This window comes from Nelumbo lutea, chromosome 4 (genome assembly GCF_056320005.1).
Source record: "Nelumbo lutea isolate HS-2025 chromosome 4, American lotus-T2T, whole genome shotgun sequence".
Lineage (NCBI taxonomy): Eukaryota > Viridiplantae > Streptophyta > Magnoliopsida > Proteales > Nelumbonaceae > Nelumbo > Nelumbo lutea.
The window spans coordinates 15126637-15414994 of record NC_142687.1 but is presented as its reverse complement, the minus strand read 5'-3'; the positions used below and the strand labels follow the sequence as shown (position 1 = coordinate 15414994).

Here is a 288358-nt window from a genome sequence, read left to right as displayed (position 1 = left end):
AAAAAAAAAAAAAAAACGAAAGAAAAAGAAAGGTGGAGGGGAAACCTGTACAACCCTACCTTTTCTTTCAAGTCATCAAACACAGCCTTAAGATTTCAGTTTGGTGACTTATTGGGGTTGATACCAAGATTAAGGTGGTGTTTGATTGCACTTTTCAGAGGTCTAAATCTGAAAATGCTACTTTTCAAATCCTCACACTTGTTTGGTTTTACCTCTTAAACTTTATCTGAATATTGTTTTCAGTTCTGAAAACCTTAGACCTTGGTTTGGTTCTTAACGTGCTCAGACGCGTTTCAGAGCTGATGCATAGTCAAAACTACCCTTCCAATATTTTGTAAATGATGCACACAACCCCTCACTAACCACAAACCCAAAAACCCCAGTCATTTTCGGGTTTTCTCAAGGAGGAAGTGCAACTCCAAGAAGAACGCCACTCTCTATCGCTCTTGCTCCCTCTCTCACTCCCTCTCTTCTTGCTTCTCTCTCTCTCTCTCTCTCTCTCTCTCTCTCTCTCTCTCTCTCTCTTCCCGTTGCAACCGTTGCAGTAACTCTGGTTTGTGTTAGAATTAGTGAGATGATGAATAGTAGATTAGGGTAAATGAAGAAGATAGGTTAGGTTATATTAATTTTATTAAATTTTGATCATATTAATATTTTTATTAGTGCTTAATTATTTTTATTATTTTTATTGTGTTATTTATAATTATTAATTATTTTTAGTAATTATTATCAATTATGATTCGTTTTACTATTTTTATTCATGTTATTTCAGTATTAATAATAATTAAATAATTATATTTATTATTAATTTTATTAAGTTTTATTATTAAATAATTAATTATTAATTTTTGTATAATTTTGATATTATTTTGAATTTGATAAATTATTTTATATGAAATAGTGCTACATGCATTCAAAATTACAAAATATCTTGTTCTAAGGGTAAAATAGTAAAACAAAACAATTTCAGATCCACACAAACAGCATTATCTATTCAGATCCTTTAAAAGGTAAAAAAAAAATCAGATTTCAAACATTTTTAATATCTGAAATTTCAGATTTATCAAACGCCACCTAAATCTTGCTTTAGGGATGAATAAATTGAAAAATGGAAAATAGAAAACCATATGTATGAGAAATGAAAAGAGAAAGAGATACATGTGATATCCGTCATTTATCCTTGCTCCTCTTTCTATCATACTAGTGTGACCACATATGGTAGGCATTGTGCAAAGATAAAAATTTATATAATCAAATTTAATTTTTTATGATTTACACCAAAACATATAATAAATTTATTGATCTGCACATATGATTGTCAACCTATCGTTTGCACATCAATTGAGTTTTCGGGAATGCGTGGGACCAAATTCATAAAAAGGTTGGGAGGTAATCAGCCTTTGGGCCTAGTTTTATTGACTCTAGGTAGGGCTGTTCATTAGAATGCCCAACTCGACCAAACCGATCAACCTGGACTGACCCAACCCGAGTCGGTCGGGTTTTTATCAGTACTGATCGGTTTCGAGTTTGGCAAATATATAATCTGATATATCGGGTCGGTTTCGATTTTTTTGTGTGAAAACCGAAACCAACCCAACCCGAACCAAACTAGTCTTCTACTAGTTCGGTAGTTCCTAGTTTGAGTGGTTTCCTACTTAACTATAACTAGTCCTCTACTAGAACTAGAAGGTTCATTAGGCAATTACAATTAGAATTGACAACTTATCATAGTTTCTAACTTTCTATAGTATTTTACACCAAATAGGCAACCCATTAGGCAATTATAATTAGAATTCAATTAGGTGTCCTTTTGTACAGGAGCAAAACCGAAAACCGACCCAACCTGACTCAAACCGACCAGATCGGTTTGGCCTATCAGTGGATTGGTTTCGGTTTCCACCTCAGGTAACCCGACTAAGTCGGATCGGTTGGGAAAACCCCAATAAACCAACTCAACCCGACCCGTGAACACCCCTAACTCTAGGGATAAAGGTATCAGTTACGGCAATGGCTTTAAAACCGATTGACTGACATTTAAATCGGTCTTGTAGGTGTGTCTATGGAGCATAAGCATGGAAGACCGGAACCTAAAGGCTCTTCAGGGAATTCCTTAACAACTTCCTTTTTTTTCTCTTATTTCTATCGAGATGAATGTGTATTGGTCCATGTCGTATTATATCAGCCGATACGCAACGTCTTCGATTAAACTTTCCGTCAAATCATTTGATCACATAATGCGTTGTGACATTTAAAGAAATAATACATTTTTATTAATGTCTATCTAAATAAATATTAATACGATATTGAATCGAGATGAGTGTGTATTGATGCATATCGTATTATATCAGCCGATACGCAATGTCTTCAATTAAATTTTCCGTCAAATCATTTGGTCATATTATGCCTTGTGACATTTAAAGAAATAATACATTTTTATTAATGTCTATCCAAATAAATAATAAATATTTATGTTTACCAACCCCAATTAAAAATTAAAATAAATAATATTTAAACTTAGTATTTTATAAACAAATTGAATAAATGATCTATCAATTGGATATCCACATCAAAAGGAGTATCAAAAAATATATTTACATCAAAAGATTATTTTAATCTCAAAAAAATTATACAAATAAAATATTAATAGTAGAATAATTACCTTACTACTTAAAATTTATAAATTTGCACATGATACATATAATATATCTTACAAATTTTATATAATTATAATTTTCATTTACATTAAATGACAACATATTTATTATTTACAAAAAATAAAAATATTCAAGAATATAATATTAAATTGAATTTATCAAATCCACTAATTTACATTTATATGAAAATTTGACTTTTAATTTCAAAAAAATTATACGAATAAAAATTTTAATAATGAAATAATTATTTTAATAATTAAAAATTATGAATTTGCATATGATATATATCTTAGAAAATTTAACAAATTTTATACGTTTTAAGTTAAAATTATATATTTTATAAATTATTAAATGATAATTTAATTTATGTTTGAGAAATTAATATTTGGTTAACTTTTTTTGTTAATGCTAAAATGTAAAACTAATAAAATAAAAAAAATAATTGATATAATAATTAAGATAAATATAATAAATCCATCTTGGACTCTTAATTAATGCATTGTATGATAATTGTGCATTTTGCTATTAATTATAATATATTTTTATGTTCACCATAAAATATTTATATTTCTTATATATTTATACATTATTTATGGCTAATTGACCATAAATTTAGTGTTATTAATGTGTTTATGAAATTTGCATGTATTTCCCTAGTGTATCCAAGTTTTTCATATTTTTCATCTCTATCCATATGTTTCTAAAGTGTATTCGTATCCGTATCTATATCCAAGTTGTCCAATACAATACTCGATACCGATATTTTAATCCTTGATCTTAACATTAAAGTATCGGTATCGAGTATTGTATTGGACAACTTGAATATAGATACGGATACGGATACACTTTAGAAACGTATGGATAGAGATGAAAAATATGAAAAACTTGTACAGATTTTGCTACCCTTTCCCTGCCTTTTCCCTACATTTTCCTTCAAATTGAACACAACTAAAAGTAAGAAAAACAATGAAAAATGGTCCACAACTGAGTGGATTATTCATAGGTCATAGCTCTAGATCTAAAATATCCAAATCATATATTTTCACAAAATGGGTCGCATTTGTGTTTTCATTGCATGGTTGGATTGAGAAAATGGATGAAAAAAAAGCAAAAACACGTTCAAGTTCAGTGTTTTAAAAGTCCCGCCCCCGAGCTGAATTGTCTTGCCTCCTAGTTGTGGTCAACAATTCAATCATCAGGATCAGACCATAACAGATTAACACATTATATCACAATCGGACAAAGTTTTGGCCTCTAGAAGTTTCAACACATTTTAATATGTAACCCATGACTTGGTGACCAGGCCAAACAGGTCAACATTTCAACCACTCAAATCGAATGTTTTATTTTTACCATATCAACAATTTTGGTCAAATTCCGGGTTTTAAGCTGTGTTTGGTTTGAAGGAAAATGAAGGTAAATGTAGGGAAACTTTTACAAACCTTGTATAGGTTTCCCTACATTTTCCTACCTTTTCCTTCAAACCAAATATAACCTTAGGATAACTGAATCTGAAAATGGAACCAGGTGATGGTTTGAACAGTTTGATAATCTGGGTCAACAGTTAGCTGAAAACATTGGTTAAGAACGATTTTTTCTACATTTTTTGTCATTGAAAAATAATCATATTCTCTGTTTGACATAGACTAAGTGGTGTTCGGCAACATGGTAGTTTTTATTTTCAAAAACAAAAACTACCATATGTCAGCAAACAAATTGGGTACTTGTACAAAGTGCAACTTGGGTTGGGTTAGCCCAAGCCCAATCCAACTCCGGTCCAAAAAAGGTAGAAAGGGCACTTGCAATAGTAAGGCCCCTTTCAGCCATTGGACTGCTATTTAGAGATTTAAATAGCACTCCAGAGAAAGGAGGTTCTCTCTCAGTCTCTCACTCCTCTTTCAATGTTTTTGACTTTAGTAAGAGAATGGAGTGCACTAAATGGTAAAGATTCAGATTTTATTTTATCCTTCATTTTTCGTGGGTTTGGATGGTATGATCGTTTAGGTGTTTGTAGACAATTGAGAACCATGATGTTTCAGGTTATCCTAAAGCTGGCCTGTCAAATTTATTAGCTTTTGCAGATGATATTGGACATTTTGCAACTTTATGTTGATTTATTGTTATCAAAAGTTCCATCTGATTAACAAAAAAGAACTCATCTATTAAGAGTACATAGGAGGGAAAAATAGGATTTTAATGATTTTCTATCAGTTAAAAACTGAGGAAGGGTATGTTTAAGTATAGACTGTATGGTAGGTCAGCCCATAAGGTATATTTAAGTCCATTTTAAAATGTTAGAATATGTTTAAATCAATTACCCTAAATTCAATGTAATGTTTAAGTCTTTTACCCTAATTAAATTAATATTAACCAAACAGGTATGGTTAATATTGGATCCTTATGTTCCTAGACCTTATGAGGATGAGGCTGTCTGTAACTGATGAGAAGATTAAAAGAACTACAGGAATCGAGAGATTGGTAAGTTTCTGCTAGAAAATGTGAGTATGATACTATGTGCACTGTAGAAACTTTGGAAAATTAGAAATAAGAAATTTTTTAACAATGTATGGATTCCTCCATAATCTTTGAGAAGGTTAAAAGTGAGTTTTCTAGAATGTATGTCCTTTTACCTTTGAGGATAACCTCCATGATGGCTTGTCGAATTCAAGCATCTTAGTCAGCTGGAAGAGTCCATGTCGTAATGAAGTAAAAATTAATTTTGATGTGTCAAGGAAAGGGAATGACCCTTGTGCAATTGGTGTGTGGTTGTTAAGATATTGGCTCATGCTCGATCAACATGACAGATGCTTGAGCGGCGTTGGAATCTCATCCGGTGGTGGTGACAAAGTTCAGGCGTTATAGAATAGTCATCGAAGGGGGCTCGAAGCTGGTTATCAATGGGTTGAAAGGATATGAGGAACTTCCTTGGCCAACATGAGTCACACTGGGGAGGTGTATCTTGTACAAGCCTAATGGCTAGAGATTTTCTTTTATGTTTGTTTTAGTGATGCTTGGTGTGCGTAGCTTGCTTGAAGGGCTTTTGTTAGTTTTGGATCAAGGTTTTTAAAATTGATTCAGACAACGAATAGGTTAGGGGTTTGGTTCTCGGACCGAATGGTTTAATCGTTTGAACCGGATGAATAACCTATTTTGACAAAAAAAATAAAATAATAAAAACCGATCAAACCGTTGAACAGTTTAACCATTTGGGTCTGTGATTTACTGACCAAATCAATGGTTTAGGGGAAAATAACGGTTCTGGAGTAAATGGAATTGATCATCTGACCGGTTCCCGTTTTTTTCTGGTTCACCATCTGATCCTATCCAATTTTAAAAACCATGTTTTAGACAGTCAGTCATATTTATTTAAAAATGTATTTTGCATTATCATTAAAATCAGTCGTGTAATGTTTTGATATGCATTTGATGTGACAACATTTGTGTGAAAATAAATGAGGAAGAGAGGACAGAGGATCTTCCTTAATTAGTAGCTTTGACTCTTGAAAGAGAAAGATTTTGCATAAGAAAGAGAAGTGAGTGGCCAGTGGTTAGAAAAGGGGCTTGCATTGATAGAACAGCAAATGGATCAATCAATTGCATGATCTGCCTGTATCAAAATTTAGCCCCTATTAACGTTAGGGTTTTAATCAATTCTCATCTATTGGATTCATCAATTTTATTAAAAGGATTGGACACCGATAATTGTTTGTTGATTGAGTTGGGCGTTTGGCCATTCTAATCCAGATGGCGACTATTATCCGGGGACGGTGTTGGAACTGACTATCTAGCTACTTAATGAGTAAGTTGTACAGGGACTTCTCTTTCACTACAAATCGCTATCTCGATTCTTTGATCTTTTTTCACCTTGTGACGGAGACCTTGCTAATGGTGAAGAGAACTTGGTGCATAATAAAAGGTCGTTCATTCATGCATCCATTCAATCTATTCTTACCGATCGTCGAGAAGGTCTATCGCCTCAGTCAAGATGAATGGATGATGCATTGTCATGGGGGTAGTTCTACAGCGGGAGAAACTCGTGCGGCGTTCGGGTCAAGGTAGGCTAGGACAAGTCTTGATGTGCTTAGAGGCTAGGAGTTGCCTGATGGGATGGTTTCACCAAAGTCAGTAACACTAGATCATAACCTCAAGTCCAATCCAATGGTCGGGGCACTCTTTTGGCTCAGACCGGTCCATGGGAGGTGCCACTTACGTGCTAAAGGGGGACAACCATAATGCAAGGTGACTGGGCACCGATGTGATGAGTCTCCTGAATGCCAATGATGATAGGCACCTGTGTGCCATGATGATAGACAACCGCTTGGGCCGAAACACACCCGTGCGCTAGAGGCAATGGGATAACTCAATTAGCTTGGGCAAGGGGCTGGCGAGGTGAAGGGTCATGCTTGAGCCAAGCCCGCATGTCAAGCCTCCCTTAAGTGTCGGTAGCGCAGTGTCAATCCAACACTGTCCCCATAAGCATATGTGCGCCCATGAGGAACCTTGGTAGTCATGCTAATCGTTCTCCCAAAAATCTTACAGACAAAAATGACGATAATATCCCTAACATAAGCCTATCAAGACAGCCTATATCAGACCGTAATAACACGGCAACTTGTGTCAGTAAACAAAATGAGTTACAGGTCCGGTGTCCAGCCCTCCCTTTGACTCATTATTTTAGTTGGGAAATTAAGACTCCGGAAGTTGTACAATTTTAGCAATTCTGGTTTAATACGCAATAGAGGGTAGGGGATGAGATTTAATTGAGTTACGCTGCGACTGAGAATTTGTTAAATTTTCAATGGTGCTGAATCCCGATTCGAGATCAAAGAAGTTCGGATTCTTCAAATGGGGCAACCCAACGCAGCCCTATAACTAAATTCAGATGAAGCAGTTCTTCTAAGCAAATACGAATGGTGAGGTATAGAATTAAAAACACGTGATTTGGAAGTTGAATGTCTACCGAGTACTAAGCGTGTGGGACAGCTGAATCCATATCAATTCGTTCGGTATTGCAACAGAATTGACACCTGTAAATTGTCTTACAGGGCATTGCTTGGTCTTTTGTTTTTTGGTTTTTTTTTTGGCACAGGGCATTCTTTGGTCTGGACCACAGATTTTTAGATATTGAATATTCCTATTATTATTGCTCATTTAAAAAATGCAGTCTATAAGTGGAAGATACGTATCAAACTCTTTTTCTCTGACGTAAAACCTTTTTCCATCTTCCCGTTTAAAACAGAAATGAAATCAAACCATCAATCACACACTGTTTAACGAAAGGAGGAAAAAAGAGGATTGTTTGGCAAGTATTTTTGTATGATTTTTTTGGGTTTTTCAAAGTTTGATATAGTAAAATTTGATCTTTTCCCATTTTCGGTACCTAAAAATCCTTCATTACATCTTTCGGCCATATAGGCTAGACATTACTAACTTGCCAAGCAGCACCAAAATCGTCTTGATTCTAGCCACTGTAGCTTGGTTTTTTAATAATTAAGGGAACTTACTTAAACCACCATTATTTTTTAATAAATAATTAAAAATTTTCTTATATTTTAACCTCTGCACATCCCTCTCTTCATCCTTTAAATAAATATAAAAATACACTCCCTTTTTAAAAATTGCCATAATGATGTGGTTTGAAGCTTTTAAAAATCTTATTATTTATATCTAATGTTGTTCAATCCGAGGTGGTGCATGAATTGATGAGAGCAATTAGATAGTCCTTGCCAACAAGGTAGTGCCGAGTTATAAGGACGAGGCAGCGCTTTAAAACCTATGATCAATAAAGGAAAAGTCAGAGGCCCGAAGAGTTTTTCCCGGGTTGGTACTTCGACGCTCAAGTCAGTAGGAGATGATGGATGGTCGGGCCGAGGTATAAGGATGCTGGTCTGAGCAAAATAGCAGTATAGGTGTCAAAAGTTGGAATATTTTACCTTGAGCATGGAGTACCTCTTTATAGCCGAAGGTCCGTGTCCTACTCGGATTGGGCTTCCAGGGCTGTTAGGATGAGGTTAACCACCGGGGTATTTGGGATAGTCCTATTCCCCGACGGAGTTGTCTTCCTTACTCCTCCTTATCCGTAGTCATGCTCATCCGTGTGACGTGTAGCTGATGTGGATGAGAGGATAAGATGGGGGGCCACAGTAGTAGCGTAGCCTGGCCTAGGTCGCGGAGGCCATGTATGCCGTGGAGCTGGCCAAGATGAGCCGACATGACCAGGCTAACTAGGCGATGACTGGGCAGCCACATGTCTCTTAGGACCAGCTCAACCATGACCCGAATACCACTCCCCCAGTTCTGAAGTCGAGGCATTAAGTGTTCAGTCGAAGTGTAGTGCAGCAGGATGCTTTGTTCCTCGGCTAAGGAACTCCAAGTTGAAGTCTGGTTGAGCATCCGGTCCACTTGATGTTCTCGATGTTCGCTAGAATGTGAGGTCCGTGCAATGTGGATTATGGTCAGGGAGTCATTCAATCGTCGGCTGCAGAACTCCAAGAATTCTAACTTTGGAATCCGAACACCACTCCCCCAGTTCTAGAGCCGAGGAGGGGGAGTGCTCGGCCGAAGTGTTGCACGGTCGTGTAGCTTGGCAGGGCATCGAGCTGAGCTTTGAGATCAGTCTTCCTGTTGGATCCAAGGAAGGACTTTTCATTCCTCGGTTGAAATGCAACATCACTTAGCTCGGCCGGGTGTTGAGGAAGGGCTTTCTGATTCCTGGTGGAGGCTGAGCTTCGGTGTTAGACCATTGTGATGCTCGGCCATGGTGTGCCGAGCTCCGGAGTCAGGGGCTTAGCTCGGCTGGATGTCAAGGAAGGGCTTTTTGATGTCGGTAGGAGGCCAAGCTTTGGGTGGCCAGGGAGAGGTCAGTCGCGTTGGAGAAGGAGGTGGCCAAGCTGAAGGCCCAATGGGCTGAGCAGGCGGATGTAGTGCGTGTCCTGAGGCAGGAGATCGCCGAGCTAAAGGCGGAGAAGGAGCAGCTAAGGCAGGAGGCTGCTGAGGAGGCGGTAGATCGGTACAAGGCCTCGGTGGAGGGCTCTGCATCACTGCCCAGAGTTGAGCGAGATTGTGCAGACTTAGGAGGCGTATGACTTAGGCACTCCACCTGCTTCGAACAATCTCGTTGATGGGGAGGTAGATGGGGATGATGATGGTGAAGATGGTGAGAACAGTGACAAGGCCGTTGATCCCCCCGTCGAGGATTGAATGGTCGTGGGGTTCTTTGTTTTTCCTGCTCTCGTAATAGTTTAGTATGCCAAGCTTTAACCTGCTGCACTGATGGCTTAACTTAATGAAACTTTTTTGTTCTTAACTTGTGTGCATACATACATCATTCTTTTTTTTTTTTTGGTTCCTCAGCCTTACCTTGGCCAAAGTCTAGGGTTGACCGAGATCTTCAATCTCCAGCTAGTGGGGCTGGAGTATATTCTGAGCTCTCATCTTTGGGATGCTCAATTTCTAGTCTCAAGAGCTTTTGGGCTCTTCAAGGGCTAGTCATTCCTCGGCTAACTTTGACCGACAGTCGGTTAGGCAAGTGGAGTTTGATGATCGCCCTCAGGACTTGATGAGTGGGGGCATTCTTCTCCACCTTATGCTCGGTCGTCGACATCAAAGTCGAACTACTTGGTCGGCGATGCACTGCGGAGCTATGCATCATGGGCTCAGGCCATTCACAGATCAGCTAAGTCAGTGAGGTGCGCCAAGCTACACATGTGTCGTGTGGTGAGTGTAGTGCAGCTGTGTAGTGTGGCTTTGTAGCATGGCGGTAGAGAGTGGCTATGTAGCGCGACTATGTAGTGCGGCTTACACGGTGCGTGTGTGTGCGGTGTGCCCTACTGCGATTGTCGAGCTCGCAAGAGCAAACCATGGAGGTGGACCTTCTTGTTATGTCTTCCTTCTCACGCTCGGACCGCGCTCCCCTCTTTTCCGGCCGACGTGTTTTGGGGTCCTTGGGATGAGGATCATCCTTCGTACGTGTCAGGGCGTGAGGGGGACAACTCGGTTGGGCGGTGCCACGGATCCTAGTGTAGCATCATCTCGAAGATCTTATCGACCTTCTCTTGCATTGCTCGGAACTGCACAGGATCAACTGCGGTTGGAAGCTGTGGAATTTCTTGATACAGAGGGCTGTGATGCCGAGAATCCCGAGATGGGGATCGGCCTGTTAATCGTTCGGACTGGTTCTTGGGCATCTTGATCACTTTCTTGATTGCACTGTGAGGAAGGAAAGATTTTCAGGAAAGGCTTTTTGTGCATTTCCCGCAGATGATGCCTATATGATGTTGCTCAAGGATGAGGAGTAGTGCCGAGCTACAAAGGCGAGGTCATGCTTCAAGACCTGTGATCAAGAAAGGAGAAGTACCCGAGGAGTTATCCCCGGGTGGGTACTGCTCAAGTCAATAGGAAATGATGAATGGTCGGGCCGAGCAGAATAGCAGTATGGGTGTCACAAGTTGAAATCTTTTACCTTGAGCATGAAGTACCTCTTTATAGCCAAAGGTCCGTGTCCTAGTCAGGTTGGGCTTCCGAGGCTGTCAGGATGAGGTTGGCCGCCGAGGTATTTAAGATAAAGAGTCCTATTCCCCGACAGAGTTGTCTTCCTTACTCCTCCTTATCCGTAGTCATGCTCATTCATGTGACGTGTAGCTGACATGGTTGAGAGGATAAATGGGGGGCCACAGTAATAGCGTAGCCCAGCCTAGGTCGCGGAGGCCATGTATGCCGCAGAGCTAGCCAAGCTAAGCCGACATGGCCAGACTGACTGGACGATAACTGAATAGCCACATATCTCTCAGGACCAACTCAGCCATGACCCGAACAATACCTATCAATAACTTAATACCTATGAATAACTTCATGAAAAATCCATTGTATTATACTAAAATGATGAATTACATTGTTGAAGCAGTGTCGTTTTAAAAATCAATCCGGAGGTTGACCCATTTTTCCCTATGGGTGGAAGTCAGCAATTCAATTAACTGGGTTGAATAATTAAATTCGACCTATGACATCATTATATACTGCAAACACATATACTAACATATTATTTTAGATTTAAGTTTAAAAGTATTGTTTTTTATAAATTAAGAAGCTAAAAATAATTGAAGTTTGAGGTAAAAAAAATGTGTTTGACATAATTGCTGGGCTAAGGTGCCTTCATCCCCTTACAGTGCATACATATTATGAAAAATTACCTAAAATCAAGGTTTTTAAAATCGAATCGGACAGGGAACCATTTTGGACCTGATTCGTGGGTTGAGTGGTCTGATCATCTAGTCCAAACAAATGGTATGTTTTGACAAAAAAATTAAAAAAACAAAAAATGGCCAAAAATCGTTGTTTGTGTTAACGGTTCGATAACCTGGGTCAATAATTTATTGACCAAATCAACGATTTTTGGCAAAAAAAAGTGGTTTTGGGGTAAAATGGAATTAATCAGGTGACCATTCTCAGGTTTTTTAGTCTGACCATCCCATCCAGCCTGGTTCGGTTTTCAAAACCTTGGCCAGAATTTTAATTATTTGAAACATGGGGAGGTAAGGAGGTTTTTCCAAAGATCAAGCGTTTAATTAATTTTTGTTTTTTATTACCCTAATATATACTCGACAATATTGTTGCTGCATGATAAAAGGGGTAAAAGCAAATACTAAACGAGGAGTTTTATTTGGCAAATTGTTGGGTTGTGTATCAATCGATAGAGGTGTCAATTTTACTGGGTTTGGTCTAACCCAATCCAGTCCAATGTGAGTCCACTTACAAATGGATTGGATTCAATCTAGTCCAAATCCAATCTAATCCACTAAAATGTAAATGGACTACAATGGATTCAATCCAAACCGAATAAATATAAAAAACTAGAACATATAAAAAATTACAAAAATATATTGAAATGAAGAAAATCTGAAAATCACGAAAATATACCCTTTCATCATTGAAAAAGCACTTTTTTGAGCACTTTTACAAAAGCAATTTTATGAAAGTACTTCGTAAATGTACATCTGTAGAAGTGTTTATAAAAGCACTTCTGTAGAAGTGCTTTTGTGGAAGTGTTTTTGTAAAAATACTTTTGTAGAAGTGCTTTTATGAAAGTGCTTTTATAAAAATGTTTTCATAAAAGTACTTTTGTAGAAGTGCTTTCGTAAAAGTTTGTTCATAAAAGTGCTTTTATAAAATTGCTTTTGTAAAAGTGTTTTGTAAAGGTATTTCCATAAAAGTGCTTATGTAAAAGTACTTCCGTATAAGTGCTTTTATTAAAGAAGTTTCGCAAAAGTGCTTTTATAAAACAGCTTCTATAAAAGTGCTTTCATAAAAGTACTTTTCATAAAAATGCTTTCATAAAAGTTTTTTTACAAAAGTGCTTTCATAAAAGTTTTTTTACAAAAGTGCTTTTATAAGTGTTTTTATAAAAAAGTGCTTTTATAAAAGTGATTTTATATCGACTTAAGTTCGATTTCAAATTAGATAAGGGTTTGGCCTGATGATCAGATTATTGGAAATTTAGTTTATATCCAATTTAGACCAATAGAAATATAGACCAATTTATTTTGGATTAGCCAAATCTAATAATTATAATGAATAATCTAAATCCGATTTGATAAGGTTTGGATCGGATGCATAGTATCCAAAACCGGTAAATTGACACCCCTATCTGACATTCATGTGATATATTATCTCTGTATTTTTTTTTTTTTAATTTCCCTCCTTAAAAATGTTTGTCCTCTTTCCCCAACATAAATCATACATGCAGGTTCCAGCACCACACGTTTGTCCTCTTACACCTGCATGGCCCCTTGGATGCTAATGGAGTGATGACTATTGACCTTTCCTCAATTCTGTGAACACGTGGATCCCTAAGACTGGAAAGTTGCGAGTACAGACAAACAACCCCTTATCAATTCATTTGTTTATACAATGCGTGAGTGGACTGTGGTCTGTGGACAGATCGATGGATATGATTTGCAAATTGTAATAGATAATGTCTCTGGCGAAAGACTGGCTTAAATACTAGAACACTGAAGAATCTCAAGGAGGGACGAACAGAGTTCTTCCCCGTGAGAATCATGGAGAAGAACCAGGGGCATGTTTCTACAACTGATGATGAGCCGAAGATCAACTACAGAGGAATTAAAGCCATGCCCTTTATAATAGGTATACAGAGACTAGAGAGATTGTTATTAAATAATATTAATTAGCTAGTCCAAACTTCACGGTTGTGAGTTCACTAATCATAGTTAATTCCATGCATCTTTCACTCGTTAATATATGGATGTGATATTATTGCAGGGAACGAGACCTTCGAGAAGCTGGGAACCCTCGGCACCTTATCCAACCTCATGGTCTACCTCACCACTGTCTTCAACCTGAAAAGAGTGTCGGCGGCGACGCTCATCAACGTCTTCAATGGTACCACAAACTTGGCCACCTTGATTGGAGCTTTCCTCTCAGACACCTACTTTGGACGTTACAAGACGCTCGGATTCGCTTGCGTTTCTTCCTTCGCGGTATACTACTATTCCTATCATCAACTTTTCATACTCTAGCTAGGTTTTATATTAATTACTCTTAGAAAACATACTGTCGCTGCTGCCTCCTTACTATTATTTTTTTTTTTTTGAAGGGGTTGCTTGTCATAACGCTAACCGCAGCCATTTCCAAATTGCACCCTCCACACTGCGGGAAAAATGAGACGGGACATTGCGTCCGACCGACGGGAGGGCAAATGATGTTCCTACTAAGCGGGTTTGGACTCCTAGTGATCGGAGCCGGTGGTATCCGGCCATGTAACTTAGCCTTTGGAGCCGATCAGTTCAATCCGAACACTGAATCAGGAAAAAGGGGCATCAACAGCTTCTTCAATTGGTACTACTTCACCTTCACCTTCGCCATGATGGCGTCCTTAACTGCCATCGTCTACGTGCAGTCTGACGTGAGCTGGGCCATTGGATTAGGGATCCCTGCATTTCTCATGTTCTCATCCTGCGTACTCTTCTTCATGGGTTCGAGAATCTACGTGAAGGTGAGACCAGAGGGGAGTCCCTTGACATGTGTGGTACAGGTCATAGTGGCTGCAACTAAGAAACGAAGGTTGAAGCTGCCAGAAAACCCATCCCTCTCCCTCTTCAACCATCTTCCCGCTGGTTCTCTCAACTCCCATCTTTCTCACACAGAGCAATTCAGGTATCAAACTCGAGCTATTACTTGAACTTTCCATTATCTTCACTATTTTTATTACTTTTTAGGGCAAACTGCTGAAATATCCCTAAAGTTTCTGGCCGTTACTAAACCTACCTGAAGTTTGGTATTTGCAATCTCCTCCGAGAAACCTTCTGACACAGTGTGAAAGTTGAAAAGTAGACCCCTCCCCCTTAGAATCCTCTATTCCAGACAAATTTGTCCAGAATACCCATACAATTAATATTGAAACTGGTTTCTATAGAAAAAAGAATAATACAAATTTTATAAACAACAAAAAAGAAAAAGAATTTAAAATTTGTAGCTTTACTTTTGAGCCATGGATATGAGTGGCAATTTTGGAAAACAAATCTATTTCAGAAAAGATATTAGAAGGGTTTGGGCCGGTCATTCATATGAGGAGAAAATTTAGAAAACAAACATTTTGGTCAAAAGTAAATTAATGAGTATTTTGGACATTTTTATGACTCTTTTTATAAGATTTTAACAAAGAGGATTTACTTGCAACTATGTTAGAAAGTTCAGGGGATGTGGTTAGAATTACTAAACTTCAGGATTGGCTTCAGCAACAAGAAGAAGTTTCAAGGAAGATTTCAGCAATTTACCCTACTTTTTAAGGGACTAACTAGGACGTTAATGGTGTTGTTAAAGTTTAAATATGTCATAAGGGCGTTTCTAAGAGGGCTGATTCATTCATCTCAAAATTGTTCTCAGAGCCCTTTTTAGGCATGCATTGGGAATATCTCCATATTTGTATTTTTTTTTATTCATGGGGGGAGATGTTCCCAATATATGGTTGAAAAGGCTATGAGAACAGTGTGAGCACCTAATCCGATTTCATTTCTAAAACAATTGCATTAGGCTTGAGGTCATAAATCCGACTCCGGATCTCCCCTGTATATATAATAATAGGCAGAGGATGAGATGTTCTCCATGTATGGCTGTGATAAACATGTGCAGAGTTCTCGTTGGCAGGAGATCCAAATTCCATAAATCCAATGTGAGCTACTAATTAGCTAGCAAAATGAACTCAGATTCAGTAAACACAAGACTGTGCTCACACTGTCCTAATAGCCACATGCAGTTGTGCATGGGGAATATCTCCCCGTTAAGAAAAACATACAAGTATGAAAATATTCCCAATACGTCATTGCAACTTGCAAGTGAATTGAGATTTGTTCCCCACAGCCACATCCTACTGTGTATTGAGAACATCTCTCATAAATAAGAAACATGCAAGTACGTACAGGAGAGATTTCTAAGACGTGCAGCTAGAACATGATGTGAGGTTGGCGTGAGGAGCAGATTCAGCTGTAAATATGGTGTGAGCATGGCCTTGTAAGAGCTGAATGCAATCTCTAGCAAAACAAACTGGTAGCTAAAATATGAGAATTCACATCTGCTGCGATTAGAGTCGCTCCAAAAATTGGAACAACCCCAATGAAAGAATCCAAATTTCCCACTCCCTTTCTCTACCCGCACCCTACCGACAATACACTACAATCCGACATTTCATTAGGGGTGGCAATGAGCCAAGCTTTTTACGAGCTGCTCGAGCTCGACTGTGAGGCTATATATATATATATATATATATATATATATATATATATATATATATATAATAAAAGTAATATAATTATTATTTTTTAAAATATAAAATAAAAAAAAATTATATATAATTTTTTTATAAAATATTTTTATAATATAATGTAAATTGCGTCGAGTCGAGCTCGAGCCTAGTACTATTCGGCTCAGCTCAGCTCGAATCCACCCCTACATTTCACAATACAAGATAGTGATGTTGGTTGCAATTCACGACAAATAGAGGAGCCCGAATCTCCTGTCCACGAGAACCTTATCCACGTTTATCACAACCACACATGGAGAACATCTCATCCTCTGCATATAATAATATGTAGGGAGAGATGTTCCCAATTCACGGGGGGTGATGTATTGTAGGTATGCGTGGGTAGGAAATCCGGAATCCAAATAGAGTGTGGATAAAGAGTAGTGGGCAGGAAATCCGGTTTGGCAATGAAATGCGAACATGCCACTATTTGTGAAACTCTTTAAACCCCAAAAACATGGAACTCTTAATCTCACCAACAATTAATTAATCAGGCGCACAACCAATATTTCAGGAACTGAACATAACATGTGCATCTTCTTAACACAGCTCGGGATGGCCCTTCTAGTTTTGATCAAAAGTTGAAAATATATTGTCTTTTATTCAGAACCCTGGCGTAATTTACATTTGGCTGGGTCGCTCTAAAATGGGAGTTGTCTTGACGTGAACTCAAAATGGACACTTTTGGTTTACTTGTGATTGGATATAAATTCGTATAATTTAAATATTATAATCAGTAAAATTCAAATATCCTATTCATATAATTTGAATATTTGGTGATTAATATCCTATCCAAATTTGGATATGACTCGATTAAATTCATTAAGTATTTGAATGATTTTATATTAATTACTTGAAATAATTAATCAGTCAAATCAAATTTGAATTAAAATATTAATGTTTGATTGATCAAAATTCTTTTTATTTACACCCTGTAGACTTGTGCTTTTACCAAAATTTGAATCGACCCAAGCTTAAAGCCAAATCCAAAATAACGTAAAGCCTGGCCCATGAATAGGTTTATTCATCAAATTCATACTCAAAATATGAGACATGTGGCAAGTAAAAGAAGCTCTACTTGTACAGAACTCCATGTCTCTTGTAAAATTGAAACTAGATTTGCTCCTCACACAGGGCTCCTCAAAACAAATTTGAATTAGAATATTAATGTTTGATTGATCAAAACTCTTTTTATTTACACCCCGTAGACTTGTACTTTTATCAAAATTTGAATGGATCCAAGCTTAAAGCCAAACCCAAAATAACGTAAAGCCTGGCCCATGAATAGGTTTATTCATCAAATTCATGCTCAAAATATGAGACATGTGGCAAGTAAAAGAAGCTTTACTTGTACAGAATTCCATGTCTCTTGTAAAATTGAAACTAGATTTGCTCCTCACACAGGGCTCCTCAAACCAAATTTGAATTAGAATATTAATGTTTGATTGATCAAAATTCTTTTTATTTACATCCTGTAGACTTGTACTTTTTTCCAAAATTTGAATGGACCCAAGCTTAAAGCCAAACCCAAAATAACGTAAAGCCTGGCCCATGAATAGGTTTATTCATCAAATTCATGCTCAAAATATGAGACATGTGGCAAGTAAAAGAAGCTTTACTCGTACAGAATTCCATGTCTTGTAAAATTGTAACTATATTTGCTCCTCACATAGGGCTCCTCAAACCAACTTCATAGCACATTCAGCCATGCATTGGGAATATCTTCTGTTCATAAATTTTATTATTTATGAGGAGATATTACCAATGCAAATTGGGATCTGCTCCTCATAAAGCGTGCCTCATAATTGGGAATATCTTCCACGAATGACAATATGCAAATATGGGAGATGTTTCTGATGTGCACGCTTTGAGGAGTAAATCAATTGGCACTCCCCAAAAACCAACCACCAACCAGATGCCTATATATGGGCCCATATGTGAATGGATGCCAATGCTTTCAAAATGCCAACAGACTTTTTGTGAGGAGATTCAGACATCCAGTATCCCTATGGATGATACAAAAGTTGCCCATATCGGTCTCAAATATGACCAAATAGGAGATCCAAACCCTGTGAACCCCAAAACGACCAGAGCAGATATTATTGTCTAAATTGAAATCATCTTTAATTTGAAGCTTTGAACCTAATTACATGATTGTGTGACTAGTTTCCTGGACAAAGCCGCGATCATAACCCTTGATGACCAGATCAACTCAGATGGTTCAGCCATGGACCCATGGAGGCTTTGCAGAATGCAGCAAGTGGAGGAGGTGAAATGTCTAATAAGAATATTCCCCATATGGGCCTCAGGCATCCTCTACTATGCTGCCATCGTCCAACAACATACTTACGCAGTCATCCAAGCCCTTCAGTCTGATAGACGCCTCCGGGGGACCCACTTCGAGGTCCCAGCAGCTTCCTACATTGTGTTTGCCATGATTAGCCTCACCATCTGGCTACCCCTCTATGACCGCATCATAGTCCCCACCCTCCGAAGGTTTACAGGCAAAGAAGGTGGCATTACACAACTCCAAAGGATGGGAGTCGGAGTTGTTCTCTCAGTTCTTACCATGGTTTTGTCTGCCTTGGTGGAAGAGAGGAGAAGGACCTTAGCTGTTACCTGTCCAACGCTAGGCATTGCTTCAGGAGGAGGAGGCGCTATTTCATCCATGTCCGGATTGTGGTTGATCCCTCAGCTCGCACTTGCCGGCATCACTGAAGCATTTGGCTCGATTGGCCAAATCGAATTCTACTACAAACAGTTCCCAGAGAACATGAGAAGCATTGCAGGGTCTATGTTCTTCTGTGTCATGGCAGGGGCGAGTTACTTGAGTGGTCTCTTGGTGTCCGTAGTTCACAAGGTTACGGCCAGAGCTGCAACTGGAAATTGGTTGCCGGAGGATCTTAACGAGGGAAGGTTGGACTACTTTTATTTCTTGGTTGCTGCCTTGGGGACCCTAAATTTTGGGTATTTTCTGATATGCGCTAGGTGGTATAGATACAAGGGTACGGGTGACAGTATCACCCTTGAGCTAGCCACGGAAACAAAACAACCTAACAAACCCTCTGTTTGAATTACAGTGCAACTACCACCGATCTAGTTCACTTCTGTTACTTATCCTGTGTTTACCGAAAAAAATAATATATATCACTCTGTTACAGTTAGCTACGTTCTAGTCTTGGGCTGCTGCTGCGAATGAGGAGGCTCCACGTATAGTTCACTTTTGAAGCAGTACTCCATGTTAAGATGTTAACATCAACCACTTTCTCTACTATTGGTATGTACGGATCCCACGCGGAGTTTCTTCATTCCTGTCAACAGCCCGAGCTAAAATCAGGTCACATGCAGCAAAGGTGAGCTCTAGTTAGCCGTATTTCCAACTGCCCATGAGGTGGAATTTCTTTTTTTTTTTTTTTTGTAAGGTGGAGTTTCTTGAATTTAGATCAAAAGGGGTTTGTATTTTTGTTGGTGAAAGCTTTTGAACATAATACATAGACAAAAGACAAAATATAAAAGCTTTTGAAATTTGTAATATTATGTCTTTTTAGTGCAATTTCTGCCTTACGCTCAAATACATCAGTTTTTACATGGGTCATTATTGCCTGTTGGCCCAATTATATTTCTAGTCAATGATTTTTAATGAGACACAGAACTGCTAGTGAAGGTTGTGGTTTGGGGTTCTCTAGACTTATCAAATCACATTGATACAACGTATCATGAGGTCTCATGTGTGCGGAATATTGACATGTTCATCCACAATTTAGATTTCGTTCTTTGTATCAGAAATATTTCTGTACTTGTATTTATTTATTCATTTTCTATACACGACTAACAAAGGTGTAAAGATGGTGTCATGTGAGAATGATTTTGTGAGAGTTATTGGCAACTGGAGTGGAGATAGTCCACATCTGGCGCACATGTGACCCTAAATATACTGGCAATTGGGTTGAAGATTAAAAAGCAGTTGAAGTAATGTTACCAACTTATTTTTCACCATGTTTTATTATGAGGCTGCAAGAGAGGGACCAGATTTAAGGAAGCACAATGATAAGTATTTTGACAAATGTTAAAATGTAGATTTTAATCTTTTTCATGAATAGAGTGGAGTTATTTTAAGGGACAAGTGTCAAAAAAATTTTCAGTACTTATTAAACATGCTTACAACATTTGTTGACAAGCCACATGTGCTGCACTCGTAATCATCGTGTGCATCATCTATGTCTTATTTATTGGGCTACCCCACCCTTTGGAGGAAAAGTTCATATGGCTGTGTTTGGCTACAGTGCAATTTTATTTGCACTAGTACGATTGCTTGGGAGTGTAAATGGAAAAAAAAAATGTAAATTCTTTTTTAATTTTGTTTTGGATTTTGCTATATTTTGTTTCATATCTTAATTTACTTCATTTGTACTACAGTCAAACAAAATAAGTTAAAATTTGAAACAAAAATAGATCATAATTTACAGTTAAATTATTTGCATTGTCATGGTTTTGCACCAGTGCAAATTTATTTGCATTGCAACCAAACATGACATAAATAATTTCATTTCCCTTATTTTCCATCAAATCAAACAAAACCTAAGGTTATATTTGGTTTGAAAGAAAATGCATGGAAAGGAAGGAAAAAGGTAGGGAAACCTTTATAAACCTTGTATATTTTCTCTTGTTTTTCTCTTCCCTTTCCTACCTTTTCCTTCAAACCAAACATAGCCTAAAGTTAAAGGATGATCATTTAGCTCGATTCGGGGCCAAATGTAGGCCCGAAACTTTATGCTTGGCTTAGGTCCAGATTGGTATACATGTACTTATAAACAACGTATCATATGTTACATAATATGAAATATTTTATAAGTGTTAAGTCAGGTCCAGTCCTGAGAACTTTTGGATGCAGAAGTTACGAAAAATAACATGTATATTGATTAAGGGCCTGTTTGGCATGTCTTTCCGTGCGGTCTTTTGGTTGTTTACAAGCTAGGCAGACCAATTTTTGGTCTATTTCCATTTGATTCATGGAAGATCTAGTTGCTAAAAGCCGGAGCGCTGAAAAGATACAAAAAGCCTATTTTTGGGCTGATTTCGGGGAGCTCCAAATAAAGCTTTTTGCGTTTTATTCTCATGCAGAAAAATACACGAAAATACATGTATCTGCCAAACGTACTTCAGACTACTCAGATCTTTATGCAAAAACTCAATACGTTTTTTAACTGTCAAAGCTACCATAAAATATTCCCAACAAGACACACCAAACGAGCCCGATCAAACCACCCACCCACAATGATCATAAGTGAATGTTCTTCCTGCTCCTTTCTTCCTTTCTTTTGTCATGTCTTTCTCAAGGCCCAGAATCAAAAGCTGTACTCCAATTCGTTCGTGGTGTAAAGTTCCTCTCTGGCCGGTTCAGTTTTAAAAACCATGGATAATACCTCAACGGTTCATTCAGGCAAATACATGAAGGGTAAATCAAAGTATATATAAATTACCACAGATTTTATAAGGTCAGAAAATTTTCAAAATAAAATCATTCGCTTGCAAATTAAGCCCAAATCCAAATTCTCCGTCGTCTCAACGCTTTCAGGACTACTACAGTACAAGGAAACCAATTTCAAACACTATAATCCCCTAACGACACCATAAGTAAGTCCCAATCCTTACTCTAATCATACACTATCTCTTTTTTTTCAATTTCAAGCTACAATCTCGTCCACATAATATTTTCCCGTAGTACCAATGTACTTGCATTTCTTCCCCAAGGGATGAGAAAAAGACAAGCCCAACTCAGCTTTCTATATATTTACAACTCTCCAAACTCCAAAATCCAATTTATCTGGACATTCCTATCATCTTCCATTTCCATCATTTGTTCTTTATATTTGTTCAATAAAAAGATTAAAGTATCAATATCAGGTATTATATTGGATAACTTAAATATGGATATAGATATAGGGACATTTTGAAAACAGTTGGATACAGAGGAAATAAATGTAGAAACCCTTGGATATGTTGGGAAAATTTTGTAAATTCCATAAATATATTAATAATACTAAATTTAATGTCAAAATAGTCACAAATAATGCATAAATATATATATATATAAATATATTTTAATAATATCATACAATTTTATTGACAATTAATCAATGAAGAGTCCAATGCACATATTATATAGATTTTTTTTTTAATTAAAACATGCACAAAACCATTAGTATTGTATTTCTTATTAGAGTTCAAGGCACAAAACAAACACAATTATTATATCAATTATTTTCTAATTTACTATTTTTAATTTTGACATTAACAAAAAAGTCAATTAAAAGATTAATTTTCAAATGTTTGGTAAATAATATTTTTATTTTTGTAAAAATAAATATGTTATTATAAAATAAAAATTAAAATATCAATTAATAATGTATACAAATATATAATCTTAACTTAAAATATATCAAATCTATCAAGATACATATCATATGCAAATTAATAATTTTTAATTACTAAAATAATTTTTATTATTAATATTTTATTTCTATAATTTTTCTAAAAGAAAAAATCAATTTTTGAAACAAATGTAGATTATATGATTTAATGGATTCAATTTATATTGTATTTGTAAATGTTTCATTATTTTGTACACAGTATTTTTAATTTTGTACATAATAAATGTGTTTTTATTTAATTAAAACTAAAATATTAATTAATAATTTATAAAAAAATTCAGATACATATCATGTATAAATTTATAAAATTTAAGTACTAAAATAACTATACTATTATTAGTGTTTCTATAGATATGAATTTTTTTATATTAAAAACCATTTTTATATAAATGTGAATTTGATAAATTATTTAATCGATTAGTTTATAAAATATTAAATTTGAATATTATTTTATTAATTTATAGTTGAAATTATTGAATATAAATATGATTTATTTGCTTAAATTCTATTTTAACTGTAGATGTTGAAGTTAATATAAATTAATTTATTTCAGTTAAAAATTTTATTTTAGTTTCTATTGGATGTTGTTCGGGTCAGGGTTGAGCTGGCCCTGCGAAACACGTGGTTGTCCGGTTATCGCCCGGCCACATCATCCTAGCTTGGCCACGTCAACATAGTTCAACCACGTCGGCATAGCTCGGCCGAGCTACGCTATTATGGTGGCCCCCCATCTTCTTCATTTAGCCACGTCAACTACACATCACGTGGATGTGCACAACTATGGATAAAGAGGAATAAGGAAGATGGCTCCGTTGGAGAATGGGACTCTATCCCGAATCCCGAATACCTCGACGGCTAACCTCATCCCAACAACCTTGGAGTATTTACCCGGGGATAACTCATCGGGCTTCTAATTTTTTCTTCCATGATCATAGGTATTGAAATGTGACCTCGTCCTTATAGCTCGGCCCCCCTGCCAGCAAGGACTATCTGATTGCTCTCCTCAGTTCGTACACCACCTTGGATTGAACAACTTCAGATGTCGTAAGAAAATTCTTGTTGCAGATGTCATCTCGTTAAAATCATTAAAATGTGGGCTATCGCCACATTATTGTTCTTCTTTTGCTACTGGATGGTGGAAGTAAGAGGGGGATATATAGAGTTTTTGGAGGTCGCTTGGTGACACTACTCTCTTTTTCTTCATCTCTATCTACGTTTTCAGATTCAGATTCTGTCCAGCACTCTAGCAAAAGGCGAAAGGCTTTTGCCAAGGCAAAGCAAGAGAATCAACTATTGGATTACAACTCATCTACATTTATTTTGTTTGCTTAGAACAAAAAGAACATAAAGAGGACCACTGTCACTATCAACCAAAACATGAGCAAAGAATTGAAACAAAAATGAAATAAGCCCTTGCCCTCTATATGAAATTATTTTGGGCAAATTTTGTTAAATTATTCTTATTGTTTAATTAATTGACTAACTCCACACTTACTGTTTAGCTATTGTCTTGAGGTATCTTTAAATTTTTTAATAATTGTTTAAAACCTTGATTATCGTTAATTTTTCATTACACTTCGTTTACATATGATATAATGTGAGTAGTAATTATTTTAAAATTCCTAAAATGCCCTTATTATTCACTATCATTGTTGGAAGTTGCAGTGATTTTGGTATATCTGTTACTAGCAAAATGAAACAAATGTGAAAGCTGTGTTAGAAGGTCGGCCATGGCTACCCTTATTGTTCACTAGTTTTTTAATCAATCCAACACTAACTCGCTCTATTTGCCGGTTCTTTCCGTTTTTTGTTCTTTAAATTCCTTCTCACTCTCAATCTCCGGCTAATTAGTGCAAATTAACAAAACTGCAGTTTTCGTTGTCCATTGCATTTGAAGGTCGGCCATGGCTAGCGAGGAGCGAGGGAAAGAACCAGAGCAAGAATGCCTTTACAAGATTTATCTTTTGTTTTTAATGAGAAACCTTTCTTCACTGAGCTCTTTGTTTTGTTTTGTTTTTTTTTTCTTTGTTTTTTATATTTTCCCCTTTTTCTCTGCATTCTATGTTGCTACGTCTGATCTGGGTTTTTTCCTTTCTCTTTGGGTTTTCGTTATGCTTTAAAATTATCTGTGTTCCGTTATGCTTTATGATTATCTGAGTTCATATCTAAGTATCTTTACTCTATTTCTGCTTAAGATTTTTTCACAGAGCAATCATATCTCATATCTGAGTACAACGAAAGTTAAGGTTTTTGAGCAACCACGCCAATGAGAAAAGGTATAGGGAGCTTCTATGTGAGATGCTAGCGCCATAGCTTTCACCTTCAAAAGAGCTCATGCGTAGCGGTGGCAATTGCGCGGGTTGGGTTTGGTTTGGGTTGAGTTTCAACCCAATCCATTAATGACTCATTTAAACTGATCCAATCCGTCCAAATCCATTAATCTTATATTTATGGATTTAAAAAACAAATTAATTCTCTCTTAACAAATAAGTTGGTCGGAGTTTGATGGTAATAATAGTTACTATTTACACAAGTGGTGAAGGTTCAAATCACATTACATGTGTGCCATTTTTACACAAGTGGTGAAGCCATTTGACTATGTTCAGATTTTGGGTTTGACCAAACTACTTAGGTTCAAACCGGTCAGACCAACTTGAACTATCTAATTGGATTATCTTCGAGCTAATTACATCATGGGTGGTTGAACTATTTAGTTCTGGATCAATCTGGTTGGACTGGTTCAAACAATAGTGGATTGACTTGGACCAGCCCATATCAGGTTTGTGGATGGGTTTGGGACTGAACCGATTGACCCAAAGCAAGTCAACTTAAGCAAATCGGCCGGATTCAGGTCAGATTGTGTAGATATTGGTCAGAGCGATGGTCCATCCCAGGAAAAGCACACGAACATCGAACCATCCCGCCCATAACCGTTTTGGATTCGGGTTGACTCAGATCGGTTTGTACTAGGTCGAGTCGAGCTGTGTGAATATTGGTTGGGCCGGACACCCCAAACCGGGCAAAGCAAGTGGTTCCGAACCATCCCACTTGGGGGTATATTTCAGATTCGGGTTGGACTGTATTAAATTGGTTCGGACTCACGTCAAATTGATTCGGATTTATGTTGGGTGAAGTGTGTTGATTCAAGACAAAACTAAATTCAGTCAATAATTAATAAAAAACTAATGTATTAATTATAAATTATTTAGTTCAAATGAAAAAAATAAAAAAAAGGCTAAGGAATTAATATTTATGTCTGTAATGGTTTGATCACATAACCCACCAAGTAAATGGGTGGGTTGGGTGAAAAATTGCCACCCCTACACATGCGCCACTTGCGGATTCCCTTTGAGTTGTATTAGGAAGTATAATTGGAGCGTGAAGGCGATCTAAAGGAAGAAGGGGGCTGTCGCTTCTTAAGGTGTATGTGGACATAATTTTGGTAATCTGTTATTGATTCTGTCGTATTTGAATTATGGATACTAGGTGTATGTGGACATAATTGGAGTGTTTTTGCCGTACAAGTTTGGTAGAAGCCTTTTAGAGAGAGAGAGAGCACGAATGTGAAAGCTGCTATTTGATTAAAAAACTGGTTTGAAGCAGAAAAGTTTTGCTGTTAAGTAGAGAGCACTTTGTGAATTGGGTTGGAATTGAGGGATAAAGGTCACTCCCACCCTTTTTTTTCCAATCAAAAGAGTGGTGATTAAATTTGTATTGTGAGTAAAATTGTACAATGTAACATGCCCATACTAGAATGCCTTTGATATTTACAAGCATAATAAGCTAAAAGATAGTTAAAGTGTTGTTAGTTCTAGATATATAAATGAATTTTAAATTTCTAAATTGACTCTATAAATGTAAAATCCGTCCAAAATGCACTTGATTGATCCATGTACGTTCCATTACTAGAATATTTAACTTTTTTACTATTACTTCAGTATCTAAGAAAATTCACACTTATTGGCACCGCAATGTTATAGCAGCTTTTAAACCTTTGTTGACCGCACAAAACTCTGCATCATAACTGTCAATGGCTCTGTAGACTGACCCTTGAGCTGCAATGATATATCTATCATCAGATTTCTTAATGACAAAACCAATGCCTGCATTGTCTACATGTTGATCATAAAATCTAGCAGTGAATATTAAATAATGGTTCTCAGTTATTGGGCTCAGGGATAATACCTTTAATTTATCTTGACAGATAGTTGGGAATGAATCAACAATTATTTCATTTATTTATTTATTTTTTAAATTTAAAGAATAATGAAGAACAAATTCAATATTTCGTTTATTTCCGTAGTAATTAACGGCGGTGTCAATTTTTTGTAAAAGTAAAGATATTCAGGACAATATTATAAACACCAAGGATACAGTAGTTTAAGGAAATTGCCCAGTTATTTTCTCTTCTCGTTGTTTGGGAACTTCTTCTTGGCATACCCTCTTATGAGTTATTACATTTTTAGGCCAAATGCCATCTCGAGCTCGGTGGGAGGTAAAAGTAGCAGTGGCCGGAGGAACATCCATCACTGGTACTAACAGCAGGGTACTGCCGGAGTTTTCAGCTCTTCATGGATCCGCCGGTTGCACTTGACACCAACTCCGTCGCCCCCAAGTGCCACAGTGAAACCAGCCCAGATGGCTGCACCTCTGCCAGTGGGACCAGATGCTGTAAACTCACTTTGCACAACCGGGTTAGGTGATGGCCCCTTGCCTGACCATCACACTGTTTCCACCCATGAATCTCAAACTCCAACTTCTATTTGTAGTACTAGGACGAGATTGTTCCTTCATCGCCTCCTTAAGTTCCACGAGGAGCATCCTCTTCCAACAATGAATCATGGAACCTGCTCCGTCACTGGTTTTGGGCCATTTCAGGTTAAATCAAGGAGGAGCCCAGATGTTCCCGGACCATGTTCTTCCTCTGCCCCTCACCCATCATCATGGCCCAAACTTGTTGAGTCATCTTTGGCTAGTGCTTATCGTTTGCAGCACGGAGAATCACAATTTCAGGAAACCAAACACGGTGGATTGGGAAGCTCCAGTTTTGCTGGCCGGGACTCTGCAACAGCCCTGGGTAACAAAGGGAAATTCACTTACCATGGGAACTCCTGCAAGAATATATTTTTTCCATTCTTTACAGAGGATGACGCGATTTGGCATAGAAAAAGAAAAAATGGAGAATAATCGGAATTAAGAGCATAGCCACGTTCCCTTTAATGGAGGAAAGCTCTTCCTGGGCTGCCAGAGTCACTTTAATGGTAAAATCTATTTAGAGAATGCAGATGACAAGGTTCTGGGTTCATCCTCATCGCGGAAGGTGGATGACAATCAACATGGTCTTCATATCTCACCATTCTTTCCAAATAGATCTCTCTCAAAGAAGCATGACTACCAGGGAGATGATGGAGCTAATTGGTCCGTTGGATTAGCTAGGGATGCATATCTTTCTGGTCCACCAGGAGAAGCCATTAATATGGGGGCGTTGAGGGTAGAAAGCAGATGGTCTCCTCCACCAGCGCCATTCACCGCAGGTGACCAAAGACTTCATGAACACGTCATGCCTGTGAATCGATGGCCCACCACTGCAGATGTTTATGGTGTTGATTGCATTTCTGGATCTAGAGGTTGATGTCTCCATTTTTTATCCTGCTTAATTAAAATCACATAGTTCATCTGAGAATCACAGAATAGTGTTGCCTATGCTGTCTGCAGGTGTCACTTATCATGCAAGTGGCGGTGATGGGGCTTCTGGGAGAACCTATAAGGTATCCTTCTCTACCATCTCTTTCTTTTGCCCTTTACTCCGAAGCTCTATTTTTATGTTCTCTGCAAAGAGATTGGTTATGCCTATACTTTTCTTCATTTGCCATTATAGACAAACAAGGGACAGGGCATTAATCTGCAAAATGAATGGTTTTTGGCATTGAAGATCCCCACTTCGCAAAACAAATACAGTTTTCCATATTATACTTTTTTCCTGCTAATGGAACTGGAATGCATATTTTGCATTTAAAACTTCTCCAGATTTGTAAATGATATAAGTTTATATATTTACTTCAATCAACGATAACTGATCATTACATAAGAGAATGCAGCTTTTGATGCTCACATAGGTCAGGTTGTGGGTTTTGATATCTTAAAATGTGTTGATCTTGAAAGGGGGTATGATGAGTGATTGTCATAATAGAAGTGGTTGGTATTGGTACAAGTACTTGTAGTCTTGATATCAATTGCAGTAGTGAAACAGCAATAGTATTAGCTCTACTAATGGTGGTGAATGCAGTATATCTGTTCTGCCATGGTAATTGTAGTACTGTGGTACTTCTATAGAAATGGTAAGAGTGCTAGTAGTAGTAGTAGCAGCAGCAGCAGAAACAATAGTGGTGGTAATAGTGGCAGCTGCAGGAATTGTAGTAGTTATTAAGCAGTGGCAGGAACAATAATATAGCTTATTCTGGAATATTATCAGAATCATGTAATGGGCCAATTTTTTATAGGTTGATTTGCTTTCTATGGAATAACAGACATGCATTTTCTATAACAGATCCCTGGAACCCCATACTACCGTAGCCTGTTTTTGCTTCTTTCCAAAGAATTTATTACCATATATAAGAAAATTTGTGCTCTAATTTTCTTGAGCTTGGAATTCAAAACCATATAATAATCCAGAAAGATTGCTGTTCAATCTTTTTAGCACATATTTGCATTCTAGCTGTAATGAGAAGGAACCATCCAACACTCACAATGAGTCAATTAGCGGTGTATGGATTCCTTAAGTTTAAATTCAGGTGTGGCAAGGGATTTCCTGTCTCCAGCTTTTCACACTTGGGGTTTGGTATAGTTTTCTTCATTTGATGAACTAAAACATAATTTTTCTGCCGACATTGTTCTAGATGACAGACAAATCCTCTCGTGGTTCCTTGATGCATACTTGTTAAATAATTTATGGCATAATAAGTCAGTAATGAATAGAGAAATAGTGATCCCCTTGCTAAAAGAATTTCTTGTATATTTCTGTTCTTAAGTTATTTATAAAGACAACACAATGTGGTAAACCACAGAAAAATGGAATTTTTTGTTGCATTTATTTACTCCTTGGATCTTCACCATATTGGCAAATCCAAAAGAGAAAATGGCCTTCTCCATTTTGCCAAATTGGGAGGTCAAGGGAGGAGAAAAAATCAACATACATGATGCCCCCCACTTTTAGAAATATATTTGAGGTTCTTGTGACAATGAAAAAATCTAATTCACAGGCTAGATATTCAAACTCTTCTAGATGCCACCTTGAACAGATTCAGAAAATCAAGATGAATATATCAACATATGCTCCTTAAAATGGTTATTTATTTGGATAATTATCCTCATACGAGACAAAGCAAAATAATAAGTCAAATATAAAGCAGTTCATGTAAAAAAACATAGATCCTTGTTAAAGTGAGCCGAATAGGGGTAGTTTAGTCCTCTTATGTTTGTTAAGTAATTTGCTTATGTGGCAGTTTTATTAGAGACGCTCTGTCCCACACTTAGGAAAGGGCAGTTTAGTCTTTGTAAATGTCATTAGAATCTAATGACTATTAAGGGGGTCGACTGAATGGAATAACCATCAGATTTCGATAGACCCTTCTTTTCCTTCTCTTCCTGGTTCGGGTTACTGTAGCAGCATTCGAAACATGGTATCAGAGCCATGTTCCTGACCTACTTCAGTTTGTAAAGCATCTCAGCAGTGTCCGTGACCCTTCTTCCTTTGTTTCTGGTCAGTCAATGGAGAGAACTGGTTCGCCCTAGGTCTGAAACATCACAGCTCATCTCTCTCTGTTGCGCATAATCTTCTTCATCAAGAAAAGTGACTTCAGCAGTGAATGGTTGGTTGAGACTCCCAAAGGAAGGTTAGTTATCTCTTCTTCTTGTGTTGCTGGTATTTCTGGGTAGAAACCCTTCAAGAATCTATTAGTACTGATTAGAACCTAGAGAACTAGGTTCATTGTTGCCCTAGAACGGGCTGTGTGTACAGTAGCCAAATGGTGTAGGGGCTGCTGTAAGTTGTTGAGTGGTGTTAGGGCTGCTGTAAGTGGCCGAATGGTGTAAAGTGTAATGTAGTGACCTAGCCGAGCTCCTTGTGGTTGTGTAATGCCCTCTTAAAAGGGTTAAACTAGTCTGAACTGGGTGTAACAGGTTTGACTATGTTGTGGTGCTTGTGGTGCACAATCTTTATTGAGTGGTTGTAAGAGGGCTTACATGTGATTAGTGAGTGTTAAATTAATGCTTATGTGGTTCATGGTGTTGTCAAATCAGTAGTAGTGTGAATAAGAACAAGGCGTGTGTATCCACTGTTGTTTTTAGGGGCTGCTATAGGTGCTGGAACATCAAACTTTGAATAACAGTTGTCAGTTTGTAGCTGAGAATTCAGGTTAGAGGCAACTGTGAAAGAGTACAATGGCAGCAATAGGAGATGGGAATAATGATCAGAAACCTAGTGTGGTGGTTTCCCCTGACTACCTAGGTGTACAGATGTCCTTAATTAAACGGAATGGGGAGAACTATGTTCCATGGGCTAAATTGGTGGAAGTTTTCCTCAAGGCAAAGAAGAAAGTGAAGCACTTTAAAGATGATAAACCATCGACTGACTCTCCAGGGTTTGATGATTGGGAACAAGAAGATGCTCAAATCATGACTTGGCTATGGAACAGTATGGAACCCAAAATTAGTGCCAACTTCATGTTTCTTGATACGGCTAAGGATATATGGGAACATGCTAAGAAGTTGTATTCTAGACAAGATAATACAACAAGATTATATCAACTTTATCAGGAGTACTTTGATTTGCAACAAGGAAACAAAACACTAGAATAGTACTATGCCAGCATGAAGAATATAAGGAATGAACTCAATGTCATCCCCTCACTCCATATATTAAAGTTCAGCAACAACAAAGGGAACAACTAGATGTTACAAGATTCTTGGTGGGGTTGAAGTCGGAGTATGAACCAATTAGAGCCCAAATATCAGGGAGCTCTACCATTCCTACACTTGAGGAAGTATTCTCACGGCTTCATAGAATTTCTTTGGGACAGACAGAGAATCCCACACAGTCTGATAGATCAGCACTTGTGACAGATAGAGGAGGTGGACACAGTACAAGAGGGGGGGGGGACATGCCTCCCGAGGAGGCCGTGGCAGTTCCATGATCGGTCGAGGTGGTCGTGACTCGGGGAGAGGCCGTGGTAGAGGGAAGAATAACTCTGCAAGGAAGTGTACTCATTGTGGCAGGAAAGGATACAGTGAATTTATGTTATGACCTACATGGCCCTCCCTCTAAATGGGGTAATCATGTTGTAGCAGGTGAGGTTGATATCAATGACAGTAAACAGGCAGACCAAACTCCTCCCACATCTACATCTACTTCTGGGAGGGAGATGATGAGTGTACTGCGTGATGAGTATGAGTGGTTCCTTCAAACCACTTCACAGCATACCACTGCCACACTTGCCCACTCGGGTATTGCTTGCATGTCATCTAAAACCTCTCCCTGGATTATTGACTCTGGAGCCTCTGATCACATGACTGAGACTCTAGGTGTGTTCTCTTCTCTTTCTGAAACCTCCACACCACAAACTGTTACATTCGCCAATGGGTCCTCATATCCCATCCGTGGTGTTGATAATGTTGACATGGCTTCTTTGTCCTTATCATCTATTTTATATGTACCTAAGTTTCCATTCAATCTTATGTTTGCTGGTAAAATAATCAAAGCTCTTAATTGTTCTGTTACATTCTTTCCTTCCACTTGTGTTTTTCAAGATCTCACGACGGGGAAGAAGATTGGTGGGGGGTATGAAGCTGGTGGATTGTATTATCTTGACGGTGATGGATTTTCAATTTCTCTTCAGACTTCACTTACTCCTTTACAATGGCATTGCCGACTGGGACATCCATCTCTCAAGGCTCTCAAGATATTGGTTCCGTGTTTGAGTCATTTGTCAGTTTTGCAATGTGAGTCATGTCAGTTTGGGAAACATCGTCGTGTGTCCTTCAGTCAAAGAGTTGAAAGTCGTATGTTGAATCATTTTTCTTTGGTTCGTTCAGATGTTTGGGGTCCAATCAAAATAGAGTCTTATAATGGGTACACGTATTTTGTCTCCTTTATTGATGATTGTTCAAGAATGACATGGATTTACTTAATGAAAGAAATAAGTGAATTATTTTTCATTTTTCAAAATTTCCATGCTGAAATACACACAATTTGGTGTTCAATTCAAAGTTCTCCATTCAGATAATGGTCGTGAATACTTTCTTACTTCATTTCAACAGTATTTAGAACATCTTGGCATTATTAATCAGACCTCATGTGCATTCACTCCTCAACAAAATGGGGTAGCTGGACGGAAGAACCGTCAACTTCTTGAAATTGCTCGGTCTATTCTTCATCACATGAATGTTCCTAAACGGTTTTGGAGTGATGTTGTACTCACTGCATGTTTTCTCATATTGTTTCCCACTTTATCTCCATTTCCATTAACTCCTCGTGTCTTTGGTTGTGTGTGCTTTGTCCACAATTTGAGTCCTGGAATAGACAAGCTAGATGCACGCTCAATTAAATGTGTTTTCCTTGGCTACTCTTGAACTCAAAAAGGGTACAATTGTTATAATCCCATTACCCAAAAGTGCTATGTCTGCCCTGATGTCACATTTTTTGAGTTTGTCCCCTTCTTCTCAAGACCTGAAGCACCTTCGCCTCCACCCTTACATCATCTTCCTCTTCTTGTTAGTGATCCAGTTCCAGATGCTGTTGTTGGAGTAGACTCATTACCTCATCCAGTGCAGATCACCACCGAACGACCATCGATCCGGCAAGTGTATCCACGCCGAACAACACCGGCCCCTCCTCCAGCTTCTACCTCATCTGCAGATCCTCTCATGGCTCCTATTGTTGAACCTTCAGACCTTGACCTACCCATTGCCTTACGGTAAGGTAAACGCAATTCTACCCTCCATCCCAGTTTGTTTCACTTGTCCTCTATTTCCATACCTAACAATGTCCAAGAAGCTCTTAGTTCACCTGGATAGCGGCAGACAATGAAGGAGGAACTTTCTGCTCTTCAACATACTCAAACGTGAGAACTTACTACTCTCCCGCCTAGTAAGCATGTTGTGGGCTGTAAATGGGTGTATACTGTGAAATACTTGCCAGATGGTAGTGTGGAGCGTCTGAAGGCTAGACGTTGCTAAAGGTTACTCGTAGTTGTATGGAGTGGACTACATGGAGGCATTCTTTCCGGTGGTTAAGATTGACTCTATTCGTGTACTAATTTCCCTGGCAGTTATGTATGATTGGCCTCTGCTTTAGCTTGACATAAAAAATGCCTTCCTCCATGGTGATCTGGTGGAGGAGGTATATATGGAGCAACCACCTGGGTTTGTTGCTCAGGGGGAGGATGGTAAGGTGTGCAGACTGAAGAAGGCAATTTATGGGTTGAAACAATCGCCACGTGCTTGGTTCGAGAAGTTCAGCGAAGTGGTGAAGAGTTTTGAAGCAATGTTAGGTTGATCACTTAGTGTTCAGCTATGACTCAGAAGCTGGGAAGATCTTATTAGTGGTCTATGTGGTGATATTGTCATTACTGACAGTGATAAATTGGAGATTGACAAACTAAAGGTATTTCTGCAAAATCATTTTTAAACAAAAGGCCTTGGAACATTAAAGTATTTCTTGGCAATAGAAGTTGTCAGGTCAAAACAACGTGTAAATCTGTGCCAAAGAAAATATGTTAATGATTTACTGAAAGAAACATGACTGTTAGGTGCAAAACCGGTTGAGACACCTATGAAACCAAATGTTAAGTTGAGCAGTGATACAGGAGAAGTATTTAAAGATCCCGAAAGGTATAGATGACTAGTGGGGAAGCTGAACTATCTGACTATCACGAGACCCGACATCTCCTTTGCAGTCAGTGTGGTGAGCCAATTCATGCAGAACCCCCGTATACCTCACTGGGATGCAGTTTTTAGAATTGTAAGATATCTGAAAGGAGTTCCAGGCCGTGGACTATTGTATAAACCAGGAGGAAAACTTGAAGTAGTTGGATATAGATGCAGACTGGGCAGGCTCAGTGAATGACAGAAAATCTACTACAGGCTATTGCACATTTCTTGGTGGAAATCTTGGGATGTGGAAGAGTAAAAAGCAGACGGTTGTGGCCAGAAGCAGTGCTGAAGCCGAGTATAGGGCCATGGCATAGACTATCTATGAATTAGTGTGGTTGAGAAATCTCCTACAAGAAATTGGGTTTCACATGGATAAACCTATGAGATTGTACTGTGACAATCAAGCTGCACTCCATATATCATCTAATCCTGTCATCTTATGTTTGTTAAGTGATTTGCTTATGTGACAGTTTTATTAGAGACACTCTGCCCCACACTTAAGTAAGGGCAGTTTAGTCTTTGTAAATGTCATTAGAATCTAATGACTATTAAGGGGGTCGACTGAATGGAATAACCATCAGATTTCGACAGACCCTTCTTTTCCTTCTTCTTCCTTCTCTTCCTGGTTAGGGTTACTGTAGCAGCATTCGAAACAGATTCAGAAAAATAATCTAGATGCCACCTTGAACAGATTCAGAAAATCAAGATGAATATATCAACATATGCTCCTTAAAATGGTTGTTTATTTGGATAATTATCCTTATATGAGGCAGCAAAATAATAGGTCAAATACAAAGCAGTTCATGTAAAAAACATAGATCCTGATAAATCAAAATGGCTAGAATATGGTATCAAAATACATAGTAATTTAAGTTTTACATTTTCTGTAAGATTTAAATTGAAACTTTCAGCACAAATCTTCAGGACAGAACTAGGATTACTGTACAGTGTAAACTGGTAAAAAAGAAAATATAAGGTGCCATTTCTAGGAAATTATGCATCATTACAGATTAATGTTTCACAAACTCATGGTAAGGGTCATTTTTTGCTTTCCTTCTTATTGATCATGTACATATTATTCCGAAAAACTTATTTTCAACCTATTTAATGTGTGGCAGGACCAGCTTATGATGCGCAACTTCGAATTATGCCAACATGAGAGGCCAGAGGAACCATTTTCTTTTTGGAACATGGGCAGCTATAAAGGAACCATATTATCATCATCTTTCTGTCAGGCAAGTGAAACTGGTAGAAAAAGAGACTTCAACATGGATGATTTTGTTTCTACAAAAGTAAGAAAACTGGACAGTGAAGGTTAGCATAGCTTCACCAAATTTGGATACTCCAGCAAGAGATTTTAGTGAGACTACAATGGTGAGAAGGTCAAGAAAACTCAAGTTGAAATTGTCTGAGAGATAAGCTTCAAATACATAGAAACACTGAAACAGGACAGAAAAACTCACCCACGTCAATGTATGTCTTGTGATGCTTTTCTGTCCCCATTTCTTTCTCTTATCTTTATCTGTGCAAGCCTGAAATTTGTCCCAAGGAGAACATTTGACATGAGTGACATGACAACACATAATTTGGTCAATTGCTATTATAATATTATATTACCTTGATAGACTGAAAGAACATACCTGATTAAACAAGGATACGTAGTTAAGCATAAAATTTGTTTGCTTTTACCATAGCCAGTATATTGGGAAAAGACATAAATGAGAGTAGAACTTGTAAACTCATGAGCAGTTTTAGCCAAAATATCATCAAATTATTGAAAAGCAATTTAGGACAAGGACAACTTTCTGTTTCTTATTTTCTATCAAATCAAGCACAGCTTAAGAGCAACCTATTCATGTTATCAACAACTTCCCTGGATTCTTCAATGTTGCTACAACCCTAGCCCATGTAAAAATAAATGGGTCTTTTTCTTTTTGGGTGGATGATAATCAAAAAGATCATAATTAGTGTTCAACAAACGCGCCATATTAGGTGGGGACGTAGGGTTGCATTTCATTTTAAATGAAGCCCTGTAGAAAGGCATCTGTAATCGCACTCAGGAGTCGGGAATTTGCCGAAAATTGGGCTTAATTTGTATTTGCCACTTGACAATGGCAAGTGGCAACCCACTAAAGCCAAAGGAGAGCTGGCTCGTTGGTGTGTTAGCTGGGATACGGAATCAAATCCCGCAACCAGCACTTTGAAGAAAAAAAAGACCAAAAAAAACCACTAAACATAATAATTAACAAATAAAAGAAAGCTAAACCTGATGTGGTCCACTCGGACATGACTCGGTCAGGTGAGGCGACTCAGGTCCTTACATCCTGGTAAGTAATAATGAATCAAAACTTAAGGGCATAACTGAAAAAAAGTGAGTCGAGCAAGAAAAACAGCTGGACTGAACGCCGAAATGCGATATTTACTCCATCAGTAGAGAGGGAATAAGAGCAGAGAGACCAACCGGACACGGCGCCAAAAGCTGATACAAGGTTGCGTTTTCATTCGCCACTCTTTAGTGAGAAAGTCGTCCTAGTGAAGAACGGCTAATCACGCTTCACGCTCTCTGCACACACATACACGAGCGCATTCATGGATTCCTCTTCTTCTTCGTCGTTATCTTCATCGACTTCGTCTCTTCATCTCGCCATGGCTGCTTTTTTCGGAGCATCATTGATGGCCATTTCTGCTTTCTACATCCACAAGCGCAGTGTCGATAAGATTCTCGACCGCCTCATCCAACTCCGCAAGTTCCCTTCCGATGCCGTGCAGCGGTCGGAGGCGGAATATGATGTTGAAGACGAAGACGAACCAGACGATGAGGATATTGGTTTTGGTCGAGAGATTGATCCTCGTATGTGGGGACAATGTCTCTCATCATCTTTGGATGATCGCAGACTGTACTGTAATAGAGTTTCCTGCTCCATGCCTAATGTAGTTTTGGCTAATCACTGGATGGATGAGGATTCGAAACTTGATCAGCCATTACCATTCCCTCAAGCTTCTTCCTTCGATAAACTCAACTTGATTCCTTCCGAGCTTCCGCACCTTCAGATTGCTGCAGGAGACGGTACATGTTCTTCGTTTTGAACTGTATATATAACGAGATTTTATTTTCTGATGGAACCCGAGCTTGGAGCGGGAGCCACGCCCAATACCGCTTTCTGTTGTTTGTCGTGAATTGTACTCAGAAGAAATAGAAAGAAAGAAAGAAGAATTAAAACGATACTAGTGAAAATTGCTCTTAAGTATAAAGGTTCTTTATCATTCTGTGTGTAGGAGTCGATGAGTGGCATTATTCAAAATATCAACAAGTATTGAACTTACAAAATTTATCGTATTCCTTGGATTTGTTTCTATTGAAACTGCAATAACTTGGTCTTACAAATGTTTGTACTCTTAGGGGAAAATTAAAAGAAAAAACTTGTTATCTGATTTCTTTTTTTGTCTCAAAGGTAACTATTTCACTAGACAGAATGAAGATGTACATGGGATGATGTACACAGCTACACAGAAAAAGAGCTTACTGCCCCATCCTTGCCAGAAAGGTTAACGAGAAGAGATGTCACTGTACTAAAACAGCACTTCCCATGCCTCTTCTAGCTTAACTATCAGCTTCAGCATTTAGAACCCTAGGACTCCACTGCAAAACAGATGGGAAGGTACTCAATATATCTCTGGTCTGGTTAAGATGGTACTCTAGCATCCATGGACCTGAACTGGCTCTGTTAGTCCACATCATACTTTTATCTGATTCCCCTATAACAATTAGAGCAAATGGCTGAAAATGTTTAGCGATCCTGAGCCTAGGGAGCAGGGTGAAGATTTTGGCTTTCACAGTGTCAACACCACCAGTGGTTGTTTGAGTTCTTGGAACATGTACATTTGGTTTTTACAGCATCTGGACTCCACTCAAAGCTATGAAATGTAAAAGAATCTTTTATTTAAACTTGGTGATAGTAGCTGCACACAGGTGAAGAACCTTGTGTGCCCAGTGGATTTTCTATTTTAGGATGGATGATTCATTTCCAACGTAATATATACTATCTATCAGTAGTCATTGTGCCATGTTCTGCACTGTTCTTTGTATTCATGCAAATTCACATAAGCATGTTTGATTGCCTTGTCCCCTCCCTCCCTTCTACATTCTCTGAATTAACATTAAGTGTTGCTTTTCCATTTTCGGCTTGTGTAGGAAGCAACCAATCTTTTAGCCATTCTGGTTCTAAAATGAGGTTGGCATCTCTGGGTAGGCCAACAACCCCAAGATCTCCGGGTGGCAATGCATTTGAAAGTGTAGAGGATTCTGATGAGGAAGGCACTGAGCTTCCATATGGAGAGGACAACCTTGTCAGCTATGACAATACAAGTTCTGCCTTAGTTGACACCAATGTCCATGTATGTGTAGCCTGATTTTGTATTTCAAAATTAAGACACTTATGTTAAGATGGTTCTTTTTTATCCTTTTTTATGCTTTTTTGTCAGAAGTAACAGTTAACTTGTAAACTTAGCTAGTCAGTCACACAAGTGATTTCATGAATGAAAAAGGTTCTATAACCAAAGAATCCAATCACTCTTTGTTGTTCCAAACGGGCGTTTAGTTGCAATTTTGCACATACCACTTTTATAGGCGTATGAGTAACATACAGATGTGTGTTATTGCCATGACAATTTCCACATGAGAACACTAAAACAGTAATATTGTAATGTTCCTATAGGGTGCAGTTCCATTTTAAAAGAATATAAAGAACAAGAGAACCGACTCTCTGTCATTACATGATCGTTCAGAATTATTGTTGTTTTGATAACTTTATTGTTACCTCTGCCATACAAAAAAGTAAATGAAAAAAATGATTCCTATTAGCTTTTGATGTTTAACAGGGTGCTGACCCAAACATCCAAGATTCATCAGTTTCACTTCAAGTAGAGAGTGTTAATTCTTCTCAAGATCCAAGGTGTGGAGAAACTGTAAGCAGTTTACTATCTGATGCAAAAGAACCAGATGCAACTGAAATGCTTATTGTGCAGAAGGATTCAGCATGCACTCTTGTACCTCTAAAAACTATTTCTCATGGTATTTCTACTTCTTAGCTTCATTTCGTTCTTGTATGGGTAATTTTCTCAATATTCCCATATTTACTTCCATTTTCTAATTGTGCATAATATTTGCATGCTAGATGGTATTGTGGAAATTTCATTTACATTGCCTCTTTGTAGGTCTCAAATGAAATAATGCCTACCAACAAAATGCAAGTTTTTATTTATTTGAATTGTTCTCCGTCATTTATGCATCCTCTATAACTCAAAAAATGACCTCATAGTTTCTTAGTTTTGCATCTTTAAATGCTTAAAAGCTTGAAAAGTAACCACTTGGCACGTCTCCCCTTCCAACCACTATGTTGCCTATGTGGTTGTATCTAGAAATGAAACATTGAAGCTTTAGTGCTCAACTTTGTATATCAGCGTTCATAGCCAGAAATGCAGTCATCAGATTGGGATGAACATCAAAGAAAGAAAAGTATGAAACATAACACAATAGATTTAACTCTTTCTTTTACTATGTAATTTGTTGCTTTATGCTTGTTATGAATTCTTCCACATCCTTACCCTTCTTTTCAGTTTCTTGTGTGGATTATAGATCATGTATTTCTACACTGTAGTTTTGCAAGTCATAAGTAGCAATCTCTCTCCCCCTCTCCCTCTCCCTTTTTTGTGGTTAAAATGGATGGAAGTTTTTTTTTTCCTGATTGGAGTTTATGTTCTCAGGTTTCTCATTGTTTCCTTTTTTTTGGTTATATATCCCAAACTAAAAGGGAAGATATAAGGTGAAAACGTTTTGGTATTTGAGAAATAAGTCTCAGTTGCATAAGGCTTAAGCCTAATGTGGATTAAATGTGTATTTATCAAAAAAAAAAGGATTAAATGTGGGAAAAATGTCCGCCTCTGTTGCCTTGGGGATGGGTAAGATGGCCATTGCCTCTGCTTTGGCAGATTCCACCTCTCCAATAGGATCACTAAAATCCAGTTAACTGGATGATGTTTTATTGATTACTCATCTACTCTTCTGTTATATGCCAATTTGGTACATATAATTCTATGTTCATATTGACATTACTGAAGTAATTTTCTTTTTATGCAAAAAATTCCTGATATTAGAGGTACCAAATGGAGAAGAGGAAGAAGTGTGTGCAATGATTCGTGAATGTTTGTCTCTCCGGGAAAGATATGTTTATAGAGAATGTGTTGCTCCATGGATGAAGGAAACCATTGAAGAATCTTGTCCTCCTGGGGTTCATAAGGATCCTTTTCATTTTGATCCTGTTGAGCCAACTGGGGTGAGCTTTCATTCACTTTCTAATCACAATGATCTGGCTTGTATCTTCACTCCTGTCATAAGCTTAAGGATGTTGAATTTTCAAGATGTTAAATATTCATCTTTCGTACCTTATATTGTTTATTTCCATTTGTGACAATAGCACCATTTTAAGATGGAGGATGGGGTTGTACATGTTTATGCAAGCAAAGAAGGTAAGAATGAAACTTCCCTTGTTTTAGCAGTTACAGTTCAATGCCAGCAATAGTTATTACTGTCTGACTTTACTAATGAATACTTTGATCATTTCATTTAATTTTCCAAGTATTAATTGTTGTAGCTGCTTTGAATTTTCACTCAGCAACTGAAGAGCTTTACCCTGTTGCAAGTTCAACAATATTCTTCACTGATATGCATTACATACTTCGGATCATGTCTCTTGGAAACGTCCGCTCAATATGCTACCATCGGCTACGCTTTCTTGAGGAGGTAAACTATTAAAATGATGATTTTAATCATTACCTTTTTTTTTAAAAAGTTTTTATGGATTTGGTTACTGTTATTAATCAAGAAAATAAGTACCACTTGTATCTGAATGGCATGCAGAAATTTCGTCTGCATTTATTAATAAATGCAGATCGGGAATTTTTAGCACAGAAAGGTGCGCCTCATCGTGATTTCTACAATGTTAGAAAGGTAGACACACATGTTCATCATTCTGCATGTATGAATCAGAAACATCTTTTGCGATTCATAAAGTCCAAATTAAGAAAAGAGCCTGATGAGGTATTAGTATGTTTCTTTTTAGTCACTGTTTAATTATGGTGCAAGTTGTTTCCAAGTTTTTGCCTACTCTAGTTGAATCAAGATAAAGGCATCCTGCTATTATGTTGTGTTAAAAAACTTGTCAGCCTTTTTCGTTTTGAGTGACAGTTTGCTACACTGCATTATTGATTTCATCATGCAGGTTGTTATATTCCGGGATGGGAAGTATCTTACCCTAAAGGAAGTCTTTGAAAGTTTGGATTTGACAGGGTACAAATATCCATTTCAGTTCCATTAAGCAATGCTCTTGTGAAAATTAGAAATTCTGTTTTAATACCTGCAATGTCACTGGCAGATATGACCTCAATGTTGATTTATTGGATGTACATGCTGATAAGAGCACATTTCATCGTTTTGACAAATTCAATCTGAAGTATAATCCCTGTGGGCAAAGCAGACTCAGAGAAATCTTCTTAAAGCAAGACAACCTTATTCAAGGTTTGATGCATGGATGGCTTTTCTGTGTGTATGATCAGTATGAATTAATTTTTAATACCTGATTTAAATCCATATAAACAAGATCAAGTAGTTGGATGTTTTCTCAAATGTAGTTTCCTAAACAAAGGGGTTACCAAAAAATGAGAAACCAAAGTACAATATTAAGAAACAATTAGTTTTCTCACCTTCTAATTGACTTTGTATCTCTTGGATCCCAAACGGAGTCTGAAGTGTTCTTTCCCATTCTATTTGTGTTCTTTGCTGGGTTTCTAAAGACAGACATGAAGAACATTGGAAGATTAGTGAAATTGAATTTAATGAAGTTGATTCAACCACCTAGAAATATGCAATGAGTTTTTTTTATTTTTCTTTGGATAAGTAAATATGCAGTAGGGTTCCTTTCCTATTCTTTGATATCTGCATCTCACTGGAAGGTTGTATCAATCCCTTCCATTTCATTTTGGGCATATTATACAACTGAGGCCAGAAATTCACTGATGTCCCTTAGATTGTGTGTAAATTTCCCCTGGTTTGCATGAAAGGGGACCTTTTGCGACATTTATGCACTTCATCACAGGGAATTATCATCCTTTCTTTCAAGGAAATGGCAATAAAAACCTCCATGTTAATCTGCTATGTGTTTTGTTGATCAAATGGCTTTCAACTGCTGCAGTCAACAACAAAGGTACTTGTAATTTAATCCTCCAAAATTCTACACCTTAAGGAGGGAGTTGCTATCAACTCTAATTGAATATATAACATTGATTGACGCTGAGTACACTTGGAGGATTTGATTGAACTTTTTTTATTAATAGCAAGATCAAGATGCTTTAAAACATTTGTGAGAAAAAAGAATACAAATAGAGCTCCTCGCAAAAGGGGAGATCCTAAGACCAATAAAAAACACTATCTCACTCCTGTGGCCTCAAGCGGAAGGGCTAGGGGCTCCAATATAACTCCCCATGCCTAACCCATCCCTAGCTTGGTGATTAGCTAATCTTTGGACCTACATGAACAAGATATTCAGATACAAAGAGGGCCTATCTTCTGTAATAATGTGATGTAGAACCAAAGGGCCTTTACCTCAATCTCACAACTACCCTTCATCACTTGGAAGTCTCCCTCCAGTTGACCTTCTAATTGTAGTGCATCTAGAAATTTGTACTGTAATTCATATATTTATTTCTTGTGGAGCCTTATCTTAATTTTCACAATACAGTGTCTATTAACTTTCTAGCCATCTAGTAATTTCTTCAATACACTCTGTAATATCCATTTACTGCAGTGCCCTGCTACTGAAATTTAGTTTAGTATGCAACTTCATCAACATGAAATACATAATTAAGTTGTGTGTTATGTTTTCTATCTAAAATTTCAGGGCGTTTTCTGGCTGAAGTGACAAAGCAAGTCCTGTCTGATCTCGAAGCTAGCAAATACCAGGTATGCTCATTTTCTTGTGCATTTATTCTTATATCTTATACACAATCTAGATATTCTCTTCGCATGTTCTTTTATACGCAAAACTTTTCATACGTAAAAAGGTCATTACCCAATGCTGGTCCAGACTATCCAGAGTATTGGGAGAAGTGGACTGGATACAGACCTAACTTCTGGCATTTTTTGCATGAAGTGGCTGCTCTCAAACTCAAGCCCCTCTTCTCATTCTTGTCAGCCCCAGATTTTATCATCTCACCAAGCAATGGTCCCTAAACTTTTTAATGTCTCATTTCTAAATAGACAAAATTTCTTGTGGCAGTTCATTTACCTTGTTTATACGAGGTGCAATACAATGACCAGATAAGCAGTTTTTGATGCCAAATGCCAGTCTTAAGACAGGCCAACCTTCTAGATACCAATCCATCCCTACCATGAATAAGACCTTACCAAGCCTATCCAGTTTGGGACAGGGTGTTCCTTTAACCCATCTCATTGCCATCTCCATTCAATCTAGACCCAGAAATGTGAGATATAGTTTTTGATGACTATGCAAAATGTTCAGGTTTGATACAAGTAGAAAAGTCATGGATTCCAATGAATGTAGGAGAATTATTCTTTTAGGGTTATGATTCAGTAATGGGAATTGGATATTCACATCATATATGCCGGTTTAGCTTCCTCTTACAAAGTTGATGTGAAAGCTATAGCTGTTAGAATGAATCTACCAGATCTTCCATGCCCTTAGGAGTTGTGGAAATTCTTCCTCTTGTCATGTATTCATTCAATGAGAAGGGAATTCTCCCCATCCATGGAAGTCTCTATTTCTAAATATAGATTTCCTCTTTCTCTGAAGACTTTTCTATCTATAAACAAGGAATATAGAAATGGTCAATTGATCATGCAGATAAAGTTGCAACTTTTATTAGTTAAACTATTATTCATTAGATTAATCATGGTTCGGAACCCTTGGTACAGGCCAAGGCCAGGGAATCTTGGAGAGATCAATCAGTGAAGTCGCTTCATCTATGGAAGAGCTATAGCTTCTGGAAAAAAACTAGTATATAATTTCTTAAAGCATTCCCTTTTTATTTCATTTTTTCATTTTTTTTTCGGGGGGCGGGGTTGAGGTGGGAAATGACATTTCTCTTCCTGATGTTAGCATTTGCATGCCTTCCAGTCTTACTCCTGTCTATTTTCCTTTACACATGGTATATGAATTGTAGTTGAACAAATTTCACAAACTGAATAAGTTGAAAAGTTTACCAAACACTAGTCTCATTACGCTTGAAAATCACTTCATTGACTTCCAAGTTGATTTATTTTTTACTCATATTATCAATAGTTGTTATTCAATTGCTTGTATCCAAAGCTACCTAATTCTATCCATTCTTTAATTTTCAGATGGCAGAGTACAGGATCTCTATCTACGGAAGAAAACAAAGTGAATGGGACCAGATGGCAAGTTGGTTTACTAATAATGCAATTTACAGTGAAAATGCTGTTTGGTTAATTCAGGTAGTTTGCTGTTGATTGGAGAACCTCAGTATCTTATTGACAGCTTTCAGAACCCCTTGATTCCTAAATAGAAGCCACCTTTTTTTAGGCCTGCATGACAAATTTTCACTTGGGATTAGTGTTTATTTTGACATGTTACTGCTAGAGCTTTGATACATTGTTTTGGGGTATCTTTATTTCATAATCCATTTCTTCTTAATGTCAATGTCTACAGAAGTCAGAACCAGGACTGGTTTTATTTAGAGGTGATTGATTATGTGCTGGGGCAGGTTTTGCACCTCTGATAAGGTCTATAGCCTGGGACCAAGCCTGGCCCAACCCAGGTTCTGGGCCTGAAACATAAGCCTGGGCCCAGGCCAGACCTGATTCTGGGCTTATAGTGTTGTTGGATTGAGTGTCTATTCTTGCTGTTAGATTGCTGTCAGCCTAGACTGCTGTCAGCATATTCTTTTCTTAAGTTTTATGTTTAGGGTGGGCCACCAGGGACCTACTTGTAATTTTCTTTTTATATATTGTTAGATCATATTAATATAAAAGAGAAGCTGGGCGCCGCCAGCCTAACCTTTTGACTTTCACACCTCTTTCTCCCCCTTCTCTTCTCTCTTCTCTCCTCTTTCTTCTCTCTCTCTCTATTGTTGTAAGACTATATGGTATCAGAGCACAAATCTGGGCAATAGGAGTTGTTTTTCTTCTGGATCGCATCTCTTCAACTCAGATTTCTGATCTTCTGAACAGTAAGGACAAGAAACCCTAATCATCTGATCAGAACTATTTATTCTCGTTTTTGTTTTGGGTTCTTTGTTGGTCAGAGCACCAAGGTAACCCTAGTAGGAGGAGGCCAATGCTGCGAAGCCTTTTTCTCTCCTTGTTGGCTGATGCTGTGAAGCCTTTTTGCACCTTCGTACAGGTGCTGTACAGGGTTGTGTGATCCCCTTTGTGACAGGTATGGGCTGTTACTGATTGGTGTGTGAAGTGTGTAGTCCAATAGTGACTATTTCTGGACTGGTTCTTTGGACTGGTAGTAGATTACAGCAGTGTTCTCTTTATATCTGAACTATTTCTGGACTGGTTCTTTGGACTGGTAGTAGATTACTGCAGAGTTCTCTTTATATCTGAACTATTTCTGGACTGGTAGTAGATTACAGCAGAGTTCTCTTTATATCTGAACTATTTCTGGACTGTTTAGTTGCTGCCAGTAAACCTTAGAAGTGTGACTGTGAGAGGTAGTCCTTGTGTGGGGACTGGTCTAGTTACCTGCAGCCCTTGTCTTTTGACTTGTGACCTGTTTTTTTGCCAATGGCGAATGATGATTCTGCCTCATCTGGAGTTACATCAACCCGTAGTATGGCTGGTATGGGGGCTGAAGGTTTGATGTTCCCTATGCCAATCACCCCTTTAAACGACCTAAACTACCTGGAGTGGGCTAAAAGTGTAAAACTATATGTCGTAGCAAGTGGAAAAGCTGGTTACATAAACGGAAGGGTGAAAGAACCTAAGAGTGGGACTGCTGAATATGATCGGTGGGACCAAGAAAACAGTATGGTGATGTCCTGGCTTCATGCAGCCATGGAATCTGATGTGAAGAAGAACTTTATGTGGGCAGACACTGTGAATGAGATTTGGGAACAGGCCAAAACCACCTATTCTGAGCAAAGGCACTATAACAAGATCTACCAGCTACAAGCTGAATCCTCAACCTGTAAATAGGGGAATCGTACCTTATCAGCATATTGTTCAATCCTTACTTTGGTATGGAAGGAATTGGATTACTATCAGGCTATAGAATGGAAACATGATGATGATGCTAGAGCTTATAAGAAGTTGGTTTCTCAGCAGCGGGTTTTTGCCTTCTTGTTGGGACTAAACCCCGTATATGAACCACTTAGAGTTCAGACCTTAGGAAGTAAAGAGTTGCCTTCAGTCCAAGAAGTATATGCCCTTGTTCAGTTCGAGGAAAGTAGGCGGAGTGTGATGGTTACAACTGAGGGGGAGCAATAGATAGCATTAGTTGCAATGGGTGGTAATAATATGGGAAAGAAAAATGACTCCAGGAAAATTGATGATAAGGACAAGTTATTCTATACCTATTGCTAACGTTCAAGACATACACGTGATACATGCTGGGAGATCCATGGAAGGCCAAAGTGGGTTATAAATAGGAATGCAACGTGGTGGGGTGGGGACGGGGAGCCTCTCCCCATCCCCGTCCTTGCTAATGGGGACAAAGTTATCCCCATCCCCGTCCCCATGGGGATCCACATTCCCCGTGATATTTTATAATGTTAACCAAATTATTTTTTGTTTTTTATTTTATTTTATTTTAAAAATTAAAAATGAAATAATTAAAATTTACAATACCATTAGAAAAGATTCAAACATATTCAACCATATTTTTAAAAATATTAATATATAGATGTATGTGTACAATATACATATATAACGTATGCATACATATATACATATATATTAGTGGGGATCCCATTGGGCGGGGATCGGGGTTCCCGCGGGGCAGGGAGTGTTCTCCCCATCCCCGCTAATGGGGATGAAAATTTCCCCATCCCTGTCAGGGTGAAAATCATCCCCATTGAAGGGATAGGATATCCATCACATGGACGCCCAAAGATTGCGGAATAAGGGGGCGAATTTCAAAAATTTTTCTCTCCCTTCAACTGGGAATCACATTCCCTATTTAGAAAATCATATTTTCAAGGATCATTCTTGAACCATAAACTGAACCAGATCTGAACCAAAAGGAGTAGGAAGGGATTATACCTGATACGGAGAAACAATATCTCCCAATGGAGGTGTTCACGCCCAAGGAAGGATCCAAAATCTGCTCCCATTGAAGATGGCGCAATGTAGGGTGGAGCAGAATCAACAGTGTTTTCCAAAAGAACTTGACCCTTCGCAAGAATCAACTGGATGGCTTGTGAATACAACTCCAACCAATCTTTTCTCCAAAAGATTGGTATCAAGATCGAATCTTGATTTCTCCCAAGAACTGGAGATCGAACTGCTGTAGGTGGCGGTTGTAGGAAGGAGGCAACAAGAGAGTATTCGTAGGGTGCAAAATTCTCTCTTGTGATCTCAGCTCTGAAGACAAGACTGTGTTGGTTGCATGTCTAAAGGTTGCCGCCCCCTCCTCCTTTTATAATCTTAAAGGGATCAGCTCCTAATCTCATTAGAAGTTGCTAATCCAAATCATATTTGGATAAGAAGTCCCTTTAAGTGATAAGGGATAATTCTTATCTTATTTGCAGATCAGATCAGCCATCTCCTAATCTAATTAGGAGGATTCCAGATCTAAATCTCATTTAGATCTTGGACTCTCTAAGTGGATAGGGTCTAGGCCTAATCCTATCAGCTAATCCATCTCAGAATTCGCCCCTTTAATTGACTAATTAAATCAGTCCAGTTCGAAATGGGCTTAAGGCCCATTTAAGGTTATGTATTCACTTAGCCTTCCAAACTGTTGCCCAGTTGGGCTTCCTTGTATGGCGTGGAACCCAAACATTGATCTACACAACAACCACATGGGTTCAACCCAGCCTTTGTTACAAGGCTTGGCCGAATACACTGTTATGGACAGTGCACCCCGTGAAAACCATCTCGTGGTCTCTATGGGCCCAACACTTACCCTAAGTGGTCCCTAAGCCAAGCCACTTTGTAATACCCAGGGACTGTCGACAGATGCAAGATTAGCCCATCAGGTATTATCCTCAGTGGTCTTACACTTAACCTCTCAGCCCATAATGATCACACACTACTCGACAAGAGATGACCTCTCCCTCGGCTGCAAGGAACAGTGTTGCACTCTCTGCTTATATGGATCCCGAGAATTAAATCCTTTTGCAAATCATTTCGAAACCATAATATATATACTTTCATATCTCATATAAAATATATTTTGCAAAACAAATCTCAACGATTGAAATCGGCTGCCGGCAGTCTTGGTTTCCATCAGTGAGAGTGCATCCCCGATCATTACTTTTGTCCGACAAAGGGGCTGATCCTGTCACTATGATCACCCACTCAGATGAATTCTCAGACTGTCCCAACATACCCAGGTTTTGACCTCCGCTAAGGATCTCACTGATTGGTACATCAAAGACAGCCCAATCCGACACCTAGTGCAGTATCATAATCGAGTCTAGGGGTCGGGTGTAACTTTCTAGTTTGCCCATCAATCTCCAAGGTCCAGGGCAATACTGAAAATCTGGTCCAGTTCATAGATTCAATTAATCCTACACTGTATGTGCCTAGGGTCTCACCCTGGCAGCTGAGACAGGCCACCCCAACCAACTTGGTGGCACCACAGTGTCAGCCTTGTCAGGATAGGTCTCCCTAGACCGACCCACTGGTTGTGAACATTCTAAACTAACACGAGTCTCATTAAGTGTCCAGTTTAAGGGTATTACACAGAAACATACCAAGGGAACATGAATCAAATATGCACTTTCATTCATTTACAATAAACTCATAAAGTACATCAATTTTTGATTGAAGCTAAGGGCATAAAAAACTGTCTAACACCCACCCCTGCCCCAATTGAGGCGGATCCCCACAGGGACCAGGAAAATGGGGAAAATTGCCATCCCTAGCTGTAAAGAACCAAGAACAGGGTAAGGTATAGGGTCGGAAGAAGCCTAATACAACACAGAATGCATCAAATGTGGCAACCCAAAAAACTTAGTCTACTTGGGTGTCAATTGATACTACTCGGGAGCACTTCACTGGTTTTGACCCCAAGGAAGATATCATGAACTCTTTGTAATTATTTAGAATCATATGTTAGGGCCTTGCGCTAGATGGACAGTTTAACTACTGGTAACCCTTCTACTTCATTTGCGTCTACATCAGGTAATACAGCCTCTGCCTTCCATGTATCCATTGCCATTGATTCCCCCTGGATCATTGACTCGGGGGCCTCTAGTCACATGACTGGTAAGCCAAATCTATTCCAATCTTATAACCTTTTGTTAGGAAGGGATAAAGTGAGACTTGTAGAAGACTTGTAGATGGATCATTCTCCTCCATTGCAGGCCAAGGATCAATATTCCTCCCTCATGGACTTAACTTGAAGAATGTTTTGCATGTTCCTTAGCTTCCCATTAATCTTCTGTCTATTAGTAGTATCAAACTCATTAAACTGCAGTGTAACCTTTTTTCCTGATTCATGTGTTTTCTAGAATCTAACTTCTGGGAGGACGATTGGTAGAGGAAGCTTAGTGGATGGTCTTTACACTCTCGACAACTTGAACTATCTAATTGGATTGTCTTCGAGCTAATCACATTAAGAGTGGTTAAAACACTTAGATCTAGATCAGTCTAGTCGGACTAGACCAGATTGGTTCAGTCAATGGCAGATTGACTTGGACCGACCCATATTATGTTTGTGCACCGGTTTGGGACTGAACCAACTAGCTCAAAGCGGGTCAAAAGAAGTAAATCAAACCGCCTTGGATTCGGGTTGGGTTGTACAAATATGAGCCGGGCTGGACGATCCAAACCAGGCAAAGCAAGTGGGCGGATTTTGGGTCGGACCGGGCTGGCTCTGGACTGAGCCATCCCGCTCGTCACATTTTCAAATTCGGGTCGACTCGGATCGGCTTGCACTGGGGGGTCGAGTTTGGTTTGGGCTGGCCGACCCAAATGGCCCAAGTTGAGCTGGTTTGGACTCGGGTCAAGTTGATTTGGATTTATGTTGATTTGGGTGAAGTGTGTTGATTCGAGACAAAACTAAATTTAGTCAATAATTAATAGAAAATTAATGCATTAATTAAAAATTATTTCATTTGAATGAAGAAAATAAAAAAAAAGGCTAAAGAATTAATGCTTTAGTGGTTAACCTAATGGTTACCCACATTTTCTTTGGAAGAGCAATTGTGAAGAATAGAGGTAGCCTTTTGTTGTTGGTTGAAGCTATGGAGTTTAAGCCAGCGACAACCTGGGGAAGAGAACTGGAGTTCAAAGCCAAAAAGTATTTGTTTGAAGCTTGTAGAAACAAGGGACAGGTGTGCCAAGATCAGGGAAGAGAAAAAACAACTATTTTTCTTTGCAGAGATGTAGTGATTTGGGTGAAGGTTTTGTGGATGGAGTTATTTACAACAAGAAAGAAGTTGGATGGAAAGGTCAGTTGAATATGGAAAGGAAGAACTTTATAGCTGAACTAAGAAATAACAGAAAGGGGTGGTTTGCAGTGATAACATAATGTTTTGGGGAAGGTAATAGGAAGTTTGTGTGTATCCCAGAAGGAAATAGGAAGACAGGTTGGAATTGTTTTGTAGAAAAACTATAGGAATACTTGGTATTGACGGAGATAAATGAAAAGGTTCAGCAAAAGACTTTAACGGAGAAAGCAGAGTTGGGGGAGAGTGAGAGTTATATGGTAGGCAAGGGATTAGTTGCTTGCTCTGTTAAATTAAGTTGGAGTTGGAAGTAGATAAACGGAAATGGAAGAACAGATTTGTGTTGATAGCTAGAAAAAAGATTGATGATTGGCAGCTCATTGCAGAGGAAATAGTGAAGACTTTTAGCATTAAAAAAACTGTTCTTGTGGTGCCATTTAGTGAAAACAGAGCCATTCTCGACATAGGGGAGGCGAAGATAGAACTTTCTTCTATCGAAACCCAGGAAGGGTTTATCGTCATCGAAGAATGGTGTATGTCTTGTAATGAGCGAGATATTACAATAGGTTATTTCAACATTAAGCTTGTTGGAGTGCCATTCAACTTCTGGAATAAGTCAATAGTTGAGAAAATAGTCCAACACGTTGGGTGGCTTGATGGAGGACTGCAGCTTCAGTGACATGACGACGATCAAAGTAAGAATCCGTTGGATCAAGTTGGAGGAGGTGCCCTGCTTGGTGACTATCTTCTTGAAGGAACTATGTAGGAAGATTTGGGTACTGATGGAAGTGGAAGCGTTTTTGTGGAGGAGTCGTTCGAAGGTGATGTGGAGGAAGGAAGCACACGTGACAAAAATTTAGTGGGAGGAGAAGGAAAGGAAGAGGGAGAACTTTTTTGGGAAGAGGAAGAGTTGTGTCCCAAGGAATTATTGGGCGGCCACCTTGAAAGAGAAAAGAATTAAAAAAATATTTAGTTTAAAAGTCAAGTGGTCAGGAAGTTGGGGCTGATGTGGGTCAGCAATAAAAGCATTATTGTTTAAACCGGGCCCAGGATTTTCGAGCCTCTGGGTCGAACTAGGGGGAGGGTGCATGTGACTCTAAATTTGAGCTGTCAATTAATGCACATGTGGCCTGTCAAAGATCCTTTGCGGAGGTGACAGCTGGAAGAGCGGGTAAAACGACATTGAAGTTTAAATCATCAGCTAAAGTGATTTTATCACGTCCAGGAAGTAAGTCATATGAAACAAACAAGGTAGACAGATTGGTCATATGGTCAGAAGCACCTAAGTCAATAATCCAAGGGATCTTGAGATTCCCTGAAGTGGTAGCACGATTGGCAGAAGCCCTTATACCTGAATGAGCAAATGCTGAAGCAATAGAATTTCCTGAAGGGTGGGAAGGAGAGGTCACATCACTCAACTGACTGATCATCTTCCCAAACTTTTCATATTCTGCTCTCATGGCTGCCAACTATGCAGAAGCAGACATCTCTTCACTATCTGGCTCGGCAACTACACTTGCACTTCCTGATCTTTTACTATCATGTTTTTTCTGAAACCGAATGGGAACAAGATTAGGATGTAATTTCCAGCACTTGTCTTTGGTGTGCTTTGGCTTCTTGCTGTACTCACATATAACTTCTTTCTTTCCTGTGCCACCAGAAGTTCCAACATTCCCTTTCGGTTTAATCCCCATATTGGCAAAGTGATCATTAATATCAGCCCCTTGAACCTGGATAGCCCTTCTTCTCTCTTCACTACTCACCAATGCATAAGCTTGTGACAAAGAGACATACTCCTTGGAAAGAATATTTTGTTTTGTGATGTCATATTCTGGGTTTAGTCCAGTTAAGAACTCAAATACCTTGTTCCTTTCAACCAATTTTCTGTAGGTTTCTGCATCATTGGTGGTGTCCCAAGTTACAGCTTCTATTAGGTCAATCTCTTGCCATAGGGACTTCAGGGTTGAGAAATATACAGCAAGAGGTTTCTCCCCTTGCCTTAAATTCTTTACATCACTTCTCAATTTATATGCCCGAGCCACATTGAGTTTTTGGGAATAGGTTTCTGCAACACTATCCCAAATTTCTTTTGCTGAATTCATCCATTAGGTAATGTTGACTGATTTGTGGCTGTATTGAGTTCACAAGCCACTCAATGACAGTGTAATTTTCTTGCATCCACATCTCATAGGATGGATCATCTTCAGGGGGAGCCTTCTTACTCTTAGAAATGAATCCCTACTTTCCTCTACTACATACATGAATCTTTACTGATTGTGACCATGCCAGATAATTAGTTCCATCTAGTTTAACTGTGGTCACAGTCAATAAGGAATCACTTGGAGTCCTCTGAACTAGTCCATATTCAGCACCACTTTTGTTTTCAAACTCTGAGGAGTACATCATGTAAACACTCCAAATATGATTTCAGATGACTTCTACGAGTATACTAAATAAGGACAAACAATAACAGAGTTCAGCCGACCACAAGAAGGCAACACACTGAGCTCGGCCGACCACAAGAAGGCAACACACTGAGTTCAACCTTCAAGAAGTAAACAGAAACTTCTAGGCACTCAGCCGAAGTACCTTTTCAAGTTTGGACTTCAAGGTAGATACCACTTGGTATTGCTGAAATAGCCCTTTTTACAAACACAGTGTGGGCAATAGAGACAACCCCACCTTCAAAAAGAAAAACAGACCTCAAGAACAGTTCGTACAGCCCCCCAAAAATAGCCAAGTATAAGTAACAATCCACAGCCTTGTTACAAGGTTGTTTCGACAGTTTTAACAGTCCAAGAAGGAGTGAAAAACAGCCAAGAAATTTCTGGGTTAAACCAGATTCAGTGGCAGCCGAAGGTAGTACAAAACAACCAGAGTTTTTGGACACTTCAACAATCCAAACACATTCGAAAGCAATACAAAACAACCAGAAGAAAACTGAACCCTGAAATTTGAGTACAACTTACAGTTTCGAACTTCAAACCAGAACCGAGCTGTTCCCCTTCCCCTTTTTTCTTTTCTCTGATTCTTCCTGGCCACCGAACCACTTCTCCAAGAGATTCGAGTCTTGTGCACTTCCAATGACCTCCAAGAATCAGGCAACATGAGTTAAGCTTCCAGCCCTAGGATATTGAAGTTCAGGTATGCTTTGATACCATGAAGAAAATTGAAGAGAGGAGGGTTGAGAGTTTGGCAATGAGGGTCTGAGAAGAGAGTTTCGAACATCCACTCTCTCAGCACCCTAACACTATTTTATTGAGATATATTTGAATAATTACAAGGAGGCCCTTAGTTGGGCAAGAATTTGCAAAGAACTTAATATTGACAAGATGGGCTAGAATAAGGCCCATTACAGAAAAGAAACATAAAAAACAAGAAAGAATAAACACCCTATGGGCCATTCGACCCATCTTCTCTACAAGAATAATGAAAATATAGTAAACCACCTTGTGGCTGCTCAGAGGCTAAATCAGGAGGAGAAAGAAGAGCCAGGAGGTAAGAGAAGAGTGAGAAGGAAGAATGGAAGAAGCAAGGTATACTTGAGGAAAAAAGGAAAGCAAAGAAGAAGAAAGCGAAGCGAGTTAGAGAAGCTTAAGTGTGGAATAACTTATGAAAAGAAGGAAGAGGGTAGCCTGAAAAGGAAAAGAGGAGAATATTATGCAACCATCGATAAGGGGTCATAAACAGGTTGAAATGAAGATAGTTAATTGGAATGTAAGAGGCCTAGGAAGTGCCAAAAAGAGGAGGATAATCAGGAATACTTTCAGAAAAGAGTGACCAGATATGATATTGATTCAAGAAACCAAAATTTTAGAGCCAAATAGGTGGATAAGAAGCATTTGGGAGCTAGGGGTCTAAGCTGGTTGTATGCCCTATCATGGGGAGCCTTAGGAGGGATTTTGACCATTTGGGGAAATGAGGAAATGGAATGTGTGGAGGAATTGATTGGTAGATATTCAGTCTCCTTAAAAATTAGAAGACTATTGGATGGAAGGGAATGGGTGGTAACAAATGTATATGGTCCTAACTCCTATAGAGACAGGGAGGCTTTTTGGGAGGAATTATGTGCTATTAGGGGAATCTGGGAGTCACCATGGTGTGTGGGAGGTGATTTCAATGTCATTAGATTTTTGGGAGAAACAAACAATCCGAACCGAGGAATCATTACCAGCATGAGGAGGCTTAATAACTTAACTGATTCTCTTGAATTGAGTGAACCTCCGATGCTAAGGGTGGACTATACTTGGTCAAAATTTCAATCCCCCAACCTGTTCCAAACTGGATAGGTTTCTCATTACTCCCGATTGGGAAGAATTGTAGGGCTCAATAGTAGTGAAAGAGCTACCTAGGGTTACTTTAGACCATTGCCCCATTTCCATTGAGAAGGAAAGTCCAAGAGGAGGCCCTACTCCATTCAAGTTTGAAAATATGTGGTTTGAGGATCACTCATTTAAAACCAGATTGAAGGAGTGGTGGCAGGAACCCAGGCCTTTGGGGGTATGAAAATGGAAAGCTTTGCATGGAAATTGAAGAGGATAAAAGGGAAAATAAAAGAGTGGAATAAAGAGCATTTTGGGAGGGTAGAGGAAATAAAAGATAACATAGTGAGGAAGATTGAGGAGCTAGACAAGAAAGAGGCTATCAGAATGTTATGAGAAGAAGAGAGAGAGGATCGGTGGAAAATCATACAAGGATTGGAAGAGATATTAAGAAATGAGGAAATATGTTGGAGACAGAAGTCAAGGTATCATTGGATTGCTGAAGGAGATGGTAACACTAAGTTTTTCCATGCAATTGCAAATGGAAGAAGAAAGAAAAACTTAATCTTTAGTGTTGAGGAGGGGGGTCAGAAAGTAAGAGAAAGCTAGGAGATCACAAGGATCTTTGTAAACCATTTCAAGGAAATTCTCACAAGTTCAAGCAGGGTGACAACAGAGCTACCAAAAATGGAAGGGGATAGGATCTCAGAAGAGCATTCCTTGTTTTTAGAAAGGAATTTTACTTTGGAAGAAATCAAGGATGCAATCTTCTCCATGGAAAGATCAAAAGCTCCCAGGCCGAATGGATTTTCGATGGCCTTCTATCAAGAATGTTGGGATTGGATGAAAACTTATATTTTGGAAGTGTTCAATGAATTCTTTCTCAAAGGAGAGGTGCCTTGGGGGGTGAATGCCACTTTTATCACTTTAATCCCGAAGAAGAGAGAAGCCAAAACCCCTAAAGATTATAGGCCAATTAGTCTTATTGGGAGTGTATATAAAATTATTGCAAAGGTTCTCTCAGAAAGAATCACGAAAGTGCTACCATCGATCATCTCACCTTTCCAAGGTGCCGTTGTGGAAGGAAGGCAGATTGTGGATCAAATTTTAGTGGCCAATGAGTGTGTTGCAGAAAAAAGAAAGGGTAGAGGAAAAGGGTTGGTGTGTAAAGTGGACCTAGAGAAAGCCTATGATATGGTTAATTGGGAAGTTCTTCAAATGTTAAAGGTTGGGCTTTGGAACCAAATGGAGATCTTGGATTAGAGGATGCCTAAGTTATGTCCATTACTCAATTCTTCTAAATGGTGTAGTGAAGGGTTTCTTTCTGGCTGAGAGAGGAATTAGGCAAGGAGACCCTTTATCCCCTTTTCTCCTCAGTATAGTTGCTGAGGTGTTAAGCAGAATGGTGGCGAATGCTGATTCCCAAGGACTGTTCAGAGGGTGGAGGATAGGTAGAAATCAAGTGGTTGTTACCCACCTCCACTTTGCAGATGACACAATATTCTTTTGTGAGGGTGGGAATGAGGAAGGAGTGGTAAACCTAAAATTACTAGTGGTGCGAGATTAGAAGTTGGCCAATGAGCTACTTGGGGTAACCTTTAGGAGGCAATCCTAGGCCAGAAGGTTTTTGGAAGCTAGTCATTGAAAGATTTGCTAGGAAGCTAGCTCTGTGGAAGATGAATTATATCTCTCTAGGTGGAAGGATAACCTTGATTAGAGCCACTTTGACAAACCTCCCTATTTATTTCCTTTCAACCTTTAGAATACCCTGTAGAGTAGCAAGGAATTTAGAGAAATGCATGAGAGGTTTCCTATAGGACCTAGGAGAGGAGAGGAAGGTCCACTTGATTAATTGGGACCAAGTTAGAAAGCCCAAGGATCAAGGAGGTCTGAGATAGGAAATATTTCACTTAGGAACTCAGTTTTATTAAGAGAATGGTTGTGGAGATTCCCTTTTGAGAGAGACAGGTTGTGGCACAAAGTCATTGAGAGTACTCATGGTTTGGATGGAAATGGTTGGGATGCAAAAATTGCCCCTCATGTTTCTTTAGCTTCTCCTTGGAAAGCAATTTATGAAATTTACCTGACATTCCTTAATTCCATTCGACTTGGTGTGGGCTAGGGTAATAAAGTTTGTTTATGGGAAGACCTTTGGGTGGGAGATAGTCCACTTAAGGACCTTTTTCCTGACCTCTACACTTTGTCAAATTTCAAAAGGGAAACAATAAAAAATTTGGGAAATCCTAGTCCAAATGGGGTTAATTGGAATCTAGGTTTCAAAAGGGGCCTCAGGGAAAATGAATGCGACTCTTTAGTTCAATTGCTGGACCTAATAGGACAAGTTCATTTGGACCCATCCTTGGAAGACTCCAGAATATGGAAAAGCTCCTCAGGTGGCCTCTTCTCTTGTTCTTCGTTCTTTAGTGTTCTTGCTTCACCTAGCATCCCATTGGGGATTTCTCTGTGAAAGAAATCTGGAGTAAGCCTATTCCCCTAAAAATTCAAGCTTTCTGTTGGGAAATCTTCCTTGGCAAGGTAAATACTTGTGATATGCTACAGAGAAGAAGGCCTTATGTATGCCTTTCTCCTCACATGTACTCTCTTTGTATGGAAAGTGGTGAGTCCCTGGCACACCTATTATTGTCTTTCTCCTTTGTGCATCACATTTGGGAATTTTTTTGTACTCTCTTTGGTTGCAGGTGGGTTTCCCCTCAAGATGTGGCAGGATTCTTCAATCAGGATTTTTTGAGTCAACCAAAGAAAAGAGGGAAGGTTATATGCAAAGCTACAAAGGCAGCTATTTGCTGGGTGATTTGGGAAGAAAGGAATAACAGAATATTTTTGGACAGAAGTAGAACAATGGAGGAGGTAATTGACACCATTAAAGTTAGAGTAGCTCACTGGGTAAGATCTATGCATATCTTTCAAGATTTCTCGATCATAGACATTATAAGATCTTGGACAGAAGTAGCACAATCCTCAAGAGTAAAGGAGAAAGTAAGGATGGAATGGAAACCTCCAGATGGTAATATGCTTAAACTGAATTTTGACAGAAGCTCTTTTGGAAATCCAGGACTGTTAGGTATTGGGGGAGTATTCAGAAATTCTGAAAGGAGAATATTAGCTTTGTTCTCTGGACCGATTGGCATGGGCAGCTCTATAAAAGCTGAGTTAATGGCATTGCTACAAGGGCTGAAGATAGCTAAGCAACTGGGAACAAGGCACATTGAGGTTGAAGGGGATTCCAAGGTGATACTTTCTTGGGCTAAAAACAATAGAAGTATTCCGTGGACCTTCAAACAAGTGATAAGGGAAGTGGACAAGGTTGCAAGGGAGGTAGAGGCTGAATTCAAATGGTTTAGAAGGAGCGCAAATGGGCTAGCTGATTATCTTGCTAAACAAGGGGCTTTGAGGCAACAATTGTTTTGGGCTGCAATGTAAAGTGGGACAGAAATTTGTAATAGTGTGGGAGCTTTAATCCTATACACAAAGCTGTAAAACCTTATTTTAACCCTAATTTCAATTAAATTTCTCTTTTGCTGATAAAAAAAAAAAACCCAATGGTTACCCCCAACCCAACCCATTTAAATTGACCCAATGGGTGATCAACCCATTTCCAACCCACCAAATAAATGGGCAGGAGTGGGTTCAGTGGGTTGGGTGGTAAATTGCCACCCCTATATAGAACCATGCAGTAAATATGGAAGAGGCTTTCTTTCACAGAACTCTCAAACCTTCATGAAATCTTCCAAGAGGATGCCTGTTGAATTCTAATACTTCATATGGTCAAACAATACTGACCCTAAATCCAAAGTCCAAACAAAACACTAATGAATCTTGAACTTGAAGACTTGAAAAATGAATTTTTCTGGTTTTCACGGAAAAATTTTAAGATGAAATTGAAATCAACCCAAATAGGCTTTTATTTGTCACAAAAGGAACCTTAAAATTGAGATTTATAAAAAGCCCAAATCAGTTTTCCAGTTGCATGTAACTGTCGTACAGACATCATCTTTGGCTTGGGTGATGTCATCATGTCAATAGGCCTCTATCTGTGCAGTGATCAACAAGAACCAAAAGCAAGAGCCTGTTGCTCTGATATGACATTGAAATAGAAGAGATAAGAAAGAGAAGGAAGGAGAATGGTAAGAAAGAAAATGGTAATACTTAAGTGAAATGAAGAGGAAGAGAAAGAGAAGGACAAGAGAGAGAAGATAGAGTTATTAGTGTACAAAAAAAATACTCTGGCAATTGGCCCTTTCATTATATTTTGTAATGGTAAATAAAATGACAAAACTACCCCTATAAGGTATTAAGGTTACTTGTGCTGTTGTCACCTCAGTTATGATTGTTATTATGCCTACCATGGTATTAATTAGGAAACTTTTACTTAGGATTTTTATTGTTTTGTACATTTTTTTCACCTTGAAGTCTTTAAATTATAGAATCATTATTAGGAGCATGTATATACCACAAACAGTATCTTTACCAACAAGTTTGTTCTTATGATTTTCTTTTTTGTCAAGCTTTGGAATTTTGAATAAACTTGATTATTGTAAACTAACATGTGTTTTATATGTTTTCTTTTTTCACCTTTACCACTTTTTTTCAGCTACCACGGTTATACAATGTGTACCGGCAAATGGGGATTGTTACATCATTTCAGAATATCTTGGATAATGTGTTCATTCCACTCTTTGAAGTCACAGTTGATCCAAATTCTCATCCCCAGCTCCATGTTTTTCTAATGCAGGTTTTTTTATCTGTTCGAGTTCTTTTTTCCTTTTTCCACAAGAGTCTCAAATACTAGAGTAGCTATTCTTTTCTTCCAAATGGTGTTTAGATGTTTCTTCAATTATCATTGTTTCAGGAGGTTTTCTGCTTTACATTTGGCTGCATATCCACATGAACATTTGTAAACAACTGTATCCATGGAGGTTTTTGATCATTTAACTTGAGCAGAACTGCACCAAACTATGCTCCCAAAATTTTGGGATTGGTAATTCTTAGAAATTTTACTCCTAAAATTTGGGATTTAGAGTTATTAGAAATTTAGAACTCCTATAGTCCTATTCATTCTCCTTGCAGATAAATAAAAAGGCCCATTGACACACAGAATTAGTTGATTTTGGCACACCTCATTTTTTTCTTAACAGAATGCATCCTGTAATTGGGAAAATCCAGTAGAGGGGTGCTTTTTTTCTTTAAGAAGAGTGTTTTGGACTAATAATTAGGGATGTGCTTTGTTTATGAATAATAGGATCCCACCTCACAAAATAATAGCTTGTTTAAGTGAAAATAGATATCCTTTCACCATAATCATATAGTTTAGTTCTAGCTACTACCATTGTTTTTGACCTTTCTTTTTCTAGATGATAATATAAAACTTGTTTAGTAAGACTGCAGTCAGTCCTAGTTTAGATGTGAAATAAACAAGGAAGAATGCAGAGAAGAAGAGAAGGAGAAAAGAGAGCACGAAGAGGAGAAAAATTCAAAGAAGAGTGGGTCATGACTGAGGTTGTCGCCCCACTCAACTATTTATATTAATGATTTAAAACAGGGTAAAAAACCAGAATTATCTCTACTGCTTACATAAGCTAAAAGATAACAGAAAATAACTACCAACCAATCCAGCTAACATACTAACAGCAACATAAACAACATAAACAGACATGCAGCAGTGGGGACCACATTATTGTTCTACATCTCTACAATAAAAGCAAACTGTAATTATAATCTATTTAGTTCACACATTTATCCATTCCCAAGTCTTGTTACTTTTCTTTTTTTTGATAGGTAATGGCAATTTTATTAATTAAAACAACACAGGTTACATATAACAAACTCCCTGCAAAGAGGTGCAAGGTGCAGCTTCTAAACTATATCGTAAGTCTTGCTATTTTTCTCTTTCTATCCAACATGTTATCATGGCACAAATCACTAGAAACAGTGATTTTGCTCCTATCCCTTCATTGGTTATCACTATTCATTTAGACAAGCTTTAAATGGGTAAGTTGATGTGTAGAAAATTCAAGTAGTTTTTCTTTCAAATAGTAGAGGAGATAAGTTCTCTGGCTTGTCATGGAGACTTGGGATCAAATCCTGTTGCCATCAGCGTTGGGTTGGGGGGGGGACTCCTTTTGCCTTGTTTTCTAGGACCATGAGTTCACCCTATTGGTGAACTTTTAGTAATCATGAAAAGCTTAAATCATTTTTTATATTTGTCAGGACTGAATATTGGGGATGGTTTTAAGATTCTCTTTTGGGATGCTAATTGTTGGGGGCTCTGAAAATTTAGTAAGCATTATCCAAAACTTTACCAAAGGTCTTTGCTTGAGTGGAAGACCTATCCATGAGTTTTATAATAATGTATGGTTTTTTTTTCTCCTTTGAGAGTTCGAAGATTTCACTTTTTCCTCTTCAGAGAGATGAAATTATTTTCAAACAGGAGCTGAAAGGAAATTTCTCGGTAAGATCCATTTAAGGAACTCAACATGTATAAAGTAAAACCTTGAACCTGGGGTTGGCCATCCGCAAAAAAATAGAAAGGTAGCTGGTTGTTTTGTCATTTCATTCTAGGAAACTCCAAGGGTCTGATTTTGTTCACTTTTGGAGGCAATGAGAGCATAGTTTATATGATTTCTTATTTGGTGTATAGGTTTTTTTTTTTTTTTTGAAATGTAAGGTAAGAAATTTTATTGGTAACAGACGGAAATATTACAACAGCTTCCCAGTGGACCTCACCACGGAGAAAGCCAGCTTACAAATCCCATACAGATTGAGAGCAAAGCAGCTGAAAAACATTCTGGTCCTTAAACTCTGGGTTTGCAGATAGCGAAGAAGCAATTTTATTCACTGCAAGCTTTATTAGGTCTTCAGGGTCTCTTACTTTGTTACAGAAAATTTGATTGTTTCTCTCTGACCCTAAAGATACTAAAATAACTGCAGGAATTGTTTGTCAGACCAGTTTCCCCTTCTTCCTCAGACCAGGCAGCTTGCAACAGCACAATAAATCCTTGACAGAACCAGGCATGACCCAATTTACACCAGCTGCCTTTAGGAAGTGCTCCCAAATTTTAGCAGAGACAGAACTGTGAATAGTGAGATGGTCCACAGTCTCAGGAAGGAGCCCTCACAAGCCACAGTTGAAATCTGAAATCTGAACTCCACGCCTAACCAAGTTGACTCTAGACAGACATTTATTTAAAGCCAGCACCCAGACAAGAAAGTTGGATTTGGAAGGGCTAATTGGATTCCACACCTGCTTACTAGGAAGCCAATAATGTTGCCTTTACTCAGTTTAGAAACCATGGACTTGACTGAAAAATAACCATCTCCACTCCATTTCCACCTCCACTTATCCTCCACATTCGCTGAAATAGATTGCCTTCGTAACAGCTGCAACAACTCCAACAATGGGTCCAATTCCCAATCATTAAGATTTTGTCTAAAAAGAGGGCACCAAGTAACTGAGCATGCTCTTCTTGGTTTATACTCTGTTGAGATTGGGCCCAGCCTTTTATTTTTATTTTTAAGTTGTTAAGTTACGAAGTAATTGGGCCTTAGGCCCATTAGTTTATGTAATTTTAAGTTGTGACTGTTCAGCTACTTAAAGTAGCCGCCCTACTAAGGGTATTCATGTAATCTTCCATTCTTTTATTTTAAGTATATAAATCAAGAGGGGCTGGCGGCCAGATCCATTTAATTCTGGCAACATCCCACTTTCTTTTCTTCTTCTCTCTTCTTCTTCTCTACTGCTGAAACCTTTTAGCTTCTACTTTTCTTCACAAGGCATTTATCCGAAACTGTTATTAGCAAGTTCTACTTGGTATTAGAGCAGGTCGAAGGTTTCTTGAGCTGCTTTATCATGCAGCCCTAGATTGGCCGACTACATGGTGATATGAGAGGCTGATCGAAGACCTCAAGTAAGCCCAGTTTTTGGATTTTTTTGGTGGATCTGTTTTGCCTTGTAGCTGGTCTAGGGTTTCCCATCAAATTTAGGAAGAACTGGAGAAAGGGGGAGAGTCATATTTTTCTATGACTCTTCATTTTTGACCTAGGAAGTGGTGCCCTAATTTTTTAGTGTTCCTTGGAGTTTTCTGAAGGGGGCGGTCCAAGTCCCATCTGTTTTGGAGGCCTCTGGAGGGAACGACTGCTTCTTCTCTCTCTTCTCCCATCTTGCAGAAAGGAATCTTTTGTGGAAGGGTCATCTAAGGTACCAGAAGGATGTTTATGGTGCTTGAAGGGTTTTATTTCATATTCTTTCATCTTAAAGTGATCTTTTACCTCTTTTTTGGGGATTATGGAGGGTCACAGTGTTGAGAACAAACCGGGGAGTGAAATGGGGCCAGTGGAAGGTGTCGGAGCCCTTTTCGGGGCTGGAACCATCACTACAATTAAGTTGGATGGTACAAATATTTTAGAATGGTCACAATCTGCAAAGATGGCCATTGGTGCTCGTGAGAAGTTGGGGTATATCACTGGTGAGGAAGTGAAACTCGAGATTAACAGTTCTTGGTGGGTATAGGAAAATTATATAGTAATGACTTGGTTGTGCAATTCTATGCTGCTCCATATAAGTAATTTTTTTTTTTGTGGGCAAATACAACTCAGGGAATTTGGGATGGAGTTGCAGAAACCTACTTATAGAATGAAAATGTTGCTAGGGCCTATCAGTTGAGCAACAAAGTTATTTCTACTAGACAGGGAGATAAATCTGTTGTTGTTTATTTTTCAACCCTTAAAACCTTGTGGCAGGAGATTGACTATCTGGAGATAGTGGTTTGGGAAACCACTAAGGATGTTGCTGCCTACCAGAAACTCTTAGAGAAGAATAGGGTTTTTGAATTTCTTGCTGGTCTCAATCCCGAGTATGACATTGCAAGGCAAAATATCCTTTGTAGGGATAGTGTTACTCTCTCTCAGGCATATGCCTTTGTATCAGGGGAAGAGAGTAGGAGGAATGTAATGATGAGGAATTCAGGTCTTGAATAGTCAACCATGGTCAATACTGTGAAACCTAAACAGAATGGAGGCCATGGTGGCAATGAAACCAGGAAGGAAGATAAGAAGGATCTGATTTGTGACCACTATAAGAAGCCTAAACACATGAGAGATTATTGCTGGAAGCTTCATCTTCACCTTGTGCTGAATAGACTCAAAAACAAGAAGGGAAATGCTAACATGGCAGTCATAGGTGACTTACCTTGCCCCCTACTATAGCTACTTTGGAGTTTGTTGCAGCTGCTGTAGTGAGGGCCGAACTTGAGAGGTATGGGCAGTTACTAAATCAGCGAGATACAGCTAGGTACAAGTGGTTCTGGTGGACATTCTACTTCCTTTGCTCATACAAGTAGTTCACATGCCACTGCAAACCATGTTTCTACTACAGGTAAGGAGGGACCTCCTTGGATTATTGATTCTGGAGCCTCAGAACACATGACCCATAGTTCCACTATTTTTTCTTCTTACCAACTCTGTCCTGGTAGAGACAGTTTCCATAGCCGATGGATCTCATGTTCCCATTGCTGGGAAGGGGTCTGTCAAGATTACTGATTCCATTTTCCTACCCTCTGTCCTTGTTCCCAGATTGAGTACTAACTTGTTATCTATTGGTAGTTTGACTAAGAACTTGAATTGCTCAGTGATTTTTTCTCTTGGCCATTGTGTTTTGCAGGATCTGGTTTCAAAGAGAATGATTGGGAGTGGTCGTGAGGTGAATGGAATCTACCTCTTGGATGCGCTTCCTCATCATTAGAGACATCATGTTAGCAGGGATTTTGAGTCAGAGTCTGTGACTCAGTGGGACATTTGTCTTTTTCTTCTTTGCGTTTCTTGTTTCCAAAGTTATTTGAGTCAGTTAATTTGTCTACCTTAGAGTGTGAAAGCTGTCAGCTTGGAAAACATTGTAGACATTCATTTATAGCTTGTAATAAAAGGTGTCCATTTGCTTTTGATGTTATTCATATTGATGTGTGGGGATCATACCATGTTCCTTCTATGGGTGGTTACTGATATTTTCTTTTGTTTGTGGATGATTTTTCTCGATATTCTTGGATTTACTTAATGAGATTCCATGATGAGGTACCGTCCTTGGTTCGATAGTTTCATCAGATGGTGCTAACATAGTTTGGGGTATGAGTGAAGGTGTTCAGGTCAGACAATGCCAAGGAATATTTTGAGAAGAACCTTGCTTCGTAACTGTTAGAGTACGGAGTTATCCATCAGAGCAGTTGTTCTTATAGTCCACAGCAGAATGGTGTTGCAGAGAGGAAGAACAAACACATTGTCGAGATTGTTGTTCTTACAGTCCACTGTTTTAGTTCGGTTTTGGGGTGATGCAGTTCTCACAGCAGTTTTCCTGATTAATAAGGTGCCCTCTCGTGTACTTGGGTTCAACACCCCATTCAACCTCATTTTTCCTGAGGGGGAGATGTTCCACATCTCTCTCAAGGTTTTTGGTTGTGTTTGCTTTGCACATGTTCTTGGTCCTCACTGCTTGAAGCTTGATCCAAAGGCAAAGAAGTGTGTTTTTCTTGGGTATGCAGAAAACCAGAAAGGGTACTGCTGCTATGACCCAGTCTTTGGGAGTCAGTATGTTACTATGGATGTCACATTTTTTAAGTCCACATCCTTTTTCTTGAAGGGTTCTTCTCAGGGGGAGTGTTTTGGGGAAATGAGTGAGCAGTCTATTCCTCTTCCAGTTCCAGTCCTTGTGTCCACTCTAGTCTTTGTGTTTGATCGTCCTTTCTCACCTATCTTACCACCTCCCTTGTGTCTTGCTTCTCAGTGTTACTCACGACAGCACCTACGACTTCATAGGGAGGTTGATTCCACTGTAGTAGAACCCACATCACTTCCTACCGGTTCCTTGGAGACTCCAGATTTGGATGACATGGACTCAGGTATTCCTTTTGATCCCTCTAATGTTTCAGTTCCTATTGATTCTACTAATCCCATTACAGATGACTTGGACCTTCCTATTGCACTCGGAAAAGGGAAGAGAAAGTGTACTATTCATTATATCTCACAATACCTATCCTATAGTGGACTTTCTCCTTCTTATCATGCTTTCCTTTCTTCCTTGACTCCGTGTCTATACCCAACGGTGTCAGTGAGGCTCTCTCCAAACCCGAGTGGAAAACAACTGTGCAGGAAGAGATGGAAGCCTTAATTAAGAATCAGACATGGGAGATTGTTGATTTACTAGTGGGCAAGGCGACTGTTGGATGCAAAAGGTAGATGGAAGTATAGAAAGGTATAAGACCAGACTGGTTGCAAAAGGGTACACTCAAACCTATGGCATTGATTACTTAGAAACCTTTGCACCAGTTGCAAAGATGACTTCTGTTCGGATCTTTCTCTCTCTTGCTGCTACATACTCTTGGCCCCTTTTCCAACTTGATGTAAAAAATGCTTTTCTGAATGGGGATTTGCAAGAAGTGTATATGGATCTTCCTGCTGGTTTCTACAGTGATGCTAAAAAGGGGAAGGTATGCAGATTGAAGAAGTCACTTTATGGTTTAAAGCAGTCTCCTAGAGCATGGTTTGATAGGTTCAGGAAGGCCTTGATTGCTTTTGGCTACGCTCAGACTCAATCAGACCATACTTTGTTTGTGAAGTGGAGGGGGTCCTTGGTTTCGGTTCTGATTGTTTATGTGGATGATATTGTAGTTACAGGAAATGACCTGAGTGAGGTTAACAATTTGAAGAAGAATCTGCACAGAATTTGAAATTAAGGATCTTGGGGAGCTGAGGTAATTCTTGGGCATTGAGGTTAACAATTTGATCAGAATCACAGAATTAATGCATCAGAAGGTGAGTTGGTAAAGGACATTGGGGGATATCAGAGACTTGTGGGGCGGCAACTATTTTTATGTATGACAAGACCAAATGTCTCCCATGCAGTGAGTGTGGTGAGTCAATACATGATTCTTCTTTTTGCTGACCATGGACAGTTGAAGCTGGAGGCTTATACCGATGCTGATTGGGCAGGATGCCTTGATGACAGGAGATCAACATCAGGAGTTTGCACTCTTGTTGGGGGTAATCTTGTCTCGTGGAAAAGTAAGAAACAAACAATTGTGGCAAGGTCAAGTATAGAAGCTGAATAAAGAGCCATGGCACATGGAGTTTCAGAGCTTCTCTGGATCCGTTCCTTGTTAGGAGAGATTGGTGTTGAGGCAGAAAAGCCTATGATGCTGTACTATGATAATCAGGCAGCAATTAACATTGTCCACAACCCAATTCAGCATGACAGGACAAAGCACATTGAAGTGGATAGACATTTCATAAGAGAAAGGATGACTTCAGGGGAAGTTTGTCTCCCATACATTGCTTCTGATTTGCAGCTTGTTGATGTTCTTACAAAAGGTGTTGCAAGGAACAAGCTGGGGCATGATCTACGCAAGTTGGGAATGTGTGGCATTTACTCCCAACTTGAGGGGGAGTGTTGAGATTGGGCCAATTTTAAGTTATTGGGCCCAACCTTTTATTTTTATTTTTAAGTTGTTAAGTTAGGAAGTAATTGTGCCTTAGGCCCATTAGTTATGTTATTTTAAGTTGTGACTGTTAGCTACTTAAAGTAGCTGCCCTACTAAGGGTATTCATGTAATCTTCCATTCTTTTATTTTAAGTATATAAATCAAGAGGGCTGGCGGCCAGATCCATTCAATTCTGGCAACATCCCACTCTCTTTTCTTCTCCTCTCTTCTTCTTCTCTACTGCTGAAACCTTTCAGCTTCTTCTACTTTTCTTCACAAGGCATTCATCTGAAACTGTTATCAGCAAATTCTACTTACTCATTGGCCATGTAGATATCATATTTATGGAAGATTGATCCTACTTTTTGGTTATCTGATACAATACCAACTTGTCAAAAATTGACCCTTTTATGTGGCCCTTTCTAGAAGTTTAATTAAGACTATAGAAGCTTGTTGCATTTAGGTAGATGGGTCCTCCTAAAACTATTGCTTTCATATAACCTGTTTTCGTTAACCAGGTCCTCACAATTAACTACTCCAAATAGATTTTAAATGTGCCAAGCCGTTGTGGACTTCGTTGGTGGTTCGCCACTTATTTCTCTTTTGCCCCTTCCCCTCGGTTGCTGCTTTAGGACTTTTTTGAGCTTTTTTTTTTTTTTTCAATAAGGGTGCAAGTTGGGTGCACTACTTGAGGAATTTACACAGCATTGGGGCACGGGCCCATTCAAATTTTAGCAAATTCTCAACCTGAGCCTGCCCAAGTTGCAGCCCTACTTTTCAACTCTCTTGGGCATTAGGCTCTTACTCCTCAATTCACACATTTTTTTTTCAGTTGTCATGTTTTCCAGTTTTGGTGGGTTCCAGGTTTGCTGTTGAAATACAGTGCCATATTCTTTTTTAATGGAGCATTTGGAAGGAAAGGAACCATGGGATTTTTTTAAGGAAAGATCACTGGTTCAACTTTATGCAGATGCCCAGAGTAATGATTTGGTCCTTAGCTTTTACAGATATTGGTTTATTCAGAAGAAGGGATCTTTTATGTGGTCAGAGTTGTGCACTATAAAGCAGTGCTTTGCTTTTGCCTTATTCTAGTACATCCTTAATATTTTTAGGTTACTACTCAAAAAAAGAATTTTCATGAAATGCAGCTGAGGTGTACATTTTCCTAACTTCTGTGAAAACTCCTTTTATAGGAATCTGTTCAACAGAACAAAGTGGAAGAATTAGCAAGAGAGGGGAGCAACAGAGGGTGATAATTGTGAACCTCTCTGAAATCAAAACTTAAGAATATGGATCGTATTATAACATTTTACTAAATTTTGTGTGAGTTGTCTATTTGTCATAATAGAACTATGTACAATCAAGGCCATGCATAACAAAATATTATTTGTGACTCCATTGAATTTACTGTTTTCACTTTCATTTGTTAAGGGACAGGCAGAAGCAAGATGAACACAGATTGACTAATTGTAGAATCTGTAGATATAATTCATTTATCTGGATTATGGTGCTTGATTTCTATTTTACATGTATTTGTTTTGTTTTCTTTTTTATACCTGTATGAAGCACGTTTCTGTCTCCTTTATTTTGTTTAGAGCAATCTCTTATTGTGTTTCTTGGTTTTTCAATGCAGGTAGTTGGTTTTGACATTGTAGATGATGAAAGTAAACCTGAAAGACGTCCTACCAAACACATGCCAAAGCCAGCTGAGTGGACCAATGAATTTAATCCTGCATACTCATATTATGCCTATTACTGCTATGCAAATTTGTGTACCCTAAACAAGGTTTGTGTTATCTGGTTTATCAACGTGAGAAACATTAACATCACATACTTGACCTTAATTTTCTGATATGGACACACACCATCTGTAAATTCATAGAAAGTTCTCAAGTTTGATTGATCCTATTCCAGATTTCCTGGAACTTCTTAGAAAGATAAAATAATCTCTCTTTTTTTGATAAATAATTTAAGATTTCATTAAGAAAAGAGCTGGAAATACAAACTTCCCATGAAGAGGAGTGAGTTGTGTCCTCTCCAAAGAACAAGAGGAAATAGAAAACAGAAAAACAAATACAAACTACAAATGAGCCCAATTCAATTGTTCCCTGTTTGCCCCTTGCTTTTCTAGACAGTCAGCCAAAGCATAAGCTGATCTCCCTACTCATTTAATATTAACAGCCAAGCTCCTTATCAGCCACTTAAATTTTTTAATCTCATTCTTAAAGCTCCACACAATAGACTCAGGGTTCTGTAGCCAGCCCACTACCACCTTGGAGTCCCCTTCTATTAGTAGATAAAAGAATCCCTCTTAACCTTTGAGACACCTCTCTCATGAAATTTGGTTCAGGTAAAATGTTCTATAAGAATAAGTTCAACACGACCAAGGAGCCTAACCTAATGGCCAATAATTGTGTTAGCTCTGAAATTCCTTGCCCTCTGAGAGCCTTTTGTTCTTAGTTACGGAATATTAATTTGTAGTTTTGTACATTATTGAAATAACGAAAGGGGTTTTCAGTGCGAGATATAAAAACATCTCTCTTTGTGGCACCTTTACTAAGGACTCTATGGTTTGGTTCTGTTAGCGTAGGGGTATTTCTGTCTTTATACCTAGATTAATGTTGCTGATTTGTAATGTTGTGTTAGAACTAGTGCTCCTTACTTGAATAAGGGCACATATGCCTTTTCATTTATTTTTTAATAATAAAAGTATTGTCTGGTCGATTGGGAGAACTGACTTGAGACTTCCAGTTCGAACCAGATTTTCTCCTCTCTCTCTCTCTCTCTTTCATCTACCTTTCTACCTCTTTCTACATAACCGATCTCAGACAGATAGAACTCCAAGGCAGGCCGGATCATAACATGGTATCAGAGCTACTTGAATCTGCCTAGATTTCTATTCTCTGTGCACCCTATCTAGCGTTTCTCTTGATTTTTCTGCATTCGATTGGAGATAAGGGAAAGGGCTGAAAAGGAGTAATCGCCGTCTTCCCTTGGAGGTTTCTATGCCTTCAGTCAGGTCTTGTGTGGTTTCTAAGATTGCCCTCCCCCAATCGATGAAGAATAGAGGGCCGATCTGTGTGGTGCAATGGTTGTCTTGTGTGGACTGATTTCCTGCTCGTGTGGTTGTTCCTTCAGTGATAAGGTAAGAGATTTATGTGCATGATATCTGTTCTGGATCAAATTGGAAGTGTGTTTCAGACCATATGCTAGGGTTTCAGATAGTATTGTGCTAGGGTTTATGCTGGTTTCTTTTATGCATTTCAAAGGAAGAGTTGTGATCATATAGTGGTGAGATTTCAGGTAGCCGTAGGGGTAGGGTTTGTGGTGTAAAGAGCACACTTTTCAGCAACAACAAATGCTGAAATCAGTGTGACGAGTGTGATCTAGTTGTGTGCAGTGTGCAGAATTCAATGGTAATAGAATTCAGCAAGTGTACAGAATCGATGATAATAGAATGGGAGATAATAATGATTGTAAACCTAATGTGATGGTGCCTACAAACTACTTGAATATTCAGATGACCTCCATTAAACTAAATGGAGAGAATTATGTGCCTTGGGCTAAATCCATTGAAGTCTTTCTGAAGGCAAAGAAGAAGTTAAAACACATAAGAGAGGAGAAACCCTCCACTGACTCTCACGAGTATGAAGAATAGGAGCAAGATGATGCTCAGATCATCACATGGTTGTGGAATAGTATGGAACCCAGGATTAGTGTAAACTTCATGTTTCTTGACACTGCCAAAGATGTGTGGGACCATGCAAAGAAATTGTATTCGGGTCAGGATAATACAACCAGTGTATCAAGAGTACTTTAATCTGCAACAGGGCAATCAGAGTCTTGAGGAGTACTATGCCAGCATGAGAAACATACGTAATGAATTGAATGTCTATCACCCTCTCACTTTTGATACCAAGATCCAACAACAACAGAGAGAACAACTTGATGTGACTAGATTTTTTGTGGGACTGAAGTCTGAATATGAACCAGTACGGGCTCAGATATTAGGAGGATCAGCTCTCCCCTCCTTAGAAGAGGTATTTGCTCGACTCTGGAGGATTTCTATTGGATCTACTGAGAACTCTAATATCTCATATAGGTCTACCTTTGCTATATCGAGAGGCCGTGGTGCTAGAGGTGGAGCTCGGGGAGCTCAGTCTGGCCGTGGTGGTAGTAATGGTTCTGTGTACGGCCGAAGTGGCAATGGTGGGCCTACTTATAATCATGGTGGTGGTCATACTGGGGGCAGAGATTCAGGGGGAGCCCGTGGTAGAGGACGTGGCTCAGGCCCGAGGAAGTGCACTCATTGTGGTATGGATGGACATACCATTAACTGTTGTTATGATCTATATGGTCCACCCTCAACCTGGGCCAATCATGCCGCAACCGGTGACTCCAGTTCCAATTTTAGACAGGAGAATCATTCATCTGATCATATACCTCCTACATCTACAGATGGTCCCGTAAAGGAGATGGTGAGTGTTCCCCGTAATGAATATGAGAGGTTTATCCAATCACAGCAAAACACGACGACTTTCGCTCACTCAGGTATGGCTTGTCTGGCATCCACACCCAATCCCTGGATCATTGACTCTGGAGCCTCCGATCACATGACTGGAACTCCAGGTGTGTTTTATTCCTTATCTCATTGCTCAACATCACAATTTGTCACCCTTGCTAATGGTTCCACATCCTCAATTTGTGGTGTTGGTAATGTTGACCTAGACCCTGTGTCCCTCTCCTCAGTTTTGTATGTTCCTAAGTTGCCTTTTAATCTTATGTCTGTTAGTAAGTTGACCAAATCAGTTAACCGCTCCATTACTTTTTATCCTTATGTGTTTTTTAGGATCTCAAGACGGGGATGAAGATTGGTGGAGGGCATGAAGCTGGTGGACTGTATTATCTTGACGGTGGTGGCAGAACTTCAACAGCTCTGCAGTCATCCCTTTCTCCTCTCCAGTGGCACTGCCGATTTGGTCATCCGTCGCTAAAAGTTTTGAAGTCTTTGGTTCCGTCTTTGAGTCAACTTTCTGTTTTGGATTGTGAGTCATGTCAGTTTGGGAAACACCATCGTGTTCCCTTTAGATCTAGGGTTGATAACCGTGTGTGGAGTCCTTTTTTGTTAATTCATTCAGATGTTTGGGGTCCTTATAAAGTGATGTCATATAATGGATACAAATATGTTGTCATTTTTGTAGATGATTTTTCAATGATGACGTGGCTCTATCTAATGAAAGAAAGAAGTGAATTGTTTACCATTTTTCAGAAATTTTATGCTGAGATTCGTAATCAATTTGGTACCCACATCAAAGTTTTCCATTCTGATAATGGTTGTGAATGTTTATCCTCATCATTTCAAGAATACCTGGACCAACACGGCATTATACATCAGACCTCATGTACCTACACCCCACAACAAAACGGGGTGGCTGAGAGAAAGAATCGCCATCTCCTAGAAACCGCACAGTCCCTAATGCATCACATGCAAGTTCCCAAACCGTTTTGGAGTGATGCAGTGCATACCTCTTGCTTTTTGATTAATCGGATGCCCACGTTCATCCTTGATGGTTATTCTCCATTTACGGTCTTGTTTCCTACTTTGTCTTTGTTTCCTCTTACGCTTAGGGTATTTGGGTGTGTCTGCTTCGTCCATAATCTGGGTCCCGAGAATGACAAATTCAATGCCCGTTCTCCTAAGTGCATCTTCCTTGGCTATTATCGGATCCAGAAAGGGTATAGGTGTTACCATCCTAGTTCTCAACGGTCCTTTGTGTGTGCTGATGTCACTTTTTTTTAGTCTACTCCGTTCTTTTTGGGGTACGGTGATGCTTCATCCTCCTCATCACCTCCTCCTCTTCCACTTCCCGTTGCTGACCCTCTTCCCCTTGTTCCAGTCGTGACCAAACCCTTGCCTCTGGTGCCACCACCTATTGAACGTCCACCCATCCGTCATGTGTATACACATCGCCCACGCGTACCAGCTACTACTCCTCCGGCTACATCTCCGTCGACAAATCCGCCACCAGATCCACACTCAGCATCTGAGCTTGATCTCCCCATTGCCTTGCAGAAAGGTAAACGCACTTGCACCCTTCATCTGATTTCTAATTATGTTTCACTTACTCACCTTTCCGCCTCCCATCACCAATTTGTCACCTTGTTATCATCAGTTGTTGTCCCTAAGGATGTCCAAGAAGCCCTTGCGTCTCCAGGGTTGTGTCGAGCAGTGGAAGAAGAACTCTCTGCCCTTCATCATAATCATACTTGGGACCTCACTGCTCTTCCTTCTGGGAAGCAAGTTGTTGGTTGTAAATGGGTTTATACGGTTAAGTATCTGCCTGATGGTAGTGTTGAGCGCCTGAAAGCGTGATTGGTTGCAAAAGGGTACTCCCAAACCTATGGTATTGACTACATAAAGACCTTCTCACCGGTTGCTAAGATAGGGTCAGTTCGTGTTGTGATATCTCTTGTAGCCATGTATGATTGGCCGCTACATCAGCTTGATATCAAGAATGCCTTTTTGCATGGTGACTTACTCAAAGAGGTCTACATGGAGCAACCTCCAGGGTTTGTTGCTCAGGGGGAGGATGGTAAGGTGTGCAGACTAAGGAATGCTATATATGGGCTTAAACAGTCTCCTTGAGCATGGTTTGGTAGGTTAAGTGAGGTAGTAAAGAAGTTTGGTATGAAACAGTGCAAAGTTGATCATTTTGTATTTAGTCATGACTTTCCTGGTAGGTAACCTGGTGACATGGAAAAGCAAGAAGCAGACGGTTGTGGCAAGGAGTAGTGCAGAAGCAGAATATAGGGCTATGGCGCACACCGCTTGTGAATTAGTGTGGCTAAGGAACCTTCTACAGGAAGTAGGGTACAGCATCAACACTCCAATGAAGCTCTATTGTGACAATCAGGCTGCAGTTCATATTTCTTCTAATCCGGTGTTTCATGAAAGAACCAAGCACATTGAAGTTGACTGTCACTTTGTGAGGGAGAAGGTGCTGAATAGAGAGCTAGACACTACATATGTTAATACAGGAAACCAGTGGGCAGACTTATTTACAAAAGGCTTGAGTCGGGGAAGAGTGGACTACATTTGTAACAAGCTGGGAGTATATGATATATGCTCACCAGTTTGAGGGGGAGTGTTAGCGTAGGGGTATTTCTGTCTTTATACCTAGATTAATGTTGCTGATTTGTAATGTTGTGTTAGAACTAGTGCTCCTTACTTAAATAAGGGCACATATGTCTTTTCATTTATTTTTTAATAATAAAAGTACTGTATGGCCAACTGGGAGAACTGACTTGAGACATCCAGTTCGAACCAGATTTTCTCCTTTCTCTCTTTCTTCCACCTTTCTACCTCTTTCTACATAACTGATCTCAGATAGATAGAACTCCAAGGCAGGCCGAATCATAACAGTTTCTTTCGTAGATCTTTTGAGTGATATCAATTATTTTTATTCCCAGATTTGTTGGCATTCCCTTTTTCTAGTTAGGGTTGAAAATGATTAGAGATACAATATATTCTGTGACTATCACCTGGGTCTCTATCCTTGTCTTTGGGATCACAAGTGTCTACATATTCCTTAAATTCTGATTTGTTGTCTATCGAAAGAAATGCTCAAGAGCACGAGCATCCTAAGTCTGTCTGTTAAACTGAAGAATACTATTGTGGATCTCAGACTGGATATCAAACTGCTATGGGTGGCATTTCACAATCCAAATGATTGATCATCCTATCTATGAGCATGAATGAAGAGAACAAAAATAGAAAAAACATAAAGCTAAGAAAAGCCTAGGAAAACCAAATTGTCGATTTCAAAGGTTAGCAAGAGATTATAATTTGTAAACATTAAATAAGATATGTTTAAGGAAGTGGACTGCATACTGGGAATTGGCTCCGCCTGGCATTTCACTGGCCCACTGCAAGTCTGTTTATGGTTTTAGAGCACAAAACATTAATGACAATGCAAGGAGAGAGGTCTACCTCAAATGGAAAGGATGATTTGACATCCAAGTAGTCAGTTTGATGTTTCTATTACATAAATGCATATATATATCTACCAAGGAGGCTTCGTCATAGTTGTCAAGGTGATGCCTAGCTGATAAGGCACACTCATGGAGGGTTCCCTTACCCAATGCTCTTGCATACTTTTATATTCTTAACCTTTTGAGATTATAATAATAAAGTAGAGAATATTAAACTAAACTATTCAGTTTAAGTTAAAATGCTAGTTTCTTTTTATTAATTTTCTCATTTATTAGGGCCTCTGCCTTGAACCTTTGAAGATTTTAAAACTTGAACTAATAAGCGTGGAAGAACTCAAACTTTTATCCAATCAATATCTATTGATTTTACCCTTTATTTTCTTTTCTTCTTTACCTAGGATAAAAATAGAGGCTCAAACCTTCTATTTTCTGAAATTTGTTTTCTTTCTTCCATTTTTTCATGAATATATTGTTTTTCTATGTTTCAGATGAAGCTTGTACATTTTTTATGAAGATTATAGACAATTAGTAGCAAAAGAAGGTTGCTGCTTGATGATGGAACCTAAGGAATTACCCTAGGATTCATGGTTTTTGTTCAAAAAAAACCCATCACCCAGGCACTAGGTGACAATTAATAGTGAAAGATGGGTTTTATTCAAAAAAAAAAAAAAGAAAAAAAAATCACCTAGCCCTGCCTTGATGCCTTGAAGGGTGCACTCCCTTTGACAATCAAGAAGTACAAAGATAGCTTAACATGTGGAGCAATGAGTTCACATGGTCACAACACTTTCTTTCAACCCTCCAATAAAGCATGACATGCTATAAACCAACTCCCCCAAGGAGTGCTTGCTTGGGTAATTTGGTTTCAATGTGTTTACATGGTCACAACGCTTACTTGCAACCCTCTAATAAGACACAGACATGCTATTAATCAAATGAAATACCAAATTATCCAGTGCATCCTGCTATTGCTACCCCAAATGACACTAACAACCTGCTAACATATGAAAAAAATAGAAGTTGCCTCTTGGGTCTACTACCTTACTATAACAGTTTAGAAAATCAAGTTGGCCTAACATGTTCAGTGATTAGTTCAAACAACCATGGCACTTTTATGCAACCCTCTTATAATACACAAACATGTTATCAATCAAATGAAAAACCAAATCACCAGTGAGTGTATGCATGGATGATTTGATTTTAACGAGTTCACATGGTCTCAACACTTTCTTGCAACTGTACAATAAAACATAGAAATGCTAACAATCAAATGAAAAATCAAACCACCCAGTAAGTGTGTGCCTTTATCCTATCCCAAATGATAAAAAAACAACCCGCTAACATATGAAAAAAATAGAGACTACCTCTAAGGTCTACTACCTATGACAATCAAGAATTGTCAAGGTAGCCTAATATGTGTTGTGATGCATTCACATAACTGCAACACTTTCCTGTGACTCTCTTTCTCTCTCTCTCTCTGTCTCTCTTTCTGTAAACAAGGTAATACAAAACCTCTACCATATGCTGTCTATACTTCCAAGTAGGGCTGTCAATGGACAGGATATTGGTCCAATCCGATCCAGTCCAGTATGAGTCCATTACAGATGGATGAGGTCCAGTCTAATCCGTTGAATACTTTGGACCATTCTGGACTGGTCCAATTCAATGTCTGGACCATCCGAACTGTTCAAATTGGTTTTAATTTAGATTGAGTCCAACCCTTACCTGTTCCATTGAGACCTGAACTCTTTCTTATGTCAATGAACCTGATATTGGTTTAATCTGACCCAGTCCATATAAATCCATTACAAATGGACCAGTTCCAATACAATCCAATAAATAATTTGGACCATCAAGTCTGGGCTGGTCCAATTTGATATGTCTTGTTGGTCAAACCAATCTGTTGATTTTGATTCAGACAGGGTCCAATCCAAACCTGGTCCATTGACACCCAGACAGGGTCCAATCCAAACCTGGTCCATTGACACCCTTACTTCCAAGGACCATTTTTTATCCAACTCATTACCACTTTCAAGTCTCCTTCCGCCTCTAGATCCTTATAGTTGAGGGATTTGACCAATTTCAATCCTTGTTAGGCTGCTATCAGCTCTGCCCTGGTTGATTCTCCATGCCCTTTAGGCCTGAAGTAAAAGATGAAAATGTTGCCAAGGTAGTCTCTAAAACACAACAATTCCCGAGTTCCCAAGGTTGCCTAAACTGCTGTAATCAAAGCTTAATTTAACAAGTCATTTTTTTATCAGTATTATCAAGTCAATTTTTCAGGAGGGGTCTGTTGTGAACTTCTAATCTCACGATATTCCTGGACATGTATGAGCTTGCAACAGTATTCGACCATCTAATGATATACTAAGCAGCAAAAGCTTCTCTGACATGTCTTGTATAATTCTTGTACTTTTTTCTCCCCAGACAGACAACACTACAACCCTGGTACACATGATATTTTACCTCTCCTCTTGAGCATGGAGAAAAAAAAGAAAAACTTCCAAATACTTGATACACAGACACAATAAGAGATTAGTAAATTTTATGTAGATTAACAACTTGCTCTACATTAAAATGTACATTTTAGGTGAGGCACCAATTTGGTCTTTTCTTTTGAAAATGCTCACAAAGTATTTATTTTCACATGGTATACCTTCCAACAAAAAGCTCTAATTTCAATAGTAACTGGCCCTCTTCAAATGGCCTTTACCAGGAAAGTCGATTGTGAAAGTGGACCACAAGAAAGTTTCTTTAGAAAGTACATCAGGAGCCCAAGGAACAAGCTACCCAAAGCATATGATGGTGTAACCATATTCATATGTTACTTGTGGATGCTTAGAATGTTTAATTGTGTTTGAAATTGTTATCCAATTATATGGGACCACCCATGTCCATGAGGCTGAACACCAGACCAATTGGAATATTTGTGAATACCATTGCCACATTAATACATAGAATATTATGAATTATTGGCATCATTAGAAACGTTTCTCTAATGGTGTTGTCAATCACCATCATTGGGCAATTTTTGAAAGCTAATATTACTTTGAACATTTGAAATACATATATGTTTAATATTGTCATTCAATATTACATGATGTAAACCCAGAAGTTGCATCATTGTTTACATATCAAGCAGCATTGTGGCACTACAAAACAAGCTACTATATTATAAGATGCATTAACAAGATGCGCTTATGTTGTATATATAAGATGCATCCCGTAATATATGGTTATTTTTTATTCCCATGTGGGGTTTACAGCCAAATTGTAATTACTTTTTTTTTCTTTCTTTCAACAGTTCCGTGAATCCAAAGGAATGCCTACAATCAGATTCCGGCCTCACTGTGGGGAGGTGCTTTTTGTTCTATTCTTTTCTTTGGTCTTGTTTTTTAGTTCCCTTGCTTTTCTTTTTATTCTTCCATTCCCTTTCTTTTTTAATTATTTCTCTTGCTTTCCTTGTTCATTCATGCACTGAAGATCATGAGCTTTATCCAGGATGGTTATTGATTCCTTTTGTGCAGGCAGGTGATATTGACCATTTGGCCGCTGCATTCCTTCTATGCCATAACATCTCTCATGGGATTAATCTCAGGAAATCACCTGTCTTACAATATTTGTATTACCTCACTCAGGTTGACTCTACATGAATGTCTTGCCTATATAATTCTGGAATAAATATGAGTTGCCATCAGATATACATAAGCGTGATCTCCCATTTTGGTTCAGCATATACATGCAAAATGCAGGAACTTTGCTGCATCAATAAATGTATCTCAGCTAGGATATCTCTGCTAGATACAGGCTTTTTCATCTGGCCATATTTGTCCAATCTATTACTTTCTTTTGGATTGTCTTAACAAATATGGCAAAAGGTCCACAAACTGTTAAATAGACAGTTTAAGTTCATCTGACTGAGAACATTGGTGTAGGATGCTTCATAAGTGGGAACTATCAATTGAGTCTTACTCCCCATTCTGCTCTTGGTAGACTGTCATTGCAGTCAACCCTGGTATTTACCATATATTTTCTCTTTTTTCTTTTCTCTAATGTCTTTCTAAATGGTTTGTCCCTTGTGATTCAGATTGGATTGGCTATGTCACCATTGAGTAACAACTCCCTATTCCTGGATTATCATCGTAATCCATTCCCCATGTTCTTCCAACGTGGTCTAAATGTTTCTCTCTCAACTGATGATCCTCTTCAAATACAACTGACAAAAGAACCTCTTGTGGAAGAATATAGTGTTGCAGCACAGGTTTTACTAGTTTCTGTTCCTCATTTATTTATTTTGGTTGGCACACTATGGGATTAGGCTGTCTTTCTTACTGTGCAGTTAATTATATAGGTGTGGAAGTTAACTTCATGTGACCTCTGTGAGGTAGCAAGGAATTCCGTATATCAATCTGGGTTTTCTCATGCAGCAAAGGTGTGAACTTGAGTAACACTAATTTCTTTGCATTTGTCTGCCATTATAAAGAAAATTTCTGTTTATCTTTTTTTTCCCCCTCATAAAGCAATATATTTTACATCCAAGGAAGAAATCAACTTCCACTAGAGCGGTGGATTGTTCCTTGTACATATCATGTCTCATCACCCTTCTATGCCAAGACTGCCTACCAATGAGTTGGCAGATGTTGTATGCATCTGAAGAGATGTTAACTCTAGAAGTAAAGTCCCTCCTGTCCCTAATAAGATTTCTCATATTCAAGGGTTCTGATCCATCTTTTATCCATTCAGTTACTACTTAAGAACTAAGTAGTAACTGTATGCTAGTTTCCTTATTTTCCTCAATGGTTAAGATTTCATAAAAAGTGTTGATGCTAGTTTCCTTATTAAATTGCTAAAAGATGTTCTTTGACCCTTGTGAAGTTGATTTCTGATGGTGGATCTCCAACCAAAAAGGTCACCTTTCTTGCTCACAGTTCTCTTTAAGGATCTATGCGAATGCATTGTCTAGGGGTGCTACCTGGGTGGGTAGGATCCTAGAAGTGTAAACATCGGGTTCGGGCCTGGCCTAACCTGAGGTTAAGCCCAACTTTTTCAATCCAGGCCTAAACAGAGCTTAACCCAACACAACTGAGGTTGGGCTTGGGCTCAGGCGGGACAAAGCCAGGTTAGTCAGGCTTGGGAGGGTTAGTTGGGTTTGAAAGAATTTGTGTATATTTTTATATAGCCATCTTTTATTGGGTTTTATGGTCCAGTTTAAGTGTAGAATTGATTGAAAATATGTACAAATTTTATTTAGAAATGTAGATATACATATTTTATACATATATACATGTATATATAGTTGGACAAAAATATATTTTTTTATAATATAATTCACATATATATGTTTTTGTTTGGATGGTCTCAGGTTGGATTGGGCTACCCGAGACCTCAACCCAAGCCCTACCCAAGTTTAGGTTAAGCCTGAGTTTTCTGGCCTAGGCCCAGCCTGCACCCCTAAAACTCAGGCCCAACCTGTGCAAAAGCTTGGGCTGGTTCAAGTTGGGCCTGCCTAAGTTGCACCCCTAGTTGGGGCCCTTCCCACAAAAATTAGGGCCTTGTGTTGGAAAGTGCTACACATGAAGATCAATACTTTCAGGATACTCAAAAGAGGTGAAATGAATGATATCCATCTTTTTTATCAGCAACTGAAACTTTGCTGTTTTATTAGTTAAAATAAAAGAATGGGGAAATGGGTTAGAAATTCACAAGATTCATAAAATGTGCCACGCACCCCACTTTTCTAGAGTAGATCCAACTTATCTACCCCTTATGTTGGATGTTGTTTATTTATGCGTATATCATGCTTAAGAAAAGTGGAGAGTGAGTTAATCATGTATAGGTAGCTTGTTCAGAGAACCTAGGCATAAGGTCCTCATGATGTACTTGGGTTCAATGGGATATGGAGATTACGTCTAAGTATGCATTCGTTTATTTATCCATCTCTTTATTTATTTTATTTTGATTAAAAGAAGATCAAAATATGTCAATGAGGAAATGAAAGGAAGTTCAAAGAAGGGTGCCCATCCATCAATGAATTCTTATTTGTCTTGTAATTGAGGTTGGGTAGGGTTGTATATGTATGTGTATAAATCCAATCCAAACCCAAGCTAACATGACTTGTAACGTAGCTTAAATTTACTACCTCAGACCTCAGAGCTAGGGTGGGTCACCTCAAGTATGTGGTTAGGCAGGGTTCGTTCATCTAGAGTCAGACTTATTTAATGTTATGAATTTCCTCGAGATAACTTTAATATTTTGTTTCATCTGGTTAGTTTTTTACTGTTACAGATGCATTGGCTTGGCAACAAATATTTCAAGAGAGGTCCTGAAGGAAATGATATTCATAAGACAAATGTACCACGTATGAGGATTGCCTTTAGACATGAGGTGACATTTTTTTATCTTTAACTAAACCATTTTGGAGAATAAATGTAGTGAACGCCCCACCATTCCCATTTTACGTTCTGGATGCTTTGAAGACATGGGTATTGATAAAAAAAAAATGTTTTGCAGACATGGGAAGAGGAGATGCAATATGTTTACTTGGGAAAAGCCAGTATTCCTGAAGAAATAACTTACTGATTCTTGTTGAAAGATTCAGGGCTCATAGTGTTCCTTTTGGTAATGTTATGCAAACAGATCCTTGTGCAGAATTTAGAATGGATCTATACTGCTTTTCTCTATGGGATGGGTGTTAAACAGTTTTGTATGCCCTTAGATTCAATCAAATTGATGTGCTTTATGAATTTATTGTAAATGAATAAAAGTGCATATTTGATTCATGTTCCCTTTGTATGTTTCTGTGTAATACTCTTAAACTGGACACTTAATTAGACTCGTGTTAGTTTAGAATGTTCACAGCCAGTGGGTCGGTCTGGGGAGACTTATCCTGACAAGTCTGACACTGTGGTGCCACCAAGTTGGTTGGGGTGGCTTGTCTCAGCTACCGGGGTGAGATCCTAGGTACATACAGTGTGAGATTAATTGAATCTTTGAACTGGATCAGATTTCCAGTATTGCCCTGGGCCTTGGAGATTGATGGGCAAAACTGAAAAGTTACATCCGACCCCTATACTCGATTATGGTACTGCACTAGGTGTCGGATTGGACTGTCTTTGATATACCAATCAGTGAGATCCTTAGCGGGGGTCAAAACCTGGGAATGTTGGGACAGTCTGAGAATTCATATGAGTGGGTGATCATAGTGACAAGATCAGCCCCTTTATTGGATAAAGGTAATGATCGGGGATGCGCTTTCATTGATGGAAACCAAGACTGTCGACAGTTGATTTCAATCGTTGAAATTTGTTTTGCAAAATATATTTTATATGGAGCAGATAAGTCTTCCGGTTCCAGTGCTTTTTGTTGTTATATATATTTGTCCACCGGGTGATCAAGTTGGATGGATGCCAAAATTACAAATCATGTTAACCAAATGCTGCTATTTCTCGGTGGCTTGTAGTCATGTCAACTAACCAACCGGAGTCTCTGGCTGGTTGTAGCGGAGACCTGGGATAAAATCCCCAATTGTCTAACCCCTTGAAGTGATTTCAAAGAAATAGAAATCTTATAATATTGATATATTCTAGTATTAATGCTCGGTTTGGCTCTTACTAAGTTTTGATCCTTGAAGATTACATTGGATCATTGTTTCTTAGGGTTGGAGAGGACAATCAAACATCCCGAGAGTGAGTTGAGATCTGCCAACAAAACATGTTTCAACTCTCTACTAACTTGATCTAACACAACACATCTCACTATGAGACTGGGACCTGTCATAAAAGTGGGATCTGCCATGTATGAGATGTGCGACGTGAGATTTTGTTGGTAGAGGGTTGGTATGTGTTTGTTGGCAGATGATCCAAACTCTCACAAAGTATGAATGGTAGCCATTTGCCATTTCTGCACTAAATCAAACTGTCAAATCAAATCAGTTGATCTCAACACATTGGAAGGAGTATAAATACAAATATGTAGAGTGCAAAACTTTGTATTTTGTATGTCTTTGTACTATACATATTTGTATTTATAGGAAGATGGTTAGCTCAAAATCAGCTTGTTATTAAAGCAATTGTACCATTAGTATTGTTTTAATTTAATGATTGACATCATGCATCAAAGGATATCAAAAAGGCAATTTTAGGATACATATCGGGATATGCATTGGAAACTCATGGATGTGGTAAAATAATTGGGATATGCATGGATACTGATGGAAGATGATTTGACTCGATCTATGGAACGGTGACACGCGGACACTGATTTAGCACGAACAACAGCTCAGCATTGTAGTCTAGTGCAACCGGGTGATGGGCCCATAAAGCAACTTGTTACATCGTAGCCCACAAAAGGAGAAGCTTGCCATAACGCGAGCTCCGGGTTCCCCAAACTACCTTTGAAGGGATACTCCGAGGTAACTTTAGCTCACGAGCTAAGGGAACTAGCTCGCCCAAGCTCCCAAGTAGACAAGTCACCCCAATGACCAATTCTGTTAAAAGTAGCTCGGGAACGGGCCGTATGGGCACTCCTCAGGAAGCTTCTCCCAGACAGGAATGCACTGATCCGCCTATAGATACCCCGAGTTAAAGACACCTTGGGCCAGACAGCTCGGCTTAGCTTGTCATAGGTAGCTCGCCGCTTACGAGATAGCCCGGCATATAGTAACTCGTAGAAGGGTAGCTCGGCATATTGCAGGAAGATCTCCTGCCCGACCACTGTACCTGACAAATCTGGGGGCAACAACCATATCCCTAGTCAGACAGCGTCGTGCCTGCCACCTTTAGAGGGTGCCTTACACCTGACAGGCACGTACCCTGCGGTGACGGCCCCACGCGTGCCACCTCAGCCCAGCCAGTAACGACTGTAGCATACTAACAGTGGCAGTTATACATGCCTTATCAGAGGTCGGTGGACCTGATACAACAGATTTTTGTTATAAGGAGCTAATATCAAGGGAAGGAGGTATCATCTTTTACTCTCGCGCTATCTGCACTCTTTGTTTTCATCTTCTCCTACAGAATACTAACTTAAGCATTGGAGTGTTCCCGCCGAACAAGCCCCTGGGGATTCTTCTTCTTCTCCATCTCAGGTACTTTCCAGGAGTCACGTAAGTGCCAGTTAGAAGTGATCAGATCGTGCACTATCAGATACATACACTAGAAACTCGCTAAATTTCTCAAATGACAAAATAATTTATGATCTTATTAGAAATACATACTTTAATAATTTATGTAAATTACTGCATTGCAATTAACATAAAAGATATATGGATATTGCATAATAACTTCAGAAATACTTTGATCAAAATATCAAATTACTCAAAGTCATATACTCCCTAATATGATGCTAAATTATTATAAATTTATTGGTCGTTACAAAATAATTAGTAAATAATACATTAAGTCTCGAGATGGAAGTTTGGAACCCAATAATAAATGAATTCAATCTTAATATTTCAGCCAATATCTTCATATTTTTTAACAAATTATTATATGTATCCAATGATTAATAAGTTACTAATCATTTTATATTAAATTGGTAATTGATAATTAGTAATTACACACATATAGCCCTCCCACAGACTCGACATAGTTGGGACCAACATTAGGTGGATTAGGTAATGCAATTGTTGACCAATAATGGCATAATATCTATAAATGATAAATATAAGGGACTGTTTGATAATAGCTGAAATGATTAAACCAAATGTTTTGCTTTGTCTTTTACCATCTAAAATGTTTAAGTAAATGTTCAAGGCATAGTAATCAACCCAATTTCTGCTTTTCAGCTATTAAGTAGCTTGTGACCTCGTGAAACTAAAAGGCAAAGTAATAATTCATTCAATTCAGCCACTTTAACTCTCACTAAGACACAAAACATGTGTAAAAGGAATTAATAAAATTAACTAAAATATTAGTTGCACTTGTTTTTAATTCTATTGATTACTTAAATAGTAAGAAAAACATTTTTTTTTGTTTAAATTGTTGAAAGATGTATAGATTTGATACATCTATAGATCATTTGCATGGTTCTTACCATCTATATGATTGATTGGCTACAAGTTTTTTTTCGGTATGACGTAGTTCGATATCATAGCAGGACTCCAACTGTCCAAAGGGTCCCTAATCCCTTTGCCCGCGACGCTCCTGTCCCGAGAAGAGGACTGGAGGAGCACTGGGTTGGACCTTTTGCACGCTTTGTGGCCCAAAACCCATGAGCCGATGCTGGCCTAGAAGAGAGCAGATGCAGAGCTCAAGCCTCAAAGAAAGGCTAAAAAACCGAGTTAATCACGGAGTTAACTCGTCCTAATCCGAATTGGACTCCACTCCTCACTTCATCCTCATGACCATGACGGTCCAACTTCGTTTTCATGTTCATTGTTCAAACCAAGCGAAAGCGAGATAATATTTCCGGGTTTTTTCTTTTTTTCTTTCGTTCTTTCTGTTATTATTATTTTTTGGGCAATTTGGCGTCGAATGAAAACTGAAAAGTTCAGAGCCCACCGCCGCTTCGTTCTTCCCTCCCCACTCTTCACATCCCACCTCCGGCTAGTTTAGTTATGTAAGTCAGAGCCCGATAACCTGAAGCTCTTAAAAACCCTCAGGGCAGGCTTTCAACTCCACCTCCCATCAGTCGCCTGAACCACCAACACTCTCACAGCTTAGCCTCCAAGTATAAGAAGCCAAGGGGTGTGATTCAGCGCTTCCTAACAATAATGGCGGCCTCGGCGGCCTCAGAAGTCACAGATGGCCCAGTCCTGAGTCTCATCAACAAACGCCTCCGAGCCCTCCGAAAGAAATACAACCGAATCCTTCAGATGGAAGAGGGTATTGCTCAGGGCAAGCCCATCAACAAGGAGCAAGAGGAGGTGCTACGCTCCAAGCCGGCCGTTGCTGCTCTTATCGACGAGCTCGAAAAGCTCCGTCAACCTCTCACCGCTGCCCTCCAAGAGGAGCTCAAACTTACCGTCCAACACCATCAAGTCTCTGCTACTCCCCACGTCGTCGACGACAACGTTGAGGACAGTAAGGACGGTAAGGAAGAGAGCGGGGAGTCCGAGAAGGGCCGGTCTGACGGGGACCGAGACGAATCCTTTCTTGAAGATCTTTTGAATCTTCTGTACTTCGCATCTTTGTTCGATGTTAAGCCCCAGAGTGATTTCACCTCTACGATGCTCACCCGGACTCATGAACGTGGTTGCTGCTTGACCTATGATTATGTCACCGATGATGCCACCGATCTACTTGGGGAAAGAGATTTGGATATGATTTCTATGCTGGGCAGTCTTCTAATTTCGCGCCCTGTTCACTCCATCCTTTCCCACAAGAACGCTTTGCGGAGCTGCGTCCAGCATGCAAAGCTCTGGCTTTCCAATTCGGACCAGCCCATTGAACCGGGAGCCGCTGTTACCTGTATCACTCACCTAATACTATTCTTTCATTCTATTTGACTCTTTGATTTCTGAAGTTGTTTCTTTCTTTATGCGTGCTTTAGCTAATCATAGAGCTAATTTGCAGATACGGGGTTGAGAGAGCGACTCAACAGGATACTGGCGTCAGACTACTTCACCACAACTCCTGAGATGAAAGCTCCGGTTGAAGTGGCTGCAGCTGCGGGCAAGTATGCTCCTTGCCAGGCGCCGGTCCAGAACTCGGTGGTGCTATCACCAGTACCAGTACAAGCAGAAGGTGCATTTGGGCATTACCACGATAAGGTGAAACCTGTTTTACCTCTTATTTACCAGCAGAAATAAAATTTTAAAATCCTAAGTTCATTTTTTTTTCGGTATTTCTTTCTGATCCTCTCTTTGGATCGCTGAGGTAATTATTGGTCAGCCATTAAGCTAACGAGCTAAATCTTCTTAGTGCATTTTCATTTTTTTGGTTGCTTAAGCTTTTTCATAGCCTTTATATAATACATCCCTTGAAGTTGATTGGTTATTCCCCAATCCCCAGCACGGGTGATGCAAAAAGAATTTAGTCAATCGCATTGACATTTGCTAATTTGTCTTCCATGATTGCTCCTTTATCATGCTAGACTTGTTTTTTGTTAGTTGAAGGAAAAACTAGAGTCAAACATTATCATGCTAGACAAGTTTCAAATATTTTTGCCAGATTGAAGCTGGGAGTATATGAAGCAGGACTAAAAAAGAAAGTGAGAAAGATAAAGAAAGTTACCTAGATGAGACAAGAGATTTCTATATTAGACAATGGGAATGATGAGAAAATGGATAGAGTTGAAGGTGAACTTTTCATCAGTTGGATTGTTTGGTTTCAGGATGTTTTCATATGTATCTTATGGCAGGATTTGGGTTCTGAGATATTTAGTCTATTGTGTTTGTTTTAGGGATTGGTGATAGGGTCCTCTGTGATTTGGTATTTGGATATGGGTTTGTTTCTTAAGGTGCTTTGGTATATCTGTAGTTTTTTTCTCTGTTTTAAGGGGATTTGTTAGGGTGGGTCTGTTGTTTTTTGGGTCTGCTATTGCTGGGTGATTACTTATCACCCTGTTGTAATTTCCTTTCCTTTTTCTCTAATAAAGTTTGTTTTTTATATATCTTCAAAAAAAAAAAACATTACAGTCATTATACATTTGAGTGGTTCAGTATATTTGCCTTTGAGTGCATGCGATTTGCAATGTGGTTTCTTGTTTGAAACCCTTTCTGTACTCGTATACAAATTAAAAAATACTAAGAAGCACTTCCACCTCCCTTGGAACAAATCCTCACAACTGTTCTTTATGTTGGAGGCAATCGAAATCAGTTTGACAATGTTTTGATCTTTTCACTCTCTGGTTTCTAGTTTCAGAGTCCATTGTTGATGCCCCACATGGCTGCATCTCTAGCAACAAAATACATTCAGTTGGCCACCCTGGTCCAACAGCCACAAGAGGAACTCAATGATGATCCTAATCATTTAACCATGCATTGAAGGGTTTTTTGAGAGAATATGTTGAAGAAGTTTTGAGTTAAATTAATTTTGAAAATGCAATTTTATGAATTTGAGGTTTAAGTACCATCTACCAGCTATCTAGTAGCTCAGGTATGGATGGCTACTGATAGAAGTAATGGATCCGAGGAGGAGCAGGATCACAAACTTGCTACTAGTTAATGGTTATTGACAATGCCAAAGAAATAGATGCAACTCTGGTTTAGGCAATCTTGGTCTCCATCCTCGGGTTGGTTTATAAAGCTGAATTTTGATGGCAGCAATGAAGGAAATCCAGGTCCTTTAGGTATTGGAGGAGTATTCAGAGATGGGGAAGGAAGAGTTGTTGCTCTCTACTCTCAGGCCCAATTGGGGTGGGTGACTCATTGAGGTCTGAAATATTGGCTGTAATAGAAGGAATTCAAAAAGCTAAAGAGCTGAACATCCAAAAGCTATCAATTGAATGGGATTCTAAGCTAGTTATAAGTTGGCTACAAAAGGATGAGGAGGTTGGATAGTGGGACTACATTTATGAGAGAAGGAAAATAATGTGGCTGCTATAAGGGAATGGAGGTGATTTACATTGGGTGAAAAGAGATGCCAATTCCTTTGTTGAGACATTGGCTAAACAAGGGGTGGGAAGGAACCAATTGTTTTGAGTTTTGTTGTAATCATGCTTCTTAGTTAGGGGTAGTGTCTATTGGACTGGATTTGGTCCAATCCGGTCCAATCCAATGTGAGTCCATCACAAATGGACCAGGTCCAATCCAATCCAATGAATATATTGGACCATTTTGGACCAGTCCAATTCAATGTCTGGACTGTCCAAACTGTTCAAAATTGTTTTATTTTGATTAATTATAATCCAAACCTGGTCCATTGACACCTATATTCTTATCTTTTATCAAGGACCAGATATTGGCTCAATCCAATATAAATTCATTACGGATGGGTCAGGTCCAATCCAATCCAATAAATACTTTGGACCATTAAGTCTGGACTGGTCCAATGCAATACGTCTTGTTGGTTCGTCCAGTCCATCCAAATTGATTTTGGTTTGGACAGGGTTCATTCCAAAACTGGTCCATTGACACCCCTAGTTTGGGAGAACTAATAGAGCTTACCCCTCTCCCTTTCTACATCTTTGTATCTAATTGTTTTTTAATTAATGAATTTGTTTTAATTATTGATCACAAAGAAACAAAAAAGAAAATGGATGCAACTCTGGTTGTTCCATTCACAATGCTGAGTTCTTCTTCTTTCATCCATTAAGTTGTGTCCAGTTTCTAGCTTTTTCTATATGCCACTGAAATTTCTATATTTGGGATAGTTATTTTAGTGAAAACTCCTTGCACAGTTACACCACTTCCATATTTTTTGGCCTATAAAAACTTACCTATTTTTACAGTTCTTTTAGGAGTTTCAATCCTTTTTATTTTTATAAATAATAATGATTACTCCTTATTTTGTTGTCTCTATGGCCTATGGGCTTGCCCTAGTTTTGAAGTAATTAGGAGTTATTTCTAGTCTATTTCCTAGTTGACTTTGGAGCATGTAAAGGTAGATCTAAAACCTTTTGTTCAATTTTTTAAATGGGATATTGTTAAGGTTTAAAATGTTGGACAACTAAGAATAGGAAACATGTTAGAAATATTGGAAGGTTGCATAAGAATATCATAATAAATTATTAAACATAGTGAAATCTTTGGAAATATTAAATAATATTGATGTAAGACAAAAACTCAGAATACTGAAATGCAGATCTAATGTGTAGGGAAAGGGATAAGGATAACATTAAATCAGATCTATAGAATGAGAAAAGAAAGAGAAAAAGGGGGCAGAATACCATAGAAGTTGGCACCTAATAGCTTGAAGGAATTGGTTTTTTCAAAACCAATTTTTGAAAAAAAAACTAAAAAAATATAAGTGCATGCTTTGTAGTACCGATATGCCTCTGTTGATACACGGGCATTTCAATACTTTGAACCTTGTTAATAAGAGACTTTGGATCTGCTACCCACAAATTGTTCCTATATCCCTACCAACTGAATACTTTCACCGTGTAATGTATTGGGAACATCTCCCCATAAATTACAAGGGAGATATTCCCAATGCGTAGCTGTAATGTCCTGTGGATAATGACGTGGGAACAGCTTGTGGGTAGCAAATCCGAGCCCTTGACGTAAGGTTTTGGAAAGATGTTTGGATTGGTTCTTCTCTCAAGGATCTCTTTCTTTCATTGTATAAAAATGAGGCTGTATTGAAATTTTTGCTTTTCCTATACTTCTTCTAGGTCATAATTGGGATTTTGGCTTCTGTAGGGGGTTGAAGATGGCGAATTTATTGCCCTAGCTGAACTTATACAACGTCTTGATTGGGTTTGTCCAGATTGGACCCCACATCCCAAAGGGTTGTTTTCTTATACCTCCTTGTGTAAGTTCCTTTGTATTTCCAATCCCTCTATTGTCTTCCTGTTTAAGGAGGTTTGGTGTAGACCCATTCCACCCAAAATTGGAAGTGGCTCATGGAAAGGTGAACACTCGGGACTTGTTACAAAAAAGAAGACCCTCTTCGTGTATTTCTCTGAACTTCATATTTTGTGCAAATCCAATGGTGAAACTTGCTACCACCTGTTAATCTCTTGTCCTTTTATTGTAGATATTTGGAATTGGTTCTTCTCTTTGTTTGGGTGCATGTGGAATCTCCCAATAGAGGTAAATATGCTATTTCATCCTTCAACATTTGTGTGGCCTAAGGGGAAGAATCATGTGGAGTTGTGTGAGAGCAGTGGTGACTTAGGCTATGTGGGAGTAAAGGAATATGAGAAATACAAGAACATTCACAGAGAAGAGGAGTAAAGAGGAAGTGAGATTTTGTGTGTTGGCCAAAGTTATCCATTGGGTTATAACCTTGTCTCCTTTTTACAGTTTGCCATTTGATGCTATTTGGAGAAACTAAGAGGTGGTGGCTAGAATTTCAATTAGGAAGAAAAAGGTTAATGCCATATGGTTGCCTCCTCTGGAAGTATATGTGAAGCTAAATTTCAATGGAAGCAGTCAAGGTAATCTTGGCCCTTTTGATATAGGGAGGGGTCTTTGGAAATACAAAAGGTAATGTTATTGCTTTATTCTCAATCCCAATGGGAATTCATGATTCTGCTAGATCTTAATTGTTGGTGGCAATGAAAGGAATACAGATTGCTTGCGAATTGAACTTCTTGAATTTGGCGATTGAGGGGGACTCAAAACTAGTGATTGGATGGTTGATAGACCAGATTCTGTAATTCGGTGCTATAGAGATATGAGACCAAGAAATTTAAATGGCTTACTAGAATTTGGTAGTGGGTTGGTTACAAAATGAGGATGCAAGGATGTGGAACTACAACAGTGAGAGAAATTTATATGAGTGACGAAAGAATTGGAAGTGAGGCTACATTGGGTCAAACGAAGTGCCAATAGTTCTGTAGATTCTTTAGCCAAACGAAGGGGTGGGGAGATATGAATTGTTTTGGGGCCAGTTGTAAGAAAAATAAGATCTTTTGGGGAGAGATAAGAGGGTTAATCTCTCATTGACTACTTTATAACTTTGTACTTCTTTCTTTAATTAATAAAAGTTGTGGTTATAGATCAAACATTTTGTGTTGGGCTTAAATGTAATTTGTAATTTTTTGGGAGAGGTAGCATCTTGTGCCTCTCTTAAGGGATGCTTATATTGCTTGTAATTCTTTAGTTATTGATTAAATGGAATTTGACTTTGTGTTTCTAAGAAGATGTGTTCATTTTGGATGAAATAATTGTCTTTTTTTGATGAATTGATGAAATAATTGGCTTCGACCACAATTTTGGAATCTTAAAACCTACTTTTTTCAATATGGCTTGAAATTGTAATATGTTTACTTAAATTTCCAACATATTTCAACATTTGAAAAGATGGAAGTAATGGAATAAAAGTTTGCTTTAAGTTTGTGTGGCTAAGAGTTGTGGAAGGGAAGCAAAGTGTGCTGTAGAAAAGAGGAAAGGAGGGGAGAAGGGTTTGGAGGGTTTAGAGAAAGCCTATATGTCCTAGTGGATTGGAGGGTTTTGTTGGATATCTTAGAAAGACTTGGTTTGGGGGCTAAATGAGATTGTGGATTGAAGGGTGTGATAGCTTAGTTCACTACTCAATCCTTGTCTATGGTGTGGCCAAAGATTTCTTCCTAGCCAAGCGAGGAATTAGGAGAACTCCTAATCTCCTTTCTTATTCACTCTAGTGGTAAAGGTTTTAAGCAGATTCACAAGGATTAATTAGGGGATGGAGGATTGGTAGAAATCAAGTGGTTGTTTCTCATCTTCAATTTGTTGATGATACAATTCTTTTTTGGGAGGTTGTTAACTTGGAATCTTGGATATGTTAAGAAACTTGAAGTTGGTGATTGACAAATTGGTAAGTTTGTTGGGGTTGATCCGTTGAGGATCAATTGGGGTAAAAGTGGAATTGTAGGGATCAATTTGGAGGAAAGGGAATTGGTAAGGTTCACGGATTTATTGGGATGTGAGTTTAGGAATATAATATACCTAGGTTTGCCAATGGGTGGGAACGCAAGGTCTGATGGGTTCTAGAAGCTAGCAGTGGAGAGATTTTCTAGGAATTTAGCTCTTCGGAAGCAGAATTACATTTCCTTTGGAGGGAGAATTACTTTGATTAGAGCTACATTAGCAAATCTTCCCATTTATTTCCTCTCCACCTTTCATATCCCAATTAAAATAGCAAGGCAACTAGAAAAGTACACGAGGGACTTTCTTTGGGAATCGGGAGAGGACAAAAAGGATAGCTTGGTTAAGTGGTTAGCAGGTCATTTAGCCTAAGAAAAGGGGGGTCTAGGGATAGAAAGCATTGTCTCTGGAAACACTGCTTTATTAGGTAATGGTTATGGAGATTCCCTTTTGAGAGTGATAGGCTATGGCACAAGGTAATAATAGCAAGCATAAATGGAATGGAAGCAATGGTTGGGATGCTAAATTAGCCCTGCATTCTTCTTGTGAAATATACCTAGTCTATCTTAATTCCAATAGGTTTAATGTGGGTAGCGGGTGACAATATTATGTTATCGGAAGAATTATCAAAAATAAAAAAATTATGTTATTGGAAGATTTGTGGGTGGGTGAAATTCCTGAACTCTTTGCTCTGTCTTTCCTTAAGGGAGAGTTGATTTCTAGAATGGGAACGCTGAACACCTTCTCCAATCGGGGTGGATTGGAACTTGTGGTTCAAAAGAGGGCTAAGGGAAAATGAATGTTCTTTCTTGATTCACCAGCAAGATATCACAAGTGCCTACAATACCTAAATTGGTTAGACTTCATGGGTGCTGATGAGGGAAGATTTGGCCCTCCAGTGGAATTGTGACACGTGGCACCTCGTGCCAACTAAGTATGGCCTAGCTCGCCATAGGCAGCTTGCCACAGGTAGCCTGCCACAGGCAGCTTGCCACAGGTAGCTCGCCACAGGCAGCTCGCCACAGGCAGCTCACCACAGGCAGCTCACCATAGGCAGCCTGCCACAGGCAGCTCGCCATAGGCAGCAGCTCGCCATAGGCAGCCTGCCACAAGCATAGGCAGTAGCTCGCCATAGGTAGTAGCTCGCCATAGGCAGCTTGCCACAGGCAGCTCGCCATAGGCAGCTTGCCACAAGCATAAGCAGCAGCTCGCCATAGGTAGCTCACCATAAGCAGCTTGCCATAGGTAGCTCGCCACAGGCAGCTCGCCATAGGCAGCCTGCCACAGGCATAGGCAGCAGCTCGCCATAGGTAGCTCGCCACAGGCAGCTTGCCATAGGCAGCAGCTCACCATAGGCAACTCGCCACAGGCGGCTCGCCATAGGCAAGTGCCAGGGCTTGCCATAGGCAGCTCGCCTGGGCAGCTCTTCACTTGTAGAGAAGCTCGGTACAGGAGTAGTTTGGCGTATCGCAGGAAGATCTCCTGCCTGACGACCTGACCCAGACATTGACCCGCTGATTGATACGGGCATCGACCTGACAACCTGGTCCAAACATCGACCCGCCGACTGAGGCAGGCGCCGCCCTGACAACTTGGCCCAGGCGTTGACCTGGCCGCCTGACACAAGCGCCAGCCTGACGACCTCGAGGAGTTCACCACCATACCCCAGTTCTGACGGGATGTGACGAGTCTTATCGTTTGGAGGCTTTTCACCCACCTAACCCGCGAGGACTCCGGTATATAAAGACCACACCCCCCAAAGGGGATGAGGGGGGAAAAAAGGTGTAGGTAATCCTTGCTATCTAGCTCTCTCGTTTCTCTAATATTATCTTCAAAGCTCTCTACAATCAGAGTGTTAACTTAAGCATCGGAGAGCCCCCCGGGAAAATACTCCTGGGTCCTCTGATTTAGTTCTCACAGGTCTCTCAGCTCTCGCCGCCTACAAAGAGGAAAGGATGGAGTTCCCGCGGGTTCCTCAGCTCCTGCCGCCTACAAAAAGGAGGAAAAGATGGAGTTCTTGCAGGTCCCTCAGCTTTCACTGCCTATAAAGGAAAGAAGACCACCTCATGCAGAGGGCAGTCGGGTTGTGCTTCACCAGGGAGCTCCACCATTCTCTAAGTCACAGGCCGCCTACAAGGGAGTTCGCTACCAGGTAGCTCCCCACCAGGTAGCTCGCCACTAGGCAGTTCGCCACCAGGCAGCTCGCCACCAGGGAGCTCGCCACCAGGCAGCTCGCCACCAGTCAGTTTGCCACCAGGGAGCTCGCCACCAGGCAGTTCGCCACCGGACAGTTCGCCACCAGGCAGTTCGTCACCAGGCAGTTCGCCACCAGGCAGTTCGCCCCCAGGCAGTTCACCAGGCAGTTCACCACCAAGTAGCTCATCACTAAGGCACGTCACCACTGGGTCAAATAACGAGGTACTTAGCCAAAAAAATTTTACATCACAAAACATTGGTACGTGGCCGAAAACTGTTACATCAGGTGCCAACCTAACCTTGATGCTTGCAAGACCTTGTAGGTGGGCTTAATAGAGGAAGCCTCTCATTAGGCAAATGTATACACACTCAAACTAACTCAGTTGCTAGAGCTCTCTAAGATGCTTTGCTTAGAAAAGAGGATTCCAATAGATGGGTGACATTGTACAATCTCAATAGCTTCTTAGCTTTGTTCACCTCTAACACTATTTGAAGTACAAAGATCTATTCTACAAAGATGTCTCTCTGAAAAACTATATACAATATGTATAAGGAATGCATAGGTTGTTCTCCATAAACCTTGATTCAAATCTCTTGCATCTCTCTACTTTTTTTTTTTATTTTTAATTGAGTTGTACTCTTTAGTAATGATTCAAATTTCCCCAACATGTTAGAAGGCTTTCCAAAGATATTAGTAATCATTAGAGCCTTAAAATGGTCAAATTTATTCGAAGTGGTCAATTGTCAAATTTTGTTAGTTGACCACTCGATAAAGGGAAGAATCCTTCTCTCCTTGTCAACTAATTCCTCCATATCAATCAATTGGTAAGATTTGAACTTAGTTTGTCTAAGTTAGTTGACTATGTTTTTCTGGGTAGTCGACTAGTTTTCTCAGACTAGGCATATTTCAGGCCTTGACTGTTACAATTAGTCAACTCATCTTTCTGGGGTAGTCAACTACTCACAATCAAGATAAACTTGCCTAACAGACAACATAACACTTAGAAACCTTGAAGATTTTTGTCCAAAGGTTTGGAAGTTCTTCCATTGGCTCGCAACAAGTATTTTTCTTGATTTTTACTCTTTTTTGAGCTCAAGATAGCTTTGGAACCAAACCCATTAAGGTTTATGGTTTCTAAGTTTGATTTACTGAATGCATTCTTGTTGAGCATTTATATAGTGCATCATACAATTGATTACATCAAGATCCTTAAAATATTAAAACAATTTAAGTAGAATTTGATGTAGTCTTCTCCTTGATGAGATGTTGTAGTAGATTTTCTTTAGGCAACTCTAAAACCATTAAGTCCTTCATTAGCCTTGATGCTTGATTTACTAGGAGCTTCTTCAGTTTGAGAGATGATAATGATGGTGTAGATGTTTTATGAAGCACAGGCGACCAACTTAGTAGAGCTTCCATTTCATCTTTTAACAGAGAAGTTTACTAAAGAATTGCTGCACGCTTAGATACACCATTAGTACTCTCAGTGAGTTTGTTATCATCTAAACACATAGGGTCGACAATCTCCCCTTTTTTATGATGACAAACCATTGATGAAAAATAATAAAAACAATTAATCTCAACATGAGAGTACCACTGCCCTACATAAACATTTAAGCTCAATGATGTACAATAATTATTAGCTCAATCAACAAGATAAATGGATATGGCTTTCATGAATTAATAATAACTATTATGCACATAATTAGTCATAATCCATAATCAATGACTATTCGATATATGAACTAAACAGATAAGCATTTGAATAGTCATGACATCTTTTTTCAAACGATATAACTGTTAAAGCACAAATAACTAAATGGTTTCTAATCGCATAACATATTACAATTTCATCACATGAGCCATTTACCTCCCCGTGAATCATAGAGGGGATTCTGTGATTATTCTCCCCTTAAGCATAGTCTTCAACTCCATTTCTCATTCAGTTCCCTTGTTTTGAATCCGTGTTTGGGTCAAAATTCCCCTTGAATCAATGTGGGGATATTCCTTTGTTTATCTTCCCTTGAGCAAGGATCAAAATATTGCAACGTATCAGCGTGTATTGGCCAATACGTATCGTATCGGGGTGTCCCGATACGCCCCTACAGGGGGTGTTTTGGGGTTTGGCCTAGTTTAGGGGGTAAACCAACCTTAAACCGACCCCTTTGAACCAGTTTCAAAGAAAAAGTAAAAAAAATAAAAAGTGAGCAAAGATACAGCCAAATAATGCCCCTACCAACATATCTGCCTGTATCGATATTTTGAAGCTTGCCCTTTAGACATAAACAACGGATTGTTGCACATATATGAGGTAGAGATAAAGCTCCTCCATTTTCACTTAGGAGATAAAACTCCCCTTTTTTACTTGGGAAGATGCATTCACTTCATTGGCATCTTTTCCCATATTCCTTGCAACAATCATTTTTCATTCAATCCATAACCAAGGTTCAAAAAATCGACACACAGGCCGATACATGTCGTATTGGGAGCTTCTCAATACGCCCCTACAGAAGGGTGTATTGGGGTTTTGACCGGTTCAGGGGTGGACAGACCTTAAACCGCCCTTCTGAACCGGATTTGAAAAAAAAAACTAAAAAATAACTGATACTGCTGATACGCCTCTTCCGATGTTTCGGGCATATCGATATTTTGAACCTTGTCCATAACTTTTCCCATTTTGTTATCAACAAAAAGGTAGGGAGTAGAATGGTAAGCAAGAATCTCACCATTCTTCAGATAGTAGGAATAAAGTGCAGATGATGAGAAGGGAACTTGAAGAGTATAGCTTAATAATCGGAAACAATCATAGCTGAGGATTGTAGATCAATGCCAACTGTAAGCGTGTGCTATTCTCTTATAAAATATATAAACAATTCAGAGCATAAGAGAGAAGCATAAATAACAACTTATCAGTTAACAGAATTTATCAAGTTTTTGGACCCATTCACATAATATATCATTTGAAAAATAAAACATACATTTTCAATCTATTATTCCAATTGATCTGTCAAAGAAAGTACCTTGACTGGTTTGAGCATTGGAATGCTCTTGGGGTTGAAAGCTTATGCTTCCCCTTTCTAAGATGCCTTTCTTTGAGTATGACATCTTTCTCTCTTTCCATCTCATCAAATGATGAGAGGATGGATATTCATCAAATCTTGGAAATAAACAATATTAATCATGCCAACTGAAATTGGAAGCATGCTAAGCTTCATAACTCAGCTGAAACAAGCTTCTCTTGGCTTGTTTTGGTAGTATCTTGGACTTTCTCCCATTTTATGCCCTTAACCCCCTTTTTGGGCAAAGCTTTCTGTTTCCCTCTCAAGCAGCAGTCACAATCATTTGGAGCAAATTAAAACATTGAGAGAGAGAGAGAGAGAGAGAGATTACAATAGTTGGAAAATAATAAACACAAGCTTATAATCAAGCTAACTGTGAATTATCAAAAAAAAACAAGCTAACTGTGAACTATATGCCAAGTTCAAACAAGCAGCTTTTTTTGCTTGTTTAAGGAGCTGTAGTTATGATTATTCTCCTTGAGATGAGTGCCCTATAGGCTCGTATGGCATTTTGAGCCATCTAATTTAGGCAAATAGTTAATAGTTTTCTAATGTTAGAAATACAATGCTTAAATAATAGAAAAACTATTTGGAATACCTCCGGGCAACTAGACTTTTTTTATTGGAAATGGTAACTTTCATTAAAATAGCATTTAAACACATACAACATAACTACTGAAAGCATGTGTTGACCCCGAAAAGGTTTTCCATGAGGGTCCCCTACTTTGCCAAAGTATTAGCCACAAAATTGGCTGACCTCACCCATTTGAATATTACTCGAGCTTCCCTTGCTAGTCCAAGTATTTCCCTCATTTGTTGTCTGAAAGTCCATACACCCAAGCTTTTTGTCTGCAAACCAACCTATGACAGCTTAGAATCTTCCTCTACCTCGAGTATCCCCTAATTTCAGCCCTTAAAAAATCTCCCACACCTATGGGGCAGGGTAAAGTTCTTTCATCATACCCTCCCCATCCCTGAAAACTCCCCCAACTCCAGAGGACCCCTAGTTGCCCAGTGAGCTTCCATCAAAGTTCAGTTTTACTCTCTGTTGTGCTGCAAGTGTCCATTGAGGCTGAACCACATTTTTTGCAGCTGAAGAATTTGCCACTACCAACCATCCCCTAAAGGTGTCTTCAACTGAAAAGTCTTTGAACAGGTCAGTTGCTTTCAGCCAATGTATAACCTTAACAACTATGCAGTCAATGACTTGCTCCTTAGTTCTGTCTACCCCTTTGGAAAATCCTGTTATTCCTCTCTTCTTGTAATGACCAAAGGATAGCTACTCTTGTTACCCTTCACATCACCCAGCCCCTTTTCTTTGGTGGTGTGAAGAAACTTGGATAAAAAATACTTGCCACATCTAGAGGAGGAGTCCACCTGCAACCACAGAGAGAAGAAAACCAATTCCATACAAAAGAAGCATGAGGACAAGATAGCAATAGATGTGTAATTGTCTCACCACAGCCCAAGCAAAGGCAACAAACATGAGGGGAGAGGCAGCAATTTGGCCTTCTTTGTAGCTTGTCAAAAATGTTGATTTTTAGAACCACCTCCCAACAAAATGACTTTTATTTTTGGGGGTACAGGGTTACACCAAACTTCCTATATGAGAAGGATCCTACCAAATGAGAGGATTCAAGAAGGGTAGTGAAAAAAGGAAGTAAAAGTAAAAGAGCCAAAAGGAGATACCAACCAAATTCTACTAACCAAACAAGTGGGATCTAGGAAAACTATTGAAAAGGGAGATAAGCTTATCTACCAACCCCATTTCAGAGTCTCTTAACCCTCTCCTTAATCCCAAGTCCCAATAATTGTCATTACCATACACGGAAGAGATCACTCTCCCTTTGTTGAGAGATGGAGGATAAATAGATGGAAATCTATCTTTAAAAGATGTATTCCCAAAAGATGCCATTAGGGGTTGGAGAATAGGGAGACACCAAGTCCTCGTCACCCACCTTCAGTTTGCAGATGACCTAATGATCATTTGTGAAGGAGGTTTTAGCGAAAAGGTAGAAAACCTAAAGGAGCTAATGAAAGGATTTGAAAGTATTTCTAATTTGAGAATAAATTTGGAAAAGAGTTGCATAGCGGGTATAAATTTGGAGGTAGGGGAGGTTGAGGCTATTGCGGAGTGTCTTGAGTGTTCCACCTTTGCTTGGCCTATGTCATATTTAGGGCTTTAGAGACAAATCCTAGGGAGAGTAGATTTTGGACCCCAGTGATAGAAAAGTTTGAGAAGAGATTAGCCTTATGGAAGAGGAATTGTCTCTTTAGGAGGGAGAATTACCCTAATAAGAGCTACATTGGCTAACTTACCTACCTATTTTTTGTCTGTATTTAGGATACCAGTTAGAGAAGCTAGGAAACTGGAGAAGTTGATGAGAGATTTCTTATGGGAGCCAGGACAAGAAAAAAATGATCACTTGGTTAATTGGGAAATTGTGTGCAGAAGTAAAGAAGAGGGGGGTTTGGGACTTCGGAGGGTAACTAGAAAAAATCAAGCTCTATTAGGGAAATGGTTGTGGCGATGGCCATTGGAAAGAGAGAGATTGTGGCATGAGGTGGTGGAAAGCATTCATGGGAGGTCAGAGAATGGATGGGATGCTGGTGTATCAAGGCAAGCTAACTTAGCAGCACCTTGGAAGGCCATTCACACCCTTACTCAATTCCTCAATTTTATCAGGTATGAAGTTTGTTCTGGCAGCACTGTTCATTTTTGGGAGGATATTTAGGTAGGAGACACACCTTTAAAATAGCACCTTGGAAGGCCATTCACAACACCCTTACTTAATTCCTCAATTTTATCAGGTATGAAATTTGTTCTGGCAACACTATTCATTTTTGGGAGGATATTTAGGTAGGAGACACCTTTAAAGCATCTGTTTCCTTCGCTATTTTTTGTTTCTTTGTACAAAAAAGAGGTGGTCTCAAAATTTGTCTCACCTTTGGATGAGAGATCCATCATATGGACGGTCGAACACTATAGGTAGGTTGGGCGAAATTTCAAAAATTTATCTCTTTCCCATCTGGGAATCGCATTTCCTATTTTAGAAAACTGCATTTTCAATGATCATTCTTGAACCTAAACCGGACCAAAAAGGTAGGAGAGCAATATACTTGATACAGAATAACAGTAATTCCCAACGAAGGTGTTCACGCCCAAGGAGATTACCAAAGACTGCTCCCATTGAAGATGACACAGCGTAGGGTGGAGCAGAATTAGCAGGATGACTCTTCAGCAAGAACCTGATTCTTCACTAAGAATCTAATGGAGGGTGAGTGAGCACGACTTCAGATCACCTTTTCTGCCAAAAGGTGATATCAAGAACCCTTCTTGATCGCTCTTACAGGTGGAGATCGAACTGGCAATGGCGGCAATAGCAGGAGAAGGCAAGAGCAGAAGATGGCGTCAATCCAACTGTATGTTATCTTTTCTCTTGAATCATTAAGACTAAAGGATGATATGGGGTTTGCCCTTCTCCTCTATTTATAGCCTTAAAGAGAGGTTCTCCTAATCCCATTAGGAGTTTCCTAATCCAAATCTTGTATTTGGATCTAGACTTTCTTTAAGAGATAAGGATAATCCCTTATCTTATCTGCAAATAAAGATCAGCCCTCCTAATCCAATTAGGAGTTTCCTGATCCAAATATTTATTTGGATCTGGACTCTCTGAGTGGATAGGGACAATCTCTTATCCTATTTGCTGATCTAAATCCCAGAATCGCCCCTCTTTAATTAATCTAATTAAGCCAGTTTGAATTGGGCTTTAGGCCCATTAAGTCCATGTGCTCACTTATCCTCCAAATTGCTGCCCAGTTGGATATCTTTGTATGGTGTGGGACCCAAACATTGATCTACACATCAGCCACATGGGTTCAGCCCGACCTCTGTTACAAGGCCTGGCCGAATTCACTGTAGGAGACAGTGAACCCTGAATCCATCACCATGGGCTCTTAATGGGCCCAACATTTACACTAAATGGTCCTTGGGTCAAGCCACCTTATAAAAACCCAAGGACTGTGGGCAGATGCAATATTAGCCCATCAGGTATTACCCTCAATGGTCTTACACTTAACCTCTTGGCCCATAATAATCAAACACTGCCCGACAAGAGATGACCTCTCCCTCGACTACACGGTACAGTGTTGCACTCTCTACTCACATGGATCCGGGGAAATAAAACCTTTTGCAAACATTTTCATACCATAATATATATATTTTGCAAAACAAATTTCAACGGTTGGAATCAGCTGCCAACAACTTTGGTTTCCATCAAAGAGAGTGCATTCCTGATCATTCACTTTGTCCGACAAATGGGCTAATCTTGTCACTATGATCACCCACTTAGATGAATTCTCGGACTGTCCCAATATACCCAAGTTTTGACCCCCTCTAAAGATCTCACTGATTGGCATATCAAAGACAACCCAATCCAACACCTAGTGCAATATCATAATTGAGTTTAGGGGTTAGGTGTAACATTCCAGTTTTGCCCATCTATCTCCAAGGTCCAGGGCAATACTGGAATTCTGGTCCGGTTCAGGGTTTCAAGAAAACCCACATTGCATGTACCTCAAGTCTCAACCTGGCAGCTGAGACAAGCCACCCCAACCAACTTGGCAGCACATCAGTGTCAGCATTGGTAGGATAAATCTCTCCAGATCTATCCAATGGCTGTGAAGATTCTAAACTAACACAAGTCTCATATGTGTCCAATTTAAGGGTATTACACAGAAACACACCATAATAACATGAATCAAATATGTACTTTATTCATTTACATTAAATGTCATAAGGTACATTATTCTGATTGGAGCTAAGGGCATACACTGTCTAATAGCTCTCACTTGCACTTAGGTCCAATCTAGTATAAGCCGGAGTCCCATGCTTTCCACGAGTTTCTCAAACATTTTCTGTTTTAGTAGTTTAGTCAATGGGTCTGCTACATTTTCCACTGATGCTACCTTCTGAATTAGGACGTCTCCTCTTCCAACTATCTCCCGTAGTATGTGGTACTTCCTCTTGATGTGCTTCGACTTCGAGTGGGCTTGTGGCTCCTTATCCTGAGTGATAGCTCCAGTGTTGTCACACAACAATGGAATGGGTGATGTGTTGGATGAAACTATTCCAAATTCGTGAATGAACTTCTTCATCCACACATCTTCTTTGGCAGCTTCACTTGCGGCAATGTATTCGGCTTCGGTTGTGGAATCCGCCATGGACCCCTGTATGCTGCTTTTCCAGCAAATAGCACACGATCCTATCGTGAAAACGTATCCAGATGTAGACTTTCTATTATTTGGATTTGATTGGAAGTCGGCATCAGTATACCCCTGGATGTGTAGTGAATTATCATCGAATACTAGACAAAACTTTTTTGTCCTTTGAAGGTATTTGAATATGTTTTTCACAGCAGTCCAATGCTCCTACCTTGGGTTTGACTGGAATCTTCTTACCACACTCATTGCCTGAGCGATGTCAGGACAAGTGCACAGCATGGCATACATGATGCTCTCTATGGCTGAGGCATAGGGAACGCCCTTCATGCCCTCAATATCTTCGGGAGTCTTGGGAGACATTCCCTTGGAGAGAGTGATTCCATGCCTGAAAGGAACATTTCCTTTCTTGGAGTTCTCCTTGCTGTATCTCTTGACTATCTTGTCAATGTAAGAAGATTGGGATAATCTTATTATCCTCTTCGATCTATCTCTATAGAGCCGAAGACCCAGAATGTAGGAGGCTTCTCCAAGATCTTTCATAGAGAATTGCTGTAAAAGCCATACTTTCATCGTAGTCAACATTTTTACATCATTCCCAATGAGTAGAATGTTATCTACATACAGAACTAGGAACGTAACCTTAGCCCCACTAGATTTCTTGTAAACACAGGGCTCATCCGGATTTTGTTCAAAGTCAAACTTTTTGACGGTAGAGTCAAATCGGATGTTCCAACTCGTAGAAGCTTTGCTTAACTCCATATATGGATCGGTTTAGTTTACATACCATGTGTTCCTGATCCGCAGTTATAAAACCTTGTAGTTGCTGCATATAGATATCTTCACTAAGATCTTCATTCAGGAATGGAGTTTTGACATCTATTTGCCAAATCTCATAATCATGGTATGCTGCTACAGCTAGCAGGATCCTAATGGATTTAAGCATGGCCACCGACGAAAATGTTTCCTCATAATCGATTCCTTCTTTTTGAGTGTACCCTTTCGCCACAAGACGAGCCTTGTAGGTTTCAACCTTACCATCGGGGCCCTTTTTCCTCTTATAGATTCATTTGCAACCAATTGCTTTTACTATAGGGGGCAGATCTGCCAAAGTTCAGACTCCATTGGTCTCCATTGAGTCCATCTCAACTCTCATGGCATCTACCCACTTTAAGGAATCTGTGTTCAACATAACTTTCGTATAAGTCAAGGGATCCTCCTCACTTGTCGTGGCTTCTACCAAGTAACTATCCTAGTCATAGCCGAAAAGAACTGGAGGCCTGGAAACTCGGGTAGATCTTCTATGTTGGTCATTACCTAGAGCTTGTGGGATATCTCCCACTACCCTTGAGCTCTCATCATCAAGAACAACTTCTTGACAATGATTGTTCAAGATGTAATCATCATCAAAGAAATGGGCATTTTGACTACAGAACACCTTCTATTCTCCTGGGTCATAGAATAGGTAACCCACAGAGCCTTTGGGGTAACCTACGAATAGTCAACAACTGGTCTTGGATTCCAATTTGTCTGCACTTGTTCATTTAACTTGTGTTGGACAACCCAAAATTTTAAAGTGTCTCACACTTAGTTTCTTACCGGTCCAAAGCTCATAGGGAGTCTTTGGAACTGATTTGGTTGGAACCCGGTTAAGCACGTATATCGCAGTCTCTAATGCGTAACCCCAAAAGGATGTGGGTAACTCTGAGTGTATGAGAAGTGATCGGACCATATCCAATAAAGTCCGGTTCTTCCTCTCTGACACACCGTTTAGTTGTGGTGTAGCAGGAGGAGCTAACTGTGATACTATCCTATTAACCTTCAAGTAGTCCCTGAATTTGTCAGAGAGATACTCGTCTCGATCCGATTGAAGGGTCTTAATTTCTCTCCCTAATTGTTTCTCGACCTCTTGTCTGAACTCTCTGAACTTTTCAAATGATTCAGACTTGTGTCTCATTAGGTACACGTAACCATACCGAGAGTAATCATCGGTGAATGTTATAAAATAAACGTGTTGGTTACGTGTCCTAACACTCATGGGACCACATACTTAGGGATGATGAAATTGAATCTCTTTTTGTCTTGCTTGGTTGTCTTAATCAGGTTTGTTTGGATCCCTCCAAGCCAGATAAGAGGGTATGGACTCCTAGACCTAATGGAACCTTCACTTGTGCTTCTTTCTTCAAGTCCATCTCTCAACTTTCTACTCACCAACCCTTTCTGTCAAAAGAAATTTTAGTGTAGATAACCTACAAAAAATTACGGCGTTTTGTTGGGCAGTATTCCATGGGAAAGTAAACAATCTAGATAACCTACAAAAGATAAGACCTTTCCTCTGTATTTCTCCTAATTGGTGCATCCTCTGTAGAGCTCACGGTGAGGATTGTTACCACCTATTAATATCTTGTCTCTTTTCTTCAAACCTTTGGGTTTGGCTATTTTCGTTATTTGGGAGTAGTTGGAGTCTACTAGCAAAAGTTCACATGCTCTTCAACCATTCTACCTTTTATTGGCCTACAAAAATAGGGAGTATTATGTGGAGATGTGCCCGTGCTGCCTTGATTTGGACTCTTTGGGAAGAAAGGAATATTAGACTTTTCAAGAAAAGGAAATGAGCAGTCAGGAATTGAAAGACTGTGTTAAATAGGGCAATACCTTGGCTGAAGACCTTGGAAATCTTTCATCAATTCTCCTTTAATGACCTTTGGAGAAATTGGTCAGCAATAGCGAGGTGTTCATCCCTAAAGGACAAATCAATTACAAGTTGGTCTCCTCCATCCGAAGGCTCATTGAAGTTGAACTTTGATGGAAGTAGCATGGATAATCCAGGATTATTCGGAATGGGGGGTGCTTTGAGAAATGAGAAGGGAGAGATTTTGTTGCTCTACTCAGGTCCCTTGGGAATTGGGGACTCCATCAGGGCATAACTTTTAGTTGTTGTACAAGGGGTGCAATTTGCAAACTAGCTGGGGGTACAACACCTAACAATCGAGGGGGGTTCCAAAGTGGTGGTGGGTTGGTTGAAAAATCCTAAAGAGGCTATGTGGCGTTACAAGAATGAAATGAAGAAATTTAGTTGGTTGACAAGGAATATGTTGGTCACTGTACAGTGGGTGGGGAGATCAGCAAATACTTTGTCAGATGTGTTACCTAAGCATGGGGTAAATAGGGAAGAATTGTTTTGGGCTCAGTTGTGATTCTTGCTTTTCTTTCCTAGTTTACTTGTAAGATTCAAGGAGGGGCTGCAACTCACGCCTCTCCCTGGGATGTTGTATGAACTCACTCTAAATCTGCTTTTGAATTAATAAATTTATTATCATTCATAAAAAAAATGGATGTATCCCCAAACCAGACATCTTCTTAGAAATGCACTTTATTACCTACACAAGCATCATACCTGATATACAAAAGGAAGGTAACAAACTGTGGATTAGAGGTGTAAATTGGGCCATGTCGCCCGTAGCCCAGCATGAACTTGGACCGGCTTGGCACGACTTGACACAACGGTCCACGGGCCATGCTAGGCCTGGGGTTTTAGGTCCATGGGTCGGCACAACACGACATGACCGAGCCCAACCCGCAGCTCAGCCCGACGCAACCCATATCTATTATTTATATACTTTATATATATTTATATAATATTATATAAATTATAATTGTATAATAATATATAGTATATAACATTTTAATAATATAAATATTTTTTAATTTTATTATACTAATTTATTTAATTATTGTATATATAAGCAATTTTATACACAAAATTCATATAAAATTAAAATTTAAGTTTCTTATCAATTTTTTTTAAATAAATAGCTTTGGCCTGATGCACGGCCCGACTTGGCCCAAGTCTCGACTCACGTGCCAGCCCGACCTCCGGCACGACATGGCAAGGCATGGGCCCGCACGGGTGTGGGCCTTGCTGGGCTGACCCCCAAAATTTTCATTGGGGAGGGCGGCACGACCCACTTTACACCTCTACTATGGATTGCTTTCCAAGGAGATGACTGTGATGCCCTAAGATCAAGACCGACGTCCCATTCATTGTCTACCATGCCATGAATGCTTACGATCATTTTATATCACAAGTTCTCTTGTTCCAAAGTCAACCTCCATAGCCATTTCCCCAACAATGCCAAGTTCCTTAGTTCAATATTTTCTATCCCTAGAGTTTTCTCTCATGCATCTTTTGCATACGAGCTTCCATCTCCATTTGGGAGATAATTTCTTCATCTTCAAAAGATATCTTCTCATTTAAGCTAGCAATCACCTGCTGCATTTGAATTATGTTGTTGACCATGGTGTTGAGGCATTGGACTATGGATTCCATGGGGACTTCGGGTTGAGATGGTGGTGAGGGAATTTGATAGAAAGGAGTCTTCAAAATTTATATCTGAAAGAGAAGACAAATGTTCCCCACCAACTTCTGGAAAATCCTCCAGGTCTAGATACTCATCTTCTACGTGTGTGTGTGTGTATTTGGTATACATCTTCTACCTGTATGGAGTTATTGAAGTTTCTTCCTTTTTCTTTCTTTCCCAACCCCCTTCTATACTTCTCTTGAGGTTCATGTTCTTTAGGGTTTTGACCCCAATTTTCTTGCAATCTTCAGCCAAAATTCTTGGCACATTTGTCACATTTTCCCCAAGTCTATCAAACAACTCCATTATCACCACCCCATAAGAGAGTGGGGTTGTGTTGCTTGCTACACTCTCATTTATATGCCTCATAATCCCTCAAGGCAGATTGATGCGAGTTCTACTCTTGATACAGTACAGTAATTCTATTCCTGAGATGTGATTAAAAGAACCTTTCCCTGGATGTAATTCTTTGACCTAGGTTTGTACTGCCTCCAGACTAGGATGAGCAATACCTAACCAAGTTAACAAATGTGGGGTTTTTGGTTTGAAAAATTGCATCCCACCTTAATTCTTTTAGTGATGAAAGCAAATCAATAGCCTCAGATTTTAATGCCTCAGAATCAACCCATTTACCATCTAAAATAACTCTTGGGGAGAACTGTTCATACCTATCTTTGTCACTATTGGTCATGAAGAGCGATTTTACTCTCTTCACTCTTATCCACATTTTCCTTCATTTTTCTTTTTCTTTGTGAGGATGCCATAGAACGAGATGGGATACTTTTCAGGAGTAGGAGAGTGATGATTTGTGACTCTGGACTGAGATGAACAGTAGATAGGACCTAGGGACTCAAAATTGAATAGAAGATATGACCACTCATAGAGTGGAATGCTGGAATAGAATAGTAAAGCCCACTCCAAATGGTTAGAATAGAGCTGCTTTGAGTTGAGTTGAGGTAAATAGAGGATATGGCTGATGCTTGTATATATATTTTTTTTCTGTTTTTAAGAACTCTGAGGTTCATCTTTTCATCATCATCATCATTTAATGTATGACTGCTCCTTTTAAATGTCCTACCTCGAATGGTCTTAAAGTACGATGTCCTTGGTTTTGTTGGCATGAACAATGGTTTGTAATACTCTAAGCTCCTTTAAATGATAATTGCAATGCTTTTTACCTTCCTTTGTTGCCAAAATTTGTTCTCCTATTAGAGTCATTGGTTTGTTTTTCTTTTTCCTTTACCCTAAGATGAATTCTTAGGTCTTATTCTAATTTTTGGATTTGATAGAGTGAAAACAGGACATGAATTATGAATTAGTCATTGCTTAGAGTTGGTTTCACGTCCTTAATTTTGTTTCAATTTCTATGTATTAGACTTGATCCTGTAGGACAAGTTTTCCCAGTCAATCCATGCTCAATAAGCATCATAGTATGTGAAATGTCTTTGCCTATTAACAATGGAGGCTTAATAGTGCAAACTTACTAAGATTTGCCAAGTTAATGTGAAACATGTCTGAGTAAGTTTGCTCAACAATGTTTTGATGAGATGCATTCTAAAGATCACTCGTGATAGATTTGAGTTTTCAAGGCTACTTGTTGCATTTCTTGGTAACTCAATAATAATTCACCTTTACTTGATCAAGTTTCCTGATGTCTATTCAAATCAATTAAAGAAATGAGCCTTAAGAAGGGAAAACAGGGAATTAGTTTGTAAATCTTTCAATTTATTTATTGGACATTCAAATCCCAATCTTTGTCTGTCATAATTTTGCCACTGTCAACACAATTAGCATGCAATCAACCAAAGAGAATGGTAGGTGCCAACCAGCTGGTTGGTAAGGTCTCCTGCTGGGCGTAGTGGAGACTTGGGGTCGAATCCCACCTGCACCTGGGTTGGGGGATGGGCTACCCCCACCAAAAAAAAAATCAACCAAAGAGAATGTAAGGGAAAATTCTGAAACTAGAACTGGTTTTCCCTGCAAATGAACCAAAAGGAATCAACACATTACCTGTTGAGTGGTGATGAAATGGTCCTACAACGTTCAACCCAACCCTTCTCAACCTGTTAATTGTGCATGTTCCCATGTATTATTTCATTCAAACCTTTAAGTTTCAGTTCAACCTTTTTGGACAATGGTGTATGGATGAAGCCTACCTCACATGCCTTGTTTTCCTTACATTCAAATGTTAATGTTTAACCACGAAAGGCATTAATATCACAATGATCCCATGTAAGTAGGTTAGCAATTGATTTGTTTGAGTCCATTAGATCTTTTCCAACCGTCTTTTTTGTCTTCTTCACTGTACCTGTCTTACGTCATCTTTGCCCAACGAGAGAATAGTTTTATTAGTTTTCGTGTATGTTATATCTAGTCATTTTTTCCCAACTGTTGCTTTTTCCAGGAGGAGGAAAACAGCACGTGCCTTCAGGAACAAGACACCAGCACTGATCAATCTCTTCCTGTTGAGGAACCGCCCAAGGTGGTAATCCTTTGCTATGGGGATTTTTATCAGCTAATGCTGCCTTTTTTATGTAAAATGGAGTTTCATTTTCATTTGGCAGGATGAGCCAGAGCAGCAGACTCCAGCTGTCATTTCAGTTCAACAGGAACAAGAAAAACCGCAGTTGGAGCTTGAGGAGCAGAGTCAGATAGATTTGGAGGCAAAGGAGCAACAGTACATTCCACGAAGGACATACCAGAACCAGAGAGGCCGTGGTGGTGGCCGAAGGGGTTATGCAAATGGTCGTGGAGGTCGAAGTGGCAGGAGTGGTGGGGGCTACCAGAACGGGCGCAACCAATATTACGACCAGCCAGGAAATTATTATCCAAGGAATTACTACAACACTAGGGGAAGAGGTGGTAGGGGTGCTGGTGGGTATGCTTACAACGGTCGTGCATCAGGAACTCCTGGTGGCCATGCGCCTCATGACGTTGAGCAGGCTTCTTGAGTGGGATGTTGAGGTCTTCCCTTAGGGTGTCTGATTAGCGCTTTTCTTTTTCTTTTGAGGGGGTGGGAGGGTGGAGTGGGGTGCTTTTAAACTGGGAAATTTTGGTCTGTAATAGAAGGTAGTGTTTTCACCCTCCCTAATGCTTTTGTAGTTCCGAGTATATTGTGGGAGTTAGGATATAACAAAAGTGGTTGACTCTGGAGAGAACCCAATAATAACTGTATGATGCATTTATCCGCTTCTCTCTTTTTTAGTTTAAAGCGTGTAGATTATGAGAAGTTGCGATGATGTTTTGTTGCTACATGCGGGAAGGTGTACAACCACAACCAGCTCATCGATCAATGACATTATTTGCCAGTCCTGCTCTGGTCGCTTTGAATGAAATAGCTATGCTATGCTAGTATCGTTTTATTGATAGCTACACAGTCATAAAACGGGGTAGCTCTTTTCCATGGACCCTCATTATGACCAAGGTTGTCAAGCCAATCCTCTGCTGCATTCCCTCTCGAAACATGTGCGTGTACTCGACGTTGAGATGAAATTTTCTACAAATCTCTAAGCAGTCTTCAATTAGAAAGTTGATGTTCCAACAATGTCGAATCCACTCCTTCACACATCTGAAGCTTAATCTCTCTCGATGATGATAATGGACCTTTTCTAAAGGATCTTGTAGTTTTTTTCATTTTAATTCTCATCCATCTGATAATTTCTCATTGGATCGGACACTATGGTTAATGGTGAATGTGTTGGTGATTAGACCTGTTCATGGGCCGGGTAGCCTGATAGGCCTAGTCAGGGCCTGACCCCTGAACGGGCTTGTGCATGGATTTTAGCCTGTGGGCTTGACCTCGGGCCTAAAAGCCCCACAAAAGCCTGACCCGACATTTGTAACTTCTAAACCCTAGCCGAATAATCCTTTCCAATTCCCTCTTTTCATCTTCTATCTTCTCTCCTCACTCACTCTTAAGAATTGGCATGAACCCAGACAGGCAGCCACCATTCTCAGTCTCAGAGGCGATAGGCGAGCTCAGGCACTGGCGAACTCAAGCACCGGTCATCTCTTTCTTTGGCGGTGAGTCCTCTCTCTCTCTCTCTCTTGCAGTTTTCATTCTCATTCACTGTCGCATATTCTCAGGAACTAGCGAACTCAAGCACCGGCAAACTTAGGCACTGGCTCCAGCTGCGCCACCAGTGAACTCAGTCGCCCCTCTCTCCGGTGGTGAGCCCTGCATTTCTCAATTTTGTACAAATCATGCATTTCAGCCCCTGTTACTCTGTAGTCTGTACAAGTCATGCATTTTTCAACTCTGTACAAGCCTTGTCGCGCTTCTGGCTTTTTATGAGGGCCGGGCTCGGACCCAAGTTGTAGGCCCATTGGTCATGCCGGGCTCGGGCTCGGGCCTGAAAAAACTCTGTTAATAAAGAGGAAAAGCCCGGTCCATGAACAGGTCTGTTGGTGATGACTGATGAGACAGGTCATGGTATTTGGCCTACATAAATTTTAGGATCACGGTATACAGCCCTTATTCTGACATTGGCTCAATGTTTAGAAGTAAAATATCCATGAAAGCTCCTATTAGTTAGAAGCATTCAATTTATAAGGCACATGTTAGGCAGGTTTAGGGATGGCAATATGGTAAGTTCGGAGGGATTTTCTAAATTCTGTACTCTTCCCACCTCCCTAAATTTCTAAACCTGTATCTACCCCAAAATTCGTAGTGAGTTAGATTTTGAGAATATAAATTCTCTGCATATGAAAATGTAAAGTCCTCTTTGACCCTTTCTTCCTTGCATTTAAAGGTAGGGCGGATTAGACTTAGAACCCACTTCTAATTTTCTATTATTTTTTATTATATATAAACAATAAAATAACATGAACAAACATTAAAAAAATCCAATTATTTGATTAAGATATGTAAAAAAAACACACAAATCATCAATTGTCTTTCATATAAAATTCAAAATATTATTAAAGTCATGATCTAATACATAAAGGTCATATGCTTTCCAACAATATGCTGGTCAGGGAGGGATGGATTTACCCTAATACCGTATCCTATCCATACCCGTATGGGTTTTAAATCCTAAAACTCATTTCCAACCTAAAATCCGTCCTTCAAGCATAAAAAAGTTGTCTGTCATTCGGGTGGATATCCACCAAGTTAGAAATTGCCATCCCTAATCAGAATTATTGGAGGCATGGCTTGATGATATGGCTCTTCTTTCCATTTTCTTTATAACCAAGGAAATAGCATATTTGCTTTGCTGATGAAAGAAAGGAAGAACTTCTATACATGATTTGATATTCATGCATTTCATTATGTTTTGGTCAGTTGGTGATGCAAAGAAGGAGACACTAGAATGTGAATGCATTAAAAGGCAGATCCTCCTTGTAAACACCATAACAAAAGTTATACACTATGAAATTGATGCAAGAGTAAATCGTAGAGCTTTTCTTTCTTTTTTTCTTTTTCTTTTTCCTTTGCCGCTTGTTTGATTAAACCAGCTCACCAGGGGGCCTCTGGATTAGAAAACCAAATGATACCTACGTCGAGTTGAACAAAACAAAGATTAATTAGGCAAACCATACAAATGTGAGCACCGAGCAGTGATCATTATTCCCTAGTAGTAGAAGAGTCAAGCATCCATTGGCATGCACTAACCAGTAATAATAGAGGTTAGAGAGAGCATTTATGCTCCAAATCTTCTAGAAAAAGCCTCTTCAATCAACCGTTGGAATGAGAGAGAGAGAGAATCATAAATCACAATCACATGTTTGTCAATCGGCCATAGTGTTGGAATCTTATTCCCTCCGCCATTGGATTTTCAGTATTCTAAGAAAACTGGGACCCTTCAGTGACGTTCACAATCGGCTATAGTGTTGGAATCTCCATTGACGTTCACAATCAAGCCTATAAAAGGCCCATTTCCTCTAGGCCTTGATAGCAATTGTGAATATTAAGCCCACATAGCCCACAGGGTGGGATTGGCTGTTGTTAGTTTAGTTGAGTGTTGTTGAGACTTGAGGCTTGTCCGTACTCCGTACTCCGTACTCGTTATTTATTTACTTTTGGGCATCAATTCTGATTTCTGACCGCCGACGAGAACGACGCGACGACTTTGAAGTTTGAACGATTTCGGTAGAAATCAGAAACTAGGGCGAATACAAAGCAAAGTGCTGTGGTCAACATCATTTTGTCAAGGAAGAACAGAAAGATCATCATCAGACAAAGATGGGATCGTTTTTCTCCACCCAGCAAAACTCCTCTTCTCTCGCCGGTGCTCCGTCGGGGCCATCTCGCGTCCTCGCTTTCCACTCCGCCTCCGAATGGAGAGCCCACTTCAACACCTGCAAAGATTCTACTCAATTGGTAATTACAAAACCCTAAACAATTGTCCTCTCTCTCTCTCTCTCTCTCTCTCTCTCTTGGCAACTTAATGTTGTATACATCCTTCTCTGAAGATGGTGATCGATTTCACGGCGTCGTGGTGCGGGCCTTGTCGATTCATACAGCCAGCACTGGACGAGTTGGCTGTCAAATACACAGACGTCGAATTTGTCAAGATCGATGTGGATGAACTAGTGGTACATGATTTAATTTTACTTTTTTTCATTCTTTTCCTTCCCTTTGATATTTTATTATAATTAATTATTAAATATAGAGGTGAGGTAAATGAATTGAATTAGGGCACTGATCTATATCTTGTTTCAATTTGAATTAATTTAGGAGGTAGCACAGGAATTTAAAGTGGAGGCAATGCCAACATTCGTACTGATAAAACAAGGGAAAGAGGTGGATAAAGTTGTGGGTGCCAAGAAAGATGAACTGGAGAAGAGGATCCTCAAACACAGGGGCCAAGCTCATGCTCAAGCTTGATCATTCCCCCCCATTTCCCCTCTTTTTATTTCTCTGTGTGAGTCACTCAACTCAGCAAAATGTATTAGTAGTCTATATCTACTTCTACGATGATAAAAATAAAATAAAAAGATAGAGATGTTAAATTAATACAGTCAGTCCTTGGGGAGAGTAGGGTAGGGTAGGGTAATGAGTCATAACTGTTTGGTGCTTGGCTGCTTGCTTCTCAATAAATTTGAATTTCAATGAGGGGTTTGATTGATAGTTCCTTCTTTCCCCCATTTTTCTTAATTAAATATCAGTTTTATTGTTAATGAATTTTGGGTTCCTTGTTTGTGTTATTGGTTTCAATTCTTAATGCAAATGCCAAATGCAATACAATCATCCTTCTTCACTTCTTAATGCTTATAAAATCCAAACTTTCTGACGTTGCCCATTTCTTATCCCAACTAAAAAAAAATGATCAACCAAACGTTATGCTAGAGAACTGAAGAACTAAATCCAGAGCACATGTTCCATTCTGATTCTTTGATTTCTCTGCCTGGTTACAGAAATCAGAAAACCCCCCCTTCAAACCTCTTGGTTTTGTTCAAAACCATTGCAATTTGCAACAATTTAAAAGAAAATAAAACCTGAAAAGTACGGCCTCCAAACTTTGGAAATGGCTTGGAATGGGGATCTGCTCAGAGCGCCCCTCACAGCCACATCCCATCCTACCGTTCTATGTTATTCTATGTTATGAGGTTGGTGTGAGGAGCAGATCTGGACTCAGGTCCCACTTACCTGAACTTTTGCCACTACAATATCTAAATTTTCGAAACTTGTAGCTTAGTCTAGCTGTCAGCATTTTCTCTATTATGTCCAGTTTGGAATATTTTAAAATTCCAAATTACTCTTTGAAATAATATATGTTTATTGTCTTTTTCTTTGAGATTGAACTAGAGTAGCGGCAATATTTTTATTTTTTTTATTTTTTTATTTTTGATAAATGAGAGCGGCAATATTTTTCTTCCCTAACTCTTTTATTTTATCCTTTAGAAATTATGAACTAGGGGAGAGGTGATCTTTGTCTTTCGTCATTGAAATTTTTATTGCTTTAATGGTCGTAGAAGAAGAAAGGAAAAAAAGAAGAACGAATGAATGAATGAGAAATAAAAAGGAAAAAAAAGGTTTGGTAATTTTACTATATCCTGTAATGTCTATTAGCAGTGCTGGACTAAAGTAACACTATCCAAAAGTGCAAATACTGTAATGGCATTTTTTAAAGTTCAGATATTAAAGTGAAATCACCAGCAAAGTACAAGGTAGTAATATGTAATTTAACCAATCACTATAAGGTTTCTATGATTTTGAGAAAATATATTCCTTTGCGTTTTCATATAATTGGTCCTTTGCATTTTCATATAATTGGGATAAGGCATGGATGATGACAATGATAATATTCCCTCCCCTCTATTGTCCTAGATACTTAATTTTAAATTTTGAGCATCCAACTACAATCTTGATCTTTTTTTGATCAACACAGTCTTGATCTTTTCAAGGGCAAAAGATGCATTTCATTTAAAACCTATTCTACTAGGTTTACCGCATGCATTATCTTTTTCCACAAAAATGTGAAGCAAGCGGCCTCCTCCCAAGTCCCATCTTACTGAAACATATGTACCATTGGATTTCAAAAGCCATTAACATGGGTTAAGGTCCAAATTGTCTTATCAAGCTCTAAGCTAGTTTGTGGCAATGTTTTCAATTCATCATTGACCTGGTCAGTTGAACCATTCGAATCGTCACCTAACCTTGATTCTAAGTCCAATTTTGTTGAAACTCATTGTTTGGTCAAAAAAATGTTGACTTGATTAAAAATTAGTTGACCTGAGTGGTCAACCATTGACCCATTTGACCCAGTCATCAGGTCGTGTGGGTTGCACACTCAATGTATGTGCAAAGTTTTAGATTAGGGTTTTTTTTTTTTTTTTGGATAACTTTTCAAGATCTCTGTGTCTCAAAGAGCCAAAGATGCCTTAGCCCTTGCCTTGATATTTTTGTCAAAAAAAAAAACTATTTGGGCTTTAAATTGCAATTTTTAACATAAAATAATATTTATATATACATATATTACATATCAAAAATAATTTTACATTTTTAATGATAAAATACATGTTTAACACATGCATGACTTGGAGCCAAAGGCGCCTTGGCCCTTGCCTCACTATTTTTGTCAAAAAAAACTTTTTTGAGCTTTAAATTGCAATTTTTAACATTTTTTACAAATAAAAAATATAAATTAACATAAAATAATATTTATATATACATATATCATATATCAAAAATAATTATAAGTTTTTAATGATAAAATACATGTTTACACATACGACTTGAGGCAAAAGCAAGTCAACCTTCAGGTCGATTTTTAAAATATTGGTTTGTGATATCAAGTCATTAAGCCAATGTGGAGAATGTGGATACCGCCGTTTTTCACCCGTCTCTTAAATAATCGCTACAATTGCTTCATAGGTGTCACAAGCAACTGACGGCAGTGACAGTAGAAATTTGTACTACCTTCGCTTTATTCTTATTTTCCTCATTTTATTTTCTTCCCCGTGAAAAAGTTCATGTCAATGGTTTATGGCATTGGCTTGATATAGAAAGCGAACTACTTGCGAATTCCATCTACCAAAAAAGAGAAAGACTTGCCAATTCATTGAGGAGGATTTCGATCAACTAAGTTTGCCTATTTTAATGGATACGAGGCATTTCAGGAAAGTTTAATCGCAATCACTGAATTCTGAGGAAGAAGGGAATTTAAGATGAAGAAAACAGGAGCCAGAAACGCTCTGGCACGATATATTGATCCTAATCTTGAAAAGGAGATGGGGGTGGAAAATCTTTTACCTTTTTTCTTCATAATTCTTTCATTGGTTTTCCCCCTAAGATTTGTTATTGCTACCACACACTGTATGTCGTGATACTCTTGACTAGGATCCTTTAGCCCACCACCTTGGCTACCAGATGAAAGAATTTCTTCAATTACTTGCGAGGAGACAACAATGCCCAAAAGCTTTAGTCATTAATACATCGGTAAGACTTGAAATTGGATACGATCAAGAGAGATTTAGACCAGCAAATCTGACCCACGAACTCTAAAGTGGGAAAACAAGGCCTAAATTCACCACAACAGCAATGCCATGAAAATATAAAAGCTCTGTGACAATTTTCTTCCGGGCAAAGCAGTGAGGGCATGCCGAGTACCAAAACGTTTGATCTTTCTGCAGAATTCTGTTGCGTCTGGTTTTTATTTCCATGTGTTTGGTACAAGCTTCGAAGTATGCATATCGGCCATATCGTATCGGTACTTAGAAATGGTTGAAACACCTTTTATTTATTTATTTTTTCAATTAAAACATGCTTTTTATTATTAAAAAAAAATTGAAGGTCTGAAACACCTGAAAACAGGCGTTTCGGCGTTTCGAACCGTATCTTTTTCAAAAGATATAATACGGGGCATATCGTATCAATACTTTAAACCATGATTTGGTATTGGTAATAAAAAAAAAACGGCATTATAGCACTGAGGTCTATTTAATTATAGATAATGTACAAACAAAGAACTTATAACATATGGTGTAAAGTGCTGACTAATTTAACAAAAATTTGCCCCCATGTCTCGGATGTCAATGATCAATCCCATAAGCGAATCATAAATCAGTATGCAATCATATCTCTTCAAAGTATACCTTCAGAGCTAACTCACTGTTTTAAGAGGCAGCTAAACAGAACTGAGCCAATAAATGCCAAGAAAATAACTTGCTTGTATAGACACAAAATGCCAAGGCACATTTATACCCCTCCACCGCTTCTCCTTTTTAGTATGGGGCATGCTGAGAAAATGTGAAAAAAGAAAAAGAGGCCGAACTGGAGCGCTCACTGTTCTGAACATTAAGGCACAGAACCCAGGCTTAACAATAGAATGAGTTCTCCAAAGGTGATTATATTATAAGGATGCAGGCAGTTAAAAATGGAAATGGTGGATTATAGATTACATATCTTAATGTAAACACTAGAACTATATATAAAATATGGGAGCCAGATGACCTTGTCAGACAGTGTATGCTTGCTGGATTGTGTCAATGTCGAGACCCTTCAATCTCACCACTGATTCCACGTGACCCTTCAACGTGTGGAGCTCTCTTAGCCTGAAATTGAGACAGGAAAATGCACCATAAACCATACCATTCACCCAAAGCACATCTTCCCCCTGACCCCGAAAACCAAAGGCTAAAAAAAGACTTCTTGATGAGACTATAAATACCTACAAACAAGCTATAACAATGGGGAGAAAGCATTTTTGAGGGAATACTCCATTCAGGGTATCCCTCACAAATGTCTTCTTCCATATATTGATCGACAGCTGTAGCTTCTTTTTTTTTTTTTTTTGATCAATACAGCTGTAGCTTGCCCTTTTTAATTCTTTCTTTTTTCAACAGTCCATCAGAGCAGATTTCAAACATCACCAGCCAAAATAATAATAAGGGTAATTTTCTAAAACACTCCTTATAGTTTCGTGGATTCACTAAAACCTACCCTATAGTTTTTTGAGTTTCAGTAAAACACCCCCCATAATTTGAACCAGTTTACTTAATTGACCTTCCAGAAGTGGAAAATGACAGTTTTGAACTTAACATCCCTCCAAACAAATTTAATCTACGGAAAACAAAAATGAAAAGGTCATTCTTGTTCCTAGTAAAATGCGGGCAACAACTCTATTCCGTAATTTGTTTGAAGGAAGACACATTGCTGACAAAAAAACCCTGAATGCCATTGTTCTCTCTTCATTTTGCTGAAGCCAAACATTCTTTGATAGATCTGAAAATCAAACATTGTTTCTTTCTAGAAGCTTGATATGTAGTTTTAAGGGTACTTTTGGAATAAAAAAGCATGGGCTCATGCCCTTGAACATTTTTCACTCTGTTTATATGGCCGCTTTACCATTTTTAAACAGAAATACAAAGGATTCTTAACAGAAGGTCAATTAAGTAAATTGGTTGCAAACTATAGGGGGTATTCTAGTAAACCATGGTGGGTTTTAGTAAATCCATTAAACTATAGGAGTGTTTTAGTATATGACCCTAATAATGAAAATAATAACATAAACAAGAAAGCATTTTTTTTCCTTGTTTGCTAATCCATTATGAGAATCTAGTGATGGTAATGGTCATAATCCTGCATCCTAATTTCTAGATGTGATCCTATTGAATTCCAGATCCTGCACATTGCTTCAACGACTTGCATAACTATGTTGCATGATGGCCTCTTGTTGAGTTTACCATAGTTTACACGATATAGGCTTAGGTCCCATGAGCTTTTTGGAGACCTCAGAATAACCAGCCAATGTGATAGGTTTAATTGGCTGTTACAAAAACTACAACCATACCAAATACTTGGACGAAATATGAATCCACAGCCACAGGGATTTAACTTATATAATTCCCATTTTTTTATTCTCCCTCCTTTTTCATCAGGAAGGGGAATCTTAACCTCAAAACCATAATCAGTAAGAAACCAATAAGAAACAATTGATTGTTAGATTATGCCTACCTTGCAATCTCAGCTCTCCTTTTGGCCTCTTCAGCCATCTGGTTGAGATCTGTAAAGCTGGTTCGTTCATTAAACATTGTGTCAGGTGGCTGCAGACCGTGAAGAGTCCTTTGAGCATGTGCCCACTTGAGCTCACGCGCTTCCTTCCCAAAATCCTTCTTTCTGGTGAAGGCAATCTGGAATACAAAGAAAATAGCCACAGACAGTAAGGAGAAAGAGAGGGTAAAATTACAATTGTGAATGTTAAACCACTGCAATCCATACCCTTTGCTCAATAACAAGATCCCAAGCCCGCCCACTCAGAGCATATCGAATAATGAACTTTATAAAATCAAGGGGGATGTAGAAGATGACATTATAAAGCCAAACAACACCAGCCCAACCCCATCCAATCCCTTCAATTACAGCAAATCCCCAGTTTGCGTAGACTGCAATCAGTGTCGCTATCTGTTGAAAACAAATGGAAGGTAAAGACGTTCCCATAAAAGAAAGAAATTATCAAGAGATTGCACAGAAAGGAATAGAAAGTTCACTAACCAGCTGAGCAACCACAAAAGCCACAATGAGCAACAAGCCAGGACGCTCCAAATAAGACCAACTCCGAGCTCGTGTCACAAATATGAGGGCCTGACTAATGGTGCTCACTTGTAGATATATGGCTGATGCAAGCTTTCTAAAATCATCATGAGCTTCTTTCTGGAGGGTTGAAACCCCAAACACTCTCTGGAAAATCATTATTCAAAGAGCCGATATCTAATCAGTAATGTCTGGGGTCTGTGTATGTACACAACAAAAATTAACAACATTTTACAAGATCAAATTATTCCTAACTACTAAATCTAGGAAATGACAATACCACAAATATTCAACCTATGCCTTTTCATTAAGTTTCTATTTTGGTGAGAGCTTTGTTGAATTTCTACAATATGTTGAAAAGAAAGAGAATAGAGACTATCAAGTGTTTTGTTAATGCCACTAAACAATAAGAACCTGGCAATTTCTTATCATTTTCAAAGATCAAAGCCACATACCGGGAAGAAGTCTGTTTTGTAAGCAGCCCAAAAGAAAATAACTGTCATCATTGCCAAGTAACTACCAAGAATTATCCCAGTTGCAAAAATCTCAGCCAACTTCCAGCTGTCTGGCAAAGGAGAAGGTTTTACCCTATCCTTTGATATGGTCATTATGGTACCTGATGTTCATTAGCACCAAGAACCAACTGTCACCAAACTACATAGACCATGAATATCCATGCATCATCCACTAGAAAATGCAAAAAAAAAAAAACTTTTCTTCTGCCTCACACTGGTTATATTTTTCTTTCAGGAATGGGAGGGAGATACGAACCATCATTGAGGATGGCAATAATGAGCACCATGAAGGGTGGGAAGTCAAACTCCCATATGAGGGCCAGCAGCATAAAACCAAGCTGTCAAAGTGGAAAATTTAGAAAACAAATAGTAGGAAAGAAGTAGAAATTTAATACATACCATAGATTCCATAAAAGTAATAATTATAAAGGTTATTTACATGGTAGTTAAAAATATACTTTCAGATGACTTACCACAATACGGATTGTTATAGAAACCGCATAAATCTGCAAGGAAGAAGAAAAAAACGAGGAAAGGCACTATCAAAAAGAGCTCAGATGTCAAACAAGAGCCAATCTTTTATCAAGGTAAAAAAAATAAAAAAAAAAATAAACTGCAGGACTTTTAACAAATTAAATTGTATTACTGTGTAATTTTTCATCCTCTGAAAGATTGCTCGACTAGTCAACACTGCACTTATAATAACACTAAGGCCAGGTTCTGTCAGGACAATATCAGAAGCACTACGAGCTGCATCAGTTGCATCTGCAACAGCTATCCCTATGTCAGCCTTCTTAAGAGCAGGTGCATCATTAACTCCATCCCCAGTCATTCCACAAATATGTTTCCTTGCTTGCAAGCGTTTAACAATTTCGTATTTGTGCTCTGACACACAAAACAAACAAAATAATAAGTTCAGTCAAAATAAGCAAGCACAAGGGAGCATTTTAGTACTCAAACACAACAACTAATAAAAGTATCCCGCCTCCATACACAACAGTCGTTGAACTCTACCAGGGAAAACACCAGCAAAACCATCAGCTTTCTCTATCAGTTCATCAATTGGCAAAGCGGCAATTGACTCATCCTTGTTCTGACCCAGCAAAGCAGATGATGGGTACATGTTGGTGCCCATTCCTAGACGCCGTCCTGTTTCCTTTGCTATTGCCAGTTGATCACCTGATTAAAATGAAAGTAATAAGAAAAAACACACACATACATATACTAGCTGCTAAACAACAACTCCTGGACTAAATGTAGTGGACAGACTTTTCCATTAAAAACTAGAAACCAAAACACCAAAAGTGATGAGGAGAGAACAGTTTCAGAAAGAAAAAATGGAAAAATATAAGACATTCAAAATTATCTACAGTATGTGTGTTAGGAACATGCATCAATCAAGTCGCACAAAACGGTTCAAGTTGCTATCTTGGCCCAAAGCAGGGGAAAAAATAAAAGAACCAATCAACCAAATTAACCAACCCTTATTTTATTTTATTTTTTGATAAATAAATGAAATAATTTCATTGAAAAGAAACACCTAACTCCTCACTGGGCAACCCCCGTCTATGTATTCCCTCCCCACTCCAGCTCTTGCTAGTGAGTCTGCCAACAAATTAGCACTCCTAGGAACCTATTTGAATGAGAACCAGCCCTTATTTATTTCTCATCTTGAACCAGACAAATGCTACTATCTTGGGATTAAAACTGCAGAATCAGTAATTCTTAATGCAAGTGTTACCTAGAAACTTCATAACTAAGTATTCAGGAGCGTAGGGCACCCTAACATAACATCATTCAACACTTCCTGACACCACAGTGCACTGCTTGACACCTATTGTGTCAACATGTCATCCATCAGATCAGACACACTGGCATGGGAGACCTATTACAGTGGTGTCAAGCTGTGTTGGACACAGAATACTAAGGTGTCTTGTTATGTCATAATCAAACTTAATTTAGTTTTAACTTGTCTTGTGTTATTAAAATGTGACGGCATGCTGTATCATTTTCCCAGTTATAAATGGGGTGATCAATATTGGCCCAGCCCAGGCTTGGCCCACAATATATATTATACATTTAATAATATATATAATAAAGATTATATTTTTATATTATAATATATTATATTATGTATTACATATATAATAAATTATATACACTTTATATTATAATATATATATATATATAAATTCATTTATATTATACATATTTATGAGCCACACTTGTATCAACTCAGACAACAATCAATAGTTAGTGTTACACTCAAATCCCACATTCCTTAGGGCTGAGAATGAAGGCTTTGCCTTTATCTATAAAAGGATAGTTAAACCAAGTGAAGCCAAGTTTAAGAATCAAAGTGAGACCCATACCTTACTTTTTGTGTCATAGGCCCAAAGCCAAGCCAAAGCCGTCTTAGCTTGGGCTTGTGAAGTAAGTTTAACCAATTATACATCACATAATTTGAAGTTTTCTAAATAGTTAAATTTTTACTATTAAATGCCATAGGCCCAAAGGCAGGTCGGGGCCTGGCCCATGATCACCCCTGGTTTTAAAGTAAAGATGGGACAAACAGAAGATGGGTTTATAACTGGGTTCCACAGATAAATTTCGGTTCTTAGAGTAGCATACAAGTAACATCATGCACCAAGCATGTTCTCTTATATTTCTCTTCTTTTATATTCCTAGCTATTTATATACTTTAAAAATCACTCTATGTTTCTAAATCTACAAGTGCACATCCTAATTTTGTCAAAGAATTCAGTCAAATAGTATACCATCTTGTTATCTATTTGACAAGTTCTACCCAATGTTCCATATTTCTTACTACGGGTGTTCAAGTAACCAATTTAGTTTAAGCATTAAAAGTCAAACAGAGCCTTTCAAACACAAGATAGTTAAGGCATGTGCCATAAGACAGAAACCTACCTGTGATCATTTTAACATTTACCCCAAGATTCAGAGCCCTCCTTATTGTTTCCGCACTGTCATGTCGAGGAGGGTCAAAAAGTGGCATGAGACCAATGAATTGCCATGGACCTCCTGGGCTCTCTTTCCTGCCCTCTGGAACTTCCTGTACATCAGCAAACCAAATACAAAATAAAAAATAGGAAGATTAGTTAGAATTGAAAAAAAAAAAATAAATCAATATCAGCAACAGGAAAAGAATTAGTTCATTGCCTGGTATGCTACTGCAAGTGACCGTAATCCTCTCTCTGCAAACTTATCAATCACAGCATGAACTCTACGTTCTATGTCTGATTTGTTGTGTACAAGATTTAGAATCTGTCAACCATAATGCTAGTAATGAGGATAAAACAAGCAATAAACAGGAGCCATCAAAATACATAAAAAACAGTTATGGACATACTTGCTCTGGTGCACCTTTGCTGACTCGATGCATTTTGCCTTCAGTGTCAATGTAAGTCAGAGCTGTCCGTTTATCAGTTGGATTAAATGGAAGGAAGTGAACCTCTTGAATGCCAGCCCGTGCCTTTTGTTGGTGAACAGAATGAATTAAAAAAATTACCAAATAAAAGTAACAAGGTTTAAAATCTAAAAGGAAATTTCTATGATAAGTCAACTTACTTCCTTGGGGTCGGCCAGCATACCAACTATAGCAGCGTCTATTGCATCCTGGTTTTCCACTCTGGAGGCTCGAGCTGCCATCAGCACAACTGTATCAGCGTGGACTCCTTTTGAAAAAACCTGGATAAATATATCCATGGGAAGGATTAGAAAATGAATATAAATTGTGCCCCCTATTAGAACAAATTCACAACTCCACCCAACCCCCTTAGTACCTCAATTAGATTCTTGTCAACTGTGAGCTTGTTCAAAGTAAGAGTTCCAGTCTTGTCACTGCAAAGCACATCCATGCCCGCCATTTCCTCGATTGCCGTCATTCTCTTTGTGATAGCTCCCTGCATTCGTTGATAACATAACCCCTCTCATATTCAGCGTTGTTAAACAGAATTAATCAATTAGAATTGTCAAGTCACCAGTAAGTCCTTGATGATCAACCTGTTGGGATAGGCGATGTGAACCAATGGCCATTGTCACTGACAGAACTGTGGGCATGGCTATGGGAATTCCTCCAATAAGAAGCACCAGTAGATTGTCAATTCCGGGACGATATTTCCTGTGTTGAATTGGATACATGACAATAATCTCTATTATCATTCCAATAGCAATAGAGCATATACAGAAGTTCCCGATTGCAGTCAAGACCTACAAAGTACCATACGAGAACAAAATTAGGTGAAGATCAGCATGAGAAGACATGAACAGATGAAGAGAGTTGCATTACCAGCGCCCTTACCTTTTGGAAGTGGCCCACTTGATTTGTGGTGTCTACGAGGTGAGCGGCCTTCCCAAAGAAGGTATGCACACCAGTGGCAATGACCACCGCTTCAATCTCCCCTTGTTTGCATGTAGAACCAGAGTAGACACCATCCCCTGGGCCTTTAGTCACGGGCAGAGACTCCCCTGTAAGAGCAGACTGCAAAACCCAAACAGGATTACTCACGTAAATTTTTTAAGTAGATTAATCCAACACCATGACGGAAGAAAAACCGGGTATAGTAAAAGAAGCACCTGGTCGATTTTTAATGGATCCCCTTCAAGGAGACGAGCGTCTGCTGGAATAATGTCCCCGAGCTTAATACTGATTATGTCACCCGGGACAAGAATAGAAGCTTCTTCTTCGCTCCACTTTCCATCCCGAAGTACCTAAATTATTTTCATCGGAAGTAATGAAAATTGAGAATCTACGCATGTATCAAGAATAAAGTCATCCTCAAGCAACCAAATACTGCCTCCGCCTACTACCTTGCCTTTGGGAGCGAGACGAGCCATGAGAGCAGCAGCAGCATTACCCGCGTTGTTCTCTTCAATGAAACTGATGGTCGAGTTAATGAGAAGCAGAGTAATGATACCAACGAAGTCCTGCCAGTCTGGAGGCTTTCCCTGCAAAACAGAACACATGAATGCATGAGTAAAACCCATTATATATTAGAGAAATTAGAAAAGAAAGAAAGAAAAAGGAAGAAGGCAATGCTCACTCCTCCGTTGGCGAGTGCGATGGCCATAATTGCAGCAGCTTCCATGACCCATGACAAGGGGTTCCACATAAACCCTAAGAACTTCAATATCTTACTCTCCTAAAACACTCCAATAAATAGAAAGAAAGAAGATGAACCCCGATTAAACACAAGCAGAATACTCAATGAAGAAGGAGAGCATAGACGTAGCAGAGAACCTGTTTCTCTTCAAGCTTGTTGTGTCCGAAAATAACCAATCTCTCCTGAGCAGCCTCAGTTGTGAGGCCCTCCTTGTTACATCTCAAATTCTCGAAAACCTCCTCAATCGGTATGTTTTCCTGCAACAACAAGTCAAAAACTCAAAATAGAGTCCATGACGAACGCATAAAGAACCAACCAAAACATGCCGCAACGAAAACAACAACTAGGTCCTCGGAGCAGATCTTGTACCAAATCCACGGCCTCCTTCAAGACAGCCTCCAGAATTGTAGCTTTATCTCCCATGTTTATCTCTTCTACTTCAATCTATCCATAAAGAAAGCCCAAATGCAAGATCAGAAACCATGAACAGTTACAGCAGAAACACACAAAGAACAAGGTTAAACTACAACCAACCAGTACTGGACCAGAGATTATCAATCAAAAAGATTTTTTTTCCCTGTTCAAGAGTTTCAAAGAGTGTTCTTGGCAGACGAAAACGAACACATCTCAACAAGAACCATAACAGCATAAGCAGTTAAAAAGTAGAAAAAGAGGGGAGACAGCTTTCTCTTTCACCCCTTTTTCCTTCAAGCTCAGGCCTCAGAGTGAGAACTGATAAAGTGAGAAGTGAGAAGCTCGCTCTCTCTCTCTCTCTCTCTCTCTCTCTTCCTCGGTTATGTAACAATGTCAGGGCACGATCGTCTCTTCTCCCGGGTAAACAGCACAAAGCCACACTTGGCGGGTACAACTTCAACGTAATTTTTTTCTTTATTTATCAAATATATAAATATATATAAATATTTGTGTGGCCCAGCAAGAAGACGGGGAATAAAAAATTAATAAAGAATAAGAAGTCAAGTTCGATTCAACGATGATGCCCTAAATCATCGGATCATAAACAGTCTATATCGTGCGATTGGAATCTTTCCCCGCTTTATTTTATTTTAAATATAAATATATTGTGGTCTCCAGTGTTTGACACCTGTCAAAAGATCTCCCTCAGCTACTCGGGAAGCAGGCTCCAACCGTCTGTCTTCTGTCAGACACGTAGAAAAGAGCAGAGATCGAATCGAAGTAACCGTACAGCTTGTGTACAGATCAACTATGTTCGTCGGGTAGTAGTCGGTGTATCTGGTTCGTCAAACGTGTGGGACCATAATAGAACAAGAAAGCAACTTTTCTTTAAATTTTATTATTTTATTTTATGTGGTATTTGGATTATTGGTATGTCATCGTGAGGCCACTGTGTCTTATCAACAGTGTTTTTCTCTTTGCCAGATGCAAATGCCCATACTACCATTGCTTCCACGCAACTAGGCAAGAGTCAAAGTACGAATATATTTTGAAAATGTAAAAATATTTGGATATATCGAGTTAAATTTAAGGTTAAATATATACAAATAATGTATAGATATATTAAAAATATATATTTTAATGATATATAAAAATATATATATATATTATAATTAATATATAAAATACATAAATATCATATAATTTATTAATTATCTAAAATTCACAATCACTTTTTATGAATTTATCATAAATTTTTAAAACCCTCAAAATTTAGCATGTCAGTACCCCCTACTTCCTCTTCCTCTCTTTCTAGAGTACGAGAGTGGTAGAGAAAACAGAAAAGTCAGAGAGAATAATTATCATATCTCCGATTTTCTCACTCATTGCAGCCGCCGGCAACAGATGTGCGTTAACCGCCAGCCCCTCGTTCTTATCTAGTCCGATCCCCCTTTTCCGTTGTGATCGAATTGCTCTGTAAATGTCCCTGGTCCGATGAGGTATTTTGGATGTGCGTGACCGATTGACGGGATAAGCCCATCGAAAAGGAAGAAATACAACGTTTGAAATGTTTCTGGTCCGAAGAGGAAGCCCCGTACGCACTGTTTGAGTACATCTTCCCACAGCACTCCCCCTCCGACGTCGACATAAGCTGAGTCGCCAAACCTCACCACCTCAATCTGAGTTTCCATGGGCCCCGTGTCGATCACCAGCCCTCTGTCCTTCATAGCCTGGCCATTGATGGAGTGGCCGTTACCCCTTGCAGCGACCGTGAGATGGGCGGACCTGGAAGCTGCTCTGATTACTCTAACTACGTCTTCTTAAGAGGCTGGCCTGATGACCGCTAGCGGCTTTGCTTCAACGATACCGCCCAAATCCTTGGCAACAGCAGCGGTGCGGACAAAATCTATTGTCCCTTGTAACTCAAGGCCTCTTAATAGGCTTGCATCGTCGTTGTCGCCTGGTTTGTTTCAATTCCATTTTCATGAACGAATCGCTCCAGGAATGCTATAATCATCGCCGTTGGCGGCAGAGAGAAGGGAGAAGCCATCGAAGCGGAAGAAAGAGAAGCCGGAGAGAAGCAGGAGATAATGAAGGTTATAATAATTGATTAACAAGGTCGGTTAGTCATGTTACCGTTACCTCGCTGACATAGTGCGTTTTGGACGTTTTGAAAAGTTATGTTGAGTTTAAGATAATTCATAAAAGGTGATAGTGGGTGTTAGACAATTACCCATTTAATAATTTATTAATATTATTATATCAATTGTATCAAATTTATTAAAATTTCTAAGACATATCATATGCAATTCATAACTTTTAGTTACTAAAACATTTATTCTATTATTATTATTTTATTTCTATAATTTTTATAAAATTAAAAATCATTTTTTATATAAATGTAAATTAATAGATTTGATAGATTCAATTTAATGTTATGTTCTTGAATATTTTGTAAATAATTTTCTATTTTTGTAAATAATAAATATGTTGTTAATTAATGCAAACTAAATTATTAATTAATAATTTAAAAAAATATATAAAAGACTTAAGATACATATCATGTGCATTTCTTGGGATTCAAACAATCTTTTGATGTGAATATCGATTAGATAGATTATTTATTTCATTATTTTATAAAATACTAATTTTAAATATTGTTCTATTTAATTTTTAGTTGGAATTGTTAAATATAAACATATATAATTCAATTAGCCTGATAAGCACAAATGACATGATACTGAGGCTATAGTTGTAGCATTTCCCATGCCCGTTACTAATATACCAAATACGATATACCCCATATAAAATGTGTCATATTGATATTTCAAACCTTGGTTTCATGTCCAAGTCATACAAGTTAAATCAGAATTTTATTAGAAGAGGAAGATTATTAGGTGGGCTTTTCAAATTTTTTATCCTTTTTGGAAGAAATTATAAAATATAATCTACATCTTCCTTTTGTTTCTTTATTTTTATGCCACATAATTAATCATTGTTTACTATATCTCTCATTGTTTCGTTGAATTCTTAAAGCATATTCTCACTTTCTTTTTAACTTTCCCCTTCCGATAAATTATGAAATCTCTAAGAAATCATAATATTAAGACTACAACATTTACATCATAACCCAAAAAGATTTGGCCACTTAAGTCACTCTATAAGCATCCTTGATATAAGTCCTTTTACAAAAACAAAATTAACGAGTTTGGATTGGGCATTAGGGAACTTAATATTGTCCCCAATATGATTAAGCCTAATATCTTATATTGGAATTTTTTTGCTACGTATTTATTATCATGTAGGGCATCTATGCTCATAATTTAACAATGGATATGGCACTAAACAACTCCACCAATGTGATTCTATCTTATATCAGTACTAGTCCCAAACTCGAATAAAGGAGGAAGGTTGCATCAAGTTGGCATTTATCACTAAAACTTTTTACCAACCTCTCATGATCATGGATATGCCACTAACCAATTCTGCCATACATGGTTTTTAAAACCAGACCAGATCGGATGGTCTGACTGGAAAAACCGAAAATCGATCAGGTGACAGGTTTCATTTTTCCCCAAAACTGGATTTTTACAAAAAACCGTTGATTTGGTCAGTAAACCGCTGATCCAGGCGGTTGAACCAATTTTTTTGTCATAAGCATTCAACCCGAGAACCGGACCCCTGATCGCTTCGATCTCCGAATCGGTTTTAAAAACCTTGCTGCCATATGTGAGCTGGTCTTATATTGCCAATCCCAAGCCCAAATAAAAGAGGGCTGCGCCAACTTAGAAATTGTCGTTAAACCTTTTGCCAAATGCTCATGATCAAGGATAGTCCCAAGCTTAGATAAATGAGGTGGGTTGCATCAAGTTGGTAGTTGGTAATAAAACTTTTGTCAAACTCTTTTGATCATGACATAGCATTTATAGAATGGAATGGTGAAACAAAGTTCATTTAGCCAAATCCCATATGGTTGGGAATGATGAAGATGTTCATTCATATAAGACACATGATTATCCAAATGCTATCATCTAAGTGTTTGTATATAAAAGCAAGGCATTTAGATTATAAGACTTAAAAACCAGTTGCGAAAGTGGTTCTGATTTTCGGTTGATTTTTAAAAAATTGATTATTCGTATTATTGTTGTTGTTGTACCAGTATCATAACTAAAAGGAGAATAAACTACTTATTGTTGTACCAGTATCAATCATTGCTATAGCAAAAGGTAAATGATATATTAAGGCTGAACGAAAAATGGCAACATTTGGGGCATGTTAATTTCTTCAACCTCCGAACCACTTGTTCACATAAAAAGATAGATTGAATAAACCCAGCTTCACCGGAAAGTATAGCATCTTTTATACTACGATTGAACCTATTCTTCCCAAGTCTAGAATGTAAATGAGCCTATGCTGCCCTAGTCTAGGCTTATTGAATAACCAGGTGTAAAATGTATGTCTATGATTGGGCTTGTGCTGCCCAAGTCTAGAACGTATATGAGCCCAAGCTGCTAGGTTGAATTAGATTCTTAGCTAAAGGCTTTAGGTTGAGGTGGGTCTCTAAATTAAGGCCCCATTCACTTTTTGGTAAGTTATTTATTGGGGTGAATACAATTATTTGGGTAAGTTTTTCTTGGGAAATACTTATCCGAGTAAGCATATTTACTCATGTTCTTTTATCTCCCAAGTAAAAAAAGGAAATAATCATTTTAATCATAAAAATTTATTATTAAAAAGGGCATTTTTGTCCCATTCAAGTGTTGGAAACTTTTCTTCAAGGTGGAAAACTTATTAACCACCTAGGAGATACACAGGAAAATAAATTTTCCATAATCCCCACATTAATCTGAAAAAAGAACATGAAATTCTTAGTCAATAGGAACCAAAATCCCATTGACCTATTTTCCCCCTCCCAAAATCCAAAGAAAGAACACCCCCATTACAGGTTGAAGTAGAACTTAACAACTATTGAATTATCATGGTTTGTGCCAACTCGCTTTTATATTATTTGAAAACGTGGTTATACACGTGGTTAATGTGCCAAAAATATCCTAATAGATATTAAGTAAAATTGGATACAACATTAAGAAATTGGATTGCTGTTTTGTGATTGAAGTTTCCACATGCAAACACAATTCCAAAATTCTGTGCTAACAAAAGAAAAAAAAAAAAAAACGTGAGCCCTATGATGATGAGAAGCAGAAAATTGATTCACATGCCATACACATGATTGTGCCAATACATGGAAAATGTATTATGCAAGGTGACATTCATTGAATTTAAAAGCATTCAGTTGTAGATTTCAAAAAGCATTAGCATTGGATGTTGGAATAAAACATCAAGGTTTGATAACTTTTTCATTTTCACCGTAAACTTGACATAGATATTGCTAAGCTGAGAAATACATACATATTGAAAACCTGGTCCAACGGCGCTGATGCGAAAGAGAAAGAGCTCAATTCACGTTTATATACCATATTTTGTAAGAGATTACATCTGCACCTCATAGAGGGCGCCCCACAATATATCCCATCCGTGTATTGAAATCAAGGTTTTTTAAAATCGATTCAGAGAATAAACCAGTCAGAGGTCTAGTTTTCAGGTTGACTCGGTCTGACAAAAAAATTAAAAAATTAAAAAAAAAAGGTCAAAATTGTTGAATGGTTTGAATGGTTCAACCACCCAGGTCAGTAAATCAACATTTTTTTTGCAAATATCCGATATTGAGGAAAAACGGAACTGGTCAAATTATCGGTTCCTGGTTTTGAAAAAAAAATGGAACCGATCACCTAACCAGTTCCCGATTTTCTGGTCCAACCATATGATCCGATTCGATTTTAAAAACCATGATTGGGATCATCTTCCGAAGTTAGAGATGTTCCTAGTGCAGACTGAGATGTGTATGTGGGCTCCAGATGTGATCTCATCTTATAAGGCCAAAGCAAATAGGGCATTGTATAGCAAAAATATCCGTAGGTGAATGTGGACAGATATTTTTGACTCTAGTATTTCAAAATTTTGCCTACCAAAAATATCATGCCCCGACAAAAAGATATTCTCTTTATTACTTATTTATCATTTTTTATTAGGGCTGTCAATAAATCTAATCTATCCAATAGAACCAAATCAACTAAACCGATTATGTTAGTTCTAATTTTGTGTGTCCTACTTAATAACCTGGGCTGTTCAATCATTGACCCATTTGACCTGTTCAATGATTTTTGACCATTTTTTGTTTTAATTTCTCGTCGTATAGAATTTTAGTACATTTTTTAGATACAAAGAACCAGAATTTTTAGTAGTATTAAATTAAACATGCTTTTATAGTGCGTTAGTCCCGATAATCAAATTAGTCAAAAAGGCAAATTTGTTGAAGTGGAAGGGACTTTCTTTACCTACTTCTCTAATGATAACTCCCAAACGAGCATTTACAAAAAAAGTTAAAAAAGCAAAAGATCAAATACCTCCAACACTCGCACAAAGATATTAAGGTTATATTTGGGAAGAATGCATTAATAAATTTACTTTCTTGTCAAATGATTTTTAGTTATGATGAGTTAAACATGAATCATGAGGTTGAAATGTGCCTTTTCAACATTGATCAACTTCTGAGTGCAAACATGATGAATCATGTAAACATTGCTCTCATTTTAAGTGCAAACATGCCTTGAAATTGATGAAAATTGCCACTTTCAATGCATAAATGCATTCTTACGAAATGACAGCAAAACTGAATTAGAGTGTATATATATACACTGAAGTAGCATTTGCACTTTTCCAAATGGAGCGTAACTTGCAAATGGGTTCACAAGAGCTCAAATTGTCAAATATGTTATTATAAGATGCTATCAACATAGCTTCCAATAATATCTCTAGCTGCATATTTCAAATATTTTTTGGACCTGTATGTTTTGGTTGATGGGTTGTACTCATGTTTGAGATACGTGGCTATAGATCATGTTGGAAGCTCTGTTGGTAGCAATATGTTCTTAACAGATCTGGACTCGATTTAGAGGTTGCTCTCACATGAAGAAGGTCATACTCACAAAACTAGTGGGGGGGGGGGGATATGGAATAGATGAGATAGGGTTTGGAGAGAAATGGGGCTGAAAGGTTTGGATCGATTACATTTTTTTAAGAAAAAACAAATAATTATTATTATTTTTTTTTAATTTTAGGAGTTGGAAGAGTATTACAGAGTGATCCTTAAAATTTTAGTGGGACCCTTATGTAAGAGCAGATTCGAATTAGAATTCCTCTAAAATATTTTTCAATACTAAGTAAATCATTCATTGTTTCCTACTTGATTTTACTAGCATATAAGGGTAACTTTTGGGGTTTAATATCAATAAAAGTAATATATTTATAAGAATTTCAAAAATAGGTTAATTTTTTAAAAATAATATTAATAAAGAGCAAAAACACTGTTCATCTTCTTCTTCTTTCCATTTGTACATCAGAGCCGCCTGACACCACCTGCCACCGTCGTCCGTTGCCACCCATCGTCGCCTCCGTCCACCTCTGCCTCTGCCTCCGGCAATGTTGTCAGAGGTGGCGGCAGCAGCACTGGTGGTTTCTATGTCCAACATCGCCACCTCCACCCACCTCTGCTTCCGCCTCCAACAACACTGTCGGAGATGGGTGGAGGCAGAGGTGGCGGTGGCGGTGGGCAGAGGAATGACCACCAGTGCTGCCGTCGCCACCTCTGGTAACATTGCCAGAGGCGGAAGGCGACGGTGGCGGGTGGCGACAGATGGCAGCTCTAGTGAACAAATGGCAAGAAGAAGAAGATGAACAACGTTTTTGCCCTTTATTGATATTATTTTAAAAAAGTTAACCTATTTTTGATTTTTTTTAAAATATATTATTTTTATTGATATTAAACACCAAAAGTTTCCCTCATATGCTATTACGAGGGAAACAGAAAATTGAGAAATGTTTTTAAGGCTTAGTTTGGAAAGATTATAAATACAAATAATATAATAAAAAAACATACTAAATAATACAAAAATACAAGGTTTTATGCTTTATATATTTGTATTTATACTATTTCCAAACGGAGCCTAAATTTTATATTTGCCCAAACATAGCCTAAGCAGTACGCAGAGGAATGTCCCATAGGAGAAATTTCACTTCACAAGGTTGGGCCTTTTCTTCTTTTAGACTCTCTTATAAATACTCCCATAAATTTGCCAAATTATGCTTGAATTAGACATCTTATTCCAAGAATGGCCTAAGAGTGCTCCACAGAGATCACATATGCACTCCACAGAGGGTGCCCTATATACACATCTCAGCGTGTATTGAGAACATCTCCCGATATTGTCAATGGGAAATATTCCCAATTCACGGTTGGGATATGCTGTGGAAAATTTATAGGGCGCAGATGTGAATTCTCCATGGTGTTGCTTTCTATCACCAAGCCCTCTTTGGCATTTCACTCATGAAAAAATAAAAATTATATATCTAAAAGATGAAAAAATAAATGGAAAAATTTTGAAGTTAAATGATTTATTGAAATTCTCAGCTGGCTTTAATAAATTAAAAATTTGAAAAATTCTTATCAGTAAACAACTATGATTTGGATACATTCATTTTCATCTAAACAATAAATACTTCATAAATATAAAACCATGGTTTTTAAAATTGATTTGGAGACTGAACCGGTCAGGGGTCCAGTTACCGGGTCGAATGATCCAACTGTTCGAACCGAACAATCAAAACCGTTTAAACAATTAACCACCTGGTTCAGTGGTTTACTGACCAAAATCAATAATTTTTGGGGGAAATCCAAACCAATCACCTAACCAGTTATTCCAATCCCACCATCTGGTCCGGTCGATTTTGAAAACCATGTATAAAACATAAAAAATAAAACACAAACAACGAAGTAATCAAGAAGAAGAAGAAACCATAATAAAAACATTACTTATAATGTCTCGACTTGCCCAGGACAACATTAGCTGTACTTCCGGTACGGTTCTCCACCTAGAACTACATCTATCTCTTAGACCAAAATTATTTAGATGTTAGTGCTGAAAATTTCTGCTACAATTAACCAGAACCAAGTAGACATATAACATGGGATGTAAGACCCATCAGATGGTAGGGCCCAGCCCTAAAACCCTGGACAAGAATGACAAGGTATGGTCATTAAATGCAAGACAGAACCAACAGACAGGTCACAAGGGAAGATGGTGGTTCTGGATGGGCTTGTGGTCTTAAACGTTTGTGGTGGGTTGGTTTGGGTTGGACTGCAATGGACTGGAATGAACTGTTTGAGGGGGATTGTGCAGCATGAGTCACCCACCTTTAAGTCGTGGCTCCCACTTCTCTCTTTTTCTTTGGCTTTTTCCTTCTTTATCTTATCACTATAAAGTATAAGCATCATTTGTCATGATATTAACATATAAACAAAAGCCAATAAACAATGATTCTATTTTTTTAAAGTAGTTTATTTTTTTACAAGGCACCATCAAACCCATGGGTTGGACCACTCTCATCTATCTCAAATTGAATTATCTGGGAATTCTATTTCGTAAAGAATAAAACAAATCTTCGGAACTGGCCAGAGATTTCTCCAGAATTAAAAAAAAAGGGGGTAATAAGAAATGGTGATCCATCACTCCATCCTATTTAATAGTCATTATCTTATTTTAAATGTAAATAATACAAGCTGTTGGAAGCATGTAGGAAAGAGCAGAAAACAAACAGCTTGATAGGCCCCACACAGATCACATTTTCACGGGACAGATATCAACGCCACAGAGTAAGTGAATGACCCAGTAAATACATTGACCTAACTGCTGCTCTTAGACCCATTAAAATTAAAAAAATAAAAATAAAAATGTAATTGGACATCTGGACAGATTATTAATAGGACCCACCAATTAGAAGAATTTGGGATAAGTGGACTGTCTGAAATTACAGCCTCTTTTAATCTATTAGTAGCCCGGGTGGGGGTCAGATTTCTGAGGTGGACTGAACTATAAAAAACCCCTAATTTAAAATCAACCCATTGACGAGTGACAGGCGAGGGGACCCATTTGAAGAGGTGGGAGCTTTATCCACGCAAGTGCATATGTATTAGCATCCATTTTGGTCCATTGTTGTGGTTCAATAAATAGTACATCATTCTACTTCTACCTACTCTGAGACCAGGAGATATTGAAAAGATTTGCAGGATGTGATTTTCCCTGAAGAGAAAGTTGCAACTTGGAGGTGTGTGTCCAAGACTGTCCTGGTATGTATTTGGAATTACTGACAATCACACACGATGCAGAATTCCGAATACTAGCCCTCTCCCTCGCCCATGAATTTGGCATCAATTCACTGTCAAGATGCATTTCCCCTGTACTTTAGGGCTATAAAATTCTGATCTGGCTGATTGATCATTCTTTGGAGGAATTATGTGCGCTTTTTCATTTAATGTTTATACTTTATTTGCTTGTAAAGCTAAAGGTAATAATTGCAATAATTTATAGCAATTAGTTGTTATTAGGTACCACATCAATATATAACATTAAATAAATGCTAAATTATTGGAAGAAGCTTTAAAAAATAAATTTCCCAAACAGTAGGTGTCCATAGAAACTAAAGTCATCTTTTGGTATAACTTAACCAAGATGGCAGGATATGTAATGGGTATAAAATAAATGAAAATAAAGCCAAGAAAAAAGGAACCATCTTTGTCGAGAATTTGCTTCAAAACAAAGTTAGAAATCAAAATGACAGTTGATTTCTCGGTGGTCAATTGGTCATCACCTCGTGTTTGGACTTTGGACAACCCTCATCCACCCAGAAGAGGTAGATATCAGTCTTTTTACTCCAATGTATGATAAGCAACGTGAATGTTAGGTTTGAATACCACTTTTTGATAGGGTTCTAAAGAGATCTTGGGATTCCAGTCTTAGAGGGTTTCGGCAATTCAAGCTTAATTGGAGAGTAGTGTCCCGCCCTTGGCAAATATAAATGGAACCGTATGATCTTTGTAAATGTTTCTGAGCAAATCTCAGTAACTAAGAATCAGTTGGTAGCCAAGCAAAGCAAGTGTCATAAAGACGGGGAATTCATTTTGGATGATTTATTTAGTTTTTACATTTTTAAGAAAGAAGAGATTATGTGGGCTAGAGAACTAGAGCCAATTGGTTGAAATATAGAGATAGCAACACTAAATTTTTTCATATAATTATCATTAGAAAAACTAAAAACAAAATCGTAAAGTTAAAAAGTGACTTAGGTGCATGTGGGTTGGGGATTCGGAGAGTCCAAAACATTATTGTAAGTCATTTCGAATGGATTTTCAGTTCTTCTAACTCAACAAGAATTGATGATTTCCTGAGTATTATTTGTGATCTTATAATATCAGAAGAGCAAAATCATGTCATTGGAAAGGATGTGATAGAAAAAGAAATAAAGAGTGCCTTGTTTCAGATAAACCCCCATATATATATCCTGGTTCTAATGGTCTCCCAAATCTTTTCTTCCAAAAATTTTGGGAGATAGTTGGTGGTGATTTATGTGAAGTAGTGATTTTTTTTTTTAATTTTATTTTTGATCATAAGTTGAACGAATCTTTCATTGCTCTCATACCTAAAATTAAAAATCCTGAGATCCCTACGCATGATAGGCTTATTAGTCTTTGCAACATTGATTATAAAGTCATTGCCAAAGTTTTGGTTAACTAAGCTCCAACCTTCATTGGTAGTATGATTAACAAAAATCAAAATGCCTTCATTCCAAAATGAGTCATCAATGTTAACATTTTGATTGTTCATAAGATCATTCACCATTTGAAAACAAGTAGGGGCAAGTAAGGTTATATGGCTATTTAAATTGATATGAATAAGGCTTATGATATAGTTGAGTGGAATTTCCTAAGGAAGTTGTTGGAAAAGTTGGGATTTGCTTTAGGTAGATCATAAAATGTGTGTCCATTGTATTCTACTAAATGCTAGTTAATGGTTCCTTAAGTAAAAAACTCTTATCGACTAGGGGATTAAGACAAGGGATCCCTTATCTGCTTACCTTTTTTACTCTACCCTGAAATGATATAAAAGAAGATTCATAATCTAATTACTAAAGGTCTTCTTTATGATATCAAGCTAGCCTGATAATTCCCTATTATTCCCCACTTTTTTTTTTTTCATATGATAACTTTACAAAAGCTTTTCCTTACAAGGAGTATTGTTGGTGGAGGCAATTCAGGAATACAGAAAAGCTTCTAGGCAGCAAGTGAATTTTTCTAAATTAAAAAATTTCTTTAATTCAAATATGCATCCAAGACTAATGAGTGTAGTAGCTAGAGGCCTCTACTTTAAGAGACTCTAAACTTAATTACTTGAGTCTCCCTATTGATTTTAGGAGGTCAAAGATAAGGATGCTTTCAAACATTTTGGAGAGGGTTTAAACCAAATTTATAGGGACAAGCTTAATGGAGGTCTTGGCTTTGGAGAGACTTGTTATTTTTACAAAGTTGGCTTGGAGAATTACTTTTAGTAGGAAAGCTTGTAGTGCCAGTTCATGAGAGCTAAGTATGCTAAAAATAAGAACTTCCTGAAAGATGAGTTCAAGAACTTTGAACCTTGGGGTGGAACAGCAACTGAGTGGTGGCTCAATTGGTACGTTAGCAAACAAAAAAAAAAAAAAAAAAAAATCTTGGGGTGGAACCGGTTATATAAAAACAAGCTTAATGGAGATCTTGGATTTAGAGACCCTCATTGTCACCACAACCTTTCCATTCTTGCAAAATTAGCTTGAACTTGAAGAATTGCTTTTAGTGAGAAAAGCTTGCGGTGCCGATTGATGAGAACTAAGTATGACAAGAATAGGAACTTTCTGACAGATGGGCTCAAAAGCTTGGGATCTTGGAGTTAGAGGAGTATTCTTGTTGGGAGATAAGTTGTTCTAAAGGGTTAGTGTTTGGGAGTAAAATAAATTCTCCAATATTTCTTTTTGAGATGATCCTATTCCCATAGTAGATGGTTGCGAAGTAATGGGCCCTGCCCTCATCTGAACCCAAACGCTCTTTGTTTGATAGATTATGATAGAGGGGTTTGGATTTTAGCCATTTTTTGTTTGTATTTTTTATTTTTTTGTTAGTTGCTGGACCCAAAACGGTTCCCTGTTTGGTTCGATTTTAAAAACCTTGGTATTAATAATGCCATTACAGTTAAATTTGGACAAAGCCAAATAAGTGAGGATTCGTATCAAGTGCCTCTTATGTCCTGTATGCAAGAAAGAGGCTGAATCAGTTGTTCATGCACTTTGCCTCTGTGGTCATGCTAAAAGGTTATGATTTGCCAGCATTTTCAATTACACATTGGATCAACTCTCTCCAGACGTGACCTTTAATAATTTGTCAAAGCGGTGCTCTAGTGTTTAGGGACAAAAGCATTTACTTTACTTTTGATCTCTATTGCCGTTGTTCTTTGAGTAATTTGGAAATCCTGCAGTAGTTTTGTATTTGATAATACCATTCGATTAGCTTAGGCTAGAAAATAAACCGAGCGAATTAAACCATTAGAAATGCAGGTTTCTCTTTTTTGGTTCCATCCTCGTTTTGAAGCAGTTATGGTCAAACGGATGGACCTAAAATAAAACTAGCACAGGGAAGTGGCTTTTTCAATGTCATTGTTGAGTCAAATTGTTTGAGCTTGGTTAATTTGTGTGAAGGTAGGTCGAATTGATGTACGAACAAAGGCAAAACTTTTATTCAAAGACAAAGACACCTTAGCATGAGTTGAAAATATCACATCTTCCTTTCTCGGGTTGCCATGGACTAATAGTAAGTGGTTCTCCTTTTCTTTTTCTTTTGTTGTTTACTTCAGCTACTGTCTTTTTTTTTCCTTATTCTTTGTGATCTTGTACCTTGTCTTGCTTGATCTTTATGTTCCTTTTCTTTGGCTTTGGCTATTTTAATGAAAAGTCATCTTTTTTTTCTTAAAAAAAGAATACCACTTTTTGACATTTTATCACCATTCTCGGATGGATAATCACTCTAGGCTTTGGAGGGAATCTATTTCTCTTGCTTACCGCTTACCAGAAGGAACTTTTTATTTTTTAACTTGGTGAAAACGCAAGTATCCGTTGAAATGTGTTCAGGATCTGCACTTTTGGTCGGTGAACGTATCATGAAGAATTCAATAGCGGTAGATGGAATGTTGCTATTTCATCAAACTTAATTAGACCCCTGGCGTGTATTATTCCATGATATTTTAATGCAACCTACTGGTCCTACTCAACGTCGAAAATGTGTCAAACTTGTATTCTATAATTCAGGTGGAGTTGATTATACAGGACTCACGCAATTAGTATAGAAAAGAAATAGAAGCATCAATGCATCATCATAATGAAAATATATAGAGGTACTACTCATCTGCTCTGACATGTGATTTATGAAAGTGTAATAATTATATTAAAAGATATATTAGTATTGGTGAGTTTTCATAGATAATGTTATTCTGAATTTAAAAAATTCAAATATTCATTTCAATTTGTTTGTGCTTTGAGGGTATCATTGAAAAACAAAAAATTCTAAAATTCCTCTACACTCATTTTTCTCTAAAAGTTGTAAACCTCCTTAAAAATAAGAGTTTAGAGGAAACAAAGAATGGAGAAACTTGGATTAGGCATGGTTTTTAAAACCGATCCAGAGACTGGTTACCGGGTCAAACGGTCAAATTGTTTGAACTGAACGATCGGCCCGTTCAGACAAAAAAAATAAAAAAAAAGGTCAAAACCATTCGAACGATTAACTGCCCAAATCAGTGGTTTCCTAACCAAAATCAACGCTTTTTGAAGAAAATCCAATTTTGGGGAAAACCAAAACCGGTCACCTAACCGGTTCCTGGTTTTTCCGGTTCGACCTTCCAGTCCGGTCCAGTTTTGATAACCATGGGATTAGGCACCATGGCCTAGGTGACCTACCCAATGAGAAACTTGGATTAAGCACCTCATGGGCACATGCAAATTAAGCTTGAAATTCGAAATAGGCATATAACCATGGTTTTCGAATCGCCATGGACTCGGATGGTCGAACCATTCAGCAAACCATCCAGGCAACCGGTTCCGTTTTGCCCAAACCCAGTCCCTGGCCAAAAACCGTTAAATCAGTTAATGACCCATTGACCCAGGTGGTCGAATCATCGACCTGTTCAACAGTTTTTGGCCGTCTTTTTATTTTTAATTTTTTTTGTCAGAATGGACCATCCATTCAAACCAAACAGTTGAACCATCAATAAAAAACCAGTAGCCAAAACGATTTCATTTCCGGGTCATTTTTTAAAACCATGCATATAACTACTAGCCACAACGACACCAGGGAAAGGGATACAACAACAACAATCAACAATCATGCATTGGCTGCCATTGACAAGGTTGGAAATTTGTTAATTACCATCATGGTAGCTTTTGCTTCCAACATTGCTCTCTCTCTCTCTCTCCATATTTTTTCAAAAAAATACCAAAAGAATGTGACAAAATTGACATTGCTCAGGTATCAGTGCTCTATGTATGATAGAATGCAAGATGGAGAAAAGTAAAAGAATAATAAAAATAACAAGGAAAAAGACAAAACTTGAACGGTAATATAATATCTACTTCACATTAGTGGGAGCGTTCTTGTGGAAACGCCAAAGATTCACCAACCGCTCAAGCACTCCTGCACTTTTTGAGAAGTAACCTGTGAAGCCCTGAGGTGTTGGTGGGAAATCCTCTGCCGGCATGGCAAATGGGCGAATCATTTTCTCCATCTTCTCTAGAGTGAGATATGAACCTACTTCTTGCAGCCTTTCTGGGCCCATTATTGGCAATGTGTGCTCTTGATGCAAGGAAGCAGCCTCATCATCATTCTCGTTCTGTCAAGCAAATGCAGAAAAAACATTGTCACGAAACAACACAGTACTGCTCAATTACCAGTTTCAGACCTTGTTATTGTTGTTCCATACCCTATTTTAATTAAATTATTTTCAGGAAATATTAGTGAACAAGTTTATAAAATAAACACGAGGCCTATCAACCTAAATGAATGCCTATTCATAACTGTAAAAATCTTATTATTTATGATTCCAACAGTTTATCCCAATGGTTTCAATATGAATCCTATGTCTGAATTCTTTTTTACAAAATTATTATGACTACCATTCGAATCTTACAACTCCACTTGTGAGTTTTACAGCTTATACAATTCATGCAATTTGGATCAATTCAATTTCTATTTATTTATTCAAGGTCTCTTCTTTTAGAACCCTCAATAAGATATGATTTATTTAGGCTATTTAAAACCTATTAGAATCCTTATATATACACCCTCTTTAGAAAACAATTAAATTGAGACATACTGTTTCAATCCTAATAACTTTGTTTGTGAATTTTACAATTTACATTTCATGCGATTCATTCTCTAATGTGTCTTTTCTTTATTTCTTTAAATTTTCTCAGGGGGTTTTCTAAAGGGGTTATTGTTTCAAAACCTTACTAAAATATGATTTATTTAGGCTATTTAAAATCTATTTAAAAATCTTGTTGACTTTATTTTCCACCACATGTAGGTTAAAGAGCCATTACAGTGGATTAGTTGACTTCAACTTGAACTTGATTATATCATCTTATGCTTCTGTGATAGAAGTGATGGGGTTTAAAAGTAGGCTGAAAATATGCTATCACTTTTCTATTTATATTTAAATTTTTAGATATCTGTTTTTAATTTATTTTGAGAAGTCTATAAGCAAACAAATATTTTTATGATCTAAAATAAATTGCAATTTTCAGAATATTTGCCATCCTAATAGAATACAAATGTGCACCCAATCATGGGCCAGGAATATTTGCCATCTTGGATGAGGTACCTCCTAAAATCAGCTAAGATGGATGGTCTAACATTCTGCTTTAGAGATAAAATCTGGATGGCCAGGGAATGCAGCATTAGCAGTAGGACAGAAATTTCAGACACTGGAATTGTTTAACAGGTCATACAAAAGAGGTCGCCAACCAAATGAATATTCATGACTCATGAGGTGGTGGTTCATAATTTCATATGTTATCATGAGAGTAAGTTTCACGCTTATCCTTTTGAAATATGATACAAATATTACCTCCAGAGGGCTTAAGTCTGCACCACGGCTGAATGTCAACTCTATGCGATACCTTTTTGGGTCTTCCAAAGCCACCTGCAATTCAATTTCAGTAAGCCATTATGGAATTCTATTTTATGATAAATGAAAACTAAATCCATGCAGTTCATGCCAATGAGAAACTTACAATACGATATCTGATGCAACTACAATTTGGTATCATCAGCTTTGACTACAGGGCTAAAGGCAAACATCATTGTGTGCTAAATTGTTGTTAGGGTTAGTATGGAGACAAGTTCTTTGCCTCTGTAAATCAACAGGGCCTGGGGCACAGCATCAAATGATTCCCTTCATTATGAGCCAGGAAACTTGATCCAAGAGGACAAATTTGGCCATTTTATACAAGGAAAAAGAAGGTGATATCCCTTGCAGGACCCAGGACCCACTGGATGTGTACCACTTGGATCTGAAGTTGGAGGTAAAACAGTTTATCTCCATGCTCCAACCCTGCCATGAGTTATCTTATAGATTGTCAATCAAGGGTAATGACATTTAAAGGAGATCAATGTCGATAAACCTAAGCATGTAAAATCCCTTGGATGATTTAAGAATATCAATGTGCCTTTTAGGGAATTAATCCTATGAATTTGAACTATTAATGTTTAGTAGCCATTTTTGACAAAGCTGAGTTTTGGCCTTCTTTTCTGTCTAGAAAATTTGCTTCTACCCTTCATCTAGGCCTGTCAATGATACCTGAAGATCTGTGGCCCGATCTGACATCCAATCTCATGATCTTGGATTTGAATGACGTATTTATGTAATTGGATTGGATTTGGATTTTACAATCTACATCCAATTAATAATCGGATCAGATTCGGAGTTGACCCCATCCGAATCTTATCTGGGTCCGTTAGAATTTGGATTTGAATCCGAGGTCTTCAAATCTGATTGGATTTGGATGCAAGTTTTCAGTAATTGGATCTGATTCGGATTTTGCTGAATCCGCTCCAATTACAGCCCTACCTACATCCAGTGAGCTGTGGTTGCACAATCATTCAACTTTATCAATCATTGGTAATCATTTCAAGTATATCTGACAAAACTAAATTATTTAATCTTCTTTAGAAGGCTGACAATCATTGACATTTGGTCATTATATTGAGTTGAGACAAGTATCATGGTATATGCCTACTCTGAACTCAACTAAGGCTTGTATCAACCATATAGGATTGGCTGCATGAATCTTCTTCTGCCCTTCCACTCTATTCAGTGCCATATCCATTAATAGAAAGATGTAAATCAGTCCTTTTAAATCTGATATAAAAAACTGATTAAAGCAAAAAAGAATGAGAAGAAAAGAGGGTTACAGCAAAATAGAAGAAGAAGATGGAGAAGAAGAAGAGGAGGGAGAAGAGAGTTCGATGGTTTTCTCTCTCTCTTCACTAATCTTTTATTAATCTTAATTAACTAGGCTAATTACAAGTCTGCCCTTTAAGTGGGCGGCCAGCTAAGCAAAAACTTAAAAGAAATTAAAAAGAGGTTAACAGGCCTATGAAGAAAAGGCCCATTAACACATAAAACAAATATAACACCGCTTAAACATAAAACAAAAACTAGGGCCCATTCGGCCCAGTCTCTCTACAAGAAACAGTCAGTCAGTGCTTTGTATTTTATTGACCCTTTACATATTTAATTAATATGTCAAAGGCCCATTGCTTGGAAATGGAATTGATGGGCTTACTTATAGCGAGATCATTTCACAACAATTTGGTTAAGGAGTAAATTCTTAGCATGAAAACGTGGGGAATATTTGGATATTCAATCCCCCCCGGAGTGATTGCTTTCATGTGGTTGGTAGACAAGTTCAACAAGTGAAACTTCAGGTTGGCTAACAAGTGTGTCTTGTATGATTGTAGGGAGGAACTAAAACTATTTTTTGTGATGGATAATTTCATGATTTTATTAATAACTGTTTCGACTGTTGCTACAATAGTCCGAACAGGAAGAAGAAGAAGAAGAAGAAGGGTCTGTCGAAAATCTGATGGTTAACCCATCCAGTCGACCCCCTTAATCTATATTAGATTCTAATAATGTTTACAAAGACAGAAATGACCTTACTTAAGTGTGGGGCAGAGTAACTCTAATAACACTGCCACATAAGCAAGTTACTTAATAAACAGAAGAAGACTAAACTACCCCTATTCGGCACATCTTAACACTCCCCCTCAAGCTGGAGAATATATGTCATATAATCCCAGCTTGTTACATAGATAGTTCACTTTCCCTGAGCTTAGAGGTTTTGTAAACAAATCTGCCCATTGGTCATTGGAGCCCACATGTTCTGTATTTATCTCTCTGGCAAGAACCTTCTCTCTCACAAAGTGGCAATCAACCTCTATGTGCTTTGTTCTCTCATGAAAGATAGGATTGGATGAGATATGTAGTGCAGCTTGGTTGTCACAGTACAATTTCATAGGTTTATCCATGTCAAACCCAATTTCTTGTAGGAGATTCCTCAGCCACACTAATTCACAGGTAGTGTGAGCCATGGCCCTATATTCGGCTTCAGCACTGCTTCTAGCTACAACCGTCTGCTTTTTACTCTTCCATGTCACAAGATTTCCTCCTAGAAATGTGCAATAGCCTGTAGTAGATCTTCTGTCACTCACTGAGCCTGCCCAGTCTGCATCTGTATACCCAACTACTTCAAGTTTTCCTCTTGGTTTATACAATAGCCCACGGCCTGGAGCTCCTTTCAGATACCTCACAATTATAAGGACTGCATCCTAGTGAGGTATACGAGGGTTCTGCATGAATTGGCTCACCACACTGACTGCAAAGGAGATGTCGGGTCTCGTGATAGTCAGATAGTTCAGCTTTCCCACTAGTCGTCTATACCTTCCAGGATCTTCAAATACTTCTCTTGTATCACTGCTCAACATTTGGTTCCATAGGGGTCTCAACCGATTTTGCACCTAACAGTCCTGTTTCTTCCAATAGATCAAGGACATATTTCCTTTGGCACAGATTCACACCTTGTTTTGACCTGGCAACCTCTATTCCCAAGAAATACTTTAATGTTCCAAGGTCCTTTGTTTGAAAATGATTTTGCAAAAATACCTTTAGTTTGCTTCAACCCATAAATTGCTTTCTTCAGCCTGCACACCTTACCACCCTCCCTCTGAGCAACAAACTCAGGTGGTTGCTCCATATATACCTCCTCCACTAGATCACCATGGAGGAAGGCATTCTTTATGTCAAGTTGAAGGAGAGGCCAATCATACATAACTGCCAAGGAAATTAGGACACGAACGGAACCAATTTTAGCCACCAAAGAGAATGTCTCCATGTAGTCCACACCATACACCTGTGAGTAACCTTTAGCAACAAGTCTGGCCTTCAGACGCTTCACACTACCATCTGGCAAGTATTTCACAATATACACCCATTTACAACCCACAACATGCTTCCCAGGTGGGAGAGTAGTAAGTTCCCATGTTTGAGTATGTTGAAGAGCAGAAAGTTCCTCCTCCATTGCCCGCCGCCATCCAGGTGAACTAAGAGCTTCTTGAACATTGTTAGGTAGGGAAATAGAAGACAAAAGTGAAACAATCTAGCGATGTGAGGCAGAAAGACGAGATAATGAAACAAAATTGGAAATGGAATGGAGTGTGGAACTACGTTTACCTTTCCTTAAGGCAATGGGGGTCGAGATCTGAAGGTTCAGCAATAGGAGCCATGAGAGGATCCGCAGATGAGGTAGAAGCAGGAGGAGGGGCCGGTGTCGTTCGACGTGTATACACTTGTCGGATCGGTGGTCGTTTAGTGGTGACTTGCACTGGATGAGGAGATGAGTCTACTCCAACAACAGACTCTGGAACTGAATCACTGACAGGAAGAGGAAGAGGAGGTAAGGATGAGGACAAGGGTGCTTCATGACTGGAGAAGAAGGGGATAGACTCAAAAAATGTGACATCAGGGCAGACATAACACTTTCGGGCAATGGGACTTGTACCCTTTTTGAGTCCGAGAGTAGCCAAGGAAGATACATTTAATTGAAAGTGCATCTAGCTTGTCTATTCCAGGACTCAGATTATGAACAAAGCACACACAACCAAAGACACGAGGAGTTAATGGAAACGGAGATAAAGTGGGAAACAAGATGGAGAAGGGGGACCGACCATGAAGAATAAAAGAGGGCATCCGATTAATGAGAAAACATGCAGTGAGTACAGCATCACTTCAAAACCGTTTAGGAACATGCATGTGGTGAAGCATAGACCGAACAATTTCAAGAAGATGACGATTCTTCCGTTCAGCCACCCCATTTTGTTGAGGGGTGAAAGCACACGAGATCTGATGAATAATGCCATGCTGTTCTAAATACTGTTGAAATGCAGTAAGAAAGTATTCACGACCATTATCTGAACGGAGAACTTTGATTGGAACACCAAATTGTGTGCGTATTTCAGCATGGAATTTTTGAAAAATGGAAAATAATTCACTTCTTTCTTTCATTAAGTAAATCCATGTCATTCTTGAACAATCATCAATAAAGGAGACAAAATACTTGTACCCATTATAAGACTCTATTTTGATTGGACCCCAAACATCTGAATGAACCAAAGAAAAAAGACTCAACATACAACTCTCAACTCTTGGACTGAAGGACACACGACGGTGTTTACCAAACTGACATGACTCACATTGTAAAACTGACAACTGACTCAATGATGGAACCAACATCTTGAGAACCTTGAGAGATAGATGTCCTAGTCGGCAATGCCATTGTAGAGGAGTAAGGGAAGTCTGAAGTGCAATTGAAGATCCACCGTCGTCAAGGTAATACAATCCACCAGCTTCATGCCCCCCACCAATCTTCTTCCCTGTCTTGAGATCCTGAAAAACACAAGTGGAAGGAAAGAAGGTAACAGAACAGTTAAGAGCTTTGGTTATTTTACTAACAGACATAAGATTGAATGGAAACTTAGGTATGTATAAAACAGATGATAAAGGGACAGAAGCCAAGTCAACATTACCAACACCACAGATGGGAGATGAGGACCCATTGGCAAGTGAAACAGTTTGTGATGTGGAGGTTTTAGAAAGAGAAGAGAACACACTTGGAGTCCCGATCATATGATCTGAGGCTCCAGAGTCAATGATCCAGGAAGGAGTTTTAGATGACATGCAAGCGATACCTGATTGGGCATATGTGGCAGTGGTATGCTGTGAAGTAGTTTGAAGGAACCGTTCATACTCATCACGCGGAACACTCACCATCTCCCTCCCGGAAGTAGATGTAGATGTGGGAGGTGTTAGGTCTGCCAGTTTACTGTCACTAATAGCAACCTCGCCTGCTACAGCATGATTAACCCATTTAGAGGGAGGGCCATGTAGACCATAACAGAAATTCACTGTGTCCATCCCTACCACAATGAGTACACTTCCTTGTAGAGTTATTTTTTTCTCTGCCACGGCCTCCCCCTGAGTCACGGCCACCCCGACCAATCATGGAATTGCCACGGCCCCCTCTGGAATGACCTCCCCCTCTTGTACTATGTCCACCACCTCTAGCTGTCACAAGTGCTGATCTATCATACTGTGTGGGGTTCTCTGTCTGGCCCAAAGAGATTCTGCGAAGTCTTGAGAATACTTCCTCAAGTGTAGGAAGAGTAGAGCCCCCCAATATTTGAGCTCTAACTGGTTCATATTCCGACTTCAGCCCCACTAAAAATCTTGTAACATCTAGCTGCTCCCTTTGCTGTTGCTGAACTTGAATATCTGGAGTAAGGGGATGATAGACATTGAGTTCATTCCTTATATTCTTCATGCAGGCATAGTACTCTTCTAGTGTTTTGGTTCCTTGTTGTAAATCAAAGTACTCCTGATACAGCTGATATACTCTTGTTGTGTTATCTTGTCCAGAATATAGCTTTTTAGCATGCTCCCATATATCCTTAGCTGTATCAAGGAACATGAAGTTGGCACTGATTTTGGGTTCCATACTATTCCACAGCCAAGTCACGGTTTGAGCATCTTCTTGTTCCCAATCATCAAACCAGGGAGAGTCAACCGATGGCTTCTCATCTCTAACATGCTTTGCTTTCTTCTTTGCCTTGAGAAAAACTTCCACTGATTTAGCCCATGGAACATAGTTCTCCCCATTTAGCTTAATTGAGGTCATTTGTACTCCTAGGTAGTCGGAGGAAATTACTACACTAGGTTTCTGATCATTGTAGCCATCTCCTATTGCTGCCATTGTACTCTTTCACAGTTGTCTCTAACTTTACTTCTCAGCTACAAGCTGATTGATGTTGCTCACAGTTTGATATTTCAGCACCTATTGCAGCCTCTAAACACCACTGCTGACTTCACACACTTGTTCTTATTCACACTACTGCTGACTTCACACACTTACGTCCCACATAAGCATCAGTTTACCATTCACTAATCACAAGTAGAGGCCCTCTTACAACCACTCAAGCACCACAACACAGCCAAATCTGCTGCACCCAGTTCAGACTTGTTTAACACACTTAAGAGGGCATTACACAACCACAAGGAGTTCGGCAAGGTCACTGCATTCTACCTTACACCACTCGGCCACTTACAGCAGCCCTAACACCATTCAACAACTTACAGCAGCCCTACACCATTCGGCTACTGCACACACAGCCCTTCCTAGGGCAACAATGAACTTAGTTCTCTAGGTTCTACTCAGTACAACAGCTTCTTGTAGGGTTTCTACCCAGAAATATAAGTAACACTAGAAGAAGAGAGAACCGACCTTCCTTTGAGAATATCAATCAACCATTCACTGCTGAAGTCACTTTCCTTGTTGAAGAAGGTTATGCGCAGCAGAGAGACAAGCTGTAATGTTTCTGACCTAGGGCGAACCAGTTCTCTCCATCGACAGATCAGAAACGAAGGTGAAGAGTCACGAACAATGCTGAGGTGCTTTACCAACTGACTTAGGTCAGGAGCATGGCTCTGATACCATGTTTCGACTGTTGCTACAGTAGTCCGAACAGGAAGAAGAAGAAGAAGAAGAAGAAGAAGAAGAGAAGAAGGGTCTGTCAAAAATCTGATGGTGGTTAACCCATCCAGTCGACCCCCTTAATCTATATTAGATTCTAATAATGTTTACAAAGACAGAAATGACCTTACTTAAGTGTGGGGCTTAGTAACTCTAATAACACTGCCACATAAGCAAGTTACTTAATAAACAGAAGAATACTAAACTACCCCTATTCGGCACATCTTAACAATAACAAAAAAATGAAAATAGTGCATATAATATACCCAGCAACCCATTTACAATTAGGCTGACCTCAGCCCCCTAACCCCAAATATTTACTGTTACCTTCATTCTACATTTAATACACCCAGAACCTTCCCTATGTACTCTTATTTGGCTAGAGTTTCAGCCAACTTATTGGCTGATCTGTCGATCCATGTGTATGTGACATTGTGATGTGACTCCCTTGTTAAACACTTGATTTCGCTTTAAATCTGCCTGTACTGCCAATTTTCTTGTCCTCAACAAGGGAATAGAAGCTTGGTACCTTGGACTTTCCTCATTAAACTGGAAAATGATTAAATTTGATGTTCCAGTCTTGGAAATCCTCATGATTTGAGTGTAGGAGTAGTATTCAGATATCACAATGGAGACTCCCTTAGCCTACTCAGGCTTGATAGGTGTAGGAAAATTCTATACAAGCAATTTTTCAAAAAAAAAAAAAAAAATCTATACAAGCATAACTTTATGCAATGCTTCAAGGCTTACAGCTAGGAAAGAAATCAAAATTCAGACCTTTGATTATAGAAATGGAATAATTGTAAGCTGGCTGAAAGGGAAAAGAGGATGTCTATGGCACTTGAAAGTTGAGAGACAAATAATTAGAGAAGCAAGGCAACTGGAAAATGAAATGAAAGCATATATCAATTAGATCCCTTGATTTTCTAACTCTATTGCTGATTCTCTAGCTCAACAAAGGAGCTATCCTTTTGAATAATCTGGTTGTAAATCCAAGCTGTATATAGAATGGAGCTAGAAGCACTAGGGTGGCTCCATGACAGAGTCACATATTCAAGTATGATAAAAGTTATTTTGAACTCATTTTGTTCATGATATACAATATCAAATAAAATTTAATTTATTCTATTAATTACTTACAATATTCTGATAATTTTAGTATAATTTCTTAATGTATTTGTTGGCAGATGTTGTACCCAGGTTTAGTACCGCAAGGGTACTGTTGTAATTTTCTCCTTCTTTATGTTGTACGACTAGACTAGTATAAATAATAACTTATGCACTCGCCTACAGTGTTCTGTAGGGGCTTTCAGTCCTCTCGACTCTCCTCTCCTCTCCTCTCTCCCTCTCTTTTCTCCTCTCTTCTCTTTTCTTCTCTTGCTCTTGCTCAACATGGTATCAGAGCAAGTTGTCCAGGCCTGAAGGGTGGTGTCAAGCAAACCTGTTGTTCAATGTCGAGCAGATAGTCTCTTCATCTCCCAGAGCTGTATCCATCGAACTGCTAATCAGTTGTATTCAGTTCGACCCAGAAGTTATAGAGACTTTTCATCTCCCAGAGCTGTATCCATCGAACTGCTAATCTGTTGTATTCAGTTCGACCCAGAAGTTATAGAGGCTTTTCATCTTCCAGCCCAGAAGTTGTATTCATTGTCTGTTCGACTGTAGAGAGGCTATCATCTGAGGTTCGTAGAGGGAGTTCTGGTTTACAGAGAGGCTATCATCTGAAGTTAAAAGAGGTACTGTTCATCTACTGTTCGGCTGCCCTACTGATTGACTGTTCAGCCGATTGTTGGACTGTTGATGGATTGTATTTCTTTAACAAAGCAGCTGTATTCAACTGAATCTTTTTTGTATTTCTTTACCCCTTTGATGGACTGTTGATGCCCTGAAGCAGAGGTTGTATTGATCTCAGTCATTGATTGTTCGGCTACCAGGCCTGCCGATTAGGGGTGTGGTGAACTTCACCCTGTATTTTCCATTCTGTTGGGGGGTCATATGACCTCTGTACAATTGTAGGTCATACAGACCTGGTTATGTACTGCAACTGCAGTGTTGTTTTTTGGATTCCTACAAGACCGTAGGTCATACAGACCTGTTTCAGTAATGCAACAGCAGTGTTCAGTCTTTGCTCCCAGTGAAACCGTAGGTCAGAAGGACCTGTTTCTGTAATAGCCCTGTATGGCAGTACCCCTTTGGTTGCTGTTTTTTTTCTTAAACCCGAAATCATGAGTAGTGAAGATTCAGCCACATCTGGAGTTTCCTCAATGCTGAATGGAATGGGTGGGGGTGACCTATCATTTCCTATGGCTGTTGTCCTTCTTGATGGTTTAAATTACCTAGAGTGGTCAAGAGGGATCAAGTTATACATCATTGCAAGGGGGAAGATTGGCTATATTAATGGGAGAATCAAAGAACCATCCTCTGGGAATGCTGAATATGATAGATGGAATCAAGAGAACAGTATGGTTATGTCTTGGCTCTTGGTTTCCATGCAACCTCAAATAAGGAAGAATTTCATGTGGGCTGAAACTGCAAATGAAATTTGGGAACAAGCAAAATCTACATATTCAGAATTGCGACACTATGCCAAGATTTATCAACTGCAGGCAGCATCATCTACTTGTAGACAGGGGGAGAGATGTTTATCAGTATATTACTCTGACTTGACCTCTGTCTGGAAGGAGTTGGACCATTACCAAAGTGTGGATTGGAAGTGTGATGAGGATGCCAAAATGTACAAGAAACTTGTCTCCCAGCAAAGGGTGTTTGCCTTCTTACATGGTCTTAATCCTATGTATGAATCTATCAGAATACAGATTCTCAGCTCTAAGGATCTCGCATCAGTTCAGGAAGTCTATGCTCTTGTACAATCTGAAGAGAGCAGAAGAAATCTGATGAACAGCCTTGGTGGGGATGTAGTTGTGTTGGCAGCAAAAGGGGGTGTCTCTACTAGTGTGGGATCTTCTTCCAGGAAAGGAGATCTCTAGAAAAACCCAGAAGATAAGGACAAATTGTGGTGCACTCATTGCCAGAAACCCTGACACACCAAAGATACCTGTTGGGATCTTCATGAGAAACCAAAATGGGCTCAAGATCTGACTAAGAAGCAAGGTTCAGACGTGAATGAGAGGTCTGGACAGCAAGGTATGAAGAAACACCACATGGCTAGCATGGTTACTCGGGAGAATCAGCCCCCCATTTCTACTGTGACTCAGACACATCTCACTGGATCTGACCCGAGGGAGGATATTATGAATTCCTTCCGTGACCATTTAGAGCTCTATGGTAGAGCAATTCGTCAGATGGATGCTCCTCCCTCAACCTCATTTGCATCTACATCAGGTAACCCTGCCACAACTTTCCATGTTGCTTCTCATACCCCTGACTCTCCATGGATCATTGGTTCTGGAGCGTCAAAACACATGACTGGTACGTCCTCTTACTTTCAAACCTATCACCTTCTTTCTGGAAGAGACAAGGTGAGACTAGCCGATGGATCATATACTTCCATAGCCGGTCAAGGAACCCTCTCTCTTCCTCTTGGTCTTACCCTTTTTGACGTCCTTCATGTTCCAAAGTTTCCCATTAATTTGTTCTCTGTTAGTAGTGTTACTAATTCCTTGAATTGCTCAATGACTTTTTTCCCTTCTCATTGTGTGCTTCAGGATCTGACCTCGGGGAGGACGATTGGTAGGGGACGTATGGTTGATGAATTTTACATGCTGGAGAATAAGGCTGGTCTTCATGTTACAGAGTCTATGAGTCAGTCCTGTAAAAGTAAAGTCTATTTATGGCATTGTCGTCTTAGTCATTTGTCTTTTGAGTCTTTAAAAGTTGTATTCCCAAATCTGTTTAAGTCAATGTCTGTTTCTGATTTTTCTTGTCAAACGTGTCAGTTAAGTATACATTGTAGAACTCATTTTCTTTAGAAAAATAGTAAATCTAAATCTCCTTTTCACATTGTTTATTCTGATGTATGGGACCCTGTTACTTAAACATCTGAGAATGGCTACAAGTATTTCACTGCCCTCATTGATGATTATTCTAGATATACTTGGGTATCCGATGCAAACCAGGGAAGAAGTACAAAAAATCATTCAAGATTTCCAGCGGATGGTCTTCACTCAATTTCAGAATGAAATTTAAAATTTTTGGTCAGACAATGCAAAAGAATTTTTTCATAGTGACCTTACGGAGTTCTTTGCTTCGTGTGGTTCACTTCACCGGAGCTCTTGTGCCCCCACACCACAACAAAATGGTGTGGCCGAATGGAAGAATCGACATCTCCTTGAAGTGGCTCGGGGTTTACTGCTTCATATGAATGTCCCCAAATGTTTTTAGCTTGAAGCTGTTCTTTGTTCTACTTACCTTATAAACCGTATGCCCTCTCGTTGGTTAGAGTACAAAGCCCCGCATCAGCTTCTCTTTCCTAAGGCTCTCCTTCTTTCTATTCCGCCTCGTGTATTTGGTTGTCGGTGTTTTGTCCAAAATCTGTCTCCCACTCGTGGGAAATTGGATTCTCGTGCTATCCCTTGCATATTCCTTGGTTACTCCTTCACTCAAAAGGGGTACCATTGTTTTGATCCAGTTTCTCGGAAATTCTATTTCTCCATGGATGTTTCCTTCTTTGAAGATGAGCCTTTTTTTCCTGTTACTCCTCAGGGGGAGTGTAGGCATGAGGAGAAACTGGTTCAGCTCCCTTCTCTTCTTGATCCTCCGCCTTTTCGTGTTTTTTCTCGTCGTCGCTAAGGCCAACCAAATTCAAGAGCTGTGGAGAATCCGGAAGCTGTACCTACAGTGCCACCAGATTCCTCGGGGGAGGATCATACTCACTCAGGTAACTTGGCTCCAAATGATGTGTTCCTGATTCTATTGAATATGATTCCTCTGCTACTAATGACCTTGGTCGTTCTATTGCTCACAAGAAAGGTGTTAAATTGTGCACCACTAAACATCCCATTTCCAACTTTGTTTCCTATGAGAACATTTCACCCTCATTCCGTGCTTTCCTTACCTCTATTGACAGTGTCCCTATCCCCAAGAATGTGTCAGAAGCTCTTTTAGTTCCTGAATGGACAAATGCCATGAAGGAAGAAATCAATGCCCTTCATAAAATTGGCACATGAGAACTTGTTGATCTTCCTAAGGGAAAGGTTCCAGTTGGATGTAAATGGGTGTTCACTATCAAGCATAGGGTTGATGGAACAGTGAAGAGATATAAAGCTCGCTTAGTGGCAAAGAGGTTTACTCAAGTGTATGGAGTTGATTATGCAGAAACTTTTGCCCCTGTTGCCAAGATGAACTCCATTAGAGTTCTTTTCTCTCTTGCTGTTAATCTAGATTAGGATCTACACCAGCTTGACATCAAGAATGCATTCTTGAATGGTGACCTTGAAGAGGAAGTTTACACGATTCAACCCCCTGGTTTTCTGGCTCAAGGCAATGAATAGAAAGTGTGCAAGTTGAAGAAGTCCTTATACGGGTTGAAACAATCACCAAGAGCTTGGTTAAGCAAATTCCATGTTGTAGTTCAGCAGAAAGGATACAAGCAATGTCAATCAGATCACACACTGTTTGTGAAAAGAGGAGAAGGTAAAATTGCTGCCCTAATTGTATATGTGGATGACATAATTGTTACTGGTGACTGGGATGATGAAATTCAGAGGTTGAAGGTTTTTCTTGCCACTCAGTTTGAAATGAAGGATCTAGGACCTGCCAGATACTTCCTTGGAATTGAAGTTGCCCGATCAAAGAGGGGTATCTTCATTTCTCAAAGGAAATATGTCCTAGATTTACTTCAGAACACTGGGAAGATGGGGGTGAAGCCAGTTGACTCTCCCATTGACCCCAACCATAAATTAGGTGACAGCCAAGGTGAACCTCTCAAGGATGTGAAACAGTTTCAGAGGCTTGTAGGGAGATTGTTATACCTTTCTATGACTCGCCCAGACATTGCATTTGTTGTTGGTGTCCTCAGTCGGTTCATGCATGCTCTTGGGTCCTCTCATCTTGACGCAACAAAGAGAATCCTTCGATATCTAAAGAAGTTTCCTGGTGTTGGCCTGTTATTTCAAAAGCACAGACATTTAAAAGTTGAAGTTTATACAGATGCAGATTGGGCTGGATCCCAAAGTGACATAAAGTCTACTAGTGGCTACTGCACCTTTGTAGGAGGGAACCTTGTTACATGGAGAAGTAAAAAGCAAAATGTGGTGGCTAGATCTAGTGCTGAAGCTGAATATCGTGCTATGGCCCATGGGGTAGTTGAAGGCATGTGGATAAAGAATTTGTTGAGTGAGTTGGGTTTCCCAGTGGACAAACCTATGACTCTATTCCGTGATAACAAAGCAGCTACAAGCATTGCTGTCAATCCAGTGCTACATGATAGAACAAAACACATCGAAGTTGACAAGCATTTTATCAAAGAGAAAGTCATCACAGGCGAAGTGTGTACTCCCTATGTCAACTCTGAGAACCAACTTGTAGACATCTTTACAAAGGGTCTAAATCATTCTAGACATCATGATCTTTGTGACAAGTTGGGCATGATTGATATCTATGCTCCAACTTGAGGGGGAGTGTTGACAAATGTTGTTGTACTCAGGTTTAGTACCGCAAGGGTACTGTTGTAATTTTCTCCTTCTTTATGTTGTACGACTAGACTAATATAAATAATAACTTATGCACTCGCCTACAGTGTTTTGTAGGGGCTTTCAGTCCTCTCCTCTCCTCTCTCCCTCTCTTCTCTCCTCTCTTCTCTTCTCTTCTCTTGCTCAACAGTATTTAATAACCAAATTTGATCTAAGTCAAATCTAAATAAGACAGACAAGATTCAATTCAAATTTTCCACCCAAAAAAAAAGATATGATTCAAATTCAAATATTAAACGAAAAAAATTGGACATAGGTATATACAATTCAATCCTATCTGTTTGCCATACTATTTCAACCACTTTCCTTATTATTCAGCATTAGCCAAATATCAGCTTTCAAGGTAAGGGTAACCCTACTAAATTCAAAGGAACCTAGCCTTATCACTACTATTTGAGGTCAGCAATATGAATCCTGCCCTGCCACTCTGCTCTATCAAGAACCAAAAGAAGAGGCACATACATTTTCTCATTGTGAATTTGATTTTGATTCTATCACAGTTTAAGAACATGGAAAGGTTTGTCAACACTCAGTGTATGAGATTGTGAGACACCGGTGCTCTCTTTTCTTTTGTGGGGTGAAATAGGGTTGATTTTTTTCCACAATTTTACTTGATATATATCCTCATGTGATCCTAGAAATAATTAAATGAGTCCTCTTTGCAAAGTCCACAAAGTCCTTGTGATCTTTTATTTGTATATTACTAATGGCATCACTTGTTACCTATCAATAAGAAAAAAGATCACTTTAATTAAAAAGTTTCTAAGTATGCATAAGGTGAAAAACATAGCATGCTTTCCCTATTCTTTATTAGTTAAGTTCTTGTTTTCCCTCCCCTTCTAGATAGATATATTTGAAGCTTCAGGGGCATGGAGTATGAAACATGAAAAGGAAAGACTTGAACTGCCATTCAAAGGGAGCACCATAAAGCTAAAAGTAATTATAATTGCATTTATCCACTAAATATCAGTAGAAATCTTTAATATTTCAAGCCACTAAATAACAGGGAAAAGTTACCAACCTCTGTATTTTCGAACATCCTCAACACAATATAACTCATGTAGTCAAGTTCCTTTGTTTTGAACAGACGCTCTAAAGCAGAATGGCAGACAAGGCTATCTTCTCCTTGTAGTAATTCATCCAAGTTACAGTAACGGAGAACATTCATTAAAGAGTGTATATGTGATTCCTGTCAGTCAGAGATACTAAAATAAATCCATGCAAAATAATACATAGAACAACAAAAAAAGATGATGAAGAAACAGATTTTATCATTTATTTAAAAAAAAACAGAAGTTATTATCTTCCCTATTATGAAGGCTCCCAAAGGCTACACTCAACCTCCAACCCACAAATTGAACCACTTCTAAACACTATAAGAATCCCAACTCATAAGAACTATCTAAATATAGAATTTATAACCTATCACAGTTATCACATGAATTTCGGAAGATAAAATCAGTTAGCAAAACTAAACTAAAGCAATTGTAAATTCAGTTTACAATAATGTGGATTTAAGTAGAAATTTTTCTGCTTCATGTATCACTTTCTCTATTGCCATACTTGTGATGTTGTGAATAGCCTCAGACTCAGTAGGCTATTGGTAGGAAAATTAAGAACCAAAAACAATTGAAGGATGCCAAGGCTTGAAAAGAGAGAATGCTAGTTCCTTTGACAACTAACTAAAGTTGAACACTACAGTGTAGTCATGGTGTGGAGACAACTTTTGGATTCCACAAATGTGTTTGAACTTTATTTTCTTCTCTTTGAGTTGAATGGGATGCTTTTATTATAAGGCCTTTTTAATAAAATACTCAGCCACCTAGGGCTTTGCATGTAGCCAGGCTTTTTACCATTGATATAGTCTTTCCTTCTGAAAAATGATATCCTATTTGTAACTAGTAAGAAAACTAAAATTGTTAAGCAAAGCTAACTGCAGATCAGTAAACTTCTAAAAACATTCGATAATGATCAGCAAACAATAGAAGAAGAAAGTAGAACGATAGGGGAGATATCAGACTTACTGATGTGAAATAAAGGCGGGTACGTACATGTCGTTCAGGTGTCCTGACATTGGCATACCTGACAAAAAGTAAGCAGGACCTTTTAATAAAGATGTAATGGTAAATAATGAACTAAAAGCATAAGGTTTGGATAGATACTTTGGATCCAAACGGTATTTGGTCTCTTTATCGTCATCGTCATCCTGGTCAAGTGACTTTTCATTTGTAAAACTTGATCTCCTTATGTCCTCACTCTTCATCTGAGATTTTGATTGATAATCAGTAGATTTTGAATTCTGATCTTGACTACTTTTTAGTTCAGCAACACTGATTGCTTCTTCACGAGTATTCCGTAGATCAATCAAAATTTTACCCAACAAACGACGGGCAATCTGGGTTGTAATAAAACAAGTTCAGTAATACAATTAAAAGCTTAAGACTTTACCAACAATTAAAAAACAGATTTGAGTTCAACTAGGGTATATTTCACATAAAAAATTTCATATTGAATAGTTAACACAATAACTTCAAACAAAATTAAACAAAACACAGCAAATATTGGATTGCCGTTTGTGACTAGATTGCTACAGACAAAATTTTATCCAGCCTGCTTGTAAAATTAATCATAGGAAAAAAATACAGTTGGACGTTGTTAGGACTTAGGAGGTAATGAAATAAAAGAAAGAAGTAGTATTACTCCCAGTCTTTGCGTTCTAAATGAGGTTCAATAAAAGGCTCCACCTCATCAACGTTGGCTTGTACCTAATGAACAGGTGTATAGCTTTGCTAGTCTAAAACTCGTCATAAATGCAAAGAATTTTTATGATGGTAACTTAACAGTTCTTTCTCATGATATTGATTCGTTTGGCATCAGTCAATATGCATGAACATGGATCTAACATTACACTTGATGGGATTCTTTCCTTAATTATAAGGGGTTGGCTGCATGAATCCTGTTTCACCATTCTGTTCTGTTTAATGCCATATGCATTATTAAATTATGAGCGTGCTCAAATCATTTCTTACTACTTCAACCCATGTCCTTCTTGTATGCCCCTAGCAGATTGCTTCTTCTGATGGGTGCCGTAGGTGGTCATATATGCACATGATCAAACCATCTAATCCATTTTCTTCATAAACAACCGACTCAATCATCCTTCTAACAACAGCCACATGGAAGGATCTTACTGAGAATAAGCAAACAAGGGAGTTTGAAAATGTAGTTCTAACTTTCTAATCAAAGTGAGTGTGCAGAAAAAATGGAAATCATTTTACTCCATGTGGATAGTTTCTTAATAAATCTATACAATTCAGGACTCTAATAACCTCTGGACCTAGGATTGCTATCAAGAGGCAGATCTAAATAATTTGTATGCCAACCAGAGAGGGAATAACATAAGATCCTTCAGTAGTTCTCAGCATCAACTAGCCATCGACCAGATGACTGGTTAATCAGTTCAAGGCCAGACCAACTGCATTACTAACTAGCTGGTTGGTACTCATGATGTGGTTACCTAGGACAACCAAGCATTGATTAGTTGGCTAATGATTAGTCAACACGGTTATTTAAAGTTTTATTTGTAATGTGCATTCTGTCGCTTGAAGTATTTGCAAGGTTCAAAAAATTGATACAATACGCCCCATATCGGGCGTATCGTATAGTATCTTTTGGGTTTACAGGTGTTTCGGGACCCCGCCCTTTTTTAACTCCCCAAAAACCAAAATTTGAAAAAAAACAAAAAAAAAATTATTTCCGTGTGTATCTAAGTACCAATACACCTCTGCCGATACACAGAGGCATATCGATACTTTGAACCATGAGTATTTGTAATGGCAAATTGTTAGCTGTGGGTGAGTAAACAGAAATAAGGCATAAAATAAAAGAAGACTGTGGAGGAGGAACTCTTTTTAAGTTTTCTTCCAACCAGTGGTTTACTAATATGGAACAATGTTTTAGAACACAGAGGTGTGATGTGAGGCATACCACTACTTGGAGGCATGAGGTGTAGTTCAGAACGTAAGAGGCATAAGCCTCTTGAGCTCAAGGAGGTGTACTCTTCCTTAAGAGGAGGGGAAAATGAGAAGGATCTCATTTTTTTTTTTTAATTTCCTTTTTATGAGAGATGTTTTGTACTAAGAAGAATGAAGATGCATAAAGGATGGTCTGTTAGCTCCCTGCTTGGCTAACACATCTGCCAACCCTAGCTTCCCTTTAACCCAATTGAAAGTAGAGTTAAATCTCTTTGCAAGTTGGTTAATCTGTCTAAAAGTGAATCTTAGCTTCCAAGGTACTGACTCAATTTGCTTTGCCCATGTTATAATCAGAAGCGAGTCTCCTTCAGTTTCCAGCTCTCTTGCCCCTAGCTGTTCTGTAGGCTTCAATCCTTGCCCATAGAGCCTTTGATTCAGCTTGGATCAAGTCTGCAAACCCGATTGGTCCTGAGAACAAGGCCGGCACTACTCCATGATAGTCTTGAAAGACTCTCCCTACTCTTGCTCTTCCTGGATTGCCAAAGGAACTCCCATTGAAGTTTAGTTTCAGTTTATTTGGCCCTTGTGGTTTCCACTCCACTCTTACAGTTTCTCTATGTGATTTTGAGAGTGCCACTTCTGTCCAATTTCTTAAGAAGTCATCCATGGGAATACCTTTGAACAAATCCAAGGTTTTGACCCAATGTACTGATCTGATTTTGATGGCTTCAATCACCTCCACTAAGGATTTACTTTTTCCATTGGAGATCCTCTGATTTCTCTCTTCCCAAATTGACCAAGCCACAGCAGCATGTACTGTCTTCCACATGCATCTTCTCCTTTTCTTCTATTGCCATGGGAAGGTTGGGTTGAAGAGACTCACTATGTCTTGGGGGGGGGGGGGGAGGTCCATCTGCATCAAAAGAGAGAACAAAAATAGTCCCAAAATAGAAGAAAAAAAGCAAGAGAGCAGTAAGTGAGAGAGGGTTTCAACACAAACCTTATAGAGAACACACACATGAGGAGAAAGGTACACGTTTGGCCTTTTTTTTCTGTAGCACGTCACAGGTGTTTACCTTCTCTAGAAACATTTCCCAGCAAAAGCTGGATGTGCCAAATTCTATTATCACGGCTACCTTGGTCCAGGTAGACCACTTCCAACTTTGACAAGGAGAAACAAACTATCTCTCAACCCCTTCTAAACCCTAAATCCCAGTTTAACCCAGATTCTGAGGGTGTAGCTGCCCTTGCTCTAAGTTCAGCCTTTAGATTTGACAGAGCATAGAGATTAGAGAGTTGCAATGCAAGTAAGAGGTTGGTCTCCAAGCCACAGGTCTTCCCAGAATAAGGATTTATTCCCACACCGAACATCAAGATTAATGAAATTAGAAAACAAAGGAAAGATTTCATATATTTCTTTCCAAGGGGAGTTGGAAGTTGCATTAGTTGCTACTTTTGCATCATTGTGCCATGAATGCTTTCAATGACCCTGTGCCACAGTCTATCTTCCTCATGGGGGAACCTCCATAACCACTTTCCTACTAGGGCTGTATTCCTCTTCACAGGGGAACCTCCCTACTCCTTGGTTCTATAAACCTGTTCCCATTTTACTAAACAGTCATTTTTCTCCTTTCGTGGCTCCCATAAGAAGTCCCTCATTATCTTATCTAGCTGCCTAGCTACTTTTTCCGGGATCCTAAAGGTGGACAGGAAGTGGGCAAGTTTGCTAAGGTGAACTTAATCAATGTAATCCTTCCTCCCCAAAGATATGTAATTTCTTTTCCACATGGCTAATTTCTTGGCAAATCTTTCTATGACAGGGTTCCTAAAGCCCTCATGTTTTGGGTTGCCACGCAAAGGCAAACCAAGGTACGGCAATGGCTATCTTTTCACCTCACACCCAAGTAGTTGTGCCACTGGTTGGATTTCATCCTCCTCCAAATTAACTCCTACCACACAACTTTTCCCCAATTTACCTTTAATTTCAAGGTCCTTTGAAATTCTTCCACTAGCAATTTCAAATTCCTCAAGCTATAATCATCAGCCTCCTCATAAAAGATGATAATATCATTTGCAAATTGCAAGTGAGTTACCACCACCTTAGATCTCCCTACCATCCAACCTTTGATAAGACCTTCTAGATCAGCCTTTATGATTTGCCTACTTAGAACCTCAGCCACAAAAGTGAATGAGAAGGGAGAGAAAGGATCTCCTTGCCTAATTCCTCTTTTTGCTACGAAAAAATCTTTTGCCACTCCATTGATTAGGATAGAGAAATGCACCGAACTAAGACAACCTTCGATCCATTTTCTCCATCTTTCTCCCAAACCACTTTCCTCTAACAAACATAAGAGGAAAGGCCAATCCACCATGTTGGTTTGAGTGGTTAAGTGTTTGTGGGCCTAGTTTATCTTTTATGTTTAAGTTTCTTAGTTTACTATGGGCCTTTAGTTATTGGGCCTAATCCTGTTTTATCTTTTTTTATTATGCCTGGGTGTCCCATCACTAATCAGGGGCATTCTAGTCCTTTTGTGTAATCTATTATTGTGAATATATAAGTTAGCCTCTAGGGCTGGCAGAGACTACTATTGCCGCCCATTCTCAGACCTGTTCTCCTCTCTTCTTCTTCCTCATCTGCTGCTGTTCTCCAGTTAATATGGTATCAGAGCACCATTCGGCCTGACTGGTTACAGCTTGCTTTGTTTCTCTTTTTTTGTTTCTCCTCTCATCTCTCTTCATTATCTCTTGTTTCTGCTACAGTGAAGAAACCCTAGGACTGACAGTAGACAACAGAAAGGTCTGTATCTAGGGTTTCTCTTGGATGTAGGGCCCAAGGGGAGTTTTTTCTCAGAAGTTTATGCCCTACTAGTGGTTCTGCAGCAGTGAGTAGCCATTTGGCTGCTAGAGATCTGTGTAGAACAGATCTAGGTGGAAGGACTGAGTAGACAGTCCTAGTTCGTGTCTGGGTGATTGCACAGACTGTAGGGGTGGTCACAATCCAGGTTCAGCTTCCAGAAGGGTTGCTGGTTTCAGTACAGAGGTGGTGTTGTTCACAGTCCAGAATTTTCTCAGCCAGAAGTGGTGTTGTCTTTCAGCCCAGAAGTGCTTCAGTGCAGTCATAGAGGGTGTTTCTTCAGCCTTGTAACAGTTCTGGTAAGTCTGAAATCTAGTTCCTTGTGTTGAGATTTCAGCTGTGGTTTCTGTAAGAGAAGGAATATGTCCTCCATATCAGGCGAAGTGTCCTCTAAAGACAATAGGACTGGTGGGAGGCCTTCAAACCTAGAAAACCCAAATATGCATAGCTTGCAGATCACCAATGTGTTGTTAGATGAATACAACTTCAGAGAATGGTCTGTTTCAGCCAAGCTTTTCATTACTTCCCGGAAACTTATGGGTTTTTTAGATGGACAAAAAATGGAACCTTAAGAGGATGATTCTGAATACTCAATTCGGCATAAAGAAAATGTTACTGTTATGTCCTGGCTGCTTGCCTCAATGACTCCAAGAGTGGCTAGGACTGTTCAGCACTTCCCTACTGCCTCTAAGATTTGTGAGGTGTCTAAAACCTATGGACAAAGAAGGAACAATGCAAGAATTTATAGGCTAACCCAAGATATTGTTGCATTGAGACAAGGAGATGTGTCTGTTGCAACTTACTTCGCAACTCTAGAAGGACTATGGGAAGAACTTGACCATCATCTTATACTTGATTGGGAAAATACAAGAGATTAGGAGAGGCATGATAAACAAATTGAAGAAGGTAGAGCTTTTAAGTTTTTGGCTAGTCTAGATCCGATGAATGAAAGCATAAGATCCCAAATTTTGGGAAGGGATGAAATTCCAGATTTATATCATGTTTACTACCTTGTAAGGAATGAAGAGGTTAGAAGGAAAGAAATGCAAGTTGACACCCAAGTACAGCCTGTTGAGCATTCAGCCTTGATTTCTTCAACCCAAAAAGGGGGCAAACATTCAGACAAGAGACATCTTAAGTGCTCTCATTGTGGAGGTGACAAATATTTGAAAGCAACTTGCTGGATTCTTTATCCTCATCTGAAACCAGTTGCATTAAGGAAAGACAAGAAGCCTCAGAGGAGTCAAATAACAAGCGGAAACATTGTCATAAGCAACAATAGTGAGACCCCAAAGAACACATCTACAGTTGCACCTCCTCCTATGGAACAAACTACTAATTCTCGCACATTCAGTTCATTTGATTTCACTGCTGATGAGATAGAAGTCCTTAACCGGGCCATGGCTCGTTTAAGGAACAATTCCCTTGCCTCCACCTCTCTTGCCAGATCAAGTATTGTCTCTGCTCACAGTGTAACTTGTCCTATGGAGTCTAATTCGTGGATTATTGATTCCGGTGCTATTGACCACAAGACACACATGTCTTCTTTATTTTCTTCTTGTCATTTGATGTCTGGCCAAGATAAGATGAGAGTTGCTGATGGTTCCCTCTCCACCATCTCTAGGAAAGGGGAGGTTGACCTAAGCAAGGATCTCTCTCTTATATCTGTTCAACATGTTCCCAATCTTGCTTCCAACCTCTTATCCGTTTCTAAGCTTACCAAGAATTTAAATTGTAGCATAACTTTTGTTGAGCAGGAGAAGGAGAAGAAGAAAGGAGGAAGGAAGAAGAAGAAGAAGAAGAGGCAACTAAGTTAAGGCCTCAAAGGAACCGCTTCAGTCGAGTGAAGCATTGTATTTATACTATACTAGCCGTACAACACAATAGGTCTCCAAAATTACAAAAATACCCCTACGGGTACTAAACCTGTGTACAGTACATATAATACACCTGTCAACACTCCCCCTCAAGTTGGGGCATAGATATCAATCATGCCCAACTTGTCACAGAGACTTTGGTGTTTGGAATGGTTTAGCCCTTTTGTAAAGATGTCTGCTAGTTGGTCTTCAGAGCTGATGTATGGAGTGCATACTTCGCCTGTGATGATTTTCTCTCTGATAAAGTGCTTGTCAACTTCAATGTGCTTTGTTCTATCACATAGTACCGGGTTGGCACCGATACTTATAGCTGCCTTGTTGTCACAGAGTAGAGTCATGGGTTTATCAACTGGAAAACCCAACTCTCCCAATAAATTCTTTATCCACATACCTTCGACTACTCCGTGTGCCATTGCACGGTATTCAGCTTCAGCATTGGATCTAGCTACCACGTTTTGCTTCTTACTCCTCCAAGTAACAAGGTTCCCTCCTATAAAGGTGCAGTAACCACTAGTAGACCTTCTGTCACTTTGAGATCCAGCCCAATCCGCATCTGTGTAAATTTCAACTCTCAAATGTCCATGTTTCTGGAATAATAAGCCAACACCCAGGAACTTCTTAAGATATTGCAGTATTCTCTATGCTGCTTGAAGATGAGTGAACCTAGGTGCATGCATGAACTGGCTGAGGACACCAACAACATATGCTATGTCTGGACGAGTCATAGAGAGGTACAACAATCTCCCTACAAGCCTCTGAAATTGCTTCACATCCTTAAGAGGTTCACCTTGGCTGTCACTTAACTTATGGTTGGGGTCAATGGGAGAGTCAGCTGGTTTAGCCCCAATCTTTCCAGTGTCCTTAAGCAAATCTAGGACATATTTCCTTTGGGAGATGAAGATACCCTTTTTTGATTGGGCAACCTCAATTCCAAGGAAGTATTTGGCAGGTCCTAGATCTTTCACTTCGAACCGAGTGACAAGGAAATCCTTCAAACTTTGAATTTCATCCTTCCAGTCACCAGTAACAATTATGTCATCCACATATACTATTAGGGCAGCCATTTTACGTTCTACTCTTTTTACAAACAATGTGTAATCTGACTGACATTGCTTGTATCCCCTCTGTTGAACTGTAGTATGAAATCTGCTGAACCAAACTCTTGGTGATTGTTTCAGCCCATATAAAGACTTATTCAACTTGCACACCTTTTGTTCACTTCCTTGAGCCAAAAAACCGAGGGGTTGAACCATATAAACTTCCTCTTCAAGGTCACCATTCAAGAAGGCATTCTTGATGCCAAGCTGATGTAGATCCCAATTCAAATTGGCAGCAAGAGAAAAAAGGATTCTAATAGAGTTCATTTTGGCAACAGGGGCAAAGGTTTCTGCATAATCAACTCCATATACTTGAGTAAAACCCTTTGCCACTAAACGAGCTTTATACCTCTCCACGGTTCCATCAGCCCCATGCTTAACAGTGAACACCCATTTACATCCAACTGGATCCTTTCCCTTAGGGAGATCAACAAGTTCCCACGTGCCATTCTTATGAAGAGCATCAATTTCTTCCTTCATGGCCTTCGTCCACTCTGGTACTGAAAGAGCTTCTGCCACATTCTTGGGAATAGGGATAGTGTCAATGGACGTAAGAAAAGCACGAAATGAAGGTGAGATGTTCTCATAGGAAACAAAGTTGGAAATGGGGTGTTTAGTGGTGCACGACCTAACACCTTTCCTGTGGGCAATGGGAAGGTCAAGATCATTAGCAACAGGGAGGTTAGGAGTCAAGTTACATGAGTGAGTATGATCTTCCCCCAAGGAATTTGATGGCATTTGAGGTACGGCTTCTGGATTCTCCACAGCTCTTGAACCTGGTTGGCCTTTACGACGACAAGAAAAAACACGGAAAGGTGGAGGATCAGAAGGAGAAGGGGAAGGAGGAGAAGGATTAGGAAGAGAAGGAAGCTGAACCAGTTTCTCCTCATGCCTACATTCTCCCTGAGGAGAAACAAGAAAGAAGGGCTCATCCTCAAAGAAGGTAACATACATGGAGACATAGAAATTTCCGAGAAACAGGATCAAAGCAACGATACCCTTTCTGAGAGAATGAGTAGCCAAGAAATATGCACAGAATAGCACGAGAGTCCAATTTCCCCCGGGTGGGAGATAGATTTTGGACAAAGCACCGACAACCAAAAACACGAGGAGGAATAGAAAGAAGAGGGGCCTTAGGAAAGAGAAGCTGATGTGGGGCTTTGTACTCTAACCAACGAGAGGGCATTCGATTAATGAGGTATGTAGAACAAAGGACGGCCTCAAGCCAAAATCATTTGGGAACATTCATGTGGAGTATTAAACCCCGTGCCACTTCAAGAAGGTGTCAGTTCTTCCGTTCAGCCACACCATTTTGTTGTGGCGTGCGGGCACAATAGCTCCGATGAAGTGAGCCATGTGAAGCAAAGAACTCCGTGAGGTCACTATGAAAAAATTCTTTTGCATTGTCTGATTGAAATATTTGGATTTCGGTCTGAAATTGGGTGAAGACCATCCACTGAAAATCTTGGATAATTTTTTGTACTTCCTCACGGGTTCGCATTGGATATACCCAAGTGTATTTGAAATAATCGTCAATGAAGGTAATGAAGTACTTGTAGCCACTCTTAGAAAGTAAAGTCTTTGCAACACTATCCCGACAATGACTCAACATAATTTGACTAACAGACTCTGAAAAGGTAGAACCAAAGGCAACACTCTTGGGATGATCATAGCATTGGCCAGGGGTGTCGAGCAAGTATATTCCATTCGCTTCATGGCCACTCCCAATCACCTTCTGAGATTTCAAGTCCTGAAACACAGTGAGAAGGGAAAAATGTTACACAACAATTCAATGACTTGGTCAGGCTACTTACAGATAATAAGTTGGTATTTAATTTAGGCACATGAAGAGTGGAAGATAAGAGTAAGGAGTTTGTAGCCTTGACAGTTCCCTTGCCAGAAATAGGGGCAAGAGAACCATTAGCTAAGGTGATTTTGTCACGGCCAGGAAGTAAGTCATATGAAACAAACAAAGTGGAAAGGTTGGTCATGTGATCAGAAGCACTTGGGTCTATGATCCAAGGGGTTTTGTGATTACCTGAGGTGGATGCATGGTTAGCGGAAGCCCTTATACCTGAGTGAGCAAATGCATTGGTGGCTGGACTTCCAGAAGGGATGGATGATGAAGATACACCTTCAAGTTGACTGATCATCTTTCCAAATTTCTCATATTCAGCTTTCATGGCTGCCAACTGTGCACTGGTAGATTCAACCTCTGTATCTATGCTTGTGGCTGCATATGCACTTCTTGTCTTTCTACTATCATTCTTCTTCTAGAATCTGATAGGTACAAGATTGGGATGCAATTTCCAACACTTGTCTTTTGTGTGTTTCGGCTTCTTACAATATTCACACACCACCTCCTTCCTTCCTGTGCCATTGTGAGCTTTTGTAACCCCTTTGGGTTTAATTCCCATATTTGCAAAATGATCATTTATACCGACTCTTTGAACCTGCACTTGCCTTCTACATTCTTCACTGCTGACCAGAGTATATGCTTGTGACAATGAAACATCTTCCTCGGACAAGATGTTTTGCTTTGTAATATCATATTCAGAATTCAGCCCTGTCAAGAACTCAAACACCCTATTCCGTTCAACCTATTTCCTGTATGTTTCAGCGTCCTTAGGGGTATCCCAAGTCACGGCCTCTATCAAATCAATCTCTTGCCATATAGATTTTAGGATTGAGAAGTATGCTGCAAGTGACTTCTCCCCCTGTCTTAGATTTTTCACATCACTTCTCAGTTTGTAAGCTCTACAACATTCAACTTCTGGGAATAAGTCTTTGCAACACTATCCCAGATCTCTTTAGCCGAATTCATCCACAGATAATGTTGACTGATTTGTGACTGCATTGAGTTCACAAGCCACCCAATCACAGTGTAGTTTTCTTGTACCCATCTCTCATAAGATGGATCATCCTCTGGAGGAGCTTTCTTGCTCCCAGAAATAAAACCCCATTTTCCTTTGCTACAAATATGGATTTTCACTGATTGTGATCAAGCTAAGTAATTGGTCCCATCAAGCTTGACTGTAGTTACAGCTAGCATAGAATCAGTTGGGGTTCCCAACATCTGCCCATATTCAGTAGTATTCTTGTTTTCAAAGTTTGAGAAATCCATCATACAAAGTTCGGTGATAATTCTTTTCTTTTCTGTTTCAACCTCCGAACACAAGATATTTCTGATTCTAACAGTCGATGTCCCAAGAGGAAGGCAAAAGAAATACAGTCCTTGAGAGACTTTCTGTCGAACACTCAGTGTGCAATACTTGACAGCCTACTGTTTACTGTTTCATCCTTCAAAGTATAGGGTACTGTTTACTGTTTCAGCCTTCAAGAAGGGGCTGGAATGAAGATGAGACTAGTACCTCTTAATTTTAACAGTCTCAGCAACTTCCCAACCCAATAATCAGCCAAATAGGACCTCCAAAAACAACCCAGAAATTTCTGGGTAGGAGTAGTCCAGCAACAGTGGCCGAATGATGCAGTCTCTATAGCAGTGATTCCAGGGGTATTTCGACTACTTGACAGTTCAGAAAAGAGATAAAAAACAACCAGAAATCTCTGGATTAAGTCAGACCAGAGGATAGCCGAATAGTAGCACTGTTTTCAAGGAAACTTCGACCCTTTTAACAGTCCAGAACAGTGAAAAATTAACCCAGAAACAACTGAGCAAAGACTTACAATAAGAGAGACTCTGGTTTGTACAATAAACCAGGCCAAACACTTGTCCTCTAGGATGACTTCGAAAAAAAAACCTTTTCTCTGATTTTAAATCAGGAAAAGCAACTTGTTCTCTGATTCTTCCTGGCCACCGAACCCTTCTCCAAGTGTGTAGAAGCTTGGGAACCCTCCAATGACCTCCAAGAATCAGGCGGATGACTGTAAGCTCTCAGCCCTAGAACCTCCTCATGTAGTTGGCTGGACTAGAACCACATGAGGGACACGCCAAGCAGTGGCCTGCTCTGATACCAAGTTGAAAAACAGTCCTAGAAGTAGAGACTGTGTTTGAAACAAAGGAGACTAGCAAGAGAGATTAGAGAAGAAGAAGAGCTGCGCAAGGAGAGTTAGAGGATGAGAGTTTCGAACATAACCTCCCTCTAACTCTCTAATACACTTTTATTAAGTTAGTCTTTTAGTAATTACAAGAGGGGTCCTTAGTTGGACAAGAAATTACAAAAAGAGGAACATAAAAGAGTATGGGCCCAGAATAAGGCCCATTACAGAGAAGAACATAGAGATAACATACAGTAACAGCCTATGGGCCATTCGGCCCATCTTCTCTACAACAATTTCTTTGAGGAAATTGAGTTCTACAATGCTTGCTTATCTGACACGTTTGACAAGAAAAATTAGAAACAGACACAAACTTACACAGTTCTGGGAAAACAACTTTCAAGGACTCAAAAGATAAATGACCCAGACGACAATGCTACAAATACATCTTACTCTTGCTGAACTGACTCATAGACTCTGTAACATGAAGGCCAGCCGTATTCTCCAGCATATAGAGTCCATCAATCATATGCCCCCTACCCATCGTCCTCCCCGAGGCCAGATCCTGAATCACACAATAGGAAGGGAAAAAGGTCACAGAACAGTTTAAGGAATTTGTAACACTACTGACTGAAAACAAATTCATAGGGAATTTTGGAACATGAAGAACATTAGAAAGAATAAGGCCGAGGGGAAGAGAGAGAGTTCCTTGACCAGCTATGGAAGTGTATGATCCATCAGCTAGTCTCATTTTATCTCTTCCGGAAAGAGGGTGATAAGTTTGAAAGTAAGAAGACATACCAGTCATGTGTTTGATACTCCAGAATCAATGATCCATGGAGAGTCAAGGTCGTGAGAAGCAACATGGAAAGCTGTGGCAGGATTACCTGATGTGGATGCAAAAGAGGTGGTGGGAGGAGCATCCATCTGGCGAATAGCTCTACCATAAAGATCCAAATGGTCACGGAAGGAGTTTACAATATCCTCCCTTGGGTCAGATCCAGAGTAGCTATGTTGGCCATGTGGTGTTTGAGTCACAGTTGAAGTGGAGGGCTGATTCTCCCGAGTAACCATATTGGCCATGTGGTGTTTCTTGGTACCTTGTTGCCCGGGTCTTCTAATTACATCTGAGCCTTGCTTCTTAGGTAAATCTTGAGCCCACTTTGGTTTCCCATGGAGATCCCAACAAGTATCTTTGGTGTGCCAGGGCTTCTGACAATTAGTGCACCACAATTTTTCCTTATCTTCTGCTTTGTTCTGAAGATCCCCTCTTTTGGAAGAAGGGCCACCACTAGTAGAGGAACCCCCCCTTTGCCGCCAACACAATTGCATCCCCTCCGGTGTTGTTCAACAAGTTTCTTCTGCTCTCTTAAGACTGGACAAGAGTATAGACCTCCTGAATTGAAGGAAGATCCTTAGAACTTAGAATTTGCACTCTGATGGATTCATAGATAGGATTGAGACCATGTAAAAAGGCAAACACCCTTTGCTGTGAGACAAGTTTCTTGTACAATTTTGCATCTTCATCACACTTCCAATCAATATTCTGGTAATGGTCAAACTCCTTCCAAATAGTTGTCAGGTCAGAGTAATAAACTGATAAACTCCTCTCCTCCTGTTTACAAGTAGATGAAGCTCCTTGCAGTTGATAAATCTTGGCATAGTGTCAAAGTTTAGAATATGTGGATTTTGCCTGTTCCCAGATCTCATTTGCAGTTTCAGCCCACGTGAAGTTCTTCCTTATTTGTGGTTGCATGGAGATCAAAAGCCAATACATAACCATACTGTTCTCCTGATCCCATCTATCATGTTCTGCATTTCTAGAAGGTGGTTCTTTGATTCTTCCATTTATGTAAATCTATCGGAAGGGAAGAGCATTGTGGGATGTAAGTGGATGCTCACTGTGAAGCATAAGGAGGATGGGTCCATTGAAAGATATAAGGCCAGGTTAGTGGCGAAGGAGTTTACTCATAAGGAAGGGATAGACTACAAGGAGACCTTTTCCGCAGTTGCAAAGCTCATAGTCCGAGTTCTATTGTCATTAGCTGCAAACTTCTCATGGTAGCTACATCAACTGGATATGAAGAACACTTTCTTGAATGGTGATCTACATGAGGAGGTATTCATGAAACCTCCACCCGGTTATGATTTTGATGGGAAAGTATGTAGACTAAGGAAAGCATTATATGGCCTCAAGCAATCCCCTCAAGCTTGGTTTGAAAGGCTTTGTGGGGTCATGGAGAAAGTGGGATGCACTCAGAGTGGTGCAAATCATACATTTTTCATAAAGAAACAGGATAGCATACTTATAGCACTTATTGTTTATGTGGATGATATGGTGATTACCAGAAATGATCCAAGAGAGATAAAAAGATTGAAGGAATTCTTGGCACTTGAATTTGAGATCAAAGATTTTGGCCATCTAAGATACTTTCTTGGAATTGAGGTTGCAAGGTCACAAGAGGGGATTAATATATATCAAAGGAAGTATGTCCTTGATCTCCTGGAGGAGACATGTATGATGGGGTGTAGACCTGCAGATACTCCAATAGAGCAGAATCATTGTCTACAGGAATCGGTTGGAGAGGACTACCCTGATAAAGAAAGATACCAAAAGCTGGTAGGAAAATTGATATATCTATCTCTTACTTGACCTGATATTACTTATGCGGTGCATGTTGTCAGTTAGTTCATGCACACTCCAAAGATTCCTCATATGAAAGCAGTGGAAAGAATCCTCAGGTATTTGAAGATATGCCCGGGAAACGGAATTTTGTTCAAAAACCACAATAAAATTGAAATTGAGGCGTATACTAATGTAGATTGGGCTGGTTTTGTTGGAGATAGGAAGTCTACTTCCGAATATTGCACATTTGTTGGAGGGAATTTGGTTACATGGCGAAGTAAAAAGCAGAATGTGGTTGCTAGATCAAGTGCAGAAGCTGAATATTGGGCTATGGCTCATGGTATTGCTGAACTGTTGTGGCTTAAGACCTTCCTTGGTGAACTTGGGACAAAGGTTGAGTATCCTCTCAAGTTGTATTGTGACAACAAGGCTGCTATCAACATTGCAAATAATCCAATGCAACATGATAGAACTAAGAGATTTCTTCCTTCCTTGTGTAGAGACTACTATTGCCGAGCATTCTTAGACTTGTTCTCCTCTCTTCTTCTTCCTCATCTGCTGCTGTTCTCCAGTTAACACACCATATTGTATGCCTTCTCCAAGAGATTTCTTCCTTCCTTGTGTAGAGGTGTATGAGGGTACGCTTCGTGCACCTGAGGTGCACGCCTCAGAAGGGTCAACGTCTTTGGCATGCGCCTCAAGGCATTTTGGGGTTACCTTTCCTAGAGGTGTATGCCTACCACACTTTTTAAAACATTGATATGGAGTTTCCACAGATAAGGAGAATATCAAAAAGTCAAGGTCATAGTCTTCCATTGACAAAGGTTTTAGTTCCCTATGTCCAACTTTTCTTCTTTATGAATCAGATCAGAGACTGTAATCTAAATGTTCTATATCATTCTTTTATTGCATACTGCAGTCTATATTAACTTGTTTATGAGATTGCATCAATACCTTAAATTTAGAGCATATCTTTCTTTGGTTGACTAGTTAGTGCTTCATCGCATTGACTAGAAAGGCCAAATTTGGTCATCACCTTACTACATTGTTAACACTGAACTCTCTTAACTATCCTCCACCAAGTAGTGTCCTTGACTCAAAAACTGTAGAGAAGATGGGCTGAATGGCCCATAGGCTGTTTATCATTTTTTATCTTTTATGTTCTTTGCTGTAATGGGCCTTAATCTGGGCCTATTCTTTCTTATGTTATGTCTTTTTAATTTTCTGCCCAAATAAGGGCTTCTCTATAAATTACCAAAGTTTAACTTAATAAAATAGAATTAAGGGTGTAAGAGAAGAGATTATGTTCGAAAATCTCTCTCTCTGAACCCAAGTTGCCGCCACCTTCTTCTTCATCTTCTCCCCTCTTGAACTCTGATTTCTGCTACTTCCTTTTTGATTTTTGCATCTTTCTAAACAGTCATTTCTTCTCAAAAGGCTGTTTTTCTTCTTGGTATCAGAGCAGGCTCGTTTTTCCCCTTTTTTTCACTTTTTTTTCTCATACACAGTGTGTATGGAGAACTGAATCGTACGAATAGTTAAAAACACCTTTTTCAGCCCAGTTGTTAGTGGTTTCTGGAGAGAAGAGGACTGAATTTGTCGCCCCCTTGACAGATTCAAGTGTGTTTCCCGAAATCCTAATTTTCTAGAGAAATCTGATTGCGGGCCCCACAGGGAGTTTGACCTGGGCACTCAGTGACTGAAGGCTTTCTCATTCTCCTTCTTGAAGATCGAATCAAGTGGATTGGTGTTCTGTGAAGTCTACAAGGAGTGGCTGAATTTTCTCCCAGCTTCCGGGTGTGACGTAGATTACTAGTACAACTGCATAGAGGTTGGCTCACAAAACAGTTTTGTTCTGTCTTCATTTGGTGTTTTTCGAAGTTGTTTGAAATCATTTTTGAGGTGTTTTAGAAGATGAACTCCTCAAACATTGAAAACAAGCATGTTGCTGAATCCGGACAGGTTCCGGGAGCCTCTGTAGACTCTCTACTAGCTGTGACCATAGTCAAGCTGGATGGAACTAATTATCTGGTTTGGTCACAATTAGTAAAGATTCATATTTGTAGTAGAGGCAAGCGGGGTTATATCTCCGGGAGCAAAAAGGCTCCTTTGGAAGATGATCCATCGTATGAAAAGTGGATGCAAGAAAATTATACTGTTATTGGGTGGCTTGTGAACTCAATGTAACCACAGATTAGTCAGCACTATTTGTGGATGAAATCAACAAAGGAAATTTGAGATAGTGTTGCTGAAACCCATTCCCAAAAATTAAATGTGGCCAGAGCTTACAAGTTGAGAAGTGATGTGAAGAATTTAAGATAGGGGGAGAAACCATTAGCTATATACTTCTCAATGCGGAAGTCTTTATGGCAAGAAATAGATTTGATAGAAGCTGTAACCTGGGACACCACTAATGATTCTGAGACCTACAGAAAACTGGTTGAGAGAAACAGGGTGTTTGAGTTCTTGATAGGACTAAATCCAGAGTATGACATTACAAAACAAAATATTTTATCCAAGGATATTGTCTCACTGTCTCAGGCATATGCCTTGGTAAGTAGTGTAGAAAGCAGGAGACTTGTCCAGATTCAAGGGGCTGGTCTAAATTATCACTTTGCGAATATGGGAGTGAAACCCAAGGGGGTTGCAGGGACTCCAAGTAGCTCAGGGAAGAAAGAGATTGTCTGTGAGTATTGTAAAAAGCCAAAACACATTAAAGACAAGTGCTGGAAATTGCATCCTGAGCTCCTACCACTTCGGTTTCAGAAGAAGCCTGATAATAAAAGGGTAGGGAGTGCTAATGTTGCTGTTGGTCCAGATAGTGACAGATGCCAAACTGAAGAGATGACGACTAGTGTGCAGTTAGCAGCTATGAAGGCAGAATATGAGAAGTTTGGGAGGATGATCAGTCACCTAGAGGGTGTGATCTCTTCTTCCAACCCTTCAGAAAATTCAACCTCTTCTACATTTGCTAATTCAGGCATACGGGCTTCTGCCAATCATGCAACCATTTCAGGTAATCGTAGGATCCCTTGGATTATTGACTCTAGTGCTTCTGATCATATGACCAGCCTTTTTACTTTGTTTGTTTCATATGATTTACTTCCTGGACGTGACAAAATCACCCTAGCCGATGGCTCTCTTGCCCTTATCTCCGACAAGGGAACCATCGAGGCTACAGACTCCTTGGTTCTTCCTTCTGCTCTTCATGTACCTAGACTAAATACAAACTTGTTATCTATAAATAGCCTAACTAAGTCATTAAACTGTTGTATAACCTTCTTCCCTTGCTACTGTGTTTTTCGGGATCTGGAGTCTCAAAAGGTGATTGGGAGTGGCCGGTCGTGAGGCGAATGGAATATACCTGCTAGATACTCCTGGACAGTGCCACGAACAACCTGGAAAAGCTGCTTTTGGGTCTACATCTACAGAGTCCATCAGTCGAGTCATGTTATGTCATTTTCGTTTGGGTCATCTTTCTTTTTCTACATTAAGTCATTTATTCCCATAACTGTTTAAGGGAATTAGTTTGTCCAGTCTTCATTGTGAGTCTTGTGAACTGTCAAAACATTGTACTAATAATTATCCTTTGAGTAATAAAAGATCTTCTTCTCTTTTTAATATTGTGCACTCTGATGTGTGGGGGCCTTACCACTTACCCTCTATGGGTGGCTACAAATATTTTATCTTGTTCATTGATAACTTTTCTCGGTTCACTTGGATATTTTTTATGAAGTCCCGTGATGAAGTTCCCAGACTTGTGAGGCAATTCCATGAATTTGTCCTAACCTAGTTTGATACCAGGATTAAAATTCTCAGATCCAACAATGCAAAAGAATATTTTGAGAAAAACATGACATGCTATCTCACTGATTTAGGGGTTATTCATCAAAGCTCCTGTGTTAGGACCCCGAAACAGAATGGAGTTGCTGAAAGAAAAAATAGACATATTGTTGAAGTTGCAAGAAGTATTCTATTTGCCTCACATGTCCCTACAAAGTTTTGGGGTGATGCTGTTCTCACTGCTACTTACCTTGTAAACCGTATGCCATCCAGGGTTTTAGGGTTTAAGTCTCCCTTCAGTCTCCTTCATCCGAACAATGATCTTTTTCCTATTCCTCTTCGTGTCTTTGGCTGCACCTGTTATGTACATAGCCCAAGTGTCCAAAGACATAAATTTGAACCAAAAGCCCACAAGTGTATATTCCTTGGTTATTCCCCCACACAGAAGGGTTATTGTTGTTTTGATCTGAAGACTGGAACTCGATATGTCTCAATGGATGTCACCTTTGATGAGCTTTCTTCCTTTTATGGTTCCTCTCTGGAAAGACATTGTCCAAAGGGGGAGGATTTGTCACAGGTGTTTGCTCTTCCTTTTCCTGTCCTAGTTGAGTCTTTTGCTGAGTCACTTCCTCCTTCAAATGAATCAAGGGAGGATCAGTCACTTCACTCTCATTCCAGTGTTCCTATTCCTCCCCCTTTACCTCCTCACCCTCTTTTTAATCCCAGGATGTATCAAAGGCAAAGAACCAGAAATGAGCAGGTTGTTTCCCCTACAACACATGAGCCTCATGCACTTCCAGTTACAGATGAGACAACAGGTACTGTTACAGCCCCTTTGGAGCCATCCTTCCCAAACCTTGATATCCCCATTGCTATTAGGAAAGGAAAAAGGAAGTGTACTGCACATTGCATTTCCAAACACCTTTCTTATAGTTTGCTCTCTCCATATTTTGCCTACCTTTCTTCTGTTGCCTCCAACCCGATTCCCAGGTCTGTGTCAGAAGCTCTTAATATTCCAGAATGGAGGGATGCTATGAGAACAGAAATTGATGCTCTGCACAAGAATGACACTTGGGAAGTGGTTGATTTGCCTGAAGGGAAGGATCCAGTAGGCTGTAAGTGGGTCTTTACTATCAAATATCATGCTGATGGCACCATTGAAAGGTACAAGGCTAGGCTAGTTGCAAAAGGCTATACACAGACATATGGGATTGATTATCTGGAGACCTTTGCCCCTGTTGCCAAGATGACTTCTGTGAGAGTTCTTCTATCTTTGGCTGCACACTTAGACTGGCCACTTTATCAACTGGATGTAAAGAATGCATTTCTGAATGGAGAATTACATGAGGAGGTTTATATGTCTCTTCCTCCAGGGATGTATGAAACAAATATGAAAGGAAAGGTCTATAGGCTGAAGAAATCTCTTTATGGACTCAAACAGTCCCCTAGAGCATGGTTTGAAAGGTTTAGGGCTGCCCTTGTCAGCTTTGGCTATGTACAGACACAGTCTGATCATACGCTCTTTGTGAAGAGGAGAGGATTCTTGGCTGTTTACCTGATTGTGTATGTTGATGATATTGTTGTGACTGGTAATGATCTTCAGCCGAAGCAGAATACAGAGCCATGGCACATGGAGTTTTTGAACTATTGTGGCTTAAATCATTAATGGAGGAACTGGGTATTGAGCATGATAAGCCAATGATGTTATATTGTGATAATTAGGCCGCCATCAACATTGCTCACAACCTAGTGCAACATGACAGAACTAAGCATATTGAAGTTGACAGACACTTCATTCGAGAAAGAGTGGCTTCTGGTGAAGTGTGTCTACCTTTCATCACCTCTGAAGGACAGTTAGCAGATTTCCTCACCAAGGGCATTCCCAAGGCTAAACTTCAGCATGATACTGGCAAGCTTGGCATGATTGACATCTATGCTCAGCTTGAGGGGGAGTGTAGAGAAGATGGGCCGAATGGCCCATAGGCTGTTTATAATTTTTTATCTTTTATGTTCTTTGCTATAATAGGCCTTAATCTGGTGGGCCTATTCTTTCTTATGTTATGTCATTTTAATTTTCTGCCCAACTAAGGGCTTCTCTGTAAATTACCAAAGTTTAACTTAATAAAATAGAATTAAGGGTGTAAGAGAAGAGATTATGTTCAAAAGTCTCTCTCTTTGAACCCAAGTTGACGCCACCTTCTTCTTCATCTTCTCCCCTCTTGAACTCTGATTTCTGCTACTTCCTTTTTGATTTTTGCATCTTTCTAAACAGTCTTTTCTTCTCAAAATGTTGTTTTTCTTCTAAAACCATATTAATGATTTCTTGAATGAGAAAAAAAATTGACAAGAGGTAAACTATGACATGGAAATTAATATACAAAGTGTTAGTGGTGTTAGTGAAGGGGTATTTCGGTCTTTGTACTTGTTGAGAAGGTTGATGTTACTGTTATGTTAGTTCGAGTGCTTTTTACTTAAAGAATGGCACTTAAGTCTTTTCCATTTAGTTAATAATATAATAACAGGTCTGGCCGAATCTAGGGATATGAATCTTTCTCTAATTCGAACCAGCCTTTCTCTCTTTCCTCATCTTTCTCTCTTCTTCTTTCTTCTCTTACTTTACTTTACTTTACTTTACAGTGAACGAACAAGACAGAATTCTAGGGCAGGTCAAACTTTAACATGGTATCAGAGCAAGGTTCAACAAATCAGACTTGCTAGAATTCTATCTTTTGCGCATTCGAATTAGGGTTTCTCTTGGGTTTCTCAGCTGTGAGTTGGAGACTGGGAAAAGGGCTGAAAAGGAGTGATCGCCCTCTTCCCTAGGAGGTTCCTATGCCTCTGATTGTGTCGTTGGTGATTGGTTGCTGCGGTTTCTAAGCCCTAGTTAGGGCTGGTACGTGTGGTGCAGTGGTGTCTCAGCCCTTCGTGTGGTTGGCCTTTAGGCGATGAGGTAAAGTGTTTTTTTTTATGCATATTTTCTGTTATGGAATACATGAGAGGTGTAGTACAGTTCGCATGATGGGTTTCGATTGCAGTGTGCTAGGGTTTATGCTAGGGTTTATTCTGGTTTGTGTGTGATTCAAAGGGCAATAGTGTGGATTAGAGTTTGTGATGTTACAAGTGTGGTTTTCAGCACTTGATATCGCTGAAATCAGGTTGTAGACTTCGGTGAGTAGGGGCTGTGGTGTTGCAGTTTTTCAACATTTAATACTGCTAAAATCAGTGTGCAGATTTCGGTGATTAGGGTTTGTGGTGTTGCAGTTCTCAGCATTTATTACTATTGAAATCAGTGTGCTGATTTTGGTGAAGTGTCTGTGTGTAGTGTGCAGTGTGTAGTGCTCATAATTCAGTGCTCAGAATTCAGTGATAAGGGAGTTCGGCAATGGCAGATAACAGTGATAGTAAACCTAGTGTCATGATCTCTACTGACTACTTGAATGTCCAAATGACCTCCATTAAACTGAATGGAGAGAATTATGTTCCTTGGGCCAAGTCTGTAGAGGTTTCTCTGAAGGCAAAGAAGAAAGTAAAGCATATAAGAGAGGAGAAACCCCCGCTAATTCTCAAGAGTATGAAGACTGGGAACAGGAAGATGCACAGATCATTACATGGTTATGGAACAGTATGGAACCCAAAATCAGTGTGAACTTCATGTTTCTTGACACAGCCAAAGAGGTGTGGGGTCATGCTAAGAAACTGTATTCAGGTCAGGATAATACCACTAGGGTATATCAACTATATCAGGAATACTTCAATCTGCAACAGGGAAGTCAGAGCCTTGAGGAGTACTATGCCAGTGTGAGGAATATCCGTAATGAGTTAAATGTCTATCATCCTCTCACTTCTGGTGTCAAAGTTCAACAGCAACAGCGAGAGCAGCTTGATGTGACACGGTTTCTGGTGGGGCTGAAGTCTGAGTATGAACCAGTACGAGCTCAGATACTAAGGGGATCTGCTCTTCCATCTTTAGAGGAGGTGTTTGCTCGTCTTCGGAGGGCTTCCATTGGATCTATGGATTCTAATGTCTCCGATAAATCAGCATTTGTAGTGTCGAGAGGTCGAGGTGGCAGAAGTGGGGCTCGAGGAGCCCAACTTGGCAGAAGTGGTAGTGGTGGATCTACACATACCCGTGGTGGTGGTCGTATTGGAGTCAGAGATTCAGGGGGAGCTCGTGGTAGAGGTCGTGGCTCGGGTCCATGGAAGTGTACTCATTGTGGATTGGATGGACATACCATTAACTACATCTACGACTTACATGGTCCTCCCTCGACGTGGGCCAACCATGCCATGACTAGTGACACCAGTTTCAGCTCTAGACAGGAGAACCGGTCAGCTGACCCGTTGCCTTCTACTCCCTCAGATGGCCCAGGCAAGGAGATGGTGAGTGTTCCTCAGGATGAGTATGAGAGGTTTGTTCAATCCAAGTCGCAGCAGAACACAACTTCCTTTGCACACTCAGGTATGGCTTGTTTGGCATCCACACCCAACCCTTGGATTATTGATTCTGGAGCCTCCGATCACATCACGAGAACTCCAAGTGTGTTTTCATCTCTCACTCATTGCTCAACATCACAATCTGTTACCCTTGCTAATGGCTCCACATCATCTATCTGTGGTGTTGGTAATGTTGACCTAGACCTTGTATCCCTATCCTCTGTTTTATATGTACCTAAGTTTCCATTTAATCTTATGTCTGTTAGTAAGCTGACCAAGTCCCTTAAGTGCTCCATCACATTTTACCCTTCTATGTGTGTTTTTCAGGATCTCAAGACGGGGATGAAGATTGCTGGAGGGCATGAAGCCGGTGGACTGTATTATCTTGATGGTGGTGAACGAACGTCGACGGCCCTTCAGTCATCCATTTCTCCTCTCCAGTGGCATTGTAGATTTGGTCACCCTTCGATGAAAGTGTTGCAGTCCTTAGTCCCTTCATTGAGTCAACTTTCTATTTTAGATTGTGAGTCGTGTCAATTTGGGAAACACCATCGTGTTCCCTTTCGTTCTAGGGTCGATAATTGTGAAAACAAATGGAAGGTAAAGAGACCCCGGCAGATATCGACGGCTTGTAGGCAAACTAAACTATCTAACCATTACTCGGCCAGATATTTCATTTGCGGTTAGTGTGGTGAGTCAGTTCATGCAGAAACTTTGGTCCCACATTGGAATGCAGTGCTAAGGATTGTGAGGTATCTAAAAGGAGCTCCTGGTCGTGGTTTGCTGTACAGGAGTGGTGGAAAACTGGTAGTAGAAGGATACACCGATGCTGATTGGGCAGGTTCTATGTCTGACAAACGATCCACCACAGGTTATTGCACCTTTCTGGGGGGTAACCTGGTAACGTGGAAAAGTAAGAAGCAAACAGTTGTGGCAAGAAGCAATGCAAAAGCAGAATATAGGGTCATGGCACATACTGCCTGTGAATTAGTGTGGCTGAGGAACCTTCTACAGGAGATAGGATATGACATCAATACTCCAATGAAACTCTATTGTGACAATCAGGCAGCAGTTCATATCTCTTCCAATCCAGTGTTTCATGAAAGAACCAAGCACATCGAAGTTGACTGTCATTTTGTGAGAGAGAAGGTGCTGAATGGGGTGATAGAAACTGCATATGTTAGTACGGGAAACCAGTGGGCAGACTTGTTTACAAAAGGTTTGAGTCGGGGGAGAGTGGACTACATATGTAAAAAGCTGGGATTATATGACATATACTCACCAGCTTGAGGGGGAGTGTTAGTGGTGTTAGTGAAGGGGTATTTCGGTCTTTGTACTTGTTGAGAAGGTTGATGTGTACTGTTATGTTAGTTCGAGTGCTTCTTACTTAAAGAAGGGCACTTAAGTCTTTTCCATTTAGTTAATAATATAATAACAGGTATGGCCGAATCTAGGGATATGAATCTTTCTCTAATTCGAACCAGCCTTTCTCTCTTTCCTCATCTTTCTCTCTTCTTCTTTCTTCTCCTACTTTACTTTACTTTACTTTACAGTCAACGAACAAGACAGAATTCTAGGGCAGGTCAAACTTTAACACAAAGTTGGTCTAACCATAAACAAGTGGATTATGAAGTTCAAATTCAAGAATACAAGTATGCCCTGAGGGCAACTAAATCCAAGCTTAGGTCCATGTAGCTAGGGGTGTCAATGAATCGGTTTTGGGTTGAACCTCGTTAAATCAAAATCAATTTGGATGGATTCGATGGACCAAGAAGACATATTGAATTGGACTAGTCTAGTCTTAATGGTCCTAAGTATTTATTAGATTGGATTGGACCTAGCCCATCCATAATGAATTTATATTGGATTGGGTCAGATTGAACAAATATCTAGTCCATTGATAGAAAATAAGAATATAGATGTCAATGTACCATGTTTGAATTGGAACAAATCTAAATTAAAACCAATTTGAACGGATTAGATGGTCCAGACATTGAATTGGACTGACCAAAATGGTCCAAATTATTCATCGGATTGGATTGGACCTGGTCCATTTGTAATGGACTCAAATTGGACCAGTTCAGATTGGATCAAATCAGGTCCAATTGACACCCCTACATGTAGCCAGGGGTGGACACAAATTGAGCTTTTCACGAGCTTTTCAAGCTGAACTCGTGAGAAGCTTGATTCGGCTCAGTCTAAACAAAGCTCTGAGTTGAGCCTAGGCCGAATATATAGGCTTGTTTGCTAATACAACCAAGTTCGAGCCTAATGAATCTTGGCTCATGAGGCTTCCAAGCTTAACCAAGCTTATATTACATATATATATAATGTTTTTATTTTTTTATATTTATAATAATAAATAATTTTTATAGTTCTTAACTGTTACATGTAAAATAAAAAATAATTTCTATTTTTCTATGTGTAATTTTGCTTTATTTTTTATAAGAAGTTTGGCTCATAGTTGAGTTGGGCTCGAACGTATGAGCTTTTGAGTCGAGCCGAATTCAAGCTCAAGTCTCTAGCTAGAGCTCAAACCTGAGCCTCATGTTTTTGTTCACAAGCTGAGTTCAAATAGCTGAATATTCTACTCAATGCGAATCCACCCCTACATGTAGCTAAGGACAAGTGTGCCTGACCAAAGTTCTCCATCAAGAGAACAAGGGATACTATACACTCTTTTATTAGAAGCAAATAAAGTAGCTTGTGTGTGTGTAGAGGTGTACTGGTTTGTCTTTGTTTGTATGTCCCCCATTCACTATATATTATCAACTATACCCTTGTTGGATCCAACACATTATGGTACTTTGTGCACCTTTGCATTATGAATGTTCTTAGTATGATTGATGTTCCTTAATAATCTGCAAGCTCTTCTGCTCTTGGTAACCTTAAGAAGATTAACAGTCTATAGCTATCCTTCAATGACCCAGTTCCTTCCAGGGACTTCATTCTCATATCATCAATCATCTCTATAGGGTCCTCGAGTGAAAGGTTCTCTATAGATCATTAATAGTCCCTGCTTCCTACTCCTTAGTGGACCTCTTGCCTAATAAAATAGTCTATAGGGGAGCATAAATAATTAAAAATCCTCCTTTTGCTTTGTTCAAGGTTTCATGCTGAACTTGCACAAACATGATAGTTTCTGGTAAAGCAGCCAAAACCAAAGGTTTCAAATGGACCTATATATCATCAACTAATAGTGGCAGAAATGCACCTATGTGCTATGAGAAGTTCATATAACACCATTCATGATTGACAGTTGTCGTGGCATGGGCTCAGAGTCCAAGGTATAGAATATTATAGGCCCACAATAATACACCATATAGGATTCTTTCACTAGAAACAGGACAGAGATCAAATGATTACTAATTAAAAATGAAAGCTAGAAAGTAAAGTGTAAAATAGTATAGTGGGATGCTTACCTTTGAGCCGATTTTGAGCTTTTGCTTCGGATTTATTCCATACTCATTTGGGATAACACCATCTGCCAGTAACTAAAGTAATGAAAAACAAAACTTCAGGCTATTTTTTATATCACCCAACAACAATGATAAAGGAATTCATTAACCAAGAAACTATGGGCTGTATGACATGCAAAAACAGAGAAACTAGTTATCTAACTATCTATAGGGCCTTCTAGCTGTAAAGATGCTTACATGCATATGCAACAAAATGAATTTCCAGTTTCACATGATTAAAATGCAAGGGGCATTCCAGTAAGGCAATGAAACATCTTCCTAAAAATGTTTACAACAAATGCTCATTATTTTTTCTCAAGAAATAGTATAAAACAAGTATTGGGAGTTAAGTATGTGCAAACCTGAGCCACTTTGAAGAGCTCGTCCAGTCCTTCTAGATTAAGATGTGCATTATGCAAGAGATCATACCTATGAAGTCGTACCCAAAATCCAAATATAAGCATGGAATAAGTCCAGTCATACACTTCAGCAAAATTGCCTGCCTAATGGTTGGTAGATATTATAGAATGGTGTACAGCCAAATTAACTTGAAACTGAAATCCAATGCAACAGAGATGGTGAAGCAATGGGAAATAAGTGATCATTGAAGGTTTCAAGCAAGCTTAAGCATGGAATTATGGGATTTGAAATCACAGTTTGAAGGTGGCTTTGATTCAAATAAGATGAATGATGACTAGTTCATTTTACAATAACTCATTTACAACAAATTGGATTGGTCAGGTTGAGATAGTGTTGGAAAAGTATTTATTGGGGATGGGTTAGCTTAGGGTTGACCATCTTAATTCAAGATTGAATTATGTATACAGTCAGCACTGAGAGTAGGTTAGGCTAGGGTAGTCAATCAACCTGGCCTAAGTTGCACCCATAAATATAAAATTCTTCTTTTAGTAAAACTTCCAAAGATATTGTTACATGTTATATATGGTCCAAAGTTGCTAATATTTGCTAAAGTTATGCAATTCCCAGATTCCCTTTAATTTTAGGACCACAACCACAAACCCCACTAAATTGGTAACTTAGTGGAAACTTTTGAAAGAATTGCATTTCATGCTTGGGACAATTTTGGTCCATTGATGTTAAATTCTAATTAGTTATCATGAATAAGATATAGGGAAATGTGGAATAGAAGGTGTAAGGTCATAATACCACTGAAACATGGCTGAATGAAAATGTGGAATAAAAAGGCAACAAAAGTAGAGGAGAATCAAGGAGCATGTGTACGGGTTTGAAGCTCAGCCAAATACATACCCAAATCTGTACAAGAAGAGTTTGGCTTCTCCAAAATAAAATGTTAAATTTTGGTCCTGAGTTTCAGCCAGAGAGAGAGAGAGAGAGAGAGAGAGAGAGAGATGCTTAGACAAACTTAATTTCCACATGCAGTAATAGAAGGTAAAAAATACGTAAAAAGATTTGTTGACATGCATAATTACCAGCTTTAAGCTCATGCAGATAATACATTTACTTAAAGTTATTCTACTGAAGAAACAATTTTTTAATTTATGAGTTGCATAGAAGACAGAGGATAATGTAGGAATGTTGCTACCTTTTAAGCAAAAATATATTCAACATAAAATAGAAGGTTGTATGTCTTACTTGCAAGAATCATAAACATCTGGAATCTGTGTTATGTCAAAACGGCTGCACATAAAATCATAATTTCATTAAAGTAATTGGTAAAATGTTCTAATTGGAAACACTCTGCACTTATACTACCTGCAAATATTTCCTATAGATAGATATACAAGAATATCCATTGGATCAATTAATTGACTGGTAAAAACTTACTCCTTGCGTTCATTATACAAATCTCTTTCAAGCTTTTTCCAGCGAGCAAACATTAAAAGGAAACCTTCACTGCCACAAGGTAACCCAGAAGCAATACGATCAACATCGATATTTATCTTGCCCAGGGCCTTTGCTTGGTCGTATGGAGGAAGAACTGCATATGAGCTTGTGTTTGCAAGTTTCTCATCTTCATCTTGAGCAAGTAGTTTCACTTGTGCTGTTACTTTCTTAGTCAATTTTACCTACACATGAGAAGCATTTTTCATCAAAACAAAGAGGAGTACCATGCGAAAATATTATCCTTTCTGACTTCCTTGTTCTCCAGTACAGAACATATCTGATTTATGTCTGAATTCTGAAAACAATGAGAAAAACTACAATTTTCCCATTTTAATCTTGAGAAAATAGTTTGACTAGTACTGTGACTTTCTAGGTCAATTTTACCTACAATTGAGAATTCATTTTTCAAGATCCTTCTCAAGTTCGTCTGCAGTCCAAAACATATAAATAGAATAACAAGGTAAAGGAAAGAAGATATCATGCTTTTCAGACAAACAAAAATCAAATATGGTGGTATCCACATAGAAGATTAACATTAGTGAGGCTAGGACCTCTTAGTATGTCAATATTATCTACAACAAATTAATGAACCAGGTATTGATTATAATCATAATGATTTTGTGACCATCTTTTTTTTTTATTTTTTTGATCAGCAAAAAGATTGTTTCATTAATTAAAATATGTGGAGTTAATTACAGACTGATGACCCAATAGTCATCCCCAAGTATAACAACCCAAGTTACAATGAGGTCCAATATAGTTGCTGCCTTGCGGCCCCTTGTTTGGCTAAGTATCTGCTAACCCATTTGCACCCCTCCTGATCCACCTAAAATCAGCATTTATATCCTTTACTAATCTCTCCACTTCTCTGAAGATATGCTTGAGGGTCCATGGGACATGTCTATTACATTTTTCCCAAGAGATTATAACTTTTGAATCTCCCTCCACTTCCACCTGACGAAAACCCAATTGCTTTGCCAATCGGAGGCCCTGTAATAATGCCAATAACTCAGCCTTTGTTGAGTTTGTAATCATAGTTGTCAAGGCGACGCCTAGGCAACAAGGCGCCCTTGGAGGCTCGCCTCACCCAGTTGCCTAGCAATTTTGTGTACTGTCTTATAAAATACTTTTACATTGTTACTTTTTTGAGATTATAATTATAAAATAGATTAGACAAAAATATTAATTTTTTGTGTTTATAAACTAATTTCCTTTTATTATTTTCTTATTTGTTAGGGTTTAATCAACACAAACATTGGTAACTGCTGTATTGAACCCTCAAAGACTTCAGAATTTGAACCAATAAGTAAGGGAAAAACTTAAAGTTTTGTCTAATCAACACATTTCTTCCTCCACATCTTCTTTTTCTTCTTCCTCCATATTTTTTCCTCCACATTTCTTCCACCTTTTCTTTTCTTCTTTTCCTATAACAAAAATAGGGGTTCAGTCCCCACATTTTTTGAATTTTCTTTTCTTTCTTCTTTTTCTTCTCATAAATATGTTGAATTTCTAGACATAAACATGAAGTTTATAATTTTCTTATGAAAATTATGGATAGTTATTAAGGAAAGATGGTTATGGAATCTAGGGAATTACCTAGAATATGTATTTTTCACTTAAAAAAATCCATCCATCGCCTAGGCGGGCGCCTAGGCGACTAGGTGACAAGGCGCCCCCTATCGCCTAGCCTTACCTTGGCGCCTTGAAAACTATGTTTGTAATACCGTTTGGCCCTGAATATAGAGCCAATATCTTGCATTCTTCATTTCTGATTGCTCTCCCAATTCCTACCACTCCCGGGTTGCCCATAGAGCTTCCATCAAAATTCGGTTTCACTTTGTTTACCTCTGATGGTTTCCATTCAACTCTTACAGTTTCCTTACCCCTGGAGGACTGTGCTATCTCTTTCCATGCCCTTTGGATGTCAGCTACAGAGAAAACTTGAAAACTGTCCAAGGTTTTTATTCACACTCAGTTTTATGCTGTCAATGATCTCTTCCAAAGTTCTAGATTTTCCAGCAAAAATTCCATTATTTTTTCCTCCCATACTCCCCAAGCAATAGCCACTTTAGTAACTTCCCACATTCCTACAAAGAAAACACATGAGGAGAGAGGCTAGTGGAAGGCCTCCTTTTCTGCAGTAAGTTGCAAGTATTTACCTTACCAAGGAAAAGGGTCCAGCAGAAAGCTTAGATTTTTGGTGGGGTAGGTTTGCTCCAAATTTCTTTCACCGCAAGAGCCACCCCGTGGGGCTTAGCAGAAGCAAGATGACTAAAAGAGGAGCAAGAGAAGAGCCCATCTGGGGAGATTACCCAGAATCTAGAATCCTCCAAATTGGGGTCTAAGTAAACTGATTGCAAGGTTCCAAGGAGATAAGTCAACAAGATACACTCTCTATCCCTAAGGCCTCTTCTGAAACCAAAGTTCCAGCTGATCTTTAGAAGTGGTTTCATTCTTGAAGTCAGAAATGGTATTAAGGTCAGGGTATTGATCTTTAAGGGGTGATTCCCCAACCTAAAGGTCTTCCCAGAAACGGTTCTATTCCCCTTTCCCACATCAAAACAGATGGAGCTAGAGAATGTAGGGTAGACTTCGTGAATAGCTTTCCGAGGAGAGGCTGAAGTGGAGTGATGAGCCAATTTAGCATCCCAGCCATTGCAATCTATACCATGAATGCTTGTAATTACTTTGTGCCACAACCCATCTCTTTCAAAGGGAAATCTCCATAACCATTTACTCAACAATGCGGTGTTCCTTAGGGCAATGCTTCCTAATCCTAGACCTCCCTTGCTCTTTTGGCTTACTAACTTGTTCCCACTTGACTAAGTGATCCTTTATTTCCTCCCCCAGTTCCCAAAGGAAGTCCCTCATGAGCTTCTCTAAATGTCTCGCTATCCTTGCCGGGATATGGAAGGTAGAAAGAAAGTAGATGGGTAGATTTGCTAAAGTGGCTCTAATCAATGTTCTCTTCCAAGTGGCCAGCTTCTTTGCAAACCTTTTAACCACTGGCTTCTAGAATCCTTCTGTCCTTGGGTTCCCCCCAAAGGTAGGCCAAGGTAGGTGGGCCAACTTCTAATCTCAAACCCCAACACCTCTGCAAAGCTCAAGAGATCCTCTTCCTCCACATTAATTCCGATAATTCCGCTTTTGTTCTAATTGATTCTCAAACTAGAAATACCCTCAGTATTCTCAATCAGCAACTTAAGGTTACTCACCATTTCCAAATGAAGATTCTCGCAAAACAAAATTGTATCATCAGCAAATTGGAGATGTGAAACAATTACTTGATCTCCTCCAACCCCTGATCAGGCCCTGGGCATTTGCAGTGGTAATCATCTTACTGAGGATCTCTATTACTAAAGTGAAAAGGAAGGGAGAAATGGGGTCCCCTTGTCTTAAACCTCTCTTAGCCGAGAAGAAGTCCTTCGCCACTCCATTAATAAGAATGGAATAGTAAACTGACTTAATGCATCCTTTTACTTCCTCCACCTTTCTCCAAACCCAAACCTTTCTAGGATTTCTAGCAATATATCCTAATTCACCAAGTCATAGGCCTTTTCTAAATCCAACTTATAAACCAAGCCTTTTCCTCTTTTTTTCCTTTTCTCGGCAACACATTCATTTGCCACAAGGATTCGATCTACAATTTGTCTCCCTTCAACAATGGCCCTTGGAAAGGAGAAATTATTGAAGGTAGGACTTTCTTGATTCTCTCTGAAAGAACCTTTGCAATGATTTGTAGAGACTCCCTATCAAGCTGATTGGCCTAAAATCCTTGGGGGATTTTGCCTCCTTCTTAGGTATCAGGGAGATAAAGGTCGCATTGGCTCCAAAGGGGATCTTTCCTTTTCGGAAAAAATCTTCAAACACTTCCATGAGGTCATATTTTAGGAAGTCTCAACACTCTTGGTAGAAATCCATAGTAAAACCATTTGGTCCCAGGGCTTTTGATCTATCCATAGAGAAAATTGCTCCCTTAATTTCTTCTAAAGAGAAATTTATTTCCAATTCCTAGGACTGATCCTTAGAGATTATAGTCCATTCCAGATCCAGTAAACTTATCCTAGAGGCTTCAATGACTGAGAAGACTCTTAAAATGGTTGACAAAAGCCCTCACAATCTCATGAGACTCCCTTAGTTCCTGGCCTTCCACTTCCACACTAAGAATGGTGTTTTTCTTTCTTCTTCCGTTGGCCAATGAACGGAAGAATTTAGTATTTCCCATGGTTGTCAAGGCAAGGCGACAAGGCGCCCTTTGAGTCTTGCCTCTCCTAATCGCCAAATAGTTTTGTACTATGTATTATAAAATACTTTTTTATTCTTTATTTTTTTACATTATAATTATAAAATAGGCACTATTAAACTAAAATATTCATTTTGTGTGTTTATGTAATCGCCAAACACTACTACTACTACTATAACAAAAATAAGGGTTCAGCCCCTATATTTTTTGAATTTTCTTTTCCTTCTTTTTCTTCTCATGAATATGTTGGTTTTCTATACTTTAACATGAACTTTATACTTTTCTTATGAAAATCATCAATAATTCTTAAGGAAATATGGTTATGGTACCTAGGGAAGAGTACCCTAGGATCTATGGTATTGCCATCCCCTTCTTCAATCCACTAAGATCTAGATTTCTGTCTCCAATAAATCTCTTCCTTCCTATGATTTCCTCTAGTTCGAATTTCTTGTTCCATCTTTCCTCCCTCTCCTCTTGTGACATGGTTCTAAGGGCCTCTTTTCTATCCAGTTCTTGAATCCTAGAGGTGATTGAATCTTTTATCTGTTCAATTCTTCCAAAATGCTCCTTATTCCAAACCTTTATTTTCTCCTTTAAATTCTTTAGTTCCCAACAGAATCTCCCAATTTTCTTTCTTCCCAAGTTATTGATTCAGCCGACCAAGCCTTTACTCTTTCCTTGAGTGAGGGGTCCTCAAGCCATAATATTTTTGAAGCGGAAAGGTGAAGGACCTCCGAATGGGACTTCCCTCTCAATGCAAATAGGACAATGATCAAAAGTTACTCTGAGCAAGGCTCTTGAGGTTAAGGACCCCCACAATTCCTCCCAATCTAGGGAGAAAAGGAATCTATCCAATTTAAAACAAATAGGGGGGGATTGAAAGTTTGTCCAAGTCTGCTTGCAGCAGAGGAAGTTCTTTCTGTTCTAGAGCACCAATAAGGTTATTGAAGTTCCTCATGCTAGTCGTAATACTTTTGTTTGGGTTGTTTGAATCACTTGAAAATCTGATTGCATTGAAACCACCCCTCCAAACACCACAGACCCTCCCAAACTCCTCTAATAGCAGCTAACTCCTCCTAGAATGAATCTTGTTCTCCGTATGAGTTGGGGCCAAAGACGTCATATAAAGCCCAAGATGTCCCATCGGAAGAGTTCCTAAATTTTAAAGAAACTGAAAACTGGCCAATTAGCTCTCCTTCACAATCAAAAACCTCATTCTTCCAAATCGTTAGAATCCCCCCAGAAACTCCCCATGAAGGAGCGAAGGACCAGCTCAGACCTCTTATCCCCCAAACACTCCTTATCCAGCTCCTATCTTTTTTAGACACTAATGATAAACCATAAATTTTCTCATGTTCACCTACACATTCAACCTTTGGTTAATTTAGAAGATTGTCTATTGACCTCATCTTTCACTTTTAATGGATGAAGTAGGTGCTCTTAATATGGTAAGTTCTAACAAGGATATGCAATCTATGTGGCCTTTTCTTATGGAAAATGGTAACTTTCATTAACTTCAAAGAAAAATAGTACAACTATCACCTTTGAAAAGGTGACCCCCCAATTCATAACGGTCTTACAAACATGCCCAAAATAAAGTTTCCCTATTAACCTCTTGCCTTGCTAAAGCATCATCCAAGGCATTTGCTGACCTTCAAGCCCATTTGAACTGTACTCTAAGCTCCCTTTTTAGGTTCAAAACTTTGTTTACAATTCGTCTAAGGGACCAAGTGCCTAAGCTATTTGTTTTCATCCAACCTATTACCAACTTTGGATCCCCCTCTACTTGTGTCCTCCATGAGAGAACTTTTAGGATAATAGAGTTGTTCAAGTTTTCACTCATTTTTCCCTTGTTATGCGTGTTAAGTTTCTGCATAGTTTGTATCCTGTGCTTCTGGTTCTTGGGTTTTAGTTTAACCTTTTGGGAGGTTAGTATTAGAAGAGAATCTCTTGGGAAGAACATGGCTTTAGGGAGAGAGCGCTGCTCTTGGAATGGTAATTCCTCTTTGTCAAATTTTGCTCTATGTCGTGTTTGATCTCTTAATGTTATCTCCCTTGATGTTAGTGGTTTTATATTATGTTTGTCTTTGCTTGTATTGAAGGCAGTTGCCAAATCACATTAGATCCTTACTATGTTTCGTGTGTTTGTTCTTTTATATTTTTAATGTACTTTTTGCTGCCATCAGACCCATAATCACATCAATTACATTTTCACAAAAACACATTGTCATGGATATTCCATTCTAAGATTCAAACCCCATGTAAACATAAGGCTTGCAACTTGCATGAGCTTGAGTTGGGTTTTTGTCAAAATTTGAATAGGCCCAGCCCAAAGGCCCAAGTCTGACGCAAAATGCTACTTATGGCCAATCTGAGTTGCAACCCTAGTAAAATTCAATAGGGATGGCTAAAGTAACCTCTATAAACCAACCACATAATACATAAAATAATTATATTTTTCTGATAAACACATTTCAAATTTATCTTTTTAAAAGTTTCAAATGGTTTTAGTGTTTGAACACAATTATAATTTTTGCAAAATTTTTATGTGTTGCACAATATGACACAATTAGGTGGTAGAATTCAGGTTCAGAACTTTTTTATCTTTTAAATTGGAAAATATTTAAAATTAACATAGCAGTGAATAGTAGAAATTCATAAGAAGATATTCATTGCATACTTTATTATATATTCTATATACTTATTTTTATGATATTCTAAATTTTTAGATACTTTTATCATGTCAAATTCAATCCCTTTGTTCCCATAGGACCCATACTTGGAGAAGATGATTAGTCTTGGGAATAGATAGTAGGAAGTATAAAATTTTGAAATGGCATCTGTATTCTGTAGATTATGCAAGGTTTAGAATGTTTACATATTTCCCAATTCCTCCACAAGGTATTTCCATTTCCATGAATACTGACACAAAATATTATTGAAACTAACATATTCCCCAGTAAAAACTATCGTGCATAATGCACTAAATATGTGGAGCAGTAGCATTATTACTTGCCTAACAGAAATATGACCATTTTGATCCGGTTCTCAATTCTTTATGGACATGATGTTAAACATTTTATAATTTTATAAAATATTTGTGTATTTCTGCTTATTTCACAATGCTTCTACCATGTCTATAATTTTTACAATATTTCAACATGATATTTCCACTGACAAGTCACCGACATTTTCAACCTTGAGTTTATGTTGCCTCTAGCAAATAAGATGGTCTAGATGAAGATTTAGAATAAGTGACAAAATAGTAGACTTGGGACCAAATCCCGCCTGCACCTGGGTTGGGGGGGTTATAGGTTGGGGGATGGGCCACCCCCCGTCGTGTAGCCCTTCAAAAGATATCAAAAGATAAATTGCAATGGACCATGCAATCACATTAAATAAATTTCATAATAGAAGAATTAGAACAAACAATTATGGTCTCACTAAAAATTGTATGTACCAATTCTGGTAGGAGTTGAGAAGCGTTAGAAGGCAGGCCAACGCCATCAACCATCCAAGGATATTCAGCAGATCCATTACTGTGCACTCTCTTTGCACCAGAAGTTATGATTTCATTCAACCTAGCCTGTAGTGGAAAATAATTTCATTATTAATCTTAAGGAAAGACTGGATAGGCAAGCTAAAGTTTCAAAACTTCAGAAACCGATTAAGTATGAAGTTTCTTAATTCCAACTTCACAGGGTTAAATATGTTGGCAACATTATCACTTTCAACAACATTTGATACTTCTGATCATGAAAGAGATATTGATCCTTTTATATTACACCTCCCAGGCCATGATAAACTTTGAATGGAAATGACACATTTGGTGTTGGATATGGAATTTATACTAAAAATTGAATTATCTGACACAACACAACAGAGAAAAAAGTACAGTCGTCTAAACCACTGGGACAGGAAAGACAAAGAAATGTCACTGGTACTTTTTCTTCTTTGGCCTTGGACTAGGAATTCCTAGTTCTCCACCTTCTTCAGATACAGTGTCTTATAGTATTTATGTCAGTATTTTGTTTGTGATAAAAAAAAAAAAAAAAAAAAAAAAAAACGCATATGCATTCTATCTCTTTACCAAACCTCAGTCTTTGACAGGAAAAATACAATTTCTAGAATTTTTCCTGTGAAGGAGTAATGCCAACCTTGGCTTCTTCCATCTCAATGCTAGCATTGTCAAGTCCATCCAGCATAGAAGAGTCTTTACTCACAAGTGAGACCTTAAAATCAAACTTACATAAGTTAGATAAATTTAAAACTAATGATCAGTCAAACCACTTTTAAGGAAAATTGACTACAGACCAGTATTGGAGTTAACTGGCCCTCCAAGTCAAGAAGGCCTTTGGCAAATGCAGCTGCAGACATCTGCTACCAAAGACATTACATATATGTCATGAAAAATTACAAAAGAGGAGCAAACAATTGGAAAAAGTTTGGCTATCAGCGAAACAGAAAAACACCATAACAAGAACATGGAAGAAGCACTGGGATTGGAGAAATTTTAATTGTCACAATGTTAAGACTTTTTGTTTACATTAGATAGTTTGAACTATAACAATAAAATACCCTTTATTTGAAAGCTAATAATTACCTGAACACGACCCTCATCTGAGCTGTATATTTTCAGATCATGACGATAAGTACTATGCAGGCGAAGCAAGCCTGTACCTTCACCTAAACAAATTAACTAAGTCAGAAGACAATAAGAAAAGAATGTGATATTAGGGATACAACAAAATGATTGGCCTTGGAGATCACAAAATTTATAATCTTCTAAGTAATGCCAATTAATTCAAATGCCAGTTAGTGCATAAAGACTACAGTAAAGAGTTTCTAGAAAAAGTAAGATATGAGACTATAAAGATGTGCATGGTTTTAGTCAAGAATTTGTCAAAAGGAATCTAAACATACTCATGGACACCATTATGCTTTATAAATTTCAGCATTTTAAAAAGTGTACCAGGAGAGGCTCATGCTGTGAGGTGCATCCCACCTGGCATCCTGCTATGCTTTGATAAGTTAACCTTGAATTTGATATTTGAATAGGCAATTTACTATGTTCTAGGTTATAGTTGTGATTTTTAGAGTTTACATTTTATTCTATGCAGGACTTGAACCTACAAGGCTACAAACTTCATCTTAATACTTAGGTGTGCATGTTTTGCGCCTTCACTTTCAAAACACTGATAGTTTAATCAAGATACTTTATTTTAAGGTACCATCAACGAAAAAGAAAGATGTAAAACCATACTTGTCAAGGTGACACCTAGGCGACAAGGTGCCCTTTGAGGCTCGCCTCGACTAATCGCCAAGCAGTTTTGTACTTTGTATTGTAAAATACTTTTTTATTCTTACTACTACTACTACTTTTCCTTTTCTTCTTTTCCTATAACAAAAATAAGGGTTCAGCCCCTATGCTTTTTGAATTTTCTTTTCCTTCTTTTTTTTCTTCTCATGAATATGTTGATTCTGGTAATCAATAACTTTAAATGTGCCCTATCTTATGACGATTTTTTTGATGAATTTGGAAGGATTCCCTCTAATTAGCTTGCTGAAGCATTAAATGTGAATTATGTTTCTTTTTTTCTTTTGGTTTCTGTTCTTTTCTAAAGGAGGTTGCTTTGGTGATTTTGCGCCTTCGTAATTAAATTGGCCATCCAAGTCAAAGTTATAAGAACTGGTGAGTAATAGTAATTGATTGAACTTTAGTTCTGTTTTCTGAAAAAAAAAGGAAAAAAAAAAAAAAAACTGAGTAACAGAAGGCCAGTAGTCATAACCATAATAAAAGATAGAAGTTTGAGTTTCTATTTGTTTTACACATAGTTTTCAAGGCGCCAAGGCGAGGCTGGGCGTTAGGGGGGCGCCTTGTCACCTAGTTGCCTAGGCGATGGATTTTTTTATATAGAAAACATAGATCCTAGGGTAGTTCCCTAGGTACCATAGACATATTTCCTTAATAATTATTCATAATTTTCATAAGAGAAGTATAGAGTTAAGGAAAGATAAGGAAAGATTTCTCAAATCTATACAAATAGGCTTCAAAGATAAGGAAAGATTTCAGTTAAAATATAACCTGGATAAATATTGTTTCTGAAATATCTGCCCAGTTCTTCTGCCTGAATAAAAATAATTTGAGAAAGAGAAAATGGTTACATGATGATTACAACCTTTTATTAAGGGAGAAACTACAATTAAACCAGATTCTACAGAAAAGGCATGACATAATAAATGAGTCATCAGTAAACAGAAAAGTTCAAACCTTCAACATTCATTAGTTGACTGACCTATGTATATAAATGTGCAATTGCAAAATAAAAAATAATGCATAGACCAGTTAAATGGTAATCACCTGCTTTCTACCAGCATGAGTAAGAACACCACCATATTTGAGAACCATCAAAGCTTCGACAGGGCATTCTTCTTCACCTTCACCATTACTTTTTGGAACCTTAATCCACTTTAATGGCTTTAGTTGGACTTTCCTATAAATGCCAGAAAAATGCCCACCCTAGATACAAGAACAATTAGGATATTACTAAGCAAATGACAGTGATCCCAGTTGGAATGATTCAATGATGCCCAAATTGTTGTATTCATGTCCATAAAGAGCAAATTGTAAAACATATCCAACTTATAAAAAATTTAGGTACTTTGCTGGTAAGCCTGGTATGTGCTGTCTCATGATTGGAGGGCTTTGATGGTCTGTTAGTATTAGCAATATCATGATTGATAACAACTTTTCTGATCTCAAACTAATGTCATACTTGTACATTGGAGATAAATCAGAATATTGTTTGGATGGAACAAGGAAAGGGAAGATGCGAACTCTAGCACATAGAATGAACACCCCATTTAGGGGGGTTAGAAGATTAGCCAATGTTTTAGTTGATTCACTGGAAATAGGGACAGGATAAACAGGGAAATTTGTATTGGGAGTCTAGCAGAGTAGACTCTAGGGCTTAAATGTGTCTGGAGGGAGCTTGTATAATTGCTTTACTTTCTTTTAATCTTCAAATAGAACTGCTTTGATCTGCTATTGGCAATAAAAGTAAGAAGGAAAAGAAGAGATCTAAGGGAAAATCATTATGGTAATCTTGGATCCTGTTGATTATCATGACTCCATTTGAGCAGAAATGTTGGCATTACTGCAATAGTATCTTTGTTTTTCTTTTTGATCAATAACACAATTCATTAATTATCACAATAAATTACAGGGAGGAAGACAAACTTTCTTATCTTCCAACTACATCATGAGCCCCAAGAGAGGAAACAAGGGAGAAAGAGAGGACAAAAAAAGAAGAAAATTAAATTACATCTGTGCCCAGAACATGACATCCCTGTCCACCCCTTGTTTAGCTAACCCATCAGCAAAAGAATTAGCTGATCTTTTTACCCAACTGATTTTAAATTCCATTTCTCGAACCAGACATCTGAATTTCCTCTTCAAATTATTATAACTCCATAAACCACTATCTTCTTTGTTCAGCCACCCAACCACCACCTCCGAGTCCCCTTCAATTATGAGTTTTCTGATATTCATCTCTCTAGCTTTCTGGACACCTTCCATAACTGCATGGATCTCAGCTCTGAGAGAATCACCCACTCCAATTGGGCATGAGAACATGGCAGAAACAACCCCATTCTCATCCCTGAAGACACCCCAATTCCTTGATTGTCCGGGGTTCCCTTTGCTACTTGCATCAAAGTTTAGTTTTATGAAACCCGCAAGTGGGGGAGTCCAAGACACACTAATCCTTGCTTTAGTCTGGATACAGATAGCAATCTCACCCCACTTCCTGGGCATGTCATCCATTGTATATTCTGTGAACAGCTCCAGGGACTTCATCCATTGAATAACCGTTATGTGGATTAGGGCCCTCAACTCTTTAGCACCTCTCTCTACATCAGAGAAGATTCTGGGATTTCTTTCTTCCCATAAAGACCAACATACTACTGCCCTCAATCCTCTCCACATAGTCCCTCTCCACATAGTCCTTCCCCTTTTCATACGCCATCTGAAAAAATGAGCAAAAAGGCCTTGCAAATTTGATGGAGGAATCCAAGTACACCCAAAAAGAGAGAAAGCCCACTCCCAAATAGACTTTGCAAATTGGCAAGACACTAGAAGATGAAAAACGGTTTCCCCATCAATTTTACAAAGAACACACCAATGAGGGGACAAACAAGTATTGGGTCTCTTCTTTTGGAGCAGATCACCAGTGTTGATTCTTTCTAGAAAGGCTTCCCAACCTCATTAACAGGGAAAGGATATATGAATATCAAAGTTGGAGGTGGAGGATGACTTGTAAATTGAGATGAGGCGAAATGAGAGAGGGAGCCTGGTCCTTTTTTGGTATTGGTGATGCTGTTTTATCCTCCATAGGGGCCAGGTGCTATACACTAGACCTAGTAAGTGGATTATGACAGGGTGTACATGGGGGCTCACTGGAACACAACATGGAGAGCCTACCTTTCCATGGTTTGAGCCCACACCTCTTCAATATGAGGGATGCCTCATGACCAACTTGATAGCGAGTGGATTGGTGAGAGGGACCCTGGTCTGTCCAGAACTTTATTAGAGAGGCTAAACTTTTGTCATCAAGAGAGAACATCTAATTCAGATGGGTTCTACGATCTACCAACTCTTTGTTTGATACCTTAGGACCAAGTGTACCAGAAGGGTTTTTATTTTCACTGGATATTATTTTCTATTTGTATTTTGTTGTTCTTTTTATTGTATATTTGTTTGGCTAGCCTTCTTGTTAAAACGTGTCCTTTCAGTCTTGTCTTTCTTCCCCCAAGAAAAGACCTGATGTTTGAATATTTCACTCATTTCCATTACTTGTAAAGCTGCTAGGTTTCAAAACAAAGAACAATTAAAATGCGCATAACCAAAAAATATCAATGGTTGAACAAGACATGGCAAATTGGAGAATGAAAATGTTGAATGAAACCTCCTCAAGTACTGCTTTAACTTGTAGAAGTTTTTCAGCATGTTCAATGTCTTCTGCATCACTATCACTTTCACGATCACACCTAAAATTGTACAACATTTTAGAAATCAATTGAATGAAATAGTACTAATAAATGTTTACACATCTGTATATGTGGACAGAAGTTCCATTTGCCATGCTTACATATAGTTAGAGAAAATAAAGCATGTCAATGGAACAGTAAGGGGGAAAGAAAAAGAAGATGATCTGATGAAAGGAGAATGGCAGGACATCACAAGACATAAAATGACAATATCAAATAAAGTATAACAGGGCAATATGATGACAGTGATCCCTCTTATAATATAAGCAAAACAATAAATAGATATGAAGTTACAATTCATGGAAACAAAAAGAAGAGACAGGAGAAGAATGATTTGATAAAAAGATAGAAAAAAATATCAATATTATTATCTTGGTAAAGATTTTATTATTGTTATTAACAGAATTATATTTTTCTAATAGAAAAAAGATAAAAGTCTACTGTTTTTCTCCTTCCACACCCTCCAAATTATACAAGCAGGGGTGATACTCTAAACCTTCTTGCCTCTGCAATTAAGACCTTTAGTCGTCCAGATACACAATAGCTCAAACAAGAACTGAGGAAACACCCAGCATAAGTTAAGAAGTCCTCACAAACTTTTTCATATCAAGAGATATAATGATAGAGCTTTGTAAAAAGGCCCTTCCAGTTTCTATATATATGGGAAGCAAGGGGCTCTACCCTTCCTTGGGTGCTTATGGGCCTCTCTCTTGTCTATCCTTGCTTCTTCCTTTTCATTTGGGTGATATTTGGAGCATATGACATTTTTATAAAGTGGGGCATACCCCTAAATAATAACCTAATAAAAGGTGATGTGCCCAATGCCCAACTGAGCAACCATTCTTTTTTCCGTTTATTTCCTTCTTTTTTGAGGAAAAGCTTTCTTTCATTGCCAACAAAAAAGGGCAAGGATATACAAAAGAAACAAGAAGATCACATCAATACAAAAAATCCATAGAAAACCTCCCAAGCATTTATAACGGTAAACTTGAATAACTGTACAAAGAATCTCTTCACACCCCTGGTTTAGCCAGAGCATCTGCCACACTGTTCAACTCTCTAGGAATCTACAAAAAGAGCAATGGGTCTGAGTCAATACATATATCCTTGTTTCTTTCCTCTTTTTATGCCCCCACCTTTTCTTGTATGTGATGATTTTTCAATACATATATCATTGTTTCTGATTGAGAAAAAAATCATACATCATGCCAGACCAACCACCAAAAAAATGCAGACTCCAAACCAACCAAAAAAAAAATACAGCACAAACACAATGTATATGTCATCACTTAGATCTATCCATTCACTCCACTCCCCCCCCCCCAAAAAAAAAAAAGAAAATAGGGTGGTCTGCACATGCATAGACTAGAATATCTATTTTAAAAATGTATACCTTTTACGAGGTACCAGCATTCGTGTTGCATCCAACAAATCTTGCAACTGAACCGCACTTTTCAGTTTTGTCTGCAATTAGCAAGGTCGTAAATGGTCCTAAAGTAAATTTGGTTAAAACAAGAAAAGGAATAAGATAGAATAAGCACCTCACATCTTGGCCTCCCACCATTATATTTTAACATCAAATTTAACAGCTTTTCTTCTGTAACCTTCAACTTCACTTTCTGTTTGGGAGTCCGATCACCACTGACAAGGTAAAACAGGACTAAATAATCAGGGGATTCTATTTAAAGAAGTAAAAGATGTGAAGCATGCAAATCTTACTGGCGGATAACAGCAATGACACATCGTAGCTCCTCTGACTGCCCAAATGTGCCAATAATTCCACTCCCCTGACGTGTCAATCCCTCAGAAGGTTGGATTGGTTCATTGACCTTCCATGGCAGGGTTGGTGGAATAGTTGAAGAAAGATGGGGTGCCTTGGCATCTAGGAGCATTTTCCTTAGTACACAGGCAGCATCATCATAATACCTGTATATGTAAAAAGAATAATATCTATAAAATAATAAATTAAGCATCCACTAATAAACAAATAATAATAGGACTGAGAAAATAACTGGGTTACAAAGAAGTGGATTATTGTACAACCATTGTTTCAAGCATGGTATTGATGAAGATATCAGGAAACTGCAATGTGATTTTCATGTTGACATGTCCAAGTATACAAGAAGATATGAACCCTGTGGCTCAATTGAAAAGAGAGAAATACGGGAGGCCTGTGAACTGACTTTCACCAGGTGCACTTCTTTCACAAAAATGCTCAAAACAATTTTAACCCAATAGAAATATCCTAGTACAACTTTCTACACTAAGTATTACCTTTAACAAGATTAACAGTGATTGGATTAGTGGATTTAATGGAGTAAGAGGTTAAAATGGCAATATATTTGCTCAACAAAATATCCCTTCCTATAGAAGATTTAGCTAAACTATCTGCCAACTGATTCAACTCTCTTGTGATCCATCTGAAGCTACAATTCAAAGTGGAGGAGATCTTAGAACCCAACCAACCCATTAACATACTAGCAGATTGGGCGGGTTGGATCATAGGTAACCAACAAGTATCCATTAACATGCAATTTTCATTTTTCTATATTCTCATGGCTAAAGAGCTCTACAGCTAGAGTTTTTCAGCAAACTGTTTGTTTGATCCCCCCTTCTCTCCCCAAAGATAGGGTTTCTCAGTGAATTGTTTGTTCATCCTCTCTCTCTCTCTCTCTAATCTGAGGTGATGTGTGATTCCTGGTCCCTCTGGCATGAAGCATCGCCGCTCCCATGTAAATCGCCATGCCAAATAATAAACCTTCATTGCACAGATGATTGGCATGCATATGCAGTGCCCTCGTCCATCAACCTTGCTATGGCAGTCCTTTGACGGCAACAAAGGGGGCTTTTTCACTGCTAGAGCTCCATTACTGGATATTGCTGTCTCTGCACCTCAACAAGTGCCCCATTAATTGCACCATTATTCATCCCATTGATTGTAGACATAACTCCTCTATTTCCTGTGTCTATATGATAGAGAGAGAGGGTTGGGTTGGAAATTGGAACTTGGAAGGATAAAAGAGAAATTCCAACCTAATTTGGCTTTTCTGTATTTTTTTTTGTTGTTTTTAATTTTTCTGAGCTTTGCGCAAGTTTTCATATATTATTTTGTAATTTCTGTTATTTTCTATAAATTTGTACTGTCTATGTTTTTTGCAATTTATGTTATTTTTCTTTAATTTTTTATTTTCCATGCTTTTTGTAAATTCTATCATTTTCTCTGTTTTTTTATAATTTTTGTTATATTATTCTGCAATTTCTGTAACTTCTGTTCATCATCATCACCATCCATGCCTCATCCCAACTATATGGGGTCGGCTACATGAATCCTGTTTTGCCAATCCATTCTATTTAAAGCCATATCCACTGTTAAATTATTAGTGCTTAAATCATTTCTTACTACTTCTACCCATGTCCTTTTTTGGTCTACCCTGAACTCTTCTAGCCCCTTCTGTGTAATAAACTACTTCTTCTAATGGGTGGAGTTGGTGGTATTGTATGTGTGTGCCCAAACCATCTTAGTCTACTCTCTCTCATTTTCTGTAACTTCTGTAATCTTTCTATAATTTTTATATTTCCTGTAATTTCTGTTATTTTTATTTTCTTGCATATTTGTGTTTTTCTGTAATTCTGTATTTTTCCGCAATGTATGTGTTTCTCATTTAATGAATTAAAGGATTAATGGGTTGGGCTTAGGTGGGTTTGGGTTGAACCCAACCCATTTAATTTGATCTAAATGGGTCATTAATGGGTTGATGGGTTAGATGGATTGGGTTGAAACTTGACCCACACCCAACCCACCCAAACCCACCCAATTTCCTCCCTAGTCACTAATCTCCTGCTGATTAGCAATCTGGAGCCCCTCTAAAGGGGCATGGGTTTCAAAGTAGCGGCATCTGAGGCAACTGTAGGACCACCGAATCCCAAACCAGGCCTCCATCAGCTTTACTAATGATGCCCCCAATACCTGCAGCAATAAGATCAACTTGCTTTCTTCTAAAGCCGCCATCAAACTGCAGGATGTAATCAATATCTTGGCCTTGGAGCAATGGGGGAGCTGGTGAGAGGCCTGGTCGGAGAAGACTGCATTACTTCTAACCAGCATCTTTGCAAATCTCCCATGCTCACACCAGAAAAAATCTTGGTTTAAACATTTTAAGCTTTCTAGTGAGGATTCCTTGCACTCAAAGATCTTCTGTTGCGTTCCTCCCAGACTCCCCATATCACCACATGGGTGATGGCTTTCCAACAGCACTGGCCTCTCCTTCCCAACATGTAGTTCTGCCATTGATCAAGGAACTCTCCTACAGTGTTGAGAGGAGTCCAGCTGTAGTTCCCTCTAAAGATCAGGTCAAGGAAGAAATGCCAATAGCTTCTAGCTACATGACAATTGATGAGCAGGTGGCCAATTAACTCTTCGTCTCTATAGCACATGACACAAACATGGGGAGAAATGGACAGCTTTCCTTTATTCTCTTGCAAGTTGTAACAAGTATTGAGCTGCCCCAAGCAGATTCCAAAATAAAGAAAGGCACGCTTGGGGGCTGAGGAGAGCCACATCCGCTTGTCTGAGAAAGGTGCTAAGGAAAGCTTGGCTGTTAGCTTGAGGAAGGATTCGGTTGTGAAAGTGCCACTAGGAGTGAGATTAATTTATCACGACAAGAGGGGGTGATATAGATATCTGTAAGAAAGGAAATCAAAGCAGAGACTTCAGAAATTTCAGAATCTTTTAAGTCTCTATGGAAGTTAAAGTTATAGGAGAGAGTATGGTTATCTTGGAGGATTATGGAGGAAACCAAGGCTTATTAGTCATTGACCAGTCTAAATAAAGAAGGAAAAGAATCACAAAGAGGCCTTGGACCCCACCATAGATCCGTCCAAAATTTGATAATATTACCACTTGCAAGGCTGAATCTAAGATGAGGGGAGGAGTCAATGGTTTAGAGAATATCTTTCTATGGATTTGCATGAGAGAATCCAGGTAACGGATGATTGCTGCGCCTTCCTAAACTGCTATTACCATATTTTCTGCAAATTAAAGAAGCCCAAAGAGAGTTCTGCTCCATCTTAAACCTCCAAATCCATTTGCCAAGAGCCTGCTTCCTTTTAGTAATGTGATCCAAGCCCAAACCTTCCCTCTTTGGTCTGCACACCATTTCCCAGCTCACCAGGTGGTCTCTTTTCTCACCTTCCCCATCCCACAACAAATCATGTTGGAATTTTTCAATTTGATTTCTCACCTTAGCCAGAACCTTAAATATCAAAAGAATTAGTCTTCAATCCAGTTACAGCCTCAAAGCACTTTAGTATCATCTTGAGGTTTAGGAGGTAATCCTTTTTTTATCTTGAATGAAGAAGATGGTGTAATCTGCATACTGCAGATGAGAAATGTGAACATTCTCCTGCCCAACTGTGAAACCTTGAATGAGACCCAGATTGACTGCTTTTTGCATGAAGGCATCTAGAATATCTGCCACTAGAGTAAATAGGAAGGGAAAGAGAGGAAATCTTTGTCTTAGCTCTCTAGAGGCATTGGAAATAAGTCTTTTGAGGATCCATTAACCAGGCGAAGAAGTCTTCTGGGCATACAAGACGTTGTCACTCTAGTAACCTCCAAGGGACCTCTCAATCTATCTCAGCCTCTCAAAGCTTGAGGAGATGGATAGACTAAGCACCTAGAGAAGGAAGTAAAACCCTAAACCTATAGAGCTAACCTGCTCCAAACAAGAACTGCATATGAAAAGAAAAATATCTGAAATCCTAGAAATGTTAAAACATAGAAAGGACCTAGAAGATACTGCAATATTATGATAATTAACCATGGAAAAGTAATAATAGGAGCCGAAACTGAAGTACATCTAGGATAGGAGACCAAGAGATATCTCAATATGACCTCTATTATCACTTTGTTAGATAATCCATAACAAAGGAGAGATTGAAGTGGCTGTAGGCCACAGAATTAGAGCAGAATAGTGAAACAGAGAGTGCATCCAGAGTGTGATAGGAAAATACTACATAGGCCAAAAGGAAATTTTTATAAAACGGTTATAGTGCCAGTAATGTTGTATGAAGCAGCATGTTGGGCAGTCAAGAAACATGTCTAAAAAATGAATATAGAAGAAATGTAATTGCCGAAATGGATGAGTGGGAAAACTAGAAAAGATGTGATCGGAAATGAATATATCTGGAAGAACCTAGAAGTAGCCCCAATAGGTGATAAAACGAGGGAAAGTAGTGTAAGATGATCTCTTCACATGTAAAGAGCCAAAGAAGACCACTAAGCAGCAGTGGAAATCTATCTATTGGAGGTTCGAGGGTTTATAAGAGATAGGAACAGGAAAAAAAAAGGCACGGGTTGAAATAGTGAGAAATGATTTGAGGATCCATAATTTAACAATGATATAACAGTGAACAGAGTAGAATGGCAGAACAGTATTCATATAGCCAACCCCATATAGTTGAGACAAGGTTTAGTTGAGTTAATTCGTATGCCTCTTTGCTTTTCTCTAATCAAATTTTACAGTTCCCAGTCAAAAAGAAAACAACAAGAGTTTCTAACAGTTCAATGGTATTGTTTATAGTATAAAAGGTAATCAAGCTAAGAGAATTTTAACAATGAAGACAGCTTCTTATTTTTGGAAACTACAAGCAATATGCTGGAGACTGTTGTTTTCTTTTATTTTATCTTTTTGACAGGGAGATAGTTGTTTTGTTGCTACCTATAAGGGCGAATTTTAAAGACCTCACCCTCTTTGAGGTGGATGAGGGTAATAGTCTAAGTTGCTTAGTAACAAGATTGGATACAAAAGCAGAAAAACAATTTAGGCTGTGTTTGTTTGCAGTGTAAAACCTCACCGCCAGTTCGGTTTTGTCAGCATTTGTCTGCAGTGTAAATCAAGATCGATGTAAAACTCCACTACCAGTTCAGATTTTCCGGCATTTGGATGGAGTGGATTTTACATCGATAATCACGTTTTTTGAAGCTCAACAGTTCAGAGGTTTTAAACTGTTCAGTGTGAAACTCCATCGATGAGGTTTTACACCACAAACAAATGCAGCCTTAAGAAACCTAAATAAAAGACTTGCAATATAAAGGGAAATATCGTATTCATATTCCCTAGGTAATTAATGATATTTTTTATCAATAACTACATACTTTCATAAATATTTAAACAGGTAGAATAGTTCAAAGAGTAAGGATACATAGAAAGAATAAGAGGCCATTACCCAATGTTGGCCATGGCTATCTGGGGTCTTTAGAGGAGTGGACCGGATATGGGCCTAACCTTTGGCCTTTTTTGCACAAAGTGGCAGCACTCAGACTTGAAACCATGATCTCATGCTTACATCCAGGGATTTTACAATTGCACCCAACAATAACCCCCTTTCAACAATAGAAATAATATCATCCTAAATTATTAAAGGATTGAGAAATCAGAAGAGAATTACTTGTGAGAGTTCTTCACAAAACTCCAACCATTCACATCACAAACATATGATCGTCCCTCACAACGTAAGAGATCAAATCCACACACCTGCAAGTACATTGAAACAGCAAGTGTAGTGACCAACAAGCAAACCATGCCAAATTTGATTAACGCCAGGTGGGCCAATGATTATTGGCACCGATAATGAAATGGAACTCCAGTACCTGTTTATGCAAGTTGCTATGAAAAAATGCTGAGAAAACAACAAAAATAAAAGGTGGGCCAATATAAATATCCACAGGAAAAATGTTCATTTTATAACAGAAAACTCTACCGCTTGCCGAAATGCAATGCAAACATCTCTTGCCATTTGCTTCTCTGTTGGAGTCAGTAATACAGGATACCTCACCTATAAAAAGAATTAACATTTTTGTAAGAAACAAATGATGATTCTGAAACTGCTACAAACAAAGAGGATCATAAATTTCCAAGTTACTGAACAATAGATTATTGCTTCCATTTTTGCCATCCTCAGCCACCCCTCCCCTCTATTCTTTTAAGTGATGAATACATCCAGATTCTTAAGTCATGCCATTCTGAAACACCAATTACCAAACCTAAATCATTTATTTTAGTAAATCTTAAAAGGATACGTAGAAAAGATGTCCTTCCAGCCTAGTGAAGGAGTGGTGGAAGGAAGAGTTAGGAGAGATAGTGGTAGTGGTAGGTCAAGGAGTGGTAGTGGTAGGTCAAGTAACTATACAGGAGTGGTAGTGATAGGTCAAGTAACTATGACAGGAATACTAATACTCGTGGACAGGAGTTAGGAGAGATAGTATAGCATTACTGTCATAAGCCAGGACATATGAAGCGGGATTGCAGGAAGTTGCAGAATAAGAAAACTCAGTCAGCCCATGTTGCATCCACCACGGATACTTCTGAGAAGTCTATTATGATATCTGCAGATGAATATGCCAAATTTGCTCAGTACCAAGAATCATTGAAACCTCAATCTACTCCTGTTACTGCCATCGTCGAGTCAGGTAAACCCAATACATGTCTTGTTTCCTCCTCTTCCAAATGGGTCATTGATTCTAGAGCTACAGATCATATGACAGGTAATTCAAGTATGTTTTCTACCTTTCAGTCACATAAATCTACCTCTCCTGTTACTTTAGCAGATGGGTCAACATCTTGTGTTATTGGGTCTGGCACAATTAGTCCAACACCATCACTTCCTTTGTCATATGTTCTTAGTTTACCTCAGTTATCATTTAATTTAATTTCTGTTAGAAAACTCACTCGTACCCTTAATTGTTGTGTCTCATTTTTTCCTGATTATTGTTTATTTCAGGATCTTACGATGAAGAAGATTATTGGTAAGGGACACGAGTCTGGAGGTCTCTACATCCTTGATACACAAGTTCCAAGATCCATAGCCTGTTCTGGAGTTGTAACCCCTTTTGAAGCACATTGTCGGTTGGGCCACCCCTCTCTCCATGTGTTAAAGCAATTTGTCCTCAATTTCAGAATTTGTCGTCATTAAATTGTGAATCTTGTCAGTTTGCTTAAACACCATCGTCTTAGTTCGAGTCCTAGAGTCAATAAACGAGCTAATGCTCCTTTTGAATTAGTCCATTCAGATGTTTGGGGTCCGTGTCCAGTTGAGTCCAAAACTGGGTTTAAGTATTTTGTTACTTTTGTTGATGATTACTCTCGTATGACATGGTTATATTTAATGAAAAATCGTTCTGAGGTGTTTTCTCATTTTTCTGCTTTCTGTGCTGAAGTTAAAACTCAATTTAATGTTTCTGTACAAATATTGAGAAGTGATAATGCTAAAGAGTACTTCTCATAATCCTTTCAAACTTACATGCTTCAGCATGGCATTCTTCATCAAACTTCTTGCTGAACGGAAAAATAGACACCTTCTTGAAACTACAAGAGCCTTGTTATTTCAAATGAAGGTTCCTAAACCTTTCTAGGCTGATGCAGTTTCCACAGGATGTTTTTTGATTAACCGTATGTCTTCATCTGTCCTTCAGGGTAAGACTCCTTATCATGTTCTGTTTCCAAATAAAACATTGTTTCCTATTGAGCCTAGGGTATTTGGGTGTACATGCTTTGTTCGGGATGTTCGTCCTCAGGTTACCAAACTAGATCCAAAATCTTTGAAGTGTGTTTTTCTTGGGTATTCTCATGTTCAAAAAGGGTATAGATGTTATTGTCCTACTCTTCACAGATATCTTGTGTCAGGTGATATTAATTTCCTAGAAGATACACCTTTCTTTCCATCTACTCCTCATTCAAGTCAGGGGGAGGATGATGATTTGTTAATCTATACTGTCACATCATCTGGTTCACATCCTATTGAATCTGCTCCTGCCAGGCCTAAGCCACCTACAGTACAGGTTTATTCTCGGCGACCAACCCCTTCGAACCCATGTCCTGCACCAGCTCCTTCGCCAGCAGATCCAGTCTCAACTGATCTTGTTCATTTGTCATCAGAACCAGTCTCGAATGATGATCTTCCTATTGCTCTTCGTAAAGGTAAGTGTAAGTGTACTTATCCAGTATCTTCATTTGTATCTTATAATCATTTGTCGTCCTCTTCTTGTTCTTTTATTGCATCTCTTGATTCTACCTCTGTTCCTAAGACTGTTAAAGAAGCTCTTTCTCACCCTGGATGGCGTAATGCTATGATTGAGGAGATGAATGCTTTAGAGGACAATGGTACTTGGACCTTCGTAAATTTACCTGCAAATAAGAAGGCTATTGGGTGTAAATGGGTGTTTACAGTTAAAATCAATCCTTATGGAGTGGATTATTCCGATACCTTTTCTCCTGTTGCTAAACTTACTTCTGTCAGGTTGTTTATTTCTATGGCAACTACTTACAATTGGCCCCTTCATCAGTTAGACATCAAGAATGCTTTTCTTCATGGGGATCTTCAAGAAGAAGTTTATATGGAGCAACCGCCTGGCTTTGTTGCTTAGGGGGAGTATGGGAAAGTTTGCTATCTTCATAAGTCTCTATACAGGTTGAAGCAGAGTCCTCGTGCCTGGTTTGGAAAGTTTAGTCAGGCAATCGAGAATTTTGGTATGAAGAAAAGTAAGTCTGATCATTCTGTTTTCTTCAAGCACTCTACTGCTGGCATCATTTTGTTAGTTGTGTATGTGGATGATATTGTCATTACAATGAGAGATACTACAGGGATTTCATCCCTTAAATCCTTTCTCCACACTCAGTTTCATACCAAAGATTTGGCAATGTTGAAATACTTCTTGGGTGTTGAGGTAACAAGAAGCAAGAAGGGAATATTCTTATCTCAAAGGAAATATGTACTTGACTTGTTGTTTGAGACGGGAAAGTTGGGAGCTAAGCCATGTAGCACTCCAATGATTCCTAACTTGCAGCTCACAAAAGATGGTGAATTATTTGAAGATCCTGAGAAATATAGAAGATCGGTTGGAAAGTTGAATTATCTTACTGTAACTCGTCCAGATATTGCGTATTCAGTTAGTGTGGTGAGTCAGTACATGTCCTCTCCAACAGTTAATCATTGGATAGCTGTAGATGGGTATTTACTGTGAAACATAATGTTGATGGTTCCATTGAAAGGTATAAGGCCTGGTTAGTTGCAAAGGGATCTACTCAGACTTATGGTATGGACTACTTGGAGACTTTTGCTCCAGTAGCAAAGATGACCACTATTAGAGTTTTATTATCCCTTGCAGCTAGTTAATCTTGGCCCTTGTTCCAAATGGATGTTAAAAATGCCTTCCTTAATAGAGACTTGCAGGAAGAAGTCTACGTGCAGTTGCCTCCTAGATTTTATGATGCAGAAACAGGAAAGAAGGTTTGCCGATTGAATAAAGCCTTGTATAGACTGGAATAATCCCCCAGAGCTTGGTTTGGTGGATTCAAACAAGCCCTTGGAAAATTCGGTTATGTGCAGGCCTAGTCAGATTATACATTATTCATTAAGAGAGTGGATTCATCCTTGACCTTGCTTGCTGTGTATGTGGATGATATTGCAGTGACAGGGAATGATAATAGTGAGATTGAGTCTCTTAAACAACTCCTTCATCAAGCGTTTGAGGTAAAAGATATGGGAGAGCTACAATACTTCTTGGGTGTTGAGGTAGCTAGGTCTAAACATGGGATTTTTGTTTCTCAAATAAAGTATGTTCTTGACCTATTGAAAGAAACTGGAAAGTTAGGTGTTAAGCCTACAGACACACCTATTGAACAGAATCACAAGATCAATGCAAAGGGTGGAGAGCCTCTTGAAGATAAAGCTATGTTCCAACGTTTGGTTGGAAAACTCCTCTATCTTTGTCTCACACGACCGGACATTAGTTATGCAGTCAGTGTTGTCAGTCAGTATATGCACTCTCCTAGAACCACTCACCTACTTGCGGTTGAGAGGATATTAGCATATTTGAAGAGGTGCCCAGGTAGAGGTATACTATTCAAGAATAATGATTACATGAAGATAGAGATTTACATAGATGCTAATTGGGTTGGGAGTGTTGATGATAGAAGTTCTACCTTTGGATATTATGCTTTTGTAGGAGGTAACCTTGTCTCTTGGAGGAGTAAGAAACAGAGTGTTGTTTCTCATTCCAGTGCTGAAACTAAATATAGGTCCATGGCAAATGGTGTGGCTGAAATCCTATGGTTGAAATCACTATTTGAGGAGTTGGGTGTTGCTTATGAGAAGCCCTTAATGTTGTATTGTGATAATCAAGCTGCTATTAAGTAAACCAGCATTTTGTTAGAGAAAGGGTTTCATCTTAAGAAGTGTGTCTTCCATATATCACCTCCAACATGCAGCTCACAGATCTTCTCACCAAAGTTGTTCCAAGAAAGAAGTTAGAGGCAAACCTATGCAAGTTACTGATGTGGACCCCACTGTGTCCGTACAATTAGTAGTTATGTTAGTTATTTCAGTTTGTTAGTTAGTAGTTATTTCAAAAATATATTATTAATTTGTTTTATTCTTTGCCATGTAAGCAATAAGGGTAATTCAGCCCTTTTGCACATATTTGGATATGAATATAAATACAAGTAGAGGGGTGGCAATTGCTAGCTTTCTCACTTCTTTTCTGAACCCAATCTTCGAGTCCTCCTCCTCTCATTCTCTTCTCTTCTATCTTTGTTTGTCTCTTCTCATCAAATATTTAAAACATATTGTAGTCTTGTTCGACTACTATAATTAATGGCATACTTGTAATTTCCATTTACTTAATATAAAGTTGGGCCAACTGCTATGAGGAGATTAAGTTATTCTAATATCTCTCTAACACAGTTAAGCAGTTTTCTCCTTCGGCTTAGTTTGGAAAGAATACAAATGCAAATATGTAGAGTGCAAAACCTTATATTTTGTATTATTTTGTATGTATTTGCATTTTCACTCTTTCCAAACTGAGCATTCTCTCTTTTCTTCTCTTCTCTCCTTTCTTTCTTTTCTATTCCAGACTTGCCGCAACATATATTGCTGTATTTTATCTTTGTAATGCCATATTTTCACATGGTATCAAAGAAGGAGATGTGAAGATCTGGTAGGGTTCCCTTTTGTCAACTAACATAAAATAGAATAACAAATCAAGAAGAAAATAAGAGGAAATAGAGAAAACACCAAGATTTAATGTGGTTTGACTCGGTAGCCTACATCCATGGGAAGAGAGGGAAAAATGTCTTTATGAGAACAAGAGATACATGGCTGACCTCTCTACAGATTCACAATAAAATATCGACTCTCACTCAACCCTAATCCACACAACCAATGGCTTAAATAAGCAAAAGGCCAAAATCCAAATTATACTAGAATTTCACACAGACCCCTCTTCCTCCCATAAATACATACAAGTTCCCAAAATTTATCAGCATTACAAATATACACTTGTAACCTCCGAAAACCCAAATACAATATCTCTCAATACCTTCCCCTAAACTCAAGGTGGGGAATCCAGCTAGAGTTTGCAAGAAAGATGTTGAAGTAACCTCTATGAAAATAGGTGTACTATTGAAGCAACAACCATGAAACTTGAGATGTTGAAGGGGGCTCTTAGAAACCAAAATTGTATGTTAGAAAGCTGAATGAACTCGTATCAGAAAGCCAGAGTAAAGCCAAGTCATGATCTAGTAATCAGCTAACTGAAGTTGGCCAACGAAAAGACAATATATATCATGCCAAAGAATCAAATTTGACCATAAAAAGGCTAATCACAATCTCCGAAGTGAAGAACTAACCATGTCAAACAACTAGATCACCAGAAATGTCAATAGAATTAACAAAGAAGAGTTGGCTAGTGGAAAGCCAACTATGCTGAATTCCATAAACCAAAGCAAAGATTCAGAGTTGATCAACGGAAAGCCAACTATGAATTCCATAAACCAAATTGACAAATCAACATTGGCCAATTGGAAAGCTAACTAGATAAAGTGAATCAAAATCCCATGTCACCAAAGGATATCAAAACTCCAAGGGTTTCTTCAACAATAACTCAGAACTGATGAACATAATAAAGGATCATTGCTGAAACATTTTGTCAAACATCTTCCATGCAAAACATGTATGAGATAAACAAACCAAATATTGACCGATGATAATAGATCCATCATTCACCAAAATAGTTCAAATATCAAACCAAGACACAAACAAGATCAGATCAAAACCGATCATAACAATGGAGAACCATCAAGACCAAAGAAGTATCACATGATGCTATTGATAATTATAAATAGACCAGAGAAGTTGTAGAGCTTCTATAATACTTCTTCAAAAAAATTAGAGCTTCCAAAGAAAACACCAAACTTGGATAAATGACCAATAACCAACCTTTTAAACAATAAATCAAACAATTGATATGCAATATAGAAACGAGAATTTGATTAAAGATATGAATTAATTCAGATGCTAGGGAGCATAACCCACAAGGTGAGGAGGGAAAATATAAATCCTTCCAAAGAGGGAATCCTTCCAGAGAGCCAACAAAAGAGAAGAATCCAAATAAAGCTTTAATAGCAATAAAAATAAGGGCTGAAAGATGCCCTAATATACCAACCAGATCATATTTCCTTTCCCAAATGACCTTTTGATCTTCTTTCTCATATAAAAACAACCTGAATTCTAAAAGCTCAAGTCTAGATTCCACTAGGTATGAGAGAACCCCAAGAAAATCCAAATCAGATGTTACTTTTTCCTAGTTTCAGAAAGAAGAAACAAGAAACAATATCACCCCTTTCGGAGTCTAGTAAAATTCTAGAAGAATGATGAAAAATACTCACAAATATTCTTCATTGAATGGTAAAAGTCCCTAATAGATTGCTTCATAGATTCAAACACCACAAACCTCGCGTGAACAGTAGCCGTAAATAGTAATCGTGAACAGTAATTCGATTGCTAGTCTATTGCTAGTCTTCCTTAGTTCACCAAATTAATTCCCACACTAAACCTGCTCTAATATAATGTCAAATAACATAAAACAGAATAATAAATCAAGAAGAAAATAAGAAGAAGAAATAGAGAAAATACCAAGATTTAACGTGGTTCATCTCAGTAGCCTACATCCACAGGAAGAGAGGAAAAAATATCCACTATGAGAACAAGAGATACATGGCTGACTGCTGATCTCTTTACAGACTCACAACAAAATATCCACTCTCATTCAACCCTAATCCCACACAATTAATGGCTTCAATAAGCAAAATGTCAGCATTACAAATATACACTTGTAACCTCCAAAAACCTAAATACAATATATCTCTCGACACCTTTCATAATCAATCTATCTAGGGTTTCTTTTGGAAGGCTGGTACTCACTGCTACAAGGATCGGACCAGATTTCGTGAACATTCTTGGTGATTTGTGATGGTTTTGACCATCACAACTGCTGTGACAGGTGAACAGTGAAGTGTGTATCCCTCTAGTGGATCGAGTCCAAGAGGGAATGATGTGACTGATATTTTTCTGGTTGGTGACTAATGTTGTGATGATTTAAAGAAGTGTTTGATGCTGTGAAGAGTTTAATAGTGGTGTGACAAGTGATTTTGTGAGCTGTGAAGGTATTCAGGTTGGTAGAATACAGTGGTAATCTCCTTTTTCTTAGAAAGGGGAGTTAGAATGGAGGTGAAATCGAGTGTTATGGCCCCCACAACCTTTATGTTAACTACTATCAAGTTGAGTGGAACTGCAAATTATGTTGTTTGGGCAAAATCTGTAAAAGTATCACTTACGGCAGTTGGGAAATTGAAGTATATTACAGACAATAAACCCGGGACTAATAATCCTAAATATTTAGAGTAGTTACAGGAGGATGCTCAAATCAAAACTTGGTTGTGAAACTCCATGGAAACAAAAATCAGCTGCAACCTTATTTTTCTTGATACCTCAAAACAGATTTGGGAACAAGTGAAGAGGATGTATTCGAGGAGCAATAATATCACTCGAATATATCAGTTGTTTCAGTCATTTTTAAGTCTACAATAGGGAGATAAGTTTCTTAAGGATTATTATTTTGGTATGGTGAATCTTTGTGAGGAACTGAATATATACCAACCTGTCACCAATGATGTTACAGTGATGAAGAAGCAAAGAAAAGAACTATATGTAGCCAAGTTTCTTTCAGGAATCAAACCTGAGTATGAACCAATAAGAGCTCAGATTTTTGGCAGCCTAGAGTTACCTGACTTGGAGGATGTGTTTTCTAGACTTCATAGGGCCAAACTATCTGAATCCACCCCTCCATCTTACTGAGCAACACTAGTTGTATATGGGAGTGGTGGATGAGGTCATGGTACTTATGGAGGAGGACGTGGGAATGGTGGTTGTGGTCCTCCAAGACCTCCACGTGGTATAGGTGATAGCAGTAGTAGAGGTGGCCGTGGACGAGGCAGGAATGGTAATGGAAGGTTCTGTACTCATTGTAGGTTGGAAGGACATACAGTTGGTTATTGTAGAGATTTGTATGGGGTTCAGTTTTGCTCACATTGCCATCATGAGGGATATATTATGGAGTATTGTCGGTTGTTGAAGAAACCAGGAACTATGCTAATTAGGTTACCTATCAAGAGGATGTATCACAATCTTAACCACAAATGGCTGCCACAAATAATCATACAGAAGGGAGACAATGACTATCTCTAAGGAAGAATATAATCGGCTAGTTGCAGCCTTATCTTCTTCCACTGCTACTCTTGCTCAGACATCAGGTATTGGCTCCACTTGTCTTCTCTCTACATCATCATCTCCACGGGTCATTGATTCAATAGCTTCTGATCACATGTCAGGTACTTGTACTTCATCTATTTTTTCAGAATTAACCCTCTGTCTTCCTCTTTTACTCTTGCTAATGGACATAAGTCCCTTGTTTATAGCATAGGACATGTGAACCCAACATCTCAACTTCCTTTATCATCTGTTCTATATATTCCTTGTTTTCCTTTCAATCTTATGTTTGTTAGTAAATTTATGAAGTCACTGAACTGTTCTGTTACACCTTTTCCTTCTTATTGTGTTTTAGGACTTAAAGACGAAGAGGCAATTTGGTGGAGTTGAATATGGTGGTCTTTATTACCTACAACATCAATTGTCAGCTAGGACATACTGCTTTTCAGTCTTCTTTCTCCGAAGTGTCTTCCTTTCAACTTCATTGTCAGCTAGGTCATCCTTCATTGCAGAGTCTTCGTGTCATGGTTCCTTCACTTCTGTCCAACATCAGTTTTCAGTGAGATGCATGTCAGCTTAGCAGGCATCATTGAACTGTTTTTCCTCCTCGAGCGATGAGTCGTGTGTCCAAGCCTTTCCAGTTGGTTCATTTAGATATTTGGAGCCCATATCCTATAGTGTCTTATTAGGGGTTAAAGTATTTTGTTACTTTTGTTGATGATTTTTCAAGAGTTACATGGTTATATTTGTTGAAGGAGAGGTCCGAACTATTTTCTGTATTCAAATCTTTCTTTATGGAAATAAAAACTCAGTTTGGTTCTACTATCTGTGTTCTTCAATCTGATAATGCTAAAGAATACATGTCTACACAATTTCGCAGAATCTCAAGAGATTCAACCTCCAAAGAATGAACAAATAGAATGTCCTAGCCATGAGACCTTCAACCTCCACTAGCAGTTACATCCTTAAACATAACTCCATATTCTTCCACCTTTACTTTGTTGAAAGTCCCTACCACTTAAACAATGGTAGAACCTTTCTTTGTTGTACCAAAAGACACAACATCTACTATGCCTTTCAATTAAAAAGATGATTGATAAATTTAGTTGGGATGTTCTGTAATAGAAGTTGACGTTTGAGTAAAACCGTGTAGAGTGGTATAAATGAGTGGTTTGGCAGTGGCATGGTGATGATAGTACTGATAGCAATGACATATCAGCTGTGCTTTTTAATCAATAACAGAGAACATTGTATTAAGTATACACTCAAACCTATACATTATACTACTAAAAAACAGGGATTTTTTTTTGAAGGAAGTTAACAGATTTCATTAAAAGAAAAAGGGGGTACACAAGGTGTATGAGTACAAAACAGGGGTCAGGCCCCTAAAAATTACTCAGGAAGGAAATTGTCACAATACAATGTCTCCAGAATGGCAACTAGTTTTGCTAATCCATCTGCAATGGCATTTAAATCCCTTGGAATCCAGTACAGAGATGCATTCTTAGAAGCCAATAGGTCCCTTGCCTCTGCTAGGAATACACACACACACACACACACACACAACATGCATCAACTATCAAGAGCAAGTGAAACTTTCAATCCTAATACATTGTATGGAAACAACAAAAGGCCAAAAAATAACCAGCTTCACATTGAAACTGTAAAAGTAATAAAGTTTATCATTAAATGCTACACATTACTTCCTTTCCATCATGGTTCCTCATAACAACACCATCAACAACAGGAGACTTCCTTGCCTCAGCATGTGCATATTCTGGACCAACTGTGTACACCTATAATAACATGAATAAAACTCTGAGGCCTCTTAAAGTGGTCAAGTGCAGAAACAAAAGAAAAATGTCACATTGAAAATATGATAAAGTCACACAATTACATTTTCATGGCTGAAATAACAAAAAGAATACGAGGAGAATGGAATGGATAAAAGGTGTGCATATGATAATCTATACAGAGACACTTCCAGAAGTAGTAAGTACAATGTTGTTGGCATGCAAATGCACTTCAACTTGTATAGTAGTAATGCAACAGAAACTTCTCTACACAACAATCTAATAGAAGAAAGAAAATTACTCACTAGCAGTCAATGGAAGGAATTGTAAGAGCACAGAAGGAACTCTCTCTATATAAGTCACCCGTGAAGAAAAATTGAATACCTTCAAAACTTGTAGAGGAGATGGGCCGAATGGCCCATAGACTGTCACTCCATGTTATGTTATGTTTCTCTCTGTTATGGGCCTTATTCTGGGCCCATACTCTGTAGTGTTCTGTTTTTTGTATTTTTCTGCCCACTCAAGGGCTTCTCTGTAATTTATCAAAGATTAACTTAAATAAAAGGTATTAGAGTGTTAGAGGGAAGATTAAGTTCGAACTCCTCATCCTCTAACCCTTCTTGCCGCAGTTCTCTCTCTCTCTCTCTCTCTTCTTCTCTAATCTTCTCTAATCTTCTCTTGTTAGTTTTTTCTGGTTTTCTAGCACAGTCCCTACTTCTACGACTGTTTTTCAACTTGGTATCAGAGCGGGTCGTTACTTGGCGTGTCCCTCATGTGGTTCTAGTTCAGCCAACTGCATGAGGAGGTTCTAGGGCTGAATGTTTACAGTCATTCGCCTGGTTCTTGGAGGCCATTGGAGGGTGCCCAAGTTTTCTATACACTTGGAGAAGGGTTCGGTGACCAGGAGGAATCAGAGAGCAAGTTTTTCAGCCTGATTTGAAATCAGAGAAAAGGGTTTTCGAAGCTAGCTCAAAGAGCAAAGAGTTCGGCCTGGTTTGAAGTTCAAACCAGAGATACTGTAAGTTGTTTTCTCAAGATCTTTGTTGAGTTATTTTTGGTATTTGGGAGGACTGTTAAAGCATTCGAAGCACACCTCCAATCGGCCCACTGTTGCTGGACTGATTTCTGGGTTATTCTACAAGTGTTGTTCGACTGTTTTTTGGGCTTCCAAACTGCTGAAAACTGATTTAAATTAAGTAGTACAAGCCTCTACTTTAGTTCAGTTGTTTCTTGGACCTAGACAAAGTGTTCTTGAAGTGATTTCTGCTTGTTAACAGTGAAGTGTTGACTGTTGCATGCATAGTGTTTGTAAAAGGTCCTCTTAGGTACTGTGGATTGTTTTCTTTGTTCTCCTTGGGAAATTATTGTTGGGAACCAAGAATACATATTGTTTGGAGGCTTACTGATTGTTCCTTGAAGGCTGAATCAGGGTTTCTTCTCTTTGAAAATGCTGCCACCGAACTTGGTTCTCACGGCTGTCAGTTCTGAACTGAATTTGTGGGTTGCTGTGTTTGCTATTATTTCAACACAATCTGAGTTCCTTGAAGTCATATCGCTTTTAAAGGCTTGCCAAAACCCTAATTGAAATTGTTACATAATGGACTACTCAGAAATTGAGAACAAGAGCACTGCTGAATATGGACATAATTCTGGAACTACAATTGATTCCTTGTTGGCTGTAACTACAGTTAAATTGGATGGAACCAATTATTTGGCCTGGACACAATCTGTGAAAATTCATATTTGCAGTAGAGGAAAGTGGGGGTTTATCTCTGGGAGCAAGAAAGCTCCCCCAGAGGAGGATCCCTCCTATGAGAAATGGGTGCAGGAGAATTATACAGTGATTGGGTTGCTTGTGAACTCAATGCAGCCACAGATTAGCCAACATTACCTGTGGATGAACTCGGCTAAAGAAATCTGGGATAGTGTTGCAGAAACTTACACCCAGAAGTTGAATGTTGTCAGAGCATACAAATTTAAAAGTAATGTGAAGAATCTAAGGCAGGGGGAGAAGTCACTTGCAGCATACTTCTCAACCCTGAAATTTCTATGGCAAGAGATTGATCTGATAGAGGCTGTGACATGGGATACCCCCAAGGATGCTGAAACCTACAGAAAATTGGTTGAAAGGAATAGGGTCTCTGAATTCTTGACAGGGTTGAACTCTGAATACGACATTACAAACCAAAACATCTTGTCCAAGGAAGATGTTTCCTTGTCACAAGCATATACTTTGGTCAGCAGTGAAGAAAGTAGGAGGCAAGTGCAGGTTCAAAGAGTCGGTATCAATGATCATTTTGCAAATATGGGAATTAAACCCAAAGGGATTACAAAAGCTCACAATGGCACAGGAAGGAAGGAGGTGGTGTGTGAATATTGTAAGAAGCCGAAACACACAAAAGACAAGTGTTGGAAATTGCATCCCAATCTTGTACCTATCAGATTCCAGAAGAAGAATGATAGTAGAAAGACAGGAAGTGCATATGCAGCCACAAGCATAGATACAGAGGTTGAATCTACCAGTGCACAGTTGGCAGCCATGAAAGCTGAATATGAGAAATTTGGAAAGATGATCAGTCAACTTGAAGGTGTATCTTCATCATCCATCCCTTCTGGAGTCCAGCCACCATTGCATTTGCTCACTCAGGTATAAGGGCTTCCGCTAACCATGCATCCACCTCAGGTAATCACAAAACCCCTTGGATCATAGACTCAAGTGCTTCTGATCACATGACCAACCTTTCCACTTTGTTTGTTTCATATGACTTACTTCCTGGCCGTGACAAAATCACCTTAGCCCATGGTTCTCTTGCCCCTATTTCTGGCAAAGGAACTGTCAAGGCTACAAACTCCTTACTCTTATCTTCCACTCTTCATGTGCCTAAATTAAATACCAACTTATTATCTATAAGTAGCCTGACCAAGTCATTGAATTGTTGTGTAACCTTTTTCCCTTCTCACTATGTTTCAGGACCTGAAATCTCAGAAGGTGATTGGGAGTGGCCATGAAGCGAATGGAATATACTTGCTCGACACCCCTGGCCAATGCTTTGATCATCCCAAGAATGTTGCTTTTGGTTCTACTTTTTCAGAGTCTGTTAGTCAAATTATGTTGAGTCATTGTCAGTTGGGTCATTTACCTTTTTTCTGCTTTAAGCCATTTGTTTCCAAAACTGTTTAAGGAAGTCAGTGTGTCCAGTCTCAATTGTGAGTCCTGTCAGTTGTCAAAGCATTGTAGAAAAAATTACCCTATGAGCAATAAAAGATCCTCTTTTCCTTTTCATATTGTGCACTCTGATGTGTGGGGGCCTTACCACTTATCCTCTATGGGGGGTTACAGATATTTTATCTTGTTTATTGACAACTTCTCTAGATTCACTTGGATATACTTAATGAAATCCCGGGATGAAGTCCCAAGACTTGTGAGGCAATTTCATGAGCTTGTTTTAACTCAATTTGATACAAGAATCAAGGTTTTCAGATCTGACAATGCAAAAGAGTATTTTGAGAAGAGTTTATCCTTGTATATCTCTGACATTGGGGTTATTCATCAAAGCTCCTGTGTTAGAACCCCTGAACAAAATGGAGTTGCTGAGAGGAAAAATAGACATATTGTTGAAGTTGCAAGGAGCCTTTTGTTTGCCTCACATGTTCCCACAAGATTTTGGGGTGATATTGTACTTACTGCTACCTATCTCATAAACCGTATGCCATACAGGGTTTTAGGGTTTAAATCCCCCTTCTGTCTTCTTCATCCAGAAAAGGATCTCTTCCCAATTCCTCTTCGTGTGTTTGGTTGTACCTGCTATGTTCACATTCCAAGTGTGCAAAGACATAAGTTTGAACCAAAAGCCCACAAATGCATCTTCCTTGGTTACTCCCCCACACAAAAGGGTTATTGTTGTTTTGATCCAAAGACTGGCACCCGACATGTCTTTATGGATGTTACCTTTGATGAACTTTCTCCTTTTTATGGTTCATCTCAGGAAGGACATTGTCCACAGGGAGAGAGTCTGTCACAAGTTTTTGCCCTTCCTCTTCCTGTCCCAGTTCAGTCTCTTGACAAACCTGTATCCTCACCAAATCAGTCAAAGGAGGATGAATCACTTCATACCTCTTGTCCTAGTGCCCCTATTTCTTTACCCCCTCGTCCTATCCATAATCCCAAAGTGTATCAAAGGCAGAGATCCAGGAATGAGCAAATAGTTTCCTTTACAACAGATGAAGCTCATACATTCCCAATCACAGATGAGATAACAGGTACTGCTTCAGCTCCTTTGGAATCATCCTTCCCAGATCTTGATGTCCCCATTGCTGTTAGGAAAGGGAAGCGGAAATATACTGCACACTGCATTTCCAAACACCTTTCTTATGACCTGCTTTCTCCTTCATACTTTGCCTATCTCTCTTCTGTTGCTTCGAACCCCATTCCTAGGTCTGTCTCAGAAGCTCTTGGGATTCCAGAATGGAGAGATGCCATGGAGACCGAAATGGATGCTATACATGCAAATGGTACTTGGGAGGTGGTGGATTTGCCCGAAGGGAAGGATCCAGTTGGGTGCAAGTGGGTTTTTACCATTAAATACAGGGCTGATGGAACAATTGAGAGGTACAAGGCCAAACTTGTTGCAAAAGGCTACACACAAACATATGGGATTGACTACCTGGAGACTTTTGCCCCTATTGCCAAGATGACACCTGTAAGGGTTCTTTTATCTCTGGCAGCTCACTTTGATTGGTCTCTCTATCAGTTGGATGTAAAGAATGCATTCCTGAATGGTGACTTACATGAGGAGGTCTACATGTGTCTTCCTCCAGGGACGTATGGGAAAGATATGCAAGGAAAGGTATGTAAATTGAAGAAATCTCTTTATGGTCTTAAACAATCTCCTAGACCCTGGTTTGAGAGATTTAGAGCTGCACTTGTTAAATTCGGCTATGTTCAGACACAGTCAGATCATACTCTGTTTGTAAAGAAAAGTAGATCTCTAGCAGTGTATCTCATTGTGTATGTTGATGACATTATAGTGACTAGTGATGATGCCTCAGGCATTCTGGCTCTTAAGTCTTTCCTCCGTACAGAATTTGAGATTAAGGATCTGGGGGAGTTGAGATACTTCCTTGGCATAGAAGTTGTCAGATCCAAGGATGGGATCCTTATTTCCCAAAGGAAATATGTTCTTGTTTTATTGTCTGAAACTGGAAAACTGGGTGCAAGACCAGCTGCAACTCCCATTGATATGAGTCACAAACTTTTAGCTACAGATGGAACTCTGTTGGAAGACAAAGGGGTTTTTCAAAGACTTCTTGGGAAGCTCCTGTACCTGTGTATGACTAGACCAGACATTGCGTATGTTGTCAGTTGCATTAGCCAATTCATGCATGCTCCTAAAGATACTCATATGGCAACAGCAGAACGGATTTTGTGCTATCTGAAAGGCTCTCCAGGGAAAGGAATCCTATTTACCAAGCATGACCACTTGAAACTTGAAGCCTATACTGATGTTGATTGGGCTGGAAATATGGATGACAGAAGATCTACTTCAGGATATTGCAGTCTGGTGGCTGGTAATGTTGTCTCTTGGAGTAGTAAGAAACAATCTGTTGTGGCCAAATCTTCTGCAGAAGCAGAGTATAGGGCCATGGCACATGGGGTCTCGGAATTGTTGTGGCTAAGGTCCTTAATGGAAGAATTTGGGATTGATCATGACAGACCCATGATGTTGTACTGTGATAATCAGGCTGCCATCAACATTGCTCACAACCCGGTACAACATGATCGAACCAAACATATTGAAGTTGATAGACATTTTATCCGAGAAAGAGTCTCCTCCGGAGAAGTGTGCCTTCCATTCGTTACCTCTGAAGGCCAATTGGCAGACTTTCTCACCAAAGGCATCTCCAAGGCAAGACTTCATCATGACACTGGCAAGCTGGGCATGATTGACATCTATGCTCAGCTTGAGGGGGAGTGTAGAGAAGATGGGCCGAATGGCCCATAGGCTGTTATTGTATGTTATCTCTATGTTCTTCTCTGTAATGGGCCTTATTCTGGGCCCATACTCTTTTATGTTCCTTTTTTTGTAATTTCTTGTCCAACTAAGGACCTCTTTTGTAATTACTAAAAGATTAACTTAATAAAAGTGTATTAGAGAGTTAGAAGGAGGTCATGTTCGAAACACTCATCCTCTAACTCTCCTTGCCGCAGCTCTCTCTTCTTCTCTAATCTCTCTTTCTAGTCTCCTTTGTTTCAAACACAGTCCCCACTTCTAGGACTGTTTTTCAACTAAAACTTTTATGGGATTTAGAGAATCTTTGGAACGACACAAATTTGGCTAAAGGGTACAATGGGCACTTGGTACATTCTCTGGTTCCTTTTCTCAGGGCAATAGGTAGGCCATACTCATACTCAGACTGTGAAGGTACAGGTTCAGGTTCTAAACATCCCTCAGTTCTAGGATTAGGAGTTGAATCTTGGACTTGCACAAGTTGAGGATCTGGATTTCTTCTCCTAGAGTAAGCCTGCATATATCTCACATCATCATGCACATCATTGGTGGGGTTAACAGTGTCTAGATTTGGTTTAATGGTCAGGTTGTTTGACTCTTGTTGAGACTCGGAAATGTGGGGCTCAGAGGAATGTGACTCAGAAGGATGTGAATCTTGACGATTGGATGACTGTGAGGAGGGTAATACATCTAGGGAGGGTAGATCCGAGGCCTTATCTTCCATTAGTGAGGGCTCCCCCTGAAGATAAGGTTGAGTGAAAAAGGATTGTCCCTCTTCAAATGTGACGTCGATAGAGGCGTAGAATTTTCTAGTGGCTAGATGATAACATTTATAACCTTTCTGAGTTGGGGAATATCCCAAGAAGACACACCTGATTGCTCGTGGATCTAATTTTCCCTTATTATGGACATGAACAAAGGCAGTGCAACCAAAAATTCTTGGTGTGAGATTATTTGATGTTCGAATATCAGGGTAGAATTGAGAGAGGACCTGTATTGGGCTTCGGTTGTCAAGAACTTTAGATGGTAGTCTATTTATGGTGTATGCAGCAATAAGGACAGCCTCCCCCCAATATTGTTTTGGGACCCGGTTTTGAAAGAGAAAGGCTCGGGTGGTTTGCAAAAGATGGCCATTTTTCCTCTCAGCTACCCCATTCTGTTGGGGAGTGTTAACACAGGAAGATTCATGCACAATGCCTTCTTTCTGAAAAAATGGGGACAAATTCTGATTTAAAATAACCTATAGCATTATCAGTTCGAAACCTTTTAATTTTCACACCAAACTAAGTTTGGACCATGTTATGAAAGTTGGGAAGAATGGTGCCCACATCAGATTTAGACTTAAGAAGAAAAATCCATGTGACCCTAGTGCAATCGTCAATAAAGGTGGCGAACAATCTAGAACCAGTAATGTTGGGAATTCGAGAAAGGCCTGGTTATGGACGCATTCCTTGGGAAGACGTACCGTCGCCACCGGCAGCAACAGGCACCTGACCCACCGCCAGCAGCAGTAGTGATTCAATGATTCCCATCCTACCCTGTTTGGCAACAGCAGCCTTATCTAGATTAGATTAGATCATCTTGCTTGTTCTTATCTTATTGTTCTTGTCTTATTCCATTGCTCTTATCTCATCTTGTTAGTAGCTTATCAAATTAGGATTAGCTTATTTTATCCTTAGCAAGATAGAACTGGAAGTCTCCCTATTCAGCAAGGAGACTCCCTTTGATTAGGACTCCTGTAATCTCCTATTTAAGGAGACCCCATTATTGAATGAGGATATCAAATTTCTAGTCAAGAAAGAGAGTAAAGGAGAGTTCGGTGATCTCTTGGACAAATCACCCCCTAGGACGCCAAGATAGGTTCAGCTAGGAAGGGGAGGAACAAGGTAAAACAGGAGCTTTTCCTCGTGGACCGACCCGTGACGTGATCCTATTCCCGGGCCCATAACAACTTGGTATCAGAGCCAACCATCATGGGAGATCTGGAGCAGCTATCATCCAAGGTCCACGAACTGGAGCATAGGCTCGTGGAAACCAGCGCGGAGGTTCGTAAGGTCAAAGACGATGTCTGGGAGCTGCGACGCTTGCTGGAATCGTATTTCTCTAACAAGGAGAGGAATCTAGAAGAGGTTGTAACCACAAACAGCCACCGACCAGACTTGACGGAGTCGTCCGACGTATAGCAAGTCGTCGCCCCGGTAGCCGCAGTCATCCCCAAGTACAGTAGGCTGGAATTCCAGTCGTACAACGGCAACGAAGACCCCTTAGGCTGGCTGTATCGCTGCGAGAAGTTTTTTCGGAATCAACGAACAGATGACCGGGATAAGGTAAATCGTTCTATATTGCTAGAAGGGGATCATGTTAAAGCAGAAACAGAACGTGCTAAGGCACCAGTAGATTTCACTACATTGCAGCTCCACAATTTGATGTATGAGAAAATTCATTTTGTGAAAGCCATAAAGGTGCGCAAGGATTTCAAGTCAAAGTATCCAGATATTGAACTTGTGCCCAAGGAAGAGTTTTTCAGTTCAGCCCCTCAAGATATTAAAGGATCTGTACTATCAAAAGACAGTGCACATGACCTGATGCTAAAGCAGCTTAATTTTGAGCTTTTCCGGCAAAAAGAACTCTACAAACTTCATGAGAAACTGGAGCAACACAAGAAAAGCCTTATGGAGACCATTGCACACCGAAAGAAGTTCCTTTCAAGTCTCCCGAATCTCTGAAGAAAGCATCCTTGCCTGTCCAACACCAACTAGGGGCTCTGCAAACAAAGAAATTAAAGCAGCATAATTTAGCAGAATTACTGCCACCTCCACTCTATGTGATTTACTCACAATTGCTAGCTCAGAAGGAGGCATTTGGGGAGAGTATTGAATTGGAAAATATAGGAAGCATGAAGGATGCTCAAGCCTTTGCCCACCAACAAGCAATTAAGGACAATGGTGTTTCTACAAATACAGAAATGAATAAGTTGGAGGATGATGCGCCTGATGAGGAAGAGGAGGGCCAAAGAAGGAGAAAGCGGCCAAAGAAGGTTACTGGAAAAGAGAACCTTGACCAATCAGGAATCTATCGATCTCATCCTCTTAAAATCATCCTTCATATACATGATGATGATGTTTCAAATCCCAAGCCTGCAAAACCAGTTACTCTGAGGCTTGAATACTTATTGAAGTTGAATGTTGTATGTGTTGGAATTGATGGCTCTCAACAAGGACCTCAGAACAACATCTTATGCAACTTGTTTCCTGATGATACTGGTACTGAGCTTCCCCATCAGTCAGCTCAGCTCTTTGTTGGTGTTGCTGTTGAAGTCTTGGTAGAATGGTGTAATTTACCATCGGCCGAAACCACATGGCTCCCATTGGCAGAGTTCCATGCCACATATCCAAAGTTCGAGCTTGAGGACAAGCTCGTAGTCCAGGAGAGGAGTAATGTTATGGACGCATTCCTTGGGAAGACGTACCGTCACCACCAGCAGCAACAGGCACCTGACCCACTGCCAGCAGCAGCAGTGATTCAATGATTCCCATCCTACCCTGTTTGGCAACAGCAGCCTTATCTACATTAGATTAGATCATCTTGCTTGTTCTTATCTTATTGTTCTCATCTTATTCTATTTCTCTTATCTTATCTTGTTAGTAGCTTATCAAATTAGGATTAGCTTATCCTATCCTTAGCAAGATAGAACTGGAAGTCTCCCTATTCAGCAAGGAGACTCCCTTTGATTAGGACTCTTGTAATCTCCTATTTAAGGAGACCCCATTATTGAATGAGAATATCAAATTTCCAGTCAAGAGAGAGAGTAAAGGAGAGTTTGGTGATCTCTTGGAAAAATCACCCTCTAGGACGCCAAGATAGGTTCAGCTAGGAAGGGGAGGAACAAGGGAAAATAGGAGCTTTTCCCCGTGGACCGACCCGTGACGCGATCCTATTCCCGGGCCCATAACAGGCCCCATATATCCGAATGAGTCAAATAAAAAGGAGTTGAAGATCTTTTATTGCTGATTGGGAAAAAAAACCCTTTGTGTTTAGCAAATTCACAAACATCACAATGAAAGGTTTCAACATCAATCCCTTTAAACAAGGAAGGAAGCATTGTTTTTAAAATAGGAAATGAAGGATGACCAAAACGAAAGTGATGACGCCAAATTAAATCTTTATTGGAGGTAGATAAGAATGACTCGTGTGTGACATGCATAACAGTGTGAGATGGTTTGCTGGTTGCTTCAAGGTAGTAGAGTCCATCCCTTTCCTTATTTTCCCCGAAACCTGGTCTTGAAATACACAGTAAGAAGGAAAGAACACAACATTGCAGTTCACATCCTAGGTGAGTTTATGTATAGAGATAAGGCTAGTGGACAACTTAGGAACATGAAGCACATTTTTAAGTAATAGGGATGAAGTAATCTGAATATTCCCAATTCCTACCACTGTGGTGAAAGAACCATCAGCAACAGAAATTTTTCTACTACTAGGACAAGGTGTATAGGTGAGAAAATGTAGTGAAGAGGGTGTCATGTGGTCAGTAGCTCCAGAATCAAGAATTCATGGAAAAACACTAGCCGAGACATGTAATCCTAGAGATAAAGACTCACCCGAGAGAGCAAGAGAGGTAGAACCACTTCCTGGTTTCAAGGATCTCAGGAAACTCCTTAGCCTTTCAATTTCTTCATCATTAAATGGCCCCTGACTTGAGTGTTCTTCCTGCGGGATTGTGGAGACATTATGGGCCTGTTGAACTGCTTTCGAAACTCCTCGATTGCCCCAATCCTTGCTGGATGTGGGAGGTTTCCCATGAAGTTTCCAGTAGCGATCTTTTGTGTGTCTGGGCTTCTTGCAATAGGTGCACCAGAGGTTATCGTTAGAGTCACGGGTGGTTGTGTCACGAGCCATGTTGTGATTGTTCTCACCCTTTGAACCACTGTAATTTCCTTCCCTTGCCACCATAGCAGAACCTTCGGGATCTTTAGGCTCAAGCATGATTCCACGACAGCTTTCCTCAGCTCTGACAAGGGCTATAACTTCATTCAATGGAGGCACTTCTTCTTTGCCAAGAATTTGTATTCGGACCTGATCAAATTCAGCATTCAGTCCGACCAAAAAATCATACACCCTATCTCTTTCAATAAAATTCTTCAAGTCACAGCGTCATCGGGGCACTTCGTCTCAAGAACCCGATAATGATCAAGCTCATGCCACAAATTTTGCAGCAGATTTGCATACTCTGTAACACTTCTGCTCCCTTGTTTGGCCGCCACTGTCTTCACTTTGACCTCATAGACACGACAAGCATCATGGGCTTTGGAATAGGTTTGTCAGACAGCGTCCCAAATAGCCCTTGCAGAGGGAAGAAACATACAAGTATCGCTAATCTCGGGTGTCACTGAACTCCACAACCATGACATAATCATGGAGTCCTCTTCGTCCCAAGCATCAAAATTTGGCTTGCCCAATTTTGGCCCTGTCCCAAGAAGGTGACAAATTTTTCCTTTTCCCTTCAAATAGGTATGCACTAGTTGTGACCACTTCAAATAGTTCTAGCCATTCAGTCTATATGTTGCCTGAATATTTTGCAAATCACCAATGCGAGGATGAAAATTCGTTGCTCCTTCATCGGTTTGGACAGGAGCACTTGTTGCAGTCACGTCGGACATTGTCAATGGAGGAAGAATAAGGCTAGTGGGAAAGGAGAATAAAGAAGGGGGAAAAGAAACACTATTGGTTACAGATCAGCACTGAAGGCCAGAAAAACACGAAAAAAACTAGCAATGAAGGCCGAAAAAAAATTCTCAAGGTTGGCAAACCTAGAGCTCTGATACCATGTTTTGCAATGGTAAAAAACTGATCTGCTCTCATTCCATTGCCAATCGGCATATTTATACAGTAAGCTGCTGCAATAAATAGAAAACATCTTCCTAAATCAATTCCTATAATTAAGGGACTAACTATTTTAATCCCCATATTTAAGGGATTATACTTTTCCACAATCCTAGGAATACATATTCACACAATTCTATTTTTACACAACTACCAAATATAGATGCATTCTATTTTTACACAACTACCAAATATGCAACTACACCAGTAACCCCACGTTTTCCAACATCCTCAGATTCACATAGATTCATAATGTGTTTCCAAATTAAGAAAGCCTCTCTAGAACATACATCATAGATAGCAATATCATAGAATACCACAGTTTCCAATATGCAGAAAATAATGCCAATTCCATCAAGAAGAATGCTTTGACTAATTTGGAATCATGAAAGATATGGAAAGCTCCCAGATGACCTATTTTAGATTAGTGGGAACTAACAAGTCTTGATTCAGACGTCAATGTCAATTTAGAGAAAATAATTTCCATAATACTTTCAACTAGTAGATGAAAACTATATGTTCTTTAGTTACTAGACCACATCTACTCAGATGAAAACCAATTTCAGAAATCAATTAACTTATTAATAGAATTGCATAGATAAGAGAACCTTGACATCTGTTCCTCCTGTAGGCATGAACTCCTCATATATATAAGAGCTTTCACGTCTCACTCGTCTAACCTCTGGATGAAATTCACTAGATCGGTTTCCAACCTGCAATCACAAAATCCCATGCATCATGTCCAATGTTCTAAAAAGTGGATCGAACTATGCAGTCATTCCCACTCAGACCAGAACTGGATAAAATGACAGTTTGGCTTATCAACTGAACAAAAGTGACATGAATAAACTGTTTAAACAGGCTGGTTTTGCAAAATTACTGAACCACCTAGTTTTTAAAAAGCTGCATGGTTCTATAAATAAGTGGGATACTGTAGAAATATTCATTTTTTTTTACTTTTTTATATTTATATGTTTTTGTTTTGTTTCTACAAATCAACTCAGATTTGCAGTTCAACAACACAAATAAAAAAAAATAAAAAAAAGGAAGTAAAGATTTTAGAATTCAGGAGTGAGGAAACCAATTAACAAAACTGAATAGTGGACCCACAAAATGAATAATTTAGTGTAATAATGCCCATCGTAATTTCTTTTTTGAAAAGGTGAAGTATTGTAGTATAAAGATTAGACCATATACATCCAATCTGTACACCAGACCATACAACTCTGTTAGCAAGATATTAACAAAAGAACAGTGTTTGTTGGGATCCTACTTCGAGAGAGTGTGATCTCCTGAAAATGAGAGAGAGAGAGAGAGAGAGAGATAGAGATGGGGAGAAGAACTGAATCGAACTCAAGGTAACTCCTATTCCTCAGCTCACTTATTTATACTTGTACAATGACAGATTTAGTGGTTCAATGATCAAGATAAATAATTCAAGAACCCACTTCCATCAGTAAGTTTGCTGTACAACAGATTTAACCCCTTGTTTTTTCTTCCTTGAGTGGTTCAATAATCAAGATCAAGAATTCAAGAACCCACTTCCATCAGTAAGTTTGCTGTACAACAGATTTAACCCTTTGTTTTTTCTTCCTTGAGTAGACCTTCTGGATAACTGGGCCCTACTCATTCCGTAATTGTGAGTGACCCAGAAAATCTTGGTGATAGTTTGTGCCACATTTCCGTGCCAATGTGATTTTCCAGTAGGCAAGGTCCAAAGTATCAATACGCTCATGTATCAGCAGAGGCCAGATTTGACAGATGGCCCACTTCACATAAATTTAAATTTTAAATTATTCTGGTTATGGGGGGAGTTAAGCAACCACCCCATGTATGAAGAGTGGGGAGGTTTCTCCAACCTCCCTACCCATAACTGCCTCCTCTATAAAAGGGGGAGAGGAGAGGAAAATGGGTGGCAATAGAGAAAAGAGAGAAGAGAGAATAAGAGAGAAAATAGAGGAGGGAACTTGTAGTTCTGCTGATTGAAGAGGACACAGGTACAGATTTTATTTTATTTTTTTATCTCTTATATTCTACTCCTTCAAACTTTATCTACTCTCAATACTTATCTCTCTCTCTCTCACTTTAGAGTTCTGTTGAACTCTAACTCTTATCTCAATTGTTTTCTTATATATCCAATGGATTCTATCCACCACAAAAAGAATGTACAAAATAGATATAAAAAAAAAAAGATTAATACTAGGGAGCCTCTGTTGTGATCTGTGGATTCTATCTACCCCAAAGAACTTTCAGTAGGCAAACCCAATGTAATAATAGATTAAAAAAAGCATCTGGTAAAATGTTTTCAAAATCGTGTGATTCACGATTTGAATCGTGCGATTCAAACCGAATCGAGGCTAAAACGATACAAATCATATGTATAAATCGTTTTTTGAACTAATCATACTGTAACCAAACCAGTGGCTTAAATCGTAAATTGTGATTCTTGTACGATTCAAATGATTAGAGTTTGAAAGCTTCTTTTGAGATTAAATGACCATTTAACCCTCTTCCTAGTTTCACTTTTATAAAGAGGGGTAGAATCGTCATTTTAATTATAATGCATAGAATACCCACTTTGGTCGATTAAAGAAGACTTGCCATTCAAGGAAAATACTTGGGCAGGAGAATGGGAGAGAAGAAACCCTCTTCCATTGCTTCGGTGAAGCTCCAAACTTCTTTCTCTACTAGTCTACATTGAAAGGTAAAAGATTTTATTTTATTTTATTTTCTATTGTTTTTCTATTATCTATACATGGTTTGTCTTCTCTATTTCTATTGTTTTATTTTATCAATAACTGTGGATTGAATTAATATTAAAAATATGAGAACATTACAGGGCAAAGGGGCTAAACAATCTTAGCTCCCAAGAACAGCCATTAAAAAGAACAAAAATTACAAGACAGCCCAAAAAATAGAATGTCTATTCACCCCTTGTCTAGCTAGACCATCTACCAAAGACTTCACACTTCTTTTTACCCATTTGTATTGGATTTCCATGTCCCGAGTCAACCACTTGAATTTCCTCTTTTCATTACTGTAATTCCAAAGTCTAAGACTATCCTCTTTCAGCCAGTTTACCACCACTTCAGAATCTCCTTCAATGACCAACTTGTTAATATGCATATCTTTGATTCTTTGTACCCCTTCAAGAGCTGCAAGAATCTCCCACCCCAACTGGTCCAAAATACATAGCTAACAGCTTCCCTTGTTCATCTCCTATTACTCTTCCTGCCATCAAAGTTCAGTTTAACAAAGTCATGGGGTGGGGGGATCCAACAAACATTTGAGGCCTTCCTCATTGGAACAAGTTCTGCTATCTCCTTCCACTTTCTTTGCAGCTCATCAACTGAGAATTCTGCGAACAGAGCCAAGGTTTTCAGCCAGTGTATAACCCTAGTGTGGATGACCTCTAGCATTGCTTCCAAACTTCTCTCTTTATCTGTAAATATTCGTGAATTACTCTCCTCCCAAATAGTACAACAAACTGCAGCCCTCGTACACCTCAACATAAACTTGGCCCTTTTTGTTGGCCGAAACGGCATACATGTGAATAGGCTTTGCACATTCGAAGGGGGGGTCCACCTGCACCCAAACAAAGAAGTACACCACTTGATGTTAGTGAACCAACAAGAGATTAGTAAGTAATATCCAGACTCACCATCACCTTTATAGAGGACACACCAGTGAAGACAAAAACAACTATTGGGTCTTTTTCTTTGAAGTAAATCTGTTGTGTTAACTCTTTCCAGAAAGGCTTCCCAACAGAAACTCCCAACCTTCTGAGGTATAGGATGACACCACACCTCTTTAATAGGGAAAGACAAGCCCGGAGAAGAAGAATGTGTGAGAACACTAAAGAAAGAGGCACAAGTGAAAGAACCAGAAGGGGTGAGAGTCCAAATTCTACTATCTGCCTTTGTTGGCTCTAGGAACACCCCTTCAAGAATTGATAACAGTGATGAGATACCATCAAGCTTTGTGTCCCTGATATCTCTTCGCAGACCCAAGTTCCAGCCGACCCCAGAAATAGAATTAGAAGGAACAATGAATGAAGACACCGGTTCGTTTTTAAAAGTGAAAAGAGCAAAAAAGGCTTGGGAATTGGTCTTTTAGGGAGGAGTCCCCAATCCAAACATGTTCCCAAAAATTAATGAGATTGCTTGAGTGCAAATCATACCTAATCCATGGAGAGAACAAAGGTAGAATAGCTTGAATAGCTTTCCAAGGAGATGCTCTTGTACTCCTTGCCAGAATCCCAAGGTCCCATCCATTTGTTGCAACCCCATGAATACTTCCCACTATCTTCAACCAAAGTTTATCCTTCTCTATTTCCATTGTTTTACTGCTCGATTTCTGAAACTGTTCTTCTTTCTTTCTTCTTCCTCCTCCTTTTCCTCCTTTCTTCTTGTTTCTTGTTTCTTTTCCTTTATATCAACCGGTTTTTTGGCATGAAAAAAGGAGCTCCGCCCCATTTATTTCAGTCAGTTTTTTTGCATGAAAACAAGGGCTCCGCCCTATTACATTTCCCCCTTGTTTCATTATATTTTGTCTTGATTTTTTTGCATAAAAACAGGGGCTTCGGCCTTTTACTTTTCACCCTTTTCCATGCACAAACAGAGGCTCCGGCCTTTTACTCATCCTTTTTCTAATCACAAAACAGAGGTTCATCCCCATTTTTTTCATTCTTTTTTACACAAAATACAACTGTTTTATGCAAAAGTAGATATGTATTTGCACTTTGTAGGTGAAAACAGATATGTATTCCTTTTTTATCTTTTTGTTAATGTTAAAACAGATATGTATTCATTAATTTCACATGAGAAGTTATTTTGTTTAGTTGTACAACTTTTGTAGTCATACGGTGGACCAGACCTGATATTTTTATGTGTAGTCCCATAAGTTGTGTCTTTTATTTCTTATTTTTTGTTTTATGTTTGCTTTCTTGTACTGTTATAGGTAGCAGGGCATTTTTGTCCTTTTACCTAATGTTATGTTAAACATATAAAGAATACTGCTTAGGGCGACAGTAAGATATTTTTTGCTCATTCCTCTCTTGTTCTTCTTCTATTCTCCTCTCTCTTTTTCTCTCTTCTTCTTCCTATCGATTTCTGAGTTTCTCTTCTACCTAGAAGTTCTGCTAACAGCAATCAGAGCAGGTTTAGTTCTACTCGTGAATCTCATGTAGGCTCTTCCCAGCTGGCTTCATGAAATTTTAATAAGGGTGGAGTTTTAGTTCTGTTCGTGGCCTGATTCTTGGAGATTGGTGGAGATCGAAGCCTTGCCCAGGACGTTTCTGTTCCTGGAATTTGCCCAACAGTTGGGAAGAATCAGAGAAAACCTTTTTGAAGTGAGATTTAGGGTTTAAATCTCAAATTGAAGGTGCCTCCCAGAAGTTTCTGGGAAGTTTTTTCAGCTCTCCGGAAGTTTATAACTAAAAGTAAGGTTTTCTGAAACCTCTGAGAGGAGTGGCTTTTTTTTTTTTGGAATTTACTGGACCGATTAGGGTTTTCTGAAATCTCTGGGGGGTGCAGCGTAGTTGCTTCACTTCTATTCTCTCTTTTTTTTCACAAAGGGAGTCGAGTGTGGTATTTTACCTCTTTGTGTTGGACTTATCATGGAGTTCTTTGGGGGTGAACAGAAACCTACTGGAGAGGGTGCTGAAAGGGCTGTTAATATGACTGACAACAACCCTTTTCAGGTCACCACAATCAGGTTTGATGGTTCTAACTATTAGGAGTTGGCTCAATCTGCCATGATGGCAATTGAAGGAAGGGGAAAGTTAGGCTATGTCACTGGAGACACCAAGGAACCAGCCAAGGACGACCCTTCCTATGCAAAATGGGTTCAAGAAAATTACCTTGTGATGGCATGGTTGTGCAACTCGATGCAACACCATATTATCAGAAATTACCTCTGAGCAAAGACAGCCAAGGATATTTGGGACAATATGGAAGATACTTAATCATAGCCACTTGATGTGGCTAGGGCTTATGAGTTGAAAACTGAAGTGAACAATCTGAAGCAGGGGGAGAAATCCATATCAATTTACTTCTATACTCTGAAATCCTTATGGCACGAGATAGATCATCAAGTTGGTATCAGAGCAATCACCTTCCTTGTCACCAAATCCTAGAAAATACAATGGTTAGAAAAGAAGGTTATTGAGCAATTTTGGCTTTTTGTAAGGCTACTGACTGAAAGTAAATTAGTGCTAAGCTTAGGTACATGCAAAGCTGAGGACAAGGTAATGGCATCAGAGATTCTGATGTTTCCCTTGCCAGAAATGGGAACAAGGGAGCCATCAGCTATGGATTCTTTATCTCTACGGCTTTGCCTAAAGACAAATTGTACGAAGTGAATAATGATGACAAGCTTGTCATGTGATCTGATGCACTAGAGTCTATAACCCAAGTAGGGTTAGTGTTACCAGGAGTAGATCGAGGCCCCTGAAGGGAAGAACTATCTGATGTAATAGCTGCATTTGCATTTCCCTTCTTATTCCAGAGTCTTTCTGGTACAAGATTTGGATGAAGCTTCCAACAAGTGTCCTTTGTGTGCCAAGGTTTTTTGCAATATTCACAAAACACACCTTTTTCTCCTTCACTCTTCATCTCTTTCTCCCTCTCACCACTATACTTGTGTCTTGCAGCCATTAATGCCACCTCCATTTGAGAATTTTGTAGCATAACCTTCCTCCTACTCTCTTCACTATGTACTAGGGAGTCACCAAAGTCAAATTGGAATCAGAACTGTGCAAGTTGGGAATGATGAATAACTATTCCCAACTTGAGGGGGAGTATAGTGATACAATGGACCACACCGGAATTTTTGTGTGGTTCCATAACTTGAGTCTTTTATTTCTTATTTTTTGTTTTATGTTTGCTTTCTTAATCTGTTATAGGTAGTAGGGCATTTTTATCCTTTTACCTAATGTTACGTTAAACATATAAAAAATACTGCTTAGGGCGGCAATAACATACTTTTTGCCCATTCCTCTCTTGTTCATCTTCTCTCTTCTTCTCTCTTCTTCTCTCCTTCTCTCTTCTTCTTCCTATTGATTTCTGAGTTTCTCTTCTACCTTGAAGTTCTGCTAACAGCAATAACTTCAAGTACTTTCATTCGTAGTGTGGCTTGTTATTATTAATTGATGACTTTATGTGTGTAGTTTGTTACTTTGTTAAACATTGAAAGTTGAAACTTGAATTGAAAGTTAAAAGTTAAATTTTAAAACAATAGAGACAAGACTCTATACTTCTAGACTCTAGATTCATTATTCAAAACTCAAAAGATATTAAGACAATAGACAATAATAGCCTTGTAGAATGTAGATAGAAAACTTGAAATGTAGACTTGTAGTGGTTAGTGACAAATTGCAAAGTTCTCAACTTACTCTATTTTTTTAGTAGGAAAAATGGTGAAGGCTCAAGATGTTACGTGGGAGCATTGCGTCAAAGTTGATGAAAATAACAATTTGCATGTGAGATACACTTATTGTGGAGGGGAATTTTGGGGAGGTGTCTTTAGGATGAAACACCACTTGCATGCACAAACAAGAATATTCAAACATGCAAAAAAAAAAACCAGAGGAAGTATAACAAAAGTTCAAGGCATTATTGGAAAATAAAGAAGGGACAAAGAAACAAAAGGAGAATGAAATGTATGAATCCAATGTCGGGGCCAATTTGAGGGACTTCTACTTTGATGAACACCCGGAAGCAGAGGATCCCAAAGGAAAGCGCAAGGCATCATGCACACTTGATACTTATGTACAAAAAGGAGGAAAAAGTCATCAACAAGCAACTTTGAATCAGGTGTTGAAGAAGGGTGATAGAGATAAAGTTTGTCAATCCATTGCTCGATTTTTTTATACAAATACCTTGTCTTTTAATCTTGTGAAAAGTCCCTTTTTGCTAAAATGGTCAATGATATAAATACATTTGGACCGAGACTTAAGCTGCCAAGTTATCATGAAATAAGAAATACTTTTCTGAAAAAAGAGGTAGGAATTGTTGAAGAAATGATTGAAGAGTATAAAGAGTGGAGGAAGACTGGCTGCACACTCAAAACAGATGAATGGACTGATGGTTGTAGAAGGTCCATTACAAATTTTCTTGTGAACAGCCCAAGGGGAACGGTATTTTCGAAATCTGTGTATACTCAGAAATCATAAAAAGTGGAGAAAACTTGTTCAAGTTGTTTGATTCGGTGGTTGAAGAAATTGGAGAGGAAAATATTGCTCAAGTGATGATAGATGGCGTATCAAACTATGTAACGGATGCAGAGTTGTTGATTCAGAAATGACCAAAATTATTTTGGGCACCATGTGCAGTGCATTGCATAGACAACATGTTAATGGAGATTTGGAATCTGCCTACCCAAGCTGAAATAGTTAAGAAAGCAAGATTCTTAACTAGATTCATGTACAAGCATTGTTGGGTTCTCAATTTGATGCGCCATAGATGTAAATCAGTCCTCAAATATTAGGTGTAAATTTGAAAATTAGAAGAAAAAGGAAGAAGAGAAGTAAGAGCAGCAACACAAGAGAAGAAGATGGCGAAAACAGAAGGAAGAAGAAGAATAATCGAATTATCCTCCCTTTCTCCTCTAATCCTTTTTTTATTAAGAATTAAAGTTAGAGTAATGACAAGTATGCCCTTAAGTGGGCAGCCAGCTAGGCAATAACATAAAGAGATTAAACAAAAAGAAATAACAGGCCCATTAAGAGGGGCCCATTAGCCAACAATAAAAGAAAAGATATTACAAGAGAAGATACCAGGACCCATTCGGCCCAGTCTCTTTACACTCCCCCTCAAGCTGAGCATAGATGTCAATCATGCACAGCTTGCTTATATAGTGTGTCATTTTCCCTCTTGGAACTCCCTTGGTCAAGATATCAGCAAATTGCTTGTCTGATGTGATGAATGGCAAACAAACTTCTCCCGAGGAAACTCTTTCCCTTATAAAATGTTTATCGACCTCAATGTGCTTAGTTCTATCATGTTGAACAGGATTATGTGCAATGTTGATAACTACTTGGTTGTCACAGTAGAGCATCATTGGCTTCTCGTAGTCAACCCCCAATTCTTCTAGAAGGGATCGTAGCCACGGTAATTCTGACACACCATGTGCCATTGCCCTGTATTCTGCTTCAACTGAGGATCTAGCAACTACAGACTGTTTCTTATTCCTCCATGACACAATGTTCCCAGCGACCAAAGCACAATAACCTGAGGTGGATCTCCTATCATCAATACATCCTGCCCAATCAGCATCAGTGAAAGCTTCGAGCTTCATGTGTCCATGTTTAGCAAACAAAATACCTTTCCCTGGAGTACCTTTCAAGTAACACAAAACCCTTTCTGCAGCAGCCAAATGAGTATCTCTGGGAGAATGCATAAATTGACTAATAACACTTACTGCATAGGAAACATCTAGCCAAGTCATGCAAAGAGATAACATCCCAAGCAGTCTCTGTGATGTGGACGCGTATTGGGAGCAGGAGTAGCAGCAGCAATGATCCGGTGTTCTCATCCTATCCAATTCGGCAGCAACAGTCTTATCCATACAGCATATTAGATTAGACTATCTTGTTAAGTTAGTAGATTAGATTATCTTATCTTATTAGATTAGGATTAAGAGAGACTTATCTTATCAGTCTTATCTTAACAAGATAGAGTTGGAGGTCTCCCTATTCAGCAAGGAGTCTCCCTAAGAGCAGGACTCTTGTAATCTCCTATTTAAGGAGCCACTATTATTGAATAAAGGCATCCAAAATTTCAGTTAAATAGAAGAGTAAAGGAGAGTTAGGGTGATCTCTTGGACAAATCACCCCTTAGGTGGCCACGATAGGGTCAGCACGCAAAGGAAGGGGCAAGGGGAAACTAGAGGTTCTCCCCGTGGACCGACCCGTGACGAGATCCTATGCCCGGGCCCATAACACTCTGAAACACCCCCTTATCAGATAAGCGGTCACCATCTGTAGCAGAAAGCTTACGATTAGGATCAATAAGAGTGGAGATTGGTTTAGCTCCAAGTTTACCAGTCTCAGCAAGGAGGTCAAGGACATATTTACGCTGAGAAATGAAGATACCATCCTTAGATCTAGCAACTTCAATGCCCAAAAAATACCGAAGATCTCCCAAATCCTTGATCTCAAATTCAGAGTTGAGAAACCTTTTTAGTTACTGACCTCTTGAGTGTCATTACCCATGACCACAATATCATCAACATAAACTATCAAGAAAGTCACCAAAGAGCCATTTCTCTTCAAGAACAGGGTATGATCAAATTAATTTTGTGTGTATCCAAAGGAGACAAGAGCAGCCCTAAACCTCTCAAACCATGCCCGAGGAGACTGTTTGAGACCATAAGTAGATTTCTGCAATTTACACACCTTGCCTTGCATTTCCTTCCCATACACCCCTGGAGGCAAAGACATATAGACCTCTTCATGCAGGTTTTCATTCAAGAAGGCATTTTTAATATCAAACTAGTGTAGGGGCCAGTCAAAAGTAGCGGCTAGAGATAACAAAACCCTGACTGAGGTCATCTTAGCGACAGGAGCAAATATCTCAAGATAGTCAATGCCATACATTTGACTGTAGCCTTTACCAACCAGCCTAACCTTAAACCTCTCAATAGAGCCATCAAAGTGATATTTAATGGTAAACACCCATTTACAACCCACTGGTTCCTTTCCTTCAGGCAAGTCAACAATATCCCAGATATGGTTCTTATGCAAAGCATTCAGTTCAGCCATCATAGCATCCCTCCATTTAGGTTGAGATAAGGCTTCCGGTACAGACCTAGGTATCACATGGGAAGAAACAGATGCAAAAAAAGAGTAGTAGGAAGGAGAGAGAAGGTTGTAAGACAGGTGTTTGGAGATACAATGGGTTGTACACTTCCGTTTGCCCTTGCGGTCTGGGAAAGCTGTAGATGGTTCAGAAAAGGCTGACCTGTTACCTCAGTAATGATGGGAGGAGCAAGAGGCTCCTCTGTAGGAGTGGAAACAACCTGCCCATGTCTAAATCTCTGCCTTTGGTACCACCTTTGGAGAACAGGAGGAGGAGGAACTATAGGAGAATGAGGTGGAGGAGGAGGAGGAGGAATAGGAATATCAGAGGTAGGTCCAGTGGGAGAAGTAGACACCTCATGATAGGACTCAAGAGGAATGGGAAGAGGAATAGCTGGAGACATAGCAAAGGGCTCTTCGGATTTCTCCCCCTTAGGAGAAATGCTAAAGAAAGGAGTCAACTCAACAAAGGTGACATCCCGAGATACAAAGTGGGTGCCACGAACTGGATCAAAACAGCAATATCCCTTCTGCGTAGAAGCATATCCTAGAAAAACACATTTATGAGCCTTTGATGACTGTGAATATGCACATAGCAAGTGCACCCAAAAACACAAAGAGGAAGAGAAAAAATATCCTCATCCGAGAAGAGATAAAGGGGGTTTTGAAATCAAGGACCCGGGAGGGCATACAATTGATCAAAAAAGTAGCAATAAGAACAGCATCTCCCCAAAATTTTATAGGAACATGGGATGCAAACAAGAGGGATCTAGAAACTTCAACCACATGTCTGTTCTTCCTTTCTACCACCCCGTTTTGTTGTAGAGTGTAGGAACAAGAACTTTGATGAATAACCCCAATAGTTTCAAGATAGGTGGAAAAGGTTCTCTCAAAATACTCCTTAGCATTATCAAAACGGAATATTTTGATACGAGTGTTAAACTGGGTGAGGATGAGTTCATGAAATTTTTGCACAATAGCTAGCACTTCATCCTTGGATTTCATGAGATAAATCCAAGTGTAACGAGAGTAGTCATCAATAAAAAGGATAAAGTACCTATAACCCCCCATAGTTGGCAAATGATATGGCCTCCACACGTCATAGTGAAAAATAAATATGAAAAGGAGAAAGAGATCTTTTATTGCTTACGGAATAAGAATGTCTACAATGCTTTGCCAGTTCACACGACTCACAATGAAGACTCGATAAAGACACTCCTCAAAGCAGAAAATGACAAATGACCAAACCGAAAGTGACATAACAAGACTTTGTTAACAGACTCTGACAAAATTGACTCTAAGGCAACTCCATGAGGTGGTTCCAAAGCTCGATCCGGTGTGTCCAGCAAGTATATTCCATTCGCCTCATGGCCACTCCCAATCATCCTCTGAGATTGCAGGTCCTGAAAAAACACAATGGGTGGGAAAAAAGGTTATGCAGCAATTCATGGATCTAGTTAAGCTGCTAACAGATAAAAGGTTTGTGTTAAGTTTAGGGACATGAAGGATAGAGGATAAATAGAGGGTGTCAGAGGTTTTTATATCTCCTTTACCAGAGATGGGAGCAAGAGACCCATCAGCAAGGGATATTTTCTCTTTGCCAGAAAGAAGGTGGTATGAGCATAAGAGATTAGACAGGCTGGTCATATGGTCTGATGCACCGGAATCACTAATCCAAGGGATTTTATGATTACCTGAAACTAAAGCATGATTTGTAAAAGCACGAATACCTAAGTGAGCAAATGCTGATGAAGATGATGTGTTGTTGTTGAAAGAGTGAGATGAAGAAACAGTAGCTTCCAAGTGATTTAGTAGCCTCCCATACTTTTCAAAATCCGCCTTCATTGCTGCCAACTGCTCAATGGTTGATTTCTCTTCACTCTCCTTATTTCCTCCTTTAGGTACTATAGCAACATTAGCTGCTTTAGGCTTTCCTACCTGACAGCCCTTCTTGGAGCTGTTGTTATTCTTAAACCTATCAGGAAGAAGCTCAGGATGAAGCTTCCAGCAAGTGTCCTTTGTGTGCCTCAGTTTCTTGCAATATTCACATATCTGCTCCTTTTTCTCAGTAGAACCCTTTGGCTTTATTCCAGCATGTGCTAAGTGTTCTGTAGGTGGACCCAGCAACTGAACCTGTCGCCTACTCTCCTCACTGCTTATCATAGCATATGCATGAGAAAAAGTAACCTCGTCTCTGGCCAGGATATTTTGCCTAATGATGTCAAACTCAGGGTTGAGTCCAGTGAAAAATTCAAACACCCTATTTCTCTCCACCAATTCCTATACATTTCAGCATCATTCTTACTCTCCCATACAACTGTCTCCATAACATCAATTTCTTGCCATAGGGATTTCAGTATAGAGTAATAGATTGCTACACTCTTCTCCCCCTGTCTTAGGTTCTTCACATCACTTTTCGACTTATACACTCTGGCTACATTCAATTTCTGTGAATAGGTCTCAGTAACACTGTCCCATATCTCCTTAGTTGAAGACATCCAGAGATAATGCTGACTTATATGAGGTTGCATAGAATTGACCAACCATACTATGACAATATAGTTCTCTTGCATCCATTTCTCAAATTCAGGGTCTGTCTCTTCGGGTTTCACTTTACTACCTGTGAGATACCCGAGTTTTCCTCTACTACAGACATAAATTCTTATAGATTGTTCCCAAGCAAGATAATTTGTCCCATCTAGCTTGATTGTGGTTACACCAGTCAAAACGGAATCTACCGAGCCAAAGCCTAAAACTAGCACTTGCTTGAACTCACTTCCGTATGGCTCCATTAATCAAACGAAAATCAAAGAACCAGAAATTTTGTCTATATAAACTTACTTGAAGTCAAACCAGAACCCAGATGCTTGAAAACTAGGGTTTTACTCCATCCAGTTGTTGAGGAGGAAGAGAGAAAATGTAGCCGCTCCTACTAGAACTTCCCAATCTCTTCCAAACCTGAACCGCCCTTTAGGAGTCACAAAACACCTCCCAAGCACAGAGTGCCACACCCAAAGCTTCACCTTTACCTGTACCTTCGAAAATCTCTAATCGGCTAAGGTTTTGGGCAGCAATAGAACAGCACCGCTTCTTGGCAATATAGAGAATCTACCAACTAGGCCAGAGATCCTCTGAACTATAGAGAATCTATCTCTCCATACACTCTCTTAATCTAAGGGTGTATGGGAAAGGAAGAAAGAAAAAAAAAAAAAGAAAAAGAAGAAATAGACCTGCTCCGATACCAAGATGTAAATCAATCCTCAAATGTTAGGTGTAAATTTGAAGATTAGAAGAAAAAGGAAGAAGAGAAGTAAGAGCAGCAACACAAGAGAAGAAGATGGCGAAAACAGAAGGAAGAAGAAGAATAATCGAATTATCTTCCCTTTCTCCTCTAATCCTTTTTTTTATTAAGAATTAAAGTTAGAGTAATGACAAGTATGCCCTTAAGTGGGCGGCCAGCTAGGCAGTAACATAAAGAGATTAAACAAAAAGAAATAACAGACCCATTAAGAGAGGCCCATTAGCCAACAATAAAAGAAAAGATATTACAAGAGAAGACACTAGGACCCATTCGGCCCAGTCTCTTTACAGCCATTATACTGGAAACAAAGAATTGACAAGACCAGTTGTTACTCGCTTTGCAACTTGTTCTCTTACATTAATAAGTGTTCATCAATAGAGGGATGCATTAAGGAAGATGTTTAAATCAGATGAATGGAAAAGAAGTCCATTTTCAAGGAAAGAGAAAGGAATTAAAGCACATGACATTGTGCTAATTGATGTTAACTTTTAGGCATCAGTTAAATATTGCCTAAAAAGTACTCTTCCCTTGGTGAAAGTTCTCCGGGTTGTTGATTCAGATGAAAGGCCTTCCATGGTATATATTTATGAAGCAATAGATCAAGCAAAAGAAAGGATTGCCAAGAACTTGGGAAATGTGAGGAAAAGATACAAGCCACTATGGGACATTATTGATAGACGTTGGGATTTACAACTCCATGGGCCATTACATGCAGCAGCTTATTTTCTAAATCCAGCTTTTCAATATGATGAAAACTGTAATGCAGATTTAGAAATTAAACAAGGCCTTTATGATTTCTTGGAGAAAATGATTCCCAATACACAAGAGAGAATTATATTGAGGATCAAATAGACAAGTTCAAGGCAGCTGAAGGCTTATTCGGTAGAGAAACAGCAAAGCTTACTCAGAAGACAGAGCAACCAGGTTTGTTATTAGACAACTAGGTTTATTATTTTTTCTTTTGATTGTGTTATGCTTAGTCACTTACATATTCATGCTTGGCAAAGCAGCCATATGGTGGGATAACTATGGAGATGGCACAAAATTGAAGAAATTGGCAATCCGTATTTTGAGTTTAACGTGTAGTTGTACGAGTTGTGAAAGGAATTGGAGCACATTTGAGCAAGTAAACCTTCTATTCCTTTGGTTATTTAGTTTAGGAGATTAAAATCTATGCTAAGGGTATATTATATATGGATTTATATAATTCTTGAATCTTGATTTTTAATTTTTCTAGATACGTTCAAAAAGAAGGAACCGATTGGAACAAAAAAGATTGAATGCTTTGGTGTTTGTTAAATACAATCGCCAACTTGGGATCCCGCCATGAGAAGAGAAAAGCTGAGCAAAGGCTTGATCCAATTTGTCTATCAGACATGGAATCGGATGATGAATGGATAACTGAAAAGGAAGATCCTACCCTTTCTGATGATTCAACATGAATGGATATGGGAGTGTTTTACTGAAGTTGAAGGAGTTGTAGATAAACGAAGTAAACGTGGTAGGTTTTATTTTGCTATTACTATAATTTATAATTTATAACTTTATTACACCAATATACTATTTGTTTCTTCATCAGACGAAGTTAACGAAGTAAAGTGACAATCCAGCTTCAAGATGAAGAAGAATTTGTTTCTTCATCAGACGAAGAATAAGAGAAGAAGAAGATGAAGACATTAAACTTGTTGATGATAATAGTGATGATGATGATGATGATGATGGAGATAATGATAAAGGAGGATGAAGATTGATATATTTTGATGGATAAGGCTTCTTAGTTCTTAGTTTTTTAGTTGACAACTTGACAAATGAACTTATATAGATTACAGAAGATTTATAGGGCTATACTGCTATATATATTTGTGCATAGTGGGGCACTTTTTTTGTATACTTTAAGGAACCTAAATAGTATATTGGGTTTTGCCCCATCTTTTTTGTTGACTAAACTAAAGTCTTGGATATATTGTCATTGTCATGTAATGCTCATATTCATTCATATTTCAAGATATTGCTTTTTATTGACACTGGTGTAACTATAAGCCTATCATTACTATATAGTTATAAGATATTTATGGGTTAGAAAGCTTGTGCAAAGTCATTTTCTCTATTTTTTGAGAGACTTAGGTATATTTTAGAGTTTTTAACAGCTTTTGAAAAAACCTTACGATTTACGATACAATTCACAATATGATTCGATTCAAACCCCTTTATGATTTACGATACGATTACAATTTTCAGAACATTTAGTAATCCTTTGGGACCCACTGCCAATACACTTGAAAATGGGACAAATGTGTTAGTTTACCACCTGTAACAGCACATTTGCCACCTGTAACAGCACTGTTACCGACCTGAGAAGGGGACAGATGTGCTGGTTTGCCACCTGTAACAGTACATATTATCACCTGTTATTGACAAACTCTTGAGACCCACTGTTTTCAGCTTGCTGCCAAGTGTTACAGAGGGACCCACTATCATATGGTGTGGATCTTATCCACCTTGAAAGGATGAAACTATGCCACTGCCTGTAAACAAAACTAAAATATATAAGTTAAGATTCACTCTGTGGATCCTATCCACCTCAATTATAAAAACATATATATAATATAATTTGGCCCCACCATTGACAGCTGTGAACTATCATGAGTTGGTGGGTCCCCATCAAATTACCTTGCAACAGCAGATAACAGTGTTGCAATCGCTGGATCCTGTCCACCACATTCAAAGCCAAATATAAATTGATTGGTGGGTCATCACCCACTGTTGAAATCAACATAGCGGATCCACTGTTATAACAGTTGTGCTGTTTTGGTGGGTCCCACCCACTATTCAGTGGATTTAGTAATTAGAAATTAATCCATTGTCGTATTCAGTGGATTTTATCAACCTCAAAGGAAAATCAGTTATGAATAATCCACTGCTACAAAATTCTGAATTGTTTTTGGCTTGGTGGGTCCCATGCACAATAAACAAAAGCAAAGTTTAATAATGAGTTAATGCTGTAGTGGGCCATACCTATAACAGGTTTTAAGTAATTTGATTTGGTGGGACCCATGCAACATAGTGGGTCCCAAGGGTCCCACTTATCAGTGGGACCCACTGTTAGAACATTTAATCTTAAAATATTAAAGTGGGCCATGCCTACTTATTAAACAGCATATATCAGTGGGGCCCACTGTTTAAATATTCGAATTCATAATTAACATAGTGGGTCCCACTTACTAGCAGGGCCCACTGTTAAAAACTTAAAATATTTAAGTTTAAAACATTAAAGTGGGGCATGCCCACCATCAAATTGACATAGTAGGTCCACTTGTCAATGGGGCCCACTGTTAAAATAATTAAAATATCAAAGTGGGCCATGCCCACTTTCAAATCAACATAGTGGATCCCAACCATCAGCAGGGCCCACTGTTAAAATATTCAAGTCTAAAACATTAAGGTGGGCCACACCCACTATCAAGTTATCATATTGTGGGTCCCACCGTTAAAATAAATAGTTAAAATATCAAAGTTGGTCATGTCCACAATCAAATTAGTATAGTGGGTCATATTTATTAGTGGGGCCCACCATTAAAATGTTAAAGTGGGCCATGCCCACTACCAAATCAATATAGTGGGTCCCACTTGTCAGTAGGGCTCACTATTAAATATTTAAGTAGGCCATGCCCACCACTAAATCAGCATAGTTGGTCCCACTTTTTACTGATTAACGGGACCACTGTTATGATGTGTAAGTTTAAAATACATAAGTACCCAATGATGTGTGGGTCCCATGACCTATTTACCAATTGTGGGGCCCGCTCATGGGTATAACCCACTAAGGGTCCAAGTTGATGGGTCTGCTTATACCTATTATTGGATTTAACCTTTACAAAGCAACTCTTTCACATAAAATCAAAATCAAAGGGTATTTCCTCTAAGGAATATAATTAAGAGGTTTTGGCAGACATAGTGCATACTTATACACCCTAAATAGGGAAACCCTAAGTTTACTCAAGTTCTTTTTTGTGAATTATGACCAAACAGAGGTGTATTAGTATTTGGTAACAAAAAGCACGCGGTTTATATTTTTTTAGTTTTTTTTTCAAATTTTGGTTTTGAGGAGGTTTTCATACATATTTTTTTATTAAAACAAGAGGGGTCCTGAAACACCTATAAACAGGTGTATCAAGACCCCAAAGATACAATACAATACGCCCAATACGAGGCATATTGTATCGAAATTTTGAACCGTGCCGGTAGAGAGTGAGCTTTAGATAGACCAAATCATCTGCCTTGTGTTCAACATGACGATGATGTCTATCATATTGGTTTTTCATTTGTTGTTGTGCTTTCAATGAATTTGCCTTGAGCTCTTTAAGAATGTTGTCTCTTGTGGTCAATGGTGCCCACCGTGGTTATTGAGGTGGAGCCTCTGATGCCCGTGGAAGAGTGGAATGTGGAATTATACCATAGTTCAACCCATGGAATCCAATGAACCCATTGGTGTGGGTTGTTTTCTTCAAGCAAAGCATCACAAATATGCTTCTAGGCATCTATTGACGACTTCGGTTTGGCCATCCATCTGAGGGCGGTAGCTGGTAGAGGTATTGAGTGTTGATCCTTGAAGTTTTAAGTATCCACACCAAAAATTGCTTAAGAATGTAGGGTCACAATCTAAGAGAATAACTTTGGGTGTTCCATGAAGGCGTGTAATTTTTCTTATGAATACCACTGCTACCGATGCTGCTGTGTATGGACGAGTCAATGGGATGAAATCGAGGGAGATTTCATCCTATACTAATTCTGGTATCTTCAGAGGTTGCAAGAGGCCAGCTGGGGATTGTGCTTCATACTTTTAGCGTTGACAGACTGGACATGATGCCACAAAGTCCGTAATGCTGCAACCTCATCCCTGAAGATAAGTCCTTACTTCCCAAGATTTGTACCTTGATAGACTCATACCTAGGATTCAGTCCCAAGAGAAAAGCAAATACAGTCTGGACACAATCTAAAGCCAGATCAGCCCCAATTTTTCCCAAAAAAAGAAAAAAAAAATCCAGGTTGATTTCAGTGCTAAATAGGCTTAACAGTCACAATCTACCACTCTTCCAAACCTTTTAAACACACCTACTACCAGGAGAGACCATGAACAATATTTCCACACCAAAAAAAGGCAGAACCAGGTCATCAATGACCTATAGAAGTTCCACCCTCAGATACAAGGATCACACAATCCACAAAAATGAGTTTTGAAACTCACAATCCTTTTTCACAGCATTCAGCCACCTTAATTCATAGTTTTTTTCTTGGTACATGAAAAGGATGGGAAAAAAATTAAAAAAAAAAAAAAAAAAAACTCTTGTATCAGTTGTAGATTTATTTTTCTGATCTCAGTCTGGAGAGGACAACACGATGAAGGAAAAAATCTTGTTCGATCTGCTCTCGAGCACAGTAGAACCACTCTGATACCATATTAACAGAAAAAAAAAAATAGAAGAAATATGGAAGAGAAGAGAAGAGAAGAGAGAACAGAAAGAAAAGAGAAAAGGTTGAGAGAATGAATCAGATCTGGTGGCGCCAGATTTCTTTATTATATATAGGGCAACACTTAAAAAAGAAGAAAAAGACCCTTATGCCCTTGTGGCACTTACAGAACATAAACACTATAAAAAAACAGTTATTCTAACAACCCTCAAGTCAAAACTCACAAAGAGATGTTGTTTATGACAACTGGATTCACAGTGATATAAATTCCCCTGACATTTCACATATACACTGAGCCTATTATTTTAAAATGCCAAGTGTGCCCCATCCATAGATTACCCATACTGCCCCCCCCCCAACTCTTTCATGTTTAATATATGATTTTTTTTTAAATATATATGATTACTTCACCAAAAACCAAAAAAAAAAAAACTCCTTTTTCAATCTGTTCAAGTTTCAACCACCACTTTATCCCAAACTAAATGCCCTACAAATAAGTCAAACTAAAGATGCAAATACTAATCTAAACCACTTAAAAAGGTTTGAGCATGCCATATGATTGGCAAGGTTAAAATTGTCATCATGGAAGTCTAAATATATCATGTCACCACATGCAATCTGACAAAGATCACTCCTTACAGGTGTGGTCAATGGTCCTTATGCACATGACCAAATCATCTCAACATATTTGCTCTCACTTTATCACACCTATGGGAGCTACTCCTAGGTTCCTTCAAAACACTTCATTTCTGACCTACCCTTCTAGTTTTTCCACTCATCATATCAGCATACACATTTCTGCTACACTCATTTTTTGTATATGTTTCTTGACTGCTCAACACTGATCCATACAACATAACTGGCCTTACAACTGTTTATAGAATTTTCCTTTTAATTGAATTGGTATTCACTTATTACAAGACTCCTGTTGCACCCCTACCTTTTACCCTACTGCTCTAATTCTATGGGTGACATTGTCCTCAATCTCCCCCTTGTAATGAATTGTCAAACCAAGGTACCAGAAAAGGTTACATTGAGTTATCTCTCGGTCTCCAATCCTAAGTGTACCCTGATTTGCACTCCTATTATTATTAAATTTAAATAGAATATTTTCTCTTTTAATTATACTTATTCTAAAAACTCTTGTTTCTAAAAAATTTGTCCATAAACTTAATTTTCCATTTAATCCTTCATTAGTTTCATCAATTAAAACAATGTCATCAGCAAACACACACCATGGGACCTTGTGAAGATGTTTAGTCAATTCTTCCATGATCGGTGCAAATAAATAAGGGATAAGCGCTGAACCTTGGTGAAGACCCATTGTAACTGTAAAATCTGATTTGCTATCTCTAATAAATGCCCTAGATGCCACTCAACCAAATCAAGGCAATTAATTACATCTGAAAATGCCTATCTAAAATTAAAAGCACCAAGCATATATAAGAAAAATCACCTTACGAAACAGTTCCTTCATACCTCCACCTGCTGAACTCGGATAGTATATCATTATGCTGTGATCATCACCTTAACAACAGCACAAAATTGTGTCATGATTGTATATACAAATCAAAAGTCTATTGCATAAAAATATTGAAAAAAGAAATACGTACATAATCCTTTTGGTGAGCACTTTGGGCATATCTTTTTTCGATGAAGGGGGCATTACTAGAAACAGCATACATGTTTAAAAGATAAAAATACCCTTGTGTATTGAATTTTATCATTGTAAAGGAGTTTCTTTGTCTTTTTACTAGGGTTCTGCTTCATTTATCAAAAGTAGGACTAGGATATGCCCAAATCATTCCACATTATCTTCTTTGTAATATTAAAAAATGCACATCCACAATGTAGCAGCATGCATTGTAGATGAGCATTTAACTTTGAAATTAAGAAAATTTTACTGTTACTAATCCAGAAAAAAAATGTAGGCAGCATATAAAAGCACAGTCTTCTTCCTAAAGAAAAACCAACAGCTTATCCTTAATTTAACAGTGAAAACTCTAATAAACGAGTATTCATCAGTAGAAGGGATGAAATAGTCACCATCAATAGGCTTCTCCACAAATGGCTTCCAGAAGCGTTTCCCATGAACCTCAACAAAATCTTCTTGTTCAACAAAATAATCCACCTCTTCATAAGGGACTTCCCTATTTACAAGAGCATATCTTGGAACAGGAATTCCATACATTTCAAGACGCTACAATAAAAAAAGGCATGTGTTAGTCTCCAATTCACTGTCAGTCTGTTGCAAACAAGGAAAGCAACTAAACTGTTAGCTTAAGTTTAAGTTGTTTGGCAAATGATGGTACTTATTCAACACAAAAATTCCAAGATTAACATGAATACAAATATTTACAACATAAATAATTTCCTGGTAGCAACTCCACTTCTTTTTGACAGGTAAGTAGGTAGCAAAAAATTATTAATTAAAAAAGAAGCACAGAGGAGTCTATGAGGCAAATAGACTATTACTGAAAGAAGACAGAAAATATAGATCAAAGAGCAGGGAGAAAAGGCCTTACTGGCAACTCACACCACACCACATTTAAGAACCAATAAGAAAAGAACCTCAACCATGGTCACCTGTTTCAATGGTTCAACCAGTTTGTATTCAGGTTCACATTTTGCAATTTGCAATCTCTAAAGGACTGAATTTGTTAATAGGTAATTTTCTAAAATATAAAATTTACTTTACTTTTATTATACGGCAGCACAGTGTGTGAGGCACCTGCCAATGTGGGGTCTGAGGGACAGATACAGCCAGCCTTCCAAGATTTGAACCATGGTCACCCAAGTTGCAATGGAGCAAGCCAACCATTGCGCCAAGGCCCACACTCATATGATTACAACAATAAAAGCCATTTCATTTGCTGATGACATTGTTTTAATTCATGAAACTAATGAAGGATTAAATGCAAAATTAAGTTTATGGACAAATACCCTAGAAACAAGTGATTTTGAAATAAGTATGACTAAAACAGAATGTATGATATGTAATTTTAATAATAAGAAGAAGAAGAATAAGAGTAAGAATAAGAATAAGAATAAGAATAATAAGAAAAGGAGTGCAAATGATGATACACTTAGGGTTGGAGGTCAATAGATAACGCAATGCAACATTTTCCATTACCTTGGTCCAATAATTCATAACAAGGGTGAGATTGAGGAGGATGTTGCCCATGGAATTAGAGTGGAATGGACAAATGAGGGGTGCATCTGGAATCATACACGATAGACGAATACCACTTAGATTTAAAGGAAAATTTTATAAAAGAGTTGTAAGACCAACCACATTATATGGAGCAGAATGTTGGGCAATCAAGAAACATATCCAAAAAATGAGTGTGGCAGTAATGTTTATGCTGAAAGGGTAGGATCAGAAATGAAGCCACTCAATAGCAGTGTTTTAAAAGCACAAGGGGCAATTTGCGCATGAGGCACAAGGCACACGCCTTTTGTAGCAAGGCACAGAAATGCAAAAAATGCTAAAATTTCGAAAAAAGAAAGCCAGAAAATAAAAAATGCAAAATATTAAAAACATTAAACACAATATTAATTAAAAATATAAACTTAAAGTTTAAAATAAATGTTTTAAAAAACCTATTATCTCAAATTAGAATACATAAACATAACATCTAAAATATATTTAAAATGAAAATTTAAAAATAAAATGAAAATAACATATAAAACATATTCAAGCATGTGAAGCTCTCTCTGTCTTTATTTTTTTCCCAATAGCATTATTTCAAATAGATAATGTGATTTTAAACATTATGCATTCTTGATTCTGCAAGCCGCCTTTGTACCGAGCCCCTCGAGGCAAGCCGCCTTTCAACCTAACATTACCAATAACCAACCCCCCTTCTCCCTTCAATTTCACCACATTTTCCCATCTAACCAAATGATCATTCTTTTTTCCCTGGATCCCAAAGAAAATCCCTCATGATTTTTTCAATTTTCCTCACTATCCCTTATGGCATCCTAAACACTGACATGTAGTACACTGGAAGAGTTGCTAGGGTAGACTTAATAAGAGTTATCCCCCCCCCATCAAAATATAGATCCTTTTCCACCCTACCAAGCGCTTCTCGACTCTTTCCACCACTGGAGACCAAAAGCAAGCAGATCTAGGGTTATCTCCTAGGGGTAAGCCTAAGTATTTCATCGGCCACTCTCCCTTCTTGTAAGCTAGGGAATCTACCAAAATCCTTAACTCATCCTCTTCAATATTGGTTCCAACCAATAAGCTCTTCAACCAATTAATCCTCAAATTAGACATCCTCTCAAAAAGTTTCACAACCAACATCAAGTTTTCCACTCCCTAGTCCCTACAGTCTCCATCACCAAAAATCAGAATGTCATCAACAAACTGCAAGTGAGTGCCCAAAATATTATCTCTGCCCACTGACCAACCTCTGAATAATTGTAGGCAATTTGCTCTAGAAATCAATTTGCTTAGAGCTTCAGCAATCAAAGCAAATAGAAAGGGAGAAAGGGGGTCACCCTACCTATGAGTAGTGACTAGTTTGTAAACAACCCTTAATTCATTTACACCACAAATTTCCAAAACCACACCTCCTCATAATATCAATTAAGAAGTTCCAATCCACCAAATCATAGACTTTTTGTACCTAGCACCCCAAGAAACAGCTAGCACTACCTCCCACTGTATACACTTTTTAAAGTCCTTCAACTTTTGTTTTGAAACCCTAACTAGAATAAGATTTATAGAGCTTACTTGATACAATTTTTCCTAATGAAATTTTATTTTTACTATCAAAAAAATACCTATCCAAAAACCTTATTGAGTTCATTTTGCACCATATCTGAGTTAATTTGACTTTCAATTAAACTTGGTTATGTCATATCATGCTTCTAGTGTACATAGGGACATATAATATGTACAAATGTATGCATGTATGTAAGTATAAATTCTTAATTTTTGAAATTTTCAAAAACAAAACTTGATACAATAGTTTAACTCATTTTGGTTGTACCTTCTCTACAATTTACAATACAATTATGATTTTCAGAGCATTCCCAAAAAGAATCATTCAGGTAATTTTGACGGAGCATGATATGAGAGAACTAAGGGTTACCCTCTCTCCTTCAGTATAAAATGTGTGTGTGTGTGTGTGTGTGTGTGTGTGTGTTTGTGTCTGCAACCAAAATGCCATACAATCTAAAATGATTCATGGATGGATATTATAGCAGCCCAGATGAATGAAGTATTTGGAAACATACCTCATATACCTTCCTTCTGTCATGAAGAAGGTGTTGGGGTTCCAATTCATTTACCAAAAATGGCCTGAAAATGTTGATTATTCAATCAGTGCAGAAAACAAGGGTGAACCAGATGGCATGGCAAGATTCCTTTTACATGCCACATCAAGTCAAAAACTTATCAAAAATAAAAAGAATTAATTACTGGATTTGGCCTGTTGATTTTAAGGGAATACTTTCATGTTCCTTGTTAAAGGCAATGTTTTGACAAGCAGACTGCAAATGAAATTGGAAAAGAATCCAGTTTAACCACACAATTTAACATTAAAACCATCAAAAACTTCCCAGTAATCACTTATCATGAACTAGAGTAGGATCCACTTCCCAGTTTTCTCAGTTCAAGTGGCTAGTTAAACCTGGTTCAGAACTTGGGTGTTATTCCAAACACAAGTATCACATGCAAAGCCAGTAGTGAGACAATTAATCACTACTTCATCTGTTGCAATTTCATTTCAAGAACTTGGAAGTGGTTTATGCTCTTTCTTGGCATTTAATAGCAGCCTTTGTTGACGTGTTTTTTGATAGATAAAAAATCAAACTTTCATTAAATCAAAGACAGATTACATGACAGTCCCTTGGAAAGGCATGAGGAGCCGCCTATCCAAATAGAAAGCACATAAGCTAAAGCAAAAAGTGCACAAGTGCTGATACAAAATTACAGTTGAGCCCAGATATTTGCCCCTTGTTTTGCCAGGACATCAGCAAAGGCATTAGCTGATCTCACCACCCACTGTATTGTTACATACATATTAATTATCAGCTATTTGAATTTCTTTTAGCTCATTCTTGTAACCTCACGCAACATCCTCCGGATTATTTAACCATTCCACCACTAACTTAGAGTCCCCTTCAATCAGCAGCTGCTCCACACCCAATTCCTTTGCAAGAAATACTCCTTGTATGGCAGCTAGCAATTCTACCCTAACAGAATTCCCAATGCCCAATGGGCCAGAGTAGACATTTAAATCCCCCAAAAAAAAACAATAAATAAATAGAGAAAAAAATCATATGCTGATGTGTAACTTCATGATCTAATAACAAGATTCAATCATCAAAATTCATTGTGCACCTGGTTACCATCATAGTGGCCTATCGAATTCTGATCAGTGATGAGTTTCAAGGCATTCCATTGATTCTGTGATTGGAGAAGGCAGCTTATCAAGAACTAATCTTCCCTCCCACACAGGGTCATTAGGATCTACTTTGGTGCTCCATAACTCAAAGCCTTCATGAGTGAGAGTAGATTATAGAGATCATAGAATAAGTGCATCGTCATCTATTCCAGTCAGGCCACAAATGCAACTAAGAGTTGAGATGTTAGCTCTTTTCCATGGCCCCAAGCTGATCTGTTTACATGGCTTTGAGAGAATCAAGATTGAGGTTGACTCTGATCGTAATAGGCCAGATGCATCATGGATCTGATGGTCCATTAGTTTTGCATCATTACATCAAGATCACAGTTTTGGTGTCTGCAGTGAATAGCTTGTTAAAATGAATCCCAAGGATGGAAAACTTGCTCCAGAGCCAGATGGATTTACAATGGCCTTTTATAATTCATGATTGTCGGGAAATAATTAGGGAGGATTTGATAAAAGTATTCAGAAATTTTTGTAGGAGGGGAATTATCAATCCAGGTATGAAACTCAACATTCATTGTTTTGGTGCCAAAAGGGATCAAAAAGGTGCTTCCCTCATTGATATCACAGGCTCAAGGGGCCTTTATTCAGAATAGACAAATTGTTCACCAATTTTTAATTGCGAATGAATGCGCAGAGGCCCAAAAAAATCCAGGAAAAAGGTCATAGCAATTAAATTGGACCTAGAGAAAGCCTATTATCTTGTGGATTGAGAATTCCTAATTAACATTTTAAGAAGCTGTGGCTTTGGAGGGTTGCGGTGCAAGTGGATTAGAGGATGTTTGCAAACTAGTCACTTCGAAGTCATTGTTAACGGGTTAGTGATTGATTCCTTTGAGGGGATCTGAGCACTTAGGTGATCCTCTTTCACCTTTTCTATTCATCTTGGTGGCTGAGGTTTTTTAGTAGGTTGATCTCAAGATCCAATTGTTTGCAGCTTTTCAAAGTTTGGACAGTAAGAAGAGATAGAGTTTTGGTGACTCACCTTCAATTTGCAGATGATATCTTAACCTTTTGTTATGGGGAAAATAAAGAAGGAATTGCAAACCTAAAGTTGGTGGTTAACCTTTTTTAGAGAGTGTCCAAAGTGTTAATTAGGATAAGAGTAAGGTGGCAGGTATCAATTATGAAGAAGGGGTGTTGAGTTCCTTGGCTGAGATTTTGGGATGTGAGAGGGGGGAGTGGCCTTTCAAAAACTTAGGATTACCCCTTGGGGACAACCCTAGGCTGGCTAGTTTTTGAAATCCAGTGGTTAAGTGGTTCGAGAAGAGACTAGCTAGGTGGAAATGGAATTATATATCTTTTGGTGGAAGGATTTCTTTAATTAAATCCACTTTAACTAACCTCCCAATTAGACCTGTTCACAGGCCGGGTTCAGGCCAGGCATTGTCTCCGTATCAATAGAATACATTCAGGCCCAAGCCCAAGCCCAAGCCCAGCCCTCATATAAAGCCCAAAGCCCAGGCTCGAGCCCAATCAAAAATTTGAAAACAGACCATTTTTCTTTGTTTATTCAATAGAAAAAGTGTTTTATTTATAATAAAATCCCTCAAAACTCAAAAATAATAAAAGATCTCACTATCATTTGAAAAAAGAGAAGAGGAACAAAGAAAAAATATTATATATATATATATATATATATATATTTTATTAAATAATATATATTATTAAGTCAGGCTTGGGCCGGGCTTTTCCCTGAAAAAAGGTTGGGCCCGGTGTTTTAGGCCCGATCCCAAGCCCACAAGCCTAAAATTATGTCCAAGCCTGACTTAGAACAAGTCGGGCCAGACCAGCCCATTGGGCTACCAAGCCCATGAACAGGTTTACTCCCAATCTATTTCATGTCAATTTTCAGAATGGCCTAATCAATTGTTAAAAGGATTGAGAAGGTAATGAGAGATTCTCTATGGGAGTCAAGGGAATGGAAAAAGACCATTTAGTACAATGGGAGAAGGTGACTAGAAGAAAAGGTTTATAAAAAAAAAAAAAACCATTTGGCTTTGAATTTGAAGATAAGGTTTTGTGAAGATGTTTGGATTGGGGAGTCCTCTTAAAAGATGCTCATCCCTCCTTGTTTGTTCTGTCCAATCTCAAAGATAAGCCTATATTTAATTTTCTTCTCTCTTACCCCTCACAATCTGGGTTGAGTTGGAACTTGGGTCTCACCAGGAACTTTAGGGGGTCAAAAATCTCCTTTGTATCTAGTTTGCTGCACCTCCCAGAGCCTATTGTCCAGCATGTAGAGGGTGTGGATAATCGAGTTTGGGTTATTAATAATGATAGGGTGTTTTCTTGTAAATCTTTTTTCAAGGCCCTTATTGTCACTACTTCTCACTCATTTCTTGTAAAAGAAATTTTGTGTGCCCCTATTCCTCCAAGGTCAATGCTCTTTGTTGGGAAGTTTTTCATGGTAGTATTAATACTTTAGATTTGTAGCAGAAGAAAGGACCAAATTGGTCCTTATTCCCCAGCTAGTGTTTTTTATGTAAGTTGCATGGTGAGACTACTTTCCATCTTTTAATCTCCTATCCTTTGTTTGTTGCATTTGGGAGTGGTTCTCTCCTTTTTGTTCCAAGTGGAATCCTCCAGCAAGCTTTGAAAGATTATTTAGCCCTCCTATGTTGAGTTGCACTTCTAAGAGAGGCAAGATTCTTTGGAGGTGCACTCGGATAGCGATGTTCAAGAATTTTTTAGGATAAGGAGAGGAGCAAGGAGGCATTGTTAGAAGTAATAACACTAAGAGTAGCATTTTGGGTGAAGACTTTGAAGTTGTTTGCTGACTTTAAGGTGGAAGATTTCTTCGGGTGTTGGAGGCAATTCTTGGATCTTCCTCCAGGAAACAAAAATCCCTTGAGGCGTGGTCTCCTCCAATGGTCAGGTGGTTCAAATTGAACTTTGATAGTAGTAGTTTGGGCAATCCAAGTCCATTTGGAATTGAAGGATTCATTAGAGATGAGGGTGGCACCATACAGGCTTTGTTTTCAGGTCCAACTGGACAATGTGATACAGTTACTGCAAAATTTTTTTCTGCAGTGTTTGGGGTAAAAATGACTAGAGACATGAGAGCAGAAAGATTGGTTCTTGAAGGTGAAACAAAATTGGTAGTGGGGTGGTTAAAGAAAGGTGAAGGGATGATTTGGAGGCTTAGAAATGAATTCAACCACTTCAAATGGCTTTCAAGCGATAATGATAAATCAAATCAAGTGAGTTAGGAGATCTGCCAATAGTTTAGCAGATGGTTTATGAAAACAAGGAGTAAATAGACAACAGATGTACTGGGCTCAGTTGTAATAAAGATTGTGATACAGTTGGGTGCGTTTGTCTTGCATTGGGTTAGACAGTTTCTTCACAACTTCTGGTTGTAATGTTTCTCTTTCTAATTAATGTATTGATGAATTCCTGTGTTGCTGATCAAAAGAAAAGGTTGGAAAACTTGATAATCTTGCTAGGGATGAGTAGAGAGGAATAACATGTACTGGGGGCTTGTTCCTTAATAAAGATAATCTTGTTGTCTTTATTTGCCTCTTCATGTTTCCCCTCCTCAATCCCCGGGAAAAAAAATATTACAGTTTCATTTAAGCAGGTTATATATATATATATATATATATATAATTGGACGGTCCATGTCAGCATGTCTCTCTTTTGAGAGAAGTTATTTATCTATTTTCTCCATTTTTTCTTATTTTCTTTTGTTTTAAAAATATAAAACCGTAATCATTGCTTACCTTGATTAGATTAATAAAGCTACATGCTATTAGAGAGAAACCTTTGGGTTTTCCAAGGCATCTTATTTTAATGCATGTTATTATTACATTTAAAAGAGAGAGAGAGAGAGAGAGAGAGAGAGAGAATAGTAATAATATAAATATGTTGAGGTTAAACAATCAAAAAATTATTAATTTAAAAATCAACTAAAGTTTCACTAAAAATAAATATTAAAAAACTTAGTAAATATTTAAAATGTGTTTCAATTCCACTTAAAAATCAAACTTAATAAACACTAATAAAAATAAGAAATTTAAATATAAATATATTAATTGATAGTTTTAATAATATTATTAGATAACTTATGAGTTGAGACCAATATTGTGCATCATGAACTCATTGAAAATGATAAAAATTAATGGAAATTTAAAATGCAGAACCCATTTTATTACAGTATTTTATTGCAAAAAATTACTGAAAAAAAATTAAAAAAGAACAACAATTAATTAAAAAAAAGAAATTTAAATATAAATATATTAATTGATAGTGTTAACAATATTATTAGATAACTTTGTACTAATGCATTTTTAATTAATTAATAATATTTATGAGTTGAGACCTTTATTGCACACAATGAACTCATTAAAAATGATAAAAAATCATGAAATTTTAAAATGCAGAACCTGTTTTATTAACAGTATTTTATTGCAAAAATTACTGAATAATAATGAAAAAAAATACCAACAATAAATTAAAAATCCACAAAAATCTGAAAAACCTAAACATAATTAAAATACTAAAAATAATTAAATTTTTTTGGAAATTAACAAAATTTTATATTAATAAGGGTTATTACTGAAAATAATTAAAAAGTACAATTAATAGTATTTTATAATTAAAAAATACCAAATATTATTAAAAAAATACCCAAGCCAGAAATTATTGAAAATTATCTGTATTTTTTATTAATTATGGTATTTATTTAGTTATTCAATTTACTTTTACTGAAAGCAAATGCAAATTAATTTTGTAATGACTAATATGCAAAAACAAATGCTGACAATACTAAAAATTATTGAAAATATTCATATGCAAAAATTACTGAATAATAATGAAAAAAAACACCAAAAATTAATTAAAAATCCAAAAATTCTAAAAAACCTAAAGCTTAATTAAAATACTAAAAGATTAAAAAAATTAAATTAATTGTATTTTACTGCAAAAAAATACTGAATAATAATGTATTTTAATTATTAATAGTAATATAATTAACAATAATGATTTTTAAACTGCAATTAACAATAATTATAATTTAAGCTATAAATAGTAGAAAATTACATTTAATTACCAAAAATTTATATATAATTACAAGAAAATTACATTTAATTAGTTTTAGCCAAGAAATTAGCAATATTACTGAAAATGTGATAATTTCCAGAAATTACTGTATTTTAAATAAATATAGCAATTTAATAATTACAATATATTAATAGATAACAATATTGTAATAATTAATAATATTAAGTAACAAATTGTTTATAACTTAACCTAACCCAATTAGATCTATAAATTTGCAAGTTCAAGCAACTATTTTCTTTTGATTTAGGTCTAGCTGAGATATGCACCATGCCCACACATTATCAAGGATAATCAGATTTGAAGTCTAATTGGGTATCAAACTTTTGGAGTCCAGTGATGGCTTTAGTGGATAGGGCCCAAACTAAACAACCCCTAATAAGCTCAACTTGGAAATTATATGCATATATGGTAAATATTATTATATAATTTTTAAATAACAAATTTTATATAAATATATATAGAAATATTATATATTTTTATACTAGATTATAATTAAATAAAATTTTAATTTGTAAAAAATCATAGTTTTATAATTAACACAAGCCTCTTTATCAACAAGAAATGTGTAAGCCTGAGCCTGAGCCCGACCCGACCATTGGACCTAGATATTGAGCTCGAGCCCAGCCCTTATATAAAGCTCGAAGCTCGATCTATACACAAAATGTCTTATTTTCAGTATACTTTTATAAACTAATAATATATTAATTTAGTAATAATTTAATAAATTAATAAACTAATTTATATTTCCTAATAGTAAATTGATATTTATTAATAATTTAAGAAGCATATATACATATATATTATTTATTATATATAACATAAGTATTTTTTGTATATGTAATGGTACCGGGCCCGAGCCAGGCTTATTTGAGAAAGCCTGAGCTTGAGCCCACGAGCCTGAAATTTTGTCCAAGCATAAAAAATAATAGGCCAGGCCAGGTCGGGCTACCCGGCCCATGAATAGGTCTAATTGTATATATAAACAATTGTATACTTCAAAAATCATATGAAATAAAAATTTAAACATCTTTTTCAATTTTTTTAAAAATGGACCTCTCATAGCTTGGCCCGGTCTGCGACCTGGCCTGGCCGAAGGCTCAGCCCACGGATCGGCCCAACCCACAACACAGCATGGCATGGGCCCATGCAGGCTCGGGCCGTGGGTCATGCTGAACCGACCCCCAAATTATCCCAGGGGAGTGAGGCACGGTAGGGGATGCCCTGTGGGCCAGCACGGCATAGCCTGCACTTTGTGCAGGCCGCATGCAAGTCGTGTCGTGCCAACCCAACACAACCCAATTTACACCTCTACTTGAACTCGCCCAATACTAGGGACAGGGGGAGGAAATTTGAGGATTCCCCATCCTTGATGAGGAGTGGAGTGCCTTGCCCCTGAACTCGCCCGACATTGAGGAGTGATTGCCTTGCCTTGAACCCGCTTGACACTGGGGACAAGGCAGGGATGGGTAGAGTATCTTGACTATGGGGCAAGGACAGGGATGGGGTGCCCCGCCCTAAACCCACCCCGTTGTCATTCCTATATAATTGTTAATTATTAGTGAAATTAATAAAAATGTTAGTTTTTGTAATTATTTTTATTTATTTAAAGTTAATCAAAGTTCCATTTAAAAATAATAAAAATAACAACAATTATTAAAATTACTACAAATTATTAATAAAACTAAATTTATTAAAAAATATTTGTTCATATTAAATTAACAATAATTATTTTCTGTAAATCAACATTAAATAAAAAATACAATTATTAAAATTTTAGATATTAACAATAACTTTGAATACTTTTGGTTAATTAACAACAAATTTTGATTATTAATTAATAGTAAATAAAATTATTAAATCTTTCAGATTTTCTCGTGCACTGCACAAATCCCCTCTAGTATAGTTGAAAATCAAATCAAGCCATTCACACCACAAATAACTAGCTACTTCATTGGACATCCTAGAGAAGAATGTCACCAATGCAAGGTCAAAAAGAAGGGTGGGAAAGAAAGCTTTAGAGATGTAGGCATCCAAATGGAACCAAATGAGATAGCAAATTGCGAAACAGTGTTCGGATGTGAGGTTAAATTGTGGCCCCCTTAAGTATTTGGGATTACCTTTGGGAGAAAACCCAAGATAGATATCCTTTTGAGAGGTAATCATTGAGAGGTTTTCAAAAAAAAAGTCGGCAGTATGGAAAAAGGAACTAAATCTCAAAAGACAGCAGATTAACTGTCATAAAATCTGTCTTTCCAAATCTTCTAATCTCCTTTCTCTTAACCTTCAAGGTTCGTTGAAAGATGGTTCAAAAAATAGAAAAATCATTAGGACCTTTTGGTGGGTTCTGAGGATGATAAAAAGGACCATCTAATGAGCTGGAAAGAAGCCTGTAAAATCAATGAAGACAAAAGGTTTGGGATGGGAAAATTGAAAAAGAAGAAGAATGTGGCACTTCTAGAGAAGTGGTTGTGGAGATTCACAAAGGAAACTGAGTCACTCCGGTATTTGGAAGAGCATCTTTTTTTTTAATCAATAACAAAGATTTCATTAATTAAACAGAATAATTAATTACAGACGAGGGGAGATAAACTTTCTTAACTCCCCCAACAAAGGCAAAAGCCCTCAAAATGAAAAAACCAAAATTACAACTGAGCCCAAAATAAAGAGTACCTAGTCACCCCTTGCTTTGCTAACCCATCTGCAAACGAATTAGCAGATCTCTTCACCCAGTTGTACCCTATTTTCATGTCCTTAGCCAATACCTGAATTTTTTCCATTCATTGGTGCAGTTCCATAATCCAACCTTGTCTTCTCTTAACCACCCTACTACCACCTTCAAATCCCCTTCAATTACGAGCCTCCTAACATTCATTTCCTTGGCCCTTTGAACACCTTCCAGAGCCGCAAATATCTCAGCCCTGAGAGAGTCACCTGGCTCCAATTGGGCCTGAGAACATGGCTGAAAAAATTCCATTCCCATCCTTAAATACACCCCCAATGCCTGAATGCCCAGGGTTCCCTCTACTGCTGCCATCAAAGTTCAACTTTACAAAACCCGTGGGGGGGAGGGATCCAAGACTGACAAAAACTCATTTTCACATGGGCAGAACTAGCAATCTCTTTCCACTTCCTCAGCAAATCGTCCACTATAAAGTCTGTAAATAACTCCGAGGACTTCAACCAATGTACCACCCTTAAGTGAATCAATTCAATCAGACTTTCACAGTTTCTCTTTCTCAGAGAAAATTCTTGAATTCCTTTCTTCCCACAATGTCCAGCATACAGCAGCTCTTAGGCACCGCCACATGGTCCTACCCTTCTTCATATGCCACCTAAAAAATGAAGAGAAAAGACTTTGCACATTCAAAGGGGGATTCCACCTACACCCAAAAAGAGAAAAAGCCCAATCCCAAATAGTCTTGGCAAGCTAGCAAGAAACCAACAGGTGATAACCAGTTTCCCCATCAGCTTTACATAGAACACACCTATGAGGAGATAAACACATCTTGGGTCTCTTTCTTTGAAGCAGATCACAAGTGTTGATTCTTTGTAAGAAAGTTTCCCAACAAAAACTCCCAACCCTAGGAGAAATTGGCTTACACCAAATCTCTTTAACAGGGAAGGATAAACCAACCGAGCTGGAAGGCTGAGTTAAGACTTTGAAGAAAGAGGCACAAGAGAAACAGCCTGACGGGGTGGGGGTCCAAATTCTGGACTATGGACTACACTCAAATGGATGGAGCTCTGAGCTGGCCAGAAATTCCACTCTTAAGAGTCCTTGGAAATTTATCCCGGGTTGCTCCCTACTTTCTCACAACATTTGAGGTATGATTCAACATCTGGAGCAAGGGTAAAGTTCTAGGAAGATCTATGGTGGGGGGGAATCACCTCTTCGCCCGATGTTTCCTAGAATTTACAACCTCTCAACTTTTAAAATTAGTTCCAATGCCGATTTGGTTTCCACGAATGAAAGTGGCATTTCTTGGGATTTGGATTTAAAGAGGGTTGAGAGATTCAAAAAAACAGATGAATGTGCCTCTCTACTAGAAAATATAAATGACGCTCCCTTTGACTTTTCCGTTGTAGATGAGAGGGTACAGAGTCCAAATCATAGTGGACAGCTCTCTTGCACTTCTTTAAAACCCTTTACCCCTCAACCAACATGTTCCATTTTCCAGTCAAAGCTTTGTGGTGTGGTCTTGTGCTCCACAAAGGTGAAATTTTTTTGTTGGGAAACAGCCAATCGGGTTATAAGCACTATGAGAGACTCCAAAGAAAACAAAAAAACTTGGTGTATATCCCCTCATGTGTGTGTTCCTTGAGGAATGGAGAAAACACCATCTTCTTTTGAATTATCACCATGCTACCCAGGTGTGGAACTGTTTCTTTACTCTATTTAAGTGTGTTTGGGCAGCTCCACCCAATGTCATGGATATTTTGACTATGATCTATGAATAGGGGTGAGCATTTGGTTTATTTGGTTAAAAACCGAACCGAATAAACCGAAATTTTAAAAACCAAACTTCAAAAATAAAAACCGAACTGAAACCGAAATTTAGAAAAACCGAAATAACCAAAACCAACATTTTTAGTTCAGTTTTCGGTTATTTCGGTTAAAACCGAATTTTAATAATATATACTTTATTATATATATAATAATGTATATTATATATTAAATATTAAAAAATATATATTATGAAATCGAATTTTAGTAAATTATATATTAATATATAAATATATTATGTATTATATATTATATATTACATATTACATATTATATATTATATATAATAATAAAAAGTTTGGTTAATTCGGTTAACCGAAATTCTAATTCCAAAAACCGAAACCGAAAACCGAAGTAACCAAAAACCGAAACCGAAATTTTCAGTTCAGTTATTCGATTTTAACCGAATAATGCTCACCCCTATCTATGAACCCAGTCGCATTCCACAAATGGAGGCAAAAAATACTTTGATGACAAAGGAGAATAGAGTTGGTTTGTTGATAGACCCCACAATGGTAAGAATAGCACAACGGGCATTGACATTTGATGACTCTACTGTGCCATGGATGAAAATCATGAAATGTTAAGAGGATGGCAAATTGTAGCAGGATGTTAAAGCAAGAACCAGCAAAGAGGTGTATTGGAGGAACCAGATGTAGGGATTTTCTTTTACTAAAAATAAAGATGTAGGGATATTGAAGTTCAATTTCAATGGTTGTGGGATATTTGAGGAGTGATAAAAGGCCACAATAGCAACATTATTCTTGGCTTTTCAGGTTGGTTGGGAAGGAAATTCTTCAAAGGCAGAGTTGCTTGCACTAATACAAGGTCTCAAGTTGATTATTATAAATAGCTGGATTGATGTGACAGTGAAAGGGGATTGCAAAACAGTAATATCTTGGACAGAAGATCCAGAAGACATTCCGTGGAGTTAGACCCCTGTTGAGACAGGCACTTAACCTACACAGAAATTTGAACATCTCAGTCAAATGGATGCCTAGGTACTCTATTGTGCTAGCTGATAATTCAAAAAAACCAAGGGCTGCAAGAGATAGTCTGTGCTTTTGTGTTGTGTAGCCTCATTTTTTGGCTTTGCATGCATTGTACCATATGGCCTGCAAACCACATTTTGGGTAAGTTCAATGAGGTGTCTTTGGTGCATGGCTTTGAGCTATTTCTAGGTTTTTATTGTGGAATGCTTAAGGTGGAAATTGGGAGGAGTGATAGGCTATTATTATTCTCGTCATCAAATATGGTTGGAGGGTTGCAGATGGTCTCCCCTGTTGTGGTAGAGTCTTGCCACTCGAGCACTTTTCAATTTAGTAACTTTGGAGTCTTTTTTATCAATAACAAAGATCAAAGGATTCATCAATAAAATCACCAAAAGCAAAAGTAAATAAAGCCAGCAATAGATAAAAGAGTTTCTCACCAACCCCTTCTTTTCTTCTGTTTTTGTTTCAGTGCCTCATGGCATCACTCAATGTAGTCAGAATCTTATGATTTACAATGTGATTCACAATTTGAAACATGAACCCCAAGGGTTTCAATTCAAACCCTTTTTTTCTGAAAAAATCTTATGATTTTATTCCGAATCCTATGATTTTCTTTATAAATCTTCCATTTTATATGATTCCTGTGATCAAAAAAATTCAATAAAGAATTAGTTCTCCACTTTTGTCATTTTTTGTTATATTTAATTCTTTTAAGTGAGATTTGTTTTAAATCCCTTACTAGAAAATGATTTATTTACATCATTTAAGACCATACACAGTTTATTTTCCATCATATGTAAGTTAAAGAGCCATTGTATGTCAATTTATTTGACCTTCAAGTCGAACTTGATTATATTATTACTGGCTTCTATTGTATAAGTGGTAAATTGTATTATTCTAGGTACATATATGGAAGATATAGATTAAAAATAGGGTAAAATTACTTTCCTATGTGTTTCACCTCTTAGCATATCTATATTTAATTTTTGACAAATTTGTAAAAAATAGAAATTATCTTACAATTCATAATTCAGTTCAATTCAACTTTCTCTACAATTTACAATGCGATTATGATTTTCAGAACATTAGCATCACTTGACACACTTTTTCTTTTATTTTGTAGGACTTTCTTTGCATTTCAATTAGACAAGAGGGTGAAAGGAAAAGGATCCAGCCTCTAAATTTTCTCCACATACATGACAATGTCAATGAAACCACTTTTAATATAATAGCTTCTCTATCTGTCAGTGGTTGATTTTTAAGTATGATGATAATAAGTAACAACCTCCCAAAGAGATCTAAATGCAAGCTCATGTATGTATTAACATGCAGTGTTTCACCCTTCTCTTTTCCTTTTTGTACTTTCTTGATTACTTTTGATATTTATTGAAAAGAAAATCAAAAGAAATGCTTCAATTATCAATTCAGTTACTGTTTTCCTTTTGAAAAAACAAGAAATTGAAATTCCAACTAAATTCATAAAATCAGAAACCGACCAAATATTGTTGCCAATAAAAATTATTTAAGTTATTCCTCAAAAAAGCATCGTTGTCCAATAATTACCTGAACTTTCAAATAAAGAGAACTTTACTAATAGCAGTAAAGTTGCAATCATATGAGACCTCTAGCTAAACTTCAATCAGTAAAAGAAGAGAATTATAAATTCCCAAGCAAAACATTTGTCACCATATTAATTTATAAAATGAGCTTCATTAATAATAAAGGAAAAGTTTGAATTATCTGAATTAACATAATTGATTGATAAATAAATGAAAAAATAAAACTCACTTCCGCAAAGCAGCATATGCTTCAGCTTTTTCAAGGGGATACCCAGATGAGTAGAAAGCAATCAAGCAATCACATATTGGCCAACTGAAAGAAGCAACATTGTAGTAAATAACCTAGACACAAATATATTAGAAACTAATGAAGTAAACCAACTACTGATTGACACAGATCAAGGTTGCCTTGAAGTTAAAAAGAATGCATATACACATACATATTTACATGCATACATATATATAGGGTAAGGCCCATATAGGGAAATAAGAATCAGCAGGAAGCATGAAGGCTGCAATATTCAAGTTGATGATCACATGACAACCCCAAGAGAAACAATAAAAGCAAGTTGTTAAGAGTATTGAGAGATAGAGAAACTTATCTTATAAAAGAAGTAAAACATGAAAACTCCTAAAAAAGTACAATGAAAAGAAAAAGAAACTGCACAAATGTATAAGCCTTAAAAATAAAGCATGATACATTTAACAGTATATTAAATGGCATCCAGGTTAACTTAAGAAGATAAGAGATCACTCAAAATACGATGAAGAAAGGCCACTGACGATGCTAAAAATAACCTGTCACTGCATGTCTGGACTGTATTCTTCAGGTGGGCAAGCTAGAATTAAAGAGGTCATAAGTGGCAGATTGGTATAGGAATTTTACAAAAGAAGGAAATAAGCTGTGAAGTAGAAATAATGAAGGCAATAGGGGTTACGACCGGAAGGAACAAAGTCAGCAGGGAATATTAGTATAGTTCAGAACAAGTTTCAAAGAATCATTCAACCTAAAAGCTTAAGCCGTTAAGTGAGGTCCTTGAATAGGTTTTATTCTCTAACATGCCCCCTCACACGAAAGCCCATTGTGCTTGAAGTGTGAACAAACACAGGCGCACCCATACCTTGTGCTGAAACTTAATTAATTATAATGGGGGTAATGAGGATCAAACACTAGACCACTTGGTCAAAGTAGCTCTGTACTATTCAAAGAACCATTGAACCTAAAAGCTTAAGCTGTTAAGTGAGGTCCTTGAATGGGTTTTATTCTCAAACAACAAGGATTAGTGAAAAAAAAAAGGATCTAATAGACATAGTTGATAGAAGTAAAAAACTGTATTATGGGTCCCCATCAATGTTTTAAAAAGTTAGAGGTGCAACTATGGTGCAAGGAGCACAAGGTGAAGTTCATGCCTGACAATCTGCCACTTGAAGGCCCTAGAGTCTCAACTAATCCTACTTGAAGCGCTCCTACAGTCTCAAAACTTGCCTTTTCATGTGAACAGCAGTTTCAGTCTTTCAGACTAAATGCTTGTGGTGGATCATCATTGACCAGCATATTTTTCATGTCGGGAGTTGAGATATGATTGGTAACCATGTCATCATCCATTTTAAAAGGAATAATATGTGCAAGCATTTTTTTGAAGTTCTTGAAAAGCATGCATGACCTTACACCTTCTTGGTCTATGATAGCCTTCAATAAGGCCTAAAAATCCCTTCACGGATACAAGGATCCAAAACACCAATTAAAATTTGAATAGGACAAAGGTTCCATAGCCTATATAGAATCAAAAACTAGCTAAAGACGACACCAAGTCTCCAAGCTGATCTAACTTACAAAAAAGTGATCCTATCATAGATACCCATGATGGGATTACTTTTTGGTTATAGCACTAAGAATTCATATTAAATTGTGCAACATGTGTCTCTCAATATAACCAAATTAGCCTTCAGAATTCAGATGCAAGTTAAAGATCCTTTATTTAAATTAGCACGGCAAAAGATAGCCTCTAACACTGACTGGTACAATATCCTTGTGAAATTTAAAGATCAGTGGCTCTTGCATTGCCATCTGTTAACTCCAATAATGGCTTCTCTTAAAGCTTCATCTTTGATCATTTATTAATCCATTCTCATTTAGCTCATAAATTCCTCCATTAGCAAGTATTAACTTTGCGTTGCATTAACCACCATCATAAACCCGAACATCATAGTTTTGGTCACTGAGCCTCTAAAAACAATGCTGAGTACCACATTGGAAACTTGGAATCATTTACCAACATACAAAAGGGTATTCCTGATCAGATGATTATAGTTTTTGGTATTACTAAAATGCAAATTGAAGCAAAGTTCATCAGGAATGTTTCACTTGTCTCCTATGTCTAATAACACTAAGTTGTGAATATAATATTCACAACCTCCTAACACATCATCAAAAGGGAAGAAGGTAACTGACATAAATAAGGAAACAGATACATGAAAATTTTATATATCAAAAGCATACATTCGCTTCAGTTAAATGCAAAAAAGGCATACCTCTCTACCGGATCCTCAAGAATAGTTTTGTCGCCAAAAAATATCATCTGCAAAACATAGAAAAGTAAATATGAGGAAAAAATGACTACGTAATTTCAGAATTAAACGATTAAAGCAAGAAAACAGTTGCAAATGCTGTAGAATTTGAGCATTTCCAGGATCCATAATGCAACACAAACAAACTAATCTCAATTTTATTTCCTTGATCTAATCATCTAGATTCCAGCCAATGTCAATTAATTCAAACCTGAATTTCAAATAAAAAGTAGAACGACAACAGACATTGTACCAGTAAGCAGCCTAGCAGGCAAGGAAACAAAGCAACAGAGTTTGATTCGATACAGGAAACAATACCTGAAATTCACCAAACGCCTCTAGCCTCTCAAGAATCTGCTTCATGGGACCCGAAAACACCTGATACCACAAAGCAGAAACGAAGAAACAAATCCACGTGTAGTAAGTAAGGACGCAAGCAAAACACGAAGGCAAATGTACGGAAACTACAACTAAAACACCCCTGTTAACAGGGAGGTACACGAGCTGGGCAAAAGGAAAAGGACCTCCGAGCCGCATTTCACCTTCTTTTCCATGACGCAGACGCCAATCTTTATCTTGGCACCAACATTTCCCCCCTCCTCCTTCGCCATCTCTTCTCTTGCCGCCTCTGTTTCTTAAAAAAAAAAAAAAAAAAAAAAAAACACTCTTCTGTTTATCGCTGCTTCTACGGACTTGAAATCAGAAGGACGAATTTAAAAAAAAAAAAAAAACCGTCTCATTCAAGTCCTCCAATCACTCATCCCAGGTCAAATCAATATCTCTACATTAAACTAACAGGACTGAACGTAAGACAGTGTAGTTTCCATTAATAAGAACACAGAGACACTCTTCTTCCTCTTCTTCTTTCTCCGTCGTCTCTGCAAAACTACAGCAACTGAATATATGATAAAACGAGGCAGAAGAACGAGTCACCCCAAGTAGTTATCCAACACCGGAGGCGGGCGGGACGCGCGCGGGGTTCATGCGAAAGGTTGGCAGTCTCGCTTGCTTTATTAAGACCTCTTTTTGCGTCACGGAGCAAAAAGCAAAACGCGTCGAGACGCATCGATTAAGATGAGCCAACTGAGATTCTTGCGAGTTGTGAATCGAGATTCTGGAATATACATCGACCGATCCGTCCATCCATCTCAGAGATGAATATTCATTGATATGACCAAGGCCCACGTGGAAATTTTTTACGAGCCACACGATTCAGATTTTGAACCCCCCCGAAAGCTCATCTGGTGGCGACCATGTTAGCAAAGTAGCAATAGCATCATCATACAGGGATTCGGGATTCGGAATGAATTTACTTCCAAACAGAAGATTCCAAATCGGTGGCGTTGGGATTTGTTTTGTTTGTAGCCAGAGGGCCCAGAGCCCAGATGTATGTGTGAATCAGTGAATGAATCTATGGTGAGTATTGGATCTGGATAAGCGTGTAATGAATAATGAGGGTGGGGCAAGGGTCTGGCCCACGGTTGCCTACTTTTCTCCGTGTCTCCAGTGGGCCAAGCCCAACCCACCCTTTATATAAAATGTATGATGCCTATGGTGGGGGAGTGGGAGTTGGACACAAGGCAGTGCGCATCACTAGCAACCTTTTGAGAGAATGAGATCTACTAGAATCTCCAATACAGTACAGTTGAGAATTGAGATTGGAACTAAAGCTTGGCCGAGTTGGGTTGAGTTGAGAATAATGCGATGGATTTAGGAGGAAGAACAGTTTATACTTTGTTCTGGACCTCTGGTTGGTTACAACTTAGAACATTCGAGAGATAGACCAGAAAACAATATGATGCATATGCAATGAAAAAGGCAGAAACTAACAGATGATTGTATGAAATGAATTACGTGTGTTTGGTTGCCAAGAAGAAGATGGAGGATTCATCTAATGGATAAAGGTAAATAACAGATGATTATATTGTATGGATTTTTTTTTCTTTCTTAAAGGAGATAACATGGAATCGGAATTCCATTTTCCAGTTAGAAATGGAGGTTACACGTACTCGTTCTGCTTTGGTTGTTAACGACGGCAAGAGTGCAAGACTGGTTGTTCATTATCTCACGTTTTTTCTCATTTTTCCTTCTTAGTTTAGTTGAATTTTTAGATATCCGGGTAAGTGCAGCTAATCCATTGGGTGTGGGTGGCACCCATTAGCCGTCATAATGCAAAGCACGTATCTGATTATTGCCATTGCCAGAGTTTCAAGTTTCAACCCGTTATTGACCCGGAAAGTGAACCCGTTTTGATTGCTTCACCAGGCAGACCGTCCGGTTGAACCGTTCAACCTGTTTGAAGGTCAGTAGTAGTAGATATTGGTGAGTTGAATGTTGACTAGTAGTAGTAGATTGTCAATTGAGACCGTTTTAGACTTTAGAGTTTAGACGAGGCGAGTACATATTGCTTCATAGGCCAGTTTCACATGGGTCAAGTTGGGCTGGGCCCCAACTTTGAGAAATTAAAATAGGGGTCTAAGTGGAGGAAGACCAATGTAAATGTAGTGGTCTATTGAATGTTCATGTGACCAACTCCAGAAACAGCTACGACCGACTGCATATAAAAAAAAAGAAAAAAAAACAACAGTACAGGTTGGGATTTCAAGTCATCAAACATCCAGTCTAGTCAATTGTTATAGATCTGATCTGTTAGTATCAACTAACAAATCTTTGACACCCCCCACGGCGCCCTACCTCTCTCTCTTTTTAAAGGCTAAGGAAAGTAGATAGGAATCCAACAGTGAGTCAGCTGGAGAGTCAATTTTCAACCAATCAGCATCAAATGACAAGGGAAAGTCCAAAGCTTTGGCATACACGTGGTCTTCTGAACACATTGAAATTACCATAAGATAATTGAGAAGAATCTTAATGCAATAAAACAAACAAACCCACTTAGATCCCGTTACGCAAGCACAATTCACAAGGTCCAACCGAGTAGAGGCTGCAATTTGGTGACTGCGGCCGCGGGAATTGGAATTTCTCAGTTGATCCCCTCTGGAGAATAGAAGTGAGGTGGGTGATCTCCGGTGTTCTTGACATGTATCAGATTCTGCTTTTGTTAGTTGAGGATTTAGTAATATTCTGGAGATATATCATATATCAGGAAGTTGATTAGAATAGGAATCTTATAAGGCAATAGGCAACTTATTAGGTTTTCAGCTTGGCATATTTCTGCTACAAATTGGAGATGCCCTGTGGTATTAGCCTTTAGGAACACAGAAAATAAAGGTTGGTTATTGAATTGTTGCTTTAAAGAAGGCTGCCCGTTCAAAGTGGCATGGGATGGGAGGCCCTCTGGCTCATAATGCTCCTCACTCTTCAGTATATGCCAACTGCAAATTATGACAGGTTAAAACTTTTGTGCGAAGTGGGAAATCTGGAACCAGTACCCTCCAATCTGCCCAACAATAACGAGCATATGTTAATTCGAGCTGTTCATAGGGTACAATCCATTTAGGTTTAGGGGGTGTTCAAAGAGCCCAGATTTCCTGCGGCTGGATTCTCATGCAAGTTTGTCTCTCGTTCCAGTACACGGTTATTACCGTGTCCGTGAACATTTATCGATGACTAGTCGGACTTAATGGGGCCAAGATAATCCTGCCACTTACAGAATAATTGAAGTTGGGATTAGTACAATATTCCCTTTCGCTTTACTTTTTGTACCTGTGTAGCCATGAGATGAGATGCATATGATCGTTTGGGGAAGAGGGGACTTGGGAAGAAAATGTCGGTCGTCTGAGGCTTTAAGCTGTTGATGTTCCCTGGGTTTCACGAAATAGGTGGAACATAGGGTAAGTTGCGCTACCTGCTTAAGTTCCAGGCCAGAGCCCCTATTCGAGGCAAAACCGTGTAATATAGGCGTGTTTGGCACTGTGTTCATCCCGTGAACTGTTTTAGTCTTGTTGATGTGATGAAGATTCATTCGATTGGGTATAGATATAGATAAGACCAGTCTCGTCTACACCCCAATATAACGTAAACCGGTCCCATCCACACCCTAATATATCATCAACAGGAAAAACTTATGAATACATCCTCTTTAATTTTGATCCCATACTTCAAGGATCAAGGGTAGAGGCTATGTGAAGAGATACGCCTTCAATTATCTCTGAAATTCCTACTGTTGCATTTCAACTGTATGATCTAAAATATTAATTATTTTACTTAATTTTTTAATTTTTATAATTTTTTTTTATTTTTATCAATAAAATAATATTTTTAAATATTTATAGGGTTCGACTATGATATGGATAAGATATGATATCGAAAAAATATCTGACCAATAAATTGGAATCATAAGTGTGGTAGGTGTCAATTATCAAAATTCATGGGTGGGCTTTGATTGGTCAAAACTCTTTCCATATCATATATTTCCCATATTTAAAATATATTTTTTATTTTTTAATTATTTTACTATTGTTTTATAAAAAATAATATTTATTGGTTAATATTAATTCATTGATGCCTTTTTTAAAAATATTTATCATATAAAGTACAAAAGTTAGATATTTATGATTAATTGTATATGTTATTTATAAAATAAATATGATATACATAGAATAAAAAAGTGTGGTGTAAACGGGTCTACACCATACACTGTGGGTGTGTACTAATCCAATCCACACAGTTTATCCACATTCAAAATAGTTGTAAATTGTGCTGTGACATGGATTGATCCCTGCCACCACAGGGTGTGCAAAACACCCCCTTAATGACCTATTTACCAACACGTTCTAATGGTGCTCTCAACAGAAAATCGGCACTTGTATGTATGAAAGTTATTTATCAAAACATACAAGGAAAATGGAAACCCCTTTTTATCTACCAAAAGAAAAGATACATTGAATATTATCATTTGAAACTGCAGTCGATTCCTGCAGTCAAAATTACTTCCCCCTCTGTCTCAGTTGCTGGTATTATTTAGTGTACAAAACTGAGTAGACAACAAAAGGCAGTGGAGCGGCATAGTAGCACTGTAGCAGTAGCAGTAGCAATATCTTCGTCCTATGAACTTCCATTATGGGATGTGCTCATCATCAACAATCCATCTTTACCAGTTTTGAATACCCTAAAAATGGTGTCCAAGTCCCCAAACTTACTATGCTATTCACATTCTTCCTCTCTTGACAGTGAAACTATAACATATTTACATGCAATAGCGTTTGCAGCTGCCTGTGTGATCATCATCCATATGTGATAACTCCAAAGCCATCAGTTCCCCCCCAACACCCTCTGCAGAGCAGATTTTTGGTCTGAAGTTAGGCTTTTAGGAAACGTAATATTGAACTTTATAATCAGGTTTCCCTTTTTCCCAGGTTCTTTCGCCAATGGCATTCCTTCATTTTTTATCACCTTCTCATAGCCTGGTCTGACAATTTCTGTCACTTGGATAGTGAGATTCCTTCCGTCCAGGGTTACCAGGTTGATTGTCTTCCCCGTAAGTGCCTCTAGCAGTGTTATCTCCTGTGTGAATATTAGGTTATTTCCATCCCTTCTGTAAACTGCATGCGGCTTCTCTTCAACCACAAAAACTAGATCCCCAGGAATGAAGCCACGCATTTGGTTACCCTTCTCTGGGAACGTGATCTTTGTACCCTTCTTCCAGCCAGGCTTAATATCAATAGTCAAGATCTCCTCCACAATTCCTTTCTTACTGCGAAAAAAAAAATTGCAGGTGTATCACACCAAGGGCAATTATACAATATAAAATCACAATCCAGACATGCAAATCCCATAATGAGAATTAATGTCATATTATGTAGGTAGTTTTTCTTTCTTTTTTAGATGAGTAAGATTTTATTTTTTTCATTCTTAAGTTTCATATCTAAAGGGCTTTAAGAGAACTAGGGTAAGAGCATGTGCTATGCACGTGTGCAAATAAAGAGTAAAGATAAAATTGACATTATACAGTCAAATTTAACTTTTATAACTGCACTAAAACCAAGGCAAGTGTCCGCTTTATTTTTTGAGATGAAAGACAATGGATTTGGGTTTGAATAATAGGCAGATTGTTTCTTCTGTTGCTGCTTCAGGGGTTTCTGGGGATGGTCAGTCTCTTGAATTGCAGGTTTGGTAACTTGTGTGGGGGAAAGCTAGAGGAACTGATAACACTCAGGTAATCTCTTTTTTGTTTATGCTTTTGTTGATAGGACAGTGGTGGCTGGTCCTTAACAGCCACAAGTTTCACAATGGTCATTTTTAGCTGGAACTGCCTCAAAATTTGAGGGATTTTAGTTTAAGGCTCTATTCTAATATTATTTGTCTTTGTGAAGCTAAAATCTCTCCAGAAAAGGCTGGTTACCTGAGTATCTTATTGAAATACTCTAACGCTTTCTTGGTTCCCCTTGAAGGTCTAGCCAATGGGCTATCTTTTTGGAAGCATGGTGTTGATCTTGAAACTTGAAAGGTAATAGAGCCCCAATAAATTGCTCAAAAAGTGAAAGAACTTCAGAGGAACCTCCTATTTGGCTGATGGGTGTACTTGTTACAAACTGCAACTCTCTTTTGTTTTTGTGTTAATATTTATTTATCCATCAAAAAACAAAAAAAAAAAATCTTTGAGAACTGCCACCTAGCATATCAACTTGTTTTCAGCCATCCCAATAATAGCCTCCACTGAGATGGCTTTCCACTAAAATACCTGTTGATTCTTTCTTTCTATAAAGGCTAGCATAAAGCAATTGTAGGTTTCATATGATCTTGCCGCTTTTGCTATTACCCTTGACTGGCTAAGATATTATCAGCATGCATGACTCACTATCAGTTGAACATTTGGAGGAGGTGAGACTGAATGTGCAAATAAATTTGCACTGGAACATTAGATGCAGACTAAGAGGGTTGGATACAGCCCATGTGTCCTAGAAATAATTTGGTCACCTGCACCTGTAAAAAGTGTGAATTGAGAGGATTTTTCAATCAAGAGGGTTTTCCTATCATTTTTCATAGATTTTTTTTCTACCCCATACCTCCACAGCCATTAGCCTAGGAGCACTTTGCTCATCAATCAAAGAGAGAGATCACATGCCCCATTGTTTCTTTTAGATGAACACAATTGGGACCGCACACTACAAGATGGAACTTTTTTCATCATATTTTTTATGAATAACTTTTTTCATCATTTACCCCATCTCAACTTCTCAAAGTGCAAATTCTTACATAGTGAACTTTTTTATTTTTTTCAAAAGAAACAACTTACTTCATTCAGGTGTGCCCCTTGCCTTGGGCCTCACACCTCAAGATCCACATACTCCTTCCGTTGCACTTCTCACTTTCAAAATACTTGGCAGAATAGTTATTGCCTCCTTACTATTTTGCAAGATTGGTAGTGTTTCTTAGTTTGATGCCATCTGTTCCTACATGATTAAGTCTACACTAATCATGTGTATGTATATTAGCATATGATAAAGATACCACCCAACATTTTATGTATGTTTCTCATAGTTTATCTGTGATGATTTCACATAAAAATGAATATATTATCATTTTATAACAGATATATAGACATTTTGAAAAGAGAGCAAGAGAATTAGTAGATTTATCATTTTTTCTCTCAAAAAAAAGTAGATTTATCATTTATTGTCAAACTACCAAGCTAAAGGCCTGTTAGTTGGAATTGGATCTTACAAGATCAGACCTGATAAGCCCAATTAATAATAGGATTGCTTGATTGGTTCTAAGTTTGCTACTTAGACCCTATCAGGTCTGTGTATTTTTAATCAAGTTGAGACTGAGTCTACCCTGACCTAGTCCAAACCCAGCTCATTAACAGCCCTATATCTGTTGCCTGAAGCTAGGAATGAGCATCAAACCAGGTCTTATAGGCTGAGGTCAGCCCAGCCCAAGGCCTAAATGCAGATAATGCTTCAATCAGGCTAGTCTCAAGCGAGCCAAACATGTAATAAGTGGGAAACTAGGGCTTCAATGCTTCCGCTTTGCTTCCTTTTTTCACACAAAAACAAGAATCAGGCTTGCTTACATGAGCTACTTCAGAAATGAAAAGGCCTATCATGTGTCAAAAGGTAATTGATTTTTTTATCAGAAACACAGAAATTTATTCATTCATTAATAAAAAAGAGAAACATTACAACCATAAGTTGTGAAGAAACTTTCTAACCCAATACAAGACAAACCCCCAGCTGTATCACAGCCTTTATTACAACTGAGCCCAGTACACCTGTTGTCTATTTACTCCTTGTTTTGCTAAGCTATTGGCAGATCTCCTGACCCACTTGATTCGAATTTCCACATCTCTTGAAAGCCATTTGAAGCGCCTGTATTCAATTCTAAGCTTCCAAATCACCCCTTCACCTTTTTTTAACCACCCCACTACCAGTTTCAAGTCGCCTTCAATAACCAATCTTTCTGCTCCCATGTCTCTAGCCATTTTTACCCCAAATGCTGCAGCAAAATATCCTGCAGCTACAGCATCACCTTGTACAATTGGACCTGAAAAAAAGCCCGTATAGTGCCACCTTCCTCTTTAATCACTCCTCCAATTCCAGATGGACCTGCATTGCCCAGACTACTACCATCAAAGTTCAATTTCAACCACCCAGTCATTGGGGGAGACTACACCTCAAGGGGCTTTGGTTTCCTAGAGGAGAATCCAGCAATTGCCCCCCAACACCTGAAGAAATCTTCCACCTTAAAGTCAGCAAACAACTTCAGAGTCAAAAGTTTATTGATTCACTAGGATCATTGTCTCAGATTTTGTCCTGTTCCAACATTTTACCAATTGACTTTTCTTACTTCATAACTTTCGTTACCATGAAACTGGAACCCAAAATCAGCATATGGACTTGTAAACAAGATAACGATGGATATATGCATTTATTACTTTTCAAACTGTCATGTATGGACCACTGAATAGTAGAAGAGGATGAAGGTCATAAGGTCTGTAGTATTTATATATTTATTGTACTAGAGTCCAGATACTATGAAATGAGACATTAAAGGACATGAGGTAAGACAAATCTGAGGGTGGTTACTTTGTGCAAAAAAATGCCAAAGGTTAGGACAGTACCTGGTCTACCCCTCTCAAGACCCCCAAATGTTCTATCATTAGTTAACAACTCATAACCAGAGTACTAAAATACCATATTTTCACCCCCTCCCTCCCTCCACCACCCTTACTCTCATCTAAGATCATCCACCACTTCCAGCTTCACTCTCTGGTTACTTAGGTTAGCACTACGTGAACAGATTGTGGCTCTGGAGAGAAGCAGAGAAGAAATTGATAAGTGACAAGAAAGCTTACATAGAGAGAATGGACATTTTGAGATTTAATTATATCTTGTTGGAAACAGGTTGGAAGCCTAGGACATGTAGAAAGGCTGCTTGAGATTTTGTGGCAATTGAATCAGAGGGTTTTAAGGTGAAGGAGCTGTCATACAACACCCGATGTTCATCTTGTAGAGATATGATGATGACAACAGACAACTTCACCTTGTGCATTTAAATGTTAACGGTTAAGGCATTAAGCACCTTATATAGCATCTATATCATATATAAATTGCCTAGGCAACACAACTTTGGGTGGTGTACCAGGTCTATCGCATACACACCAACAGAATTTTCAGTAAAACTAGAACCACTAGTGTATCCATTCCATTAAATAGACCATTTCCAATTTTTTTATCAACTAGACCATTTCCAATTGTTGATTATTATTTTTACTTCATTAGATTAAGCAAGGTTAAGATAACAATGGCATGATTTGTACCTAAATGATTAAGAAAGGTTGGCACATATAATGCCATGATACCCCTTTTGCAGCAGAAATATCAGCCATATTTCCCAAATCTAAAAAGGAGAAAAAATCATAATCACTCTCCAACCTATACCTATAATTAGACTGTTAGAATGATATCAAAACTAACTAAAACTCCTAAAAAGCCTCCTAAAATTGATTTTTTGAACTAATATAAGTTTGAAATGAATACATAATAAGGAAGCAACTTCTAAAACTAATATAGTAATGCATACCAATACCAAAATAAGTCGAACTGTTAGAATTCTAACTAAAAAGCTCAAAAAAACAAAATATAGAAATGTCAAAACGGATTTGTAGGTTGCAAACAAACTGGCCATAACTTACCCAATTCATGTCCAAACTCCAAATCATGTGATCTTTTGCTTGTTGGATTGTAAGCTTCCACTTGGACATGAAAAATAATCTATTCCATCGTAATCAATTAGAAAAGTGAGTTTGGCAGATACAGATAATTTATCTCTTTCTCATTATGCCCTATAGTTTTACTTTGCAAATAAGAACAGTTCAAAAATGGACACCTGACATTCTAATAATCTCAGCCCCAAACTTATCCATGTGGACCATATCATCTCCAACTTCTAACTAGGACAATCCACTCCTAGGTTACCCTAACTCTTTCATAACATGAGCAAATCCATGCCACTAAAGTTCTGCCCGATACATCTACATAGACATTTAAATCACAAAAAGAAACTACTCGATTTTTATTATAATGCACTTAGAAATGTTCTAATATTCGGTTTGTTCCATGAAGAAATGTATCCAGTGTGATGTAACAAATTTTCCACACCCCTAACAACCTATTCTCTAATAGATACCCTAAGATATAATTAAGTCAACCCTATAAATTGCATTTCTATTGGTTCACTGCCCCCGAATTTCCATTTCACAAATGGGTTTCCCCTTTGTAATTAGTGTTTACTGTACCACTAATAATTCTCGGCAAACCATATGCCAAGGAAGAAAGTTTTTTTGAAGCCTACGAAGGAAGAAAGATAAGAGGCCACGAAATAAACCAAGAATTATCTGCGTCCTAACACCCAATCAAGAAATTCTAGATTTTCCCAGAACAACCAAAAATGTTAACAATTAAAGACAAATAAAGAAAAGGGCGACTCGGAAAATGACATACCCAGAAGCATCGGTGTTGGTGAACTTCATTCTCCTTTGCGTGCCCAAGTAAAGCTCCTCCAGACTACAAAGCAACTTTTTCTCGATATTGGATGCCTTTCGAGGCTGCTGATTAACAGAATCGGCACGACCACCATAGCCATAGCCACCCTCTGATCCACCCACAACCTCGGCATAAATGTCATCGGGGTTCCTGGGGTTATAGCGGTAGTTGGAATTGGGAGCAGCAGAAGCGCCACGGGCGGCAGCAGAGGCAGCAGAGGCAGCAGAGGCAGCAGAGGGAGGAGTTGGGAACTGACCGGACTTGACAACTTCTTCGCCAAAAAGATCGTAGATCTGACGCTTCTGAGGATCACTGAGGACATCATAAGCCTCAGTGATCTGCTTGAACTTGGACTCGGCTTCTTGCTTGTTAAGAGGGTTCTTGTCGGGATGCCATTTCATGGCCAATCTCTTGTATGCCTTCTTTAATTCCTCCTCACCTGCATTCCTGTTCACCTTCAATATGTTGTAGTAATCGACACCCATTTCTCCCTGAGTCTTCTGATCTCCACTCGCTCTCAAGTCTGAATCCCAAAAAACAGCAGCAAATCAAACGAATCGAAGGGAATCGATGTGGTATTTATTTGTTTATTTTATTTTATTTTATTTTATTTATTTATGAAAATGAAAACGATTCCTTGTAATTATTTGGCAATTAAGTTTTGTTTGGGAGTGGCAGGTGAGTCATGAGTGTGGCCATCGTCGGCAATGAGAAAACTCGAGAACTTTCGGGAATCGTCCGATGAGACTCTGTTTGCGATTTTCCCCTGCGGATCGACCGGATGTCAACCACACCACGCCACGCCAAATGCAAAGGGGCGTGGATTCTTGGGTTGTACGGCGAAGGGTACGCACTAATTGCGTACGTTACCATTATTTGTATTTCAATTATTCCAATTCAATGGGTGGGACCTCCGTCTATTTTGGGGGTTCGTCGTGCAAGTATTAAGTATGCGCTAATGGGGCAAAAATATCGGACTTAACGGAGTGCCGAGTGCCGACTGCCGAGGGCGCAAGTCATGCCAGCCCAGGCCTTGTTTTCGGCCCAGTAAGCCTTGTTCTACACGGAAAAGGTGGTTCACATATGAAAGAGAGAGCAAAGGCAGACAAGAGCGTTCTCATCTATCTCATCCCGACAGCCCATCACCGCAGGTGTGTGATGTGGAAAGTGACTGCTGGTGATGTAGGAATATTTGGAATACATGCATATTTTGGCACGTGGCATCAGTTGGATCATCCTGACCATCCATCATCAAATACTATCAACCACTTCCAATTGCTTCTCTTCTAACACAATTCCGGTTATAAAAGGGGCTCACACATTGAGGTAAAGATATATAGACTTAAACCGTAAGTTTCCTCACTTAGTCTGACCCCTCCTAGACCTCGACTAACTTGATCGTCGGAGTCTTCGCCCCTATGATAATTTTTGGGGCCTCAGAAGTCTTCTTTGTCTTAGCAGATTGGACCTGTCAGCCTTAGACACCAAAATTTATGTTGTTGCCCTCAGCTCCGTATTTGGCAGCAACAATTGGTGGCGTTTGTGGGAAACATCTTCAAAACTTTCTCCTAAGAAAACAAGTTTAACTTAATCAACTAGTGTTTTTGAAATGGCTGACAAGTAAGACACCATTCCTAACATTTAAAACTTAGTCACAATCGGCCAGTTCGAGCTAGTCCTGGACAAGCTAGACAACCTGACCTAGCGGTTGGACAATATAGGACGTCTGGTAGGAGGCCACCCATAAGATGGCTACCTCGTCGAAAAGGAGGGCCAAGTTGATGCCTCCGCCATTTAGGATCAGCTTCAACAAGTAAAGGAGGGCCAAGTTGATGCCTCCGCCATTTGTCATGTCTCATTCAGCCAAATGGTGGCCTTCGTGGATTCCATCATCTCCGATCTCCTCCCAACGCTGAAGACCTATGATGCAGTACAAACCCTGATGACCACCTAGAAAGCTTATGGGCCCTCATGCTCCTACATGGATATTCTGACGCGCTCATGTGTTGAGCCTTCCAAGCCACATTCAAGGGAGTAGCACGTCGATGATTCTCAACACTACCCCCACACTCCATCGGCTCTTGGGACTAGTTTGTGGACCTCTTCCTAAGTTACTTTGTGAGCAGCTAACAATGTTAAAAAATTGTCACCTCCCTAATGTTCGTTAAGCAAAAGTGCAGGGAAAGCCTTCGAGTGTATATGAAGAGGTTCAACCAAGAAGAACTCGATGTCAAGGACCTCAACCCCTTAGTCTCCATGCACACGACCATCAATGGCCTTTGACCTGAACCCTCCAACTGGTCCATTTCTAGACTTCGCCCAAGACTAAAGTCAAGTTCTTGAAGAAGGTCCAAAAGTACATCGCTACTGAGAAGGCCGAAGCTAACAAACGCCTCCAAGATCCAAAAGCAAGGTCCAGTAACAATAAGAGGAAGGAAACGGATGGCTGCAACGATAACCCCACCAACAAGGGCGGTGAGAAGAAGTTGCCGCCCCAAGTACACACCACTAAACTCCTTGCAAACAATACTAATGCAAGTAGGAAAGGAAAAATTCATGAAGTGGTCAGCCAAGTTGAAAAGGAACCCGAGAAGGGGGAACCCCAAGAAGTACTACAAGTACCACCGCGACACCGGCCACGACACCGAGGACTATTACGAGCTCAAGAACGATATTAAGTACCTCATCCACTACAGACACTTAAAAGATTATGTTGAGGGCGATGCCCTAGTGTCATCCTCATAGCAGCCATAGGTCAGGCCCCACACTCATCGCCCCTAGCCGAAGTCGTTGAAGTCATAGCTGAGGGCTCGGCCTCAAAGGGAGCACCCACCTCGTCTTGAAAGGCATTTGTTCAACAATATAACATTCAGGGCCAAGCACTGAAGAGGCTGAGGCCGAAAGACCTCATCTCCTTCTCAAATAATGACATACAGGGGGTTTATGTGCCCCACGGCAAGGTGTTGGTGGTGTCAATGATCATCACCAACTACATGGTGAAAAGAATCCTGTTCTACAAGATGTTTGAGAAGATGTAGCTGACACCAGACCGACTACACCCCATTGACGTACCTCTCATCGGGTTTTCTAAAGCAGCTATCAGACCTGAAGGAAAGATAACCCTATCGGTCACTATAGGGACCGAACCTCGGCACATCACTTGGATGACTGAGTTCTTGGTCATGAAGATAAGGCTCAGCTTACAACGCCATCGTAGGGAGGTCAACCTTTCACACACTCAAGACGGTCATCTCGTCTTACCACCTCAACATGAAGTTCCCCATAGAGCATGGTGTAGGGGTAATTAGGGGAAACTAGCAAACTGCCGGACAATGCTACGTTGTAGCACTAAAAGTCAAGGACAAGGAAGCCCTACCACTAGAGGGGCTTGACCTCTGGGACGAACCGTTTAGCCGAGGCCAACCGACTGAGGACCACATCTCGGTTCCCTTAGATGAGGATAAGCTTGAGAAAACAATATGAGTTGGGTCTTGCCTCCCTCAAGACACACTTTGTGAATTGCTAAGCTTCCTTAAAGCCAATACCACATGTTTGCTTGGTCCATCACTGATATGCCAAGAATTAACCCCTCGGTCATTACTCACAAGTTGAGCGTAGACTTGAGTTGTAGGCCGGTTCAGCAAAGAAGAGAAGCTTTGCATCGAAACACTAGAAAGCCATCAAAGAAGAAATGGACAAGCTACTTGGTATTGGCTTTATAAGAGAGAACTCAATAAGGCTTGTTCCAAAGACAACTTTCCCTTACCAAGGATTGATCACCTCGTCAATGCCACCAAGGATTGTTCACCTTGCCAAAGACACCACCAACGTGGCAACCGCATCATCGTGGGGCACAAAAACCCCTTGTAGGTCGTTATTTGAGAAGGAATGAGGTCCTCCTACCTTGGCCTCTTCGATGTTGGGCCCTGAATGTTATACTACCAGGCATATGCCTTTTGAGACGAGGTGGGTGCTTCCCCTGAGGCCGATCCCCTGGCTATGACTTCAATAACTCTGGCCAAGGGGCAATGAGTGTGGGGCCTGGGTTATGACTGCTACGAGGATAGCGCTGGGGCGTTGCCCTCAACATAATCTTTAAAGTGTCTCGGTAGATGAGGGACTTGATCTCTTTCTTGAGCTTGTAACAATCCTTGGTATCATGGCCGGTGTCGTGGTGGTACTTGCAGTACTTCTTGGGGTTCCCCCTTCTTGGGTTCCTTTTCAACTTGGCTGGCCACTTCATGAATTCCTCCTTCCTTACTTGCATTAATATGTGCATTTGGGAGGAGTTTAGTGGTGTGTGCTTGTCGAAGGAAATGGCTGGTAGCCTCTTCTCACCGCCCTTGTTGGTGGGGTCGTCGTCACAGCTATCCCTTTCCTTCCTCTTCTTGTCATTGGGCCCTGCTTCCGGATCTTGGAGGCATTTGTTAGCTTCGACCTTCTTGGTAGCAATGTGCATTTTGACCTTCTTTGACTAAGGCAAGAGCTTTCAAAACCTCAACAACTATTGATAAATGGCCCACGACCCCGACCTCGGCCTCAAAGACCCTTAAAGAAGTGGGTCTTTGTGAAGGCCAAAGAGTCGACGTCGGCCAATTACTTAATAAAAAACACGATGAATGACACACTAAGTAAATAGCACGTCTCCACTAGGGATATTGCTTGCAACCTCAGCCACAAAACCCCCACAAAATGGCGTACTAAGCAAAGAGAATTTCTTCACTAAGGTAAAAAGTTTTGAGACCTCGGCAACTGCTATCAAGCGATTTGTGATATCGGACTTGGGCTAAAAGACTCTAAGATAGAACATCTTCATGAATAACTAAGTAAATATCACTTTCACAAAAAAAAAAGATACTTTATTAAAGAATTGCAAGTTTCTTTACAAAAATGCCTCTTCGGGGGGAGGCATCGACCCCTTGCATAAAAGAAGAAAGAGAAGAAGAGTATCTTT

At 38.7% G+C, this 288358-nt stretch overlaps 8 protein-coding genes and 1 pseudogene across 27 annotated transcripts; 6 read left to right on the top strand and 3 right to left on the bottom strand.

Moving 5' to 3' along the window:
* The first annotated feature begins 13408 nt into the window (after positions 1-13408).
* LOC148854126 (protein NRT1/ PTR FAMILY 2.10-like) lies at positions 13409-20039 on the top strand. Its single transcript, XM_088985920.1, has 4 exons — positions 13409-13796; positions 13932-14149; positions 14266-14825; positions 18634-20039. The coding sequence occupies exons 1-4, from the start codon at positions 13709-13711 to the stop codon at positions 19538-19540; spliced, it is 1773 nt and encodes a 590-aa protein (XP_088842046.1). The 5' UTR covers positions 13409-13708; the 3' UTR covers positions 19541-20039.
* A 7241-nt stretch (positions 20040-27280) lies between these two features.
* On the top strand, positions 27281-36458 carry LOC148854125 (uncharacterized). The gene is made up of 3 exons (XM_088983858.1): positions 27281-28525; positions 28614-28666; positions 35945-36458. Exons 1-3 carry the CDS (start codon positions 28375-28377, stop codon positions 36143-36145), a joined length of 405 nt encoding a protein of 134 aa, XP_088839984.1. The 5' UTR covers positions 27281-28374; the 3' UTR covers positions 36146-36458.
* LOC148854124 (putative AMP deaminase) lies at positions 36162-82994 on the top strand. Of its 5 annotated transcripts, none has more exons than XM_088983857.1 (19): positions 36162-36299; positions 39019-39221; positions 39705-39897; positions 40980-41158; positions 41300-41351; positions 41477-41625; positions 41743-41922; positions 42104-42171; positions 42257-42399; positions 43778-43839; positions 45238-45351; positions 60354-60494; positions 69857-70009; positions 79520-79573; positions 79743-79853; positions 80303-80476; positions 80567-80647; positions 82501-82599; positions 82726-82994. In XM_088983857.1, exons 2-19 carry the CDS (start codon positions 39054-39056, stop codon positions 82792-82794), a joined length of 2190 nt encoding a protein of 729 aa, XP_088839983.1. In that variant the 5' UTR covers positions 36162-36299; positions 39019-39053; the 3' UTR covers positions 82795-82994. The 5 variants fall into 5 exon arrangements, 3 of the variants coding, with proteins under 3 accessions (XP_088839983.1, XP_088839982.1, XP_088839981.1); XM_088983856.1 differs by lacking the exon at positions 36162-36299 and adding an exon at positions 37186-37893 and having other exon boundaries at positions 41498-41625; XR_016112794.1 differs by lacking the exon at positions 36162-36299 and adding an exon at positions 37187-37893 and having other exon boundaries at positions 41498-41625; positions 82485-82599.
* A 3368-nt stretch (positions 82995-86362) lies between these two features.
* Positions 86363-111632, top strand: LOC148854123 (glycine-rich protein). Of its 4 annotated transcripts, none has more exons than XM_088983850.1 (6): positions 86576-87623; positions 87729-87925; positions 91460-91571; positions 91797-91852; positions 110852-110929; positions 111012-111632. In XM_088983850.1, the coding sequence occupies exons 1-6, from the start codon at positions 86927-86929 to the stop codon at positions 111396-111398; spliced, it is 1527 nt and encodes a 508-aa protein (XP_088839976.1). In that variant the 5' UTR covers positions 86576-86926; the 3' UTR covers positions 111399-111632. The 4 variants fall into 4 exon arrangements, with proteins under 4 accessions (XP_088839977.1, XP_088839976.1, XP_088839979.1 ...); XM_088983853.1 differs by having other exon boundaries at positions 91460-91713; XM_088983852.1 differs by lacking the exons at positions 110852-110929; positions 111012-111632 and adding an exon at positions 92066-92903 and having other exon boundaries at positions 91460-91713.
* Positions 111633-114269: 2637 nt separating this feature from the next.
* Positions 114270-115573, top strand: TRX2 (thioredoxin 2). Its single transcript, XM_088983854.1, has 3 exons — positions 114270-114769; positions 114862-114984; positions 115127-115573. The coding sequence occupies exons 1-3, from the start codon at positions 114632-114634 to the stop codon at positions 115274-115276; spliced, it is 411 nt and encodes a 136-aa protein (XP_088839980.1). The 5' UTR covers positions 114270-114631; the 3' UTR covers positions 115277-115573.
* A 3227-nt stretch (positions 115574-118800) lies between these two features.
* Positions 118801-129547, bottom strand: LOC148854121 (ATPase 11, plasma membrane-type-like). 4 transcript variants are annotated; one of them, XM_088983848.1, is made up of 23 exons: positions 127596-127938; positions 127431-127505; positions 127199-127318; positions 127002-127100; positions 126769-126906; positions 126535-126669; positions 126260-126439; positions 125962-126168; positions 125742-125861; positions 125527-125646; positions 125309-125431; positions 125119-125223; positions 124867-125011; positions 122953-123117; positions 122585-122823; positions 122412-122444; positions 122195-122276; positions 121879-122039; positions 121385-121570; positions 121112-121294; positions 120848-121023; positions 119345-119445; positions 118801-119181 (listed from the first exon to the last, which is right to left on the bottom strand). In XM_088983848.1, the coding sequence occupies exons 2-22, from the start codon at positions 127482-127484 to the stop codon at positions 119349-119351; spliced, it is 2868 nt and encodes a 955-aa protein (XP_088839974.1). In that variant the 5' UTR covers positions 127485-127505; positions 127596-127938; the 3' UTR covers positions 118801-119181; positions 119345-119348. The 4 variants fall into 4 exon arrangements, with proteins under 4 accessions (XP_088839974.1, XP_088839973.1, XP_088839971.1 ...); XM_088983847.1 differs by lacking the exon at positions 127596-127938 and adding an exon at positions 128858-129547 and having other exon boundaries at positions 118801-119445; XM_088983845.1 differs by having other exon boundaries at positions 118801-119445.
* A 13259-nt stretch (positions 129548-142806) lies between these two features.
* LOC148854119 (inositol hexakisphosphate and diphosphoinositol-pentakisphosphate kinase VIP2-like) lies at positions 142807-273537 on the bottom strand. Of its 10 annotated transcripts, none has more exons than XM_088983835.1 (31): positions 273392-273537; positions 272983-273092; positions 272777-272836; positions 272423-272469; positions 270120-270203; positions 256597-256660; positions 253396-253549; positions 252806-252876; positions 232390-232494; positions 219801-219893; positions 209257-209331; positions 208945-209030; positions 203215-203421; positions 203037-203136; positions 202889-202959; positions 201414-201495; positions 198809-198967; positions 198533-198575; positions 197051-197133; positions 196762-196824; positions 196605-196679; positions 195908-196033; positions 188145-188386; positions 187953-187997; positions 186701-186767; positions 186303-186374; positions 160399-160631; positions 160261-160318; positions 159258-159425; positions 144569-144643; positions 142807-143332 (listed from the first exon to the last, which is right to left on the bottom strand). In XM_088983835.1, exons 1-31 carry the CDS (start codon positions 273522-273524, stop codon positions 143072-143074), a joined length of 3312 nt encoding a protein of 1103 aa, XP_088839961.1. In that variant the 5' UTR covers positions 273525-273537; the 3' UTR covers positions 142807-143071. The 10 variants fall into 10 exon arrangements, with proteins under 10 accessions (XP_088839961.1, XP_088839963.1, XP_088839962.1 ...); XM_088983837.1 differs by having other exon boundaries at positions 273001-273092; XM_088983836.1 differs by having other exon boundaries at positions 272983-273086; positions 273392-273533.
* On the top strand, positions 227872-231578 carry LOC148854120 (THO complex subunit 5B pseudogene; annotated as a pseudogene).
* Positions 273538-277195: 3658 nt separating the features above from the next.
* On the bottom strand, positions 277196-284252 carry LOC148854118 (uncharacterized). The gene is made up of 2 exons (XM_088986455.1): positions 283363-284252; positions 277196-278111 (listed from the first exon to the last, which is right to left on the bottom strand). The coding sequence occupies exons 1-2, from the start codon at positions 283887-283889 to the stop codon at positions 277670-277672; spliced, it is 969 nt and encodes a 322-aa protein (XP_088842581.1). The 5' UTR covers positions 283890-284252; the 3' UTR covers positions 277196-277669.
* Positions 284253-288358: the final 4106 nt, after the last annotated feature.

What these genes read in the sequence shown, in the direction of transcription:
- LOC148854126 (XM_088985920.1), top strand. Translation starts at nt 13,709, where the DNA reads ATGGAGAAGAACCAGGGGCATGTTTCTACAACTGATGATGAGCCGAAG. An exon ending in AGCCATGCCCTTTATAATAG is followed by an intron (nt 13,797 to 13,931) that starts GTATACAGAGAC and finishes ATATTATTGCAG; the next exon opens with GGAACGAGACCTTCGAGAAG. An exon ending in CTTGCGTTTCTTCCTTCGCG is followed by an intron (nt 14,150 to 14,265) that starts GTATACTACTAT and finishes TTTTTTTTGAAG; the next exon opens with GGGTTGCTTGTCATAACGCT.
- LOC148854125 (XM_088983858.1), top strand. Translation starts at nt 28,375, where the DNA reads ATGGGGGCGTTGAGGGTAGAAAGCAGATGGTCTCCTCCACCAGCGCCA. An exon ending in TTGCATTTCTGGATCTAGAG is followed by an intron (nt 28,526 to 28,613) that starts GTTGATGTCTCC and finishes TGCTGTCTGCAG; the next exon opens with GTGTCACTTATCATGCAAGT. An exon ending in CTTCTGGGAGAACCTATAAG is followed by an intron (nt 28,667 to 35,944) that starts GTATCCTTCTCT and finishes AATGTGTGGCAG; the next exon opens with GACCAGCTTATGATGCGCAA.
- LOC148854124 (XM_088983855.1), top strand. Translation starts at nt 37,416, where the DNA reads ATGGATTCCTCTTCTTCTTCGTCGTTATCTTCATCGACTTCGTCTCTT. An exon ending in TGTTTATGCAAGCAAAGAAG is followed by an intron (nt 41,352 to 41,476) that starts GTAAGAATGAAA and finishes TAATTGTTGTAG; the next exon opens with CTGCTTTGAATTTTCACTCA. An exon ending in GGCTACGCTTTCTTGAGGAG is followed by an intron (nt 41,626 to 41,742) that starts GTAAACTATTAA and finishes AATGGCATGCAG; the next exon opens with AAATTTCGTCTGCATTTATT.
- LOC148854123 (XM_088983850.1), top strand. Translation starts at nt 86,927, where the DNA reads ATGGCGGCCTCGGCGGCCTCAGAAGTCACAGATGGCCCAGTCCTGAGT. An exon ending in ACCGGGAGCCGCTGTTACCT is followed by an intron (nt 87,624 to 87,728) that starts GTATCACTCACC and finishes GCTAATTTGCAG; the next exon opens with ATACGGGGTTGAGAGAGCGA. An exon ending in TTGGGCATTACCACGATAAG is followed by an intron (nt 87,926 to 91,459) that starts GTGAAACCTGTT and finishes TGGCTTCTGTAG; the next exon opens with GGGGTTGAAGATGGCGAATT.
- TRX2 (XM_088983854.1), top strand. Translation starts at nt 114,632, where the DNA reads ATGGGATCGTTTTTCTCCACCCAGCAAAACTCCTCTTCTCTCGCCGGT. An exon ending in GCAAAGATTCTACTCAATTG is followed by an intron (nt 114,770 to 114,861) that starts GTAATTACAAAA and finishes CCTTCTCTGAAG; the next exon opens with ATGGTGATCGATTTCACGGC. An exon ending in TCGATGTGGATGAACTAGTG is followed by an intron (nt 114,985 to 115,126) that starts GTACATGATTTA and finishes GAATTAATTTAG; the next exon opens with GAGGTAGCACAGGAATTTAA.
- LOC148854121 (XM_088983847.1), bottom strand. Translation starts at nt 127,484, where the DNA reads ATGGGAGATAAAGCTACAATTCTGGAGGCTGTCTTGAAGGAGGCCGTG. An exon ending in GCAAAGGTGCACCAGAGCAA is followed by an intron (nt 125,224 to 125,308) that starts GTATGTCCATAA and finishes TATGGTTGACAG; the next exon opens with ATTCTAAATCTTGTACACAA. An exon ending in AGAGGATGAAAAATTACACA is followed by an intron (nt 122,445 to 122,584) that starts GTAATACAATTT and finishes TCTTCCTTGCAG; the next exon opens with ATTTATGCGGTTTCTATAAC.
- LOC148854119 (XM_088983835.1), bottom strand. Translation starts at nt 273,524, where the DNA reads ATGCGTCTCGACGCGTTTTGCTTTTTGCTCCGTGACGCAAAAAGAGGT. An exon ending in ATGCTGGTACCTCGTAAAAG is followed by an intron (nt 201,496 to 202,888) that starts GTATACATTTTT and finishes GTACAATTTTAG; the next exon opens with GTGTGATCGTGAAAGTGATA. An exon ending in TTGTATAATGAACGCAAGGA is followed by an intron (nt 187,998 to 188,144) that starts GTAAGTTTTTAC and finishes TTTTATGTGCAG; the next exon opens with CCGTTTTGACATAACACAGA.
- LOC148854118 (XM_088986455.1), bottom strand. Translation starts at nt 283,889, where the DNA reads ATGGGTGTCGATTACTACAACATATTGAAGGTGAACAGGAATGCAGGT. An exon ending in ACCAACACCGATGCTTCTGG is followed by an intron (nt 278,112 to 283,362) that starts GTATGTCATTTT and finishes TTTTTTTCGCAG; the next exon opens with TAAGAAAGGAATTGTGGAGG.